General features: G+C 42.5%; 1 protein-coding gene across 1 annotated transcript; it reads left to right on the forward strand.

Moving 5' to 3' along the window:
* Positions 1–51528: 51528 nt before the first annotated feature.
* On the forward strand, positions 51529–216236 carry ABLIM3 (actin binding LIM protein family member 3). Its single transcript, XM_069972342.1, has 22 exons — positions 51529–52049; positions 151662–151802; positions 170402–170585; positions 176953–177065; positions 182783–182909; positions 186125–186218; positions 187217–187304; positions 191691–191749; positions 195349–195420; positions 196869–197024; positions 197462–197591; positions 198326–198424; positions 199172–199222; positions 205710–205823; positions 206611–206675; positions 207188–207323; positions 208303–208332; positions 208528–208586; positions 209155–209215; positions 209639–209646; positions 210747–210827; positions 214040–216236. Exons 1-22 carry the CDS (start codon positions 52037–52039, stop codon positions 214151–214153), a joined length of 1995 nt encoding a protein of 664 aa, XP_069828443.1. The 5' UTR covers positions 51529–52036; the 3' UTR covers positions 214154–216236.
* The last annotated feature ends 7984 nt before the right edge of the window (positions 216237–224220 follow it).

Consider the following 224220-nt stretch of genomic DNA (forward strand, 5'->3'; position numbering starts at 1 on the left):
TTGAAATGCAACATGGCCCCTCGAAATCCAATCCAGCCTCAAAAAACCAAATGGCGCTCCTTCCCTTTGGAGGCTTACCCTGCACCAGCATGGCGCTTTAAGTCCACATGTGGGGTATTTCCGTACTCAGGGGAAATTGCTCTACACATTTTGTGTTTTTTTTTTATCTTTTAGCCCCTTGTGAAAATGAAAAAATCAAGACAAGATCAATGATTTAAAATAAAAATTTTAAAAAAATTACACTAAAATGTTGGTCTAGCCTGGATTTTTTCCATTTCCACAAAAAGAAAATAAATGCAAAGCGTGTAGGGTAATTTCCCCTGAGTACGAAAATACCCCACATGTGGACATAATGTGCCATATGGGCACAAGGCAAGCCACCAAAGGGACAGAGCGCCATTTAGAGGCTGGAATGGAGGATGGAGGCCATGTCGCAATTACAAAGCTCCTGTGCTGCCAGGACAGTAGAAACCCCCCACAAGTGACCCCATTCTGGAAATTACACCACATAAGGAATCTAACAAGGGGTGCAGTGAGCATATGGACCCCACTGGTAACAGGCACATATGTAGAACATGTGCCGCGAAAAAAACAAAAAAAACAATTTTTTTCATTTTCAAGTCCCAAATGTGTCCGTCACCAGGGGGCCATATCCCCGCTGCCCCCCTTGTTAGATTCCTTATGGGTAGTAGTTTCCAGAATGGGGTCACATGTGGGGGGTTTCTACTGTCCTGGTGGCACAGAGGCTTTGTAATTGCATCATGGCATCCTCTAATGGGAATGGCGGCCATACCTATTTAGCTGGGGAAAAGGGACAATTCTAAATTTATTTGGGGGTATTAGGCCAATTATTAGTTTATAAGGTTGTAAATGACAGGTGTCCATCAAATTCAACCTGTGTTGATCCAGAGGAAGGCAAAAAAAAAACTCGTAAGGCAGACGACAGTAGCCTCATCAATGGGAAAAATTCCTTCCCGACTCCATAATGGCAATCAGAATAATCCCCGGATCAACGTGACCCCTGAAATAGGAATAAGGGACAGAATTTAGAAAATGTAGAACTCCGATGACGTGTGGTACGCCTTGAAGCGATCCAGTATGCAGAGGCCGGGGGGATCAGGACAGGTGTCACATTGGAAAATGGTGTCCTTCCTGATCCCCCTGTTGCGCCACACTCTGCACTTCTTCTCGGGTCTCCTGTTTTCCAGTGTAGGGGACGTCACCTGGAAAATGTTGTCCTGGTGCGATACGGGGTCCTTCATATCCAGAAGTGCTGGGTCTGCTCCATGGCTGCTAAATATTAGGGCTTTTATTACTGCTTCTGATATTTCGGATCGTGCCACAAGCTACAGTTCAGTTCCTGAACGATCTCCCCACTAACTCGGAGGATGGGGGGGAGGGCGGTAAGGATTCGGGTGTCCCTTTCTTCATACACTCTAAGGGTACGTGCACACTGCAGAATGGCGAAGGATAACCCTTTGTGCATTCCGCAGCTGGCACCCACCGGGAGACTGATGCGGGCACGTGTCTCCGTCCGTGTCATAGACTCCATTCTATGCACGGGCGGATTCCGCTCTCCGTCCAATGTGTTCATTCTTTGGACGGACGATGGAATCTGCCCATGCATAGAACGGAGTCTATGACACAGGTGGAGACACACGCCTGCATCAGTCCGCCGGCGGGTGCCAGCTGCGGAATGCACAAAGGGTTATCCTTCACTATTCCGCAGTGTGCACGTACCCTAAATCTGTAAGAGTACCCTGAGATACTCTCACAGAGTTTGTAGAATTTCACGCCATACCGTCATCTGTTATTGGGACGGTACTGGCGGAAAAGACGTGTCTGGGGGGCAGCGTACACTACGCTACCCCCAGACACGTGTCTGGATGATGAGGATGAATAGAGGAAAGAAGGATCCCCCCCATTCATCCTCAATGGCTGTTTGTGGGAATATCTTTGTATCTTGTGGTGAGTAAGGTACTCATTAATGTCTGAGTCTCCAGATGTATAGATGGGTAATTCTACTTATCTTGGTGATATCTGAGCTTGGTGATATGGAATATGATTTTGATCGGGACTTTGTCAGCCGCCGTATCCATGAAGGGGATGATGATTGTGTCCGATATTGGGACATAATGTATTGTATGTCGTACTGTAGTACCGTATGTTCCTCATATATCAGATGTCTCGTATAGTTGTATTGTAAATTGTTCACTTGGTACAATCCTCATGCAGGATTGTATGATTGTTCACTTGGTACAATCCTCATGCAGGATGCAGTGCAATCCTCATATGATGCCGCATAAGCTTAGTGGAGTCTCCAGGGCTCCCTACTGTATAGCGGACATCTGGGGAAGTGGAGGGGGAAGGAGGAGAGGGGTGGAATGGTGTATGACGATCTAAAATTGCACTATTGCTATTGGTTTTATTTACAATTTACAGAAAGGGTGTGTAGGTAAACCCTTCATTCAAACCATTCGGGGCCAAGGATTTCAACCGATGGATCCATTTAGCCTCGATCTGTAACAATTTGGTATCCAGGTTGCCTTTTCTTGGTCCTAATTTCATATGTTGGATGCCCCAGAATTGTAAGCATTTGGGGTCACCGCCATGATATAGGTTAACATGTCTGGCGACGCTGATGTCCGCCTTGGTGTTTATATAGCTAATGTGTTGTCCGATTCTGCTTTTGAACTTCTGGATAGTTTTACCTATGTACAATAGGTTACAAGGACATTTGATAGCGTAAACCACTCCAGTCGTAGAGCAATTGATGAATTCTCGAATCTCGTACTCCTTTGGGTTGGTGAATCTTTTCATTTTTGGTACATATTTACAACAGGTGCAGGTACCGCAGGGGAATGAGCCTGTAATTTTGCTCGTTAGCCATGTTTCAGCGACTTTAGCTTCTTCTTGGTAATGGCTGTGTACTAGTATCTCACGTAAATTCTTCCCTCGTCTGTATGTGATTGACGGTGTAGGGGGTAAGACATCCTTAAGGTCAGGGTCAGCAAGTAATACTGGCCAATATTTTGTCATGATTTTTTTTATTTGATAGTGTGCAACATCGAATGTGCCGATACATCTTATGATTTTATCTTTCTTCGATGTTTTGCGGTCATGTAGCAACGAGTTACGATCGGTGTTCTTGGCTCTATAATATGCTCTATGGAGCACTTTTTTGGGGTATCCTCTTGCCATAAATCGTTCGTATAGAACGGTGCATTCTTTCTCAAATGCTGCTTCATTTGAGCAGTTACGTCTTGCTCGTAGGTACTGACCTACAGGTATGCCTTTACGTAAGGGTGCTGGGTGGTGGCTACTCCACTGTAGGAAGCTATTGGTCGAGGTTTCCTTGCGGTAAATTTCTGTCTGAAGTTGACCTGTCTCTGTGATTCTGATGGTCAGGTCTAGGAAATTGATGTTGGTAAGGCTGATTTCACTTGTAAATTTTAAACCAATTTCGTTGTTGTTCAGGTGCTCTACGAATTCTTCATATAGCTTGGTGTCCCCGCCCCATAGGATCAGAATGTCATCTATATATCTCCCCCAGATAGATGACATTCTGATCCTATGGGACGGGGAAACCAAGCTATATGAAGAATTCGTAGAGCACCTGAACAACAACGAAATTGGTTTAAAATTTACAAGTGAAATCAGCCCTACCAGCATCAATTTCCTAGACCTGACCATCAGAATCACAGAGACAGGTCAACTTCAGACAGAAATTTACCGCAAGGAAACCTCGACCAATAGCTTCCTACAGTGGAGTAGCCACCATCCAGCACCCTTACGTAAAGGCATACCTGTAGGTCAGTACCTACGAGCAAGACGTAACTGCTCAAATGAAGCAGCATTTGAGCAAGAATGCACCGTTCTATACGAACGATTTATGGCAAGAGGATACCCCAAAAAAGTGCTCCATAGAGCATATTATAGAGCCAAGAACACTGATCGTAACTCGTTGCTACATGACCGCAAAACATCGAAGAAAGATAAAATCATAAGATGTATCGGCACATTCGATGCTGCATACTATCAAATTAAAAAAATCATGACAAAATATTGGCCAGTATTACTTGCTGACCCTGACCTTAAGGATGTCTTACCCCCTACACCGTCAATCACATACAGACGAGGGAAGAATTTACGTGAGATGCTAGTACACAGCCATTACCAAGAAGAAGCTAAAGTCGCTGAAACATGGCTAACGAGCAAAATTACAGGCTCATTCCCCTGCGGTACCTGCACCTGTTGTAAATATGTACCAAAAATGAAAAAATTCACCAACCCCATCGACTCAAAGGAGTACGAGATTCGAGAATTCATCAATTGCTCTACGACTGGAGTGGTTTACGCTATCAAATGTCCTTGTAACCTATTGTACATAGGTAAAACTATCCAGAAGTTCAAAAGCAGAATCGGACAACACATTAGCTATATAAACACCAAGGCGGACATCAGCGTCGCCAGACATTTTAACCTATATCATAGCGGTGACCCCAAATGCTTACAATTCTGGGGCATCCAACATGTGAAATTAGGACCAAGAAAAGGCAACCTGGATACCAAATTGTTACAGATCGAGGCTAAATGGATCCATTGGTTGAAATCCTTGGCCCCGAATGGTTTGAATGAAGGGTTTACCTACACACCCTTTCTGTAAATTGTAAATAAAACCAATAGCAATAGTGCAATTTTAGATCGTCATACACCATTCCACCCCTCTCCTCCTTCCCCCTCCACTTCCCCAGATGTCCGCTATACAGTAGGGAGCCCTGGAGACTCCACTAAGCTTATGCGGCATCATATGAGGATTGCACTGCATCCTGCATGAGGATTGTACCAAGTGAACAATCATACAATCCTGCATGAGGATTGTACCAAGTGAACAATTTACAATACAACTATACGAGACATCTGATATATGAGGAACATACGGTACTACAGTACGACATACAATACATTATGTCCCAATATCGGACACAATCATCATCCCCTTCATGAATACGGCGGCTGACAAAGTCCCGATCAAAATCATATTTCATATCACCAAGCTCAGATATCACCAAGATAAGTAGAATTACCCATCTATACATCTGGAGACTCAGACATTAATGAGTACCTTACTCACCACAAGATACAAAGATATTCCCACAAACTCTGAGTAGTCTAAGTGCCATCGCATGTGCAGTACGACCATCCATAATCATCCGGAGACTATGTACCAACGCATGCGCAGAACAACCTCATGATTTAGAATCTAAGTGCCCGCACATGCGCACTATACGCAAACGGACCGACAGGTTTTTCAAAAAGTACCGCAAACTCATCATGCTCTGACTCACTTTCCCCTCCCACCTCCCACCCTCCACCAATCACCAACCCCACTATGACGATCATGGGCGGATTATGGGCTATCCAAAACCATAAAAGATAGCTTAACCCCGCCCACTGTGCCGTAACTTTGAGAACGCCGGCAGTGCCGGTGAAACATGTCAGTAATATGGACAACATTTTAATTATTGCACCTCTATAGAAGGGGGATATTGGCTTCAGATACAGTTAAGAGGGGAAGAGCGTATACAAAATCGCTCAGGGAACAGCAGTAATTCGCTGTTAAGTGTATTCCTGCCCGGACGGGCTTTGAGTGGAGTTCTGACACAGGCGTTCCTAGAACCCACGGGAATAACACAATCTGAAACACAGATCACCCAGGACACTGGTGGTGAACGTATACCCACAATACTGAGAAGCCAACCCCAAATAAAATAGATAGTGTCGGCCGACACAAAATTGATTGAGTGTATAAGAGGCGGCAATATTTTACGTTTTGCACAAGCTATGTTTATCTTTTAATGCAGACTAATAAAAGTTAATTTTTAAACCTAAGGGTAAAACCGGGTATCTACCTGGGCAACCGCTCAGGCCAGTGTTCACTCATAAGTACACCCCCCAATAGGTCAGGATCCACTGCCTTATTCACTCCCTTCTTCGGCTGGTGGCCTCTGTGTTGCTAGCAGTAGGCAGCCTGTCATCATGGAGTCTCTATACCGGAGGCAGACATATGCACCCTGCAATCCCGCAGCAGTCAAGCTGAACGCGCACCTGGCCAAGTTGCTGGTGCTTCAGGCTCTGCCGTCTAAAGTTGTCGACTCAATGGAAGGTGCCGAGTCGACACTACTTTTCCAACACAGCTATCCCGGCCATGTATAGGTATATTTGCGAAAAGGTTGCTGACTCGCTGAGCCATTGAGTGAGCAGACATGTACATTTAACCACAGACATCTGGAGCTGTAATTACGGGCAAGGGCAGTATATGTCCATTACTGCTCAGTGGTTAAATGTAGTATGGCCGGCGGACCCCCAGCAACTTGGCCAGGGAAGGGCGATGACACCACCCTGTTGTCACAGCAGGGTCCCTGTGTTGCGGTCCTCCTCCACCTCCTCCAGTAGGTCCAAAAACCTCCTCAACCGCCAGTGTTCCTTCCTTGTACCACTTGGATGTAGCATGGAGGTGTCACGCTCTGCTGCAGCTACCTTGCCTGCGTGAAAGGAGACACACAGGGGAAGAGCTGCACCGCCTGCTCGAGACGGAAATCCTCTCATGGATGACTCTACGCGATCTTAAAGTTGGGACGGTGGTGAGTGACAATGGGAGCAACATTCTCTCCGCACTGCGTCGAGGAGGTATGAGGCACGTCCCGTGTATGGCACATGTTTTGAACCTAATAGTTACACACTTTCTAAAGTCTTCATCCCATTTATAGACTGTGCTGTCAATGGTTTGAAGTGGTTTGTAACCACTTCAGCCATTAACTGGCATCCATGTTGACTACTGCTGTGCCTGCCCTTGCCTCCTTGTTGGCTACTGCTGGGCCTTAACTGGCATCCAGGTTGACTACTAGTGTGTCTGCCCTTGCCTCCTTGTTGGCTACTGCTGGGCCTTAACTGGCATCCAGGTTGACTACTGGTGCGCCTGCACTTGCCTCCATGTTGGCTACTGCTGGGCCTTAACTGATCCAGGTTGACTACTGGTGTGCCTGCCCTTGCCTCCTTGTTGGCTACTGCTGGGCCTTAACTGGCATCCAGGTTGACTACTGCTCTGCCTGCCCTTGCCTCCATGTTGACTACTGCTGCTCCTGTACTGGCCTCCATGTTTGCTACTGTTGCTCCTGACTGGCCTCCATGTTGACTACTGTTGCTCTTGCCCTTGGCTCCATGTTGAATACTGCTGTGCCTGCCCTTGTCTCCTTGTTGGCTACTGCTGGGCCTTAACTGGTATCCAGGTTGACTACTGGTGTGCCTGCCCTTGCCCCAATGTTGGCTACTGCTGGGCCTTAACTGGCATCTAGGTTGACTACTGGTGTGCCTGTCCTTGCCTCCTTGTTGGCTACTGCTGGGCCTTCATTGGCATCCATGTTGACTACTCCTGGGCCTTAACTGGCATTCATGTTGACTACTACTGGGCCTTAACTGGCATCCATGTTGACTACTGCTGGGCCTTAACTAGCATCCAGGTTGACTACTGGTGTGCCTGCCCTTGCCTTCTTGTTGGCTACTGCTGGGCCTTAACTGGTATCCAGGTTGACTACTGGTGTGCCTGCCCTTGTCTCCATGTTGGCTACTGCTGGGCCTTAACTGGCAACCAGGTTGACTACTGGTGTGTCTGCCCTTGCCTCCTTGTTGGCTACAGCTGGGCCTTAACTGGCATCCAGGTTGACCACTGCTGTGCCTCCTCCATGTTGGCTACTGCTGGGCCTTAACTGGCATCCATGTTGACTACTGCTGTGCCTGCCCTTGCCTCCTTGATGGCTACTGCTGGGCCTTAACTGGCATCCAGGTTGACCACTGCTCTGCTGCCCTTGCCTCCATGTTGACTACTGCTGCTCCTCTACTGGCCTTCATGTTGGCTACTGCTGCTCCTGCCTGGCCTCCATGTTGGCTACTGTTGCTCCTGACTGGCCTCCATGTTGACTACTGTTGCTCCTGCCCTTGGCTCCATGTTGACTACTGCTGGGCCTTAATTGGCATCTAGGTTGACTACTGGTGTACCTGCCCTTGCCTCCTTGTTGGCTACTGCTGGGCCTTCACTGGCATCCATGTTGACTACTGCTGGGCCTTAACTGGCATCCATGTTGACTACTGCTGGGCCTTAACTGGCATCCATGTTGACTACTGCTGGCCCCTAACTGGCATCCATGTTGACTACTGCTTATCCTGCCTGGCCTCCATGTTGGCTACTGCTGATTCTGCCTGGCCTCCATGTTGGCTACTGCTGATCCTGCCTGCCCTCCATGTTGGCTACTGCTGATTCTGCCTGCCCTTCATGTTGGCTACTGCTTATCCTTCCTGGCTCCCATGTTGGCTACTGCTGCTCCTGCCTGGCCTCCATGTTGGCTACTGTTGCTCCTGCCTGGCCTCCATGTTGAGTACTGTTGCTCCTGCCCTGGGCTCCATGTTGGCTACTGCTGTGCCTTCCCTTGCCTCCATGTTGGCTACTTCTGGGCCTTAACTGGCATCCATGTTGACTACTGCTGTGCCTGCCCTTGCCTCCATGTTGGCTACTGCTGGGCCTTAACTGGCATTTATGTTGACTACTGCTGGGCCTTAACTGGCATCTAGGTTGACTACTGCTGTGCTTGCCCTTGCTTCCATGTTGACTACTGCTGTGCCTGCCCTTGCCTCCTTGTTGGCTACTGCTGGGCCTTAACTGGCATCCAGGTTGACTACTGGTGTGCCTTCCCTTGCCTCCATGTTGGCTATTGCTGGGCCTTAACTGGCATCTATGTTGACTACTGGTGTTGCCTGCCCTTGCCTCCATGTTGGCTACTGCTGGGCCTTAACTGGCATCTAGGTTGACTACTGGTGTGCCTGCCCTTGCCTCTTTGATGGCTACTGCTGGGCCTTAACTGGCATCCAGGTTGACTACTGGTGTGCCTGCCCTTGCCTCCATGTTGGCTACTGCTGGGCCTTAACTGGCATCTAGTTTGACCACTAGTGTGCCTGCCCTTGCCTCCATGTTGGCTATTGCTGGGCCTTAACTGGCATCTAGGTTGACTACTGGTGTTGCCTGCCCTTGCCTCCATGTTGGCTACTGCTGGGCCTTAACTGGCATCTAGGTTGACTACTGGTGTGCCTGCCCTTGCCTCCTTGATGGCTACTGCTGGGCCTTAACTGGCATCCATGTTGACTACTGCTGTGCCTGCCCTTGCCTCCATGTTGGCTACTGCTGGGCCTTAACTGGCATTTATGTTGACTACTGCTGGGCCTTAACTGGCATCTAGGTTGACTACTGCTGTGCTTGCCCTTGCCTCCATGTTGACTACTGCTGTGCCTGCCCTTGCCTCCTTGTTGGCTACTGCTGGGCCTTAACTGGCATCCAGGTTGACTACTGGTGTGCCTTCCCTTGCCTCCATGTTGGCTATTGCTGGGCCTTAACTGGCATCTAGGTTGACTACTGGTGTTGCCTGCCCTTGCCTCCATGTTGGCTACTGCTGGGCCTTAACTGGCATCTAGGTTGACTACTGGTGTGCCTGCCCTTGCCTCCTTGATGGCTACTGCTGGGCCTTAACTGGCATCCAGGTTGACTACTGGTGTGCCTGCCCTTGCCTCCATGTTGGCTACTGCTGGGCCTTAACTGGCATCTAGTTTGACCACTAGTGTGCCTGCCCTTGCCTCCTTGTTGGCTACTGCTGGGCCTTAACTGGCATCTAGGTTTACTACTGGTGTGCCTGCCCTTGCCTTCTTGTTGGCTACTGCTGGACCTTAATTATCCTCCATGTTCACTACTGCTGGGACTCAACTGGCATCCATGTTGACTACTGCTGTTCGTGCCTGGCCTCCATGTTGGCTACTGCTGCTCCTTCTTGGCCTCCATGTTTGCTACTGCTGCTCCTGCCTAGTCTCCATGTTGGCTACTGGTGATCCTGCCTGCCCTCCATGTTGACTACTGTTTCTCCTGCCTGCCCTCCATCTTGACTATTGTTGCTCCTGCCTGCCCTCCATGTTGGCTACTGTTGCTCCTGCCTGGCCTCCATGTTGGCTACTGCTGCTCCTGCCTGGCCTCCATGTTGGCTACTGCTGCTCCTGTACTGGTCTCCATGTTGACTACTACTGCTCCTGTACTGGCCTCAAATGACTATTGCTGGACCTTCACTGCATTTGTGACCTTTTTCCTGCATAGACCCTGTAATGGTGAATATTGAAGTCCAAAAAAAAAAAAAAAAAAAAAATTCAACCAAATACACTACCCCAGTATCATATAGATGCTTTAAACTATGAAATCCGAAGAAATCCGAAATTCGGTCAAACCGAACTTTCCGAAAAAAATCAGAAAGTCCGGTCCGACCGAACTTTTGAAAAGTTTGCTTATCTCTACTCATCATACTGAGTATAAGATGCTGGGAAAGCTGTGTGACTTCCACTTTACTGAGTATAAGATGCTGGGCAAGTTGTGTGAGAACAAGATATTGGGAAAGCTTGGTGACCCCATCATGCTAAGAACAAGATACTGTGAAAGCTGGATGACCACAACATACTGAGAAAAGGATACTGGGAAAGCTGGGTGCAGGCAGCTTCATCTCAGTGGGTGGTGATGTCATGGGGGGGGGAGCACTCTCTAAACAAATGCAGAATTCCAGATGCAGAATTCCAGATCCAGAATTCTAGACGCTTTTCTGATGCAAGGGCATCCGTGGCAGAATTCTGGATGAAAATTGAATGGGATCTAAAAATCCTGTAAGGAGTCCTTCACTAATGTACTAATTCACCAAAGAAAAAAAAACAACACATTTCTTTCAAATCAACAGGTCCCAGCAAGTGCCAAAGATTTGTCATTTACTTCTAATTAAAAAAAAAAAAAAATCTTGTCTTGCAGTACTTATAAGCTGCTGTATGTCCTGCAGGAAGTGGTGTATTCTTTCCAGTCTGACACAGTGCTCTCTGCTGACACCTTTTTCGGTGACAGGAACTGTCCAGAGTGGGAGCAAATCCCCATATAAAACCTTTCCTGCTCTCCAGACTGGAAAGAATACCACTTCCTGCAGGACATACAGCAGCTGACATGTACTGGAAGACTTGGGATTTTTAAATAGAAGTACATTAAAAATCTATGGCACTTTCTGACACCAGTTGATGTGAAAGAATCTTTTTTGAGAACTACCCCTTTAATAAGCTTGGGCCTCATGCTGACTATGACTAGGACTATGCCTCATGCTAATTGATCATTGCAGGAAAAGGAGCCAGCATTTCCCCATATACTATGAGCCGTATAGTAGATAACCCTTGGGGGTATGCAGACCAACTATAAATTTATAGACCTAGGTGTGAGTTTCGTAAGAGGCGAAGATGAAACACATGACTGAAAGATTAGCCTACACAGAGGGGGAGATTTATCAAACATGATGTAAAGTGAAACTGGCTCAGTTGCCCCTAGCAACCAATCAGATTCCACCTTTCATTTTCCAAGGAGTCTGTAAGGAATGAAAGGTGGAATTTGATTGGTTGCTAGGGGCAACTGAGCCAGTTTCACTGTACACAATGTTTGATAAATATCCCCCAGAGTTTCTACATTATATCATCTGTAACCAAGAAGTAGCAGCAGTAACAGCTACATGTAGGTCTAAATAGAGACTATAGATGGAAAATGGTAGGATATTTTTATTCAAGATTTTTTTTTAACCCTTTGAGGACCAGGCCCAAAATGACCCAGTGGACCGCGCAAATTTTGATCTTAGTGTTTTCGTTTTTCCCTCCTCCCCTTCTAAGAGCTCTAGCACTCTCAGTTTTCTATCTACAAGCCATGTAAGTGCTTGTTTTTTACAGGAATAGTTGTACTGTGTAATGGCGTCTTTCATTTTACCATAACATGTATGATGGAATTCCAAATATATTATTTATGAAGATATAAATAGGTGAAATCGTAAAAAAGAATGCAATATGGTAATGTTTGGGGGGTTCCTGTGTCTACGTAATGCACTATATGGTAACAGCGACATGACACTATTATTCTATAGGTCAGTCCGAACACAACCATATGCAGGTTACACAGATTCTCTAATGTTATATATATTTTTTTTTATGAAATCCTTTTTTTTGCCAATTAAATATTAATAAAATGGGCTTATTTTGACGCTTATAACGGTTTTATTTTTTCACCTACGGGGCTGTATGTGGTGTCATTTTTTCCGCCATGATCTCTAGTTTTTATTAATACCATATTTGTGAAGATCGGACGTTTTGATCACTTTTTATAGATTTTTTTTTAATATATAATGTAACATAAAATCGGTAATCTGCGCACTTTTTCCCCTCTTTTCGTGTCCGCCGTTTACCGGTCACAATGACGCTTGTTATATTTTAATAGATCGGACAATTCCGCACGCTACGGTATATTATATGTTTATCTATTTATTCATTTTTATATGTTTTATTTATATAATGGGAAAGGGGGGTGATTTAGACTTTTATTGGGGGAGGGGCTTTGGGGTAGTGTGTTAGTGTTTTGAACTTTTTTTTTTTACACTTTTGAAGTCCCTTTGGGGGACTTGTACATACAATACTTAGATTTCTACACTGATGAATGCTATGCCATAGGCATAGCATTGATCAGTGTTATCGGCGATCTGCTCATTGAGCCTGCCTGTGCAGGCTCAGTGTAGCAGATCGCCGATCGGACCGCACGGAGGCAGGTGAGAGACCTCCGGCAGTCCGTTTCAACGATCGGGACCCCCGCAGTCACACTGCGGGGGTCCCGATCGGTAAGTGACAGGGGACTCCCCCTGTCACTTACACTTAAACGCCGCGGTCGCGCCGTGATCGCGGCGTTTAAGGGGTTAATGACACGCGGCAGCGCGATCGCTGCAGCGTGTCATTGCCGGTGAGGTGCCGGCTGCTGATTGCAGCCGGCCCCCACCTGCTATGAAGCGCGCTCCGCTCCGGAGCACGCTTAATAGCGGGAGAAACACCCAGGACGTAAGGTTACGTCATGGGTCGTCTGGGGACAGACTTCCATGACGTAACCCTACGTCCAGGATCGTCTAAGGGTTAAGATTGATTTTTATTTTTTTCCAACATTTACCTTCACTGGAAAAACTACATGGTTGCTAAGGGACAAACCCATTAAAATATATTGTGCTCTTAAGAATTGCAAAGAATAAATTGGTTACTAACTACTTTTATGCTTCACTATAAGTATATTTTTTGTTCTGCAGTGGTACATACAGGGGCGTAAGTAGAAATGTCTGGGCCCCATAGCAAACTTTCCAAGAGCCCCCCCCCCCCCATCTTGTCAGAGACCGGACGCTCCGTATGTGTGGTCGTCTCCACTTGAGGTTTCGCCTCTCCCATAGACTCAATGATATTGACATGTCAATTCTTTTGGGCGGATTGAGCTTCAGAATATTATTGAGTCTATGGGACAGGCGGAACTTCAAGCGGAGACCACCACCCGGACTCCACTTAAAATTTCCACCCAAATTCCATAGTGTGCACATACCCATGAATTTAAAACCCACTAAAAAATCTGCAAAACCAGACCAGAAATCCAGATTCATCCAGCCTGTACTGCCTGCATCAGGGACATTAGAGGCGAGTGCGAACAAACCCGCTGATACCTCCTGCTGCTGCGGACATCGTGTCTGTGGTGACTGACTTTTTTTCCTAGGTCCTGTTGTTTTGGTGAAGTTTTATCTAAAGCAAATATGCATATCAGCTAGTTGGGAGCACTGCAGGCGTTCCTCTGCCCCCGCCCCCCCAAAGCACCCCCTCTGCCGCCTCATTCGGTGACCACTACTTATGCACATTAATTCTGGTCTTTTATGCGCATGTGCAGGAACAGCAGCTATCTGTGCATTGGTAGACGTCACTGAATGAGGCGGCAGGTGGGGTGAGGGGGCGCTCTGGGGGCCATTGTCACAGACATGATGGACGCAGCAGCAGGGGTACCAGCAAGTTGGTTTGCAGGCTGATAGTTTCCCTTTATCTGCTGCTGTTATGACCTCTGGAGGGATTCAGCCCCCCAAAAGTCATGTCACGAGGATGACAGGAAGAGGGACTGAAATAACCACCCATGGTCACTAATCCTCTTTATAGATGTGGGGGGAAGAATTTCAGCCCATATTCCTGTCACCTGGGCTTCTGTCAATATGTGATTGCTGACATCAAAAAGAGCAGTGCAACTTACTCACCTCCTTCTGGAAGGCCTGGGGGCGGCCGGAGGGAGCTGAGGGGGGCCTGAGGGAGATGAGGGGGCGGCCTGGGGGAGCGGAGCTGGCTGCTAGAAAGTGTGTAATCCGGCATTGTCCTGAAGTGCGGGCCCGTGTGGGGGCGGGGCTAAAGTCAGGGGCCGGAGTCAAACGGGACTCACCGAATACATGAGAGCAGCCCCTACAGGAACCTACCAACCTGCCCAGGGGAGGTCACTGCGCCAGCCAGCGCTCCTCTTCTCTCCTGCTTGGCTGCAGACATGTGAGTAGTCACTCAGGCAGCAGGAGACAGACGGCCCTGTCTCTTCCTCTTCCTCAGTGCCATCAGTGACTGCTCTGCAGCATCCAGCAGCGTGCTCCCCTCACTGCACTGTGACAGGATGAGAGAGACTGTCAGCAGCCGCGGCCCTCAGTGTCAGAAAGCGGCCCTCCCTCAGAGGATTTATAAGCAGCGTGGTGGCGTTCAGCTGGCGCAAATCAGCTGTCACAGGGGGCCTAGAAGATCGAACTGTAGCTCAAGTTTTATGGGGCCCGGGCCCCCGCCCCCCCCCCGGGCCCCATAGCGACGGCATACCCTGCCCCCATGGTAGCTACGCCAGTGGGTACATATATTTGCGATGCCCTGGCCCCTGGGGGCCACTTCCGCAGTGCTGGTGTTATGAGCGGGCAATGACCGGGGCAGCTGCAGGGGTTATACTTGTCACGGTATAGGCCTGAGGGCAGCATAGCTGTAGGGGCGGTCTGTGGAACCTGCGGGTGATGATGGGCATGCGATTCTTCGCTGCACCTAGTCAGGGCACCAGTTAGTGGACACCAATGCCGGGGTTCAGTAACAGCGGTTTTATTATAGATGAGGTAACTAGTAGCAACAGTTCTGTCCGGATGCAACCGGGTATATAGCAGGCTTTGACAAATAAAGCAGGAGTGGTGCTGCATAGGCTGTGAGAATACGTGCCGGATGATGGGAGTAGGAGTATGAGAGAAATAGCGTTGCTGGGTGGATTAGCTTGAGAATAATACTTGCTGTGAATCCTTGCAGCGATGAGGAGAGATAACGGAATGACACCCAGATGAGAGAGAAGACTCCGGACACTTGAGCAGGCAGATACAGCCGAAGACTTGAATATAGCAGAGCACCTGATCCACAACTCCTCTGAGGCAGGAGAGGGACGACACACACAACCTCCTTGCTCAGCAGCAAGGGGAAGACTAACTTGTTAGGAGGAAGTGGGAGGTCACATGGTTGCTCCTGGCCAGAGCTAGTCGGCCATTGGAGGAACCATGGTTACAGGTCACGTGATCAACAGCCTTGCATACCACTGTACAATGCAATAATACACAGGAATACATGAGAATATATATGAGAATGCACATTACCAGAGAATACCAGGGGAAAACCAGCAGCAGTTGCAGTGCAAACACTTACCAGAACAGGCATTGACACAGCAATAGAAATGGCCATAATAGGAGTAGTAGTCTGCATGTTCTGGGACACTGCATATTCTAGATATTGTTTGTAGTACATGATCCCAAAGACGCAGAATCCTCTAAAGACTAATAATAGAGATGAGCGAACCTGGAGCATGCTCGAGTCGATCCGAACCCGAACTTTCGGCATTTGATTAGCGGTGGCTGCTGAAGTTGGATAAAGCCCTAAGGCTATGTGGAAAGCATGGATATAGTCATTGGCTGTATCCATGTTTTCCAGACAACCTTAGAGCAAGTTCAGCAGCCCCAGCTAATCAAATACCAAACGTTCGGGTTCGGATCGACTCGAGCATGCTCCAGGTTCGCTCATCTCTAACTACTAACCTTGTGTCAAAGCGTTGCAGTATGCACTGACACTGTGTATTGTAGTGGAAGGTGAGCAAGGTACTACACGTTTCCAGACACAGCCTACAGTGTATGATAAAAAGACAAAAAGCCACACAAAAGACAAACTTGCAAAGACAAGTTTCACCCCACCACATTTTACTTCAACATATGTGGTGTTCAATAACAGCTCCACACAGTGATGCATCATGTGTATGTCTGTATGAGTAATTCACTATTATGCAGATGAGTGGGAGAGAGAACTTGAGTTAGTTGTCACTATGATGGGAGGAAAAATGAACGCATTATATCATTGTTGACAAGGATAAAATAATACATAACTATAGGAGTTTCATGTTCAGAAGACAAAGCTGAGCACATGCAGTGAGTTTATATTGTATCCTACAGTATATCTGATGTATAAAGACGTAGACTATATGCTTGTTATTTCCTATGGTGGCCATTAGATGGCAGTATATCTATGCCAGAGATCTTTAGCCTAAAATTATTACAAAATATTTCAGGCAAGCATAAATATAATTGAAAAAAAAAGTATCGGACTTACAGTACTTATAGGCCTAGGGCTTGATGTGTCAATATTAATGCAGACATTCATATGGTGATATGGCAAAATACAGGCGGAACTAATGTATCCCTCTAATAGCAGCTGTAAATAAACTATGGGTTATTTATGCAGAACTGCATGTTGTTTGATACCTTGGGGTCCATCCACCTAGTGTTTGGACAGAATAAATGCATTTGTTTCATAAATATTTGTATGTAAATGATGACTATTGTCAATGCACATATTTGGTCTTAATTAGAATTATGCCACCACCTAGTGGTGAGAACAGCTAAATGTAGACTAGTAAAATTGTGTGCTCTATAGAGGATAAGATGGACCTCAATGGTTCTATATTTGCAGATGACACCAAGCTTGGTAGTCTAGTACAGTCTATGGAAGATGTGCAGATGTTACAGGCAGACTTGGAAGAAAGGCTATACAAAGTAGTTCTTTTGCTCCACAATTTAAAGGTAGCTTTTAGAGATGAGCGAACCGGGTTCGGGTTCGAGTCGATCCGAACCCCGAACTTTCGGTATTTGATTAGCTGGGGCTGCTGAACTTGGATAAAGCTCTAAGGTTGTCTGTAAAACATGGATACAGCCAATGACTATATCCATGATTTCCACATAGCCTTAGGGCTTTATCCAACTTGCTTAGTGTAAACAGTCTTTCAAAGATTCACCCTATGTGTGAGATGGGCTTAAGCGATCTTAAAAAACGATCATAATAACGATTTTTCTTACAATTTTTCTAACAATTTATTCGTGTAAACACTGATTGTTATAAAAGCCAAATCATTGCTTTATAATCGTTAAACGATTAATTAAGTGAATTATCGCTTTGTGTAAATGGACCATTAGTAGGGGTAAACTGGGAGAGTATCGGGCATGGGTCTCCAAACTGCGGCCCTCCAGCTGTTGCAATACTACATTTCCCATCATGCCTGGATAGCCTAAAAAGAGGTATGTACTCTTGGGGCAGGGACATAATATTATCAGTTTATAAAGCTGTGGTCCTAAAGGCCCTCATACTTTTGCCACTTACAGGTATGTGCTATTGGATCATTTTCCTCAATAAATGACCCAGTGTAATGTTTTAGACTCATTTGTTTGATGTGCTTCTCTTCAACTACTTTTAGGACTTGTGTCAAAATATTAGTTTTAGGTCAAATTTATGCAGAAATATAAAAAATTCTGAAGGATTCACAAACATAGTACATAAATACTTAAAACCCATATAAAAAGATATACAGTCCAATCTGTTACAATACCAACCATAGCGTATATACACTCCTCAAGATTAAAACAACGAGAATACAACTTTTATTATAATTTTTAAATTGTAGTTGTTGTTGTTGACCCAAGTCACACTGGATGGTGAGTGACGCTTATCATTGCTTGCTCCTTGCTGGGAAATTGGAATTATGGAATGTACAGGATTAAAAGACATGTTAATGGTATGCAAATTTTGTCAAAATGGAAAAAAAATATTCAAAACATCTCAATTTATACCGTACTGAGTATGAGCAGCACAAACAGAAATACAGTAGTACCTTCATTTAAGAGTAACCTGGATTAAAAGCTCTTTGCAAGAAGAGCTCACAGTTTTTCAAAATGGCATTACTTTTGGTTTAAGAGCTTCCTGTGCCGGGTGGGAGGGTGAGTACTGTACTCTGACCCATGATAGATAACTTTAGGTTGGGGCTTACATCAGGACTGTGGAGGTAATCTCTTCATAGCTGTAACCCCTCTCTCCCTGCACAGAGAGCGCTGCATTTATGTGCCCACATGTGCTCTGCTCATTCCTTCATGCTCCCTGCAGTCTGTCAGCACTTCTGTTTCCCATCCGCTCTATTCCTGGTATAGTTTGCTGGCACTTACACTCAGACACTAACTCTGCTGTATATAAAGTTTCTGTCTCTGTCCTCTTGCACAGCTCTGTGATTCTCACTTCCTGATTGGTCAATGCTGAACACCCTCCCCCCCTTCTCCATTGGTGTCATGTGACCACACAGACCTCTGACAGCAGCCCTGCTTCTCTCTTCTAGCCTGTTGTACTATGCTCCGTGCCTTATGGGGATCTGCAATTCCATCCTGTATCTACAAACTGCTGCTGTGTTATCAGGTTTATGCACTCACTATACATTATACTCCACATGCTGATTGCTATAATGTACAGTAACTGATATCACATATTCAGCTCTTTCTCATTGTTTGTCTCATCTGTTCTACATGTTATTTAGAATTAAAAAAAAATCATTCTTTTTGGGGTGTGGAACCAATTGTCTGCATATCAGTGATTTCTTATGGGGAAATTTGTTTTGGTTTAAGAGTGGATTTGTATTACAAGCATAGTCCTGGAACGAATTATGCTTGTAATCCAAGGTACCACTGTACATGCACTTAGACTCATTGGCATACCATCAGTGAGGTTAATTGTTGTCTGAGAAATGTTCTGCCATGCTTGGGCACACAAATCGTCAAGATCCACTGCTAGCAGCTGCCTTTACAGTTGCCAACCAATTATGTCCAAGATATACTCAATTGGAGTTAAAGAGGTATTCCACCCAAGAGCTAAAAAAGGAAATGCTTCCAATAGAGATGAGCGAACCTCGAGCATGCTCGAGTTCATCCGAACCCGATCGTTCGGCATTTGATTAGCGGTGGCTGCTGAAGTTGGATAAAGCCCTAAGGCTATGTGAAAAACATGGCTATAGTCATTGGCTGTATCCATGTTTTCCACATAGCCTTAGAGCTTTATCCAACTTCAATAGCTACCGCTAATCAAATGCTGAACAATTGGGTTTGGATAAACTTGAGCATGCTCGAGGTTTGCTCATCTGTAGTTCCAAACCCTAGCTGGTCTTAATCAGTAAGTTCCCCTGAGTATTTTGAGCCATACCCTGTCTTTCTAGCTGCTGCTGTTCCTAAGCTACAAGTTTTTCTAAAAGCCGATCTATATCCAAGATGGCGCGGGCAGTAAACTACATTGACCAGCATGCATTTTACCTCTATAGCTGCATAGTAGCAGTCTATAGCTCTTGCAGGTATCTCATCCACCGACCACATGAGAAGAGGACAGTGTACCTGAAGGTTTTTTTTGTTTTTTTTTTAATCTATCCTGTCACTCTGACCAGATAATAGGTGCCTAAAAATAGATTATTTGCAGATACCTGCTACTTCTTAGATTTACTAAAACATACAGCCTGTTCTTCTTAGTGTTGCAAGTTTAATGTTAGGCCATGTTCAAACACAGTCTTTTTAGTAAAATAATGTCTGTTAGCTTCAGCCTTCAATGATGTCTATTGAAGTCTATGAAAACAATGGCTGTTAGTTCACATATCGCATAGAAAAAAGGCAGTGGTTAACAGAGTCCATCAAGTTAATGTTCTGGACATTTATTGGTGACCTTAATTTAGCGGACAGCGGATGTTATTTTAAGTTGTTCTTATTTTTTTTGTGATTTGCTTCAGAGATTCTAATACAGTAGCAGGCAGGGCCAGACTGGGAGTGAAAATCAGCCCTGGCATTTCAGAGCACGCAGGCCCACTCGCCGCGTGGTGATAAGTTATGAGACGATGTTGTGAGTGCAGCACGGCTACATGTTGTATCATCACGGCCATGACTGGAATTACAGATAATAACACAGTAAATGGGGTCAGAAGCTTCTGTCTCTGTACTGTGTAGCTGAGCTGCAGTTACAGGTCGTCACCACTACACAGTGTACAGAGACACACTGCTTCCGGCCCTGGGCACCGTGTTGAGTTTAACACCACCACCGCATACTGACTAATGCCACCACATACTGACTAATGTCACCACACACAGACTAATGCCACCGCATACTGACTAATGCCACCGCATACTGACTAATGTCACCGCATACTGACTAATGTCACCGCATACCGACTAATGTCACCGCATACTGACTAGTCAGTGTGTGGTGGCATTAGTCAGTGTGTGGTGGTATTAATGTCACCACATACTGACTAATGTCACCACATACTGACTAATACCACCGCATACTGACTAACCCCACCGCTGCTACTGAATAAGATCCTCTGTACACAGATCACTATCACCTTATCCAGTCATATAGAGGTGGACGCAGCTCTACTCAGGTTCTGTACTCCATATACATTACAGTGCAGTTATATTAGGTGACTCACAGGGGACGTCTTCTCTGATCAGAGTTCTTCCCTTTTAATTTTCTTCTCCATCTTCCCTGGGCCATTAGAACTTCTCCGAGCCATGAATCCACAGAATCTGCCAGACAGACATATTAGGCTCCTCACTCTGACACCATCCTCATCTCTATACACACTGCACACCTGTTTTGTCTCCTTTACACCCTCCTTTAGTGGGTAGGCTGACTCTATGTGATCCCATTTTAGTATATGGCCCTCCTCTCTGTCACCCCTCCTTATAGATAGCCCCCCATGTTGTCCCCTTATAGATGGCCCCCTATGTTGCCCCCCCTTTAGATGGCCCCTCCAAGTTGTCCTCTTATAGATGGCCCCCTCTCCCCCAATGTTGTCCCACTCTCCCCTATGTTGTGCCCTTATAGGCCCCCTCTCCCCCTATGTTGTCCCCTTATAGGTGGCCCCCTCTCCCCCATGTTGTCCCCCCCCCTTATAGATGGCCCTCTCTCCCCCCTCCCTTATAGATGTCCCCCTCTCCCCCCTTCCTTATAGATGGCCTCTTATCCCCATCCCCCCCTTATAGATGCCACCTTCTCCCTTCCTTATAGATGTCCCTGTCCACAGATTCCTTATAGATGGCCTCTTCTCCCCCCCCACTTACAGATGCCCCCTTCTCCCTCCCTTATAGATGTCCCCCCCTTCCTTATAGATGGCCTCTTCTCCCCATCCCCTCCCCTTATAGATGCCACCTTCTCCCCCCCCTTCCTTATAGATGGCCTCTTCTCCCCATCCCTCCCCCCCTTAAAGATGCCACATTCTCCCCCCCCCCCCCATTCCTTATAGATGGCCTCTTCTCCCCATCCCCTTATTGATGGCCCCTTCTCCTCCCCCCCCCCCCTCGTGGAAAGCAGGTTTAAAAAAAAAAAAAAACTCACCTAACAACACGCTCCCCTGTCCAGCCTTTTTCCTGCAGCCTCCGTCTGATGCGCGGCTGCCGGGGGTGTTGCATCCTATCCCCGGCAGCGCACGTATCATAGAGCTCTCTGTGGGCCTGTGGCCGCGACTTCCGACACACGTCTCTGTGCTGGAAGTAGCGGCCGCAGCACAAGCCCACAGAGAGCTCTATGCTGCCGGGGATAGGATGCGACACCCCCGGCAACCCGTGCGACACCCCCGGCAACCAGTGCTCCGCTGTGGGCCGGTCCCGTGCTCCTCCTGGCCCAGTGACTCCTTTTCCCTATGGTTGGAGTAAGGAGTCGCTGGGTCAGGAGGTGCACGGGACCGGCCCCTGAAGGCCACAGGCCCTTCTGGCATTTGCCAGAAGTGCCCTATGGCCAGTCCGGCCCTGGTAGCAGGTGGTCTTGTTATGGACTGTGGCATGTCCCATCAGATGTCATATGGACAGGGGCATTGCTTCAAAGGTAAATATTGCTGTTGGTTTAATTCTGATTCCTATCCTAACACAGCTGCAAATACTACAACTCCCACCATTAACTGACAGTATGCAGCCCTTAGGATATGCTTGGATTTGAAATACAAATAAACAGAAAACTTAAGGTTGTCCTCTCAGAAAATACAACTCCCAGCATACCCTAAGAGCTTCATAGATGTAGGGTTATAGTTGCTGGTATTAAAAACGGAGTTCTGGACACGGATACAGATCAATCCAGGATGGGACCAGGTCAGCATGTCGCTTCTCACTGGTTCTTCATTGTGGTCCCCAGGATCACTTCCACTGGTGCCCATGGTACCTCCTGTCAGCCTGTCTCTTGAGTATAGAAGTCCTCCTAAATTCAGGTGACTGGCTAACAATATTATTGCTGTTAAAGTGGTATTGCCAGGGCCGTCTTACCCATTGGGCATGGTAGGTGGCTGCCCGGGGGCCCTTGCGTCCTAGGGGGCCCCTGCCCCAGTGGCAGACCTATCGCATGTGCAGCCGGGGCCCCGAGGAGGAGAGGGGCCAGCTGCGGCCGCTACTCCCTGCCAGGCAAGGTTTTTAAACAGGGGCCTGGGGCTGCTTATAAAGATCTCTGCAGCCAAACGTTCCCTAATCAATTAAAGCAAGCAGGCTGCGGCTGGCTACATTGAGGTACGCACACACGCACGCTCTTCAATTTCCTCAGTGCCTAAGTGAGCAGCTGGAGTTTGGTGGCCTCACAGCCGCCTCCCGACCTCCTAGCCCCGGCACACAGGACCTGTGCAGTGCAGAGAAGAGCAGCACCGTGCACGTGCACAACTGCTGGAGTCTGCTCTCCCCCACCCGGGCAGTAGAGTGGCCTGCACTCCCCCCCCCCCCCCCTCGGAGGACGCAGTAGAACAACCCCTCCCCCCGAGCTCTCACCTGGGATAGATCATCAGAGTGGGAGTGTTCTTGAGTATGCGATGGGGTAAGTGTTCTCTGCTCAGTGTGCTGTGCTATGAAGTAAGCAGTGTGTGCTGTGTAATGGGGTATGTGTGCTGGGGTATGTGTGCTATGTGTAATGGGGTATGTGTGCTGTGCTATGTGTAAAGGGGTATGTGTGCTGTGTGTAATGTGGTATGTGTGCTGTGCTATGAAGTAAGGAGTGTGTGCTGTGTGTAATGGGGTATGTGCGCTGTGTGTAATGGGGTATGTGTGCTGTGTGTAATGGGGTATGTGTGCTGTGTGTAATGTGGTATGTGTGCTGTGCTATGAAGTAAGGAGTGTGTGCTGTGTGTAATGGGGTATGTGTGCTGTGTGTAATGGGGTATGTGTGCTGGGGTATGTGTGCTGTCCTATGTGTAAAGGGATATGTGTGCTGTGTGTAATGTGGTATGTGTGCTGTGCTATGAAGTAAGGAGTGTGTGCTGTGTGTAATGGGGTATGTGTGCTGTGTGTAATGGGGTATGTGTGCTGTGCTATGTGTAAAGGGGTATGTGTGCTGTGTGTAATGTGGTATGTGCGCTGTGCTATGAAGTAAGGAGTGTGTGCTGTGTGTAATGGGGTATGTGTGCTGGGGTATGTGTGCTGTGCTGGGGTATGTGTGCTGCGGTATGGGTGCTGTGCTGCTGAGAGACTGTTTTGTGAATTAAAGTTTATGATAACAATAGTTTGTATTTCTTATTGTAAGTAATTGCACTGGCTAGGGGTGGGGTTGCATAGATGGGGGGGTTTTGATGGTGGCGGCCGGGGGGGGCTGGGGGCCAAATCGCACCTCTGCCCAGGGGCCCATAATGCTGTTAAGACGGCCCTGGGTATTGCTACAATTTCACAGGATAGGGGTTATAAGGAAAGGTGTTATGCCATGGCCCGGGGTGCTGAGGATATTATTATACAGAAGGTGGGCTTCTCCGGTTCACTTGCCACTGGCCAGGAGTGGTGATCCCCATACCTGGACACACGAGCAGTGGCACTTGAAAAGGGTAGAACAACAAGTAGGTGAGGGTGCGGCAATAAAAATAGGACACTTAACCTAGAGTTTTTACTAAAGGACTTCAGTGCAATACAAAATAGTAAGCCAGAACACTTGACAGGTGCAGGTGACTGTAGCGCAGAAAAGTGAAGAAAGTTGCTTAGTGTAGGCATAGGGACCATCCAGGGGGCCTTGTCCAATGCAGCACTGTACTCTTCCAGGATTAGTGTAGAATAAAGTGTAGAAGAAGAATACTCATACTCACGTATAGATAGCTAGGTATCTGACCGCCTTCTGCCCAACCAGATCAGAGAGTGCCAGGCTGGGTAATACGAGCCTCGGGCCTTTACTTCTGTAGGGGGGGGTGTAGCAGACTTCTTTGTCTTAAGCCCCTATTCCATGGGGCGATGCTATTAGTGCTCGTTTGCTCCTCGTTTCCCACTCACTGCCGCCGCCGTTATTCCATGCGGAAGCAGCAAGCGGTGAGTGCGGGAGGGGCGCGAGGAGCTGCCCGGGTGATCGCTAGATCGTCTGGGCAGCCCATAGCATACAGCAGTGGTTTGCTGCCTCCGCTCCTATTCCACGGTGCGACGACAGCAGATCACTGCTGTATCAGTCGCTTGTTTTTCAACATGCTTGAAAGACAAACAACTGCACGATCAGCCGACAAGAACGATGTCGGCTGATCATTGGCTTGTATTCCACGGGACGATTATCGGCCGTAAAGGCCAGTATCCGCTAAATACGGCTAATAATCGTTCCGTGGAATAGGGCCTTTACTGGGGATCAGTTCCTTGCTGTGGTAACTGTCCTGAGAATAGTAGAGAAGGATCCCTGGCATGGACAAGGTGTACCCTAGAGCAGTGTTTCTCTACCTTTTAAGCCAAGTACCCCCATGCGACAAGATGCTCCAGCCGAGTACCCTCAAGGATGCCATCCATTAATAACAGGGTAGATACCAGGGTAGATTCACGTGTATGCTTCGCAGCAAAATCCACTGCAATACTCTGCACTGTTATGGCCTATGGCTCTGCATTCTCACAGAGGATTTTCATCCTGCTGCGAGAATGTAGCCACAGCCTATTTGCCTAATTAGCTGCCGTCCCTTAACAGATCATGCTTACCTGCCTGTACTTCCACCTGCTTCTCCGGCTCCCAGCTCACTGACAGCAGGCAGTCAGGAAACCGGGCGCCAGAGAAGCAGGTGGGATATACCCCACAGAGCTGGATATGTCCCTCTGCAGCCCAATACTTCTCCCCATGTAGTCAAGAGGCTTTCTTCTAAGTAGCCAGATATCTCCCTGATGTAGCCAGACACCTCCCCATGTAGCCAGATACCTTCCCCATGTAGCCAGACAACTCCCTCATGTAGCCAGACAACTCCCTCATGTAGCCAGACAACTCCCTCATGTAGTCAGATACTTTCCCCTATGTAACCAGATACTTTCCCCTATGTAACCAGATACCTCCCCCATGTAGTCAGATACCTCCCCTATGTAGTCAGATACCTCCCCTATGTAGTCAGATACCTCCCCTATGTAGTCAGATACCTCCCCTATGTAGTCAGATACCTCCCCTATGTAGTCAGATACCTCCCCTATGTAGCCAGATACCTCCCCTATGTAGCCAGATACCTCCCCTATATAGCCAGATACCTACCCACTTGCAGCCAGATATCTCCCCATGTAGTTAAGATACCTCCTTCTATAGCCAGACCCCTCCTCGTGTAGCCAGATATCACTGTTCCTTTTCTTCTCCATCTGGCCCAGACCACCATGATGATTTCTTGCAGCAACAATTTATCTCTTGCCAGAGAACGTGCCAAACATCTTAGACGTCTCAGTTTTCCTTTAACTTCCCTCCCTTTTTCCTACCTATAGGCTCCCATATAGTAATAATTCCGCTGTTTGGTGTCATGCGCTGTAAAGTGAGTAGGTGTGTGGATTGTCCTTGTATTTAGGATTCCCCATTTAAAAATAATATCCCCTTCTATGACCCCCCGATATAGTAATAATGCCTCCTGCCCCCATAATAACGCCCACCATTTTACTCCCTCCTAAAGATGAGCGAACCTCGAGCATGCCCGAGTCGATCCGAACCCGAACGTTCGGCATTTGATTAGCGGTGGCTGCTGAACTTGGATAAAGCCCTAAGGCTTTGTGGAAATCATGGATATAGTCATTGGATTTATTCATGTTTTCCAGACAACCTTAGAGCTTTATCCAAGTTCAGCAGCCCCAGCTAATCAAATACTGAATGTTCGGGTTCGGATCGACTTGAACCCGAACCCGGTCTGAGGGAGAAAAGAAGGAAAGAGGAAGAGAGAGGAGATGATGGTGGTGAGAGGAGATGATGGTGGTGAGAGCAGGGCCGACTCCAGCCAAAGCTAGCTCCGACTCCAGCCAAAACTAGCTCAGACTCCAACTCCACGACTCTGACTCCACAGCCCTGGTATATGTACTTGTATGTATCTTTCTATATGTATGTTCAAGTCCATATGTGTATATGTGACTGTATCTATGTGTGTGTGTGTGTGTGTGTGTCTCTGAGTGGGTATATAATGTATGTTCCTGGCTGTATGTACATATGTGACTTTATGCGTGGAAGGGGGGCGCCATGTCAATTCTCGTCTTAGGCGGCAGAAAAGCTAGAATCGGTCCTGGGTGAGAGGAGATGATGGTGGTGAGAGGAGATGATGGAGCCAGAGAGGAGGAGATGATGGGGGCAGAGAGGAGGAGATGATGGGGTGAATTTAGCATGGCTGCCCCATCATCCGGTCCACATTCCAGACCTGTCAGAGCCTGGAGCGGGGTAGCCACGCGCCCCACGACTCATCGCCAGCCCGGTTCTCTGGGAGCTGGCCGGACCCCTCTCAGGTCGCATTAGGACCCTTTCGCCCAGATTATACTTGTGATGCTAAATCCACCCCATCACCTCCTCTCTTGCCCCCATCACTATCACCTTCCTCACCCCGCCACTCCCGGATCCAGCAGCCGCAGGGGGACAGCGCGCACCTGTTGCCCTGCTCCCACTGATCACCCTGACTCTCTCCATCTTTCCCCCGGGAGCATCTCTAAGCCCTGTCCCCCGCAGAACGCTGGAGAGAGCTGCTGCTGGGGGAAAGAAGGAGAGAGCTGCCGCGGTGACTGGTGCCAGGACATTGCTGAAGCAGTGTCCCACCACCCAAAGCCAAAGTTTATTTATTTCCCCCTGCCTCCGGCGTACCCCCCCAACCTGCACCGCGTACCGCAAGTTGAGAAACCTTGCCCTAGAGGATAGTTACCCCTCCTTTGGGTTTAGCAGTGCACCTTGCAAAAAGCCTCTTTCGTGGGGAAAATCTCTCTTGCTTTTGTCTTAGTTCCTCCCACACCAACCAACTAAAGCCCTCCTACCAGGATCTAACTGGGCTTAAATAGGGGTGACTGAGTCTAACCTCCCATTGGTAGGGCTGTGTGGAAAAAGGAGAGAGAAAAAGTGTAGTTGGCTGAGAGCCGTGTTTAGTTCCTTCACCTGTGATTGGACAGAAACAGTGAACAAACAGTACAACAAATTAACCCACTCACTGCAGCTGTGCTCTATAAAAAGTTGTAGAGAAGAGTGAGACATCTAGTGGGGAAAACATAAATAACACATCCATCCCCTTTGTGTGATAACTGACAGACATTTTACTCAAGTGGTATAGAACTTAGTGGACCACCAGTACTGGGACAATAAAGTTATATTTCCCTTCTTGCTCAAACCACTTCTGGCATTTGCCACATTTTCTGCTGCGAAAAATCTTCAGCGTGTGGCATTACCCTACAATTGTGTTACCAGCACCAGTGGGAGAAGTGTTTGTGTGTAGCTATAAGGGGGATGATGTGGATATGGGGCATAGCGTGGCTATGGGAGCTTGGATATGGGAGAGCATGGCCCATTTCTGGGAATGTCCCTCTTTTTTCCCTTCTAGTCTCCCCTCTGAACTGAGACCTTGCTGTTACCATGCAACAGTGCAGACACCTTTCCACAATCCCCCTTACATGTGAAGAGAAAGCCAACTGCCAGTACTAATGGGACAGATCAGGTGACTACAACTGAACTGAGCATGAGTGACCCAACATAGTGAATGACCAACCAAGGGCAACAGGTTATAAAACAAAGCAGGCAAATGGAGGATTAGTAAGTCTATATATTTCAAAGACAAGACATTTTAATAAAATGCTTGTACATTGGAAATATCCTTTATTTAATATAATGCATTAGTATAGACCTAGATTTCTTCATGATACAACTCCTTTAAAAAGAGTTGACGGTTTATATACAAGGACTGCAATCTGCACCACTAGTGTAATACAATGTTGGAATACTCCATTAGCACCAATTAAAAGGAAATATTGCTGCAAAGCATACATTGAAGTAAAGTAATTAAGCTTAACTCATTTCTTGGCTATAAGAACTGCCATAGTAAGGAAATTTGTAAAAAATAATTCTATATTTATGAATGTTCAAAACTGTTCTTGCCTTGTAGGAGCAGATTATATTTAATCTATAAATTTATACAGCAATAAAGCAGCATTATTGAACTGGGTCTAATTCAACATTTCCATTTCAGACTGCATAACCGTAGAGGTTAGTAATAAAGTAAATTACAAAATGTTGCAGTGTAAGGCTACATTCACACTACGTAAATTTCAGTCAGTATTGCAACCAAAACCAGGAGTGGATTAAAAACACAGAAAGGATCTGTTCACACAATGTTGAAATTGAGTGGATGGCTGCCATATAACAGTAAATAACTGCCATTATTTCAATATAACAGCCGTTGTTCTAAAATAACAGCAAATATTTGCCATTAAATGGCGGCCATCCACTCAATTTCAACATTGTGTGAACAGATCCTTTCTTTGTTTTTAATCCATTCCTGGTTTTGGTTGCAATACTGACTGAAATATACTGACTGAAATATACGTAGTGTGCCTCATTCTTGCACTGAAATATACATATACTGACTGAAATATATGTAGTGTGAACGCAGCCTAACTATGCTCTACATTTTGTGCAACAGAAACCTAAAATTGTATCTTCACTTTAAGACTATGTTCACTCATAGTATTTACGTCAGTCTTTTGGTAAGTTTTTTTTTTTTCCCCAACCAAAACCAGGAGTGAAACTGACATTGCAAAAATAGTATTAGTTTTACCGGTAAGACGTTTTCTCCAAAACCTTCCCAACGGCACCACAGGAGTTAACTCATGCCCTAGGGACAGGAAAAGCACAAACACGAGAGGTTAAAAGCCCCTCCCCTTCCTACTAGCACCAGTGCATTATAACAATTTCTGAGCACCACATGAGTATTATATTCAGCAATACAATATAGGGAGGGATGTTGGTGCCGTCGTGAAGGTTTCGGAGAAAACGTCTTACCGGTAAGACTAATACTATTTTCTCTCCTTACCTTCACAACGGCACCACAGGAGAAATACCAACAATTTCCCCTAGGGCGGGCCCACAGCCTTAAGACCTTTCTTACCAAACCAGGTCTTCACTGAGCTGAAACTGCCAACCACGATGCATGGCAATAGTAGTAGACCAGGTGATAGCTCTGCAATCTGATCTAAAGATGTGTAAGCCTTCTCCCCCCAAGAAGTGAACGCAGCCCTGAATGAAAGGGCCTTGATCAATAAAGGTAAAGGTAAGTCCTATACCTACGCTTCCATACAGCATTCCGGATTCCACCAGCTAGAAACTGCTGGAAATCTCTTCAGTATGAACACAAGTCCAATAGAGAATACCACTGCACTCACCGGTTCAGCGAAGTAGATGCTTTATTTCAGGAAGAGAATTTACAACATGTGCAGGTGCGTTCCACAGAAAGGAGCAACGAACGTTTCGCGCCTGCGCGCTTCAACTGGCTCACATGGGAGGGGGATGTGAGCCAGTTGAAGCGCGCAGGCGCGAAACGTTCGTTGCTCCTTTCTGTGGAACGCACCTGCACATGTTGTAAATTCTCTTCCTGAAATAAAGTATCTACTTCGCTGAACCGGTGAGTGCAGTGGTATTCTCTATTGGACTTGTGTTCTTACGACTGCCTTTGTGCTTTATCCACGAGCACCACCCCAGCGAACCCTGTTGTTAGCGGTCCTGTGTCTGCGAGGCTGGTTAGTCGTAGTGCCTGTTTTCCCCCTTGGTTTAAGGAAATCTCTTCAGTATATTCTTCCTCTGGAATTGAATGAAGATCAATCCAGGTGTTACAGGATTCCAGGAAATATATTACAGTTTCCCCATGGTCCAGGAATAAAATTTCCATCCTTAATCATCTTTGGAGTTGATACAGAATGATCATAAGACAAAGAAAGATGACACCACCACTGAAACAAATCTGGATCAGTGTGACACTATTCTGTCCCTCTGGAAAAGACAGTTATGGGCCTATTACACGGGTCGTCTAGAGGAGCAAACGAGCGCTCTCAGCGCTCGTTTGCTCCTCGTTCCCCGCTCGCTGCCGCCGCTATTCAGCGCGGCTGCAGCGAGCGGGTGAGTGCGGGAGGGGCGGCGGGGAGCTGCGGGGGGGCTGCCCGGGGGATCGCTGATCGTCTGGGCAGCCCATAGGATATAGCAGCGTCTGCTGCCGACGCTTCTATTAAATGGAGCAACGGCAGCAGATCACTGCTATATCAGTCGCTTGTTTTTCAACATGTTAATAAACAAGCGACTGCAGCGATCAGCCGACATGAACGATGAATACGAACGAAAATCGTTCCGTGGAATAGGGCCTTAAGAGTCACGGATAGTCAGTGTGCTGATCTCAGATTCGTCTTATCTAAGATTATGATCACAGGATGGCTGTCTTGTAGAACAGGAACTTGAGACTGTACTCCAAATAGGTTTTGAAGGAAGACGATTAAGGTCTTCAAGTACAATGTTAAAATCCCAAGGGAAATGTCGATATAAAGTAGGATTCCTGCTTAAAAGCGTTCCTCATAAGTTCTAAACACATCTATGATTCATGATAAATATAATGATAAATAGCAGATATATGGATACAATGATTAATTGAAAATGATATATGATAATGATAAATAGCAGATGATATATCATATAATGGTTAATAGCAAATATATGATATAATGATAAATAACAGATAATATATGATATAATGAGTAATAGCAGATGATATATAATAAATAGCAGATGATATATCATATAATAATAAATAGCGGATAAGGTTGCACCTTAAGAGTGGCCGACTTGAGACCTTCAGATATATCCTAGAAGAGAACGGCCTCATATTCTCCCAGACTGTAGGAATCACAGCCTCAGAGAGGCCTCTGCTCCTTAAGGGTATAAACACACACGGCTTATACGCTGCGTATTTACTGCTGCGATACGCAGCAGATACGCAGCAGATTAGATCTAAATAACTGAACACAGTATCAAATCTGCTGCGTATCTGCTGCGTATCTGTTGCGTATCTGCTGCGTATCTGCTGTGTGTGTTTGTACCCAAACATAGACTCAGGATTCAGGTCGACATCTTGAGTCTTGACAGATCCGGACGGAACTGGTCCCTGAAGAAGTAGAAGGCGAAGGCTCAAATCCAAAAGTGTAAGAGCCCACAGGCTCCAGGACCCGTCTCCGTACAAGACCTGACTACACCTTCTGGCCGAAATGGTACAGGATAATGACAGCCATTTCCCCTGTAAGGATTCCCTGTAGTGTCCCAGGAAAGAGCCAAAAGATAAAGGAATGTATACAAGACTCAATGTATACAGACCCAGGGCATCTGCTCCCATGTAATTCACTCAATGTGGCATATTTGGTTGGGCATTTCTTGTTATGTTTTGTTAGAGGTTCATATAGGTGTTTACAATGATTCAATGACTTATTTGCACGTTTGCACTATAGCACTTTGGACTCTTTATATGGTATATTATTCTGTATTCATAGATTCTTTTTTGTATCTTGCCAGCCATTGTATTTTTATGCACTTTATGAGATTTACATCTGATCATGTGGAGCATTACTAATATGTTTGATTCCCTGGTAAAGTAGGAGAGTATATTGTCCTCCTGCTTAGTTTTTTATATACCTATGTGCTTTATTGCTGTTTGTTGTGGTGTTTCTGTGTTTGTCCTAATAAACTTTGGATTTTTTGGATATAGTGGTGTGCGCTGTACTATAGTGTCCAGCTTTTTCTTGCTTATTTTGATAATATTTACTGCTACGATACGCAGCAGATTAGATCTAAATAACTGAACACAGTATCAAATCTGCTGCGTATCTGCTGTGTGTGTTTGTACCCTAAGACTAGTACAAATCCTCCTGGCCTCAGTTGAAGAGCCTACAAATGGTAAGGTGATTACTAGTAACTCTAAGGGCCCTTTCACACAGAAAGATTATCTGCCAAAGATTTGAAGCCAAAATCAGGAACAGACTATAAACAGAGACCAGGTCATAAAGGAAAGCCTGAGATTTATCCTCTTTTCAAATCCAGTCCTGGCTTTGGCTTCAAATCTTTGGCAGATAATCTGTCAGATAATCTTTCTGTGTAAAAGGGCCCTAACTACCTGGGTGTCTAAGGGCTCTTTTACACGGAAAGATTATCTGACAGATTATCTGCCAAAGATTTGAAGCCAAAACCAGGAATGGATTTAAAAAGAGGAGAAATCTCAGGCTTTCCTTTATTACCTGATCTCTGTTTATAGTCCATTCCTGGCTTTGGCTTCAAATCTTTGGCAGATAATCTGTCAGATAATCTTTCCGTGTACAAGGGCCCTAAATTCCATTCTTCCCAGGTTTTGTTAATTATCAGTGATGAGGCCTGAAAGGTCTGCTGAATAGGAAACTAGCTTCCTCATGCTAAGACCAGCAAACAACTCATCTCCAATAGATCACATCCTCCATGCCCAGTGGAAGTCTGACAGAGAGAAGGTAAGATCAAATGGGAAAATATATTCCCTAGACTCTGTGTATCAATCTGATAGAGCAGAGAAGCCTATAGATAAATTATTGGATTCAAATAGTTGAATCAGATAATGTACAAGACTCAAACCTAGAAGCAAAAGGACAGGCCCTGTGACTCCTAGATTTTAACAGGTACCCCTGGGTACGCTGAAAGCTGCTAAGGCCATAAGAAGGTATAGCAATAGGTGTAGCAGCTGCCATATCATCCTTCATTATCTGACCGAACAGATAGGAAGGAAGAACTGGCCTCTATAATGAGGACATTAAAAACAGGATGTTTTATGTTCTTGTTAATAAAGGAGAGAGGCCCGCATAGTAACAGGTAAACCTCCTAACAGGAGTAGCTCCTTCTCCAAAAATAAAGCTAGGAGCAAAACCTTATCCATATATATATATATATATATATATATATATATATATATATATATATATATATATATATATATATATCACAGTCCTAAACACCAAGGTGAATACAGCACGCTGGTGCCCACACAGAGTAATTATATATCACCCTGAAAGGTATAGGGAAGAAAAGAGGGAGATGGAAAACTGGGACAGTCAGAACTATACAAAACTGACCCCTAGCACTCTCCCCCAAGTGTAGCAGACTTTAGTTGGCACACTTACCGCGGGCAGAGGAGGCTTGCCTGCAGCAGGATTCCTCATAGGTGATGCAGGGACACAACTCTGCAGATTTTCCAAACTTGACGCCCGGCGTCCTCGGAGGACCAGAAGTTCTGCCTCTTCCGGCACATGGCGTCAGCGTGCTCTCCCCACTGAAGGCACCGCTGAAAGACTAGGCCTTAGGCCTGACCTCCGCCGAAGGCCCGTACATTGCGGCCGGAAGTAGGCCGCAAACTCCGACCACTAGGCCACAGCGCCTGCCACAGCACGACCAGTCCCTGGACGCGCAAATACAAATGAGAGGTCCGGAGGTTGCAGCTATGGAAAACTCTCTGTGCGCCCCCGCCACGTCAGGGATGGTGCGAGGAGAACCAGCGGGCCATCCCTTACCCCTGATCTGAAGATCAGCCAGCCGCCTCCCTGGGAAGGAAGGAGGTTAAACCCTGATCGACCCCTGCTGGTAAGGGGAAATAAATCTTCAAACAGGCGGATCTTCGCATCTTCACCATGGATCCCCCACCTCTCGTGCCTGCCCTACAGGGACAGGAAAAGCACTGGTGCTAGTAGGAAGGGGAGGGGCTTTTAACCTCTTGTGTTTGTGCTTTTTCTGTCCCTAGGGCATGAGTTAACTCCTGTGGTGCCGTTGTGAAGGTGAGGAGAGAAAATATAATGGAATGATTTGCACAAGGATATAGCATTACTTACATGTCCCCAGTTCAGTAACCACCAAATATCAATTTAATTTGGAGGTCTCAGTTCTGTGCTTTTTGTTAGGCCCCCTTCACACGTCCGGAAAAACCATCCGGATTTCCTATCAGGAAATCCGGACGGATTTCCGGACCCATAGACTCTAATTGGTCACGGACACCCTTCCGGATTTTTCCGGAAGGGTGTCCGTTCCGGAAAATAGATCCGGAAAAAATAGGACATGTCCTATTTTTGTCCGGAATTCCGGCCCGGACGCCCCCATAGAAGGCTATGGGGGCGCCGGAATCACGGGCACTTTCCTGATGTACATCAGGAAAGTGCCCGTGATTCCGGATGACTGAGAGGCCGCCGAAGACCCCCCCCCGCTCCCCACCACCGCCCGAGCATCAAGCCGCGATGACCCCCGCCCCCCCGACCGTACATCAGCCGCCGCCGCCCGACCCCAACCCCCCGACCCCCAGCACGGACATCGGGACAGGGCTGCCAGCCGCCCGATCATCCCGCCGCCGCAAGCCGCCCCCGCCGCCGGACCGTCTCAGCAACTCACCGGCTCCGCCATCGTCCGCCTGTGTCTCCGGCCATCAGCGCCACCGTCCCTCCTCTGGAACGGAGCAGCGCCAGGGATCACCAATTCCGCCCCCCCGGACCTTCAGCGCCGATTTCCCCCCCGAACGGAGCAGCGCCGCCGATCTCTACATCAGGCCCGGACAGGTGAGATGGCCATCATGACTCCCATCATAACCTGGCAGCAGGTCATGATGGGAGTTGTACTTCTGCAGCCTGTGGCCATGCAGGTTGCAGAAGTACAACTCCCACCATGCCCTGCTGACAGGTCATGATGGGAGTTGTGCTTCTGCAGCCTGTGGCCATGCAGGTTGCAGAAGTACAACTCCCACCATGCCCTGCTGACAGGTCATGATGGGAGTTGTGCTTCTGCAGCCTGTGGCCATGCAGGTTGCAGAAGTACAACTCCCACCATGCCCTGCTGACAGGTCATGTTGGGAGTTGTGCTTCTGCAGCCTGTGGCCATGCAGGTTGCAGAAGTACAACTACCACCATGCCCTGCTGACAGGTCATGATGGGAGTTGTGCTTCTGCAGCCTGTGGCCATGCAGGTTGCAGAAGTACAACTCCCACCATGCCCTGCTGACAGGTCATGATGGGAGTTGTGCTTCTGCAGCCTGTGGCCATGCAGGTTGCAGAAGTACAACTCCCACCATGCCCTGCTGACAGGTCATGATGGGAGTTGTGCTTCTGCAGCCTGTGGCCATGCAGGTTGCAGAAGTACAACTCCCATCATGCCCTGCAACCTGGGTGGCCACAGACTGCAGAAGTACAATTCCCATCATGACCTGTCAGCCGGGAATGATGGGAGTTGTAGTTCTGCAAGCTGTGACCATCCAGTTTGCATCTCCCATCATGTCCTATTTTTTTCTTCTCATCAGGAAATCCTGAAGGTTTTTCCTGATGGTTTCCTGAAGGTAAAAACGGATTACTGTCAGGAAATCCTGATACTATCCTGATGACATTTGAGGTTTCCTGATCAGGATTTCCTGACAGTAAAAACTGACACGGACGTGTGAATGGGGCCTTAGAGCAGCTGCTCAGTACTACATTTCCCAGAGTGCGTTCCTTTCTGTTAGCTCTATTACAGTCCTCCCACTCTGCCTACTTCCCTCCCACAGCATTCTTGCCAACTTTCTGCCCAAAGACTATTGGTGAGGTTGCAGGACCTGCTGCATTAACTCCCTGCCTGCTTTGTAACATCATTTGTCACAAGGAAGCATACTGTGAACACACCACACGCTCCCTAAATGTCCCAGTAGATATATATTTGTGTATATGGTATTTATAGGGAGATGGTGATGCAGGCTGGAGAGACTGGTCAAAGGTGGCGACATCACTCAGAGGGGTGGACCTATAGTTCACAGACATGATCCAGCCAAGCCTCCTGTCACATCAGAAGATGATGTGTTGTCTAGGAAGAGAGGGAAGAGCCGGTGGGGGGTTGTAAAAATAACACATTTTGTAATTCTTCTGGTTTCAAGTTCTTTTGAGGGATGAATCACACAAAAGCATGTTGAAGCCAGTACTATTAGTTATAACACTATGTTAGTAACTAATATATCTTGGGCTGAGAGTTTTATTTAAACATAATTTTCTGATACCTGATTTTCTGAGAGAAATTGAACCTATTGTTCTTGCCAATGCTTCCTTGAGCAGCCGATGGCAGTGGCGTAGCTATAGCGGTCGCCACGGTCACGGCTGCAACCCGGCCTGCCAGTGAGGGGGGCCCGCAGGGGGGCATGAAAACCTCAGGCACCTCAAAGGAGCGCAGCGGCGTGCTACGCGGCACCCTGCCCTCCTGCGTCAGACTGCTTTCCTTAAGGCATCTGAGGGTCCCCCCCTCCCTGGCGCCATGCCGCTACCCATGCGGCGCTTGGGGGGGGCTCCCTTTCTCTAATTGCTGCGATCCACCCGCCTACCTGAGGGACCCCCTCCGTCCCTGAACACAGTGCCAGAGGCCGGGGCCACAAGAGAAAAGACAAGCTGCCATCCCTGGATTAGGTGAGTATAATGGTTTCTTTTTTCTTTCCAATGCAGGGGGCTCTACTACTATGTGCTGGGCGCAAGGGGCTCTATTACTATGTGTAGGGCGCTCTATTACTATGTGCAGGGCACAGGGGGCTCTATTGCTATGTGCAGGGCACAGGGCTCTATTGCTATGTGCAGGGCACAGGGGGCTCTATTGCTATGTGCAGGGCACAGGGGGCTCTATTGCTATGTGCAGGGCACAGGGGGCTCTATTGCTATGTGCAGGGCACAGGGGGCTCTATTGCTATGTGCAGGGCACAGGGGGCTCTATTACTATATGCAGAGCACAGGGGGCTCTATTACTATATGCAGAGCACAGAGGGCTCTATTACTATATGCAGAGCACAGGGGCTCTACTACTATGTGCAGGGCACAGGGGGCTCTATTAGTATTTGCAGGGCACAGCAGGGACATTATTAGTATTATTATTATTATATGTAGGGCACAAGGGGATGTATTACAATATGCAGGACACAGGGGGCTCTATTACTATATGCAGGGCACAGCAGGGACATTATTAGTATATGCAGGGCACATGGGGCCATTATTATTATTATATGTAGGGCACAAGGGGAAGTATTACTATATGCAGGGCACCGGGCATTATTATTATATACAGGGCATCGGGCATTATTACTATATGCAGGGCACAGGGGGCATGATTTCTATATGGGGGAACAGCAGGGGATCCTACATACAGGGAGCAACCCACATACCTGCTCGCTTTACTGCACATGACACCTTAAGTGGAATTTGTGTAGAATCTTAGGGGTTGGAAAAAACTAAGTTGCTGGATAAGTGTGGAGCCTAAGATGTTTGTCTCACAGGTTCAGAAGAGATGAATTGTAGCTGCAAGAAATCATCATGGAGGTCTGAGCTGGATGGAGAGGAAAAGGAAAGTAACGCCTCAGATGAAAGAAGACGTCACCTGTGAGTGCCTGTATGACTTTTTTGTATTTTGTAGAACTTTATTGGGTAGGAGTTCCCCAAGGTTAAAAAAAAGAAAAAAGCTTTGTGTATACAGCATACAGGAGAAAAGAGGTAATAGTGAAAGGGTAGGGGGTGGGAAACAATAGTATGGCGGGGTGGGGGGTGGGGTGCAGCAGTCTAAAGGGATTATTATATGTATGAAGGGGCCATAGGGCCCCTCCAGAATTCTAATGGAAAGCTCTGTGTTTATTTTCCCATAAAGCTATTCACTTTATGGAAAAGTAAGTTTTTCGTTTAAATTATGAAGTGCTGCAGCATTTTTGGACATTTATAAGTTTACACCAGTGGATCCTGGTGCAGCTGCTGGCCCCAGTTCACACTGAAAAATGCAGTGAATTTTTTTTTTGTGTCTGTATATAGGCTAATCTCTACAGATAGCACAAACTAGAGGATGAACTGTGGTACTGCAACATGACTTTTAGACTATTAGTTTAAATGGGCACTGTCGTTTCTAATAAATACTTTTAAATCAGCAGGGGAGGTGATCTTTGCAATATACTTAATTTTTTACCTGTTTTCTATATGCAATACAATGTTATCAGGGGCTAACATAGAAGTTATGTCCCCCCCCCCCCCCCCCCTTTGCTCCAGTAATTCTCTTACACATTTCCTCAAAACTACTCTGAACAAAACAGAAAGATATCACCAATGATACCATTACATAATACCGACACTCCATGACCACTATCACTACAACCCTATAAAAGAGTGCAGTTACATCCAGTGACTCACAGGTGGTGTCTTCTCTGATCAGTGTCCTTTACTTCCTTTTTTTCTCTTCATCCAGCGTGGGCCACCTTGAAGCCTTCCTCTGGCTGTGGACCCTCTCTCCAGAATCTGCCAGAGAAACATTTTAGGCTCCAACAAATACAGTAGTAGTTAGGTCCCCTGTATCCCTATATTGTAGTTACACCCCTCTGAGTCCAGTTTTAAGGTGTCCCTGTACCCCACTTAATTAGGTATGTTCTGTGCCTCAGTATAATAGAAAAGTATATAGGCACCTCTGTGCAGCCCCAATGTAATATAGGCCGCTGTGTACTGCCCTCAGTAGTATATACCCCTTGTGTGCTGCCCACAGTAGTATATACCCCTTGTGTGCTGCCGCCAGTAGTATATATTCCTTGTGTGCTGCCCCCAGTAGTATAAACCCCTTGTGAGCTGCGACCAGCACCCCTTGTGTGCTGCCCCCACAAGTGGTAATGCTAATTACCTATATATATATATATATATATATATATATATATATATATATATATAAATATAGTGGTAATTAGCATCACAAGTGGTAGGCACAAGCAGGCTTTGGATGCAACAAAAAATGTTTATTGGTAACAAACCTGAAAAAAATATTCCAGCATGAGGCATTTACAGCAGCCGTTCAAGCTTCAAACACAAAGCGATTGTCTTTCAGGAAAAATAACAGAAAGCATATACACACCACCATGTAGTTATGTCCTTATTCAGACCAGCCAGTCTGTAGCAGCTCTGTTGCAGGGCTTCTCTCTCCAGCTCCTGTCTGCCAGATTCACTGTGGATCAACTGACTCCCAAACCCTCTCAGCAGGTTGTCTCTCCACACCTGAGGTACCAAGTCAGAGGCTTTTAAAAAACCCAGTAAAGCCTGGACCGGAACATGGGAACGGCCTCCCGCCCACGCTACAGCCGTTCCAAGAAAGACAGCCCATTTTAACCGCACAGCAGATATACTAAATAGCAAAATGTTAGTAACCTATAGTTCTCCTGCTGCAATTCAGGCATGTGGAAAGTTCGAGATGTACTAGCGGACTCGCAACCCTGAACTCCCTGGAACTTCCATACAGAGCACAATAACCTGCTTGGCACATATCTACCTTCCACTATTTTTCCTGCTGGTTGCAATATATATATATATATATATATATATATATATATATACTGTATATATATATATAGATAGATAGATAGATAGATAGATAGATAGATACTCTATGACAGTGCACAGGAAGATTTCGGGGGAACCTAGGTAACCAAGTGTTAGAAATGGAAACTGACACATTTTCCAATTTGCTCAGGGTCTTTGTTTAAATCATCACCTGACCAGGACCAATACAATTCATGTAGTTATATGTTCCATTTTATACAGTAAAAACACACATGTATGCTTTTTTATGACTAACACTGAGCCCGTCATAATCAGTCTATGTATCCTCTTTGTATGAGCACATTAAGGTCTCAGTATTACCAAATGATAATAAGCAGGGACATTTTTTGGTAAACACTGGCATCAAAATTGATTGTGCTGGGGGGCGTGGCTTGCCTATGGAAGAGTGAGCAGCACGGCGGCTGAGCTCCCGGGCCCGACCTCTCCTTCTCCCTCCCTATTAGCAGCAAACGGGTACTAAGATCACAGACATTCATCATGGTGAAGACGGGCAAGAGCAGGGGACCCCCTGAACCTGATCCCCCCGGAATTCAGCAGTTTTTCACTGCTATGCAGCAAGGCGCCAGCGCCAGGAAGGAACCTGAGATGGCGCCAAAGAAAACGCGCGCCGCCTCTCCTCACACAACAGCTAGCCAGCGTTCTGCCTCTCCAGCACTGAGCAAAGACACTGATGGTGGTGAGGCTTTTCTGGAGTCGGAAGACGATGACTGGAGCCTCCGAGACCTGGGCAAGTACTTAAGGTCGTTACCGACCAGGCAGGACTTTGAGCAGTGTATGCACAGGATTGAGGAGACATACAAAAAAGAGTTGCGCACCCTAAAAAAAGATATTGGCATACGCTTTGATGATATAGACAAAATTCATGAAGGTTTCAATACACACCTAGCTGCGCAACGTACGGTGATTCAATATAACTCCTTGAAAATAGAGGAACTGTTAGTGCGCCAAGAGGATGCGGAAAACCGCAATCGGAGAAATAATGTCCGGCTTCGGGGCCAAGCAGAATCGGTGACTGAATTAGAAGCGGCGGCCCAAATGATCTTTGCACAACTCCTGCCACCTGACCATCCAAGCCCAGTAGAGCTGGACAGAATTCATAGGGCTCTTGGGCCTAAACCACCGCAAAATGGCAGACCACGTGACGTTATTTGCAGGGTGCATTTTTACAAAGTAAAGGACGCCATTATGGCGGCAGCACGGGAGAAAGGGGACGTGGACTATGATGGCTCCTCTGTTATGTTGCTACAGGACCTCTCCAGCCGCACCCTGCAGTTGCGCCGTGCACTGAAGCCCTTGCTGGACTTGCTCCGATCTAACGGGATTGTTTACCGATGGGGGTTCCCCTTTCATCTAAGAGCGCACAGAGATGGCGTTACCGGAATTTTTTGTCAGTTGGGTGACCTCCCTAAGTTCCTGGGGACTTTTGAGCTACCTATGGTCTCCCTTCCAGATTGGCCGACTCCACCATTGTTGCTGGATACTGGCTCCGACGAGAAAAAGACCTGGAGGGATGGAGGCACCTTAATCTTTCTTGGTTTGGCCGCCTTGCGGCAATCAAGATGGGTATTCTGCCAAGGGTCCTTTATTATTTCCAGACGTTGCCTATGGTACCTATAGGCCCATTCCTGAGGAGGTTGAAATCTCTATTAAATAGGTTTATTTGGGGCAACAAGAGGGCCCGCCTTCCTTTATAGACTTCTTTCCAGACCTAAAATGAAGGGGGGCACAGGTCTGCCCAACTTTAGAGTCTACCATCAGGCAGTGTTGGGTTCCTGCTTGCTTGATCTGATACACTCTAAAGATACAAAACAATGGGTACCTCTGCTTGAGGAACGGTCTGTCCGCCCCCCTCTTGCTCTTCTGTGGAGTGAGCCTGGAAGTAGACCTGCTTTGGGCATCCTTCCGGCCCTTATTAGGGTGCTGTTATCTTTCAGCGACATTATGGTTAGGACGCTACAGTTATGGTCTAGACCAGGTCCTTTGACTCCCCTGCTGGATTACAGTGCCATTCCCCCTGACCTTGCAGACCGTTTCAGGCGCTTGGGTAACAGGGCATCTGGTTTGCAGTTTCGGCATTTGTGCACCAGTAGGGGAGTACGCTACTTCACTGATCTCATTGACGCAGCAGTGCTGCAACCTACTGAGTGGTTGATCTATGACCAACTTAAGGATCTTTTCCTTACTGTTAAAGACAGTTGGGGTGAAATGGAGGAGCTGACTAGCTTTGAAAAATTATGTGCTGCAGCTACTCATCCAGGACACGCTGTGTCTTTGCTATATGCACTCTTTCTGGATATCAAAGACGTTGCTTACAGGCCTGCATATGTCGCCAAATGGGAAAGGGGACTGGGGATACAGCTCTCTGATAATGATTGGAACTCGATTTTTAGCCTGGTTCATAAATCGTCCCTCTCCAGTTATACCCAGGAAAAGAATTTCAAAATTATGTCCCATTGGTATTATTATCCTGAGAGACTATCTAGACTGTTTCCCTCTGTTGACCCTGTATGTTGGAGTTGTGGGGTAGGACGGGGTAGTCTGGAGCATATTTGGTGGTCTTGCCCGGAGATTTCTAACTTCTGGACTTCCGTCTTTGCTATGTATGGCAAGGTAAGTTCAGAAACGGTTGCTCCCTCTATGGGTCTGGCATTATTGTCTTCCCCGGTGGATTCCCTGAAATCCTTTCGTAGAGGTCTCCTTCACCACTTTCTGCATGCTGCCACACAGGCAATCCCGCGTAAATGGAAATCCACGTCTCCCCCTACTTCTGGGGACTTTTTGGATTGTCTCCTGGAAATAAAGCATATGGAGGACCTCTCCGCACATACTGACCGTGATAAGACCTTGTTTAATAGGACTTGGTTTTGTTGGGAGGTGTTCAGTGATTCTGGTGACATTGCGACCTGGATCTCACAATTTTGGCGGTAGTCTTATTGTGATGCCCTTCATTTATAAAGATGTTAGTTGCTATCTTAATGTTCTTTCTTCTTTCTCTCTCTTACTCCTCTCCTTCCCTTTTTCTTTCCCTCTCCTGTATTGTCTCTCCTTCCACCCCCCCCCCCCTCCTTCCCCTTTCCCTCCCCCCCCCCACCTCCCCTTTACCGTGTGTTTTTGGTCTTGTCAGGCCCTGTTTTATTATTAGTTAGTGCCTTATATGAGATGACCTTTTTCTTCTATATTGCTGAGCTATGGAAGTGCATTGGGTGAAATACTGGGTCTTTCTCCTTGGGTCTCTTGACCTTATAGTATGTATTGCTAAATTCTTGTGATACTGTGGAATTATATGCCTTGACCTCTCATGCACTATGTTCTCTATTTTGTTATATGATATTGGTCTCTCAATAAACCTTGATTTACAAAAAAATAAAATTTGATTGTGCTCATTTGATATTGTTCTCTGTCTACAAATATATCATCGAAACAGTAGCTGTAAGCAACTGCAATGTAGACTTGTGGTGTAGAGAGACAAATACACATAGTGCAAATAGATGGATGCTGACTGGGAAAATGCCTAACTGTCTGAGGAGGTAATTTCCATTAGCTGTTCTAATATAATGTGGAGAGCAGGCATGGGGTCTTTCTTGGTATTTTACCTCGAAGTAAGATGGAGGCTTTATAGATGGAGCTTTTGTGAAGCGGTAAATTTAATGTTTTCAAATGAGTACTGCACTTAAAGCTAAATTGCCTTTCAATGTGATTTGTGATCTTGCGAGAGAGAAGAGCATCTGTTTCACACTCTCTGCCTCTGGTTTGTACTGCTAATGAACTTTCCTTTTAGATTGTCCTTTTGTTGTTCTTTTTTTCAGATATGAACTGCTGTGAAGTTGTGAATTGTCTTGCAAATTAAATTATTCCAATGTTACATTATACATATTTGTCTGACTCTCACATACATCAAACACTGCAAGGAGTGAGAATTAACTTTTCAACTTTTTTGCACATTTGTGCTGGGATGGGGGAAAATATATAAACACATACCCTCCTTTCTACTCCCCCACTGCCACACTAATAGAGCCCAGTCTCCAATATGCCACACTTCTGGGAATGATGCCATTAAGAGTCTCTGACCACTCAGTCAGTCAGTGCAACACATCAGGGATGGTGGGCTCAGTAACAGAGATGGCACAGGAGTGAGGAGGGTAAGTGTGTGGGGGGGAGGGGGGGGAGGGGGGGGGGTCAACCACCTGTCCGAGCACAAATATGATAACTCCTTTAAAGTGACTTGACATCAGATATGAAGTCAAGGTGTGGTGAGTAGAGATGAGTATCGGCGTTCTCTCGTCATGCCTGTGATCCCGGCGGCACAGTTGCGATCCCGCGAATATACGGCCAGGATATTCCAGGCACTTCAACATTGATTCCCTGGAATATCCTGGCCGCATATTCCCGGGAGCGCAACTATGCGGCCGGGATCACAGGCATGACGAGAGAGCAAACTGCTTTCGGACCAAAAGTCCGAACAGTTCGCTCATCTCTATTGGTGAGATGACCGGATGATGTTGTGCTGGCGGTTGTGATACAGCTCAGCCAGCGGTGGTACTGTTGTGATGCCAGTGCTGGTTCAGCATACAGGTGTGGTGGTATACCTGTTTTAGGTTATAGCTGGCTATATCCCTGTGAAATGGTCGGTCATTGGTCCCTTGGGCTCCTGTCACAGTGGTCCGGAGTGGGGAGATGACCCACCCGGACTATCCGTACCGCCACCTACAGAAAAGGGATAGTGACCCAAGGTGTATATTGGGTGTGTATAGGTGCCGATGCAATGATGATTGAGTCCCAGTAAAATAAGTATAATGGCTTTACTAACAATCTCTTGTAAGTACAGTACTCTGGCAGTGAAGAACTTCTTTTGGTACAGACTGAGTCTCACTGGATCTGTGCTGGGAGATACTTTAAGTGCTGAGGTAGAGTAGCATTGCTTGTGTAGCTTAGTGTTGAGCAGTAAAGAGAAGAGGAGAGGAATTTGCCGTGAGGGTCCCAACCCAGGGTAGTAATGTAGTTAGAAAGAAGAATACTTAATAGACTTGAGAGATACTTGTAAGAGAGATACTTGTGCCTGTGTTCCCACTGTACTGTCGCTGACCACCTTCTGTCCTGCAGTGTCGGGGTACCCGTCCTATCAGGGTGGCACAAGCCCTAGTCCTGGTTACCTGGGAGTAGCCAGGTTTCCGAAGTTATGCAGTGTTATCCGTGCCCTATCTTGTGTAAGCCATAGGTCCAACATTGTCTGTGGCCTACAATGAGAGCTTTCAACTGTAATGTACATGTGTGCATTCCCCATGAGTGAGCAAGTGCTATTACACAGCTTGATTATTGTGCAGTGTTGTCTGTGCAGCCCTTGCTTTGGTGTAAATTAGAATAAACATATACTTACCTGATCAAGTTTCCAGTGTCCAAAGGCCTTGTCTGTGGGATTTCCCGGTCACCACAGCTGCATCTCTCACTTCTGGTCCCATCTCTGAAGTTACAGGCCCCTCAGCCAATCACTGGCTTTGGTGCTGTCTTGTCATGGCCAGTGATTGGCTGAGTGGCCTGTCAGTTTAAAGACAGGACCAGAAGTGAGAGCTGTAGCTGTGATGAACGGGGAATCCCACAGAAAAGGCTGGAGGACACCAGGGAAGCATTGAACAGGTGGGTAATAGCTTTATTATTTTATACACCCAATCATCAGCCGTCGCCTCCATGGCGATGCGTGGTCCACGGACAATGATTTTTAAACTTGACAAAAGAGAACAATCAGCAGATGGCATAGAAAACAAGAAACTACAGTACTACTTTCATTTAAAGGGGTATTTCCATCTAATAAAGTGATGGCAGAAAACTAGGAAATGCAGACACTTTTCCGATTGATAGGGAGTTACTCTGGGGTCACCATCAATGAGAATGAAGTGAGCTCATTCTCCCTATCACCTGTTCCCTAAAGGAACATGAGAGAAGCAAGACAGCATCCTTCAGCTCCAAATGCCAGAGAGGCTAAGGAAAAGACCGGAGCAAAAGCAGCACAAAGCATGGAGCAGATCAGCCTTTTACATTTTGGCCAAAATAGAATATAAATCTGTCTTGGTTGAGCACTAAGTATATACTAAGCTGTGTCCCTAATTGCACAAGTACCTAAACAATTCTTCCATATTTCTATTCTTGCTCATACTACAATTACATTTTGTGCTCCACATAAAGGGGCAGCGATCACTTGTAGTGTAGTGATTAGAGATGAGCGAACCTAGAGCATGCTCGAGTCCATCCGAACCCGAACTTTCGGCATTTGATTAGCAGTGGCTGCTGAACTTGGATAAAGCCCTAAGGCTATGTGGAAAACATGGATATAGTCATTGGCTGTATCCATGTTTTCCAGACACCCTTAGAGCTTTATCCAAGTTCAGCAGCCACCGCAAATGCCGAACGATTGGGTTCGGATCGACTCGAACCCGAACCCGGTTCGCTCATCTCTAGTAGTGATGTCTGAAGCTCTGACAATACCTGCAGAGTGTTTGCAATCCTGACTTCCTTGCATTTTAGTCTGTGTCCAGCTATCACTTGCAGGTCATGAGGTCAATGAAGTCAGTGGTTTGTAGCAGATAGTATTATTACATTAAAGGGGTTATGCAAGCGCTACAAAAACATGGCCACTTTTCCCCCTACTGTTGTTTCCAGTTCAAGTGTGGTTTGCAGTTAAGCTCCATTTACTTCAATGGAACTGAGCTTCAAAACCCCGTCCAATCTGGAGACAACAGTAGGGGGAAAATGGCCATGTTTTTGTAGCGCTGGATAACCCCTTTAAATCTGCTGGTCTTCAGTGGCTCTTCAAAGCTGCCGCCCTGAGTAATAAACTCATTTCGCCTTATGGCAGAAGCGGCCCTGTTTATTAGCAATAGTCTGTATAAGGGGGCTTCTGTGCACAGTCCATAAAGACGGTCTATATGCTACAGAATGGAATTCAGACATGATGTGTCAGTACAGTAGCACAAAGATTTAAGCAGTTTTGGAGCTCCCAAGATCATAATGAATGATCCGTGGTCCAGCCGCAGTGGCTAGTTATGGCCCAGATGAGTAGTCCATGCAACACGTACTGGAATAAAACAACATTTTCTCCTATATAAACCCTAGGAGGACGGCACAACAAGTATGGTAAGAGAACGCTCTATTAGGAGCTGCTAAAAACGTTATATGTGTTATAGTAGTGATTGGTTCCTTTTAACCCCTTAAGGACAGAGCCAATTTCGATTTTTGCGTTTTCGTTTTTTCCTCCTTGTGCATAAAAGGCCATAGCAGTTGCATTTTTCCACCTAGAAACCACATGAGCCCTTATTTTTTGCGTCACTAATTGTACTTTGCAGTGACAGGCTGAATTTTTGCATAAAGTACACTGCGAAACCAGAAAAAAATTCAAAGTGTGGTGAAATTGAAAAAAAAAACGCATTTTGTTTATTTGGGGGAAATGTGTTTTTACGCCATTCGCCCTTGGGTAAAACTGACTTGTTATGCACGTTCCTCAAGTCGTTATGATTAAAACGAAATGTAACATGTATAACTTATATTGTATCGGATGGCCTGTAAAAAATTCAAACCATTGTCAACAAATATACGTCACTTAAAACCGCTCCATTCCCAGGCTTATAGCGCTTTTATCCTTTGATCTATGGGGCTGTTTCAGGTGTCATTCTTTGCGCCATGATGTGTTCTTTCTATCGGTACCTTGATTGCGCATATACGACTTTTTGATCGCTTTTTATTACAATTTTTCTGGATTTGATGCGACCAAAAATGCGCAATTTTGCACTTTGGGATTTTTTTGCGCTTACGCCGTTTACCGTACGAGATCAGGAATGTGATTAATTAATAGTTTGGGCGATTACGCACGCGGCGATAGCAAACATGTTTGTTTATTTATTTATTTACTTTTATTTATAACCTGGGAAAAGGGGGGTGATTCAGACTTTTATTAGGGGAGGAGGCTTTTTATTCACAACAACACTTTTCTTATTTTTTTTACACATATACTAGAAGCCCCCCTGGGGGACTTCTAGTATATACACTTTGATCTCTCATTGAGATCTCTGCAGCATAGATATAGATAGATATGCTGCAGAGATCCATGAGATCGGCACTCGTTTGCTTTCGGCTGCTGCAGCCGGAAACAAACGAGTGCCGAGCCGGGGACGGCGCCATCTTGGAGCGGTCCCCGGCCGGCTTCAGAAACGGAGATCGCTTCTCCGGGATAACATCCCGGAGGAGCGATCTCCGCCACTAGACACCAGGGAGATGCTGGATCCGGTAATCGGATGCAGCTGTCATGTTTGACAGCTGCATCTGATTACTGTATTAGCGGGCACGGCGATCGGACCGTGCCCGCTAATCCATACGTGTCGGGCTACACGCGGAACCCGGGACCGCCACGTTTCAGAGCGGGGTCGCCGCGCGGCCCCGCTCTGAACGCCCTTACCGGCAATAGGGTGTACCTATACGCCCTCTGTCGTTAAGGCGTTAAAGCCAAGGCAGTGCATGCATATGGGACAGTGTCATTTCGATGTACTCAGTGTCGGACTAGGATACCTGTGGCCCACCAGAGGAAATGATCCTTGAGACCCACCAAAGAAAAATTGGTAAAAAGCGACATATTGGCCCGGCCCTATCCTGGATTCATCTGAATCTGCGACAACTCCCTTGTGAATGACATGTTTTCAGTCGAACTATAACTCTCAGAATACCCTACACTTATGAAGTTGTAGCTTCAGACAGAACAAACATTTAATAATTGATTGTTGTGTAGAAGCCTCTGGTAACTGTAATCTGTTACAACCATCAGCCCTCAAGGTCCGGCACTATATGTCTCTACAGTGGGAGCTTATATGTACTACAACTCCCAGCATATCCTGAGGGATGCAGACTATCAGTAAATGCTGGGAGTTGTAGTGCCTGCAGCTGTTTTACCTGGAGGATTCTTGGTGTATTGTACACTGAATGGTTTGTGGGAGATCAGAATACATAGTTATGTGGGGGCTCAGTGTGTGGAAGTGACCCCAGAACAGCACTAATATATATATTATCACCATACTGTACCTCTCAACATACCATCACACTGTTACTGACCATATCATCCATCATCATACTACTAATACTACTACTCCTTCATCCTCCTGCTCCTCCATCATCATATTACTACCCCTCTCATCCTCCTGCTCCTCCATCATATTACTACCCATCCATCATCCTCCTACCCCATCATACTACTACCCCTTCATCCTCCTGCTCCTCCATCATCATACTACTAACCCTCTCATCCTCCTGCTCCTCCATCATCATACTACTACCCCTCTCATCCTCCTGCTCCTCCATCATCATACTACTACCCCTCTCATCCTCCTGCTCCTCCATCATCATACTACTACTTCTCTCATCCTCCTGCTCCTCCATGATCATACTACTACCCCTCTCATCCTCCTGCTCCTCCATCACCATACTACTACTCTCATCCTCCTACTCCTCCATCATCATACTACTACCCTTCTCATCTTTATGCCCCTCCATCATCATACTACTACCCCTTCATCCTCCTGCCCCTCCATCATATTACTACCCATCCATCATCCTCCTACCCCATCATACTACTACCCCCTTCATCCTCCTGCCCCTCCATCATATTACTACCCATCCATCATCCTCCTACCCCATCATACTACTACCCCTCTCATCCTCCTGCCCCTCCATCATATTACTACCCCTCCATCATCCTCCTGCCCTTCCATCATCATAGTAATACCCTCCTCATCCTCCTGCCCTTCCAACATCATAGTAGTACCCCCCTCATCCTCCTGCCCCTCCATCATCAACCTACCCTTCCATCATCATAGTAGTACCCCTCTCATCCTTTTGCCTCATCAGCTCACCAGTACCTCCCTTATCATTGTCCAGCCCCTTCATCTGTATTTAAAACAAAAAACAACAATACTTACCTCACCCGTAAGGTTCCGCTAGTGTCCCAGCCACTCCTCTCCCTGCTCTGCTTGAGTGAGATCGCTAACGCCGGAAGGGGGCGGGGCTTCCCGCGGCGCGGGCGGTGCTTCCCGGGACTACCCAGGACATGGTTTTCCTGGGGCTCTCTCCTCAGAGTCGGACAGACCCGGCAAAACCATGTATTTATCCTGCTGCAGCTGGGGGCCCACTGAGGACAGGCAGCATCATCCTATGGCTGTCTGGGGGCCCCAGCTGCTGGACAGGCAGTGGGAGTGGGGGAGGGGCCCACCGGTGCATCCTCCGGTCCTCCGGTGGCCCAGTCCGACACTGGATGTACTGCATAGCATTAGGGCCATTCTGGCCAATCTCTTAGGAGGTACTGGGAATAGTGGTTACATGAGGGCATGCAGACCCCTAGAAGAAAGGATAGTTTGATCCCAGTTCCCAGTTTCCTTCCGTGTCTCTGCCTGGAGCATTTCCAGAAGGAAATTTGGTGCCTTCATTTACAGTGAAACTTGAACTGTTACTTAGTGGAATCTTATCATCTTTAGCGATAAATCCGGGTTTAGTTTGGGATCCCAAGATGGTCCAGTTCGAGTATGGAGGCCTCATAGTAATTTAACATTAACTTGCTACATTAATAAATAATGGTGTAGTTAAAAAGTGCTGTAGTAGTAAAATCTCGTGATAAACACTTGAGATTAATCACTTTTATATATGTATTTGAATTAATTATTGTTATGAATTAACTGAGGATAGTTTTTGTACACTGTGGGTATCTGAAGCAATAGAGGTAGGTAATACTGACCATGCATCATTCATTATTATGAGGTTGGGTTTTGTATTTTCATATAACTATGATTATTATTATTATTATTATTATTATTATTATTATTATTATTATTATTATTATTATTATTATCATCCATATATGAATATATGGGAGATTATATGATATGCCAGCCAGAAGTATACATGTTTTAGGGAAATAAATGTTTAATATCAGCCCTTATACTGTGTAAGACTACTATGGTGATACCCTTATAATTTAGTACTAGGACACCAGGGGAGAGAGAGTGATGTTCCTAGGGTCTGCATCCGACTGCAGCCTTGCTCTATATATAATGTCAGTGCATGCATTATTTGCTTTCCCCAGTAGATGGCACTATTTAGCTATTACTGTATTTCCTATAAGAAATGTTTTTCTCTGTTGGCTCAATGTACCTCTATGGATAGGATTACAGGACCCTTGTTGGGCTCCTTGGTTTTCCCTGTACCCTGATTTTTTATACATATATAAATACATTTTATGAAACATAACATAGTTTTTTTTTTATATATATAGCCACAAGAGCTTCTGTGTTGGTGATATTGGATACAAAGTATATGTGGTAAGGTTCTGTAGTTGGGTGTGGACTAACTTGTTTCTATAAGCCCTATTGGCAGGTCGGTGTTATGTGTTCAGGACTCTATCTATGCATGTGTTCCTGCTGCCGAGTCCCCGTTCAGGAGCCGGTACAGCCGGCGTTCCCTCCTCACTTTGATGCACGGTACCGTACGCAGCCCAGACACAGCCGCTGTTCTCTTTGATTTCACCATATGGTCTGCGCTTTCTGGCGGCTCCCGTGCTGACCGGCAGGTGGCAGCAGACCACGCGGCTCATTCCAGTGATCGCTTCCCCTGGTCACTGGGATCCTGTCATGGGAATGTCCCGGAGGATCCCAGTGATCAGAGCATTAGACTGCCTGCCACCAGCGGACAGCAGAGCCCGGCTGCACACAGCCCCCTCCCCAGGCAGGGCAGGGAGAAGAGCAGTCAGGTCTGTGTGCTGGTGCATCTACCTCCCCCTCTGTCTCCACAGTCCACACCCCCAAGTGCTGGGAGAGCTCCAGGATCCTGTGCTGTGCTAGTGGTGACAGTGACAGTCAGTGTGTGGCTCTAGGCGTGTGCTGGCAGAAGAAGGTGGCATCACTCCTGCACCCAGTCACCTCCCTGGCAGCATTGTCTTCCTACTGCTGCTGCCTGTTCCTGCCAACTCTCCTCCAGCCTCTGTCTACCTGAGGGGCTGCTGCACTGTGCCCGGGCATGGCTGGCATAGGGAGCTTCTAAGTGGACAAGGCTCGGCGGGATCCAGCGCAGGGTGGCACACACCACAAGCAGATCGCTCACTTTTCCTCTGGGGTTGGATGAGAACAAGACACTGGCATCATGAGCACCAATTGTAAGTACATGCCAGTTACACCAACACATACATGGAGAATGAGAATGACTGGGCATTGCTAGCTTCTGCTCCCAGCATTTAAATCACTATTGTTCTTTAAAGGTGTAAATGTTCTTTGTGTTTGTATAAATGTATCTCCCTGCCTTCAATGTATTGTTTGCACTGATACATTGTATTGTCCATGTGGGGCTCTTTGTATACAACCAACTCTTTCACTGGATTCTCATCAATTATTAAATCAGTATTCCTGAGCACTTGCCTCTATGTGCAGTGGCATTGTCTATAGTCTACAGATGATGAATGGAATAAAGCCAGGCCTTTCTGTGTGTGCCAATGCAACTTTTATATTTTTGGTCATGTTCTAAGGAGATCAGGAATTGCCATATTATCTATCTATCTATCTATCTATCTATCTATCTATCTATCTATCTATCTATCTATCTATCTATCCATCCTTTTATTTCTGCATGAATATGACTGGCTCCTAAGTTCAGTAGGAGCTGATGTGATTGCCTAACAACAGCGTTCTGCTAGTCTATAGGAGAATCTAGTCACACATGTAGCATAGGAAGGTGCCTGTTCTGAGGTCCATTGATTAGAGTGTATTAAGGATGTGGAGCGGTGAAGTCTTGTCCAATAATTCAATTAATATGAGGCTTAGTAAAAAGGAAAAGTAATGTATTTGCTTTATCATTTTAAACACATTTACCTAATAAATCTGTGTTAGTCCAGCAACTATTATTATGATGCCAGTAAGGTAGAGCTGATTCACATAGCACACATTGTTGGAACATCGTCCCTAAAAGATTTGGCTTCATGTACAAATGTTCGACCGCTCCGTTCTATAGAGAAAGTGCAGCCAAGAGACACAGGTGTTCACAGCGCTGATGTCATAGAGCTAAAAATGGATCTGCCTCGGTGACATCAACCATAAACCTCCTTATTGTAAATATTTCAGCAGGACTTGCCTGGGTTGTAAAGAGTTGATTTCAGCAAACCTACTCCACTGAAGGTCTGCAAGGGCAGTCAGTAAAAGCAGTCTATAGCATGGACTGGCATTCATTTTAGTGGGCACTCACATCATGGTTTTCTTTGCCTGCAGCAGCACATAAAGGAACCAGCAAACAGCTGATCATGAGAAGGAATCTGCTAGTAGCAAGCCCCCCTCCTCCATCCCCCTTCTCACCACTAGCAAATTGCTATTCCCATGATCACCTTGAGCAGGACCTATCCTTTAGAACAATGGTGCTTAGTGGTTTTCACTAATCCAGGGCTTAGGATGGCAGCTATAGTGGTCACCACTGCAACCACAATATTATTTGGCTTTTAAATTTGTAGGTTTTGGATTCCTAAGCACATAAACCTTGGCAACCTGTCAGAATGGAATGCCCGCATATACGAGCACTGGCCTTATTGACCTCAATTGCCCAAATGTCGTCCACTGGCGACCTCTAGGTCGACCACAAGGTTTAAATAAAAACACATGTAAACTAGGAAAATTATCTGAATGTAGCCACTTGCTGGCCATTTAAAGGGGTTATCCAGCACTACAAAAAATGGCTACTTTCTTCCAGAAATAACACGACTATTGTCTCCAGGTCAGGTGTGGTTTGCAATTAAGCTTCATTCATTTCAATAGAACAGAGTTACAGAACCTGCACCCAAACTGGAGACAAGAATGGTGCTGTCCCTAGAAGAAAGTAGCCATGTTTATGTAGCGCAGGATAACCCCTTTAAGTCAATGGAGCCAGTGCCTGCCTGTGCAGTTATATGTTGACATCCAATTTTGACAGGTTGCTGACATGTATGTGATGTGATCGATCCCTTAAAATTGCTCCATCTGATGCCACAACTTGTACAAAAATGCATCAGTTGTCATCATTAATTTGGTCTATATATATGGTTCTGAGCCAGATAGGAAAACGCTTTAAGGCAATTTCTCATATCAGGCCGCTGGACCAGTCCAGCATCCCCACTGAGGCATCAGATGCCCTGAACATCCCCATTGGCAACAATAGCATTGGTCTTGTTTTATTACCAAAGCGGAGCTAGATTGCTGCACAAGTGAGAGTTCTGCATAAAGGGATACAGACTTCTTTATAAGATCATACAAACTATAGTACTCAAAATCTACTAAGGATAAAGAAATAAAGCATGTAACAGAATACAATGGAGACATTTCGTAAGTGTCCTCTGACGGAAACACTTGAGCTGGTTTGGATTATATAATAGGTGTATATATATATACTCATTTTCCTGTAGGACTGCTTGTGCAATGTATTAATAACTTACAACTTATCTATTTAATAGTCGGTTACCAGAACATTTTTGTTTTGTCACATCCACCTGTCAGACAGGTAAGATGTCCATTGCATTCTAGCCCTCGGGTATATGCAGTGCTCTGAACAGAGTTGTGTCTCCGTACAGGAATGCAGTAAGGACAGGTCAATGGAACCACCTACATTGCTGTCATTTTTATATTGATTGCTCACAGACATGACTCAGAGAGTACACTGTAAGGTTGACACCATAATAAACACACATTGGCAGAGATCTACTAAGCAAAATGCTTTAGAATCTTTGTTAAAATTGCACCAAAGAACTGGTGCTAGATGCTGGTTCTAGATTTGTGCTAGATTTAATAATGACATGCTCCACTATTTTGGCACAAAGGATTGGTGCAAAGTGAGCCAGCCTAGGGCTGTCATAACGTATAGAACAGTGTCTAACATGTATTTATATTCAAAAAGCCGTAGTCAGGAAAGCGGTTAAAAAGCGTCACATTATGTACATTTTACAATAAACTTTTTTATGCATTTTTAACCACTTTCCTGACTACTTCTTGGGGCAGCGCTGGCAATATAATGAGTAAGGCTTATAGCCATTATGGTTTTTTTTTTGCTCCATATATGTTTTCATGGGCACCCTCAAGGGAGCATCCCATCTATGTACTCCAGCTAGCTTTCTGCAGCCCCTCAGCGTTGTACCAGGTGTCCAGCTGTACCCTAGAGCTTGGGATGATACGCACAAAGCCCAAGTAGATTCAAGGTGAGCCTTGAATCTTTACATCTATCTTCCCTGCTCATTGTCTGTGGTATCACACGAGGAGCCGCCTCTTGCCTATTTTTTTCTTTCCTCTTTCACATATGTCTAGCTAATTGTGCTATATGCATATATGCATATATGCATATGTCTACAAATGTTCTTAAAAAACTATAGAAAGTGAGCTCTAGTGGCAAAATGGGCATTGGATAGCAGGCCCCTGAGATTTCTCTAGCTTTGCTTCACTGCTGTTGACTTGGAGAGACTTTACACCTCCAGTTGTGATACAGTTTTCTTTCAGGTCACTAGGAACCACAGGGAATGGTTCCAGAAGGCATCTCTGGGGTGAGGAAGCAGAGGTGGAGTTATGTTCATTATACTGTAATCAGATCATCAGTCCTGATATGATCGAAATGAAGACCAATTCATAGCTAAAATAAGATGTACTAAATACTTTTACCATTAGACAGACATTATTCACATAGAAAGTGATATCATCAAAATATTAGGCTATGAGTCCTATGATCTATCTATGCTAGAACTCATAGGGGAAAACCATTGCATTGAGGTTTATTACAGAGCTTTATGGTCCTTTTAGACGGAGCGATAATTCGCCCGATCACACGACTTTGAATGAACGATGTGTTTTTTATAACGATCAGCGTTTAGACAGAACGATACATTGTACGGAAATACGGAAAAATCGTTTTGCGATTGTTTTGTGATCGCTTAAGCCTATCTCACACATAGGTAAAATCGTTGAAAGACTGTTTACACGGAACGATCTGCGAATTTTTTGAGAACCATCAACGACGATTTGAGAACATGTTGAAAGATCAAAATGAACGATTTCTTGCTCGTCGCTTGATTGTTCGCTGTGTTTACACAGAACGATTATCGCTCAAATGCGATCTTTATCGTGCAAATTCGAACGATAATCGTTCCGTCTAAAAGGACCATTTGTGGGGTCATTCTGGGTCTGGAAAACTCCTCCAATCGCTCATCGCCCTATGTAATAGGAGGTGTGCAGTTAGAGGAACCGAAAGAGAAAAGTGTATAGAAAATAATAAAAGCTATACTTTACCTGTCCACGCTCCCCGGTGTGCTTCCAGCTTCCGTGGGCTCACTGCAGCCACTGCTCACTCTCTGAAATGACAGGCCACTCAGCCAATCACTGGCCACGGTTCTGTCCTGTCCCGGACAGTGATTGGCTGAGGGGCTTTTCGCTTCAGAGACATCTCAGTGGCAGATGTAGGGAGAAGCCTTAAGCCTTAAGGATGGGAGGAAGCCGGGGAGCGTGTGAAGGTAAAGTATAGTTTTTTTATTTTCTATATATGCAAGGGATGCGTGGATATTGCTAACCGTGTCTGTGCATGATTGTTGAGACGTTTAAAAGGCTCAGTAAGCAAGCGCCAATCTAGCTGATGTGTTCATTTGCATAGAATATCGGGCTTTGTAATACAGCCCTAAGGGGAGGCCAAAACATCAGCAGTGTTCTTGTAGTTTACCCTATTACACCCTCTCTAGGGTATCTCCATGGACAATTTGAAGCCCTCCATTTTGACATATTTGTTTGTGCACATCTTTCATTTGTTATTATGATCGTTTCTATACTAAAATATGTAATCGGTCGTAATAATGATCATAATAACAATTGTAATCACGATCATAGCTAGCAACTATCATTGTATTGTGGTGAATGATTTCAGGTCATTCAGAAAAGCGCTCATTTGTGATTGTTTGTCTTTAATCGTAGAAAGTGAAAAATTGCCTTGTCTAATAGTCTTTAGTGTAATGAGGGGTTTCTAACAAGGGGTCCGTCAGTATCTGCCTCACAGGTGTCACTGTGCAGCAATAACTTGACTGACACCATCCTTTTGCTTACGACGGCACACATTACTCAACAGGGCGTCTTTGGTGGTTTTAATAAACATATAAAAGTTACAATGCTTGACGGTTCTCACTGAGAAGGATGGTCTTGTATAAAAGTTGTAGTAAAAGCAAAAGGCCTTTGATTCCTCCACAACAAGAAATATGGTGGCACACCTTTTAGGTTTAACCCTGAGTCCAGGGTGTAATAGTAGGTCCTAGCACCATGGGCTCATTTTAGACAGTCTCTCACTTGTCAGTGTAGATCTCACCTCAGGCTTTATACTGATGTCACTAAAGGTACTTAACCTTAAACTTGTCCTACTCCAGAAGAACCCTGGTTTCAGCTCTCTCACCTTAGGGTTCAACACTATAGTGAGAAACAGAAAGAAGAAAACCATCAGCTCACTAAAGTGATAGTGAGCACATAATCCAGTAATGAAGCACGGTAAGATAAGAAAGACGGGAGGCTATCCGTTCAGCACCGCCACTGACCTCTTAAAGCCCTCGCAGTCTTATTTCTCATGGGCTAGACAAGAGTGTCACAGGTCAGTACTCAGTCTCTTCAGCTGGCAGAACAGCTGCTGTCTACCTATTACCTAGGTCACTATGCCAGTGGTGGTTCTCCTAAAGGCCACTTCACAACTTGTTCACGACACTTCAACACGGTACACAGCAATCACATGTGGTAGGAAACTACCTGCTTATTATGACCACATAACAGTTATATCACACCCTCAACATTCACACAGTGAGCGTCCCACGCTAGTCTGTAACCTGCCTAAAGCCACATGGCATCCAGAGGCAAATATAACACCCCCATGACCACCTGGAAAACTGCACAGATACTGCAGAAAGTACAAGTACAGTACTATGCACTGTATAATCAAGCCTGAAACACAACCAGCAATAAACAACATAGACTGGGTTCACATTTTTCAAATTGTGGTCAGTATTTTTAGCCACAACCAGCTCTGAAACCCTGTTGTTGTTTTTTTTTCCCCTCAGATCTGTTTTATTAAAGATTTTGACAAGAAGAGTACAGTTCATTGGACACACAGGCACAATAAGCTAAGTCCTGAATTGTGCTTAAAATACTGACCAAAATACTACACGTGAACCTGACCTCAGTGGTTAAAGTAAAACATGTAATCCCAGCAATAACAAGGACTTTACTCCTCTGTTAGCAGGGCACCTGTCAGTCCCAGAGCAGTGTTTATTCTTGGACAGAGAGGCTCAGAGGCAAGTGATCAGCCAATGCTTGTTTTATTTCTGCCAGTAAAAAAAATAAAAAATGAAAATGCATGTTATTATCTATACGTTGTTAGTGACCTATGGCATCTCTGGTCATTGTGTACCAGTTACTACTGATGCTCTTGCATATTTAATCAGGAGCAGATGATGAGGCCCAGTAAGCGTAATTGTGTCGTTCAGAGCACAAAATTCCTTGGCAGGAAGAGCGCACAATGAATTATGTAGCTGTTTGCCATTGTCCTAGATTCTGTATTATAGATTGGAGTTTACAATGGGTTTTTATGGTCTTGTTATTTGAATGACGGAACTCACTCACTATGCCATCAAGAAGAGACTGGTGTGTATTGTCATAGTTATAGAGGAATTTATTAACAGCCACAGCTTGGGACAATTGTGTATGGATTTATAGCTGTTACCAATATTAGCTATTCCATAGCAATGGATCCAGACCATTAAAAATCTTCTTGCTTAATTAATTTAGAATAAATAAGATAATTTATTTGTAAAGTGGCTGAGCTACTTCCATGTGTGATTATACAGAGAGATAGCGGTCAAGCCATTGTAATCATGTATATCATCTATCAAGTGTTTTCTGTGTACCTTAATAAAAGTTCCCCTTCTTCTCTTGTCCTGGAACCTTTCTCTGTGCATTTGGCTTTATGGATTGTTAGTTTTGGTTGCCAGTAAAGTAAATAATGTCTGGATGAACCTAAAGGGAAAAAAATATTTAAATTTTAAATCCACAGGTGCTTAAAGTTATACCGATTTGTAAATTACTTCTATTAGAAAGCGTCATGTCTTCCAGTACTTTTCAGTACTTATACTGTATGCCATTGAGGAAGTCATCATTTTCAATCCCACAGAGTGCTCCCTGCTGCCACCTCTGTCTGTGTTGGGAACTGTTGACAGTTTTCAAGCACAGACGCAGGTGGCAGAAGGAAGACCTACGATAGGTTGTTAGGAACTAAACAGCTTCCTCGTATAGCAGTTGATAAGTTTTGGAAGGCTTGGACCTTTTAAATAGAAGTGAAGTACAAATCTTTACAACTTTCTCTCACTAGTTGATTTGAAAATATTTATTTTTCCTCCGAAATACCCCTTCAAGGTAGCCATACACACTACACAGAAGTAGGTTGATAATTGAATTACAATTTAGGCTACTGTGTGTTCTTACACTGTAATACAACAGCCATTGTATTAGAGCGCAGTACCAGACGCATTTTTACATGTTCCTGCTGCCTATATTGCCATATAGGCCGCAGAAACATTACTGAATGGTTATTTGAATAGTGGACACCTGTGGGTGTGCCTGCAATTCAATTAACCATTGAGCTTAATACAATGTATGGCCGTGAGAACGGCTATACATTGTGTGAACAGACAGACATGTCAATAATTTCCACGGCGGTAGAGGAACAGCAGCCGTTGTGCAATACATTGTGTGCACAATGGCCGCTGTTCCTAATAGGATACATTTTTGTGTATTCTTTTTTGACAAGAAAAAAAGAATAGACTTTGTAAACATAGCCCTAAACGGCGATCACTGGTGGGGAATGATCCTTTCTCGAGTGCAGATTTTACACTGTATTAGCCTTTACAGTTGGTCTAACTGGCCATACATGATGAACGACTCCAGGCAAAAGATGAATGATCTAAGAACATTCTGAGAATATGCAGGTACATTCTTTCCTGAAAGATCATTTGTGGGCTAGAGACCAGCATCTAAAGATTTCAAACACAAACAACTGATGGCAGTGATTGGCCCAAACTTTTTTGCTGCTCAGTTTTACTGAAGTCGATAGAGCTGAATTGTAATACCACAGGGGACAGGGTAGTGCTGTTTTTACAAGAAAGTAGTTATTATTTATTTATTTTTTTAAACCTTTAAATGTCACCAGATGAACATTTATTTTGGCTGAAATCGGACGGTACTGTTTGCACATCCCCAATTAAACCTTCCTTAGCTGGTTAAACATATTAAAATATAGTTTTTGTCCTACTGTGTAATGTGCATAGCAGTCTTATGGCTATCCCTAGTGGCAGATGCTAAAAGAGATAGGATCGGGCATCTAGATTTATAATAATAATAATAATAATACTAATAATAAATTTATTTGTATAGGGCCAACAGATTCTGCAGCGCTTGTGATTTCAAGCTAAACCACAACCAAAGTAGTCTGGCAGCAGTTTAGCTTTCTTTCCAATAAAACACACATATATTCAACCAAGTGTGCATGTGTATGGGACGATTGGGTGGTCTAGTTGTTGGGGAAATAAATTATTTCATGAGCATGGCCAGCTGTAGATTCTGAAGCATCTGGTTTGTTATTGGGAGTATACATACCACTAGCAGAATGAAGCAGGACCATTGTGTACCAAAAGATAGCTATGGGCCCTTACTGTATAATCTCTATATTAAACCATACAGTTTTTTTACCTTAAGGATTCTGTGAGAATCCGTAAGAAATAAAAAATTGTATGCTCCACTGCATGCCTTTCTCTCACTCAAATCCTTCTGTGCCACCTCTCATCCCAGACCTGCAGGAAGTCATTGACAACCAGGGAGACAGAGGTACCAGAGGAGAAGAAGAGGAAATCTAAGAATAAAATGCACTTCAGCAGGGGGTCATTGTTATTTCATTAAGGAAAAAGTCATTTCATTAGTAGAATTATTCTTTAATTACAAACCATGTCTTCACTTCATAATTTCATATACCTAACAAGCACTTCAGTTCAGAATAATCCTAGCATACATAAATGATAAGTGAAGAGTATGCGGATATGCTGATTCTTTTTTAGATGCTACTTGTTGATAATATTTGGTTATTTTTGAAGTTATCGTATATTATATTATTTGTGTTTTTCTGTATCTGTAGACATAAGTTACTAAAAGGCAGTCCAGTCCTGTCTTATGCATAATGTATATGTTCTCGCTGAGTATCCTTTATTAGATGTCCTTGCTGTAAAAACCATTAGGTTTAGATTATACTGTTAACAGGTGGAATGTACGGCTGTAACAAAATACAGACAATGTTTATTGTGGCTATTTGGAGCAGCTAGAGAGGTTTCACCAACATCTTGACCCTGTCTTGTCACTATTCAGTGTTTATGGCCAAAGCACACATGTTATTATAGCTGTAAGAGCAATTTCTGTGGTTTCGAGGTTCCTGGTGCAGTTAGAGCAGATGTTCTGTGATTATTTGACCTCTTAGTGTCCTATGGTCAGGAATTGTCAGTGTCAAAGGTTTCATTTAGACCACATGCCCCACATTATCTTTGCTGTTCTGACTACTACCATAGTCTCAAGCTGTGAGAGCTGTACTAGTCATTATTCTATAATACACAATATACAGTAGTAGAAATGACTTTCTACACGTTATGATAATGCACAGGGAAATAAATCACAAATTTAACTCTGCTAAACTTGTCTATATGTGTAATTAGATGGGCGCTATTTTCTGCAAAGTATAGCGACAGTGTGATAAAATGGATCTTACAATATGTTATTGTTTCCCTATCACCCACCCACAGCCACTTGCAGCTCTATTAGATTTCTGTGCTTTGTCCCTGTAGAACCTGTACACCTAAGAGACTTCATGTTTGTAATCTACCACCTTTCTAAATATGTTTTGCTACATGTCTCATGCGGATTTGTAGTAACAATTGTTTTTTGCTAGGTAGATGACTTGGTGCTTTTATAAGTATGCGTTAAATTATGCCAAGTAGAGCACTACTTCTTGTGCATGATAATATAATAAATCTTTTCTAAGAATGAATTATTAGGGAGTAAAGGGATTGTGCGGCAGGATAAAATGTAACATACCACCTGCTGCTGCTGCCTGCTCTGATGGTGCCCTGGTTCCCATTCATCTACACTTGCTAGTTCCCACAAAGAAGACACAAAGGTGACTCAGCCAATCACTGGGTCACCACTGTTAGTAAGTGACTGGGTGAGCATTTTGAGTGTTAACATGGGGACCAGGAAGTGGAGATTGGTGGGGACCCAGTGAGGATTGGAACAGCTGTGCATAGGAATAGGCAAAATAAGGTCTTCTTTTTGATTTTTTATTTTTTTTTAACCATATCTTCACCTTTTCTTTACATTTTATTCTGCTGTACAACTATTTAAGAGAATGCAACTCAATATGTAGATACAGACCAATGCGTCTTTGTTGTCAACACCCACCATGTCATTATCTTCTGTTTTTTATGTCAGTCTAGTTGCTGGCAGCAGATTCTAATGTTGCTGCCAGAGGAATGGATCCGTGCCTTATTTTCATTGCTTTCCACTGTACAACCCCTTTAAGGGAATGAAACTCAGTATGTAGATACAGTCTTTCTTACATATGGTGGGTCAACATCTACCATGTTATTATCTTCTGTTTTTAGTCTAGTTGCTAGCAGCATATTTTTCTTTTGGACCCATGACAGATTTCAGTTGTATCTGGATGTCGGTATGGTTTGTGCCTTCCCAAGAATTTTTAATGGACCATTTTCCTCACTGTAGATATGCTGGTCATATTGGTTTTGCCACTCAGTGTGCTTAAACTTTCTGTTTGGTTGGTATAGATAGCTTTTATTTTTGTTACTCTTGGTCAGCTGCTAGCTTGTTCTTGGTCTCTTGTCCAACATATATGGTTCTTGTTCATTATGTGATTTTTATGAATTTAATGTGCAAATACCACAACTGCTATTAAGGACAATTATCCTTAGTGAGTAGTTGCTCACTCATCCTCAAGTACTACTGCACTTATCTATTGAAATTATCCTCAATAAGTAGTTACTGCCTGTCTGCTGTAATTATTCATTTTTTTTATCTTGTTATGGGCCTATATTTCTTTCTTGCACAATAACTGGTCTACCCTACCCTAAGTCTTAAGGGAGTACAGAAGGCAATTATTAGGAACTGGGGAAGGTGGTTGCTATAGGTGAAACCTGGTTCTGTAGCCTTACAACCCACCAGTATTGTTACTGTCTTGTGACAGAGACCCGCAATTTTGGGACTAGTTTACACTGTACTTATGCACCCTTCCATCCTGAGTTGGGAGGGACAGGTACACGTATCCCACTTTTCATCATGTCTCAGATAAACTATCTGCCCCTTATATGAAACATTACAGTTGCCTTGCTATAATATAACAACACTTTTGTGCAATTTTGTATCTACCATGGAAGCAGACCATGCAACTGCTACTGGGGCCCATGCAGCAGGGGGCCCCCTGGCTAAATGTAGTCTGCCCCCGTGGTCTGCCTTCGGCTCCCTTGCACATACTCACATGACCCTGATCTGGCGAAATGGTATTCAGAGGGACTGCGCAGGTTCATGTGAGTATGGGGGGGGGGGCTCCCCATGAATCCTAGCTATGCCCTGGGGGGCTCCCCATGAATCCTAGCTATGCCCTGCTTTGGTGCATCTATTTTTCCATGAAAATGATTTGTGTTAAGCTATTGTTAAATTTGCAGAGGAGCAAACACAAGATACAATCTCAGGAATGTGGTTGTAATAGAGCTGTGTGTGCGGTTGAGTGTGTGTGTGTGTGTGGGGGGGGGGGTACTTATTTTGTATGATCTATTCTACAAAAGACTATTGTGCATTGTGTATAGTGTGCCAGATGAAGAAAAACCTACATCATTCCAGTAGTCAGGCTTAGGCGTGCAGAGTCCAAAACCATCTGACATGTGTACATGTACTTTGGTGTTTATTTATCTGTGGTGAACAATTTTCATCATGTATATTTTCCTGGGAAGCGTATGTGTTATATACACATGCTTCAATGAATGAATCCGTCCAAGTCAGACAGCAGAAGAGATTGAGAGAGCAGATGGCTTTTCCCTGTCAGTATGTGCTCAGCAGCCAGACTCTGGTCCATGTCCATACGCTGACGGCCTTTCCATGCTCCTGACCTCTAGGACTTGTCACAAAATCTCTTGTCTCGATGAATCTCTCGGCTGCTTTGACGGCATTGGCAGCTCCAGGCTTAGCGCCCAAATGAAAATATCTGCATAAGCTAATTCCAAAGCCACTGAACCCAGTTCTACATTTATGTATAGCCCCCTCCACTTTGCTTGGTTATCTGCCCAGTTGTACCCTTGAAGGTTTATAAATAGTCACTGAGGAGATGTATATCAGGAGCTTAGCCACATGATGTAATAACTGGCTTTATCTGAGCTATCTCACACTACAGTGCCCTTAAATGTCCTGCAGATGTGACCCACAAGCTACAAATAGCTGAATATAGTCAAATACATTGGCTTAGAAGACGGTAGAATAGGTTACGATTTACAGATAGTCTGGTCCATTGGCACCTTGGAGAATCAATGTAAAAGATCATTTTTAAATATTTGGTCTTGTACGTCAGACTCTGCGTACCTGATCTGCCTTAACTTGTATGTCCTGTGTATATTAGTTCTACAGAAAAACAATTATTTTTTTAATCTAATAGTCCTTTGACCAACCATGGTTGACCAGCAACAAGTTTTAGGTTGCCGTTCTGCTTAAAGGGGAATTGCCAGCAGGTTAGACAAATCTAACCTGCTCATATGTCCCTATTGCACAGGAAACGCCAAGAAGGAAGGTATACAGTATCTCATACCTTCATCCTCTGCGCTATACCGGTGTAGTTAGTCGTGTCGTAGCACCACTGGGGCACCCGTTTGGAGCACTTCCCGCCCCCATATCGCTGATCCGCTCCCTGCCAGCCCATTTCTACCAATAATGAATAGAGGAAGCCAGCAGGGGGCGGGCCTGGATCAACGATATGGGGGTGGGGAGTGCTCATAACGGGTGCCCCAGTGCTCCTAACAGACCTACCTGACCATGGAGCACACAACTAACTGCACCGGAACGGCACCAAGGAGGAAGGTAAGAAACATACCTTTCTACTAGGCATTTCCTGTGCAATAAGGACTGAAGAAGTTGGATGCAGCTCTAAGGCTGCCTGAAAAAACATGGTTAGAGCCATAAGACATAGTCTGTATCCATGTTTTCCCGGACTCCCTAAGGGCTGCATCCAACTTCTTCAGCCTCCAGTCATCAAACATGTTTAAACTATTATTTATAAATTAAATGGATTTCGCTCATCTCTAGTTATTAATATAAAATAAATGTCTATTGTCTAATTGTGTTCTGCATTATATCATATTGAAAGGTCTCCATTGACCTCATTGGCCTGTCAATCTATCAGCAGAGTAAAGGATGCCATTAAACAGCCCATTGCTGTTCAAGAGCTTCGGGGAAAACTAAAATCAGACTTTAATGCAACTTCCCAACTTTACACCTTGGGATACTGCAGGTCTGGATCAAGGTTGGTGACGTTCCAGGGTCAAAAAAAATTGGTTGGGTAATATAATGCAAAAAAAACCTGTCATCCGAATGATGGTGCCCCAATCTGAGGACAGTTTAATAGTTGTAGAGAGAATGGGGAAATTCATTATTGCAGACTTATTAAGTGCAGACTATGAACAGTTGTGGCCTCCTATGCTGGATTAATTACAACCTACACTACAGAGGTAAATTCTGTACTAGCTTGGAGGTAGCATAGATTTCAGAAGCATGGCATATAGGACGATTCATTGCTTCATTTATTAAGAGACGAGCACCTCTAAATAAATCAGGCAAGCGAAAAGCGAATGCATTAAAAATGAATATCAGGGTGTGAAGTGCTATTCTTGATAAATTCCCACCAGGGAGTCTAGGGATGTCAATCTTTTATGATGTTAGGTTATCCTGTCAGAATGTAGATTCATTAATATGCACTGAACTTTGTGCTGCTGATCCTGAGTATTAGTGCATTGTGTTCATGGCATGCATTGGCTACACCTATATCATGCCACTCACTGCCTGTGATTGATTTGTCCCTATAGAGTTGATAGAAACTGTCAGCTATGAGCAGGGGTGTAACACACAGTATTTATAGGGATCATCCAGTGAAAATCTTTTTCTTTCAAATCAAGTGGTTCCAGAAAGTTATAAAGATTTGTAATTTACTTCTATTTAAAAATCTCAACTCTTCCCATACTTATCAGCTGCTGAATGTCCTGAATGTTGGAAATGCTGTCTGACACAGCGCTTTCTCCTGACATCTCTGTCGGGACAGGGACTCTCCAGAGCAGCAGCAAATCCCCATAGAAAACCTCTCTTGCTCTGGACAGTTAGTGTCTGGGACAGAGATGTCAGCAGAGAGGACTATGTCACACTGAAAAGAAAACACAATTTCCTGTAGGACATACAGCAGCTTATAAGTACTGAAAGACATGAGATTTTTAAATAGAGGTAAATTACAAATCTGTATAACTTTCTGAAACCAGTTAATTTGAAAGAAAAAGTTTTCACTGGATAACCCCTTTAAGTCACCTTTCTTTAAACGCAAAGCACGCAGGACTTTTTATAACCATGTACCAGTTGTAGAAGGCAATGGTCCATGATGTTTGGTATGCATTAGATTATAGGTCAATTTCATGTTTCTGCCATGAAGAATTGTGCATCTAAGCAAATGTGGTTTATAGGGAGAAGTGGATGTAATTATAGGTTATTGTGGATTATGTAACATGACCTTCATTTCAGAGAATGGTAATCCAACCTTTACCAAAAATAACAGTATGATGTTATTCAGAGGTCAGCCTCAACTTTTCAGCCTCCAGCCATCCAATAAGATTGCACTGCGACAATGGAGGACAATGTACTGTATATCAGTTCCAGTATTGGTTTGCCAGTTGAAGTGACTGACACTTGTGTTTTTTAGGCCATTTTTTAAGCCATTATTTTAGAAAATATTTTTTCTTGTTAGATAACTTCATTAAATTCTTTGGTTATCTGTAGCAGCTTTCCAATGCAGCCTAGTATCCAAAAAAAAAAACACAATACCATATATTATACTTCTGTTCAGCAGGCTACCTGATGTAGACCAGGTTTTTCTGTGATTCATTTTTCCATTTCATTGTATTATATGTTGTGTATATCGACTGTCTAGTAGGCCATGTTGCAGAGCAGTTTGTTTTCCACTATAGTCTCAGAAGGGCTCCATTGTATTTGTATTAGAAAGTTATAGCTCAGCTCATTTTGTATGTTGTGAGAATGTACTTTTCATGTCCGCACATTCTTGATGTTTTATTTGCTTTTTATACCGGGAGGTGAATTGGTCTCTAATTGGAGAGTCGTAAGGAAATTCTACACAGCTCTTGGGAAGAAATCAATATGAATTAGTAAAACATTTATTCAACACTGTAAAATATGTCACCTGTAAATAAATAACCACATTTTCTTATCATAGCCAAGATTTCTGGATCAAGATTGTGTAAACAACAGATAGAAAGTATTTTCTTCTTTCAGTTTTGGGGAATTAAAAGGCCCTTTCATACAGTCTGATTTGAGGCTGGAAACGAGTGCTGATCAGTAAGATCCTTCGTGTACTATGTGCCAAATGGAATAGTATATTACTCCTGACACTAATCCCACTCTTTTTTTTTTGCATCTTTTGTGGCATAAAGAATCAGGTAAACCAGGTAAATGGGAATTTTCAGATACAGTAATTAATACCCCTGTTCTCGAACCTAATTGGTTCTGGAAAGCTGTTCTGGAAACGAACAGTTCGAGAACCGAGCTGTGTGTTCCCATAAGGAACAATGTACATGTGTTTAATGCAGAGTAAAGACTACCAGTAAGTAGTGTTGCATTGTCCTTACTGTAAAGGAGGGGGGATTCCCCGCCATAATGACGGAAATCACAGTGATTTCCTTCTTCTCCCGGTGGCCGCCGCACACTGTATAGGAAATACGCCAGCACCGTGGGGAGGATGTCACTGTGCACGGTGACACCCCCCTCTGCAGGCGACCGGCGTGTCTCCTATGCAGCTGAGTGCACAGGCCGCCTGGAGAGGGAGGATAAGACTCTGCAGGAGCATGGTTTGGAGCAGAGATTCCTGTCATTATGATGGGAATCCCCGCTCTTGAACCTTGGTGTTTGGGACCTTAATCTTCCCTGATTGTTTTGGGAACAAAACTTCAGGATGAAATTTTATTTGAATACAGAAGTGTTCGAACACTGAGGTATACGGAAACCGAGGTATTACTGTGCTCATTTGAGGAATTATTAGACAGAGCCCCCCCCTTTTAGGATCTGATCTATTCTACCAATACCACTGGAGCACATATCACATCCTTTCAAATGTGGAAAGGTCCTGGAAGGTTGTAGGAATAAGCTGTGATACATTTTGGTGAATAAGTTCCAATATTTACATTAGCGGGATATCTGAGATGGTAAAATACAGAAAAAGTTCAGCCAGCAAATGATAATTAAAGGGAAACACAATCGGATGCCCTGCCTGCCCAGTAACTGTGCCATCTAATAGACTTGTTAAACAGGTTCTGATCTCCTAGATAAGTATTCCTGCTGTGTAGGGGTTGGGTTGTGTAATACAGTCCTTATGAAGGGGTAGCGGGACAGAGTGGTCTCAACTGGTGCTGCATGGATTGGAAAGAAGGAGGAGATGAAGGTGGTGACCCAGCTAACATTTGTAAGTTATTCCAGGATTATAACATCACCTGTTCACAGGTTAGCAAATGCCAGCAGTAACCAGCAACTCCTATCTCCTCCTTTGCTCCAAAACATGCACAGTATATCAGAGAGGTAACAGTTAAAGGGATGAATCCTCCCAGCATTACAAAATTGCAGATAGGGACTTGTTTACATGAGCAATCTCAGAGGGGATGTGGAAGAAGGGGTTGAGAGCAGAGGGGGACTGAACAGCTCAGACACAGTTTTCTATGTCTTTAGCAGAAAGAAGAAGGCGCAAAACTGAGGGAAGGATGGAGAAAAGGTAAAGACATTTATGAAAAGAATGCTGTGCCCTATTATCTCTTTACTGATTTACCACCTCTTTGTAAGGCTGTGTTACACAGCATGACCCCTGCAAGGCAAGAGTACCAATCTAGGAGACCATTGCTTTAATAAGCTTACTTCATGGCTGGCAGGGCTGCATATTGCTGGATCGTTTGTGCTGTCCTTCAATGCCATTATTTGTTGTCAACTAGAGATGAGCGAACCTCGAGCATGCTCGAGTTCATCTGAACCCGTACTTTCGGAATTTGATTAACGGTGGCTGCCGAAGTTGGATAAAGCCCTAAGGCTATGTGGAAAACATGGATATAGTCATTGGCTGTATCCATGTTTTCCAGACAACCTTAGAGCTTTATCTAACTTCAGCAGCCCCCGCTAATCAAATATCGATCGTTCGGGTTCGGATGGACTCGAACCCGAACCCAGTTCGCTCATCTCTATTGTCAACATGTCACCTATTACACAAGACAAAGTGTGACTAGGATTTTTTGACAGGGCAAAACCATGCATGCAGCCAACAAAAAAGAACTTGCTGATTCCTGGCCCTAGCACAGTATCAGCCTGTTTGGCCAATGGCCCCATGTAATAGGGCCCAAAGTCTGGGTGGGGAAATTAGGGGCCAGTCCAATCTCTCTACATCACCTCTATGGATTATACAGACAACCAGTTATACATTAAGTAGGAATTGTGCAGTATTTCATTTCCACTATGGTGGCTCTTTAGGGGAATTGAACATTTGATGGGAGTTTTATTAAGGGGATGGAATTTTACCATCTAGTTAAGCTGCAAAGATTCTAATCTGTTTTGCTCTGGACGGGTGTTATATTAAAAGTAGATCTCCTAAGTGGGAAAAAAAACCTGCCCAAAGAAAGAGCCATTTGAAGTCATCACTATGATAAAAATAAATTAAGGTCTTAGATTGGGTGCTTTTTTTATCCCAATGCTGCATGTATATATCAATACTGTTGCTTCCCTATATAATTATCATATGGAAATGTTCATGTTTGATGTCTCTTTTAAGAAAAAAATGAAAAACTGTGCCTTATACTGAAAAAAGATAAAAGGTATTGAAGGGATCTGCTTTATGGGGGCAGAATAAATAGCCATTTTCCTAATGATACAGCTGGCATAGCCTTCGCTCGAATAATTACAGAAAATCACATCCCTTCAGCCTTATGGTAACAACAGTAGGGACACTGTATTTAGAAAAGAAAAAAAAGATAGTTTGTTGCAAATCGCAAAATTGTGACAAAATAAAGCCATAATTTAAATGTCATAATTTATTTTTCTTAGCTGTACTTTATACTGGGTACATACTACCAATATTGGGGTACATACAAGAAGGATAGCCCAGTCTAAAAACCTAACATAGTCCCACTTCTGGATTTGGCTCAGACCAGCAAAATATATACCTATACACAAGGCCATGGCACTGGTTAGACACACATTTCCCCCCAACAGTCACTTGCTTAGGATATTTAAAGGGGAAATACAATTAATAAATATTTTACCCTGTTCAATCCTCACCCATAATCTAAGCTTGTTTGTAATAGATTTCTATTACATGAATTGGTCCGTTTGTCTGCAACACCTCCAAACAACCTGAAGCTATTGAAAATCCTCACTGCCTGCTCCACTCTGTCTCCACTCCTATGTCCTCCCCCTCCCTTCTGAGACAGAGGTCACATGATCTCTGTCTCTTCTGTTGCAAGGTGAGCTATTAAACCTCATCTGTAACAGCCTCTCCTGAGTAGTATAGGGGAAAGGAGACATTGTTGTTTCTTTTTACTCTCTAATCTATCTGTCGATAAATAGATAGATAGATAGATAGATAAAAAAGATACTGTGTTTTCTGTACAGATCAGAAGCAGATGGAGCAGATGGTGGTCAGATACTACAAAACAATAGTGGGTACCCGGCAGTTGGCTCTAAGGTTTCAATGCGTGCTGGGAGATGTAGTTTCCCGGCCGGGTGCCATAATGTAAACTGGGATCATTTGAAAATGTTTTTATCTGGGGCTAGGCACAGTGTAGGAAAGTAGGAAAGGTGCCAAATGATTACTCTGGGAATGGTGAGTGCATCTATATGCTTTTTGTGCATTTTATTTTTAATAGGGTCGCTGGAGTTCCCCTTTAAGCTTTCATTTCCTCTTTCCTTTAGTACAATTCACATTCATATTTTTGGCATCCAAACCATATAATTCTAAGGGATTTTTTTGACAATAAAGACCTCCATAAGACATGTTGACAAGGAGCATTTAGATGGTGATCCATCTCACTCCTGTGAAGTGAGAATCCATGTGGTCATGTGACCTGTTTGATACATCAGTGAGCAGACTCATTGATCTGTGTACGCTCATGTCCTTTGAGGCAGTGAATGATCCATTTAAGACTATGTGAGGAAATGCGGAAAGCAAATAGGCAAATGCTTACTGTGAAATCTTTTATCACTTTAATCACTCGTTGCTTTTTACTGAATACTGTAAGAATGTTTCTTCACATTTACACAATTGCTCAATTTATTCCAGCACTAAACAGCTAGAATACTGTTTATCACTATTGGTAACAAATTCACTTAGCAACAGCTTTCACCCTAGACATTAATGTATCATATATAAAATCCAGAATACTATAGATAACAGTTTGTAAATTACCATGCATCCCTGACTTTATGATATCCTAGAATTATCCTATATTCTAGCATAACCTGTATGTGTAGGAATGTGAGTGCTGGCACTAGAAGAAGCTCTTAGCATTGCTGGTGATACAACCTGTGCCCAATATTTTTAGCTGATTGTAGCTTATAGAGGAGATTCCAAAGTAGGGAACCACTTTCTACAATGTCTATATTCCCTTGTAGGGTATTTGGACAGGGGTTGTCTTCAATGGGCATTAGGGATGGTCCGAAACTGCCGAGGTTCGGGTTCATATGAACCCGAACGCTCAGCATCAGATTCCCGCTGTCTACCCGCTCCGTGGAGCGGGTGGATACAGCTGGAGGACCGCCTGGAAAACTGGGATACAACCTATGGCTATGGCTGTATCCCAGTTTTCCAGGCGGTCCTCCCGCTGTATCCACCCTCTCCACGGAGCGGGCAGACAGCGGGAATCATTACCGAGAGTTCGGGTTCTTATGAACCCAAGCCGAACTCGGTTCGGACCATCCCTAATGGGCATTCTGATGAATATTTTTTTTATGCTTCTTTAATAAAGTCTTTTACTTATAAAGAAAATGTAAATAGTTTTCTTTGCTAAAAGCAACTTTTATTTCGGTGGTGTGTTGTCAATGAGGTGGGGCCTAGAGTATCTCTGCCCTAGACCTACAGAGTCTCTCTTCCTGCCTTTTTTCTTTTCCATCACGCCCCAGGGCTGAACCTTTATCTTCAGTGCGCTAAAGATCCAGCCCAGGGGCGTGCCGAAAAAGAAGAAAGGCAGGAAGAGAGGCGCTGCAAGCCTTGGGCAAAGGTATTGTTAAGCAACTTTCCAAACTGTTCAGGTTCATCAATGTTCTCTTAAACAGAGCTGAGTTCAGAGAATGTTGTGGAATCCAAACAGTTTAGCAAGTTCGCTCACCACCACTTAAAGGGGTACTCTGGCCCGCGGGTATTTTTGAGCTATGACCGGGGAGGGGGTGGTTATAGATGGCGGTGGTCCCTACCTCCCCGGTTTCAACGCTGGGTCCCGGATCGCGCCACCCCGTACATCCGTCCTGCGGCCGCTTCCTGGTGTGAGCTGCGGCATGAGACGTGATGTTTCAAGGCAGCTCAGCCATTCAGCGGCCAATGCGGGACTCTGTGGAGCCTCAGTTGCGAGTCTCAAAACATGTGAATAGCCAGATATCCCTCCAGGTAGGAAAGCCTGCTGCTAAGGGGAGCCTCCCAGTGGGGAGATCACCACACCACCCTGATACATAGCCCCTTAACCCCTTAGTGACCGCCGATACGGCTTTTTACGGCGGTCACTAAGGGTCCTTATTCTGCTGCCATCAGCTTTTTATGGCGATGGCAGAGAATAAGGCTGCGGGGCCGGGACGGCCCCCACCCCATCCCCCCAGCTACCGGAGGTAGCTGAGGGGTTGGGGCAGTGTGTGGGGTCCGTCCCGCCCCCCCCCCCCTTACCGACGATCGCCGTTATTAACGTTATAGCGGTGGCCGTCGGTAAAGGGGATTACCGGTGCCGCAGACCTCAGATCAGCCCTCCCTAGTAGGGTGATCACTAACCTCCCTCCCCCGGCGGCCATCATTTCCAAGATGTCCACTGCCATCCCTGCGAACAAACGATGTTTGTTCGCAGGGATGGAAAAGTTTAAATGAATGAAAGGCCCATGCTCTCCGCCACCGGAGGTAGCGGAGAGCATGGGGCAGTCATCGGGGACCCCCCTGTGGGGTCCCGGTACAAGCGATCAGCCGTATGTACTATATACCGATGATCGCTTGTACCATGTGCCGCCGGCACTTTTTATCCCCTGTCACCATGAATGATTGGTGACAGGGGATAAAAAGTGATGTCCCCCCACCCCCCAAGTCGCCCCCCACCCCCCCTGTCACCCCGTCCCCTAGTCACCCCCCCTTCCCCATATACGTTACCTGATCCTGGAGCTCCTTCCTCCTCGGCGTCCTGGCTGGTTGTGAAGTGCTTCACAACCAGCCAACTCTGGAAAATTTTAAGTGATAGAGACCAAATTGGTCTCTGTCACTGAACTATGATTACTGTGATAGAAAATATCACAGTAATCATAGTAATACAGTGAAAATGAATGTATAAAGTACAAAAAGTGACAAACATACAAAAAAAATTAAACACACACTTTTTATTATAGTAATTATTGCAGTTTACTCCCAAATTACCCCTAACCCCCCCAGATTACCCGCAACCACCGCACGTTGCCCGCAACCACCGCACGTTGCCCGTAACCACCGCACGTTGCCCGTAACCACCGCACGTTGCCCGTAACCACCCCACATTGCCTGTAACCACCCCAAATTGCCAGTGACCCCCTCCAGATTGCCCGTAACCACCCCAAATTACATGTACCCACCCCAGATTACCTATAAGCACTTCAGTTTATCAGTAACAATCCCAGATTGTCTGTAACCCTTCCAGGTTGCACATAACCCCCCCAGGTTTCCCGTAATCACGCCAGATTACATGTAACCCCCCAGATTGCACGTAGCCACCGCACGTTGCCTCTGACCACCGCACGTTATCTCTGACCACCGCACGTTGCCTCTGACCACGCCACGTTGCCTCTGACCACGCCACGTTGCCTCTGACCACCCCAAATTGCCAATGACCCCCTCCAGATTGCGGTGCCCATGCCAGATTACAGATATCCACCCCAGATTGCCTATAAGAACTTCAGTTTATCCGTAACCACCCCACGTTGCCTGTAACCACCCCAGATTGTCTGTAAGCACTGCAGGTAGGCTGTAACCACCCCACGTTGCCCGTATCCACCCCAGATTGTCTGTAAACACTGCAGGTTGCCCGTAACCACCCCACGTTGCCCGTAACCACCCCAGATTGTCTGTAAGCACAGCAGGTTGCCCGTAACCAGCCCATGTTGCCCGTAACCACCCCACGTTGCCTGTAATCACCGCACGTTGCCTCTGACCACCTCACGTCGCCTCTGACCACGCCACGTCGCCTCTGACCACCGCAGGTTGCCTCCGACCACTGCAGGTTGCCTCTGACCACCGCATGTTGCCTCTGACCACCCCAAATTGCCAATGACCCCCTCCAGATTGTGGTAACCATGCCAGATTACAGGTACCCACCCGAGATTACCTATAAGCACTTCAGTTTATCCGTAACCACCCCACATTGCCCGTAACCACCCCACGTTGCCCGTAACCACCCCAGATTGTCTGTAAGCACTGCAGGTTGCCCGTAACCACCCCACGTTGCCTGTAACCACCCCAGGTTGCCGTAACCACAGCAGGTTACCCGTGACCACCCCATGTTGTCCGTAACCACCCCAGATTACCTGTAACCACCTCAGTTTGCCCATAACCACCTCTGGTTGCCCGTAACCACCCCACATTACCTGTAATCTAATTTTTTTTATTTTATTTTAGTAACTGCGCTGTTCTAATAACCATTACTAGCTGCGGTTTTGCTCCAGTAAATTGGCACTCCTTCCCTTCTGAGCCCTGCTGTGTGCCCATACAGTGGTTTATGCCCACATATGAGGTACCGTTTTACTCAGGAGAACCTGCGTTACAGATTTTGGGGTAAGTTTTCTCTCCTGTTCCTCGTCAAATTGAGAAATTTCAAACTAAACCAACATATTATTGGAAAAATTCAAGTTTTTCATTTTTACTGGCCAATTTTGAATACTTTCCTCTAATACCTGTGGGGTTAAAATGGTCACCACACCCCAAGATGAATTCTTTGAGGGGTGCACTTTTCAAAATGGGGTGACTTTTGGGAGGAATCTATTCTGCTGACACTACAGGGGCTCTGCAAACGCACCTGGCGCTCAGAATCTTCTTCAGAAAAATCTGCACTGAAAATGCTAATTGGCGCTCCTTCCCTTCTGAGCCTGGCTGTGTGCCCATACGGTGGTTTATGCCCACATATGGGGTACCGTTCTACTCAGGAGAACCTGTGTTACATATATTGGGGTGACATTTCTCTCCTGTTCCTCGTGAAATTGAGAAATTTCAAACTAAACCAACATATTATTGGAAAAATTCGAGTTTTTCATTTTTACTGTCTAATTTTGAATACTTTCCTCTAATACCTGTGGGGTCAAAATGCTCAACACACCACAAAATGAATTCTCTGAGTAGTGTACTTTCCAAAACGGAGTGACGTATTGGGAGATTTTACTCTGCTGGCACTACAGGGGCGCTGCAAACGGACCTGGCGCTCAGAAACTTCTTCAGCAAAATCTGCATTGAAAAAGCTAATTGGCACACCTTCCCTTCTGAGCCCTCCTGTGTGCCCATACAGTGGTTTACGCCCACATATGGGGTACCATTGTACTCAGGAGAACCTGCGTTACAAATTTTGGGGTACATTTTTTCTCTTGTTCCTCGTGAAATTGAGAAATTTCAAACTAAACGAACATATTATTGGAAGAATTCGAGTTTTTCATTTTTACTGTCTTCTTTTGAATACTTTCCTGTAATACCTGTGGGGTCAAAATGCTCACCTCACAACAAGATGAATTCTTTGAGGGGTGCACTTTCCAAAATGGGGAGACTTATGGGTTTTTTTCTCTCTGCTGACACTACAGGGGCACTGCAAACGCATCTGGCGCTCAGAAACTTCTTCAGCAAAATCTGCATTGAAAAAGCTAATTGGCGCACCTTCCCTTCTGAGCCCTGCTGTGTGCCCATACAGTGGTTTACGCCCACATATGGGGTACCTTTGTACTCAAGAGAACCTGCGTTACAAATTTTGGGGTACTTTTTTCTCTTGTTCCTCGTGAAATTGAGAAATTTCAAACTAAACAAACATATTATTGGAAGAATTCGAGTTTTTCATTTTTACTGTCTTCTTTTGAATACTTTCCTGTAATACCTGTGGGGTCAAAATGGTCACCACACACCAAGATGAATTGCTCCAGTAAATTGGCACTCCTTCCCTTCTGAGCCCCGCTGTGTGCCCATACAGTGGTTTACGCCCACATATGGGGTACCGTTGTACTCAAGAGAAGCTGCGTTACAAATTTTGGGGTGCTTTTTCTCTCATGTTCCTTTTGAAAATGAGAAACTTTAATCTAAACGTATATATATTATTGGAAAATTTTAATTTTCCATTTTTTTACTGCCTAATTGTGAATACTTTCCTCCAGCCCCTGTAGGGTTAAAATGCTCATTATACCCCTAAAATAATTCTTTAAGGTGTGTAGTTTCCAAAATGGGGTCACTTATGGGGGTTTTCAGGATACCAGACTTCTAAATCCATTTAAAAAAAGAACTGGTCCCTAAAAAAATCAGTTTTGGAAACTTTCACGAAAATGTGATAATTTGCTGATAAATTTCTAAGCCCCATAACACCCTAAAAAAGTAATATATGTTTAACAAATTATGCCAGAATAAAGAAGACATATTGGTAATGTGACTTAGTAACTAATTTATGTGCTACGACTTTCTTTTTTTAGAAGCAGAAAATTTCAAAGTTCATAAAATGCTAATTTTTTTAATTTTTCATGATATTTTAATGTTTTTCACAAAAAACACACAAAGTAGTGACCAAATTTTGCCACTAACATAAAGTGCCATATGTGACAAAAAAACAATCTCAGAATCGCTAGCATACGTTAAAGCATCACTGAGCTATAAGAGCATAAAGTGAGACAGGTCAGATTTTGAAAAATTAGCCTGGTCATTAAGGCCCAAACTAGCTGCAGCACGAAGGGGTTAAAGCGTAACTGTCATGTTTTTTTTTTATTGCAGAAATCAGTAGTATAAGCGATTTTAAGAAACTCTGTAGTAGGTTTCATCAGCCAAAAAAGCCTCCTTCTGTACTCAAGAAGCAATCTCCCAGCCTCCCCCCCTGACTTCTTATCTGTGCATTATCAGGCAAACACGTCTTCATTACAGAGAAGCCAGTGAAGACAGGTTCTGCTCTCTCCATTGTAAGCCTATGAAGGGGGGAGGGGCTGAGGGAGCAGGAAGAGGTGACATGAAGGTCAGCTGTTTGTAAACTCTCTGAGCACCTAAACCGCAGGATTCTGGGGTCAGAAAGGTCAGTGCTTATCTATGAACTTACTGAGAGAAGATTGCAGGGTGTTGTGCTTTGCAGAAATCCTCCGTGCTCAGTCACTCCTAACAGCCCCTCCCCTCTCCATAGCCACATAATGGACACAGAAATCCTGCTTCATTTGATGTGAGGGGGGAGGCTGGGAGATTGCTTTTTCAGTACAGAAGGATGGCCCCTTTTGTGTCAAAGTCTAACTCTGTTGCGAGTATCTCAACATGACGAGGGTTTACCAAAGTCAGGCATCTCTCCACAGACAGCTGTTTCAGGGTATTTGCCCCTTGTCAGTGTGGAGTTGGATTCTGGCTAAAGGGGGCAATGAAAAGTAGATCAACATAACACAACCACTGAGCTCAGGGAGAGATCAGTGAAAATATCCAACAAAGTACTCACTCAAGAGTCTCCATTGATGCATTGCCCCCTATAAATTTAAACATGCAAAAAAGCGGTCCGTGGTTGTATGGTTGTCACAAGGCTATGTTCACACTTTGTAATGACATTGTTTGACATGGCTGTGTCTGTCCTACATGTTCACTCTCAATACTGTTGTATTGGCCGGATGAACATCATTTTCATTTTAATTACAGCACGTTTGGGTGTGCCTGCAATTCTAATAACCATTGACCTCAATACAATATACAGCCATGAGCACGGCCATACATTGTGAGAACAGACAAATAACCAGCAAAGAGTGGTGCCAGGTATGCATGCTGCTGCTTCATTCATTCAGTTGTTCACTCATTCACTTCACTAAAACAGATCTCCATTTTCATGCTGGGGGGGGGGAGGGGGGTGTTGGCAGCAGTCAGACCCTCACTAATCAGATAGTTATTCATCATCCAGTGGATAGATTGTAAAAGAACATTTTTATGGCGTTTGTCAATCCTAAAGTGTTTGATTTCAATTCCAAAATTCCCCTTTAATAACGCACAGCAGTGTCTTGAAGACCAAATCTTTAGCAGTCAGGTCATGTAAGAATGAATGTGACAAATATATCATATCATATATGAATGTATTAAAAAGGGCCTCAATATGATAATTTGTATACTTTCCTTACTAATAGGGAGTACCGTCGTATGCAAAATACACATGCGACATATAAGCATAGGATATAGCAAAGAAAAATGGAAGGCATAAACAATATAACGTGAATTATTACCGGCAAATTATCAGATGTTTAATGCGATTAAATGAAACCAGGACAAAATGTCCTACCAGAGACCACACCACGTAGACATGTGATTGTGATTACATTGATTCTTACTGGAATCCCCTTGTCTTTACTGGAAACTCTCCAAACCGGCTAGAGGAAAAAGTATTTAACAGACATTGCATTTTCTCAGAAACTGCCTTATAAATGCTTGGCTTCTAATAGCATGGTATAGTAGTATATCACGTCTGCAGACTGCAATATACTGTACATTGTGATCATCACATTCTGTGCAGCAGTAAAGGTGCAGAGAATCGCTGCTTTGTTGCAACAAGATTAAAAATTAGTTATTAAAGGTTCTGTTACACAAAACGATTATCGGCCGTATTCGGCTGATATTGGCCATTACGACAGATTATCGTCTTGTGTAATAGAAGACAGAAAGACAGATGACTTAGCAGCGTTCTGCTGCCGTCACTCCAGGGAATAGGAGCGGCATCAGTGATCAGCCCCCCCCTTCCACCCGAAGCTCCCTGCCCCCCAACCCGTACTCACCTACTCACTGCCGACACGCAGTAGCGGCGGCAGTAAGCAGGGAATAAGGAGAAAAATGAGCGGTGACATCTTTGTTTACTTTTGTGCTGCTCTTATAAAAGCAGAACACCGACAATAATAGCTGCAGCACCAGAATTCAGATGTGGAGAAACCTTAAAGAAACATTTTGCACATTTAAAAACTGTGCAAAAAAATTTGCGTTGCAAGGTATGCAGTTTTGCCACATACTGGAGTATTTGTCGTCATGGTAGATTAACAACATGTAAATCCAGCCTTAATGTGACACTGTCACCCCCGTTCTCCTACGTGCCATTCTCGTGAACTATAGGCAAACAAGTGCTGTTAATCAGTCTTGAAAAAGAAAATCCATTGTTTGCCATTGAGGTTGTTCTGGGACTGTAATGAATTGTCACTAGAGACTTGATGACATCTTTTGAAGACAGATAAGTACCAGTGCGGATACAACAGGAGCGACTTTACACTAACATTTAGCCGTTAGGATTCAAATAATGTTTTTTCATGTTATACGTTGCGTGTTTATAGTGTTTTGATTTGAGGCATTTTGGTGACATAATTTGTATCAGTGGTGTTTTTTTTATTTACTAAATTTTATATGTTGCTCATAAGCTGATTAATAAACCTAAAGAAATCATTTTCCGCTGCCACCTTCATCAAAATTAAGATTTTTCTATAGCTTTGTGTTTTGCCATTCATCTCTTATTCTTACTAGAAATACACAAGTAAATAGTCAACTTGGTGTTAAAGTGGGGGCATGTCCCAACACAATCTGGCACTCTCAGTTTTGATTGGACAGCCAAGGGACACCCCCCAACTAATAACACCCAGATAGCTATTTACTTGTAAATTAAAGCTATGTTCACACTACATAAGTTTCGTAATAATCTCTGACACCGGCTGGTACTGCAGTAGTGGCCAGGATGTTCTTCTCTGACACTTGTTCCGTGACCCAGCCGGTGTCTTACTACATGGGAACATGACCTAATGGTGAGAATAACAGATGAATGGCACTACACAGAACTATAAGAAACAATGTTCCAGAACTGTTAGTTTTATAGGGAATACAAGTTTGTACTAAAACATACTGATCAAAAGAGGCCACCATTCCTTTTTAAGGGTACAAACTCACTGGGCAGATCCGCAGCAAGCCTATACTTCATCCGGTCCCTTCTCCGGCTTGCTTCGGGGCTCCTGGTGTCTTCACGTCCCGCTCAGCCAATCAGTGCACTGCGGCGGGGCAGCTCACTGATTGGCTGAGCAGGACATGCCGGGAACCCCCAAAGCAAGCCGGAGCGAGGACCCGGTGATGTATACGCATCTGCTGCCGGGGGTTAACGGGGCGGGCTGCTGACAAACTCGCAGCAGGATGTGCATCCTTCTGCCAGTTTGTCTGCCCATAGACTGTACTGGGCAGGGATCCGCAGCGGGGCTCGCTGCGAGTTTGCAGTGAGAAACTCGCTGCGGATCCGCCCACTGAGTTTGTACCCTAAGGCTATGTTCCCACACAGTATTTTTGCTCAGTATTTTGGTCAGTATTTAGCAACCAAAACCAGGAGTGGATTAAAATCACAGAAAAGCTATGTTCACACACTGTTGAAATTTAGTGGATGGGCGCCATTTAATGGCAAATAATTGCAGTCTATTAAATGACATCCCCTAAATTATGGCTATTCACTCAATTTTAACAGTGTGTGAACATAGCTTTTTGTGTTTTTAATCCACTCCTGGTTTTGGTTTCAAAATACTGAGGAAAATACAGAGCAAAATACTGGGAACATAGCCTAACACTGTGATTTTTAGCTGTGATTTTTTTCCCTTTCAATGTAAGACTGGGTTCACACTATGTTTTTGCAATTCGTTTTTCATCCATTTTTTTTTTCACCAAAAAAATGGATGAAAAAAAAAATACATTTGTTTGCATCCTTTTTGATCCGTTTTTTTTTTTACCGACACAAAAACATAGTCTCCCTCATTTTTGTGTCGGTTATAAAAACTGATCCTTTTTTTTAACTATGGAAGTGAATGGAAAAAACAGATCAGAACAGATGCACACAACTGCATCTGTTTGTTTTTTTTTTTTTTTTTAAACGGATTGCAAAAACGTAGTGTGAACCGAGCCTAAACAGAAATTAACATGCCTTTTTTAAAATCTGTGACATCGGTCAACTTCTAGTGAGAAAAAACAGCACTAAGTTCAGATCTGTTTAAACCTCATCTAAGTGGTTATTACTGTAATCCTCTGTGTTTTTCCCGTGCTCAAATCTGCCCAAATTTCTAGCATTGCTGGTACTTGTGGACACATAATGGAGTAGATGGTGTATAGATTATAGATTATTAAAGGGTACAACTAGCTTAAAGGACTTTTTAATTTATCTTGCAGATATGCCATCAATATGTAATTGGTGGGGTGCTAGCACATCTATACACTGTGAGCAGAGCTGGAAGTCTTGGCTCCATTCATTGTACAGTAGCCATGCCGGGTTATTGTTGCTCAGCTATCATTCACATCGAAAGACCACTACACAATGAATAAATTCTGTCTCTATTCATAATGTACATCCAGGCACAACAACATTCAGGTGTTGGTATCCCAGTGATCGGATATTGATGGCCTATCCTGAGGATAGGCCATCAGTTGAAAAGTTGTGGAAGACCCCTTTAGGCTATGTTCACACTGCGTATGATTCCGTCCGTAGATCGTACGCCGCCGTACATGTGCGGCTGAAACTACGGGGAAAAATAGACATGCGGCCGGATGCATACGAACTGCGAAAATACGCCCGTAGTACAGTTATGCTTCCCTAGTTTGTTTCAAAGCGAAATCTTGGAAATCTTCGCCCAGCCCCGTAAACCACACAGAACCTTTTGGATCGAAAAATCAAGTTCAATTTGGCTGAAATAAGTACTTCGTACGGGACCGCATGGAAATCCATTGGATTTCGTGAGTTTCAACATTTCTGTCCTCAAACAATGGTCTTGTTCATTTTTCACGGCCCCGTATACGATCCGGCGGTAAGCTCCTACGTAGTGTGCACTGTGCGGGCGTATATCGTATACTTTCAAGCGAACGCATCAACCTCAGAACTACGTGTGTATATTCGCGGTTCGCACTACGGACGGAATCATACGCAGTGTGAACATAGCCTTAAGGTGTACTCCAGGTGACATGTAATAGCTGTATGATGGGAATGCCCCAAGCTGACACGTGTTTAGCAGATGTTATCTAAAATCAGCCACTTTTATAAAGAAAACACAAGGCAGAGTTGTCGTTTTACTGCAGAACAAAAGGTCTTGTGTGACTGACAGTGTTATCTTGTGAAGCTATCTGCTGGGGCAGGTGGGACTCCCTCCCCCATGTCACACATGCTAAAACATGTTTCATTCCAGAACTGCTACCTGTCACTTGCTTTTATTACTATTGACAATATAACCTTATGGTTTTTATATTACAGCAAATCTGGGGATTAAATGGAACCTGTAACATTGGAAATGCACTGCAATCTGCAGGCAGCATGTTATAGAGCATGGGAGCTGATGGACTGATGTATAGTGTTATGGAAAAAGTATAATTGTAATGGTGCGTTTACACGGAGAGATTTATCTGACAGATTTTTGAAGCCAAAGCCAGGAACAGACTGTGAACAGGGAACAGGTCAAGAAGGAAAAAATGTGATATCTCCTCTTTTCAAATCCATTCCTGGCTTTGGCTTCCAAAATCTGTCAGATAAATCTTTCTGTGTAAACACACCATAAGGCTGGACTGGAAAAAATGCCAAGTTTGGTGCATTCCTTTTTTTGGTAAAAAATTCTGCAGCCAGAAAATGCCAGAAAAATGTCTGGTCTATATGGATATTATGAACATGGAGAGAAAGGAGCGGCTGCACCTCACACCTATGGCTGACACTAATGCCTCTCGGCTACAATTAAAAACCAATGGCAGGATGTTGGTATATAATTTGATCAAACCATATTGCTTCTATATGGATATTGGCATTTTTTCGGGTGTTTTTCCACAGTACTTTAATATAAATCCTGGAGTCACATGATGAAGAATCACATAACTTGTCCTGAAAAACAAAATGCAGGGAATTAAAGAGATAAAAACCTCTATAGTAATTTACCCTAAAATAAGAAAACGCCCCCCCCCCCCCCCCCCCAAAAAAAAAAAAAAAAAGCTGTAAAAACTGCAACATTTTAGGTTACCATTTTCAGTGGTTCCCTTCCCAGGTTCCCTTTAAATAATTGAAAAATAATTCACATTTTAACCCCTAGACCCCGTACGCCCTGGGCCGCCTAGGGGTGTTCAGAGCGGGGCCGAGTGACAGCCCCCCTCTGAACCGCCGCAGTCCCGGGTGCCACATGTAGCTAATTAAATATTCAGATGCAGCTGTCAAAGTTGACAGCTGCATCTGAATACATACTACAGCCTCATCCCTGGTGTCTAGTGGGAAGATCGCCCACTCCAATTCACTTCAATAGGTCTGCAGAAAATCTGCAGATCCTCCGCTATTGCTGTTTTGCCACATACACATTAAAGTCAATGGCTAAAAAACTCTTCAGTGGCACATGTGAACGCACCCAAACTGTTCTGTCTTAATTTTGTAATTCAGATTAATAGGTGATGAATTAAAAAGAGTGATGCAGACTGATATATAAATGTATCATTTGTATATGGCAAAGGGCAAGAGATAGGGGGTTTGTCTATAAATTGCAACATATACACTACCGTTCAAAAGTTTGGGGTCACCCAAACAATTTTGTGTTTTCCATGAAAAGTCACACTTATTCACCACCATACGTTGTGAAATGAATAGAAAATAGAGTCAAGACATTGACAAGGTTAGAAATAATGATTTGTATTTGAAATAACATTGTTTTTACATCAAACTTTGCTTTTGTCACAGAATCCACCTTTTGCAGCAATTACAGCATTGCACACCTTTGGCATTCTAGCTATTAATCTGTTGAGGTAAGCTGGAGAAATTGCACCCCACGCTTCTAGAAGCAGCTCCCACAAGTTGGATTGGTTGGATGGGCACTTCTGGCGTACCATACGGTCAAGCTGCTCTCACAACAGCTCAATGGGGTTCAGATCTGGTGACTGCGCTGGCCACTCCATTACCGATAGAATACCAGCTGCCTGCTTCTGCTGTAAATAGTTCTTGCACAATTTGGAGGTGTGTGTAGGGTCATTGTCCTGTTGAAGGATGAAATTGGCTTCAATCAAGCGCTGTCCACTGGGTATGGCATGGCGTTGCAAAATTGAGTGATAGCCTTCCTTATTCAGAATCCCTTTTACCCTGTACAAATCTCCCACCTAACCAGCACCAAAGCAACCCCAGACCATCACATTACCTCCACCATGCTTATCAGATGGCGTCAGGCATTCTTCCAGCATCTTTTCATTTGTTCTGCGTCTCACAAACGTTCTTCTTTGTGATCCAAACACCTCAAACTTGGATTCATCAGTCCACAACACTTTTTTCCAGTCTTCCTCTGTCCAATGTCTGTGTTCTTTTGCCCATCTTTTTCTTTTATTGGCCAGTCTCAGATATGGCTTTTTCTTCGCCACTCTGCCCTGAAGGCCAAAATCCCGCAGACGCCTCTTCACTGTAGATGTTGACACTGGTGTTTTGCGGGTACTATTTAATGAAGATGCCAGTTGGGGACCTGTAAAGCATCTGTTTGTGCTTATGTGCTTTCTTAGTTGTGCAACGCGGCCTCCCACTTCTTTTTCTACTCTGGTTAGAGCCTGTTTCTGCTGTCCTCTGAAGGGAGTAGTACACACCGTTGTAGGAAATCTTCAATTTCTTGCATGGAATAGCCTTAATTTCTAAGAACAAGAATAGACTGTCGAGTTCTCTTTTTCTGGCCATTTTGTGCGTTTAATTGACCCCACAAATATGATGCTCCAGAAACACAATCTGCTCAAAGGAAGGTCAGTTTTATAGCTTCTATAATGGGCTAGACTGTTTTCAGATGTGTGAACATGATTGCACAAGGGTTTTCTAATCATCAATTAGCCTTCTGAGCCAATGAGCAAACACATTGTACCACTAGTACACTGGAGTGATAGTTGCTGGAAATGGGCCTCTATACACCTACAGTATGTAGATATTGCACCAAAAACCAGACGTTTGCAGCTAGAATAGTAATTTACCACATTAGCAATTTATAGAGTGTATTTGTTTAAAGTTAGGACTAGTTTAAAGTTATCTTCATTGAAAAGTACAGTGCTTTTTCTAAAAACATAAGGACATTTCAATATGACCCCAAACTTTTGAACGGTAGTGTAGGGGAAGATTTATAAAAGGGTGTAAATATACACCTGCAACCAATCACAGCTCAGCTTTCAGCTCTGGTAAAATATAAGAGGAGCTGTGACTGGTTGCTGTGGGCAGTTTACACCAGGTGTATATTTACACCCTTTCATAAATCTCCCCCATAGAGTATACTGAGGTCTCATACTGTATAGAGAACATTAAGCACAAAATACCTCTAGGCTGGTTTCACAAAGCAAAATTTTGTGGATTATTTCTGTACTTGTTCCCAATTCACTTCAGTGGGAGAGTTGGAACACACAAGGAATCTGCATCTAAATGTAATGCTGTGGATTTTTCTGTGGATTTCCTGCAGATCTGCAGCAAGATATGGAATTCCAATTTTAGACCTGTTGACTTTTCCTTCTATTAACATGGCAAGTGTGCAAAATAAAAAGCTTGATTTGAGCACGACTTATTGCTGTAGATTTCCCTGCTACACTCTGTCCCACTACGGGAACGGGCAGACATTTATCGGGAAAGGGCAACTGTCTAGTGATAATGGCGGCCACAAATAATCATCAGTAGAAGTCATTATGAATAGACGGGCGCCTTTTCCTGATAAGTGCCAGCTTGTTAATGTAGTAGGAACATAGCCTCAACGGAACAGTCAGAATAGTTACTTCTATATGCTTTGCATTTTAAAAATTAAAAATATTCAATACTTACCTACCTCGCTTACCACAACCTCCCAATGCTGCTCCTCCTGGTCCCCTGCTGTGCTTCTCTGCTTCGGAAATGATGCTTTGAAGCAGGATCAGGCTTAGCCAATCAGTGGCCACAGAGGTGTCCTGCACAAGCTTGTAATTGGCTGAACAAGCAAGACCAGTGAAGCAGTGAACAGTAAAAGACCAAAAGGCACCATAACAGGAGCTCCAGAGGAACAGGGTAGTTTTTTTTAACAATATAAAAAAAATGCTTGAATATCCTACTGGAATATCATTAAAAAAAAAAAGAATTTCCCTTCATAAAAATACCCTATAGAAAAGATTCATATGTCACTCAGCTTCACACAGTCTGCTCACCTCAAAATATTCCAGTGTAAAATTGTGTCTTTGTTTTGCAGATCAGTTAGTAAAGCCTAAGATGTGCCCATTGTCCTGCTCAATGGTATTCATTCTGCATTTCATGGCTTTTAGTTCTGCACAGATAGATACAAGGTGTTCAAACAGATCTTCATGATCATACTTACATAGTTACATAGTTAATACGGTTGAAAAAAGACACATGTCCATCAAGTTCAACCAAGGAGGGGATGGATACAGGGAAGGGGGAGGGGTGATATGTTCTATACATATGCATCTATATTATTTTGGTCTAAGAACTTGTCTAGGCCGGTTTTGAAGCCCTCTACTGTTTTTGCTGTGACCAGATCCTGTGGTAGACTGTTCCACAGATTCACAGTTCTCATGGTAAAGAAGGCTTGTCGCCTCCGGAGTTTGAACCTTTTTTTCTCCAGGCGGAGGCAGTGCCCTCTTGTCCTTTGAGGGGGTTTTACCTGGAACATCTTTTCCCCATATCTCTTGTAGGGGCCATTTATATATTTAAATAAGTTAATCATATCTCCCCTTAAACGTCTCTTCTCCAGACTAAACAAATGTAATTCTTTTAATCTCTCCTCATAACTAAGATGCTCCATTCCCCTTATTAGTTTAGTTGCCCGTCTTTGTACCCTCTCCAGCTCTAGAACATCCTTTTTATGAATCGGGTTCCAAAACTGGACGGCATACTCCAGATGGGGCCGCACCAAAGCTTTATAAAGCGGTAATATTATATCCCTGTCCCGAGAGTCCATGCCTGTTTTAATGCATGACAATATCCTGCTGGCCTTAGAAGCAGCTGACTGACATTGTGTGCTGTTCTGTAGTCTATTATCTACAAGTACACCCAGATCCTTCTCCATCAGTGACTCTCCCAGAGTAACTCCCCCCAGGACATATGATGCATGCGGGTTATTAGTACCCAGGTGCATAACTTTACATTTATCCACATTGAACCTCATTTGCCAAGTGGACGCCCAAACACTCAGAGTGTCTAAGTCATCCTGTAACATCTGCACATCCTCCATAGACTGTACTGTACTACAAAGCTTGGTGTCATCTGCAAAGATAGAAACATTGCTGTTAATTCCATTCTCAATATCATTAATAAACAAGTTAAAAAGAAGAGGGCCCAGTACTGACCCTTGGGGTACCCCACTTATTACCGGGGACCATTCGGAGTAGGAATCATTGACCACCACTCTCTGGGTACGATTATTAAGCCAGTTTTCAATCCAGTTACACATTAAATTTTCCAAACCAATAGACTTTAACTTACCCATCAGACGTCCATGAGGAACTGTGTCAAACGCTTTTGCAAAATCCAGGTACACTATATCCACAGCCGCGCCGCCATCCAGGCTTCTACTTACCTCTTCATAGAAACATATTAGGTTGGTTTGACAGCTTCTGTCCTTAGTAAAACCATGCTGGTTATCACTTATAATACTATTAGCCACTACATACTCCTGGATGTAGTCCCTTATAAGCCCCTCAAATAGTTTCCCCACAATGGACGTTAAGCTTACGGGTCTATAGTTACCTGGGGAAGTTCGAGAGCCCTTTTTGAAGATCGGCATTACATTTGCCTTACGCCAGTCCCTCGGCACAATACCAGTAAGCAAAGAATCACGGAATATTTCATACAAGGGTAGTGAAATTACAGAACTGAGTTCCCTAAGAACTCTGGGGTGCAATCCATCAGGCCCTGGAGCTTTGGTTACATTGAGTTTGTTTAATTTATCTTGGACCATATCTATAGTAAACCAGTTCAGTACATTACATGTGTTAGCAGCACTGGCCCCACCCACCTCAGTACTGGCCCCACCCACCACAGCTCCATCCTCTTTTGTATATACAGAACTGAAGAACCCATTAAGTAACTCAGCTTTCTCCTGATCCCCAGTTATTAATTCCCCGTCGCCATTATTTAGGGGTCCTACATGCTCTGACCTTGGTTTTTTTGCATTAATATATTTGAAGAATTTTTTGGGGTTTCTTTTGCTTTCTATAGCTACCTGCCTTTCATTGTGAATTTTTGCTGCTTTTATTACATTTTTACAGGTTTTGTTGACTTCTTTGTAATGTTTAAATGCTACAGCGGACCCCTCTGATTTATATTTTTTGAATGCCCCTTTTTTCTCATTTATAGCCCTTCTAACCTCGGTTGTAAGCCATGTGGGATTGGATTTTAACCGTTTATATTTGTTACCCATAGGAATATATTTGGCAGTACAGTTATTTAATGTGGATTTGAAGATTTCCCATTTATTAGCTGTATCCGTATGTGACAGCAGCCGCTCCCAGTCTATGCCCTGAAGTTCTGCCCTTAACCCAGGAAAATTGGCCCTTTTAAAATTAAGAGTTTTTGCCCTCCCAACATGTTTTTCTTTTCTACACTTTAAGCTAAAAGTCACTATATTGTGGTCACTATTACCCAGGTGTTCATGGACAGTGACATCCCCAACCAGCTCAGCGTTGTTAGAAATAACCAGATCCAACAAGGCATCACTTCTAGTTGGCTCCTCCACAAACTGGCCCAGAAAATTATCCTGCAGAAGGTTAAGAAATTCCCTCCCCTTTGTGGTTTTAGCTGAACCGTGACCCCAATCTATATCTGGGTAGTTGAGGTCCCCCATTATCACTACTGTTCCCTCCCGGGCAGCCCGCTCTATTTGTCTATTCAACTGGCCATCTACCTCCTCAGTAATGTTGGGGGGTCTATAGATTACACCAAGAATAATTTTTTCACTCTTTACCTCCTTCTGTAGTTCTACCCATAATGCTTCCACATCATCACAGTCATCTCCCACTATTGCATCTTTTACACTCACTTTAATATCATTTCTGACATACAGACATACTCCTCCTCCCCTTCTGCCCACCCGGTCCCTTCTGAACAACGTAAATCCCTGAATATTGACAGCCCAGTCATGTGAGGAGTCCAGCCATGTCTCAGTCACACCAACCACATCAATGGACTCCTCCAGAACCAAGGCCTCCAGCTCCCCCATCTTGCTGGCTAGACTTCTGGCATTACTTGCTGAATACCTGAGCAGTGTCAGCATCTTTATTATCATAAACTTCACCTGCTAGTGTATCTTTTATGAGAGCTGGGCACAAAGTAAGCTGAGAGAATATTTAAAGTGAATGTATCACATTGCTTAGTGGAAAAAAAGTTTTATACTACCTTGTCTACACTGACACGTAGATCCCCGTGGTACAGTCCATTTATTAAAGCACCACCCGGTTCCCAACATCTGTGTCCCCAGTACTCCGATATCCCCTCAGTGACACGCCTCCATCAGAATAAAATCTGGCCAGGGGAGGGAATATTGGAGCACTGGGGGGCGCAGGGCCCACCTCCAATGCATAGAGCTGGTCGATTTGCAGATTGAGGAACCAGGGCAGATGATGGCAGCGGTTTAACAAATGGGCCGCTCCACCAGATGTACGCACCAGCGACGACCAGGTATTATAAACAAACATTTCCCTAGACGAAGTGGTACATTCTCTTTTAATAGTTATATCCTCAGTTGTCCTCATTTCACTGTGAAATATAGTTATATAGCTTTTAAGGTTGAAGTTGTTGTTATTGTGCAAACAGTGGCAGTTATTTTAAGTTGTTCACACAGTACTTTTTTTTCACCAGCCTTGTATTAAAATTAGGGATAGTCCGAACCTGTCGAGGTTCGGGTTCGTATGAACCCGAACTTTCGGCAGCAGATTCCCGCTGTCTGCCTGCTCCGTGGAGTGGGCGGATACAGCAGGAGTAACGCCTGGAAAACTGGGATACAGCCTATGGCTGTGGCTGTATTCCAGTTTTCCAGGCGGTCCTCCCACTGGATCAGCCCGCTTCACGGAGCGGGCAGACAGCGGGAATCATTACAGAGGGTTCGGGTTCGTATGAACCCGAACTGAACTCGGTTCGGACCATCCCTAATTAAAATCAATGGACCCCAAAAGGGCCATCATTGACTTTTTTTTTCTAATTCAAGTATTTATTAAAGATTTTCCATAATACACGAGAACAAACATATGAGTAAAAAGACACAATAAAGGTAAAAAAGGCGAAAGCAAAATGTAAGACGTGAACAGCCAGGCATGGCAAGTATGTAACCTGGATATCGAGACAGATTAAGGTGTGCGTAACTACCAGGGCATGTGGCAAGTGCTTATGAGGTAAACGGTCAACCAACTGGGGGATAGGCAAAGCACCTAGAAAACGCCCTGTCACAATTCAACAGCCAACTGAGAAATACTCGAAATATCATCATAGGAAGGCAAAAGGAGGGGACAAGAAAAGGAGAAGGAGAAGAGGGGGGTAGAAGTGGAGAGGAGAAATAAGATAAGGGTAGAGACTGATGAGCGAGGCAAAAAAAATATACATACAATCCATACCTGAGTAGTCAGTAATGGGTAGAGCCCACGAAGCCCGAACGCCCTGGAGCCACACCAACCGATGATGGTCCTCACTAGGAGGAAGGGAGGGGGGGAGGGGGTTTGCAGGTCACGGTTGCACTAGGTTGACTGTCCTATAACAAGGCGAATTAAGAAAGTCCAGCCAGGCAAACCAAGTTGAAGTGTAGGAGGAGACCTCCTTCGGTGTGACCCAAAGAAGTTTCTCCATACGCTGAATGTGGGAGACCTCTTTAAACCACTCTTCCAGGGACAGGGATCCGAAGATCTCCAGTGCCTAGGGATTACGGTATTAGCTGCTTGCAGCAAATGACGAGCGATAGGCCATAGGAAACATAAACAACAAGACGGATTCAGGAGTGTTGGGGATGAGAAAACCCGTTATGTTAAGGAAGGACAACACCGTCCTCCAGAAGGACTGAAGGCAGGTACACCTCCACCAGATATGTACCATGGTTCCCGGTGCGCTACTGCATCTCCAACACACAACCGAAAACGAAGGGAACCAGCTGTGTAGGACCACAGGGACCCTGTACCACCTAGATAAGATTTTGTAGCAAGTCTCCTGCGCTCTCGTAGCAATAGATGTTTTATGTGTGAGGAAGAAACAGCGGGACCATTGTTTCGCGGTAAACTGTTTACCAAGTTGGGCCATCATTGACTATGAACTAGAAGAATGTTCCAACGACTGTTATTGCAATGACGCCAATTAGAACATGCTAAATCCCAGCTGTTGTTTGGTGCTTAAAATAACAGCCATTATTTTAGGTTTAAAATAACGGCCATTAAAAATCATTGTGTGAACATAGGCTTAATGAGTTTCTTGACTGCATCAGGTACTACAGTGAGAAAATGCATGTGTAATATAAAAAGGCTTGCAGCAATAAAGCACATATCAGAATAGGCACCAAAGAACTAAGTTGTAGGCTTAATTCAGTTTTTTTTGCGCTTCTGGGAAGAAGGAAGTGTTTTTGCTCCAATTAGAAGTCCCAAAACATGTAAAGCTAATGCTCCATCACTTTTTTTCTTTTTACCTTAGCTGTTCGGCTCCGGTGTGAAGATCCTGGTGGCACAGTCCTTTTTCTGACACTCCACCTGATTCCTGTGCTCATCTGCATTTTTTTCCCGAGCATCGGCCCGGCTCGGAGCACTGGAGGCAGGACTACCGTCCCCCAGTGTAATGTAGAGGTTTCCCAGCAGCAGCCGTCTGGGACAGGAAGACCTTGGATGAGTCCGGCGCAGGTGACATGCCGAAACGCGTTGCTTGTAATAGATCTTCACTGTAATATACCGCCTATGGTTATATACTAAGCGGCATTTGCTACCACTGTGCATGTCACCTGCGCCGGTCTCATCCACGGTCTTCCTGTCCCAGACGGCTGCTGCTGGGAAACCTCTACATTATCCTGCATCTCCTGGTTTTACCTTGAGACACCTAGAGCTGGCAGCGGTGAGCTTCTCTAAGCCTACAATAGAGATGTGCCAATGCTTAGCACAACTCACCCAGGTGAGCATATTTCTGTTCACCTTTTGTAGCCTTTGCTAACCTGTGCTTGGATACTACACTATAAAGCTCCTCGATCTCTCCTTTTGTTTTGTAGTCCCCCAGTGTAAGCATATCCCCTTTGTGATGTGGCTCCATTTATTCTAATGGAGCCGTGTCACAGAGGGAAGGGGATTTCATCTCACTGTGGGATGGCAGGCTTGCCCCCAGTGCTCCGAGCCGGGCCAATACTCGGCAAAAGAGTGACAACGAGCACAGGAATCTGGTGATGTTTCAAAAGAAGGACTGTGCCACTGGGATCCTCGCGCCGGTGCTGAGCAGCTAAGGTAAAAAAAATAAATAAAAAAAAAAAAACAATGTACCTGATGGTTCACTTTAAAATGGTATTCATTAATTACATTTGATAGCCTATCCACAAGAGTTTATGGGAAAACCTATTGAAATAAATAGAAGTGAAAACTGCAGTGTCCTGGCATTGCCACTACACAGGCAATGGAACCTACTGCTTCCGGCTCTGTTCAGCTGATCAGCTTTTCATGGCCATATCTGTGGATAAGCTTTCAAATGTTTGTTTTTTTTTCCCCCTGAAATACCCCTTTAATAAACCAAGGCAGAAACTCCCCAGAAGGGATGTGACCCATCTGTAGACAGCTGTTTCAGGGTTCTTGTCCATTTTGGTTGTGTTTCTCAATGTTATTTTTACTGCAGCCTGGGCCACGTATTAAAAACTTGTCCAGCCTAGACAACTTTTATAACAGAAACATAGAAGGCCACTGGGTCCATCTAGTCTGCCCCTTTTAGTATTTCCCTTCTTATTATCTTAGTATAGATATATGCATATCCCTGGTAGGTTTAAATTCTGTTATTGTAGATTTACCAACAACATCTGCTGCAAGTTTGTTCCAAGCATCTACTACTCTTTCAGTAAACAGGATTGGTGAGTAGTTGCTTCAAGAAAATACCTGTCAATTCCAGAGGTGCCTAGCAAAGGCTTATTCTCCTGTCTTCATTGAAATTACATGCTTGTTTGGCAGAACTGAACCTAAAACACGCATTATGGCCCACAGCTATTGAATGTGTATGGCCATATATGTCCCCAAATCTGCAGTGGTAAATGCTCAGCATTTCTACACCATGTGACTATGCCCATAATGTTGCCTGTGATTGTGGCTGTGAAAGGATTTGTTACACTGAGCTTTCAGATTTACTGTAAGCTTTTATTTAAAAAAGACAAAACCATAGAAAGAAAAAGCTCTTCAATTGTACTGAGTTCTATAGAAAGTATTCTAAATAAATAACCCATGCCCTTTTCCATTGCCCTTCACAATGTGCATGATTTTAAGCACCCACTGGTGACAGGGTGCATCCTCCTACGTTCTTAGTGCCACTTGTAATGACAGAAGTGTTGCATCGAGGCAGATCTTGCCTCCACACTTTGCCCTTTAAGTGCCTAACATATTGTTATCTTTTCTACATGAAGAAGGAAGGAGGGCGATCTGCCACATTTATAAATAGTGCCTAGCATTTATTTACTCAGATGGTCTGGGTGGGCTTGACGTGAGTTATAATTTTCTGCACAGATATAAACAGTGTATGTCTTTAGTCAGAATTAGAGATGCATTGCAATGTTTCCCAGGTGACCTTATTCTGACACTGTTACCAGCTCCTCCATGTTTGTTCCGCTACTTTGCCCTCGATGCCCTAGTCACAAAGTTGCTGCACTTATCTTAGTCTTCTTGTGCATTAGCAGACATCTCTAACATACAAGGTTTTGGGGTTTTTGTATTACACTGATAGTTGAAGCGACTCTGTACCCACAATCTGACTCCCCCCCCCCCCCCCCCAAACCGCTTGTACTGTTAGATAGCTGATTTTATTCCAAGATCTGTCCTGCGGTCCGTTCGGCAGGTTATCCAGTTATTGTCCTAAAAAACAACAACTTTTAATCTTGCAGCCCTGCGTCAAATTGCACCACCCCTCGGTCCCTGTTGTCCACCCTCTTCACCATTAGAAATGCCCCGGATAGCAGATAGCTCTGGGAGTCGGGTCGTGACATCACAATTTTATCCAGGAAGTGAAGCCTTGATGCAGTAGTAAAGTTTGTATAACTTTTGGGGGCCAATACAATACTTTAATAAAAAATGTTGCCAGACTTTTCCTTTAACTATCTAACTACTATGTGTATAATAATAACAACCCTGTGCCTATTCTTCACTATTTAAGTATTTTTGGGATAATTTAAGAAGGGAAAGGTAAATAGCTGATATAATTCAGTATTCATCAAATGGACACTTTATATATATATATATAAACTTTATATAAAGAGATCAAGAGAGGATAGAACAGTGATGCATGTATCTATGTAATTTGCCTATTGTATGAGACTGATGTTTAAAAGTAGGCCGGCCGTTTAGAGGCCATGGTTCACAGGAGGCACAAGTTTGCAGACCTGGCATGTCGGCCCTTTTAAAAAGCGGTCAGATATAAAAAATGTAGAGTGCTGAGCTCTGCAATCTTTGCTACCCTGTACTATGTATATTTTATAAGCATTTTCCTTTAAAAGGATAATTGTTCAGTAAGCTAACTTATGCTAGAAGGTTAAGAATGTTTCACACTAAGACGATTTCATATAAAGCATATCAATCTAAAAATAGCATGAGACAAAAATAGCAATGCTCTACGGATCGTAAATCAAAGTCATTTTTGGGATTGAAGATGCTGGAATGTGGGCCACTTGGCGCAGCCTTCTGAACACTGATTGTGTATGTGCTGGACTCCAGAAAGTATATTGAAGTTGGCACAGACTGGCTTTACACAGATGATCTTGTAATCTGATTTAGCATCCTGCCTGAAGAATGACTTTGCCCAAGGTCATGTGGTTGTTCATGAAACTGTATCCCAGTTCAGTGACCATTTACCATGACCACAGTGAGAGTGGAGAAAAACCTCTGTATTAGAAAGCAGATTTTTGGGGGAGAAACACAGTGAGTAAGTGGATATTGCTCTGAGGTCCCCAGTGTCTCTCAACCCTGACACTGGAATTGTCAACACATTAGCAGCTACTGTGTAATTTATCCAGATCTCAGGAGAGTAATCCCACAGGATGAAATACGAGTGCATGCTACATCAGACCGAATCAGCAAGGGGCAACAGGTGCAGAATGAGAACAAGACTTTGACCGAACAAAGCCATTCACATTTACCGTTTTTCCATTCTTTGACTGCCCTGAAAATGTCCACCTGTCCTGAAGGCTTTTCATTGGGAGGTTATGACCGCACATTCCAATAGTATTCCATGCCTGGTAAATTGTTACAATGAAAGTGATCCCAGCATCTCATAATATGTAAATCAGAAGTGCAGTATGACATCTGAGGCTCAGAAAGCCGGTTCATCCCTTCACTTGCTAATAAGGTAGACAGAAAACTAGAGATACTTTTGTTATGTACTAGTCAAGCACAATGCTGAAAGGGATACTATTGAATAAGGCAAAACTGGCAAATCTGTGATATCCGAAGTATTGATATTCTATTACAGGATTTAAAAAAATTTAATCAGTGACTGTTTTTGTCTCACCTGTACTGCTGTAATGTAGTATGATATGTGGTGTGATATGACTGTAGATAGATCTGTCATTTCTGTCTGCTCCCTGCTCCTGCTGTGGCCAGGTACCTTACAGTCAGACACTGTGAAAAAAAAACCTGGTGAAATGGTTAATCTGTTGTCCCACAAAGATTTTTATTATTATTATTATTATTTTTTTTAGATTTTATTAAAGTGTCCCCATCATTATAATTTTCTAAATCAGCAGGGGATGTGTTACAAAGCAATTTTAAAATTTACATTATTATTATTATTATTTTAAATCATGGGAAACACAGGACTTCCTAAGTTTAGACACTTTGATAAAAAAAAAAAGATACTAAACTCAGGAAGTCCCGGTCATCTGCATGCTCACAGAGAAGGAAGTCACGTGATTGATGGACACTTTGAGCTGTGACACTCTGTACTGTCAGACTTCATGTGTTTAGTCTCTTTTTAGTTTTTACTTTAAATACAAGACAGAATATGCATATTATCTATTTTTAACATTCCTTTAAACAATACTAAATTATCATCATGAAAATGTATAAAACACACTTAGAGGATTTTCTGGGAAACATGTCCAAAATCAATTATCATTAAAAACAGCAAACATAATTTTAAAGGGGTACTCTGACATCAGGTAAAAATATTAAAATGCCTTTTTAAGGGGGTAGTCATAGTTTTGTACCTTCTGATTATATTTCCTGGTTGAGTAGTTGCACACTACTCCATATCCCAAAATGCATTGCCTAACCTCAATTCTTCAGTCCTCCCACCCTGCTTGCTCCCCTCCCACAGCACTCCTGCCAGTTCCCTGCCCAGAGCTGTTGCAGAACATCTCATTTTGCACACTCAGTGAAGTTGCATCACCTGCTCATTACCTGTTTGCTCTTCTTTCTTGTGGCATCATCTGTCGCAAGGCAGTATGCTGTAAACACCTCCTATTCTCTAAATTTCCCATTAAGATTAGACTGTAGGGGTTAGTCAGAGGTTGTAACATAACTAAAGGGGCAGGGCTCCAGCCACACCTCCTAAAATAGCAGAGGATGATGCGTTGTATCCAGGCAGAGGGAGGAGTTGAGGAGCTGGAGACAATACAAAACTGGAAATGAAGGAACTACACAGCTTCCTGTCAGGGTATCACACAAAAGCATGCTGATGTTAAGACAATATGGAATGAATACAGTTTACACACACACACACACAGATATTTACAAATCTGTGCAAAAATGTTCAATGCCTACAGCAGAATACTCTCATTAAAGTCATATTTAAAATATTGATTTAGATGAGCGCTGATATTATTTCTTGCCTAATTCCTATTATGCATGGGCTTGTATCTGTGCTTGTACTGCTATCTAGGAATGTGAGATGTTGGAGAATGTCAGCGACTGCAGCTCACTGTTTACATATGTTTGGGTGGTTGCTTTGTATGCACACATCATTGGAATTTTACATTTGCTAGCATATTTTTCATTCCATCTCTATAGAGTTTAATCACATGTCAATTTGCTCTGACCAGCTGTCCTTTTTTTCACACGTCAGTAGCAATATTTTTGCCAGATATTCTAGACTTTAGTGAAAAATCTAATTTCGGATGAGGCAATTTTCTTTGTATGACATCCTTGGTGCATTTTCTTCCCAGTAACCAGTCTCTCTTCATTGTTCTCCCCCAGCCAATCAGATGATAATAAGACTTTGCCTGGGATAAGACAATGGATTTATTTCCAGCTTGCCCTTATGTGTCTACATATCTTTACAATTAAAAAAAAAAGATATCAGCAAGTTATACTTTTTCCTCTGTTTAACTGACATGAATACCTGGATTAAGCAGACATGGGCAACAGTGTAAGAAAATGCAGATTTCTTTTCTTGGTTACAATTGTCTGTCTTGTCCAAAAATAATGAAAAGCATTTGGAAAAATTGACATAAACCTGTTAACATTTTTTTCCGGGGATAGGTTGGTGCTTAGGAAGCGTATCTAAGCGTGTTATGTACAATGCTTCCTGTGTGCACCTTGGTCCACTACAAAATGTTATCCCTTTCATTAACAAGCTTTCAGTGTAAGCAAGCAGCAGTAGGTAACAGATATGAGAAGGATTCACAAACGTTTAATCAGAAGAAACATCTGTATTTTGACCTTAAAATTACAGCTGTATTTTAATTTTATTTTACAGTGTGTAAATATAGCCTAAAAATAAATGTCACGTGGACTGTGATATCAAGTATGCTGTGTAGCAGTTTGGCCATGGAAGTATGCATGGCTTATTTACATGGCTATGCACAGTTTTGCAACCAGTGTCTTGTTATTTCTCCTATGGTTTTAAAGGCCCCCATACACTTTCAATAACAGTCAGCTGTCAAAAGTCTAAAGTGTATGGGGATATTTAACCCCTTTACCTCCACAAACTGTATATACACGTTCCTACTGAAGATGCTTTTCGCGGTTGCAATGTATATACTGTATACGTTCCTGACTGTGAAGGGGGGCTGCTTCAGAGTGAAGTCAGGCATACTGTTGCCTTTCCTTAACCCCTAATGTCGCAATCTTTAGCAATCTTGGCTTTTAAGGGAGTCAGTGACAGGAGAAGTACCTGTCACTGGTCGGGTGTCCCAATCACTTTCCCTGACAGACGGGGTATAATACTCACATCCATCCTGTCAGATCAGCGATCTTCTCATGTAAAAAAAAAAAAAAAAAACATTGCAAAACCCGTCACCCAATAAAAGTTTAAATAATCCTTTTTCCATCTTACAAATACAAATAGTTAAAAAAAATAAACATATTTGATATCTTAGCATGCATAATTGTCTGATCTATTAAAATATTACAAAATTGGTTCCGCAAAGTGAACAACAATAGTGAATAATGCTGCTATAGATCACAGTGTTTAAGGGGATAATGACAGGCAGCTGGTTGACCGCAGCTGCCCGTCATTACTTCCGGCATCGGGAACACTGCTGTGTGCAGGACCACTCACATTAAAAGCCCCTTCACTGCAGTAACATATCTATACGTTCCTACTGCACGGGCATTTGCAATAGGAACATATAAATACAGATTGTGGACGTGAATGGGTTAAAGTATTACTGTAAAAACGAATTGACATGTCATAGAAACATGACAAAAGTTTTGATCACTCAGGATCTGGGTGTTCAGACTCCCCACTGATCACTAGAGCAAGCAGTGAAAAGCAGGATACAGACTCCACAGCCTTAAGCATCATGACAGGGGAAAAGGGGGGAGGGCTAGTATGTTATGCATAGCCAAGCACTTCTCCCTGCTTGTTGTAACAATAGATGATGTTCCAAGTAATGACAGTGATAGTCTAACTACAACTCTTTTCAAAGTGTTTAAGTTATTAATGAGTTACTAATATTTATTTTTAAACTGCTCTAAGTGCTGTACATATGATGAGGCGATAACATATGAATCACAAATAAAGTCAAGTACATTTGACATGAATAAACCAAGGATCTTATTAAACCAAATGTTTATCGGACGTACTTGGCGAATTACCTGCCATTTCGGACGCTAATTGTTTGGTGCAATTGGTCATGTTAAAAGGCAACGATCAGCCGTCATGCACAATATCGACAGATTGTTGTCTTAAAACATGTTCTGTTAAAACAACAACGATATTGGCAGTCTGTTGGCCATCGCTCCGTGCAACAGGAGCGGGGCAGCAGACCGCCGCTATCTTCTGTGGACCACCCAGACAATCTAAGTATTGTTACGGCAGCCCCTCCCACTGGGCCCCCACCCCCCGGTCCTTTCTGCTCAATGTCTGTGTATATAATAGCACAGGCAGCAAGCGGGGAACAAGGATCAAGCCAGCACGGACCTGACACGTCGGCGCTCAGTTGCTCCTTAATATCGACCATGTAATACGGCCCTAAATAACACACAATATATACCAATAAGGAAAGCGGACCCTGCCAGCAAGGGCTTACAATCTTGTTTGTTGAGGGGTACCAAGAATACTGCAGGGATACTGCATCTTTACATGCTTTTCTCTAAATATGCACCAGGTACCAGCATCCAAAATCCTGAGCACTAAAGGACCTATTACATGAAACAATTATCGGACGTATTTGGCCGACATTGGCCGTTACGGTTGATAATCTCATGTAATAGAAGACAACGATAAGCTGACATGAATGATATCGGCTGATCGTTGTCTGTTGTTGTCTTTCAACATCTGCTGCCTTCGCTCTGTGAAATAGAAGCAGTGGCAGCAGACCGCTGCTATCTTCTATGGGCTGCCCAGACGATCTAGCGATCATCTGGGCAGCCCCCCCGCAGTTCTTACCTGTCAACACGTGTAAAAGCGCCTGCAGCGAGCAGGGAATGAAGATCAAGTGAGCACTGACAGCGCTCGTTGGCTCCTCTGCATCACCCCGTGTAATAGGTTTAAGTTTTTACTTATCACCGAGGCAGGTTACAGGTGGCCATTAGATAAATGAATGCTTAGGAAAAATATCCTCCAAAGAGAATAAACTAAATGTGATATAACATCATCTATAAAAGCAAAAATAGTTGCAGGACAAAGAGTTGTAGTTAATAATGAGCAACACAGAAAAAAAATCTACTAGGCAGTGTAACAGGATTCCTATTCATTTTATGCCAGTGACTGCTACTGTCTAGTAAGTGCATGCAGCCAAATACAACATGTTGTTCCATGTTTGTTCTTTTTTTTGTTATTGGCGGAATATTATATGAAAATGACCAACAAATCACTACTCAGATCGCATTCAGTAATGAAAGAGATAATAACAAGTACAAGAATAAAGCCTCTTAAGCACAGTTGAACACCATCCAAATGTCAACTTTAAGCAGTGTTGAGGTTTCTTGCCCAAATTTGCAAGCTGTCTTGTAAAGGTGTAACATATGGATCTGTAACAAATGCAGAACGGCAACCAAAAAGACACATTATGACCTCGACTGACTCCTTCCATCTCCAATTTCCTTGGCAAATCCTAATCTTTTTCTGTACCAGCAGCCATCACTCAAGCTGTGTATTGCAGTTGTCATGGTGATTCTGCATTTTAATCACTGCTTTCTCGCCTCATGTATTTAAGTATATGTAATAGCTTTCTCTTTGTGAAAATAATATATGCTTTTTCTGCTGGCAACAGAAAAACCATTAAATAATTTCAGGGAAGATTCACTGGTAAAGCATTTATGTGAGGCACATTGTGTGCGCATCAGTTCACTGGAGACTAACTTTTATACACTGTACAAAATGTGCAAACCTTAAACCTGTGTTACACTATGTAATTATTGTTTTTCCTTGGAGAAAATTTCAAGTGACAACCCACCTTGAATTGTCTATGTTTCTGATCATTGGAGAATAGTCAGTGTTAATATCTACCACCGGGACCATAGCAAAGCATTTATAACAGTTTGTTGTTAGCTGAAGGATACATATCATAAAAGGTGTAAGGTCTTAAAGGGAAACTATCAGCAGGTTTGTGCCAGCGTGACTGAAAGAGAGATGGGTGGGCTAAACGTTGCTCTGGGGGGCCAAGGGATACTCCCAGCACTCCTAATGTGTTAATTTACATATTTGTTTGATTAACGTTAATTAAAACAGTGGGACCAACTAAGTAAAGAAGACCAACGCCAGACGGATGAGATATACGGCTGCAGGGAGCTGTTTTCCTTTAAAGGGGTATTTATTGTTACTGCCCTTATATAAAATATAACAGACATCTTGTCCTTACCTTTCCATGCAATTCAAGAGTCCTCCTGCAGCATCTCCGATGACTGGAGGCACCACTACTTCCGAGATGGACTTGGAAGTAGTCAGTGATTGACTGAGCAGGCTTTCACTGCAAAGATGAGTCCATCTTGGGAGTGGCAGCGACTGTGGATAGTGGAAGGAGGCAAGGGGAGCATGGAGGGGTAAGGATAAGATGTTTATTATGTTTTATAAGTTTTTAAGTGTCGGAGTACCCCTTTAACCCATAGCTGCACCAGGACGTTGCTGAAAGTCCTAGTGCTGCTAGGGGAATTCAGAGGGGAGCCGCTCAGCGTCCCTGCTCTGAACTGCCGCAATCAGGGGTGCTCTGTGCAGCCCAGGACCGTGGCTATTAGCGGGCACTGTCCGATCGCCATGCCCGCTAATTAAGTATTTAGATGCAGCTGTCAAAGTTGACAGCTGCATCTAAGTACTTGCTCTCCCCCATACCTGGTGGTCTAGTGGGGGGATCACCCACCCGCAACGCACGCGCGCGGGGGTGGGGGGGGGGCCATCCCCACATCTGCTCCAGGCTGGGGTCTGCGCGATAATGGCGCTGATCTCAGCTCGCCACTCTTTTGCTGCAGCAACTGAAAGCAACAGAGCACAGATTTCATTGATCTATGCAGTATATTTATACTGCATAGATCTTAATGAGAGATTAAAGCAGTCATACTAGAAGTCCCCCAGGAGGACTTCTAGTATGTGTGTAAAGAAAAAAAAATGTTTTTTTATTCATACAAAATCCCCTCCCTTAATAAAAGTAAGAATCACCCCCCTTTCCTCATTTTATAAATAAATAAATCAATAAACAAACATTTTTGGTATTGGCGCATGCGCAATCGCCTGAACTATTAAACTATTTCCGATCTTGCACGTAAGCGTAAAAAAATTAGGTCTAAAAGTCGCAAATGCGCAATCAAGGCACCGATAGAAAGAACACATAATGGCGCAAAAAATTACACGTCACACAGCATGGTAATAGAGAAATTTTAAGGAACATATATTTTTTTTAAAGGTTTTAATTTTTTAAAAGCCATCAAATAAAACAGAAGTTATACGAGTTACATACCCATGTAATCGTACGAACGTCCCGAAGTTCGGTTCAGTTCAGATCAGCCAAACTTTCATGAACAAAAACGCTCGTACAGTAGGCTGGGTTCACACTACGTATATTTCAGTCAGTATTGTGGTCCTCATATTGCAACTAAAACCAGGAGTGGATTAAAAACAGAAAAAGGATATGTTCACACAATGTTGAAATTGAGTGGATGGCTGCCATTTAATGGCAAATATTTGCTGTTATTTTAAAACAACGGCTGTTATATTGAAATAATGGCAGTTATTTACTGTTACTGTTATATGGTGGCCATCCACTCAATTTCAACATTGAGTGAACAGATCCTTTCTGTGTTTTTAATCCACTCCTGGTTTTGGTTGCAATATGAGGACCACAATACTGACGGAAATATACGTAGTGTGAACCCAGCCTAGAAGTGCACATTCCGGTCTAGAGTTACGCACATCCATACAGATTATCAGGTGCAAAGCATAAAATGCATAATTGCGGAGCAATCACGCGGTGCAAAGTATGTACAAAGCGTGCGTATATACCCAATGGCGTGCATACATGTATCACGCAATACACGCGAGGAGGGTTATGCCACAGCATACAGTCAGCTCAGCAAGTCAAGATGTTCAAGTGAGACTTACCTTTTGGCCTTAGAGAACTCAAATATATTGTGAAGATAATGGACAGGATGATCTGCACCATGACCCTGTGCAGAATCCAAACATGCACAAAAAAAAAATTAAAAAATTGGTTAAAATTATTCAAGGCCTGCATTGGAAGTTTGAGGTGCGACTCTGACAATTCCATGTTCTAATGCCTCCTCAGTCAGCTCTCCCTCTCTACACTGACTAACTACTACTGTGAATATTGCTGCCTAACTAAATTCAGATGCTGTCCCTGCTCATTTTACTCTCCCTACTGAACAGCACAAGAATCAAAACCTACTTGTACACTTTATGGACAGATCTACAATACATTGCCCTGATCTTTCTAGAACACTTTTCTACACCTGTTTCCCGTCTTCTTTTTGTCATTTCTTATTCATCTATCAGTATATTTCCTCTAACAAATGCCAGAAGGAGCAATGTGTCGCCTGCACCAAGCTTTAAATTCTTACCTTTCTCTTTATTAAATGATTTTCAGAGTGTCTCTGCAGGGAAATACATGCAGAATCAAAACAAACGTGTAAAAAAATATATATATTGTGTGACAATCTGGGGGTTACTCACTCCCTGGGATCGCCATCTCCTGGGTCAGAGACGGTTGGCACATCACAAATTGCAGTCCAGTCAGTGCTGTACAGCTTTATACTGACCTCAGTCAGCTTTATTTATCCGTTCAAAAAACACAAGACATAGGCAACACTGCCAATAAAATAAAACCTAGGCCATCTAGCCACTGACTAACACATTACAGCTTCCCTAGCTGACTTTCTGAGCCTACTGCTCCACTTGACCAGGTACACTGGTCTCACCCAGACTTCTTGTCTGCAGCTCCCACAGGCCTAGCCCTGCCTGTGTTCTCCCACCCTGGGAGTCTTCACCTGGGAGCCATCACCTGGGAAGCTCTGGAGTCTCTAATAGAGCTCCACCAGGTGGTTTCAGAGCCTCATTAGCTCTAAGGCTGGAGTGGAGTATCTGGACCAGGAGCTCCACCTGAACTCCAATTCCCACTCCAGAGGCATAGAACTGCCTCTTACAGCCCCACTTTGCCACAATTGGTTAAAATTATTCAAGGCGTGCATTGGAAGTTTCAGGTGCGACAATTTCACAACGTTCTAATCCCTACTCAGTCAGCTCTCTCTCCCTACATTGACTAACTACTACTGTAAATGTTGCTGCGTAACTAAATTCAGATGTTGTCCCTGCTCGTTTCACTGTCCTTACTGAATGGCACAAGAATCAGGGAAGACTGTAAGTAAATTCGCCTCACCGTCGCGTTTTTAAAGCATGGATGTAACGTACGTAAATACGCTAATCGTACAGCTAATCACAGTAATGCCAGTAGTGAACATGGCTACTACATTACCTGATGTGCCTTTCTTTCCCCACACGTTCATTGGCACTTTCATATTGGTGGGAGGAAACTTGCACAGTTGCTTACATCGCAAGATAAACGTTTGCATGTTCCAAAATGATCATTATAACCATTCCGCTCATCGAACAAGTTGTTCATGATCAGCAAACACAAACAATTAGCATCATGTTCGTACGAACATACAAACTTTTTCACTCATCACTAGTCACAAAGACATGTTAAAAGTTTTGATAGGTCAGAATCTGAGTGTTCAGACAGCAACCGATCAGCAGAATTATTATACAACCTGGACAGACTCCCAAGTCTAAGGGGCCGTCTAGGTCTCATAGACAAAGAGCAGGGAGAAGATTGCATGGTAGCACGGTTGTCTGCCATTTTTATATCTTGATTTTGGGAAGATCCTTTCACCATTATGGCATCCTCCCATGAGAAGCGTCTATAACTCATCCAAGCGATCAGAATGTTTTTGTCTTTCTTCTCTGTACACACTACAATTTACATAATCTAGTATGAGGCTGAAAGGCTGCTATCTTGGCTTTGCTGAGTATAGCAGTTCATAAATGTTTTCTCTAGGCAAGATTGCCTTAATTCTTCATTGTCTGGGTGAAGCTGTATAACAGATTGTATACTGAATAATGTAATAATTACCCGTTATAGCTGCTCTGGCAGTGTAAACAGGTTCATGGAAATAAGAAACATGAAAGAACAAGTCTATGCAGCTCTCCAGATCATTGATAAGTAGAATAAAAGGGAATCAATTAGGCTAGCTGACAGATTTAGGCTAAATATGAACCTATGGGCAGATTGCCAGAAAGAAGTGCAACTTGTGACTCTTCAACTCAGGACATATTTAGTTTGAATTGGGCAACATCTAGACCTAAAAGTGGGACAACTGTGTCATAAGGGATAAAATAATGTGCCATAAATGTTTTAGTTGGAAACACCCTTTTAAGCCTTTTTAGGTGTGCTCAGAAACACTAGAGTTTACTGTGGACATCAGATGTGACACCTTTTAGTAGCAGCTGTTAATGGAAGGCGCTCCAGCAGACATCAGTAGAGTCCAATGCTGCAGCAGAGATGCTGGAAACAGACCTCCAGATGAAGAACCTACCGTGTAACCATTGCCTGTTTAGTGCTATAGCTATAGTATGCTGGGCATTGCCCTGGGCCCTGCCCAATCACTCCAGCAGGGTACACCAACAATATAATGGCTTCTAGACAGTCCCCTAATGTCTGCAGCTAGGAAACAAGGATCCAGTAGGGCGATAAACCCTACTTGTACACTTAATGGACAGTTCCTTACATTGCCCTGATCTCTCCTAGAACACTTTTCTACACTTGTTTTCATCTTCTTTTTGTCATTTCTTATTCAGATATCAGGATATTTCCTCTAACAAATGCCAGAAGTATTGATGTGTCGCCTGCATTAGGCTGTAAATTCTTACCTTTCATGAATAGTAGTTAGGCTTTTATTAAATGTTTCTCGGAGTGTCTCTACAGGGAAATAATATCTTTTAAAAAATAAAGTTCCTTACTAAGGTTTTTTGTAACTTCTATTGTATTTAAATGGAAGTTTAAATCATACTGTTTCTAAAATGATCATCATCTAAGACATTTACAATAAGCTTCATTTAGAGCATGGTCTATTTATGCCTGTAGTTACATTGTTACATAGATATGGATGGATTGCCTACACCTTACATACTGTACCTTCTCAACCAATATGTAGACATCAGTGGAAATGGTCTGCATTACCACTGTTCTGCTGAAGCCACCCAGGGACACAAGATCAATAGCAATGTATCCTGTAGTGTTTTAGTATGAGCTCATTTGTATAGGGAATAAATCAGCCATGGCAGATTTTTTTTTTAACGCAATCCATTTGTTTTCTCTTCCATTAAGACGCGACAGTGAAGGATTCTGGCAGCCTCTCCCTCCCTCCCTTAAAGAAATTAACATGTATGTTTAGTGGAGATTAGGAGAGCATACCCCGCTAAAGGTGAAGTCAGGCTTTATGTTTTAGCCAAATCTAAAAAACAGCTACAAAAACAGCAATGACAAATTATAGACCCAGGTCCACACAACATGGCGGAGAAAAAAATTATAGTGGCGAGTTAAGGCTATTACTCAAAAATGTGCAAGCTCCCTGAAAAGTACATTCAGAGGTCTCTGTCACACGACAGTAAGTGCTTAGCAGACCACAAAAATACAGCTGTCTGTATTTTTTCTTTAAAGTGACACTGTCACCCCCTTTCTGTATGAGGATTTCTCTACATAGCTGTAAAGCTTAAATTCTGCAGTTTTCATACCTTATTTTATAATAGATTTCATGGTGCTTGGTCCAATGAAAAATGCTTTTTATCCGTTGTAAATTGTGCCACCTGGCCAGGGCTTCATGGCCACAGCACCACTTGGCCCCGCCCACATAGGCTCCATAGACCCTATCCCATGGTGGCCATTGGAATGGGCCGAACTAGAGGGGGCCAGCCCATTCAAATGGCCGCTAAGGAAGTGGGCCTAGATGGCAATGTCATCACGGAGGGACTGGGTCTACGAAGTCTATGTGGGTGGGGTCAAGTGGTGCTACCGCTGTGAATTCCCCCCGGGTGGCACAATCCACCAACGAATTTTTATTAGACCAAGCACCAAGAAATCTATTATAAATTAAGGTATGAAAACTGCAGTATTTAGGCTTTACAGCTGTGCAGAGAAGTCCTCATACAGAAAGGAGGTGACAGTATCACTTTAAATACACCTATATGTGAGCATGGTTTCATCCACATGCAGCAACCATGCCAAAAATTTTCTTCCATACTCTCCTCTCGAGAGTTCACAGCAAGTTTCTTGCTGTTACTAGCAGGAACCCCTGGTTCCCCAATAACCACAATCAAGGTCCCGACTTAGTACAAACAGATGTTATAGGTTCCTAATAATCCTTATTTCATGGTAATCCAAAGTCTCCATAAAAAAAGAACAAAGGGAGTTGAAATTCAGCATCCTACTCTCCCCCTGATCAGTTGTGAGACCCTCATACACAATAGACGGTTGACCAGTTCTTTAGCTATGAAGAATACAATTTGTATTTTTCTATACGTCTCAATTTATATGTTCAAAGAAAACCATGCAGCTCTCCGGGCAATGTAATACTAATGCCAAGTTATTCTAAACTTTGTCAAATTTTTATTTATCCAAAGACAAAATAAAAAAATCACAGCACTACAACAAGTTTAGATGTGCAAAAAAACACACCCCCTGTGATTTATTTAACCATATTCCAGAAAAAGCAGCAACATTGCAGTCCATCATTACCAACTTAACTTACTATTTAATTCTGTTCACTTTGTGGCTCCTTTGCATTTGTAAATTTTTGACACTTAAAAATTGTTGATTTTTTGAATGTAAAAATGTGAGGAAAAAAATTAATTTACAGCCTTCACATTGAAAAGAAGCTGTGGCAATCGGCATTCTTTGGCTGAATGTAATATGAATTTTCACTTGGATGGCTAGTTAGCAAGCGACACCATGTACGAATGGCAGGATCCCCATCTGTTTTCTTAAGCAATGTCTTGGTTTGTAACACTTGATACATTTTCCTTCAGTGACTGTTTCAGCTTTGATGCTTATTCATTGAGCACAAGACCCCAGGCGATGACATACACACAATCTACAGCTGTATTATAGATGATTCCAAGTATTAAGCGTGCTCAGGACCTTTGTTAAGATAACACTGTGCATCCTCTTAGCAGGGTCAATCGTTACAAATTTACTTAATGACTCCAAGAGCTCTGTCCATTGCTGGTTTCAATGTTTAAGGACACTGCTCAGCTTTAGTAATGCCAGAATATTTTAATCTGGTTATTCACAAACATGCAGTAACTTTGTGACCAAAAAATGAATCTTTTACAGTAAAGGAAGTACGGTCATGGTATTTAAAGTGCCATATAAACTTTAGAATGCAAAATAAAAACAATATAAATAGAATTACAGAAATAGTTTCTCAGTGCTGCACTGTGGAATAGGAATTTATACAAGTAAATGTAGGATATAGAAGGGGATATGTCCCAGAGATATGCTTTAGAGCCTCCTGCATCCAGTCACTGGATGCAGTGGTGACCTGCCTCAACTGTTGATTGGCTTAGTGGGCACTTCCTGTGTGTGAAGAAGTTTTGTGCAGCGGTACTGGTACAATCGAGTGACACCATTGGATCAGTGGCAGGTGAGTATGTATGCTTTTATTGTTCCTGACACCTTAAACAAGTTTAGGCAATATTAAACAATTCTAGACAACCCCTTTAGGTTTGTATAAAGTGTTTGCATTCCAATGAGCCAGGTTGCACCCAAAATGACAGCTAGATTCTGCCTGTAATTTTTGAGCTGCTGTGAGTCTCAGGTAGGCTACCAAGTGCCACAGCCTACTCCACCTAAGCCTTTCTTGTGAGGCTGCAACAGCCAGTTGTTCACCATTTCATGGGTCCTTCTACTCTTAAGGGAATTACCTCCTGACTGCCCACAGCTAAATATGTACAGACATGTACAGTATGCTGTGCAGCAGTGTACATTACTCAAGAACAGTTCCTAACCACCCAGTAGTCCAATTCTTTGGTACAGGGGCACTGTTGCTTTTAAAGAACTGCTTACTTATACACAACCTGGAACAGTAGCAAAACAGTAACTGCACTTAACTTGTATATAAAAATTGCACTTCTCCATAGTTGGCAAACTGTGTCACAGAGGATTACTCGGTTAGACATATACCTTTTCAGCATGCAGGAGGAGAGTACACTGGCAAATACTTAACCAGACTCATCTCTGTTCTCTGGAAGCTCAGGCCCACACACACTGTCTGGGTAGTTCTCTTCAGCATTCCCTCTGGGCAGCTACTCTTCCTTATGCACTTTATTTGACTCTGTGATGATCTATTTCTTGGCTCAGAGTAACTCAGCTTTGGTTCCCACACACAAGTGTCTCTGTTAGACTCCCAAGCCCTCTGGCATACTTTCATTGATGCGTCTGAGTGGGGCGTTTCCTGTGCATGTTCACTTACTCTCTGGATCCACAGGCGTCAATGCTAGTATAGTATCAATAGTATATATAATAGCAGATTTCTCACTTCAACTGCTCGCAACTCCCCTCAGACTCTTCATCACTCACAGCCATCTCTCAGTGCACCAGCTTGGGGGTCTTCCATCTGCTTACTCTGGTCTAGGTCTCTTTGGATTTTCATCTTCTACCCCACCTACCAGCATTGTGATGCCATTTCTCAGTGCCACAGCATTTACCGTAACTTTTATGTAGGACCATAGAACAATTGCATCAGCAGGCCGATAGGTCTAACATAATAGCTACACCACTGTTTTTATATTTAAAAAAAAAGTACTATATGTACCCCACATGCCCACAAAGACCAGTGACATATTATCTGCATCCCTGGTGTAGGTGTTGGAAAAGAGACAAAAAATGTTGGGTTTGCGGGAAAAAAAAATCTGGGCATTTTCCGTGGCGTAATTTCTGCTTGCCTGATGGAAGGGCAGAGGTGCAAGCAAGGTGTTGCCTCATTTATCATATTTTTTTTACATTAAAAATTACTATAAGTACTGCACATACCCACTAAGACCAGTGTCAGTCTTCAGCATCACATGCACAATGGGGCAGAGTTTATACCTGGAAACAGGTATAAATCATGGCAGAAATATACACCTGCTCTGGAGCAGGTGTAGATTTCTCTGCCCACCATGTGACTGGTGCAAGTCTGGCCAGATTTACTAAGAAGCATGGACTGCATGGAGGTGGGACTTTACTTAAAATTAGTGCACCATGATAAATGTCCCCATATGTGGTAATGTGTACTGGATATCATCATCATTGCAGTTCCTTTGTTGGAGCCAAACTGGAACAGCAGCCATACTGGAATAGCATTGAGTTAAGGGATCAGTTAAGGGTTTTTATTTTTTATGCTGGTTAACTGTTAGAAAACCCTTTTAGTATCTCTGTTAATTTAATTAGTTAGCATTAGTTATCCACCATTTCATCCAGTTTCTTCTATTTTTTTTTTAGGCAAAGAAAAACATGTTATTAAAGTCCATTAGGACTGTTGGGCTTACCATCTGTTATAAATGGATTGATATAATGTGAGCTCTGATACTAGTGTGTTAACACATGCTTTACTTGGGCCCCAGCCTAGACTTTGGTGAATGATCTGAATTCATCTTATCTTCTTCAATAGTGACTTACAGAAGCAGCCGTAGAGCATTGCTCCTTGCCCTCCCAAGTGTCTGCAGTTAACAATCCGTTTTTCAGTGCTTTTTGTTTTCCCATTAATCCTCATAGTTCGGTGAAGCTGAAGTTTATTTGACACTGCAACATTATTTAACAGTGTCTTATCCTCAATGGTGATTATCAATGTAACAAAATCTGCAAGGAGAATAACATCAATCATTTACAAGCAATTTTATTGCAAAAAAGTAATACTCTGTAAATGTCAAGGATTTGTAGAGTATGACAAGTACCATATTGAGCTCATAGCGATTCATAGTTCCATAAATATCCAGTGATGTGTTGATTTTTTTACCAGAAAGTATTATGGGGGATAAAGTGGGATTGCTTGCTATTAATAAAGTGAAGATGTAAAATGTTTGTTTTATTTCTCTTGTGAGACTAGGAATGAAATATTCTATTGTAAGAAAGGAGAAAACAAATGCATTATAGGCGATTGTAAGTCCCTTTCATTATCTAACAGAAAGACAAGACAAGCAATATACAATAAAACATCCTTGGACATCAATTACCCCAATACGTCCACAATAGATTCCACTAACTCAATGTTTTTCAACACCTCCCGTCATAGTACCCCTAATAGGTCATGTTTTCAGGATGTCCTTAGCATTTTAAAAGTGATATAACTATAGTCTATGCATCACATATCACCAAGGGTGTTCTTTCTGTGGGATATCCTCAAATCATGACCAGTTGTTGGTACTTGAGTTGAGAAACACTAAACTGCGGCCAGGTTCAAATTGTGTTTCTGCTGTCTGTTTAATGGATCTGTTTTTAAATGTTTACTTTTAAAAGAGAAGTCCGGCCAGAGGAAACATTTTTCTAATATCAGGGGCAGGGGGGGGGGGACATAAAAACGACACCAACTCACCTCTTTAGTAATGGATAATACCCCCCCCCCCCCCCGACCCTTGCCAAGCTCTGGGATCTCCAGCAGAGCTGATGTCATAACCCAGCTGATGGACTGACCTCTCAGCCAGTCAGTGACCGGGGTGGGACATTTCTCTCACGCTGATTGGCTGAGCGGCCAGTCCATCAGCTGGGATAGGCATTTTCCTCATGACCTCTTCACAATTCGGGGGGACATGCCTTCCAGTGGGGGTCCCAGGACTGGTCCCGCTGCTCATTGCGGGCACAGGGAGAGGTGAGCAATACTTTCTTGTTATTTTCTCCCCTGCCGCCTGTCAGATTTTTGACTGTACTTTAATGTACAGAATAATGTGGACAGTTTCAGAGGGACACATGCAGGAGCACAATCACCGACGTGGAAGCTGATCATCACCATCTCCGACCAGAGGCCTTAAAAGAGTAAGGCAATACCATGGGGCTGTTGAGCTAATTCTTCAACCCAGGACAAGAAGTTTGTTGCATAACATATAACTTATCCTTGCAGTGTGAACTGGAAAATGATTACTTCAGCTTTAAAAAGTGCTGCAGTTGACTCTCTCTTTCTCTCTCTCTCTCTCTCTCTCTCTCTCTCTCTCTCTCTGTCTTAATTATAGCTTGTTCCTCTCACACATGCTTCTGAAATACTTGAACTGAAATCTTGAGCAGTAAACCCATCTCTTAACAAATCTTCTCTGTGGCTTGACCTATACAGATGATCAAATTGAGCTCAGAGGTGATTGAGCTCAGCAGGTTGGATCTAGTCCTGAAACTCCCCCTGTATTTGCTTGTCTCCTCCTGTTTAATGTTGCTTAGGAAACTTTGGAAATTTATAGCTAAATTGCTTACTAGATGTTCTGACTAACAAGGGCTGAGTTAGTATGTATGCATTGGCCAATGACTCTTTTATGCTGGTTTAGGTTTCTAGGATAGCAGGATCTGGACAAGGTACTGCTCTAACTGGTTGACATCATGTGACCAAAATATCTTATTTTCATACATGGTGGTACTGTTTGTGATAAAGACACGGCAGAAATGTTAACTCTTGCACTGACAATACCCTTCAGTGTATGCTGTTAAAGGAAACTAACCACCTCTCTGAGGGAGTATGACCTATAGCTGCTGGGCACGGCTCTCCAATGCTGTGCTCGGCAGTCTCTGGCCGGGTGGAAATTTAAAAATACAGATCTTTGATCCTTTACTCTTTAATCCAGCCTGAACACTGAGCTCAAGCTGCCAATCAGGTGTGAGTGGCAGGGAAGAGGGCAGAGTGGTATGACTACATGCTCCTGCAGCTCCACCCTCATGCTTGAGCTACTGGGGACTGGGACAGAGAATAAAAGATTGATATTTTAAAATTGCCACCCCACTGGAGTCTGTCAGACACAGTGTTGGAGAGATGTAAGGTACTGGGGCCAAGTCACCCTCCTTCAGGTAGGTGATTGGTTCCCTTTAAGCAGTTTGTAGCAGTGTGACAAATAAAGTAGCAGTTCATAATAGATAATAATACATAACAGAATATATGATAGTTTATCATGTAAAGAAAGCGACATGACAACCTTATACGTAAAGTAGCTGACTCCTGGGACACAATGGCTTTAAGAAAGCTAATGCAAAAAACTAACTAAAAGAGGTCCAGAATCAGGGTGTGTGTCACTACTGTATGCTGCCCTCAGAACAGATTCCCTTTTGGAGACTCCAGATATGAAGCATCATGTGAAATTTTATCGACTTCAGAACTCAACACATTTTTAGATTTATGTGCATGTTCCAAAAGCAATTAAAACACATATTTCATCTGGACTGCAGGAACAATGGCTCGGCATTTCTCTGATACCCTGTGCCCATTTATACAGCTTACTGGCAGTAGTGCTGAGCGCTGACACAAAAATTAATTTGGGATATCCTGGGTACGTTAGGTTTGTAAGCTGATATGATTTGTATTAGCTAATCATGTTCCAGTAAAAGTTTAGTATATTCATATACACCTTGTTGTGTTGTCTCATTTACATACTTTATTTGTAAAGTTTCTCAGACTATTTTAGACCACCTGTCTATACCAAGCACTGGTTGGCATTGCCTGGTTAGGGCCCCAAAGCAGTTGACATTACAGTATATTGCATGAAACACTAGTTTCAAAAGCAAACTGCAGTGATGAGTGGTCTGACTGCTGGGACCCTACCAGTTCCAAAAAAAGGATGGACCTCGTTTCTCCTCCTGCGGAGAGTAGAAGTACTCAACCATTTCCATATCTTCCATAGATAGGTATAGGCCAGGCACACTGTGGGTGGTGTAAGGAAGAAAAGGATGCCCAATATACTAAATATACTACATCTACATTTTTCTCCATTTTTCTCCATTTTGACCTGTATGTATATTTACACGCCCTGTCACCCTATTCACAAGTGTCCTTTAATGTGTTTATGTAGAGTGCAATGTATATGCAGTTTATTCTAATATTATAAAATTATAAAAGACCAAAGGGCCTATGTAGTATTTGTGTCCAAAGACATGTTTGCAATAGTATAACTATTATGTGTTGAATTAAATGAAGTCCTATGGATGCCTCCAGCCCTGGGATCCACTTCTAGTTAATTGTGGAAATATTACTCAGAATGCTGGTTAAACAATCTAAATCATCTTACATAGTGTAGATGCCCTTATCTGCTTTTATTTTAGCTGTGGTTGTTTCCCTTGCTTGGATTTTAATGATTCATAGTGATTTCACACTTTAGTAATACTTGCTACTTGCTTTTGTGTACATCTCGCTAGGCAACCTATACAGACATGCTTCTTGTGAAGTTTTGTCTATCGTCTTCACTACTTTTTATCAGTTATCTCACTGTTTTAGTTAACCCTTCCACTTTCAGTGATGTGTCTATATAAGATTCCATTCATTACTTTTACACCGTGTTGCTGTCATGGTTTTCATCAGTGGATGTTGTTATTGCACATTTGTCCTCACAATTTTTAGCCGGCTTTGCCCTTGGGGTTATAGTTAATTCATTCGCCACCCTGCAGTCACCATGGGGGCATCAGTGCAGTGCCTCTAACCAGCCTGTTGCCATGGAGACCCGAAATTATGCAGTTCTGCAATGAAGCGAGACCAAGGCACCGCTTTCCAGTGCCTAGTAAAACCTATGAGCTGCCGTCTCTTTTGCCTGTAATGCCACTTATGTTATCTTCAGCATTATTAGGATTTGTGTCTCTGGAAGACCAGGCACACAGTCTGACTCATTGCTAATATTTATTGGTATACTAGGTATAGGTTATGTGTACATTTTTACAATTCATAATAGTGATGATGGTAGCTTTTATGTAGAGCCATATTACACTTTAGTCTACCCTGTGCCTTTAAGACGAAGATAAAATATTTTGGATTAACATTTAGGCACAGTTATAAAATTAACAAATACACAAGTTATTAACTGTTTACAGAAGTTATGGTGTACCAACTTAACCCCTTACATGTCTGCACATTGTATAGAAACAGTGAAAAAATCCCACTTTGATATATATGGTTGTCCACTTTGGATGATGCCTTGCTAGAAAAGTTCCCTAATGATAAGTAGATCAAAGTGTTTCCTTCTGCTGGAATCATAGTGATCAGTTTTGATCTGTGGAGGAATCCAACAGCAAGTGTTCACTTTGCCTGCAGCGCCACCACAGGAAAAATAAAGCATTACATAATGTTGAAAAGTTCTCCAGATGATTTTTCTAGTTGCTCTCCGGTAAATATATGAGGATTCTGATATTTTCGGTTTGGCTATTTTCCAGTTGGAAAGTTAGTTATAGTTACTGTATGTGTTGGTTTACTGCACTTTAATGTAAGGAGACAAATTCTGGAGATGGAGCGGGTCCAGGACTCATGTTTCCTAATTACCTATGGACGATTCAAACCTATTTATTCTTGGACTTTATATCCTGTATTTCCATATGTATGCTGGTACATCAGTGGTGTGTTTGTCTATACTTGTTGTTGTATATGAAAAATTTCTAATAAAAATATTTTGAACCATATTTTCAATATATATATATTAGATAGATAGATAGATAGATAGATATATTGTAGCTTAGAAGGAGTCAATAAAGTTGACTGTTCCCTGCTAGAAAAAAATATGTAACCAAACCTATGTATTATTACCGTATGTGCCTTCATCCCATATCTTTCAGATCACTTTATAGAGTGGATTGTTCACACAGGACTATGTAGTAAGATAGATACTGTAGGCCAAGGAACAGTCTGGCTACAAGCAGTATTACAATGTTGGGATAGTTGTCTAAGAGGTCAATTGGTCAAGTGGCCCTCCCAAACTTTTCCCAGCCATTTAGTTTATGAGTTTTTGGCATTTGGTCACAGCAGGAAACAAACACTGTGTAAGCTGTTGTATTTTTCTGGCTCAGGCAGCAGAGTAATCCAAGATATTCTCACTTTTCTCATAACAGGACAATTAAGAACTTCCTTCTGTGTAAATATTTCCAGAGATAAAGCCAAAGAAGTAAACCTTTTTCTGATCATTAAACTAACCCTTTGCTAAACTGCACACTTTCCAAGTTTATAATGGGAAGAATGCATTGTTATATAATATTATGTACTGTATGTGTGTGTGTTTGTGTATATATACCTAATTGGTTCAGGATGGCAATTTGAGAACCGAGCAGTTTGTGAACAGAGCAGTGTTTTCCCATATGAAATAATGTAAATGGGCTTAATTGGTTCAAGCACCCACCAATAATTAACTATAAAACTTATTTATTATATTGAAAAATACACAGGTTAATCATTACAGTACTATACTACACAGTACATACAAAACAGGTCCCAGGACACACTGACATGTATAGTGAGCAAGACCTACTCCTACAAATGAGGATGTTGCGCAAATCTACCTGTATGTATAAACAGTGTTAACATCTTCCTGCATAAGGACGTGCTGGTACGTCCAGCGGCAGGTGGGGTAGTTTAGAAAGGGGCATAAACAAGCCATACCTTGTGTCTAGTGGCGGGATCGCCCCCCCCCCCCCCCAAAAAAAAAATAAATAAAATAAAATATTATTATTATTAGTATTGTTGTTATTATTATTATTATTATTTCTCAATTTCACTTCTCAAATAATTCTTTTCGGTTTTGCAGTATATTGTATAGAAACATTAAGTCTCTCATTGCACAGTACAATTGGTATTCCAAAAAATGGATTATGTGGGTCTATAGGTGAAAAAATGCAAGCACTATGGCCTTTTAGACATGAGGAGGACAAAACACAAGTGCAAAAATAAAAAATGGCCCAGGAGAGTAGGGGTTAAAGTGCAATATGTATAGTGCAAAATCAGAATATGCAACAAATAAATAAATGTAGAAGGTATGCAAAAAAAGACTGACCAAGGAGGCAGGAGCAAGGTTCAATAAATAAGAAACGTATCACCCAAATTACTGGTGCTTATAAGAGGTCAGTGTCGGGGTCTATTGAGTCCCACGCATTTTGTCTTGCACACTGTGCATGTAGGTTTGTCCTGGGACATGATCTTATTGTTAACAGTCCCTCAGAGTGTTTATTAGGTGTTGCACATTTTATTGTTTATGAGATGTACCCAATGAAGTTTTTCCATTGATTATCATTTTTGGAGTGCCGGATATTTATATTTGACATAGCTTTTTGCCTCTCTGTATCATGTTTGGTTTTCCTATATGTCCATGACTGGGCACCCTAGTCACAATAGGCAGAGCTTGATATTTTATAAAGATTTTATCATCTGGATCTACTTTTATCACATATTTAGACAAACTGGTAGAACCAAACACTACATTGTGTAACCAATAAACAAGTATAATGTATCAGATGTATACTATGAAAAGATTTTTGAAGAATGCTTGAAATTTGCTTAAAAAAAACCCTCATATTTGTGGCATACCAGAAAGAGACCTTGCTGAAAGAGGCGTGGCTTAAATGTGCATTGGTGTATTTTGGCATATAAGTATTTGTGCCCTTCATGATCCCTATGATGAATATTCACGGTGGCAAATTGTAATGGTGCATTCTTACCGAAATTGGAAGGCTCAAAGTATGAGAGTTAGTTGTTTGTGCTCTAAAATTGAAATATTCCCAGGAAACACCTTAAAGGAAAATGTATATAAAACGAATCATAATAATCATAACTGTGCTATCAATAAGGGGTATAACATATTAAGTAATTTGTTAGGTCAGGCCATGTGACTGCGATGCCATCAGTGCTTGTAACACTCAAGTAACAACCAAAATGCCAGTTCAGTTCTCCTGCTAGGCTCAGTGTTTTGCTATCAGCAAGGTTTTCATTCCACAGCCCAGATTCTGTCACTCTGGCTTTGTCCTTTTATCCGCCATTAAATGCCCTCATCTTGTTTACTTCCCCTACAACCACAGGAGGTGACATAGAGATGCAGTGACAGGTATGGGCTGTGACAGCATCAGACAGGTGGCTGCTAAAATTGTGTCTGTGATCTAATTATCCGGCACAGGAGTCCCCGACGCACACAGAGCTTGGCACTGAAGGGCTTTTGAAGCTGCAGGCTGAAAGCTTATACATAATAGTGTGCTTTGCAGATGCTGTGTGACCATAGACACTACGTGTTATGACCAATACAAGATTGGAATTAGCATCTAATGGGAAAAGATCCTTATTAGGCTATTAAAACATGACATCTTCAGTAAAGTAACTTAAAGGAAGTGTGACATCTCTCTAATTGAAGGTCTCTTCCACTTTTTCATAAAAGCATCTGAAGCCAGACCACGGAATAGAGAAAACATGACATATTGTTTTGTGAACGGTTTTCATGCTTCTTCGTCTATGATATGTTTATAAGTATACCATGAGCTTAAGTGCTTTAGTTTTACACATTTTGAATTAGAACAACTCTTAATTTCTAATACATTTACATCAAACATTCATTTAGGGAACAACCAAGGGTTAATATGGCATTGATCTTGAGCCAGTATCAACCAGTGATGTTCTTTTTTCTGTGGCCCTATAGAGAAGGAATGGAGCAGTTGCCACATTTGCATGCATTAATTCCGAGGACAGTTATATCCCCATTCTTAGGATAGGTGGGGTCCCAGCAGTCAGACCCCCATTAATCATCTTGTTATACCCCATCTTGTGGACAGGGAAAAATGTAATGAGATGGGCCTACCGCTTTAATGCTCTTTTCTTTGTAGAAGGATCCATTATCATGAAAAATAACCTTATCATCACCAAGCCCATTTTCTATCAATGGAATGAGAAATGTGCCTGCCATCCATAGTGTAGGACAAAAAAAAGCAAGCTGTATGCTGTATAAAAAAATGTTGGGTTTTTTCATTGTACTACACTTTGCATGTACCAATGAGGCTGCCGTGTAAGGCTGGAGTAAGGCAGAGCAGACAGTAGAATGTGGCCAGGTATTTGGGCTTGTGGTGGGCCACGACATCCAATCACTGACTGGTGCTCGAGTAAAGGTGGCTATACACCTTCAATAACTGACAGACGAACGTTTGGCTGACAGTTAAATCTCCTGCCCACTGCAGTAAACTGTTTCATTTTTCCATTCTAATTTTTGTATATTTCATTCCTTGATGTTTAAAGGAAATATACAACAATTAGAAACCAAAATTGCAAAAAGGCTTCTAAAAGACACATTAAAACTCCAGCAGTACCACTGGAGTTCTAATGTGTCTTGCAGAAATCTATTACATTTTTGTATATTCTGATTTTTGTATATTTTATTTAAACATTCCTTCAAGGGATGTAATATACAAAAATCTGAATAGAAAACAAAAAAATAAGTTAACCAGGCAACCTCTTCTCTGCAAAGCAGGGGGCACCCTATTAAATGCTCAAGTCTCCTAGCAGTTTCAATGCGGTTTGTTAATAGAGTTGAGTGTATGTACTCATACATACATACATACATACATACATACATACAGATGCTAAAGTACATACAAGATGAAAAATTTTATTTTAAATTCTGAACCTCATTGAAGACAGAGCTAAGTTACAATGCATGTGTTGTGAAATGTTGGTGTCATTGGCATTTTCCCCCGAGATGTGATGAAATTATGACTCAGGAAAAAGGCCTATACTGGCTGATCGACTGATCACTCAGCCAATCAGTGACTGGAGCAATATCCCGCCCGGTCACTGACTGACTTTTTCTCCTACGCCCCTGCCGGCTGCAGGATTTTATAATCCTCCAGACTTTACCATTAACTGGAACCGTTTATTTGAGTGATGTTTAGTCTTCTCCAACCTGGGAGTTCATTCAACAAAGATGTGCATACACAGGCAGGGCACAGGTCAGCTTACTTGGTGCACTTCTCACTGGGCCTGTCTCGGCAACAACAAGTAAACCTCTGGTGCCCTAGGCACCATCCAGCAGCAGGCTTTTCTACTCCTCAAGGATCTGGCACCTGTCTACACCTAATACATCACTCAAACTGTGAAAAAAAAGATACAAGCGAGCATCTCTTTCAGAGACATAATGATATGTTTCATTAGAAGCCAAATATTCTTACACTACTAGCTATGGTTTTAGTGGGCCCCTACTCTGTCTTATTTTGTCTCTTTTAGTCAGCCGTAACCAGCTGCGCACGGATGGAAATTGTAATAACACATTTATTTCCTTACTGTGAAAAACGTGCACCAACCAATCTGCTCCAAAGGAGGCTCTGTGGAAACTCTATCAAAGCATAATTACAGACTTTATTATTATTTTATATCCCGAAGAAATAAAAATGTGAGGGAGATCGGTTTGTCTGGGTGATACTTCAGAGGAAGTTATTTCAATATTAATAACTACATTTATGTTCATTTGCATTTTTATGGCACCTCTGTTACAATGGAAAGGTTTAAGTTGTATATTTGTTCTTCTACACATGATATATGATGAAAATTTAGAAGACAGATTGTACTCCTGTGGCATCTAAATGTTTGACAACTATATTTTTTATGTTTTCTTTCTAATAAGGTATGTGCATAATACATTTATGTATGATACTGTTGCAGAGGAAGAAGGTATTTGTGAAACATTAAGCTGACAGCTATCTCCCCCCCCCCCCCCATGCACATCCAATCTTGGTTTTATGTGTATTCAAAGGGTAAAGCGGGTAAGGGCCCTATTCCACCGGCCGATTATCGTTTGCATAATTGTTAACGATTAACAATCTCAAACGACCGCTATTGCGAAAGACCTGAAAACGTTCACTCATTTCCATGGAACGATAATCGTTACTTATGATCGTAATTACGATCGTTTTTTCTTCTATATTTATTCGCTATTGCGTTCTTATCTATTGCGAACGACCGAGCGATGTCTTATTCAATGCGAACAATTTGCGAACGTTTTGCAAACGAGCAACGATAAAAATAGGTCCAGGTCTTATAAAGCGATCAACGATTTCTCGTTCGGTCGTTAATCGTTAACTGCATTTCAACCGAACGATTATCATTTAGATTCAAACGATTTAACGATAATCTGAACGATAATCGTCCGGTGGAATAGGGCCCTAAGCTGCAGCCACACTCCCTAATTGCTGCCCCTATCCCTGACCCTGCTTTATGGTACTTTTACATGGTGCGATAATTCGCCCGATCGCACGATTAACGATTTTGAATGAACAATGTTTTTTTTATAACGATCAGCGTTTAGACGGAACGATACATCGTACGGAAAATTTGCTATGAGGTCGTTTTGCGATCGTTTAAGCCTATCTCACACATAGGTGAAATTGCTGAAAGAATGTTTACACGGAATGATCTGCGAAATTTTTGCAAACGATCAACGATGATTTGAGAACATGTTGAAAGATCAAAATGAACGATTTTTTGCTCGTCGTTTGATTGTTCACTGCGTTTACACGTACGATTACCATTCGAATTTGACCGTTATCGTGCGAAAACGAACGATCAATCGTCCCGTGTAAAAGGACCATAAGACTTAGCTTTCAGATCACTGTGAATCAAGCCTTTTTCTATGTTCTGGATGCACAGTATACTGTATAAAAGTTACTATGTGTCTCCTTATCTTAACAGCTATCTAACAGTGGCAGCAGTTTGGGGCACGAATTGCAGCTCACAGGTTCACTTAAACTTAAAGGGATATTCAGTTCCAAATTATTATTTAAGCATTAAATAGTTAAACTCTGGCTAGTTAACTTTGTAATATACTGTATCTGCAGAGTTCCTGGGCATTTTTGTGCAAATCACCTTTCAGAAGAGTTGAAAAGTCCTCAACAGCCGGTCCACTCTGTCTCACTATTTTTTCCTCCCCCTGTGGTCCTCATTGTTTTTGGTTGGTATTTGGTTGTTTTCCCACATAATTGACTTGTACTGGTGCTTTTTTATTCTAAGACTAGTAGAGTTGGTATTCTACCCATGATACTGCCTTTAAAAAAGAACTATCAGCAGGTTAAAGGATTCTAACCTGCTGATAGCTCCCTATTGTAAACAGTGACAGTGGTGACTGTTAAATCAGGTATAGTGTATTTTTTTAACCCCGCAGCAGGCTATATTCTTTTTGTATTAATTTTGGAAATCTCTTTAAACCATCTTTGCCAGACTGTTCATGCTCCTTTGCAGGATTTATTTCTACATTATAGCCATCCTTCAAGCTTTTCCTCTGAGGACATTTTACCCAGATCTTCACTGTACTTTGCTCTTTCTGTCAGGCCTCTTGGTTCCAGTGTATTAGTAGTATTAGAGGAAGAGGCAAGAAAGATGGTAAGAAGCCAATGCTGGGCTTGTAGCTCTTTTGTATTTATAACATGGAAGAAACTTTTTATTGGTAATTTAAGAAGGAGAGGTCTGCAACACAAAAGACTAGTAGAGTTGCTATTCTGCCCTTGATATATGACATTTTGTGGCAAAGACTTCACAGGTTCAGTACAGTTGTATTTTTCACATATGATTTAAGACCCTATTTGTCAATGTGCACCCTATAATCACAAAGTTCTAACGTAATGACTGAAATATGTGCACCATGACAACTCTACCTCAGTTTACCCTATATAAAATACAACAACACAACACTGAGTTTCAGTAGCAAGTCTATCTTTATTATTTTCATTTTAAAATAATGTGTATTAAAAAGAAAAAAGAGAGAAGATAAAAAGATAGTGGCAGTCCCGGAGGATATACACAGTACAATATATTGAATATATTGCTATTTGCCCACCTCAATGAATATATATATCAGGGCAGCATATTAGTGCAAGGCCCATATATAATAAATACAATAAAGTGCAAGTGCAAAATGTTAGCTACTAGGTATACTAATCTCATAAGGTGCTGTAAACTGTCTTCTAAATGAAACTACGTAGTCTACGTCGTATCCCAGTAGCCCATTCAGAGCATATACGCTCTAAATTCTGTATTATACCCAGCATAGGCTTGGGACAAAATAGACAAATTTCCTAGAAATTGTTGTCAATCAAACTCTGGGACACCAATATTTTAAAATGTGAATAATAAAGATAGACTTGCTACTAAAACTCAGTATTGTATTGTTGTATTTGTATTTTTCACAGCAGGAACATTTTAATGTTGATTTTTCAAAGATTAATTTTGAAAGTTCTGAGTTTTGTGCCAGGGTCTTATTGCCAATAAAAACCGACATGTAGTCTGAGCCATAGAAAATTGAAAAATTATGAGTATTTGCAAAGTAGCCATCTTTGAGTTTGTTGTCCCTTCTGTTACAAGTTTTAAACAGACATCAGATGCTGGAGTGAGTATGAAAAGACAGAAGGTGCAGCTAGGGATTCAGCACACCTAAGGCCTAAGTGGGCCCCTAAACTGGATACATTATGTTTATACCTACACAGGCATACCCTAATAAGTTCTATGCAGGCACTCTTAGACCATATAAATTATTACAGTACAGGTAAATCCTGTGATTCATGGCACAGCCACGACAACCATAAAAACCTTTAATTGTTCTGGCCTATTGCCTTCATTATAAGTGCACAGTACAGGCACTGCATGTGGAAGGGGGTATCACTGCATTTCACTGTTTTGCATCAAGTCTATAAGGCAGCAGACCAGAAGTGCCTGCAGCCTACAAGAGTTACTACAGGTCATGGAGCTGATGGATGCTTGTTCTGCCATAGTTTTCATCTACATCTATATCCTGAGGTCATGGATGTTAAAAGCAGTCATCAGCATGTAACCTCCCCAACCCTTGTGTGGTTAGGTCCCACATTCTTCAAGCTGCTACAACTTTTTCTTAAAGCAATATGTCTCCACTGAAAAGATACAATAAACCAATCTACTGAACAGTTGTCACTTAGGATACTTTAACATTTGATGACCTTTGGCCGTCCATGTCTGCAAATGAGCACTGATCATCGCTTGCTTGCAGTGCCTCTACACGGTACAATTAATTGAGTAGATGCAGCCATACAAACGATCACTGTATTGTTTGTGCAGCCATTTAATTACATTACTATCGGCCTCACATTCCGTTTATACAGAGAGATGTGCAACTAATAAACAATAAACAATGATTTATAATGCTGCACAAAAGATGTTTATATTTATTCTACACTTTACATAAATGATTAGTAATTTATTAAAATGAATTATTTGGATCTCCAAAATTAATAGTTGGGAATATATTACAAGATAAAAAAAAATTATTACCTTTTAGTGTAACGGGAGGACATTTTTCCCTGAAATCAAATAATTTATTTACAAATAGAAGTCTTTTTATTTAGTTTGACCATTTCCATCTTGTAACAGAAGCTGGCTGTCCAATGTTGCCAAACACTAATAGAAGTGATTACGCTACTTAAAGGGGTTGTTGCCAAGGCTTCTAAAGACTCTGGCATATACGTCATGAGCCATATTGTTGCACAGAATGACATTCTCCCTATCCTCTTTACTTACAGATCTTCCTTTGTGTAACCATAATTTTGATGTATATATATGGAAGCTCAGTAGGAGCAGTGTTATCAGTCTTTCGCAGATAAAATAGAAAAAAAAATGTATGTATTATTTTTAATAAATACACGACTGCCAATGAGAAGACTTCTGTAGCTACAGTCTATGTGCACCTTCTGAATCTCTCTTAAAAGTCATTCAATGTGGTAACAGAGCTGTCAAAGAGTCTCATTAATATTTGCATATATAAGCCGATCTGTTACGTATGTTATTTATCAGCCCGATGTACATATAGGCTCAAACATATTGTGTCCTACTTGCCTGGGAACATCTTTGAATGTCACATAACATATTTCTGCTTTATATAGTTACATTTCATAAAATCAACATTGGCTTCAGCATGAAAGGCTCCCAGATGCTATGGTATTGATTTAAATAGTCCTGGGAGATTGCTGCCAAATGTTTAACATGCATCCTTTATTGATGGATGGGACAAGTGTGAATATCACTTTTATAATAGTTTATATAGTACTTAACCTTCTGAGCATAAATATTTTATAAAGAAGAACATATAAAAGAATTGCTGGAATAGCTATTCCCTGTTTTAACATTAGTTCAGATTCTCTGACGTTCCTTGACACATTGCAGCAGACAAAAGACGTTTAGTCCACAATCCATTTATAGATTACCTTTACAAGGATCTAATTGTAAAAATAATGAGGCTCTTTTCACATCTACGTTGTGGCTTCTGTTTAAAGAAAAATTGTACCGTTCTTCTCGATCCGTCACAGAGAACATGTGCAGGGGCCATAGGGACCCCACCTATAATGGACACACCTGTAATAATTCATTGCATTCCACCGAGGTGTGCTTTATTTTTATGGCAAAAATAGTTCTGCATGCAACACTGGATAATGGATGTAAATATGGCTCTTAAAGGGAAACTATCAGCAGCTTAGAGGAATCTAACCTGCTGTTAGCTCCCTATTGCCCATGGGGAGCTGAGGATGATGGTAAGTCTCTTGCCTTTATCCTTGGCACTGTTTCTGTGCTGTTTGTAGTTTAATTCAGCATCTGGAAAGGCCACTTGGAGCACTGGGGGTGGGGATACCGCTACTAGCCAACCCGCTTCATTGATAATCATAAGAAGGGGTAGGCAGGCTAGGGGCGGATCGGTGCTCTGTAGCTGCACACCTTAGTGCTTCAGTAGCCCCAGTACTCCAAACAGCCTTACCAGAAACTGAATTAAGCTACAAACAGCATGGAAACAGCGTCCTGTGCGCAATAGGGAGTTAACAGTAGGCTAGATTTGTCTAACCTGCTGATAGTTGGCCTTGGAGCTAGATGAAATTGCTGAATAGGCCAATTTTGGTGGAACCAACTTGCCATCTAATCTGTATGGTTGCCTCCCATCTCCTGCCTTGTCACATATGTCGTGGCAGAGAAGGGTCAGGCATGTTGCATTTAAACTGCCCAATCCTTTTGTGCTTGGGGAGATAACTAGGCAGAGACATGTAAAAAGCTAGCCTATTCTTGGGAGGTTACAGTAAAATGCATCCACTTAAAGGAGAAGTCCGGCCTCAGGGTTTTTTCTTAAATGGCAGGGCAATCTGCCATCTGACCTGCCCAGGAACCCCTACTGGGCTCCGGGATGTCCTGTGCTGCCGATGTTATGACCTGGACGGCGGGACGCCACTCCAGTCACTGTTTGGCTGAGCGCACTGTCCATCAGTCGAGACAGGAATTCTCCCCAGAGTCGTGATGTGATCACAACTCGGGGGAAAATGCCTTCCGTCACTGGCGTAGCTACCATGGGGGCAGGGTATGCCGTCACTATGGGGCAACAGTGCGATTTTCTAGGCCCCCTGTGACATAGTGATTGGCGCCAGCATTACAGCCGACCGCATCACAGATTATACAGAAAGAGAGAGAGGGGGGGGGGAATAAAACATTGGTGCACCCTCTCTCTCTCTCTTCCCCAGTCACTGTGAACCTGCCCCCCACCCTCCTCAGACTCAATGGATACACAGATTGCACAGACAGAAAGCTACCCTGTGGCTGCAGCTCCTGGAGGACTGAATATATATGCAGTGGCAGGCCATGTTCACATGGCGTATGAGACCGGCCGGGTCTCGGCGCGGCCGGTCTCTAAAAAGATGGGGGGGCCTTTTGGAAAGTTTGCTATGGGGCTCAGACATTTCTAGTTATGCCCCTGCATTCCGTCAAGGGTCCTGGGGCCGGTCAGATAGTGGATGGCGGGCACAGGGAGAGGTAAGTTAGTGCCATTTGTTGTTTTTCCCCCTGTGCCCTGCCATTTCAAGAAAAAAAGCCAGACTTCTCCTTTAAGGGCAGATTTCTTGTCATTGGACAATGACCTTGTTCAAAAGAAGTACCAGGCCCTTGTACTAAAAAGTCAGTGCTGATCTGTGTGCAGTTCTGGCTCCACATTGCAATACAATAGTCATTCTAGCAGGAGCTATTCTCCATTAGCCTCATATTGCTCACATCATGATGTATATTCCTTACAGTGCTGTGGACGCTTACTGTGAGTGTAGAAGGAACCTCTCTGGTGGCACAGCATCGTAGTCCCTCAACCCCCTTCTCCCCAGATGGTAAATGCAGGCCACAGTACCATCTAAACAATTAGTTGTCAAGTACCTATCTATTGGCCCACATACCTAAATGCTATAGCATGGATAGTCATCAAACCACATGGTGGTAGCAATTCTTTTCCAAACTGATACAGGACACTCTTAGAGATAGATAGATAGATAGATAGATAGATAGATAGATAGATAGATAGATAGATAGATAATTACGTCTTGTATGCCTCATGTATGCCAAAAAAATCCCTTTAAAGCTTTTCTTCAGGAAAGACGTATCATATAAATTAGTCTGGATTCTTAAAGGGGTAGTGCGGCGGTAAAAAATTATTCACAGAATAACACACATTACAAAGTTTGTGAATGGCCCCCTTCCCCGTGTCCCACCACCCCCACCCGTGTACCCGGAAGTGTGGTCACGTAGCGACTTGTCTCCGATCTTCAGTGAGCGATGTCGTCTTCGGCCGAATCCCTCCGTCCGCCCTGAGTGCCGGCCGCCCTCTGCCGCGTCATCGGCTTCTCAGCCACGATTGGCTGAGCATAACTGTGCTCAGCCAATCGCGGCTGAGCATCTGATGACGCTGAAGAGGGCGGCCGGCACTCAGGACACTCGGAGGGATTCGGCCCGGCCGTCTGAAGACGACATCGCAGACTGAAGATCGGAGACGAGTCGGCACGTGACAGGTATGTATAGCGCACCACACTTCCGGGTACATGGGTGAGGGTGGTGGGACACGTGAAGGGGGCCATTCACAGACATAACATACATTACAAAGTTGTATAACTTTGTAATGTGTGTTATTCTGTGAATAATTGTTTACCGCCACACTACCCCTTTGATGCAACCAAAAATTTGTCGTAGAAATAAAAAAAAAAAAATTTGGTCCAATTAGAAAGTTTCGCTGTTCAAAGCTAATCTGTCAACTTATTCTAAGAAAGCTGGAAGCAGGTTAATGCAGAATATTGTTTATTTGGAGTGAATTGCATACTTCAAAGTATTCAGGCTATCAACATAATTTCAAATTTTTCCTCTATGTGGCAGGAGGTGTCTGTAGTATGGAAAAGGATTTAGCCTTACTAGATAAGTGGTCAGAACTATGGAATCCTTTGTTTGAGTATTGTTTTGGCAGATATTTGTTGATGAAGACTTCAGAAGAAAAGGATTTCTGCTTTAAAATGAGTCACTGGTGCAACAAGGCAGAAGGGAAAGCTTATTGTATGTTGGGCTGTATAGCAATATAACCAGTAAGAAGAGGGAGATTGTGATCCTGCTGTATAGAGCTCTAGTGAGACCACATCTGGAATACTGTATCTAGTTCTGGAGATCTCACCTAAAAAAAGATATTGATAAAAAAAAAAGCATGGGTTTCAAGACAGGCTACCAAAATGGTGAAGGATCTCAACCATAAAACATTATAGCAAAAACTTAAAAGGGTTGGTCAACTGTTATTTTGTTACTGTTATCGTCACTGCCTATACATGGCATCGAATGGAGGAGCCTGCCTAGATACACAAAGCTGGGTGAACCCATAATTTGTGTGGTGTGGGGACATCATTTTTGACAGGGAATATATTTGTCTTCATATTACTCTTTGAGGGACATGTAAAAATATTTATTATTATTATTATTATTATTATTATTATTATTATTATTACTATTATTATTATTATTATTATTCAACAGTATTATAATATTTCATCCCTTTGGAGACGAGATTGTATCATTCAATATTTTTACTCTCACAATTTGATTTTTTTTTTAATATTAATTCTTTTTGAACTTATTGGTGGTAAGGGCATTTGCTATGATATGATGATATTTTATGACATGGAAAAATACTAACGGGTTTCAACATAAGAACAAAAGAAAAAGATGTTAAATGTTTTGAAGAAACAATCTACGTGAATGAAAAATTAATCATTATCAAAGCATGGCAAAATTGTGTCTAAGCAGGAACCTCACCAGATGGTTGATAAAAAGAAAAGTAAAGAGAAGGGCGGAGAACTGAGATGCACAATTTTATTTATTATTTATGTATGTAATACATCCATATGTATCCAGGTCACACTTGTTTCCTTAACTGTTAGTTACATAATCCAGTGTTCTTCTGGGAGTGTTACAAGTCTAGGTCATATTGCATGTAATAGAAAGATTGTCAATATTTCTGAATAATTTATATCATATATTTGTTTATTATTCCTGGTGTTATTCTGTCTATATATTACACTGTAAAAAATGCTAAATATATTTATTTAGAACATGCAGAGAGGGAAGGGGAAAGGAAATGAGATCTTGAAATATATTTGTTGGAAGCAGAGAAGATTGTAATGCCTAAAATAAAGGTATTAGGTAAGAGCATTCCCAAAACAACAGGTCTTCAAGACCATGTGTGGTAACCTAGGCATGCTAGGTGGTACTTACAAAGGCAGGGATTGCGGTACTAGGGTCAGGCCCTGGAAAGAGACTCCCTCACAAACTGCAGTAATGAGGATCTGCTCAAGAACTAAACTAATCTCCACTGGACTAGACAACGCTATCTCCAGGGACTAGCTTATGTTATATATAAGAGACTGGGGCTAGTTTCCCATTGGAGGAGAGCATCCTGAGGTACATCAACACCTCAAAGGGTAGAACCTTCTGAAACAAGCTTAACCTTTCATAGAACAGCATAGAAGAACCAAGCAAATTATACATTCAACACTGGCCAACATATGTGAGACCCAAAAGTGGCACATGGGTTCTGGGACACTGCACATGGGATGCGCTGGGGGAATGAAGAATAGCCCTTCTGTGCAACAGGATCAGAAGGGCTAGCCTTCACTTACCAGGTGCATCCCATGGCCCTGTCGCCAGAAGACCGGCTATTTTGGAAATGCTCTCACACGCTCTATTACAGCACATGTTTCTGAAAAGGTAATACTGACTATCATGAAAAGATATTAGGACCAAAAGTGTATTACACCTTGCTACATATAGATCAGAGTCCCCATGTTGACCAAAGTACCTACAATGGTTACCTGAGTATCGAATCTGTACCATGGAGCAATGGAAGAAGGTGGTCTGATCTGGTCTGGTCATGTTCTCTTTTACATTGTATGAATGTCTGGTTGTGTAAGTTGCTCAAATGGTTAACACAAAGCATCAAGCTGCATAGTGGGAAGAAGAAAGCAAACTGGGGCAGTATGATGTACTGAGCATTATTACCGATTGGTGGCACTGAGAACATCACAGTGTGTGGACACTATTACTGTGAGACGTAAAAAATGGGACACTAACAGACTAGGGCTGATGATTATGACAGTAGTGTGGGATGAGTGGCCAACAATTGCTATTTTGCACTCCCTAAGTCATACTGCCTCTCAGCTAATGTATATGAATGGGGTTGCCTTGCAACCTGCAAATTCGTATAGCTAGAAATCCATCCAGGAGAAATCCATCCACATTTGGCAGGACATGGTCATAGCCAATGCAACCCCATTGCTAGCTGAGATGCAGTACAATGCAGGGAGTTCAACAAGGCGATCTTTAACTGTGGGCCCCACTTTAAATTTATCCATAAATAGTCTAAAACCAGCCCTGACAGTAGTGTGTGCATTGCTGCTTATGCACCTGGGTAAAGGGGTAGTGCGTCGGTAAAAAATTATTCACAGAATAACACACATTACAAAGTTATACAACTTTGTAATGTATGTTATGTCTGTGAATGGCCCCCTTCCCCGTGTCCCACCACCCCCACCCGTGTACCCGGAAGTGTAGTGCATTATACATACCTGATCCGTGCCGACACGCGTCCGCCATCTTGTGCCAAACGTAATCTTCGGCGGACGCGTGTCGGCACGGATCAGGTATGTATAAAGCACTACACTTCCGGGTACACGGGTGGGGGTGGTGGGACACGGGGAAGGGGGCCATTCACAGACATGACATACATTACAAAGTTGTATAACTTTGTAATGTGTGTTATTCTGTGAATCATTTTTTACCGCCGCACTACCCCTTTAAGGCTATGTTCACACTATGTAACAGACCGGCCGTTCAGTGACCCCGGCCGGGTCACGGAACGTCCGGTCTGTGCCCGGATCATCGCGGCCGGTACTTAAGTACCGTCCAGATGATCCGTCTGGCCGCAGAGCTCTTATGCGGGCGCATCAGCAGCTGGAGCCGCTTGCTTCACTGTGTGAACTGACAGGTCTTTCTGCGGCCGGAATTCACTGAATTCCGGCCGCAGAAAACTGACATGTCCCATTGCACATAAGGCTATGTTCACACTACGTAAAATAACGGCCGTTGTTTTCACCGGCCGGACTTTTGCGACCAAAACTACGGCCGTAGAATTACGAGCGTACGGGCTAGTCGTGAAACTACGTCCGTTGTTTAATTTTGCTTCCTAGCATGTTTATAAGTGGGATGAAACAGGTCATTTACTTTAAATATTGGGCAGATATAAGTTTTACGTTCGCGACCGCATTGAAATCCACGGCCGTTGTTGCAGCATTGACATGTTCATTTTTCACGGGGACGTATAAACAATGGCCATTATGATACGTAGTGTGCATTCAACGGCCGTAGTTACATTGCATTGCAGTCATAATAGAGGACTAAAGTCGTTGTTTTACGTAGTGTGAACATATCCTAAAAGTGCAGTAGGACAGTGACTCTCGAGGAGTTGGTGCTGAATACATCTGTATCACTCTGCATCTATATAACAACAATATATGACTAGAACTACTGCATCTTTCAATGCCATTCCCATGCTGTTTTATCGCATCTAATCCTGAGATAGTTAGTCCTTCTGTCTCCTCAGTTCTGCATAATGGCCAGCGGGGAAATGTTCATACCTATCAGAAAAGTAACTGCCTTTCGAAGAGAGTAGGTGTTTGTATATGTCAAGATATATTTTATATAGAGGACTGTCAGCTAGCATCTTCTCTGCAACCAACACTACAAGGAATACTTGTGAAACTAGAACATTGCTTATAAATCAAATTAACATGGAAAGAGAAAAAATTGCAAATTTCTAATTTTTTATTAACAATTTGAGCATTCAGATAAAACAGTAGCAATTTAAATAAAGAATATATTATTCTAATTATTATCAATATTATGGACAAAAAAGGTAATAAGAAGAGACTGAATAGAGGGTTTAACTTACTACATGAAGTCCTTATAACAAAGTATTCCCCTGCGTGCAATAATGGAATACTTCTGTCTGTTAATTGGTCTTAAATACTTTCTAATGGATCTTGTAGCACACCGCCACCGTTTATCTTCCAGCCATACTGTACTATGCTTTGACTATCCAGGCATATTTGTTAGCAGGTTTTGGCAGTAGCAGCTTAAGGTGGATTTTGCAAAGAGGATGACTTGCAGGCCAGTTAAAGCAGGAAATATGTGCCGGATTACTGTAATTAATCACTCTGGAACTAGGGATAGATGAGAGGAAGGGTTGTGTGTGTGTGTGTGTGTGGGGGGGGGGGGTCTATTTGTATACAGAGGTGTATATACTGACTGCTGCTATGAACAATCTTACAAATTCTTGCTCCAATTTGGAAGGGGGGGGGGACTCTATTATCCTCCAAGCTGGATGCTTTACTGTGTAATGATTCGAGCAGGCTCTGTACAAATGCCGCTATCAATTAGTTATGACGTAAAAAGCTTTAGACGAGCTTGGGAACAATCTGCTTACATGACAAGCCTCTGTGAATCAACACAATGGGCTGATTAGGTTAGGAGGCCTGAGACTGGGCCAATTTGAGGCACGGTGATTGTCTGCCCTACGATGGAATTATTACTGGAGGAACTCATCTGAACTCGCCTAAACTTTCTTTAAGTGCAACAATATCCGTTAAGGATAAAATTATATATATATATATATATATATATATATATATATATATATATATATAATATTCTGTTGCATTAAACTTTGTAGTTGCTATAAAAGGATGCAGCATGCATCTTCTGATCCAAAGAACTGCCTGGATCCGGATATTTGCTGGTTAGTGTAGGCGTTCATGTACCCACAGGCTAGAGAACGTGCCAATGTGTACTTGTTCTCTTGATTTATAGAGTTTAACCTTAATTTAGCAAAATAGTATTACTGCAATAATGAAGTAAGTAATGGTTCTTACGTGCTGGCATTAATAATAGTGGGGGTTTTAACCTTTGGTCTAAGAAAAAAAAAATCATGGGAAGTCTGAAATCTGTCACAAACTTTATGTAACTACGTAAATTGGCCTGTGCTACTTTAGCCGTACACTAGATTACTTTAGTTAAGTGTTGTCTGAGCCCACCAATATCGTCAGGACTGGTCGATCATCTAAGGTGTACTCTCTCCCAGTTGCAGATGTCACAGGAAAGAAGGATCCGGCATGTTGAATTTCAGCTGGCTATTCTTTCTGTTCTTTGTGATTTGTTCTTTCTCTCCTTTCCTCATTGAGAACACATTCACACTTGGTCAAGCATGTATATGTAAGTAATATTAGCCAAATGAGCATTAATCAGACAGCTATCTTCTGTTTATGGCAAGCTTCAGTATCAGCTGGACCCACTGATTTTGACATGTCTACATGTCTTATTTGTTGTAAAGACTTGTTCTGAGAGTGTAATAGCTGTTTTGAACAGCAGTTAGTAATATGCTCCATACCAATCCTTATGGGCATAGACAACAATGAATGAGACTTGTTCCAGTGATATGAATGGGAAATATTACTAAGCGTGATCCTGTGCTCATTATATACGACCGAGACTGCACTCTTAGTCATGATTTTATTATTTGTATTACATATTTTGTTTGCACTTCTCTGAACACTGTTTGAGCACAACTCCTTCTGCTTTGCTGATTTATCTGCTGCATCCATCTCTTCCCTGCTGGCTGCTTAACAGTTAACCTCTGTTTTGTTTAGGTGATTGACATCTGGTTCTTCCACTCACCATTGCTGTGTCTGTCTGTGTTGTGATCCAGTCATGTCCTGGACTAGGTACCTGATCTCCTATAATGTATATCAGTACTCTGATATCCACTCTGGCTATTAAACCAGTTCTGTAGCACGCAAGCATCTCCATCTCTTTTCCTGGCTTTCCCTCACTTAGGCTCTGTTACCTGACTATTCTCTTGGATTCCATTTTTGTAACTTGCTGCCCATTTGGTTTGATGGCAGCCTCTTGACTACCCCTTGTATGTAAGTTTGTCTTATCCTTGTTTCGTGTAATCACCTTATTGCAAGTAGGGGCCGTCTCCTTGGTTGTCCGTAGTCACCTAGGACTGTTGAGGCAAATAGGCAGGGTCAGCTGTGTGTTCTTCCCCAACCCTTCTCAGGCTACCCACCTACAGTCGTGTTAATATCTTTAATAGATATGAATGCAACTTGAGCATGCTAGAGTCCGATCATTCGGCATTTGAATCCCAGAGGCTGAAGAAGTTGGATATAGCCTTAGGGAGTCCTGGAAAACATGGATACAGCCTATGACCTTTATTTATACAATAGCTTATTTTCTAATGGCACTTTTTACCAAAGTAATAGTTTCAGATTATTTGTACAACAGAAACCGTCTTACCTAGTAGCTACTGCTACCTTTATGGTCCTACATCCTATACAGCCCATAGTTCTTAAATCCAAATGTTATAGGCTATAAAGAATTTTCATTGAATGCCTTGGATCCTTAGCCCACACGTCACTCAGTATGCATAACTTCTGAACTCATCGAGATGCAATACTAGTTCCAATTTACCATGTTGTAGTTAATATTTGATGAATTGCTCCCATACAGTACTCAGAGAAATGTCTCAGGAGAGAACAAACAGCTTGATGGATTTGCTCCATAGTTTAGTGAAGCAAAATGTATCTACTTGGTTAACATATACAGCTATTTATGTTATTTTGTATTGAAAATGTCACATAATAATTGCAAGCCAGCATGCTTTTTCAGAATTGATGGACAATCTGCAGAGAAACAATCAGAGAACATCACACATCTACAAGCTTCAGAAATATCCATGTTTAATACAGCCAATATATAATGATGTGTCAGACTTCTCTCTGGTTATTCCTGCACCATTTCAACATGTTCATATTTCATTTATCTGCTTTACTCAAACATTGCTCTCTTAACCTTCGGTGCTGCCTGACTGGAGAGCGTCTTGAAGGTCATTCTAATATTTAATTAAAGGAATGTTTTATCCTATCTCTGCAAGCCTTACGTAAGTGGCCATCCTTATTTGCCATTTATTTTCCTACTGTAAAATAAGTCCCAAACTCTGCGCTGGTAACTTTCTCTATAAAGAAGCTCCATTTTGCTTGCATAGCCCTATAGTTATAACATTTAGTCTGCCTGCAGGGGAGAGCATATGACCATACTCTATATGACATATGTATTCAATAATGAAACAGTGTGAACTTCATTTTCTGCTCCCCAAAGTATCCCATAAATTTATTCAATGAATACATTTGGAGGGCACCGAGCAGGGAGGGAGAGAGGTGCCTGTGCATCTACCGCCCCCCTTCCTTCCTGCTCGGTGCTGGGCACATATACACAGTACTACTCCTCCACCCTCGCCGCTCCTCACACAAGGGCCGCTCCTTACACGATCCTGCTGCTGACTCCCCGTCGCCGGCTGCCATTCTCTGCTCCACGTGTCACGCCGACGCGGCCGGCATTTAGTGCGGACGAGGAGCCGGTATGTAGGAGCAGAGAGCGGCGGCCAGCGGCGGGGAGTCAGCAGCGGGATAGTGTGAGGAGCGGCCCTTGTATGAGGAGGCACGGGTGGCCCCGGCGGCGATGTGATGGGGATAGCACAGGTACTACTCCCCAATTATCTGCTCATGCTATGAGCAGATGATGGGAGGAGTAGTACTGTGAATATGGGCCCAGCACCGAGCATGGAGGGAGGGGTGGGGGTAGATGCATAGGCACCTCTCTCCCTCCCTGCTCGGTGCCCTCCAAATGTATTCATTGAATACATTTATGAGATACTTTGGGGAGCAAGGACACTTGCTCCCCAAAGTATTTCATAAATGTATTCAGTCAAAACGTACTGTACATAAAATTTTTACATACAAATCCATTGATTTAATAGAGTGTCCAGCAGGGGCACACTATATATAGAAGTCAAGGGTACTCATTGACTTCTATATATATTGCGCCCCCTGCTGGACACTCCATGGGAATTACACCCTTCGTCATGACGTCACAGTTTCTGAGAGAATTCTAACACTCCATGATCTACTAAATTAAGGGTAATAGCAGTATATGTGCATTTCCCATAATTAATGTACATTAGAAATTTGTCTAACTTTTCATAAGTAATAACATATTTAAAAATACTTTTGGCCGGACTTCTTCTTTAATGCTACAGCTTGTGTGAAACTCTAAATTGTGTGAATCTCTAAAAAAAAATAAGCTTTGACTTCCTATGGAAATAGATCATGGCAGTAAAACATTTTCAAAATGTCACCTTCGTCTACTGATCTTAAGTTAGTCACTTCAAGAAACTTTTCACTTGAGACGTCAATCCCGAGACCTGCTGTGATCCAGAGATACAACCAGGGTAATGTGTGGCAGTGTGCTCCACTCTTTGGCCAGCAGAACACTTGACAACTTTGCTCCATAGACTCTGATGTCAGATTCAATTCACAGCCAGGGAGTGAAGCACCTCGCTGCACAGTACTGCAGCTATATCTCAGGATTGCAGCAGGTCTTTGGAGTAAGAACCATAGCGATGAGTTACTTTTGTCATGTCTGAGGACATATGAAAAGTTACTTGAAATGACTCTTGATTTCATCGTAAATCAGCTTGGAAGTTTGCTCAGACAAGAAGATAGGGCTAAAGATAAGCTCTTCAAAGAAGCTTGTCTTATGGACTTCACTGACAACATAACTTACAGGACACTGCAAAGATTGTAGAACAGAAGCTATGCAAAGTAAAAAAAAAGATATATGGAGTGTTTTGTACCTTAAAGCGACTATGTACCCACAATCTGCCCACCCCCAAACCACTTGTATCTTCAGATAGCTGCTTTCAATCCAAGATCTGTCTTGTGGTCCGTTCGGCAGGTGATGCAGTTATTGTTCTAAAAAACAACTTTTAAACTTGCAGCCCTGTACCTAACTACTGTGGCTTGGGGTATCTGTGCCCTAATTTTGCACCACCCCTCTGTCTCTCCTCCCCACCCTCTTCAACATTTTTTCTATTCCTCTGCAGTGAAAACTACACAGATGCCTTAACAATCCAGCTGTGCTGACGCAGCTGATGAATAGTAGAAAATCTGCCTGGAGCATTCCTAATGATGAAGAGAGCGGGGAGGAGGGACAGAGAGGGTGTTCCAGCCTAATGCATACACAATTTAAGCCACGCCCATTGGATACAGGGTTGCAAGTTTAAAAGTTGTTTTTTATGACAATAACTGCATCACCTGCCAAATGGACCCCAGGACAGAACTTGGATTAAAAGCAGCTATCCAAAGATGCAAGCGATTATGGGGGGGGGGGGGGGGGGTCAGATTGTGGGTACAGAGTCACTCTAATAAGTACAAAGCAAGAATGAAAGAAAGGTATGCAAAATTGTCCTTGGCTTTTAAATTTTAGCAGTGGTCATAAGTTCCGACTCACAGCCACTCTTTATGTTCACTTTAAGTCTATATGTCATGTTTCCTCTGTCTAAATGTATTTTGTTATTTAAAAGGTAACTATATATCATCTGCCTGATGCAGCATATGAATAGACACTGGTACACCATACTGTTTGAGGAGAAAGGCTGTTATGTGCTCTTATGTTATTTCAACTAAATTAGCTATAAAGGGTGGTTTCTTTTTTATGCTTATATCACCTTCATGTTGTGCAGATGATACTTTCCATGGAATGCTTTTACTGGCTCTATTTTTCATCTCGTGGCAGACTGAAGTACCTCACACAGATGTTTCCTTAAATAGCAGTCTGGTTCTGATAAGGGAAATTGGCTGGTTTACCATATATTATAATGGCCCGCTGAATATAGGCTCCATTGCATCCTGTGCTAATAACTCTAAGTAGCAGTTTTAGGCCGGTTAGATTGTGGCATGTGGGATGCCTTAATAATAGTGAGGTGAATTGGACAGCTACACAGTTACAGCTTGCCGCAGTGGAAACACTTCTACTATGTTTCTTTTATATTACACTAAATCTCTTACATTGGCTTAATAATAGGGAATGATATTGTAGATCATAAGCGTTTTATGCAGGTCAGATAATGGTCACATGCCAGGAATCCACATACACATAGAATTTGTACATGATCTGACAGTTCTGCTAAGATTGCAACAACACCCACAGCATCAAAGCCTCTAAGTGTAAATCTCTTAAATGTAGCCGTCTTACAGTCACCAAGTATGGCCCCTTTATTCTCCAGATCAGTGGGCATCCTGAAAGTCAGACCACCACCAGTCAGAAAGTGACAGTATATCCTAGCAACATGACATCCTCCTTTTCGATAGGAAGTCCCCTTGTTACAGATCTGTGGATCAAATTACAGTATAGTTTCTTCCAGATCTGTGGATTTGTTGTCTTCCCAGTAGAAACCCCTGTAAGAGTCTTCTCTAGAGCTCTCCTTTCTACTTATGACACAGCTTATTGTCTGGAGTAGTAGAGAACCTAAGTCAGAAAGGAATACAGTGTCAGGAAGATCGTTTTTCAGCATTTAAAGAAGTCTTTTGTATATTTATGTTAAATGTTCCTTAGCAGGTGCCATTTCAATACTGGAGTAACTACTGTCAAGATAAAGGGTTTGGGTTGCTACTTTACATATCCTGACATTTCAGGTAACTTTTTAGGATAGATGTGTGTTTCTATTAAAATCAGTACTATTCCTGGCTATTATATAACTTATATGTGTAATTTCTGTTATCTAGGCTTTATTTGGCTTCTATGATAACTCTCACTGCACACTGATAGAAGATGTGATCTTAATCTATATCGCCACAGTACACCCTAAAAGAAGCAGCAGCATTGAGGACATTATATAGCAATACTGAGCAATGTAACCCAAAAGAAGCAGCAGCATTGAGGACATTATATAGCAATACTGAGCAGTGTAACCCAATGTCTGGGGTGAGATGTAATACTTTCCTCAAGCTCCTGCAGTCTGAGTGTCTCTTTGTCTACATACGTCTCTCTCTCCGGCTGCTCATCTGCCTTCTCCCCCACCCCCACCCCCCTGTCAATAGACTTGTATGGTCAGCTTTAACCCGATACTTTTGCTGTATTTTCAGCATGAGGCTTTCTGATCCCCATCTCACCTAGTGAGGTGGCCACTGTCCATGACATCTAACAGAAAAGAAAGGTAGTCAGTATTACAGAAATAGCTGGGATTGGTGGGTTCCACTGTTCTGCAGCCTGGAGGATGTTTTTATTGCTACTGTAACTGGTTACAAATGTTATGTGCTTCTGAGGGCAAAATCCACAGATATTCTATCCTGTATAAATGTACCCTTGATCTTTTGATGACTATGCTCTTTAGTAGATAATTGACTAAAAGGGAAAAGTGATTGTACTAGTATGAGGTCTCCATACAAGTTACCTTGTGAGGTTAATACCACATGAATTACCATTGAATTAGCAGGTTTTATTGGTGAGTTGTTTTTTTAAATTCATTTTATGGTAGCTTTTAGAAATGAGTGAAGCAAATCAAGATTCGCTTTGAATCGCGCTGTCAATTTACTTCGTTCTGCGAAGCGAATTCACGCCGATTCGTTAAGGAAATTCACAAAAAATAAAATGACGTCTGCACATGCTGTCTGGAGCGTCACTGGGTGGGATAAAGGGACTAGCCATAATTCCTTGCGCCCATCCAATCAGCTGCAGGCCCCTTTGTGATGTCAGCACCTCCCCCTCATCTTCTATATAAAGCAGTTTGTTAACGGAGGTGGCCAGTCGGCTGTGTGTGGAAGAGAGCAGGCAGTTAGAGCAGAGCAGGGAGAGACTAACAGAGTTATATTGGGACGGAGAGGAGGGGATAGAAGGGCTAATTATGGGTGATGTCAGCACCTCTCCCTCACCCTCTATATACAGTAAGGCGGAGAGAGCAGGGAGAGACTAACAGAGCAATATAGGGACAGAGAGAAGAGGAATGGCGGAAATTGTATGATTGATTGGCTGATTGACATTTTTTTAAAATTGTGATTTTCTGATTTTTGACACTTTTACAACAAAATGCTTTAACAAATTTGCCCTTTGGTAATAGTCCCAGTATTATAGCTACTATAGTTTGGCTGTTTTAATGAAATTCGGTAAGATTCAATTTGCGAATCCTAACGAGTTTGACTGAAAATTTGCAAAGCTCTCTAAACGAATTTCCGGCTTCCTCAATCATCTCTAGTAGTTTTATTACACCAAACTGTCATGATAACTTTCCAAGCTGAATTATTTCCTTTGTATTCAAACACACAATTAAACTCCAGGGCTAAAGTTTCTTACATTCTGATTTGACCTTTTATAGCTGCACAATAACCAGCACCAAAAAGACAATAATCTGAAACGTACAGAGCCTTTTAACTGCGATTTGTGTGTAATGACTGTTTTTCTACATGACTTCTAGTTTTGATAAGTAATTATAGCAATGTGCTCAAGGCCTCAGGGAAGCTGCGTACCTGTAAGCATTTCCAAGTGACAAGGGGGCTGCTATAGGTTCAGACCATAAGAGGCCAGTTTTAATTACTGATTGTATAGATGTGGACATTGCCAACCAGCCTAAGGCTATGCTGACTATGTTGACTTCACCCACAATTGTCCTTAAATAAAGCAGAAATGCCTTTTATGCTTAGCCATTGTTTTTAGACACACACGCATGCACCACACAAACATACACATATTACACACTAACAGCCTGAATGCTTGTTCTGAATCAGCCACTTTCTTGCTTTTAAAAGTAACAGCAAGAAGAATAAGACATTTTAGATATATCATAGGAGAATAGGAGACCAGACCAGCCCCAGACACCTAATTAAAACTGTAGAAGATGGTACACTGGAGGAGATGTATTGAAATAGACATTGGGGAATGAAGGAGCCATTATAGAGCAGATGACTGGACTTTAATGTAACTGTTCCCAGTCTGTATAGATATCAAGAACAAACCATGTCACTATTAGGAACTCATCTATAGCTATAGATAATAACAGTGGAACTCATCCTAAGACAAGCTTTGTTCTTCCTGGCGTCATTGGGAATACGCACAACTGAAACATGGACAGTTTACATATAAATAGTTCTCATCATTGTAAAATCTTCCAGCTGACCACCAAATACCTGATGCAGGCCAAAATCTTTACATGCCTCATTAATGCTTGTGGAGGTCATAGATGGATGTTTCTGTTTAGAGTTTCTAATTCAGTTTTGAACAGAGGAACTGCAAAGGTTTATGCTTTGGAGAACTGTAGTTGTTGTTGAAACTAATAAATAACAAAATACAATACTAATCCATTATATTACCTATTTTACCACTAGAATGAGGAAGTCCTGGGCTCCAGATTCTTCTAAGTTTCTGTAGAGATTACCTTTAGATTGTCTGGGTGGCCTATAGGAGAGAGCAGTGGTCTTCTGACGCCACTCCTATTGCACAGATTGACGTAAAACAGATTATCACTGTGCTGATCCTTATACTTCAGCTTGTTGAAAGATCATGAGCAGCCAACATTGTGCATGTTAGTTGATCATGACCTTTCAACAAGCCCTATTACACCAAGTGATTATCAGCCAGAACGGTCTGTAATCGACCACGTATGGCCAATAATCGCTTAGTGTAACAGGGCCTTAAATCACTTACACATGCAGTCTCCCCCTTTTTGCATTATGACTTCTGTACTCAGGTGTAAAGGGTAAATTTAACAGTTTTCATACCTTATTTTATATCATATGTCATGGTGCTTGTTTCAGTAAAAAGTGATCTTTTATCATCTGCGGATTGTGCTATCTGGGCGGGGCTTCACGGCCCAATCGCCACGAAGCCCTGCACACAATGCCACCACTGCCCCCGTAATGTCATTGGCGCATAGGCCCCGCCCCTGGATGACCATTGAAACAGGTCAGCCTAAAGGTTTAGGCCCCACCCCCTCTAGGTCGGCCCAAACCAATGGCCATTTTCGTAGGCGAGGCCTATGTGCCAATGATGTCACGGGGCGGGGACAATGTGGTGTTGTGGGTGGGGCTATAATATAAAATAAGGTGTGTCATTTTAAGTTCTCATTTAGCAACAAGTAATGATGTTTTTTCTTTTAAACAATAGGTGTAATTACCTAAAGGTGTAAATATTTTTTGCATGATAATTGGCCCGTGTACAAGGCCCTTAAGACATACTTCATACAATAATTATACTATAGTGTGCCAGCCAGAATCATTAGATACATATAATATAGACCTAAGTAATCACCACCAGTGGACAGCACTGAGGTGTCTTCCAGCCACCTATCCCCCAAGGCATAATATACAGTTTAGCTAATGTATAAAATAAAGTATAAAATGTTTGGCTCCTATCTGATTCCTTTCTGTGTGTAGTATTGAATATATAATTGATATATCTTTGATGTAAAATACATTGTTGGTACTCCTGATCTATTACCTTCAAAACATCCTTACCCCCTGATGTATCAATTCCTCCACCTCCCCACTCTGCAGGAGATTACTGGACCCAGTGGACTGTGTGAACTATATTAATATTCTTATATGGAGTATGAGTTTATGTTACAGTGTCACAGGGTGCTAGTCGCTGAACTCTTAGAACTCCCTTAGCAAAGAAAAGAAATTTGAAATGTAGAGAAAAATATTCTTGTGATATGTCATTGCTGTCACCGCCACAAGATCAAATGAGTGGAATCCATGAGCTTGCATTATGAACAGTTTTCAGAATATCAGAGCAGCCCCCAAATCCCTTTGGTGAGAGATTTATTTGGTTTAAATAAATTTGCATTGCCTTTTTTTTTTTTTTTTTTTAGAATCATTTGTCAATAGAAGAGCCCTCTATGGCATGGGGTGTTTGATAGTTTTAGATGTTGACACTCGATCTCCTTGTTTTTAGGATTTTTTTCTTTTTACATAAGATATTTCTAGATATAAAGGATAATAATTAAGAGGGATGTAAGGAAATTTATTACGAGACAATGCTAATGCAAGGACAATTAGTAGTGCCCTGGGGGCTCATGTGACAGTATCTTCTGAATAAATAGACCCATTTATTTCTACACCTTCCCTGATCATTGTAGGACATCTTATTATTTGTGACAGATGCCTTCAAAGTCCCCAGGATAGAGCCTTTGATGCTCTCACCAAACGGCTGATTTTTTTATTGTCCAAAAACAAATGACAGAAATCAGTAAAAGTTTTCACATCTTGTATTATAATTCATATGTAGCTATAATCACAATTATTAAGCAACAAATTTCAGCTTTGTAATTGAGCGGATCTGGCCCATCCCCGTTGCCCTCTTTCCTTTCCATCGGGGATCTTTCTAATGCTTGTTTACATTAGTGGATTAAATGCTGTAATGAGCTTCTCTTGATCCTTTTACGCTACATCTGAGCACATAGTAGATTGCTGTGTAAATGAGCTGACAAATCAAAGCATATTTCAGGTTAATAGATTTAAAGCCAGCGTTTTCCCTTCCTGTGTGGATGAACTGGTAATAATTTAATACAGTAAGCTCTGTCGTTGGCTCTGTCCTCATCTCTATCCCTATCCCTGTCTCCTTTCTCTGGTGCTCATCATCCTTTTCTGCGTCTCCTGGGAGTCTGGCAATGGTTGGTAGGGACAACTCAGAGTTCCTTAGCAACAAAGGGCTTGTAAATATATCAATTTGACAAAATAACACAATAGAGAAAATAAATCATTGGAAACATAAACGGGTCTATTACATCATTATAGTAGTGAACCAAAAGGTAATTTTATATGTATTAGATTATTGCTTGGGTCACAATGCTTATTGTTTAAAGTTTTTTTTTTATATTTTACAGTACAAGTCATTTTTGTGTTTTAAATTATAGGCAGTGTTGGGTAAATGCTTGCAAGTGTACTTACTGCTTTTGGAGTGGATGGTCATTGAATGTCTTCTAAAATATTGTTTTTTTTACACCCACAAGTGTCCAAGAGGTGTGGTCAAGTTTCTCAAGTGTCACAGTATCACTTTTCTGTCAACTTACCCACCCATCCCTCTCACTTTATTGACATTATGCCCTTAGCTTCCAGCACCAAGCTCTGACAGGCCCAAAATGTCAGCCAACGTACAGAGGGAGGGTCTGATTGGCGCTGTGGTTCTTGACTGGCTCAGTTGTGCCTCCTGGATACTTGCAAGCATGAATAAAAAATGATTTGTTAAGGCATTCAGTGACCATATATTGCAATAAGGATATGTATAGTCATGCATCTGTCGAACACCGCCTGTAGTTTAATAGAAAAAATAGGCCAACAGACCTCCTCTTGAAGAGTACGTGTCATGATGTACTCTGACCCGATAGGCATGCAATCGATTCTCCCATTGGAAGTATCCATGGATACAAGCGCCATTCTAATCCAATAGGGCTTGTGCACAGCATTGACTTGGCATGCAGAAACGACTGCATGCTGATCGGGTCAGCATACGTCATAACAAATATCTTAAAGTATACTTGTAATATACATTCATAAAAAAAATGTTTGTTTGCGGCACTATTTTCCAAAGTGTTTAAATTCTGCATCCACCTTCACCAGCAAAGCTGCAGAGAACATATTTATTTCCATGCCCTGCAACAGTGCTGCACATGAACACCTCCTTGTGATGTAGCCAGTTGAATAAAGCTATGCGTTTTTTCAAATAACTGTATACCAAAGAGATATTTGTGTGCAGTGCCAATGCAGAGCTAATAGATGCAATGTGCATGCCTGTTCTATGACCTCTAATGCTTATGAACAGTCAGTATGTGAACGTCCAGACTCTGGATTTAGTCTTAAAGGGTATGGACAAATTGTAATGCATTTTTCTAATATTAAATTAAAGGAGATGTCTGGCGAACATTTTTATTAAAGTTTTGTATTTCCCCCCCAAAAGGTTTACAAATCACCAATATACAAAAATATACAGTTATTACGGTAAATGCTTATAAAGTGCTTTTTCTCTGCACTTACTACTGCATCAAGGCTTCACTTCCTGGATAAAATGGTGATGTCACGACCTGACTCCCAGTGCTGTGCTGGCTGTGGCTGCTGGAGAGGATGATGGCAGGGGGACACTGAGGGACACAGGGTACTGGAGGGACACTGAGCATCCCCCTGCCATCATCCTCTCCAGCAGCCACAGCCCGCACAGCTCTGGAAGTCGGGTCGTGACATCACCATTTTATCCAGGAAGTGAAGCCTTGATGCAGTAGTAAGTGCAGAGAAAAAGCACTTTATAAGCATTTACCGTAATAACTGTATATTGGTGATTTGTAAACCTTTTGGGGGGGAAATACAAAACTTTAATAAAAATGTTCGCCAGACATCTCCTTTAATTTAATATTAGAAAAATGCATTACAATTTGTCCATACCCTTTAAGACTAAATCCAGAGTCTGGACGTTCACATACTGACTGTTCATAAGCATTAGAGGTCATAGAACTCCATTTTATCCAGGAAGTGCAGCCTTGATAGGTACCAATACATTTTTTCCCATAGGTCTTTATTAGTTTCCCTTCTGTAATCGGAATGTTTTAATATCTAGTGCAGGCTGCTCTGTCTCATTCTGGAAGAAATCTATTAAAAGCTGACTTATGGTCTTCAGCACATAACTCTCTTCCCCTGAACAATCTTCTAAGCTGATGTGACTAGATTAAAGGTCAACATTAATAAGTATATAATAAATAGATTCCAAGGTTTCCATGCCATTTAAAGTCTTCAACTAGACATAGTTATTGGATTGGCCTTAATAGTTTTTGACCAAAAATATGTTAAAGTTTGGTATTTAGCACAGGGGTCCGTATCCCCCGGTTGAATAAAGCTTGTGCACTACTGCCTTATTCAGTCCTCCTTGGGATGTACAAGGCTATCTTCAGCAGTCCCATAGACATTAAAAGAAGATCCATTGTACAACTCAACCACTACTTTTTTTGAAAGGGGACACAGGATTAGTGATAAGTTTTTAATATAGTAAAACCCTTTTAATTGCTAGTCTATTGAGTTACACTTTGGTCTGAGGTTTTTATACTATGGCCACAAGAGAAAAAAGAGGTACTATATAAAGCTACAACAGTACACTCAGTAGTATGCATTATATTAAGTGTGCTGTTGTGGCTTTATACCATACCTGTTGTTGACATGTGCAGTTTAAGTATGTAGTGATAGTAGCACCATTTTTGGTTGGTGTACCATTTGTATCTGGACTAGTTTCTACACTTATAGAACACCATCTTCTTTTGCTTTCCTTCATGTTTTATGGTTGTCATGTCAGACAATAAAATTGCAAATAGGTTGTGATCATTATTTTTTGTGACTAAAATTTGCAATTTAAATTTTTTATGGCTAGAAAACAGCATAGTTTTCTATTTCATGCGTAGAAGCAATTGAGCCTAATAGGTTTCTGGTCTGTGGTGGCAAAGAGTATGACCATATAATTTGTGCTACTGAACATTTTCCCATATTTAAAATTGCAAAATAACAACTGGCATGTGGAACCGGTTCCATGTAATATATCATGGCATTATCATTGGCTTCAACCTGTTTGCACTAATTAGAAAACTGAAATTGTTATGTAACCTAATATTATGAGTGTCATGCCAAATGACAGATATTTCTCTTGAAAGCCTTTCTGGAATGTAAGGACAGGTGCTGGCAGGCTGGGAACTGAACAGTGTTGGGCGAAGGAATAACCTGTGTAACTGTCATTGACTGTTATTGTGGCCCCTGAAGGTAATAGCAGGTCAGGACAGCATATCCATGGCTGAAAACCCAGGAGCGGCAGAGCAAGTCTGTGCAGTGTCTGAAAAGGTTATCTAGATGTAACTGATGTGAGGAGCATGAATAGGCCGCTTTCACCAGGCATCTGCCTTCAGATCATCATGCTTAAATTAATACAATCAAACCTCTTAGTGAACTGCTGTTGGCGCTCAGCATCTCCAAAGCCTATACTCAGGAATGCTGTGATAGGATTGAAGGAATTTCTCAGTTCTATTATATAACAACATTTATGCAAAAGTGGTTACTTAAAGGGTTACCCAGAATTAGCAAATACAGTAGAGCCTGTTTTTTTTTCCAGAAGACTACTCTGTCCATGACATGTGTCTGATATTGAATTTCAGTCTCACTCACTTGAATACCTGACACAGCTTATTAAAAGACATAATAGTGTTTTTGTAAAAACACATACGTGCATACCCTAACTTTGTCAACCATTACTTTTAAAGCAAATGTACCATCACTTTAAGTACGTAAATAGAATGGCGCCAGTGTGGTAACCGGGCCACGGTTAAAAAAAAGCATTGCAAACTTGCTTTATATTACATCTAATGCAATTTAGATTTTGAAAGTTATAACAACAGTGACACTTTAAAGCAAACATACATGATGGTACATTCGCTTTAAAGTAAAGCTGTCACCTGGAAATTGAGTGCCAAAGTGCTAACAGTGTTACTATTTTAGGTTGTGGTAAAGAGGCATGGCTTTGTCTAGACCACGCCTCTTTGACCCTTCACTGCATCAGGTAACATTTTTTTTAGCACATTGCAGTCACAGACAGCTAAACTAGAAGTAATGTGTGTATCCTTTCCCCAAGAACTATGTAATACTGTCAACACTTTAGTACTGCATTTTGACATGACAGATTCCCTTTAAGATAAGTGTATCCTCAAAATGGATGTGGTAGCATTACTTAAAAAAAACAATCAGTGTAACTGATATTTAAAATAAGGGCATCAGTATAATACCCTCAGGGGGGTTTCACATGCAGCTTTTTGTGGCAGTTTTTTATTCCATTTTCTAAGTCTAAACCAAAAGTGAATTCAAAGGAAAAATTAAAGGAAGGACTTACCCTACCTACTGGATCCACTCCTTGCTTTGGTTTAAAGGAAAAAAAAAAAAAAAGGCCCTCAAAGGACCAACCAGGGGAGGTAAAAATTAAGCATTTTCTGATTCTGTATAGTCACATGATAACTCTCAACCAGTCATCAGCTCTGGAAAGGATCATGTGATGCTGTCACGGCCGCGGCGGCGTCCCGCGTTCCGGGCCGCCGCCGCGACCGCTTCCTGCCCCATGCAGCAGCCGGTGTCCATAGTCGGGGACCCGGCGCTGCTATCACCTCGGCCCCGGGGGGCGCCTCACCTCTCCACGCTCCTGTCTCCCGCTGTGCCGGCCGGCGCGCGCGTCCCCGCCTCCTAGGGCGCGCGCGCGCCGGCTGTCTCAGATTTAAAGGGGCAGTGCGCTCCTAATTGGTAGTTGCACCTAATCACTCCCCTATAAATCCCAGCATGCCCTGTCCCCTGTGTTGGAGCCTCTACATGCTTCCCATAGCGTTTGGCCCAGCTCCCTGTTGTTCCTGTGTCCTGTCCGTTACCTGGTCCCAAGTCCCTGTTCCTGAGTCCTGTCCGTTACCTGGTCCCAAGTCCCTGTTCCTGAGTCCTGTCCGTTACCTGGTCCCAAGTCCCTGTTCCTGGTTCCTGTTTCCCTGTCACTCCACCTGTTCCCGTGTCCAGCCTGTCACGTGCGCTCTCACCTGCAGACCATTGCCTGTGCCATCTCCTGCCACGCCTCGCCTGCCGACACCAGCAACCAAGCCAGGGGTAGCGACCTGGGGGTCGCCTGCCGCAGCAAGTCCATCCCGCCTTGCGGCGGGCTCTGGTGAAAACCAGCGGCCCCTTAGACTCCGCTCCCTGGTGAGGTTTGTGCCATCGCTGGTGCCGGTCCAGTGGATCCACTACTCCGGGCGTTACAGATGCATTCTGTCACCCCTGTATCTAACAGGATCCCTTCTTATTACATCTTATTATTCCCATTTGCAGGACTTCTCTTGTTCTGCACCTATCTGGTAGGACTCAGGTCATGTTACCTGCTTCCTCCTGGCTTAAAGAAATTATAAAATAATGCATAAAAATGTGTCTTTCTAACTTCATCCCACCCATACAGTCAAGGACGTTTTGTGTGTGACAGACACTTTTTACATGAATGTCCTTAAAGCGAATGTACCACTAGGTCCATCGCTTTGTAATTTTTACACAAACAGACGCTGCTGACGTGAAGATGCTGGTGCCGCGGTCCTGCGCACAGAGTTGGTCTATTCCCGAGTACCAGCATAAAGCACTGGGGTGGGCCTGCTGGCCCCCAGTGTGACAAAACCCCTTTCCTTTGTGATGCAGCTCTCTTAGAATCAATGGAGCTGCATCACAAAGGGGAGATGGGGGGTGGCAGGCCCTCCGACAGTGCTTCCATGCTGCGCTGGTGCCTGGGAATAGACCGGCGCCATGTGCAGGAACCGGGCGGCAGTTAAAAAAAAAAGGACCTCGGCACCAGCATCCCCAAGCCGGCACATTTATACTGCTGGTAATCAGTAGTGTAGAGTGAGCACTTAAATCCTCGAGTGCTGGTATTTTTCAATCTTGAAATCAATGGAATTGAAATCAATTAAATTCTATTGAAATTGGAATCAATGGGAGAACCACATTTATTTTTTCATTAAAATTTTTTGTATATTTCGTCTCTTGAAAAGATGTTTAATAGTGTTGAGCTTGATGCTCGGTCGAGCATAGTGAGAGATCATTTAACCAGATGCCCTTTGTTCAGGTATAACTGACGGCCAAATGATCATTCGATCATCAGTTATTGATGTAGTACTGCCACGCTCGATCAAGCATCCTGATGCTAGGTCGAGCACTATGTCCGACTGAGCATGCTCGCTGGTCACTAGTTGTCCTCTTTCAAACTTGAAGTTGAAAACTATTGCTTTTTATTGGCAGAAGATGCAGACAGAATTACAATGTGTTAGGAGTCACAACTACACTGACTATAATTCCTGTTGTGAAGTTAGCAAAAATGGCTACTTTATGGCTAATATATAAATTCATTTGAAATCTTTTTTAAACTTGTGAAAAATGTGATGCTTTTCATGGCCTATATCATAGTAAAGCCAAATCCCTATAGATTCTGTCACTAGTTTCAAGACTCGCAGTTATATGGATGCAGAAGTGAGGCTGCATTAGTTTCTCCTTATGTTTCCTCAGGTTCCCAGCTATTTCCCTGCACCCTAAAAAAGTACTAATTGATTGTTTAATTTGCTTCCTATGAGATCGACCCTACTGTATATGTCTGAGACAGGTAAATTAGACTGTGAGTCCTGTTGGGAACGGGAACTAATGAACAGTGCTGCATAATATGGAAGTACTAGCAAGATTGCACTGTATACTGTTTACCAGTGCTTCTCAAACTTTTCTACTGGATCCTCACCCAACAGACCAAGGCAATGCCTGAGCCTCACCAGACTGACCAAGAGGATAATGGGGGCCTCACCATCTGTGGTGAAAGTCTATTTAAAAGCTGAAAATAATGCTAGAGCTACCTTTCAACCATCTCCCAAGCTCTAGATAATAATAAAGTATGAAATAAATGGATAATGTTGCTAAAATTGAGATTTCTGCAAACTGCCAAAGGACTGTGCAAATCATAGTTACTTTTGTGAAAACTGTCTCCCCAGCTGAGCCTCACCGACAACTAGGGGGCGCCTCACTGGTGAGGCCCGCCTCACAGTTTGAGAAGCACTGTTGTATACATGCAATACTGTCATGTGGAAAAGGAAATAGAGTGTCTTACTAAAAATTTGATTTATGAATGTATTTAATAAGCCTTGTATTTTTTCCAGCAATGCCCTACCCACATAACTCGTACAGTTCATCGGGGAGCTCCGGACCCATCCAGTGCTATCGTTGTGGAGAGATTTGTAAAGGAGAAGTTGTGAGGGTGCAGACCAACCACTTCCATATCCGTTGCTTCACCTGTCAAGGTACTGCAATTTGCTGCATGTGTGTCACTTTAAGATGAGCTGAAGAAGTCCCAGCAGGCTGATTGATGCATTACCTTGTGTTAGGGTTTATCACTTCATACGTAGTGCCTTTTGATGTACATTAACTAGCCATGCCAGTGACATAAAGTGACATAAAGCTCAGTGTCATGAAAATGCTTTTAGATAATTGTAGTAATTAATTAGAAATCATTAATTAATGAATCAAAAAAAGGTGTCTCTTCCATGGAGGACAAAAGTAGCAATCTGTAAGAGAGGGGGCATAAGAGGCAGTTTGAGTAATGGAAGCATAAGAAGCAGTCTGTGAGAGAGGGGGGATGTGGAGCACTGTGTTCAGCATACATACTATGCATGAAGTGTGTGTAATGATCACTCCTCAGCAATCATCTCATTATCATCTCACAGAGGACTAGACTATGTTTCCACAACGTCTTTTTAGGCAAAAACAGCTGTTGTTTATAAAATAAGGGCAATTTAATAATAGTGGCTATAATTAGTAATAATAATAATAATAATAATAATAAAAAAGAAGAAGAAGAAGAATATGATTATAAGGAAGGCTATGTGCACACGTTTTTCCTCTGAGTTTAGAATGACTGACATCATTTAGCTGTCTGGCCGCCCATCAGTGCAATAATGGCTGTTGGTACATTATTCTAGTTTAGGGTGCGTTTACACAATGAGATTTATCTGACAGATTTTTTAAGCCAAGGCCAGGAATGGATTTAAAGGAGGAGAAATCTCAGTCTTTCCTTTATGACCTGTTCCTCATTCAAACACTCTATTATAACCCCACTGCTGAAAAAAAACTTCTTTAGACCCATCCTGTGCAGCCAACTACCGGCCTGTCTCCAATCTCCCCTTCATCTCTAAACTCCTGGAACGTCTGGTCTATTCTCGCCTAACCCGCTATCTCTCCGATAACTCTCTTCTTGACCCTCTACAGTCTGGTTTCCGACCCCTTCACTCCACTGAAACTGCTCTCACCAAGGTGTCAAATGACCTCCTGAAGGCCAAATCACAAGGAAACTACTCCTTGCTGATTCTCCTGGATTTCTCAGCAGCATTTGACACTGTGGACCACCAGCTTCTCCTCTCCATGCTCAGCTCTCTTGGCCTCAAGGACTCTGTTCTCTCTTGGTTCTCTTCCTACCTCTCTGACCGCTCCTTCAGTGTATCCTTCTCTGGCTCTACTTCCAGTCCCCTACCTCTTAATGTTGGAGTTCCCCAGGGGTCAGTCCTGGGTCCCCTCCTCTTCTCCCTCTATACAGCCCCCATCGGACAGACCATCAGCAGGTTTGGTTTCCAATACCATCTTTATGCTGATGACACCCAGTTATACACTTCTTCACGTGACGTCTCCCTGCCTTCCTGCAAACTACTAGTGACTGCCTATCCGCTCTCTCTAACACTATGACCTCTCTGTTTCTCAAACTTAATCTCTCTAAAACTGAACTTCTTGTATTTCCTCCCTCTAACAAACCTAAACCCGACATCTCACTCTCAGTCTGTGGTACTAGCATAACTCCTGTGCATCAAGCTCGATGTCTGGGGTTTTTGCTGGGCTCTGATCTATCCTTCACTCCCTATATCCAAGCTCTTACTCGCTCCTGTCATCACCATCTCAAAAACATCTCTAGAATCCGCCAATTTCTCACCACTGACACCGCTCAGACTCTGACTGTCGCCTTGATCCATTCCCGTCTTGACTACTGTAACTCCCTACTAATCGGTCTTCCTCTGTCTAAGCTCTCCCCTCTCCAGTCTATCCTGAATGCAGCAGCCAGACTCATCTTCCTCTCCAGCCGCTATACCGATGTCTCTCCTCTGTGCCAGTCACTGCACTGGTTACCCATTAAATCCAGAATCCACTTCAAGCTCCTCACCCTCACCCATAAAGCTCTCCACAACTCTGCCCCTCCATACATCTCCTCCCTCATCTCCACCTACCATCCTTCCCGTGCTCTGCGCTCTGCAAATGATTTAACCTTAACATCTTCCATAATCAGAACATCTCATTCCCGCCTCCAAGACTTCTCTCGTGCTGCACCAATTTTCTGGAACTCCCTACCCAAACACATCAGACTCATACCCAATACCCACAGTTTCAAGCGTGCCCTGAAGACTCATCTCTTCAGGCTCGCTTATAACGTTCCCTAAACTGTTTCCCCCTTCTGTTGTTTCCCTTGCTCTATCTCTGACGGTTCCTGCACTTTATATGTTTACCTGCATCAGACATTGGCGTTGTTACTGGCTCATCCTGTAATTCTAATTATGTACAATGGCTGGACCATGGACAAATAAAGCACTTATGCCTGGTGTCAACGAAAATTATAGTCTGTAAGCTCCAACGAGCAGTTCTCGTTTATACTCTGTATTTTGTATTTTTGTTATTTTTATTTACTATGTTCTTATTTATTCCAATTTAACTTAAGTTACTGTGTATTATGTACCTCTGTACTGTATGCATAGAAAAAAAAATCTGTTGGCGCTATACAAATAAATTTATTATTATTATTATTATTATTCCCTGTTTATAGTCTGTTCCTGGCTTTGATGAATCTCTCTGTGTAAACGCACCCTTAGATTGACTAATTGCCCTTTGGGGGGGTCATTAATTGAAAAGTCCATTGAATTTAATAGTAAAAACAGTGAAAGCACGGTGAAAAAAGAAAAACTGTGTGTGATAAATTTTTTAAAAATTACGTCCGATGTTTGCAAAAGATGTCCGAAAATAATTAACATGATCATTATTTTTACATCCGCGCAGACAATGTCCGTTATTTAATACACTGTTTGTATTGGACGTCCGTCTTCCAACTGGCTTCAATGCATTTCAATGAAGTTGATGAAATTGTGGCAAAAACTGACTTTTTTTTTTTTAACAGAAAAACCGAACACCTTTTTTTTTAAATTATTATTACGTTGTGTGAATATAGCCCAATAATATGTATTTGTAGCGCCAAAGCTCTTTTTTTAATGATACATAGTGATAAATTTTATGATAAAGAATGATCAATGATCAGCATCATTATCAAAAAAACAGCTGTCTTTTTGCCTTAAAAGATGTTGTGAGAATGTGTGAATTTATTGTGTGAATTGCATGAAGTAGATTCTCTATTCATTTTAGATGACTGCATGAATGAGTGTCGGGATAACGGATCAGACAGCTAACCCTGTGTCTGTCCTCCTGGGAGACGCTAATGAAAAGTGTATAACGCACCTTTACTACTATATAAATATGATGCAGTGTCATCTGTCAGTGGAAGAGGGCCTGCACAGGAGCATATCAGCCAACTATTATGAGGTTCTATTACCTTCCTAAAAGCTGATCTACCAGGACTTCATAAGAAAGAGGTGGCTTTTTAAACAAAGACATCCTATGTCTATCAATTGTATGAATAGATCCAATAGTAAAAGCTTATACTATGGTGGATGCTCTTCGGTGGATGATATTCTTCATGTTATGTTTCAGATTACAGAAAGATGCCTGCTCCTGTCAAAGCATACAGTGACCCATTTTATGTGTTCAGCTGCTGTCACCTTTGTAATATCCCATCTTATGTGTAATGAGGCTTTTGACTTGGTGCCTTAAAAAAAAGCAAAAGAAAGCTTTCTGAAGGAAAACATTGGAAGCAATACCTAAAAATTAGCAGAGCATTCCTGAATGGAAATCTTGATGGCATTTCTAAATGTCTCTCGCTTATCAGTGTCAGACAGATAGTGTTCATGTGAACAATGCAAGCTGTCAGCAACAAAAGCATTATTTTATTTATCCCTTCCCAGATTCAGGGTTGTAGTTGTTGTTGTTGTCGTCGTGGTCGTCATCATCATCATCATCATCCATCATCATCATCAGGGTTTACATTGATTTTCTTAACACCAAAAGAAAACCATCATCATCATCATCAGGGTTGTTATTTTTATTATTATCATCATCATCATCATCATCCTCATCATCGTTTATTACATTAATTTTCTTAATACCAAAATTCCTGCCAACAATGGCTTCTTTACAGCTTTCTTCATGGTATTTTTCTTCCATGTCTCCCCTTAGGTGCTGCTAATAATCTGTGCTGTTGGGGGGTGGCTCTAGACCGAATCAGCATCCTTCTCTTTTTGTTTTTAATATAGTTTCTTGTTATTTCCTCTGTAAAAGTCTTTTCAGATATACTGTTATATAGCAGTAGCATTAGGGCAGAAAGCTACTTCTGTAAGTTGCTCTGCAGTGAACAGTGGATTAACAATGTAGAGTCCTGATTGTGAGGACATTGTCTGAGCATGTGTGTCCACCAGCAATCAGCTCCTCAGTAGGTGCATGTAAATATTGCCATACACTTTAAATAAATATTATAGTTAATAATAGGACAACCCCTTTAAATACATATTCACATAAGCATATGTAATGGCTATGGGCTCATTTGGAAAGTATTTTTAGTTTTTGCTTTACCTATTATGAAGCAAAAACATTTTCTTTATTACAAGTTGTCCTGCTGGGCACTATCGGGGAATTCAGGAATTCAGTCAACGCTATCTTTCTATACGTACATGGAGAGAAAGGAGCTGCAGCTCCTCACACCTATGGCTGACACCAATGGCACTCGGCTATATTTAAAAATGAATTCCAGGATGTTGGTATATAATTTGATCAAACCATATTGCCTCATGTACCACGTGCAGGTCCCCTGGCCCTTGGGGTTCGGTCCTGTGACAGTGTAGGGACTCATGTGGGCCCGGGGACCTGCACATGGTACATGAGGCAATATGGTTTTATCAAATTATATACCAACATCCTGGAATTAATTTTTAAATGAAGCCGAGAGGCATTAGTGTCAGCCATAGGTGTGAGGTGCAGCAGCTTTTTTTTCTCCATTTCCATACTTCCTCCAACTATATAAGAGGTTCCTGTGCATGTAGTGGGTGGGTTATATAGTCACAAGTATTATAGGGATACTAGAATATGTTTCCTGGTGCCCTTAACATTGGTATAGGCATTACCACAAGGTGCAGTACAGTATTTGTAAAGCACAGGAAAAAACAAGAACACAAGAATATTGTGCCACATATGGCCAACTACTTGGTAATTTTGACAATTTAAATAAAGGACTTTTGGTTAAATGTGTCTCAAAGTAAATCATGTTAGAAAAGCTACACCAACTTTTAGCAGTATTTTCCAAATGCCATATACCAGAAACCAATATTATCAAATATTGTTTAGAGTCTTTCTACTAAGTCCTACTACTAATCCTTGTAAAGTTTTAAGGATCCTATATTTTTGGACCTTTGTAAACCTCAAAATGCCAAACGTTTCCCCTTTTATACCACATTCACATTTTCGCAAACAATATCGTATTTTCGCAAACAATAACTGCCATTGTTGCAGGTTTTTTGACAGCGGCCATTTGAGATGGTGTCTATTGAACACTCTTTATACACTGCGTCCGTTGTTCTCTGCTACCGCACACAAAAACTGACATTTTTGTGCGGCTGATATTCAGTGAACAGTGGCCGTACAAGAAAGCCTGTGCACACAATGTAAAGTATGGCTCCCGGCCATTCTATATATTGTGCTCTATGGCTAATTGGAGTGTGGGAACACCTGAATGTGCTTGCATTCCAATTAAAATGAAGTGATGTTCTCCCAGCTGATACTGCAGTATCGGCCGGGTGAAAATCTGAGACATTGGCCGTTGTTTGACAATGCAAACAACGTCCGTGTCAAACAACAGACGATTTTCATACAGCGTATGAACATGGCCTTAAGCACATTTACATTACAAACCCACCTCTATTCTGATTTGGTACATAAGACAGTCTAAGGAATACCAGCACTGTGGGCCCATATGCTTACCTCTGTTCTATCAGGTAATGAAAGAAATAGCCATGAATTTAAAAATGTTATCATCTTATCTCTTAGCGTCACCAATATGATCATAGTCAGCAGCATTGCAATGATTTCTTCACTAGAGGAATTACATTACAAGTAAGATTGATTAAATTACACTCAGCGCAAGATTGATCGAGAACAAAGCTTAATATTCAACTTGCTGTGGAGTCAGGTTTTGTGCAGGCGGCATGTGGAGCATATATAGAGTGTAGTTAGAACTTACAGCGACCCCATCTTTTCCTGACATGAACTAAATCTAGCATTAATGCATCACGTTTCCTCATTTTATGTCCTCATGGAAGTGGTCCTAGAGATGTAATGTTTCATATACACCTCCAGGCATTCTTAGCCTTATAGGCTTTTATTGATTTTTAGAGCACATTTTCTAGTACCCTTTCAGATTTGCACTACAGCCTAGCCGTATTATCTCAATCTTTCCTTTATGACCTGTTCTCTGTTTATAGTCTCTGTTCCTGACTTTGGCTTCAATAATCTGTCGAATAAATCTGTCTGTGTTAACACACCACTAAGGCCCTTTTACTGGAATCGATTACTGATCGTTACAGCTGCTAATCGCTTTGTATAATAGAAGACAACTATCAGCCTTTTAACGATCTGCTGCCATCAGTCCATGTAATAGGAGCGGCAGCAGACCGCCATTATCTCCTATAGGCTGCCCATATGATTTGATGATGACCCAGACACCCCCCCCTGCGCCAACCCCCCCCTCCCCCCGGCTCTTGGCTCCTACCCGCTCCTCCTCGCTTGCTGTTGGCGCCTGTAATAGCGCCGGCAGCAGGGGGTGCGGGAACGAGGAGCAAGCTCGTTTGCTCTCCCCATTGCCCCATGTAATAGGGGCTTTAGACAAGACAATCTTTAAATGACAGGCTTTTTGAAAAATCTGTCACACTTAAAGGGGTTGTCCGGCGATAAAAAATTATTCACAGAATAACACACATTACAAAGTTATACAACTTTGTAATGTATGTTATGTCTGTGAATGGCCCCCTTCCCCGTGTTTCCCCCCACCCACGCTAGACCCGGAAGTGTGGTGCATTATACTCACCGCATCTCGTGTCGTCCACGGTCTCCGATCGTCAGCAGTGACGTCTTCTTCGGGAGGCCGGCGGATCTTCCCGAGTGCCGGCCGCCCTCTGCAGCGTCATCCGAAGCTCAGCCGCGATTGGCTGAGCATAACTGTGCTCAGCCAATCGCGGCTGAGTGGCTGATGACGCGGCCATGTCATCAGCTGCTCAGCCGCGATTGGCTGAGCACAGTTATGCTCAGCCAATCGCGGCTGAGCTTCGGATGACGCTGCAGAGGGCGGCCGGCACTCGGGAAGATCCGCCGGCCTCCCGAAGAAGACGTCACTGCTGAGGATCGGAGACCGTGGTCGGCACGTGACAGGTAATGTATAGCGCACCACACTTCCGGGTACACGGGTGGGGGTGGTGGGACACGGGGAAGGGGGCCATTCACAGACATAACATACATTACAAAGTTGTATAACTTTGTAATGTGTGTTATTCTGTGAATAATTTTTTATCGCCGGACAACCCCTTTAAAGGCTATGTGCAAATCTTTTTAGTCTGTCCGTATTTTTTTTCTCAAAATGGCGCCAGTCATTTCGTTTTTTGGCCGCCCGTCATTACAATCAGTTTACACCTCTTTTTACTTTGCTTGACGTATGCCAGAATTTTCAGCCAGATTCTGGCGTATATTTTGGTGCAACTTGGTCCACATCCTGTTTTGCATAGTTCACACCAGGGGTGATTCTAGCCTCTCTGCTGCCCGAGGCGAACTATAGAATGACGCCCCCCCCCCCCCGTCAATCCGCCCACATTATAATCCACTACTGCCCCCCCACTGCTGTCCCCAATAAACATAATGTTTGGTCCCTTGCTGCACAGAGGATGTCAGGAGAGGAGGGGGCTGACTTTATAGGAGAGGTCCCAGCAGCACAGAGGATGTCAGGAGAGGAGGGGGCTAATCCTATAGGAGAGGTCCCAGCAGCACAGAGGATGTCAGGAGATGAGGGTGCTAATCCTATAGGAGAGGTCCCAGCAGCACAGAGGATGTCAGGAGAGGAGGGTGCTAATCCTATAGGAGAAGTCCCAGCAGCACAGAGGATGTCAGGAGAGAAGGGTGCTGATCTTTTAGGAGATGGTCCCCCTCTTCCCCCCTTATAGATGGTCCCCCTCTTCCCCCCCTTATAGATGGTCCCCTCTCCCTTATAGATGGTCCCCCTCCCCCCCTTATACATGGTCCCCCTCTCCCCCCTCCCTTATAGATGGTCCCCCTCTTCCCTCTCCCCCTCCCTTATAGATGGTCACCCTCCCCCCCTTCCCCCCCCCTTATAGACGGTCCCCCTCCCTTATAGATGGTCCCCCCCTTATAGATGGTCCCCCTCTTTCCCCCCTCCCTTATAGATGGTCCCCCTCTTTCCCCCCTCCCTTATAGATGGTCCCCCTCTTTCCCCCCTCCCTTATAGATGGTCCCCTTCCCCCCCCCTATAGATGGTCCCCCTCTTCCCTCTCCCCCTCCCTTATAGATGCCCCCCCCCCTTATAGATCGTCCCCCTCCCTTATAGATGGTCCCCCTCTTTCCCCCCTCCCTTATAGATGGTCCCCTTCCCCCCCCCTATAGATAGTCCCCCTCTTCCCTCTCCCCCTCCCTTATAGATGGCCCCCCCCCTATAGATGGCCCCCCCTTATAGATGGTCCCCCTCTTTCCCCCCTCCCTTATAGATGGCCCCCCCTTATAGATGGTCCCCCTCTTTCCCCCCTCCCTTATAGATGGTCCCCTTCCCCCCCTATAGATGGTCCCCCTCTTCCCTCTCCCTTATAGATGGTCCCCCCCCTTATAGATCGTCCCCCTCCCTTATAGATGGTCCCCCCCCCTTATAGATCGTCCCCCTCCCTTATAGATGGCCCCCCCTTATAGATGGTCCCCCTCTTTCCCCCCTCCCTTATAGATGGTCCCCTTCCCCCCCTATAGATAGTCCCCCTCTTCCCTCTCCCCCTCCCTTATAGATCGTCCCCCCCCCTTATAGATGGTCCCCCTCTTTCCCCCCTCCCTTATAGATGGTCCCCTTCCCCCCCCTATAGATGGTCCCCCTCTTCCCTTTCCCTTATAGATGGTCCCCCCCCTTATAGATCGTCCCCCTCCCTTATAGATGGTCCCCCTCTTTCCCCCCTCCCTTATAGATGGTCCCCTTCCCCCCTATAGATAGTCCCCCTCTTCCCTCTCCCCCTCCCTTATAGATCGTCCCCCCCCCCTTATAGATGGTCCCCCTCTTTCCCCCCTCCCTTATAGATGGTCCCCTTCCCCCCCTATAGATGGTCCCCCTCTTCCCTCTCCCTTATAGATGGTCCCCCCCCCTTATAGATCGTCCCCCTCCCTTATAGATGGTCCCCCTCTTTCCCCCCTCCCTTATAGATGGTCCCCTTCCCCCCCCTATAGATAGTCCCCCTCTTCCCTCTCCCCCTCCCTTATAGATCGTCCCCCCCCCCTTATAGATGGTCCCCCTCTTTCCCCCTCCCTTATAGATGGTCCCCTTCCCCCCCCCTATAGATAGTCCCCCTCTTCCCTCTCCCCCTCCCTTATAGATGGCCCCCCCCTTATAGATGGTCCCCCTCTTTCCCCCCTCCCTTATAGATGGTCCCCTTCTCCCCCCTATAGATAGTCCCCCTCTTCCCTCTCCCCCTCCCTTATAGATGGTCCCCCCCCTCGTCCCCCTCTTTCCCCCCTCCCTTATAGATCGTCCCCCTCTTTCCCCCCTCCCTTATAGATGGTCCCCCTCTCCCCCCCCCCCCCCTGCACAGCAGATAAAACAAAAAACAGCACACAACTCACCTGCCCTCCGTTCCCCCGTCGAGCCTCTCTGGTCTGGTCCCGGCTGATGTGCGGCTGCCGGAGGTGTCCCGTCCTGTCCCCGGCAGTGCGCGCATCACAGATCTCCCCGTGCGCCTGCGGCTGTGACTTCCGGTGCACGGGGAGCTCTCTGATGCGCGCGCTGCCGGGGACAGGATGGGACACCTCCGGCAGCCGCGCATCACCCGGGGGACTAAGGCTGCATTCCCACGTTCCGTGATCCTGACGGATCACGGACGTGGAATGCATGTACTGGAGCCCCCCCGCCCCCGGGCAGTATCTGTAATGAGATGCTGGGAGCGGGGGGGACTGTATTCATAAGCGCCGCGCTGTAGTAACAGCACCGCGCGGCTGATTCATTACAGCGCGGCGCTTATGAATACAGTCCCCCCCGCTCACAGCATCTCATTACAGATACTGCCCGGGCGCGGGGGGGCTCCAGTACATGGTACAGTCAGTGGCGGATTATAATGTGGGCGGCCGCCGAACCGCTCATATTATAATCTGCCACTGAATGCCGCCCCCATGGTGACAGCTAGTGGCGCCGCCTGAGGCAGACGATTCAGGTCGCCTCATGATTGCGGCGCCCCTGGTTCACACCCTTTTTTAATATATGTTTATGTTTATGTTCCCACAACATACTAACAGTGTACAGTGGTTCCTCAACATACGATATTAATTGGTTCCAGAACGACCATTGTATGTTGAAAATATTGTATGTTGAGATCAAAATTCTATGTAGTACAGGACATGTAGTATCACACTATACTCTGAAGAATCACTACTAGACAGCCAACCAGTGCAGGGATTTTACTGATACTGGGGATTTACCAGTAAAATGGCCACTTTCATTGGTTGGTCATCTAGTTATTTACATGTTCCGCAGATCCTGACAGTCTGTAGCATTGTATGTTGAGTCTTGTCTCAAGTTCCGATGGTCCAAAAAGGACCATTGTATGTTAAAAATATTTAATGGACTTTTCAATTAAAGACACAACCAAAGGCCAATTTGTCCACATACTGTAAACTAGAATAATGTACCAACAGCCATCTTTGCACACGTCCAAACGGCAAAATGATGGACGTCATTGTAACCTCAAAATGATGGACGTTGTTTTTTCATTTAAAAAAATGGAGAGAAAAAAACATTGTGTGTGCATAGCCATAATGTTACCTTGTTATAGTTAACTCTAGAAATAACAATAGTAATAGTAAAATAACAATAGTAACAATAGTAATAGTAACTAGAAATAACAATAGTAATAGTAAAATTATAATAATAATTTCAGCCTGTTTTATCAAAGATGGTCCCTCCATTCCTTTGTATGCTTCTTCTTCTCCATCCCCCTTTTTTCCCCTCATAAAACATGATCCAACAAGCTGTACCATCTTAATCATAACCTTTTCATGAATTTTTTTTGCGTTTTATGACTCACTTTTTAACCTGTTTTCATTTTACTTTACTATTTACCTTGCAGTTTTTTTTATCTCTACTCTGATATTGATTCCTTTTTCTTTATTGCTTACTTATTACAGTTATGATCTGTTTTATAAACAAAATAATAAAAAAAATAAAAATAAAATAAATACATAAATAAGATGCAGTTTGCGGGAGCAGAATACACAAATGTTGGTGCAGTTTGTACCAAGAATTGGCTCACAAGACTTGCATCAGGTTTGTGCACACTATTTTGACACTTGCAGGGTCCAAGAAAAGGGATGTGGCCTGTTTTCTGCTTGAAATCTCAGAAAGTGAGCACTGAGGAGCAGAAGGCTTCAGCTGTCTTCTGCTCCCTAGACAACCCCTTTAACCTCTTAAGGACGCATGACGTACCGGTACGTCATGCGTCTGCAAGAGGTGTTTAGAGCGGGGCCGCGCGGCGACCCCCCTCTGAACCGCGGTGGTCCTGGGTGCCGTGTGTAGCCCGCCAATACAGTAATCGCCGTGCCCGCTAATACAGTAATCAGATGCAGCTGTCAAAGATGACAGCTGCATCCGATTACCGGACGCAGCACTTCCCTGGTGTCTAGTGGGGTGGATCGCTCCTCCAGGACATTGTTCCGGAGGAGAGATCCACACATCTGTACTGGCCAGGTGTCAGCTCCAAAATGGCGCTGATCCCGGCTCGGCACTCGGATGCTTTCGGCTGCAGCAGCGAAAGCATCCGAGTGCCGATCTCATTGATCTTTGCTGTATAGGTATACAGCAAAGATCTCAATGAGAGATTAGTGTACTTATACTAGAAGTCCCCCAGGGGGGCTTCTAGTATAAGTGTAAAAAAAAAAAAAAAAGTGTTGTTATTAGTAAAAAGCCCCCTCTCCTAATAAAAGTTTGAATCACCCCACTTTTCCTATGTTTAACCCCTTAACGACATCGGGCGTAAATTTACGCCCTCGCGCCCTGGTACTTAACGCATCAGGGCGTAAATTTACGCCCGATGTTTCCCCAATCGCTGTGTGTTCGCACACAGCGATCAGGGAAGATGGCCTGCTATAAATCATAGCAGGCCATCTTAGCTTCTCGGCACGGTGGGTGGTTAACACCCCCCGTGCTTACGGCTGCAGCAGCGAAAGCATCCGAGTGCCGATCTCATTGATCTTTGCTGTATAGGTATACAGCAAAGATCTCAATGAGAGATTAGTGTACTTATACTAGAAGTCCCCCAGGGGGGCTTCTAGTATAAGTGTAAAAAAAAAAAGTATTGTTATTAGTAAAAAGCCCCCTCTCCTAATAAAAGTTTGAATCACCCCACTTTTCCTATGTTTAACCCCTTAACGACATCGGGCGTAAATTTACGCCCTCGCGCCCTGGTACTTAACGCATCAGGGCGTAAATTTACGCCCGATGTTTCCCCAATCGCTGTGTGTTCGCACACAGCGATCGGGGAAGATGGCCTGCTATAAATCATAGCAGGCCATCTTAGCTTCTCGGCACGGTGGGTGGTTAACACCCCCCGTGCTTACGATCGCTGCTATTGGCTGATCAATTCAGATCAGCCAATAGCGGCGATCGGAACCTCTCCGGGTCATCGGTAACCCGATAACCCGGAAAAAATGGCGGTCGGTGCTGCACCGACCGCCATTACTGTAAAAAGTAATGGTGGTCACGGTGCCACCGGCCCGATCGGACGTCCACAAAAATAGCGATCAGAGTCCACAAAAATAGTAAATACCTGCTCTGGACCCCTCAGCTAGGTAGCTGAGGGGTCCAGAGCAGGTATTTGTACATTACTCACCTGTCCCGGGGTCCTGATCGGCGTCTTCCGGGTTCGCGGCGTCCTCCGTCTTTCCATCGGGTCTTCGGCTATTTCCGGCGGTCCCCATCGGCTTTTTTCGTCTTTTTCCGGATTTTGCGCTCTGCTGCCCTCTAGCGGCTGATATGTGTAATACACTTATCAGCAGCTACAGGGATGTTCAGAATGTAGAAAAAGTTTTTTTTTTTCCAAAATTTTTTTTTCTATTTTCCGCACCCTATCACCGCTGAGTGTTGATCAGCATCGCACGAAAGTGCGCTGCTAATCAGCAACTTCTCCTTTTTGGCGTAGGGTCTGCTGATAAGTGCCGCACATAAGTGCGGCATTTATCAGCAACTCCTTTGTTTGCGTAAGTTTTTTTTTTTTATACTTACTGTAAAAAAACACTACATTACACCACACTACACTACATTGAATAAAGTTTGACACTACACCACTACATACCCCATATACCAATCCCCGTATAAAGATGGCCCCCAGGGTGTTTTCGGTGTCGGACGCATACGTTATTATTGCCTCCGACACCGAAACAGCCAGTGAGGATGAATGGGGGGATCCTTCTTTCCTCCATTCATCTTCATCCTCATCATCCAGTGACGTTTCTGGGGGTAGCGTAGCGTACGCTGCCCCCCAGACACGTCATTTCTGCCACCGTCCCAATAAGAGATCACGGTATGGTATGAAATTCTACAAACTCTGTGAGAGTACCTCAGGGTACACTTACAGATTTAGGGTACGTGCACACTGCGGAATGGCGAAGGATAACCCTTTGTGCATTCCGCAGCTGGCACCCACCGGCGGACTGATGCGGGCGGGCGTCTCCCCCTGTGTTATAGACTCCATGTTATGCACAGGCGGATTCCATCGTCCATCCAAAGAATGAATACGTTGGACGGAGAGCGAAATCCGCCCGTGCATAGAATGGAGTCTGTGACACGGAAGGAGACGCACGCCTGCATCAGTCCGCCGGTGGGTGCCAGCTGTGGAATGCACGAAGGGTTATCTGTCGCGATTCCGCAGTGTGCACGTACCCTTAGAGTGTATGATGGAAGGGACACCCGAATCCAGCCCCCAGATGCCCCCCCCCATCCTCGGAGTTAGTGGGAAGATCGTCCGGGAACTGATCTTCCCACTGCTGGATAAAGGTTACCACCTGTACGGGGATAACTCTTATACCAGCACCCCCTCTTCTGGTCCCTCGCTGCCTGAGCTACTGTAGCTTGCAGCACGATCCGAACATATCAGAAGTAGTAATAGCGCCCTAATATTTAGCAGCCATGGAGCGGACCCAGCGCTTCTGGATATGAAGGACCCCGTATCGCACCAGGGCAACATTTTCCAGGTGACGTCCCCCACACTGGAAAACAGGAGACCCCAGAAGAAGTGCAGAGTGTGGGGTAACAGGGGGATCAGGAAGGACTCCATTTTCCAGTGTGACACCTGTCCTGATCACCCCGGCCTCTGCATACTGGATCGCTTCAAGGCGTACTACACGTCATTGGAGTTCTACATTATCTAAATTCTTTCCCTTATTCCTATTTCAGGGGTCACGTTGATCCAGGGATTATTCTGATCGCTATTATGGAGTCGGGAAGGAATTTTTTCCCTGTGATGAGGCTACTGTTGTCTGCCTTACGAGGGTTTTTTGCCTTCCTCTGGATCAACACAGGTTGAATTTGATGGACACCTGTCATTTTTAACCTTATAAACTAATAATTGGCCTAACACCCCCAAATAAATTAGAATTGTCCCTTTTCCCCAGCTACATAGGTATGGCCGCCATTCCCATTAGAGGATGCCATGATGCAATTACAAAGCCTCTGTGCGGCCAGGACAGTAGAAACCCCCCACAAGTGACCCCATTCTGGAAACTACACCCCATAAGGAATCTAACAAGGGGGGCAGCGGGGATATGGCCCCCTGGTGACGGCCATATTTTGGACGTGAAAATGAAAAAAATTGTATTTTTTATTTTCTCGGCACATGTTCTACGTAAGTGCCCGTCACCAGTGGGGTCCATATGCTCACTGCACCTCTTGTTAGATTCCTTATGGGGTGTAGTTTCCAGAATGGGGTCACTTGTCAGGGGTTTCTACTGTCCTGGCAGCATAGGAGCTTTGTAATTGCGACATGGCCTCCATCCTCCATTCCAGCCTCTAAATGGCGCTCTGTCCCTTTGGTGGCTTACCCTGTACCCATATGGCACATTATGCCCACATGCGGGGTATTTTCGTACTCAGGGGAAACTACCCTACACGTTTTGTGTTCATTTTCTTTTTTAACCCCTTGTGGAAATGGAAAAAATCAAGGCTAGACCAACATTTCGTGTAATTTTTGTAAAATTTTTACTCTAAATCATTGATCTTGCCTATATTTTTTATTTTCACAAGGGGCTAAAAGATAAAAAAAAAACACTAAATGTGTAGCGCAATTTTCCCTGAGTACGGAAATACCCCACATGTTGACATAAAGTGCCATGCGGGTGCAGGGTAAGCCTCCGAAGGGAAGGAGCGCCATTTCGTTTTTGAAGGCTGGATTTGGATGGAATGGATTTCGAGGGGCCATGTTGCATTCAAAAGGCCCCTGTGTTGCCAAGACAGTTGAAACCCCCCACAAGTGACCTCATTATGGAAACTACACCCCTCAAGGAATGTAACAAGGGGTGTAGTGAGCATATGGACCCCACTGGTGACGGGCACAAATGTGGAACAATGTGGCATGAAAATGAAATATTACATTTTTTACACTATAATGTTGGTTTAGCCTTGAATTTATCATTTTCACAAGGGGTTAAAAGAGGGAAAAAAAAACTAAATGTGTAGAGCAATTTCCCCCGAGTCCGTAAATACTCCACATGTGGACATAAAGCGCCATGTGGGCGCAGGTCAAGCCTCCGAAGGGAAGGAGCGCCATTTGGATTTTGGAGGTTGGATTTGGCTAGAATGGATGATGAATGCCATGTCGCATTTACAGAGCCCTCGTGCTGCCAAAACACTGGAAACCCCCCACAAGTGACCCCATTCTGGAAACTACACCCCTCAAGGAATCTAACAAGGGGTGTAGTGAGGATATTGACCCCTTGATGACGGGCACATTTGTGCCATGAAAGTGAAAAAATGAAAATATTCTCTTTCACGTCACATTGTTCCACATTTGTGCCCATCACCAGTGGGGTCCATATGCTCACTGCACCACTTGTTAGATTCCTTGAGGGGTGTGGTTTCCAGAATGGGGTCACTTGTGGGGGGATTCCAGTGTCTTGGCAGCACGAGGGCTCTGTAAATGCGACATGGCCCTTGAAATCCTTTCCAGTGAAATTCAGCTTCCAAAAGCCAATTGGCGCTTCTTCCCTTTGGAGGCTCGTCCTGCGCCCCCTTGGCGCTTTATCGCCACATGTGGGGTATTTCCGTACTCGGGAGAAACTGCGCTACACATTTTGTGTCTTTTTTTTCCTCTTATCCCTAGAACAACGTTTTAGTGTAAAAAATAAATTTTTCTTTTTTCACGCCATATTGTTCGGAAAATGTGTGAAGCACCTGTGGGGTCCAGATGCTCACCGCACCCCTTGTTACATTCCTTGAGGGGTGTAGTTTTTTTAAATGGTGTCCCTTTAGGGGTGTTTTTTAGGTTTTGGCACCCCAGAGCCTCTGCCAACCTGAAGTGGTACAGTCAGAAATTACCAAATACAGGTCCCTAAAAATATCTGATTTTGAAATTTTACAGAAAATTTGGAAATTTGATGCTAATGTTTTAAGCTTCCTATTGTCTAAAAAAAATGAAAGATCGTTTAATAAATGCCGCCAACATAAAGTAGGCATGTTGCTAATGCTATTTAATATATAATTTATGTGGTATAACCACTTTCTGTATAAGCAAAAAAGTTTCAAAGTTGGAAAAATGCATTTTTTCACATTTTTTCACGTTATTTGGGTTTTTTTCATAAAGATTCGTTATGAGTATCGACTCCAATTTATCAGAAATGTAAAGTACAATATGTCACGAGAAAACAATTTCAGAATCAGCCGGATAGGTAAAAGCATCCCAAAGTTATTAATGAATAAAGTGACACTGGTCATATTCATAAAAATTGTCTCTGTCATTAAGGCCATTTCAGGCTCTGTCCTTAAGGGGTTAAAATAAAATAAAATAAATAAATAAACATGTTTGCTATCGCCGCGTGCGTAGTGGCACAAAAAGTAAGGGCTCATGTGGGTTTCTAGGTGGAAAAATGTAAGTGCTATGGCCTTTTAAACACAAGGAGGAAAAAACGAAAACGCAAAAACGAAAAGTGGCTCCGTCCTTAAGGGGTTAAAGAAGAACTATCAGCAGGTTAGATGACTCTAACCTGCTGATAGCCCTCTATTGCCTAGGAGGTGTCCCTTACCTTCATCCACTGTGCCGTTCCTATACAGTTAGTCTTTTACTCCTCGGTCCGGTAAGACCTATTGGAGCACTGGGGCACTGTTAGGAGCACTGCCCTGACCCCCTAACGCTGATCCGCGCCAGAGTGGCCTGCTCCTTCTAATAATTATCAATGGAGCGGGTGACCAGATTGCCGCTATGAGAACAGGACACCGCTCCAAACAGTCTTACTGGACCAAGGACTAACTGCCTGGGAATGCTGCCAAGACTTACCTTCATCCTCGGTGCCTCCTGCATAATAGGGGGCATAATCGGAAGGTTAGATTGGTTTAACCTGCTGATAAATTCCCTTTAAACAAGATAGCCTAATACACTTTTATATAGTTTATATGGTGCCTTTATAAACTGTCCAACATTTGCACTGTGAAAGAATGAGACAGTTTTAATAACTCTAGGCCATTGTTTGAACATAACTTTACATTGTTAATATGCTAATAATATGAGGTAACAGTGCATTATGACATTAGAAGTGTTGGGCCCTAAGCTGTACTTTGTAGTGGCAGCTTAAAGTCCTGCAATTCTAATGTCATAATGCATAGTTAATTATTGTTATACTGTCAATATAATCTTACTATGGATAGTCAGTGCCATCTTTTTCTGTCTGGTGCTAGAACATAAGTGCTGGAAACACTTATCAATGCATGCCCACAGCACTTGTAATGTATGTGGTAGACACGCAGATGTCCCCATGGGCATAGAGATCTGCATGTGTTACCGGCAGGTGGCTTTGGATTCCCCTTCTCATTCAAAATCCTTAGCTTTCCCCTGGATAATAGATCTTAATGCACCATAAGAAAATTATTATTATCACTCAGTATAATGTAGTGCACATTTTTAATCTACTATTATTCAGTGTTTTGATTGGAAAGCTCATATTGCATTAGTCTAGCCAGCACAGTCAATATATTATGCATATTTCATGCATGTTAAAGACCCAGATAAATCATTTCCTGGAAGTGAATTATGATCGGGGCAGAACATGTGCGATTACTGCTTTTATCGATTGGTTACAGACTCCGGGGAAGATTCATTTTCTTTTGTGAAAGAAATTTGCTAATCGTAGTGGAACTTGGTTCAATGAATATATTTTATATACTTGCTTGTATCATTTGTTAAGTATTCTAAGCTGTCTATTTTTTTTACAGTGTGTGGCTGTGATCTGGCCCAGTCTGGCTTCTTCTTTAAGAATAGGGAATATATCTGCACACGTGATTACCAGCAACTCTATGGGACCCGGTGTGACAGCTGCAGAGATTTCATCACAGGAGAAGTCATTTCAGCGCTTGGGCGAACATATCATCCAAAATGTTTTGTATGCAGTATGTGCAGGTAAATACTATGCCACATATACTAGGAACCTACATAATACATTGTCCAGACAGGGAAAATCAAAAATGGGTATTTTGTACCAAAAAGACCTATAAAAACTTAGTCTGGCTTACGGGCTTGCTGATGTTCATAGGATTTAATTAAGGGAATATTCTAAAGGTAGTATCAGGCTCTTTTCACACAGAGGGGGAGATTTATCAAACATTGTGTACAGTGAAACTGGCTCAGTTGCCCCTAGCAACCAATCAGATTCCACCTTTCATTCGTCACAGACTCTTTGGAAAATGAAAGGTGGAATCTGATTGGTTGCTAGGGGCAACTGAGCCGGTTTCACTTTACACCATGTTTGATAAATCTCCCCCATTGTCTTTTTTTAGGCAAAGTAACGAACGTTGTTGAATATTGGCGGCCGTAAATAATGTTCATGATCCTTTTTGGTAGCCGTCATAGTAAAAAACGGCTGTTATTTTAAAAACAACTACCATTATTTTGCATAAAAAGGCATTGAACATAGCCTAATTATCACATGTTGGTATTGTATACAATGCAGTCTTGGGCCTCTTGCACATTGTGAAAGTGCAGGTGATGAGGCACTTATAGATACCTGCTTTGTTGCCCTACTAGATTTATGTATGGCATTTTATTTGAAGACATAAAGAATTTTTTCCTTTGTGAATTTAATATAAAGCAACAATACAGTATTTCCCACATATGGTCAATTTCTATTTGGGCTGCTGTAAAGCTGACCATACACATTAGGTTAAAGTTAACCAAAGCCACCAATTTCAGTGGGTTGTTGGGGGAGAGAACAGTTGGGCATGATAGATTTCAGCATGCTCTTGCTGGCAGCAGCTTTCTTCACGCCCTCAATTTAGAGTACATTAAAACTGATCTGAGACAATTCTGCATGTGTATGGGGGATTGAGAGAGATGGCTGTTGGCTGCACAGAAACAAACTTGGGATGTCCCAGCAACTTTTTTCTTCCTCTCCTCAATTGTTTACATCTATTTATACAGGTCATTGTGTGGCTGATTAACAATGATCTTTCATACCATTCAATCAGTCGATGAATGTTTTCCCATTTTCTCAAAAAGAGAGTTTTCTTATTTATTGATAGACTAGTGTATCAGTGGACCTTTCACACAGGTCTGTTTCCTTCATTCATTCATTCATTCATTCATTCATTCATTCATTCAGCTGATAATCTTTAGATGTAAAAGTCTGTTTGTTTTTTTTAGAATATATTTTTTATTACTTTTGGATAGAAAAAAAATAAAGTCACGGTAAGAAAGTACATAACTAGGAATTGAGAGCAAAAATCCATGCCATCTGTATGTATCTGTATCGGATTGTGATAAGTCTTCCACTAACGTAAACAATATATAGAATATGAAGGAAAAGGAAGATATTATAATAATTTAGAGTGTCAGGATTTGAAACCTAGAGTTAATCTAGAAGAAAGTCAGGTGGGAAGCTAGGCAAGCTCAATCTCAAGTATCATTTAGGTCACCCCTACAATACTATTCAGAGTACTGAAATTATCTCTGTTTAAGCCCATAAGAATCATACCATGTCTACCATGTATCAAACAGCTTTTGGTGCCTATATTTTTGGGCCTTTTCATATCCACTCAGTCAATGGCATGAAGATATTCTAACTGAGAACTAAGCATGGGTGGATCAGGGACGTCACTATCCAGCCATTTCACAAAAAGGCACCTGGGAGAACAAACACAATAATGGGGATTAATGTTAGAATCTTTAGGGGGTCCTGGGAGCCTGTTTCAGAGGTTGTAAAAGTCTCTTTGGACAGCCATTAAACACTGCAATCTTTTTTAAAATTCCCCAAAAAACTGCTGTGTGTGATAGCCGCCTTACATTTAAGGATACCAGTTGTCTGCCTCTGTATGTAAACGAGAATGCTTTCAGCAAGCAGGGATCCTATAAACAGTCAGTAATTGAAACACAAAGTTTAGTAGGAAATCAATTTGCTTTTCTCTGTACAATGAAAGAAAACACAACCACATTAAGTATTTCAGGGACTGATCTGACTATATAGTACAACTGGCTCTTCAGTACATATTAGTGTCTTTATTAGAGATGAGCAAACCTTGAGCATACTCGAGTCCATCCGAACCCAAACTTTCGGCATTTGATTAGCGGTGGCTGCTAAAGTTGGATAAAGCACTAAGGCTATGTGGAAAACATGGATATAGTCATTGGCTGTATCCATGTTTTCCACATAGCCTTAGAGCTTTATCCAAGTTCAGCAGCCCCAGCTAATCAAATGCCGAACTTTCGGGTTCGAATGGACTCGAACCCGAAGCGCTCATCTCTAGTCTTTATCCTTTATACCAGATATATTGACAAGTTTAACACAGAGAAGGACCCTATTTGAGATATTATTGTGCTTGAAGGCTTAGGATTTGAGATGAGCAAACCTCTGCATTTCAGTGAAGCTCTGCATATGATTACCAGTGGCTGAAGAAGTTGGATGCAGCCCTAAGGCTGCCTGGAAAACATGGATATAGTCATAGGTTGTATCCATGTTTTCCAGGACTCCCTAGGGCACCATTAACTTTTCAGCCATCGGTAACCAAATGGCGAGTGTTCAGGTTTCGGACGAACCCAAGCGTGATCCAGATTCATATGATCACCTGAAATTAACTGTCCCTATAATAAAAGTTTTTCTCTCCCTAGTCTATTCATTAAGATACAGACTGCCTTTGCAGTCTCTATCTTATACTTTACCTAATCTTGTATAGCAGTCTAGTATTGCCGGGCGCCGCCATCTTGATAACGTCACTTGCGTTCCAGCTGTGCGTTCCAGCGCTCATTAAGATGGCGACGCCCGGCCTTACTGCACTGCTAGGAAGGATTAGGTAAAGTATAAGATGCAGACTGCAAAGGCAGTCTGCATCTTCAGGAATAAACTAATAGGCTCAGTTAGGACAGACACTGTGTATTTACAGAGCGGCGGGCAAAGGCTCATGGGAGCCCTTCCTGCCGCTCGGCAAGCCGGGAGTTTCCTATCACGTCCCGACCCTTTTAAAAAGAGCCGGTGCGCGACAGTGAAGGACAATTTGAATATAATAAAAACCCCGCCAAAAATTTATTATGTTAACAAAAATAGTTTAAGGGTGCCTTCACACCTACCGTATCGCAGCAGAAAATCCGTTGCGGATCCGCAGCGGATTTGACAGTGCGTATTTAATGCTGTGTTCATTCACTTAGTTAAATCTGCTGCGGATCTGCTGCGGATCCGCTGCGGATTTTCTGCTGCGAAATGGTAGGTGTGAAGGCACCCTAAGAAGGATATTTAAATAAATGGAGCAATAAAAAAAGAAAAGCCAATCAGCCGTGATTGGTTCTCTTTAAAGGGAATCTGTCAGCTGCAATTTACATTCCAAACTGCTGATAGTTAGATAGCTGTTAGGTCATAAAGACACCTGCTACTTTTGGTATAACTGTGTGTGATTTCAGAACATATAAAACTGCTTTTATTATATAGTAAGAAGAGTTAAAGAGGCTTTCCTGAGCTCCTAAACAGCAGCTCCTTATTCCCCCACTACAAGGCTTCATGATCTGTAGAGTTTGTCGATTATGGAGGGTGAAGCTGCACAGTGGACTCTCCCATCATCATCTATCAATATCATGTCATTAGAACTCAAAAGGGTTTAAATCTTTGTGGGACTTTAGTGATAGTGACTAGTCCTAGTACAAAGCACAATTGCGGCACGGATCACCATTCACTAATGATTGCAGACAGGTATGAATGCACATCCATAGTGCTTTGGGTCCGTGGCTATGGACAGCCTTATGGACATGCAAATGTAGCACAAGGGTAAGGGCTTTCTACCGTTTTAAAAACCCTGCATGCCCTGTTTAACACATTTCAACATATGGACTAATGGCCTAAAATCTGTCAGAAGTTACAACTGGTCTGAAACAAGAGGATGATGTCATCCTTTGTAGAGTGCCAAGCTTTCTGGAGATCTGTTGACACTTAGTGAGCAGCTGCCTCTAAATTCACAGCAGCCCCTAGATGTGATGTGAAGATGAGCTCAGAGACTATAGAGTTCCTGTACCCTTTACATATACATATAAGTCCAGCAGTAGACAGATGCACATACTATCACCCTACAGACTGCTCTCTAAAGTCCATTAATGGTTTGCCTGGGGAAATGACATAGTGAGTAGCAGAGACAGACAGAGGCAGACTAGTAGTCATTGCTCCCTATGTGTATAGAGGCATCTAATATACTGTAATTTGTAGCTCAGCAGTTCACAAAGTGGTTTTCACATGACTTGGGAGCAGCAAGTTCTGAAAGACAGAATTGGGTGAGGCAGGGAATGCAGCTGTGCTCTGTCTATTTTAAGCGTCTCTGCGGAACAGCTGTGCATACATTCGACTCTCATAAAAGAAATGAAACCCCGATAACATCCATGGAACACCGTTCAGCTGTCAAGACCCCCTGGGTTGTCCTAGATACTCCAGAGAACCTGTACTAAAACATGAAAGGCTTCTGCAACCCCTAAAAGCCCTGTGCAAAACCTAGTTGTTTAGCTGTAAGGAGATGAGGGGAAAAGGATTTCTTGTTAGAATTTTTTCTGTAGAAATTTACATTAGTTTCCAATTATAGTGGTGAACACATACATTCACTGGAAGGACTATCTAAGTACTAAGGCTAACCCTATATTGTATATGTATTTTATTTCCATACATCTGCTATTATATACAGACAGTGTAGAACAGAGTGCTGAATATTCAGACAACATGTTTACAGCACGGAGGTCAGTAATAAATAATGGTACATGTAAAGATAAGGGAAATAATCAACTTTTTAAATTATAAATGTATCACTAAATTATTAACAAAATTAATATGAATTAGAATTTAATGTTTGACAAAATACAGTCTGTGCTGCACACATAATCTGTCAATCTGCCAGCCCCTAAGGCTCTTATGATCACCAAACACATTTGTCAGTGCTATTCTTATGATATACCATGTACCTGTCTTTGGCCAAGCACATTGACATACATTACTATCCTTGCATTGCTCTTATGTGGCATGCATTGAATTAAGTGAAGATTTTTCATGTCTTTTGGGGTACACCATACAATAATACCTGTTTCTGTACAGCAGTATCTAAGATTTGTATGTGTTAGGCTATGTTGACACAACGTTTTTTTAGCTCTGTTTAAAATTACGTCTGTTATTTTAAGTCTAAAATAACAGACGTCATTTAGCTGTCTGGCCTCTCCTTAGTGCAATGACTGGTGTTTGTACATTATTCTAGTTTAGGATTACTAATTGGCCTTTGGGTGTGGCTTAATTGAAAAGTCCATTGAACTTATTAGTAAAAACAGAGAAAGGCTGGGTTCACACTACTGTACGTATATTTCAGTCAGTATTGTGGTCCTCATAATGCAACCAAAACCAGGAGTGGATTAAAAACACAGAAAGGCTCTGTTCACACAATGATGAAATTGAGTGGATGGCCGCCATTTAATGTCAAATATTTGCTGTTATTTTAAAACAACAGCTGTTGTATTAAAATAATGGCAGTTATTTACCGTTATATGGCGGCCATCCACTCAATTTCAACATTGTGTGAACAGAGCCTTTCTGTGTTTTTAATCCACTCCTGGTTTTGGTTGCAATATGAGGACCACAATACTGACTGAAATATACGTAGTGTGAACCCAGCCAAAGAAGGGTGACAAAAGAAAAACAGTGTGTGAACTACAAATAAAAAACATCAGCTGTTTGCAAAAGACGTCCAAAAATAATGATCATGTTTATTATTTTGACGTCTGCGGTAAAAACATCTGTTATTCAATATATTGTGATGTATACCGTTTTTATTTAAAAAAAAAATGGGAAACATATGTACAGCAAATGTAAAACCTTACGTTTCCATGCATTTCAAGTTTACACTTTTTATTTCCAGGCACGTACAAAATGTATATACGTATACCATATGTTTAAAAACTGTACACAAAGAAACAACGTTTTTAAGATGTTCAGTTTAGATACACATGAACATTACACTAACACCATAATGTTAACCTAGTCTTATGATGGCAAAAGCATGTTTTCATCTTTGAAAGATCACTAACTAATCTACAAGGATTTCAAGGGGCAGAATACAAACAATGTGAACATTAGGTTCTTGGTGTCTGTGGTGTCTATTTGATGTATGCATCAGAGAATGTGCCAAATGTCCCTTTATTCAGCCAATGGAAAAGCCCAAAAAAGTGTCATTCCATCTGAGCTTGCATTTTTCTTCTAGATGGAAAAGTACAGACCTAGTAAAGTAGCCTCATGGCACATAGCTTATTAAACATTTTGATCTTTCAGGAAACCCTTTCCTATTGGAGACAAGGTGACCTTCAGGGGTAAAGACTGTGTTTGCCAGAATTGTTCCCAGTCTTTAGTAAGTGACAAGCCCATTAAGATCCATGGACCAAGCCGTGAGTATTGCCATAGTAGTACAGTATGTACATTTAGTCTTTATATATGTACTGTAGGCATTAATATTGTTGGCAGTAGATAACCTCTTTATAGCTATCCTCTTGTGTATGTTAAGCAGCCCCTGACTTTAAGGCTATGTACCCACTGCAGGAACATGCCATCATTTAATAACAATGTCTATAGATCTATAGATAATGACAGTCACAAATAGTGATTATGGTTAATATTTTAGGCCTTCATTTTCAATAGTCCACTTACTTTTCCTAATAAAATCCTATAGTGGGAACATAGCCTAAAGGTGATAGAAACCTTTAAATTTGTTTTATATTGCATTGCTTGTACTTTCAGACTATGTTCCCACAATGTCTTTTAGGCGAAATAACGTCTGTTATTTTATAATGATGTCTGTAAATATTGGTCATGATCATTTTTAGTCAAAAAAAGACAAATGACATAAACATAACTAGGGTTAGAGCTTATATTAAAGAGCTTATCCAGCCTTAGAAAAACATGGCCACTTTCTTCCAGCACCACTCTTATCTCCAGTTGAGTTGTGGTTTGCAATTAAGCTCCATTCATTGCAATGGAACTGAGTTGCAAAACCTACTCCCAAACTGGAGACAAGAGTAGTGCTGTCTCTGAAGGAAAGTGGGCATGTTTCTCTAATGCTGGATAACCCCTTTAATGTTCAGGACGGGTGAGGGAAGCTATAGACAGAGCCATCAGATGGCTGTCTAATGGAATGAGGACAGAACAGCACCAAGAAGCTTGCATTTTAGTGAATATACACACAAGCTGTAAGCCAAATGTAAGAAATATTAAAAACAAACGCAAATATGTTTGAAAGTGTAGGTTTATTGCAGTGCAATAAATATTGTTTCTCAGGTGGCCAATAGGTTCAGTGTAATGCTTTGCTTACACATCAGTTTTGCCTTGCAATAGAACCTTATAAAGTGTTCCTCCAATGGCAGGACTGCCAGCAATAAGGGCCCACAGTCTTAAAGGAGATTGTCCAAACTTTGATTTTTGAGACCATGCTCTGTGATATGATGAGGTCTGAGGGTCTTCATAATAAACATATAAACAATTCAATGCAGGGGATGCAGTTATTGTCCTAAAAACAACTTTTAATCTTGCAGCACTGTGTCTAACGGCCAGGGCTTACATTTGTATATGCATTAGGCTGGCACAACCTCTCCGTCTTTCCTCCCCACCCTCATCATTAGGAATGATCCAGGAACATTTACTGCTGTTTGAGCTTTGCACAGGTGTATTAACGATCCAGCCCATGTTCATTATACACACAGGTGGGGAATAGGAAGCAATCTGCCTGGAGCATTCCTAATGATGAGGAGGGTGGGGAGGAAAGACAGAGAGGTTGTGCCAGCCTAATGCATATACAAATGTAAGCCCCGGTCGTTAGACATAGCGCTACGGGATTAAAAGTTGTTTTTATGACAATTACTGCATCCCCTGGCGAACGGACCCCAGGACATATCTTGGATTAAAAGCAGCTATCCGAAGGTACAAGTGGTTTGGGGGGTCAGATTGTGGGTACAGAGTCACTTTAAGCTGAAGTGGACTGCAGTGTAATCAGGACCATGGACAGCAGCCACTTCACACCTAGTACCACTTTCACCAAAGTCAGGGAAGCAGTCAGGGAAACAATGACTCTGCTTGGCTGATACAGAAATAAACTAAGGACAGTATTACATGGGCAGACTACTGCTCAAAGCAGGTGACAATCAACTAGATCAGAGATTGTCGAACAAGCCTACTGCACTGCTCCCTTATTGGGGCAGGGACCATGAATGATCAATGGATCATTTAATTCTATTATTCATGCACCACACATCCCCTATTACACAGGTCTGAATCATGCAATAAGCTTTTGTAAGTTTGTCAGCTGATCGCTGGGCATATTACCCAAAAGATTATCAGCCTGTTTGGACAATAATCATCCTTGTAATAGGGCCCTAAGATATGTAATATTCTGCTCATAGACAAGACTTGCACACAATACAATGTACATTTTTCTTATGATGGAATCCATTAAGTTTCTTCAAAAAAAGAAAATTTACATCCATATGGCATGAAAGTACCAGGAAAGACACCTTGCCTGTGCCTTTTTTCTGCTTCTTAAAAATCCTTACAGGGAGCAATTTGCACTATACTAAGTCTTGACATATTCAGAAGAATTAGAAAATAGAAAGTGCCATATTTTTGTCTTTTTGTTCTGGCCTTTTGTTAAGAATCATTCTCTTGGTAGGTCTCTATATACCAATTTTTATCCCATTCACAGTGGACTAGTTGCATGTTGTGATTTACTTATAGATGGAGCACACCGGTCTGAGCACATTTATAAAGAAAACTCTATTTAAGCTACACAGCAGTAATGGGAGCCATCAAGAGACGGCAGATACTGATCGAGAGAAGTTATTGGGATGAGAGCCTTTGGAGTCGTAGTCTTTTAAGTCTCACAGATCAATACAATGATAAATCAGTATGACACTACATGCTTTGGGTGCCAACATTAAGTAGAGTGATTCCTAATAGTGGACTGAAGTGTAAGCATTATATATGCTAGTGATTTTTTTTTTTTTTTGCATACTTTGAATCAGTAATCTCATATGTCAGGTGTATGTTAGGTTTATTATTCTGCCGGTTTCAAGCACAATAGTATCATGGATGTAAATATCGTACACGTTGTCAATGTCTGATTCATCTAGATAAGGCCATTAATAGGTGGGTGTACCTACAGAAAGCATTTACTATTCGAATATAGAAATATTTAGTTTTTGTTTTGTTTTTTTAATAAAAAATGAACTAATGTTGTGTTTAGGCCTATTATTGTTACAGTCAGCTGTCATCTGGGTTTTCTTTTAAACTTTAGTCACATAACAACAGTTGTATCGGTTCTCTTATCTATTGTCTCTACTTTTATTAAACGCATAAAAAATATTTTAGTGCATTTCAATTTAAGTTTCAATTGTATCTAAATGACAATTTAATAGTTGTATATATATATATATATATATATATATATATATATATATATATATATATAATCAACATATTCCGGAGCAATTTACAATTCTGGGGGGTACATATATAGATATTACAGAATTACATATTAATTACTAATTATCAAGTGTGCGGCCTTTATATAAGGTCACTGCCTGGTATAGATTGGGGGGGTAATGACCCCGAGGGCATCCTCATGGGAAGGGGGAGCAAAGTAGGGGGAAGAGCTTCTTTAGGGCTGTACTATAATTAAAGAAGGTAAAGTGAAAGTGGTATGGTATGTAAGTCAGAGTGATTAAGACAGGATTTGCCTGCACCCGCTTTCCACCCAGTCCTGAATAGGATATGAGGACCCATATGGGGAGTTAGTGAGGGTATAAGTAAAGGAGGGGAGGGGGACCTGGGATAATGGGTAGCCTGTATTGGTGTACTGGAGGTGTGCAGAGTGGGTTGGCGTCTGTAGTTGTTGAGAGAGGATAAGGAGTGGGCTAGGGGTGGGGATAAGGGGTGGTGGAGATGTAATACTCACCTTAATAATGCCCCATAGGTCATTTACCCTGCTTGTCCACGTCTGCCCTCTTGGAAAAGGGTTAGGGTCAAGACATGGGGGGGGGGGGCATTTTGGGACTTTTTTTGAGTTCAATGGAGATCAATCCCTTTTTTTCTCCTATGGTCTTATGTTATTTTTATAAACAAGAATATGTATCGGAACAACCTCAATGGATGTTTTTTAAAATGTTGTTTACATTTGATATGATCAATATAAAGATTTAAAGGAAAAAAAAAATAAGTGAGGGCCCTGTTCACAATTGATTACTATGAAATGTATGGATGGATGGATGGATACTTTAAGGCTATGTTCACACAGTGTAAAATAAAGATAAAATACAGCAATATTTAAAGTATAATAATGTGCTACATTGAAATCAATAGGAAATTATATGACTGTGTCCACACTCTATAGAATAACAGCTGTAAATGATTACAATGGTTCAAATGATGAACATGCTTATTATTTACGTGCTCATGCTCATTATTTAAATTATTATCTTTTATCTGTTCACATATTGTTATATTTTCACTAAAAATTTCAGTCGGGTTTAGCTTTTATTTTACTATTTTTGAACCTAGCCTAAGGGTAGCTTCACATGTACCGCATCACAGCAGATTATTTGCTGCGGATCCGCAGCAGATTTGTCTATATGAATGAACACAGCATCAAATCTGCACCATCAACTCTGCGGATCTGCAGCAGAAAATCCACTGCAATGCGGTACATGTGAAGCTACCCTAAGGTAGTATTTGCATCTCAGATGCTAGGGCTCTGACTCCTGGAACCCCAACAAATGCCATGAACAGAAATGCAACTGTCCGCTTGCCGAGCCTGCTCAGCCATTGTGGCCTGCACTGCTTTCATTCTCAATGGGGCTGTCCGACATTTCTGAGTTCAGAACTCATAAATGTTTGAAGGCCCATCACAATGATAAACCTAACATATACTTGAGGACATATGGGATTACTGGCTCAAGGTATATATATTTAAAAAAATCCCTAGTATATTTAGGTCGTTCTCAGGATTTGTAGCATTCTTATCAGTTGGTCCCAAAATACCCCTTTAGGCTATGTTCACACTACGCATATTTCAGTCAGTATTGTGGTCCTCATATTGCAACCAAAACCAGGAGTGGATTAAAAACACAGAAAGGATCTGTTCACACAATGTTGAAATTGAGTGCATGGCCGCCATTTAATGGCAAATATTTGCTGTTATTTTAAAACAACGGCCGTTATATTGAAATAATGGCCGTTATTTACTGTTATATGGCAGCCATCCACTCAATTTCAACATTGTGTGAACAGATCCTTTCTGTGTCTTTAATCCACTCCTGGTTTTGGTTGCAATATGAGGACCACAATACTGACTGAAATATATGTAGTGTGAACCCAGCCTAAAGTGACAAAGAACTATGTAAAAAAAAATCATACACTTTCTTTGTCTTAAAAGTCATAGGGAAAAGGACAAAAAAAGTGAAGCTAAACCTGTCTCAGGCAGTCAAAGTCTGATGTGCAACCTGATATCTGATGTTTGTATGACTGCCAGATATATGGAACTGCTCATTGCCTTGTTGGAATTGGAAAGAGAACCTCAGGGCATTTGGGCTTGAAAACATATTTGTCTTTGAGCGGAAGGGAGTGGAGAAACAACACTTCATATCCTTGTCAGTAATACTTGTGTTTCTGCAGGAGGAGCAGATCCAAAAAATATTGTGTGAGTCAACATTTAGCGGTTCAGTGAGGAATCAGTATCTCCACCTTCTGGAAAGCTATATTTTATTTCCATCTGGAAAACACATATTGTTTAATACACTGTATATTTTTCTTTTGCTTGGTGTATAGCTAGAATTCACAGTATACACACAGAGCAGATCAAGCATTAATATGAATCATTTGTTATCATACAGCTGTGTCATTTTGCTGTACATTTTTGGAGTGATCATAATACATCACTGTCAATGACCCGCTAGTGCCCAAAAATAGTGCATTGGGAAAGCACATTTCTAAGGCTTCCATTGATGGGTTCTCTAAAGTTAATAATTAAAGCTTGCATGATAGTGTAGTGTAAGGTATGGTCATTAATCAAACCTGACACATATTGTTGCTTCCTGTTTTTTTTTTCCTTTAAAAAATACAGAATGTGCCGGGTGTAAGGAAGAGATCAAACATGGCCAGTCACTGTTGGCACTGGAGAAACAGTGGCACGTAAGCTGCTTCAAGTGTCAAACATGCGGCATCATCCTGACTGGGGAGTATATCAGCAAGTAAGTAATGATGAGACCGTGTGAAAGGCCGGAGTGACAGATGCCGGTGCCCCACCAGCAGAATATTAAATAAGACTTACCGAAAGAAATGAGTGAAGAGTCTGTATAAAGTCACTCTTGTTATCCAGACCAAATGTCACTGATGTAGAAGAAAAAAATCTGTACTTTTCTCCAAAATCTAAAATGTTTATTGTCCTGATAGAAAAACACAAAAGCACAATCATATATTGAAGACAGGGATAACCGTAGCTTGGATAATGCCCAGGGCTAGAATTTCTACTGACACCACCTCCCTTATGGGGTACATATAATAATAATAATAATAATAATAATAATAATAATAATAATAATAATAATGTTATTCATCTTACAGTACATACACTTCTCCAAAAGGGTATTTTGGAGAGAAAAAAATTCTAATTAACTGGTGCCATAAAGTTATACAGAATTGTAAATTCAAGCCTTCTAGGCTAGTACTGATAAGCTGCTGCATGCCCTTGATGAAGTTGTGTAGTTGTTTCTCGTCCAACGCAGTGCTTCCTGCTGTAACCTCTATGCATATCTGGAAGTTTCCTCAGCAGGAGATGTTTTTTCTGGGGGTTCACTCTGAACAGTTCCTGACATGGACAGAGCAGCAGGGGCCACTGTGCTGGACTGAAAAGAATACACCATTTCATGCCCACAAGTACTGGAAGGCTTGAGGCTTGAGATTTTCTTTAAAATAGAAGCAATTTGTAAATCTTAAAGTATACCTGTTATGAGGGCTGCTGACAATTCAGCAGTGAAGTCTACATGGCTATAAACAAGCATAAGACCATAATGTGTGCAACACCCATTTGATCAGAAAGCGGCCTGCATGCTTTATAGCAGGGGTAGGGAACCTTTTTGGCTGTGAGAGCCATGAAAGCCATGAATTTCTTAAAATGTAATTCTGCATTATGCATATTTATGTAAGATCAATACTATTACTATTAAGACCAACACTACTAAGTGCAATAAGTCTCTGAATCCTTTTTAATTCCATTATTATGCTGTTGGTAACGAATAAAGAATAAAGGACTTCTTACCATTAATGTGACTTTTGGTGCTGCGCGTTTTTGTTGATGGCTTTGTATTCCCCCTAACACACCCCACACCACCTGACCCCCCCCACCCACACACACACACACTACCCCACCTGACACCCCCCCAACCCACACACACTACCCCACCTGACCACCCCACACACACAAAGTACCCTACCTGACCCCGCCACACACTACCCCACCTAACCTCCCCACACACACACACAACCACACCTGATCCCCCGGACACACATACACACTATCCCACCTAACCTCCCCACACACATACACAACCCCACCTGATCCCCCGGACATAAATACACACTACCCTTTTCCGCGTTGTTTGGAGGAGCATATCTGGGCGCTATGTGGGGCAGGCGGTAGGTGCGCTACTGTCACAGTGGTGGTGATGGGCTGTGGACGGGCTTCAGGTGGGCAGACTGTGAGCCAGATATGGCCATCAAAAGAGCCACATCTGGCTTGTGAGCCATAGGTTTCTGACCTCTGCATTATAGTCTCATGTATGTCTATAGCCATGGAGACCCACACTTACACCTGGAGAGTAGACTTCTCTGCTGATCAAGCATGATAGGTAGCTTTCTCACACCAGTTAATTTGACAATATTTTTTTCTCTGGATTGCCCCATTAAGTTTGTAATGTAATACAGATTTACATCCTAATAATGTTTAACAACCCTTTTTAGATAATCACAGCTATTGCCTTCCTTCTTGTTGAATGTAAATTAAATGACTGTTGGTGAACTCCATGTAGATGTTGTTGCCTACATGATTCAGACGCATTGATTAATCTAGGCCATTGTTCCTACTTTAAAGGCTGAATTCAGAATGGAACAACTAACTATTTCCTACCATTTAGCTGAGAAATGTATAAATGCATAAGTGCCTTTTTAGGCGCAGATAGGGCAAATCGGCATTAAAAATATTTGCAAACGGTATTTTTGCGAATATTTTTTTTCGCATGTGCCCCATCTGCACCACCTTCGCCAGTTGGGCAGAAAGGGGGGCGTTACGGGGGGTGCGGCCTCTGCGTGCGCCGCATTTATAATTTTTTCCATGAAAAAAATATACTGAAACCTACGCCAGCTCTGAGCTGGCGTAGGTTTCAAGATTTTCGCACGGACTGGCTCAGTGCGATTGGGATTTATGTAGAGGCAATGCGCCTCTACATAAATCCCCTGAGGTGCGGAGCTGCGAGGACAATTGTAAGCCTGGCGTAAAAAACGCCGGACTTCATAAATGTCCCCCTTTGTGTTCGCGAAAACAAAAAAGGGTGGGATGGAATTACACACCAGCTCAGATAGACAGGGGGAGAGGAGATGGCTCACCCAGGCTGAAAGAAGAGAGAAGAGCAGATGCAGAGCTTTGTGTTAAGGAGAATGATTTATATTGTATACAAGTATTTTGAGAAAGCTGCAGAGGCTGTAGAAGCAAATGTAATCGGTTTTGTTTGATTTTTAACACAATAACACAGAGCAAGAACAGAAACATGCCATTTGAAGATGACCATTAAAAAAATGCATTCAGTGTGGCAGGTTAAGTGATATCACAGCAATAAAGATAACTGCAACAACAGCTGTATTAGATTGCAGATCACTGTTGTAAAGGTGTATTGAAAGCTTCATGCATGTGTGCTCGAGCCGTGTCTTATGTATATCAGATGTGCCATCAAATGTCATTCTGCAGTCAGTAATTAGTGGAAGCTGTCACATTAATAACCCAGCCATAATGAATATCTCAGATTAGACTGTGACCGTAACCAGATTACTCTTTCTGCTCTCACAAACAGGCTTATCTTAATATATTCACAACCTGACTCATCTGTTTTACCGAAAATTAATGCACTACTATAGAATCCCATTTAACAGCATAACTAGCAAGTACAGCAGGAACAAGAGGTTCCCTTGTCTAGTTCTGGTGCTAAAAATATCCATACAGTATCCCCATGCTTGTACTGTACTGTGTGGCATTGGTGATGTATGCTAAGTGTATTTAAGAACAAACAGGCCCACAGAATTAGCAATGTTATCAAATGTCAGGCAATCCGTAGAGTTTGGTGTCCCTGCCTGCAGTATGTAACCACCAGTCTGTAATTACACTTTCTCTATCATGTACCTCTTCCTTGTCTTGCAGAGATGGCGTGCCTTACTGTGAGTCCGATTACCACGCTCAGTTCGGAATTAAATGTGAAACTTGTAACAAATACATCAGCGGCAGAGTCCTGGAGGTATGAGAGTTATGACAGACCAGAGTAGTGCAGCTGAAGTCTACAGTAACTGATCCCGACTCTTGATGAGCACTTGTCCAGTGTGTGCCGGATGAAATGTCATCCCTGGACTTTATACTGCTTCGTACTTTACAGCGCTCACAATGCTGGGCAGACATAAGTGGGTGTCCATTGATTTCACTGGACTCTGGCAGCACTCCATATCCAGAAGGCATTCAGCCTTGTTCTGTTTGACACTCTGTCTATTGATGGAGAATAAGGAATTTAAATCTTTATGTCTTATAAGTTTGTTTAACTGTTTCCTTTGCCAGATTATTTTCTAAGATTCTGCTTCTGGATCTAACATTGATATCCATATTGCAGTGACCTGAATGGCACTTGTTTGATTTTACCTACAGACCTGTAAAGGAGTATTTTTACAATAGGCATTAATGAATACCAAAAAATAGGCCAATAATCTTTAATCTGTGAGGGACACACATAGTATTTCCGTCAGTATTTCTGTCAGGCTTTATTCAACCAATACCAGGAGTGGGTTAAAAACACAGACGCTGTGCAAATCTTCCCATTATAATTTTGCCCTGTCAGTTACACTCCTGATTATGGTTGGAAAAATACTGACCAAAAGACTGACAGAAGTACTATGTGTGAACATAGCCTTGGCTTACATAACTGCATTAAAACTGTGTGGATACATCTTGTCTTGGCTATGTTCCCACAATGTAAAAATAAGGCGAATAACAGCCATTGTTGCAAACACGACGGCCGTTAATAATGGTCATGATCATGGTTTTTTGCCCTTTTGCGGGAACATAGCCTAAGGCTATGTTTACACATAGTATTTCCATCAGTCTGCTTCTGGTTTTGGTTTTGGTTAAAAGAAATTGACCAAAAGACTGATGGAAATACTATGTGTGAACTGAACATAGCCTCAGAGTGTAAAGTGTCTGCATACATTGAATGAGCAATAACACTGAATAAGTATGGTATTTCTTCAGGCAGGTGGCAAGCACTATCATCCCACATGTGCCCGATGTGTACGCTGCCAGCAAATGTTTTCAGAAGGAGAAGAAATGTACCTAACAGGTAGGACGTGTTTTAAACAGTAAAGCTAAAGACCATTGATTAATATTAGATTTATAGCCATCAAATGTGGAATATATAATGTGTCTCTTTATCCACATCTTCTTTGGTTACTTTTCTCTTACCTTTCCTAAATAGTATTTTTTCTTTCCCCTTACTCTTTCTTTTCTTATTATATAGTTGTTAATGAAAAGCTGTACTGTACATATTCAGACAAATGTACTATTGCACCTGCGCTAGAAATCTGGGATAATTTGAGTATCCTCCACTCCAGCATGTAATGGGTTCAATGTAGTATACGATCAGAAGTCCAGCAACAAGGTCCGGCTTCTGATTGGTATCCATGACAATCCCGGGGGTCTTCTAAAGGCCCCCAGGCCTGCTTTGTACATACCTGTACACAGCCATGCCATGGCTGTGCAGATTGCCTGTCAATGTATACAATAAACTGCACTACAGTAGTATTGCAGTGTATTGTACCGGTGACTGGCAGATCTCTGGTTAATGAATACTGGTAAAATTAGCTTCAAAGTAAAAAAAGAAAATTGTGGAAAAAGTGTGTAATAACCCCCCCCCCCTTCCCCAATGCTATACATGTCTGGTATTGCCACATCTGTAAAAACAAAAGCTATAAAACTACAACATAGAGTGCACAAGAGTGCATAGCATAGATCTAAATACAATTGGGTGCACAGCCACTATATAGAAATAACCAGTACTTCACCAAAGAGAACAAGATATATAAAACAAGACTGGCACACCAAATAAATAATTATATACACAGTATATAAACACAAAATACATGGTAAAAACAATTAAAACCTCCTAATGAGCCAAAGCTATCACCCTTAGTGACAACTCGCTCCTCTTCCTGCCTCATGTGAAAGACAAACCCTGGTATAAAAATATCCCCAAATTCTATGGCAATGCTTGACAGTCAACCATACCTTTGAGTACTGAAGTGCCTGTGCATAAATAATACCAAATAATACACAAAAAGTATATCCATGATTCTACAAACTGAATAAATAAGCAAATGAGGCAAAAATGCTAGTGCTTAAGTGAAGACACCAATTATAGCCAAACCGTGGTAGTACAGGGGGTCTCAACAAGGTCTCACTCGGGTTTGGCTATGGCACAGTGCACGTTTATGAAGGCGGACAAATCATGGTCGCTTATTACAGACATGGGTCAGCATATCTAAAAGGGCCCCAAGTCAACACTTCCTAATAGGGATGGTCCGAACCCACCGAGGTTCGGGTTCAGCTGAACCCGAACGCTCGGCATCGGATTACCGCTGTCTGCCCGCTCCGTGCAGCGGGCGGATACAGCGGGAGGACCGCCTGGAAAACTGGTATACAGCCTATGGCTATGGCTGTATCCCAGTTTTCCAGGCGTTCCTCCCGCTGGATCCGCCCGCTGCAAGGAGCGGGCAGACAGCGGTAATCATTGCGGATGGTTCGGGTTCGTATGAACTTCGTACGAACTCGCTTCGGACCATCCCTACTTCCTAATAATTACTTTTAGTACATCTAGGTAATTGATATTCTGTTTGTAATGTTCTCTCTACATATTGTCCTATCACATCCTGGTGCTCCACCCCAGCCACAATCCCAATGTTAAAGTATTTTGAAGCTTTTGTGACTTGGGGGATGGGTACTGCATTGCGTATGTAGTGATAAACTTAACAAAACCTAACTTTTTTTATATCGGGGTGCCCATGATCATTGGGAGCTTACATTCTATGAAAGTAAGGGGAAGTCAAATATGAAGTGAAAACAAAAAGAAAGAAAGAAAAAAAACAAGATAAATAACCTTGAACTTTTATCACTTTACTTTCAAATTGATTTTTTGGTGGCAATTTTACTCAGGACAAGCACTTATACAGAACAATTGGAAGAGAATCACACTGCTACCAGGGTCAGACAGCAATCTAGTGGAATAGACTCAATTTCTAATAACAAGCTTGGTCTATTACAAGAGCAGCGTGTAAACTACATGCTGCACATACTGAGAAGTCCAGCCATACTTACCAAGCACCGGCCTTCTGCCCAACCATGTGTATTATTCCTCTGTGCAGCTCATAAACTACACGCCGCATGGAGGTTTGAGAGTGTTTGCCTACAGCCACAAAGAAAAAAAGAATTGTGCTATAGAACCTCTGATTGCATAGTCCTATTTAAGTTGCATCAGGGAAATAGAATAAAACAAAATAATATACAAGTAATGTTGGGCCACAGATATTGAATTGTGAAAGCACATAATAGAGTAATGTTAAAGAGCTATAATGCAGACACCTGTTCCCATGAGTATATAGTGACACATTATTATTATTTATTTCTCTTATGGAGGCTGCCATCTTACCTGAGCTGTTTTAACAGCATATAGTGACATGCTTTATGGTAACCTCAATAACATGGATGTCATTAACATCTCCAGACCCTTTTTTGTAAGGGATGCAAATGTAAGCATGCTCTTTAACTTCTGTGACCTGTGGAAAGGTCATTCCATGGGGAGGGGAAAGCAAAGATTCTGTGTGTAGATTACTTAAAGTTGACAGATAATGATTTTTCAGGGCCCTTATTCACTATGCATAGTTTCAGTGTTATATCTGATTGGTGTATATATTTAATATTAGGAATGTATGTCGAATGTTTCCTTATGACCTGCTCTAGTGATATAACAGTCATTACACCCAGCACGCGGGAATGCTCAATTTCATTAGGATTATGGGATCTGATGTAAGTTCAGCAGTACAAGAGCTTAATTGGTTAATCATCGCACTGGCGCCATGAAATTCTGTAGTCATAGTGATAACAGAGAAGCCCCAAAAGGTCCCTGGTGGGTCTAGTAATTGCAGTCATCACCCAGCCCCAGACATAAAGTGTGTAAGGTGGTTTAATACACATTCTACTACTAAATTTCTATAGGATAAGGGCATCACCTGTAAGCCATGATAAAATTGTGGGAGTAGTGCAAATATAATTCATGCTTTTTGAGGAAAAGAAAGCAGCAAGAGACCATGTGATCATCATTTAAAAAAAAGAAAAAAACAGACAAGTATGAGATAGCATCAGGCAGGTTAGTAGCTGTGTCTCCCCACTTATGGGTTCCTTGGCACTAAGGAAAACCATTATAGGGTATGGAACTAAGATCACAGCAAATAGGGCTATAGTGATCTAAAGATGTCTCAACTCCATTACTGCGAACTCTCTGTGACATGGAAGGGTATGTTCCCACTATGGAATATGCAGCGGAATTTCATGCGGAGGCCGCGCAGCACAATCTGCTTGAAGTTCCGCTTGTCCCATAAACTCAATGATATTCTAAAACAAAATCCACTGTTTGCCCAAAGTATTGACATGTCAGTTCTTTGGATGGACAGTGGATTTTTGTTCGAGAATATCATTGAGTATATGGGACAGGAGGAGCTTCAAGCAGAGTCTGCCGCATGGCCCCTGCTTGAAATTCCGCCGCATATCGTAGTAGGAACATACCCTAAGAAGCTTTAAAATTGTGCACAAAGGATTGCATTCCCTTTAATAGCAGACCTCGTGCTTAACAATATATTTAGGATTACATCACCTCTCATAATTTCTCGAGCCTGAAAGAGGTGTCTCTGGTGCCCTCTTGTGGCCTGCGGTGGATTCTTAGCTCTAGTAATATTTAGTATCTGCTGCTAAGTTTATTCTTACTACCTTTTTGTACATGATGGTGTGGCATTGTGTCACATTCTTAGTTTATAAGATAAATGTATACTAGGATTGCTGACATTACAGCAACAACAATAGAAGCTAATGACCTACATGTGGCTATAACATGTGTTATAGCGCTCTAGACTGAAAGCTGCTCTAGTCTATAAATCTGCTTATCATACTGAATTCCCCGTACTCCAGCGTGGGTTGATCACCTTTGGCTGCACCTCACATCCCCTCCATCTGCTGGCTGTGATATATGCCAAATTTCTATTAACTCCACTTTCACATTTGCAAAGCCTACTGCAGCACCTTGTACTGTACCCTAGTTGCAGTGCACCGTATACTATCAGTGCTTTTTAGAAATGTAAATCCCCATCTTGCCTTGAGTACCAGAAGAACAAAGCATTCAGACTGAGCTATTATCAAGGATTCCCAAGAGAGCCTCCGTCATGCTGAAGGTGACCTTCAAATACTGCTGTGTGTACCGAATATCCCATTAAGTACCAGTGATCTGTGGAAATGTGTTTTCAGTGTGTGGATCAAGGATAGCGCAGAAAGCAGCATCTGATTGTATGTTCCACTTCATCTCATTTGCTGTCATCTGGTTTCTTAGGTTTACTTTTTTTTTACCCTTTAAATAAATTGCTTCTAATTTTGTAGGATTATTAATAGCAATTTCTGTTTTCTCCAGGCTCTGAAGTGTGGCATCCGATCTGTAAGCAGGCAGCTCGTGCGGAGAAGAAGCTAAAAGTGAGTGCACTGTGTACTGGCATCCTTGGAATTATTCACTTTTTTTTTAAAGGGAGTTTGTCATATTTAACATGCAATAAGATCTGCCACCAGCATCTCACAGAGGAAGAGCTGAACAGATTGATATATAGTTTTATGGGAAAAAGACTCAATGTTGCTTTTTTTTTTTATTCATTGACATTTCTGTAAATTTATGGCTTAGTAGTCCAATGGGTGGTTCTACCCAGTGATTGACAGCTATCAGTATACACATTCATACACTAAAGGCTTGCAGTCATTGATTGAGTCATATTGAATCTTTTCCCATAAAACTCTATATTAATCTGCTTAGCTCCTCTTGCCCTATAACATGCCGCCTGCCGATTTAAATGTTCAACACCACAGCCTTCACAAAAATTGGCCAAAAGCTCTTTATATTTTATTACCTCTTACCTGTTTTCTTTCAACCACCCAGGTCCGGATTTACATTACTGCAGCCTAAATTCAAAAAGTTTCGTTATTCTAAGCGCCAGTCCTCAGAAAGCAAAAAAATAAATAAATTTTACTTTACGACCTGATATTAATGTGTTTAAGAATGTTTAATAGCTTAGTCTATGTTGACCTCAAAAAAGGTCAATACTGTGGTATACCTCAGGATACCAGCAGAAATGTATGCTATTGTATAACACATTGAACCTACAGCATGCCCCTTGACTGTAATGGATTGATCATACTCTGCTAGTGACTATGTTTGGTGTGTTTCCAAATATATATATATATATATATATATATATATATATATATATATTATTTTATTATTATTATTTTTTTCTTTGCAAGACTTCAAAGTGTCGCAGACCAAAAATAGTCACTAGCTGACTTCATTTGGTCCATTACAGTAAATGAACCATCCATGGCTATGCCACAGTGGACATCAACACATTTTTATGCTGGTATCCATACAGTATATTGACCCAATCCATACTGCATTTTTTTCATGTGGATATAGCTGTTCCACTGCATTCTGATTCAGCTTATATACTGTATGTAACGTCTACATTTACCAAAATACCCAGCCACTAAACAAGCAGAAGTGCAAAGAAAAGTTATAAAGTAGTTGTCCTTACTGGACTTCTCTAAAGCAAACACCTGCCAGCACCAGTCCTAGTAAAAAGGTTTGATAACACAGCTCCACTTCAGATGTATTGGCAACCATGTTGCAGACATTTTCCAGTCTGGGTGATAGTCATGGGTCCCGAGTGACACCCATTAGTTCAAATAAATAGCGGATTTCCAGTTGGGGCAAAATCTGTCAATGTTCAATCAGTGGGGTTCCTACTCCTGGGATCACCGTCCATCTGAAGAACAAAGTACGGTATTCGAGCCAATAAGGTTCATATGCATGTAGCTTTTGCTTTCTCAAGTAATACAGCTTAGCCAGACTCACTTGAATGTGCTAACATGCCGTACCAAACACAGCTGCATTGGTATGGAGATTGCTGTGTTTATCTTCAAAATTTCGGCTTTTCAGAATGACATGGGTAGGAGTAGGAGCAGGAGCGTACTCATGTGCTTTGATGCCTTGATACAAAATGAAAATGGTAAAACTCCTCTAAATATTGATTTCAGAGACATTGACTGTCCTGTGATTAGATGACGCTGTACTTTTACACAATTCATATGTCAAGCTTGTGCCTTGCTTTATAAACTGAGCCAATTGAACGGCCATAGAGAGCAATTATTGTAGTGGAGGGAGCTGCATCTATTTCAGCAAAGTCAGAAACAGGAAGGAAATGTATAATGAAACCCTATAGACGTGTACAATGGAAACATTACCCTCTCAGCACTGATTGCAAATATAAGCAGATTGCAGGATGACACAACAAAGCAGACTAAGGAGAAGGACAAAGATGAAGGACGGATAATTCTCCTATTCTGCCCTGGTATGCAGCACTGTATATGGGTACTCATACCATAACCTGCTTCCTCGATGATACATACTGCAGGTACTCTGAACATGCATCAGAGGGGCCCATTGCCCTTCTTGTGAGAAACCTTCATAAATCATTGCTTCAGGAATAATGGTAATTTTACTACTCCAGGGAATCTAACCTATTTTTCAAAATTGTAAATAAAATTAGAATTTGCTGAAAACATAACACTAAAACCACAAAAGGAGAAGGGAATACCTTGTTACAATGGCAATTATGAATAATTGGGATATACCTGATGCAGCAAGTGATCAGTCAATTCCTGCACCTGATGTGGAAACAAAAAAAGGCTAGTGCAAGGATCAGCAAAACTTTGACAAGGTCCAAATTGTGATGGCTAGATGACTGGGTCACTGCAGCTCCAAAACAGAAGGTCCTGTGGGGCGTATCTGGTAGGCAATGATTAGTACCTCCAAAAAGTGATCCAAGGAAGAATATCAAGTGAACCAGTGAAAGAGTCACCCAAGTTACCTCCAAAAAGTGATCCAAGGAAGAATATCAAGTGAACCAGTGAAAGAGTCACCCAAGTCACCCAAGTCACCACTCCATGCAACAGGAACTGTGGCAGCAGATCACCGCTATCTCCTACGGGCTCCTTGGATGATCTAAAGATTGTCCGGGGAGCCCCTCGTTTATCTTTATCAGTGTGGGAACTTAGCCTTATTATAACTTGTTATAGCTGATTGATGTAAATTTTAATTAAGGATGACTATGACACCTTCTAATGACAAATCCCAAAGACAAAAATGAGATCAAGTTTCTTAGCTCAAGTGAAAATAAAACATCAGATCTGATCTAGTTCTACTTGTATGTGTTTGGCATAATTGGATTGTGGGCATGTTGTTCAAGCCTTGACCTCCGCAGCATCATTAACCAAAATCAAATGTGCTGCCTTTATTTCAGTTTTTTTCATCCTATACCAGTGTTTTGAGGAAAAGCTCAAGGCACCATGGGTGAGTCATGACTATGAAGAGCAACTCACACCAGCCCTATGACGGAGACACAATGTTCCTGAGCTGATTATCTCAGCGGCCAATGTCATTATTGCATGATGTCGGTGGATCTTTCTGTTCAGTCAAAACAGGGTCATGCCATTAAAGGTGTAATGAGCATCTTATAATAGAAATGGGCCTTTATACGTGCTGCACAGTACAGTTGTGCTTTCTGTAGAAAACTAGTTCTTACAGGAAAAGGCTAAAATGCTGCATAGAGAAAAAATCTTGTCTGGCAGCAGCTAAGAAATAAAGAACAAAGAAAATTCTTATCAGGAGGACCAGCCTGGATATGATACACTTGAGTGGTAAACACTAATGAATTATTTCAACGCACAAATCCAAAGTTCATCATTTGCACATTCATATGTTTGGAAAGGAAAGCTGGCTTCTAAGGATATTTCATGTTTCTAGATACTAATGAATGAAGGAATGCCAGAAATCCAGTGTAAGAGTGGTGGATTTCTAGCTGGACATTTGCATTTTATAGGAATATTGTATGCATTCACCGTGTTTTACAATCATTTGCATAGCAGATTTGCATTGTTAGTTAATAAACTTTTATTAATTTACATTTGCAGTTTTGTCATTTGACTTATGCATCAGGTTGATTCTGTACTTTTTCTTGTGTTCACAGTACAGAAGAGCTTCAGAAACCTCAATTTCTCCACCAGGATCCAGCATTGGCTCCCCAAATCGGGTTATCTGTGTAAGTGAGTTGTAATGACATCACCCATATTTACACTCTATTAAATCTCTGGAAATTGTCAGTGAGGCTTGTGAAAATTACAGACATAACACATGTAGTATGTCCTGTATATCTTGTTTATTGGATTTAATTTGCATACTAATGCTGACTTTTCCTGCTCCCTACCTCTCCTATTTGCCTTATCAGTAGAACAGGGCGTGCTGATATTTGGAATGTTTGGCTTGGTTTATATAGGATAATTCTTATCCACCTCCTCATTTAGATGGATGATTACGTATCTATATTATGGCCTACGCTCTACATTCACATGCTGAGACATTATGATAAAATTGGAACAAGAAAACCCTTTTCACCCAAGAAAACAAATCCTTGCTATTGCCCAAAATTAAGTCACAATGTAGTCATAAAATGCCACTGTCATGAAAGAGTGACACTTTTACTATGAGTGTAGCCTTCAGACATGCTTACTCTAGGGCTCCCTGGGGGGTTGTACTTCACTTCTGCTGTTCTGTCAATTTCTACAGCAACCTAACACACATCGAAGAAGGCCTCATCCTCAGGCCTATCAGTAAGTGTCCCTTTTCCATTTACCATCGCATATAATACTCTCATAACATTGGCACTTTAAAATGGCTATAAACTACACCAGTCATAATGCCCTATGAACATATATTTTTTGATTGGTTGAACATAAGTGACTACCAGGCTCACCCGCCGCCACATTTCTTGGGTGTAAAGCTAAAGAAAAGGATAAAAAATTATTGGAATATTCTCAAATTTTGTAATCTGAGTGAGGAGATGTGGGACTAAGGAGGAACATGACTATTTCTTTGCTGCCACCTATAGGTAGTTACCCTGTAAGTCAATGCCTGACCAAGAGGCTGAAAACACGGCTAGGAGTATTAGCCAAGCCAGAGTCTCCTGCTAAAAGAAGAGACAGCCATTTGTAGTAGACTTTAGGAGAAGACTTTGGTTTGACCAATTTTCCTAATTATGTTTCAAGTGTGTTATATGGTCGGACATTGACTTATAGGGTAGCTACCTGTAGGGGGCATCAGAGAGACAGGTTTCTTCCTTTAGGAGACAAATTAGTTTGCAATTGTTATTCCTTGGAGTACTGCCTGCAAAACTGCATTCATATCTGGATCTCCTTTTTAAAACCAACCCCACCCTTATCCCAAGCTAAGAAAAGTCAGAGTGTATTCCCCACAAACTAGTTAGTTGAATTCCAATAGAAATAATATTTCTTTATGCATGCTGCCCTGACTTATGTGTAACGCTCATTGTTAACCCTTTTGGCCATATTTGTGGGTTGTGCTCTTCCATAAAGCATCTTTATGGCTCATTGAAGAAAATGGGTCATAAGGTGTTGGGAGAATTATCCTCTCAAAAATATGGGCTCTTGTCACCTGTTCTTTTTCTCCCTTCTTTTCCTCCTTTTCTCTCAGGCTAAAGTAAACAATGAGATTCTAAATTACAAGGACTTAGCTGCTCTCCCTAAGATTAAAGCAATCTACGCAGTGCAGCGCCCTGACCTCATTTCTTACGAGCCTTATAGCAGATACACGTCGGATGAGATGCTGGAGAGATACAGCTATGGGGAGGTACAATAACATTATTGCTTAGACTGCTGATGCAGGTCACTGCCAACTTAATCCCTCCTGCACATCACTGTCAGTATCAGTGTGTTTAACTTCTCATAGTCTTTACGTGAACTACAATACTTAGCATGTCCATGTCTTCAATACAGAAACAGGTAATGGGTTGTAGTTCAACCTAATTATGAATAAAGCCTTATTGTTTCAGTAATCCAGGTACTGTTCAATACTGAGACCCCAACATAGTGATGTTCACAATTACCTTGTTGTGTTTCCATGGTCATATGTTCCTATCCTTTTCCTAGATTGCACGCTTACCTACTGCCTTTTACCTATGTATCTGAGACCAGGGTTGTTCTTATTTTATGAAACTCTATCTATATGGGAGGCACGCATTTTAATGAAACCAGTAGCTGATACTCACTTTATCTTGTTTTATAAAGGATATATACGAAGGAATGGATCTGAGGCAGAGAAGGTCATCAAGCCCAGGATATATTGATTCACCTCTCTACAGTCATCGAGACATCTCTCTCACCATGCCACGCTCTCCCCAGCATTACTATATGTCAGGTAAGCCATTGCCTCTCCATATATTGTATTCTCATCCACTGCTAAACTATTTGTTCTAGATTCACCAGTAGACAATCACTTCATTTTCTTAGCTGTCCCTCTGCTGCATCCTTATCTCTGTAATCACTAGTTGATAGATCATCCTGGGACCTTATTGTGGAGATGCCAATGTTTCCCCTATGTCAGCATTAGAGGATAGTCAAATCTACTGTTCATGTTGTTGAACTGAAAATAAATCTAAATCAGATGTGATATTAGAAACTAGAATTTACATTGGAAACCACTAAGGGCACCATATGCAGGTCTAGCAAGTCATACCCTTGATAACCTTCTAGACTTTACAGCTAAAGACCCAGTAATATTTCTCCTAAGGCCAACTATATGCCATTGTCTGAGTATAGAACAGTGCTATATACCCAGACCATCCCTTATTTCATATCCACATTGTGTATCACTATATTTCTATGGTTTTATATAATCCATAAATGATGGATGTAATTTCCTATACACATAGTATTTGCCTCCATAATATATGGGGTCAATAAAACCATCCCATCTTGACTATGATGTCCCACTGATTCTCAGCATCTCACTATTTCTGCTTTGTCTTTTCTCTTCTCTTATTTCTCACTGTGTGTCCTCTTTCCTCTCGCTTTTCCACGTCTCTCTTGTTGCCCTTTGATGCTTACCCATTCTTTCTGCCTTTCAATCTACATTGGCCAAACTTTTTCCAGGCACAGAGAGTGGTCGTAACTCTCCTTATTATAGCCAGGTAGATGTACGTTGCTCTACACCAACTCTTTACCAAGCTCCTCGACATTTCCATATACCAGGTAGGAAGCAAAAGGGCTATCTGAAAAAAAGAGGTAGTCAAACTATGAACATGATATCTTGTATAAGAGTAATCTTAATGTGAAAAGAACAAATGAGTAGTTGTTATTAAGAAATTAGATAGATAGATAGATAGATAGAATCTGTTTTTACTAAAGAAATGTTGCAGCTGATGAATAAACTATACTTAAAGGGGTTGTATTAAATTAGATAGAAGTATGTGTTTTTCATCCAGGATCTCTTTCATGTTCTCTATGCGCTGTGACTTGTATTGCAGCATGCTCCCCCTCAAGTGAATAGGTCTGAGTTGCAGTTTAAGAGAGAACACACGGACAAAGATTCTGTTTAAAAAAAAAAAAAGTGGACTTTTTCCTCTTATGTCATAAAACCCCTTTAACTAATATGACTAAATATCACATACATATGTTGGCCTACGGTCTTGCAGTTCCCTCCAGCACAGTACCACTTCCTCCACAAATCCTTGTTACCTCCACAATAGCACTGTCACGTTGTCCCTGTAACTTTATGATCAGACAGATAAGCCATGATTGAACATTGTTCTTCTTGTCTCATCTGACTCCTGTTTTTCCTCTAACTCATCTTGGCTTCTCCCTGTTGTCATGTCACACCTCTGTCTCTTGTGATCGGTGTCTCCTGAACTCCCCCTCTGTTCTGTTCACTCCTTCTTTCACTTTTCCTCCTGTCTTTTTCCTCCCTCTTTCTGTCTTCCTTTTCCTCTTTCCTCACAGCAGCTGCAGAAAGTAACATATATCGGAAGCCTCCCATCTATAAGCGCCATGGTACTGTTAAGTCCCTACTGCATGCCATACTTTGCTGTATCCCATGCATTGTATTGCTTAGTCATTTATGTGCTACTTACTCGATTGTCAGTGTTGCATGTCTTGATGTTCCGGTTCCATGTTTTGCATGGTTAACATGGGTTTAAAGGGGTTATCCAGCGCTACAAAAACATGGCCATTTTCTTCCAGAGACACCCCCACTCTTGTCTCCAGCTTGGGGTGGGTTTTGCTGCTCAGTTCCATTGAAGTGAATGGAGCTTAATTACAAACTGCACCTAAACTGGAGACAAGAGTCGTGTTGTCTCTGAAAGAAAGTGGCCATGTTTTTGTAGCGCTGGATAACCCCTTTAATATAATGCATGCTTTAGAGATTGGAAGCATGATCTGTTTTTCCTAGAAGTTAAACCCACTGGATTAACCATGAAAGGCCTTATTATTGCATATGCTCCTAGTTTGCAGATTAGTGAATAACTTTATTATATATTATAAATAGAAATGTAGAGTACTTCTGCTGTACTACTGTATATGTAGAGTGGTTCTGGACTGCATATATGAGTATTACGTAAACTGGTTTAAGGAGTACTAAACCATAATATGTTTGCATCTATCACTAGGAAAGCCTCTTTATATGTTTCCTGTTTTAAGGATGCTTTGAAGTACTATATATATTTCACTGACAAAAGTAGCACTATTAATTAAATAATAGTCTTATACAACCCCTATAATAATGCCATATTAGTGGAGGTTACTCTCACTAAAACTATCTACATGTTTTACATAGATGGTGAGAACATGTATGTTCCTCCTATATAGTAATAGGTATGGGGAACATAAATCACAGTTTCAGGGGGCATTCAGTCCATTACAATTTTGCTTACATAAAAAGTATCATATAGATACCGAAATCTAAAGCAGATACATATATATGTCTGCGTATCGTAGGCAGAAAGTCAAAAAGATGCAAATTTGAAAAACTAAAGAAAACAGGTTTGCAGTAATAGGCCATGTTCACATGGCGTAAGACTCCAGATGTTCTGTGACCCAGGCCAGTTTCAGAGGAGATCATCCTGGCCGGTTTTGCAATACTGGCTGATTAATCTTCACTTCTGATGAACTGGGATGTGGGCGCGCACACAATGGAGCATAGTGGCCACAGAGAACTGACATGACAGTTTTTTACGGCGCCGCTAGTGATCACAGACTGTATTCTATGGGGGACATTTATTAAGTCCAGCGTTTTCTGCGCCAGGCTTAAAAATGTCCCTGCAGCGCTGACAGTTTGCTGATTTATGTAGAGGGGCACTTCCTCTACATAAATCCTATGCGCACCAGTGTTTGTGCCGAGGAAACCTATGCCAGCTCAAAGGGTAGGTTTCCTTATCATTTTTTGGAAAAAAGAAAAAATTATAAATTAAGCGGACCTAAAGTTGAAAAATACACCTTTTTGTGAAGATAAATGTCACCCTATGTGTATACACTCCGGCCAGGATTCCATAGATGGCAGCATTACGTAAGTATTAATCACGACCCTTGTTGCAAATCAGCAACAACGGCTGTGATTAATTTGTAAATGTGTAAACATAGCCTTAGTTGGCCACAAAACTCCCATACAGTCTTAATAATTTCCCCCTATGTGCTAATATTAAAAGCGATACAAAGAAGAAGCCATAAAAGCAGAAATTTGAGAATGGCTGGAATGGCTGTTAAGAGGGGCAATAGATTTTTCAACTACCCAGTAGCCAGATTTTGGCTTCAGTGTCTCTTTAACCAGCTGTACCCTTATAGCCATGTCCTAATCACTGAGCTTCTCCTTCCCACACCAGTTTCTACTACATACCTCCAGTAATACGGCTGATGTTATCAGGAAGGATTTATAGTGGCTAACAGCCAATGTATCAAGACCTTACAATGCGCTCCTTCTTTGGTAAAAAGAAAATCTATGCACAAAAATGAAACAGCAAATTCCTGCAAAGCCTGTGAACTATTTCAAATGCCTTGTAGTATGTCATGGTTTAGAACTGCTTGCCACTAGAGAGACTGGCGTGCTAGGTGAACGATAAATTATGTGTCTCTATTGCCTGTGGGTGGTCGTGTAAAAGTTGTCATGAATAAAACACATAACTGTGACCATTGACAGATCTCTAAAAGCTATGTTGCTGTCTCTTCTCTCCCACCTCTCCCTTGTCTCTGATGGGCCGGCTCTGTGTCATGGTGTAAGTAAAAGCTTTATTCCTTTTCTCTGTTGGAAGCATGGCTCTTGTCCAGACACTTACTTATAAATGTGCTGACCTTTGCAAGATATAACCACATCTTCAGCATTCTCCTGCTGCATGTATTTTATGTCAGCATCTACTGGACATGCCTGTAATTCTTAAGCATATGTGTCCACTCTGGGCGGATAAGGGTACCATGGGCTCTGGGCTGTTTGGGAAGTGTGGGCAACAGCATATACTGTACATTCTCTTATAGAATGAAGCTCAGTACATGTATATGTTAAAAACACAAACTGCATAGAGAGTGTACCAGAGTAAAACCTAGATATGTTACCAGAATCAACCATACAAGATCACCTTGAGGCCATTTTTGGCTGTTTGAGTCCAAATACCGTCCGGCCAAAGTTACAAAATAAAGGACATTATTTGGACTCAAATGGCCAAAAAAAATACAATGTGGGAACATAGCCTAAAAACCTACATAGATAAAGTACTAGAACTAGGCTATGTTCTTATTTAGGCAAAATAATGGCCACTGTTTCATAATGACAGCCGTAAATAATTATCGTGATCATTATTGACAGCCATCATTGTAAAAAAAATGGTATTTTAAAAACGACAGACATTATTTTGCATAAAAGACGTTGTGTGAACATAGCCTTATAGTATATCTTGGAAGTAGCAACAAGTGGTAGATAAATTTGACCTCTTTTATTTTTATTCTCTCCCCAGCATCATATAACTTTTTATTATACTGTAATACCCCTTTTTAGAGACGAGCGTGATTCGAACATGTCACCAATATTCAAATGCCAAGCAATCCAATTCAAGCATGCTCCAGTCATGCTTATCCTTAAAGTGGTAGTGCGGCGCTCAGAAATTATTCACAGAATAACACACATTACAAAGTTATACAACTTTGTAATGTATGTTATGTCTGTGAATCGCCCCGTTCCCCGTGTCTCACCACCCCCACCCATGTACCCGGAAGTGTGGTGCATTATACATTACCTGATCCATGTCGAGGGCCGAGTCGCTTCCGCCCGTCCCCCCTCAGCCACTTCACAACTGTGCTCAGCCGAGATTGGCTGAGCACAGTTATGCTCAGCCAATCGCGGCTGAGCATCGGATGACGCTGCAGAGGGCGGCCGGCATTCGGGACAGTCGGAGCTGTTCACCGTCCGCCCGAAGAAGACGTCACTCGCTGAAGATCGGAGACGGGTGTCGGCATGTGACAGGTGAGTATAGCGCACCACACTTCCGGGTACACGGGTGGGGTGGTGGGACACGGGGAACGGGGCCATTCACAGACATAACATACATTACAAACTTGTATAACTTTGTAATGTGTGTTAGTCTGTGAATAATTTTTTTACCGCCGCACTACCCCTTTAACCCCTAAAATTAACATGTATAAAGTAACCACAATATTGCTGATAAGTACAGTGGTGCCTTGGATTATGAGCATAATTCGTTCGGGACTGTGCTTGTAATTCAAATCCACTCTTAAACCAAAGCAAATTTTCCCATAAGAAATTATTGAAATGCAGACAATTGGTTCCACACCCCAAAAATAATGATTTTTTGGGGGGGAGCTGGATATGTCATATTATAAGTTACTGTACAGGATAGCAATCAGCATGTGGTGTATAATGTATACTAAGTGCCTAAACCTGATAACACAGCAGCAGTTAGTAGATACAGGATGGAACTACAGATCCCCATAATGTAGTAGCGTAGTACAACAGACTAGAATAGAGAAGCTGGGCTGCTGTCAGAGGTCTGTGTGATCACATGATTGCAGTGGGGTGTGTTCAGCATGGACCAATCAGGAAGTGAAAATCACTGAGCTGTGCAGGAGGACAGTGACAAAAAACTCTTTTATTCAGCAGTGTGTATAACTGAGTGTAAGTGCAAGCACATTATAGCAGCAGTGTGTATAGCTGAGTATAAGTGTAGGCACATTATAGCAGGAATGGAGAGGATGGGAAACACAAGGGCTGACAGAGACTGCAGGGAGCAAGATGGAATGAGCAGGATATATGTGTGTCACGCATGATTTACATTAATTTCTAAGTGAATGTGAAAATTGTTATATGCAAACTATAGGTACAACAATGGGTGATTCTGTTTTAAAATAGCCACTTTTTTTGGTCAGTCATCTAGTTCTGACTGTCTGTAGCATTGTATGTTGAGTCTGGGCTCATGTTACAATGGTCATGAAAAGACCATTGTATGTTTTAAAGGGAACCTGTCACCCCCCGTGCCGGGGTGACAGGCTCCCGACCCCCCGTTAGAGACCCCTATACTTACCTCATCCCGCCGGGTCCCGCTTCTGGATTCGGTCGGGTCCCGGAGATCTCAGCCGCTGCAGCCCGGCGCGCGCGCTGACAGATGAGTCCAACGCTCATAGAGAATGACGGAGCGCTGGACTCTCCTGTCATTCTCTATGGGTGTTGGACTCATCTCTCAGCGCGCGCGCCGGGCTGCAGCGGCTGAGATCTCCGGGACCCGACCGAATCCAGAAGCGGGACCCAGCGGGATGAGGTAAGTATAGGGGTCTCTAACGGGGGGTCGGGAGCCTGTCACCCCGGTACGGGGGGTGACAGGTTCCCTTTAAATATTGTGGCCATTTGAGGGACCACTGTATACAATTGACTATGTATCTGACTGCTGTAACATTTGTATTGCTGTTCATCGGAAATAAGGAGTCAAGCCCAAACCCTGAAAGACATCCTCATATCATTATTCCCCCTCCACCAAATTTTACAGTAGGCAGTAGGTAGTGTTCTCTGTGCATCCTCTAATCCAATGGCGGCATGCTTTATAGCACTTAAGCCAACGATTGATCTTATGTTTTTGTGCTCTCAAGCTGCATGCGTAAAAGTAGAAATATAGCAGTTTTAGTTTAGACAGACAGGCTATGTTCCCACTATGTTTTTTTCCTCTCCGTGTCAGGATTGTGCAGTAACCTGGTGTGAACTGGGTCTGTTTTACTTCTATGTGCCACACCTGCTTGCTTCTCAGCTTCCTCGCAATGCGGGAGTTAAACTGATTACTGGGAGACTTGATTAATGCAGCTGAGTAGGTCTTTAGACTGACTGGTTTCTCTGCCTTTCTGGAACCTGGAAGATCTGAGTGCCACTCCAATGGGGATCCAAACCGGGCTCTTGTTCAGCATAAAAGGAAACTAAGGCACTCTCCCAGCGCTAGCTAATTAGGTTCATACCCGGATCCCAGCTTCTCCCTGTCTATTCCTGCGATCCCGTACCTTATCCCTCTGCTTGCTAGATTTTATTACTTGACCTCTTGCTTGACTTTTTGACTATCCAATTGTTACCTGATTTTGTACTGCGCTGCCCGATTGGTTCTGACCTTGCTTGTTTGACTATCCTATATTGTGTTTGTTTGTCTGTCTTGTTCTGTATGCACGTATTCAGTACAGGGAACGTCTTTGTGGTTGTCCATGGCAGCCTAGGGCCATTTGAGGCAAGTAGGTAGGGACAGTTGGTGGTTTCAGTATTAGGGCTCACTGTCTTGTCTTGTCCCTGCCTCCCCGTCCTGACACTCCATTTTTGAAAATAAAACATTGGTTCAAAATGGCATCTATTATTTTGCTGTTTGGCCGCCCGTCAGTACAATGATGGCTGTTGGTACATTATTCTAGTCTGGGTTTACTAATTGGCCTTTGGGTTTGTCTTTAATTGAAAAGTCCATTGAATTTAATAGTAAAATCGGTGAGAGGACGGTAAAAAAAAAGAAAAGCCGTGTGTGAACAGCTAAAAAATAACGTCCGGTTTGCAAATGACATCTGAAAATAATTGCCATGATCATTATTTTAAAATCCTCGCAGACAACGTTCATTATTTAATACACTGTGTGTATTGGACATCTGTGATTCCATTGACTTCAATTCATTTTACTGAAGTCAATTAAACTGTGGCAAAACGTTTTTTAAATGTAGTGTGAACTGTGAATATAGCCATACAGTAAATAAAATCCTTTAAACTTCATACTTTTAGATTTAAAATACACTGTGTAAACATGGCAAAACATGAAGAATACATTTTTAACTAGATGACCTCCGCCATGTACCTACCAGATACATGGTTGTGATGTATACAGTACCTTCTTTACAGGTTTCTATTTCTATTTCTATTTGTGTTTCCTAATACATTCTACTGGAGAGAAGTTTATTACATGGATCTGAGTATTTTACCAAAAGGTCAGCCTCATCTTTCTACTGTGTTTTCTATTAGATGATCTCAATGAAGCAACGAAAAGCAAAACAAGTGATGATCTTGTGCAGTCTTCAAAATATCTGCCTTCATATTCCCCTGATCCTTATTACCAGTCAGAGCCTGAGTATTGGATGTGCTCGCCAAAGAGTAAGTATCAACGTATCTAGTACTTTGCAGCAATAGTTCAGACTCTGTACAGTGATAATCCTGACTCTGTGCAGTGATAGTCCTGACTCTGTGCAGTGATAATCCTGTCTCTGTGCAGTGATAGTCCTGACTCTGTGCAGTGATAGTCCTGACTCTGTGCAGTGATAGTCCTGACTCTGTGCAGTGATAGTCCTGACTCTGTGCAGTGATAATCCTGTCTCTGTGCAGTGATAGTCCTGACTCTGTGCAGTGATAGTCCTGACTCTGTGCAGTGATAGTCCTGACTCTGTGCAGTGATAATCCTGACTTTGTGCAGTGATAATCCTGACTCTAGGTATAGAGACCTTTTTATGGCAATGGGCTCATCATCATCATCATCATCATTACATTTATTACTCATATTATTGAGATCCAGTTGATTGTGGGAAGAAACTAAAGAAGCTAAAGAAGCCTACAAAAGCCCATGTGATTAAAGTAATTGGGATTGCTATGTGACATGTGGACATGTTTTGCTTTGTACAACAAAGTGTCATTAATGTAATATTTATAATATGATAACTAGTACTAAGACTAGAAGATAGAGAATGTTCCATTGTATAATCCTCTACAATGGACTTTATATAAATCATTGTAAGGCCTGGAGCCCCTGTTATAGTTTTGTGATAGGAACAGCATGGAGCTGTTATACTCTTCATACTGTTTCACAATCCAGTCCATTGTTTTACAGCTGGCAAAAACAAGGCTGCAATACAAAAGTGTATTTGACCCTTTCTTCTCTGTCCTGCAGTGCCCCGAGCGCGGAGGTTCTCCTCCGGAGGAGAGGAGGATGGTTTTGATCGAAGCATGCACAAGGTATTGTTGGTTGCAAGGATCACAATGTGTCACGTAGTTTCTTTAAACTTATTAATAGGGGTGGTTTATAAACTATGGTCATGGTCATTCCTGTGATGCCATGTTGTGTGTTGATCTTGCTAACTGTAATTGTTCTTTATTCTCTCTGGTCATGTTCCATGTTTACAATTAATCTGAAACAGTCCCACCTGATCTTGGTTCAGGCACTGATCTCAGTATTGTTAACGCATTCCAACCATATTGCTTTATGGCAGAAGCAGGGTCATATAGTGGCCCAACTGCTTGGACCTCCATTAACTCCACTTTAACTCTTATTTACTGGGAAAAAGTCAGCACATATGTACAGTGTGTCTCCATTGGAAATAAAGGGTATCATAGCAATGTATTTAAGGGTAATAACATAATTTATAAACATGTTTAATGCCTGGAATCCAGAAATCTTTGTCTTGAGCTCTGAAAATTATAACCATATAAATACTGTATAACTATACCATATATATCTTATGTCCTAGCTTCAGGGAGGGATCGGGAGAATGATCCTGAAGGAGGAAATGAAGGCTCGGTCGTACATCGACCCCTGGGCAACCCCCCCTCGAAGTTCAGCCGGCAGTAAAGAAGCTCTGCACAATGTTGGCTATGATAATGGATGTAAGAGAATACTAAAAATGAATGTATCACATTGGTCTTTTTTTTTAAATTGGAGCCAGATACTGAATCATGTTCTTAGTTTCTAATCGGCTTCTATTTTCTGATTGTAAATTTTTTGTATTTAATTTTTATTACGTTGTTATTATTAGGGCAGATATCTTGCTATCAAAAAGCTCCATGGACATAGATGACAATTGTGTGTAGCATACTATGTTCGCTAAAATAGAAGTATTTTCTAGGCATGTTCTGTGACCTGTGCAGAGGTAGGGGGGAGGCTGAGCTTCAACTTCAGCTACTGTGAATGGTGTTTTAACTAAGCATTATTGTTACCCTTCATTGTAATCCTTTCTGAGATGATAAAGAACACAGTACTGGAAAGTGATCTGTACAGAACACAAGGTATGAGCATAGGCTTAGTGGTCAGAAAACTGCAAGAGGAAAGGGCAGCAGGAATTAAGACAGATCACAGATAAAATAAATATTAATAATAAGGAACATGTAATATGCAAGTGAAAGCCAAAAGGCAGAGCAGAGCATTGCTGAAGAAAGTGACATATGTATTGGGGGGGGGGGGATAAACTGTTACAGTTATTTTTTGCTGGATTTTGCTCCAAATTTTTGGTGCACAGCACTTGAGGTAGGGGTTGCCTCAAAAAACACCAGACAATTCTTTGGTATAAACCGGAATACCCAACAAAATTGAGCTACCTGGGAATTTTTTTAAAAATAAATGGCACATATAAGAGATTCTCTTGCAGGGATAAGGTTTACAATGGGCCAGATAAATGAAGTGTGCACAACTTTAATAAATAAAGCTGCTGGGAATAGCAAAATACCCAAGCAGACTTCATGAGAATTTTAATTTACCCCTCACATTGCATCACTATCTTATGTTGTCGAAAATTATTAACTGTGTATTTGATGTGCACCTTCAGTAATATTCCAGCAGTAAATAAAACTCCATGATTTTGTCTTACAGCTCCCAACAAGTGTTACCTTGCAGACAGCGGTAAGTGCATGTGCTTATCTCAGTTGGAAATCCATATGTATGAGAAAATAGTACATTTTCAAATAGCACATTTACTATATATATATATATATATATATATATATATATATATATATATATATATGTGTGTGTGTGTCACAGTCACTACTTTTCGCATTTGAACATATTTTAAACAGACATTTTGTACTTTTCTAGATCCCCTAATATCGAAATCTGCCTCACTCCCTGCATACCGGAGGAATGGCCTGCACAGGGTACAGTACACCCAAGAACCCAGTAGAACATTGGAGCATCATTTTTTCTCAGCTGGCTTGTCTTCCTTCCATGATACATCTTTCAACCATACACACACTGTTGTAAAGGAAAACATGATTTCTCAGCCCGGACCACCTACTCCCATTATTCTATGGTCCAGTTCTATTGCTCAAGTGCCTATAGTGGCACTTCGAATGTGAACCGCTCCCTTAGCCTTGTTGGCGGTAGGGCTGCCATTCTGGGGATGCTCTGGCATCTAGCCATCACAGTTTGGACCATGTAAAAGTCCCTCAGATCCTTAAACTTGCCCATTTTTACTTCTCCTATATATCATTGACTACCCATGAGCTATTAGTTACACCTCTGCACATCTGGCATAATGACTTTGGCAGAGCTTGGCATGATAGACATTTTCTCTTCCTTACACTGAGCGATGGCTGATATACATTTACACCATTATTTTCTTTAATAAAATTGGTGCAGTATGTGTATTTGCACTAATGTTTAGAGTATTTTCTGCACTTTATTCCAGCTTTTATATGTACTTTGTATGTATTTTTTTTACAGCCACCTAGCACGGAGCTTTTCCATTACGATAGTGCCAACGCTGTCAACTGGGGCATGAGAGGTAATTATCATTTTATTATATATGCTACATGCTTGAGGGCCTTTCTCATGTGGATAAACCAGATTAGACATGACTGGGTTTATAGAAGGGGGTTCATTAAAGAACATGTAGAGTGATTCAAGGCTTATAACATCATAATATAAAGTAGATTAAGGTTACAAAGATAAAAGCTATTTCTGACAATACTATACACAATAGAATTTATTATTTTGTTCATAAAAATAAATGGAGAAATTGTGTGTGAGTAAAAACCCAGCATGAACAATATAAACCTGTCATTTGAAAACCCCTGTATATGTATAAATATAGGAGCACCCCACCTACCCCAATGTAAATGATGTCATGTACCAGTTTCCATCTAGCGCTATTCATGCCTGCTTGTATGGTCAGCCATTTATTCCTCTTCTTGCTTCTTTATTGCAGAGTACAAGGTAAGAAGACCTACACTTTCCTGATGGATAGAACTGTTTCTATGCCAGTGAGCCATTATACCAGATGAATCTGCTGTCTTGGTTTTACATGTCCAGTCAACCGCAGTTCCACAGACCTTCTTCATTTCCTGAATGGAAATCAATACCATTTTAGCCAACCACCTCAGTTTGCTTTGTGGCTGAACTGTACATTGAATCTGTATTGGGAGATTAACCCTTCATTCAGTAAAGGACAGAATCCTATCTATCTATCTATCTATCTATCTATCTATCTATCTATCTATCTATCTCTATCTATCTCCTATCTATCTATCTGTCCATCTCCTATCTATCTATCTATCTATCTATCTATCTATCTATCTATCTATCTATCTATCTATCTATCTATCTCATGTCTATCTATATCTATCTATCTATCTATCTATCTATCTATCTATCTATCTATCTATCTATCCAGGGGCGGATTAACTTTACCTTTACCAAGCTGTTCGCCAAGCTTGGGCCCCCCAACCCCACTGTAACTATAGCAGCACTAGCGTGGTGTTTATAGTACAGGATAGATAATGTCATGTTGCCCTGGTTTGTGCGAAATCGAGTTAAAAAAACAGCTATTGTTTGCAAATCATGGCAGAACTGTAGCCAGGAGACAATACACCACTGAAAATCTTTACGGATGGCCATAGGCCCCACAGGAGCTCAGGGCCCCAGGCTACTGCCCGAAAAGGACCTATTATAATCTTCTACTGTATTTATCGATCTATCTATCTATCTATCTATCTATCTATCTATCTATCTATCTATCTCCTATACATCTATACAATGTGTAGTGCCATTGGTAGTCTGTGGATATCGCTTCTGAGGTCCATGGTCAAAACCAAACAGCTGGCACCCACTTTGCTATACAGTATTTTTCTATGTGAATTTATAGTATATATAGTATTTATAGTATATGGTATAATTCCTCTTGTGTCTTAGGCATAATCAATCAGTTACTTACATTGTTTACCTTTATAATATAGCAAATTATAGCATTGTTAGGTTATATTGTTAGGTTATATATAACAGCAGGCAACTTCCGTAAAAGGATCATTTTTCTACAGGTTTATCCATATGAATTACTCATGGTGACCACTAGAGGGAGGAGTAGACTACCCAAAGATGCAGACAGAACTCGACTGGAGGTGAGTTATGTGAAGGTCATAACAAAGGTCTTCAGCTAAAGATTCTGATACTGATTCTGATTTTGTAGAGAAATAAAATGTTCACAGTTTTTAACAATTTGTATTTCTTGTATGATACTGTAACTAGAAAAAAAAGCTTTTTTTCTTCATATTAAATTAAAATTACATTATATTACCTAGATGGTACTTCCATCCCATGGGGGACTGTTCAGGGATCGTCCACTGATTTCAGTGCTTAGTGTAGTTTTTAGTAACATTGCTGAAATAGGGATGTAAAAAAAATTGAATAAATACCGTCATGGGAACAAGACAAAAACATAACATGTATTTTTAAGTTACATATACTAACCTCTATGAGGTCCTCTATGAGGTCAACATGCTGTATATTACAAAATAAAAGTCACCTTCATAAAAAAAAAATTGTATGCAAAAAGGGAAATGTGATACCATGCTATGCTGTGTCAGTAACTCCTATTTTATTCTGTATGAGGTATGGAAATAGTGTAGAACAGCCAATTTAGCGGTTTTCCCAGCCATCTTGTTTCACCGCAACCAGGCTAGACCAGGCTAGACATAGGTGCCCCTGGGATCCTAATCCATCATGTGGAGAGACCATAAGTGAAGAGATGGGAATACCTTTTTTTAAGAGTTATTAGAGGTGGTCTATTAGGGAGAGTGGAGGTTATGTCACTCTGGAGGACCTACTATGTATTTGCAGGACAGGTTCACACTAGGGATGGTCCGAACCAAGTTCGTTTCGGGTTTGTACGAACCCGAACCCTCGTTAATGATTCCCGCTGTCTGCCCGCTCCGTGCAGCTGGTGGATCCAGCGGGAGGACCGCCTGGAAAACTGGGATATAGCCTATGGCTATATCCCAGTTTTCCAGGCGTTCCTCCTGCTGTATCCCGGGAATCTGCTGCCGAGCGTTCGGGTTCATACGAACCCGAACCTCGGCAGGTTTGGACCATCCCTAGTTCACACCAATGATCTCAGTGGGAACTATGTGATGCTTCATTTTACCTGTGTTGGTGTTGTAAAGTTAACACTTAGGGTAGCTTCACACGTACCGACTCGCAGCGTTAATAACGCTCCAAGTCGGCTAGGTTCTGGCAGATCACTTTCACTACATACACACATGTAATGTATGTAATTCGGCCGGCCGCTTAACCCCTTCAGCTGCCGCCCGGCTCCCGCTCTGTATACATTACCTGTCCTCGCTGCACGGGGTCCCAGCGTACTGCTCTCCCGCCCGGCCAATCAGTGTGTTGCCCAGCCCGCAGCCACTGATTGGCCGGGCGGGAGAGCAGTACACCGGGACCCATGCAGCAAGGACATGTAATGTATACAGAGCGGAAGCCGGGCGGCAGCTGAAGGGGTTAAGCGGCCAGCAGAATTACATACACGCAGCGGTCGTTCAGACCGCTGTGTGTATGTAGTGAAAGTGATCTTCCAGGACCTAGCCGACTCGCAGCGTTATTAACGCTGCGAGTCGGTACATGTGAAGCTACCCTTACTGTGAATTCCCCCACAGATGACAAGTAAACATAAGGGGTTTTCATCAGATTAACACAGGTACAGGTGGTATTTTACTCCTTTCTCAGAAGGAAGAAAAATCACATTCAGCCCTGTACCTGATGGTATAGTCTAGCACATACAGAGCCATGAGCACAAGCTCTCTAGGTATTTTTTTATTGGCCATGGTGCTTATCAGGTTAAGGCTATGTTCACACTATGTAAAAACAACTGCCATATTTCATAGCAACGGCTGTTATTTTTTTATAATGTCCGTTGTTTGCACAATAACAGCCGTTTTTATGAAATATGACCATTGTTTTTACATAGTGTGAACATAGTCTACTCTACAAGGTCTACTCCAACATTAAAGAAGCACTCCAAGTTTTGTTTTTATGCCCATATGATGAACACCCATGATTCCTATTGCTACAGTGTCATCTGTTTCATTGCAACTCTGCTGCAGCCATACATTTTATTACTGTAGGTGGATTATATAACTAGCACTCTGACCACCAGAAAAGTACATGGTTTTAATGTGTCTCAGAAGGTCTACCCTGGGTCAGCTGACTTTTTGGAACTAGAGGATAATAACACCTATCAGGTCCCTCCTGATGGCTCCAAGACCCCTCGCCTACCCACCCAGCTCTATCTCTGTGCTGTTGCTCACTGCTATCTTTATGGGATCAGGCTATATAGAAGTGGTTATACTCATTTTTTCAGTAGCAGTACGGGGAAGAAGTTGGTGGAATTTGTTTGGCGCAAACACCCCTTCTGGAACACCAGCCACGTTCCCCTCTGCTTTATCTTAATGGATATAACTCCTGGCACTGGTGTAGAATCAAGTATAGGCACATGCAGCACCGTTTTTTTTTTTTTTTTCTTGCATATACTCATTCTTTGGTACGTGTGTTTTTGCCAGGATTTTACTAAAATTGTGGCAAATGGTGTTGTTTTACTGTGTGCAAAACACAGCAGAAACACATAATTTTAGAGGCAAAAATGTGTGAACTCATCGTAAAGCATTTAAAGGGGTTCTCCAGGCTGAGAAAAACATGACTGTCTTCTGCCTTAGAACTTAATTGTAATACCAAACACAACCTGCGGACAGGGGTGGTGTTGTTTTTGCAAGAAACTAGCTGTTCTTTTTCTAGTCCTGAATAACCCCTTTTAATCTTCATAAAACACATATATTGTGATTATAGGTTAAATCATTTTATTCTTATTGCAATATTTCTCCAAAAAACATACTTAAGAATAAGAAAAGGCACAGAAACTGCATTTACTGTAATGTGAACTGACACCAACCCAATTAGAAGTTTCAGCAGTCCACCTGGCTAGCCATATTAGAATGGTCTGATTAGACTAGGGGTACACAGTGGTTCCAGGAACCACTATAGCATGCTGCCTGCCACTCTGCCTGGTCACATGACTTGTATTCAAATTTATGGGGTTGCACTAAGACCCACAAATGGCTATAAAAATGTTTTGTACAAAAGATTTCCTTTAAATGTACAGGATATGGTTATAGGAAATCCCATATCTGCTTAGTGTGGTGCAAACCTAAAAAAAATCTCCACTAAGGTTCTATATCTGATAACATCTATCTATATATAGAATTGAAGCACTACATTCTTTTTTCACAATAATGCCACCCAGCAGTCTTCTAAGCATGTTTTGATCTTTGTCCCTCCGTAGCGCCACCTATCACCTGAAGAGTTCTATCAAGTGTTTGGAATGACCATATCAGAGTTTGACCGCCTGGCACTGTGGAAAAGAAATGAGCTGAAGAAACAAGCCAGGCTTTTCTAAATCGCTCCACCATGTGCCTCAATATGTACACCTCTATAAATATATTTATAAATATCTATATATAGAACTTATGTATAACTACTACACATAATATATATATATATTGTATTATAGCAAGATCTCCGCCAGAACTGGCTTTATATCTATCAGGAGTGAGAGGGACTACAGCTTATTTCTATGCAATGTGTTGTTGTCCCTCTCACTGCTGCCAATGTTATTCTGTGGAGAGAGATATTTTCAACTCTTGGTTATATTTTTTAAACGCTGTTTTTTATGCGCAGATGTTTTGGAGAGTTTAGAGACTTCAATGAACCTGCAACCTTAACAATGTTACAATGCATCTTCAAAGCTCACTTGTTCAGATCTCTCGAAATTCCCCCATGGCAGCTAACTGGCAGGTATGCCAAATGTACACGGGTCATGTTACCCAGAACCCGGCGGTGTCACTGCAGGTTGTTTCAGGACAAAGCCAAGCGCTGACTAATGTGTACAAACAGGATGCTGCTTCAACAAGTGACTTGCAGAACAGAAGCCTTTTTACCTGCTCGTGACATTCCTCCCAAGCTGTACTAAGCTAGAAGTATGAATTTTATATTAAAACAATGTATCCAAAATGCACCATGTGATCTGTGGCAGATATGATAAGTGTTAACTGAATTCTGCCAACTTCTGTGGGACTGGACGGCCATCTTACGTATATCGGGGTCTAAAATTCTCCTCCAAGGGTAGATGTGGGGGCTGAGAAGAGTTGAGCATGTTGCAATTCAACCACTCTATACTTTTGTACTTTGGAAAATTAGCTGATGCCAAAGTAGTCTGGCAGTGCCTCTCCCTTTCCCTTATTCAGAACACATGAGCTGATGGCTAAGCCTATAATGCATGTATATGGAGGTTTAGAAGAAACAGCTGAAATAAAACTAAAAGGACTAAAGATTTGTCAATGTATTAATGAGTGTTAAGTTTTGTTTTTACCTACAGAGGGCGATCTAACACTGTTTGTCTAAATCTCCCTAACAATGTAGCTTTCCATAGAGTATTTTGGACCACCACTGCCCTGTATGGCCTAATGTAATAATGCTGTACATTGGCAAATATATACAGTATATATTTTTGAATCTTTACTGCAAATAAAATCTGACGCTTGTCACTATAACATTTACTTTCTTCATTCCTTCTAAAATTGAGCATAATTGTAATTTTGTTTCTCACTGACAGTTTTACAACATGCCATAGTGTGATCTAATTTCTATATTCACAGACCTTTGTGAATGGTTTAATACTTTTTGTTGTGTTCTGAATGGGAAGATAAAGACTGCTGCCAGACTTCTCTGGATCTGGCATGTACTGGTTACTCAGTAAGGTCCCTTTTGAAGGGGCCAAGCAGGTCCCAATAATGAGTGCAGAACATGTTCATCAGCCATCAGTTATGTGACAGCTTGGCCACATAAACAATCGCTGAATCGTTTAAGCGTCCCTTTATGATGTATGTTCACATATTCAGGTTTTTGTAATTGATAACAACAAATCCAGAAATGGATTTGAACAGAGAAGAAGTCTTTTCTGTATGACCTGTCCTCCTGATCTAATCTGTTCTTTAGTTTCTGGCTTAAAATCTGGCTTTAGTTTCAACAATTGAAATTAAAAACCTGACTGTCACAACCTAAACTTCAACATTTGGGCAATGATGATTTTTGCAGCTGCTTTAAGGGATATTCCCACCTGGGGTAGTTATGTCCTATCCAGAGAATTCAAATGATAAGGAACAACTAAGAGATTGTGGGGGTTTGACCGCTGGGGCCCCCTGTGATCTTAAGAACGGGGACCAAGAAATCCCTTCAGAATATAGTTCTGCACCACAGCTCCGCTCATTCTCTATGGAGACAGCTGCATTCAATTCTCTCTATAGGGCATAACTACCCTAGGTGGGAATACCTAATGCTGCGTTTACACGGAACGATTATCGTTCGAATTTTCGTATAAACAATCGCATTTGAGCAATAATCGTACCATGTAAACACAGCAAACGATCAACTGACGAGCGAGAAATCGTTCATTTTGATCTTTCAACATGTTCTTAATTCGTCGTTTGCTGAAAATTCGCAGATCGCTTCGTGTAAACAGTATTTCACCGATTTACCCTATGTAAAAGATGGGCTTAAGCGATATAAAAAATGATCAAAATAACAATTTTTCTTACAAATTTTTAAACGATTATTCTAACGATTTATTTGTCTAAACGCTGATCGTTATAAAAACCAAATCGTTGCTTCAAAACCGTTAAACGATCTATTGGGCGAATTATCGCTCCGTGTAAACATAGCATTAATTGATCCGATCAGCCAACCTTGTCTGGCCCTGGTCTTGTGTTCTAATAAGCGCTTATTCAGACAAAGATTGGCACTTGTAAAAGAACATTAAAGAATTTGATTCACCCTATTTACTGTTCATATGCTGCCCATAAGATGACTCTCTTCCATTACAGTAGGATGAAGTGTTTTGGCAGATTTATCATCCATTCCAGTACTTACCCCTGCAGTGCACCAGGAAAGGAAATCAGAAATGAAATTGCAGACAAAGTTATAACCAATAGCTGCTGACAGACTGCTTACTTGTAGTGCACTGTGTGCCACAGGTACCCATCTCTATTCACTTGTAGGGGGCACAATTCATTTTCCCCATCAGGCAGTAGTAAGGCTAGAAATTTGCCTTCTTTTATTTAATAAATGTATATATTAAATGCATAGAATCTGTACGACATTCCGATGAGAATAATAGAGGTTTACAAATAATAAAGAAAGAAAAAACTGTGCAATAATCTGTAATAGTGTTGTGGTTACTCAATGAATCACTGTGAAATGAGTAAGTGAGTAACAACCTGCAGTGACATCCTGACTGTACAGCATACACGCCTTAGTGAGCCCCTTAAACAGCACGTCCCTTGAGCCTCTTCTCATGTTTTCTTGAGAAACACCTAAGGCAAGGAAAACACTTGGACACAACTGCCAGTGCAGCAGACGTTTTTCTCTCTGAAATATTTCTTATCTCTGTTTGCCTTGGATTTGGATTCCAGATTTGTTAACTATTAAAAAAAACAGTTGCCTCTACGAATTTGCCTTCTTGTGTCTTTACATAACTACAGGGGAGTAATATACATTCATGCACATACATGCTTTTTGACACGTATGTGCAGCCAGGAGACTCTTGAGTTTTCTTTGTTTTATCTGTGATCCAAAAACAACAAGCAGCCAACATCAACAATGTTTAAAATGAGTAAAATCCCCCCTGTCGAGATTATGAAAGAACAGCATTTCAAAGAAATATTGAATTTCATAGCAGAGAAGCTCTGATGTCATTTACTTTTGTCCTGCTGGGGATGTTATGTTGGCTTTCTGCAGAATGTCAGAAATTATCATTACAGATTATCAGAAGAAGACATGTTTAAAGACATGATAACATTGAAGGATCAGTGCAAGTTGATGTCCCACTAAGGATGCCTATACACCTTCAGTTCAATAACTGTTGGTCGGACAATTGTTCTGCTGTCATTTATCTCTCCTGTTCTTCCAATACACATGAACATTTGGCACGGAGTGGAGGGATAAGCTGTAGCCAGAATACTCTGGTGGTGTCTTTTCACACCAAAAATAAAGGGGTCGGGCAGCGAAAATCCATCAAACCCAACCTCTATATCTACCGACATCACCTCTCTGTAGAGACCCAATGATATATCTTATACTGTCAGCCACATGCACCGTCAGTGTCTGGTTTCAGACAATTGAAGTATAAAGTGTATGAGAACCCTAAATCTACAATATTCTTTTTTAGTAATCATTGTATAATTATAGTACATATACTGATCCGCCATAATGTTAACACCACCTATCTAATATTGGGTAGGTCCCCATGTGCTGTCAAAACTGCTCTGACAGTTTTAAAGTTGTCCTGAAGTATCTAGCCAAGACAGAAGCAGCAGACCACTTAAAGCCTGTAAATTGCTGGGGTCTCACAGGATTTAAGAGGTTATCCAGCGCTATAAAAACATGGCTACTTTTCTCCCTCTCTTGTCTCCAGTGCAGGTGTGGTTTGCAATTAACCTCCATTTACTTCAATGGAACTGAGTTCCAAACCCCACCCAATCTGGAGACAAAAAAGGGGAAAAAGTGGCCATGTTTTTGTAGCGCTGCAAGTTAGTCCATTAGTTAGCTGAAAGTGGCTACTGATATGAGGAAATACCATTACCAGAAAAGGGTGTACTTGATCTGTAGCAATATATAGCTAGGTGGTATGTGTCAAAGTAAAGTTGACATGAATGCCACAGGCTTACCTTCTGCAAAGAATGGGGTCTGGACATGTTCATTGTGTTCATTCAATAATGTACTTAAAAAAAAAGATAAGAAAAAAGATCATGCTTCAGTTACTGGATCTAATGAGTAAAAACAAATCTAGACGATACACTCCCTTTAATTGAACTTGCCCCATTCTTCCTGCCAACCCAAGAGAAGAACCTGCACAACAATATTGTTATGCTGTCTCGACACTTTGCTATTTTGTTTTCTGCTGCTCCCGGCAGCGTTCCTTCTAATGATGATGCTGGAGAAACAGAGAGGCAGCCTGACCACAAGACATCCTGACTCTCTCCAGTCTCCAAGACACTGGGTGCACTGCCTTTGCAAAGTCAAGACATTATGTGCAGTAGCACCTGGATATAAGGTAAGAATAAATATTGTCCATTACTTATTGGGTACATCTCAATAGGATGTAAGTCATTTTTGACTCTCTATTGCAGCCTATTCTTGCAACAACAACAAAAAAAAGTTGAAGCTGGACATTGTTCCTGAGTCAATTTCTTTGAGGTAGTGTACATGAGGACAGAATAGAAGATGAAATATTGTCTGTTGCCCAAATTTTCCTTAGGGTATCTTTACAAACCAAAAATTTTATGCAGACCTCTTATTGGAATCCACATGAAATCTGTACGAAATCCCCATCCCATTGATTTCAACTGGAACCTGTGCAGTGTGGGTTTATTACAATGTAGATTTAAAATCTGTGTCGAGAAAAGTAAAATGACATGTCACTTCTTGACATAGCTTGCACTTAGATAGTCTGGACATTGAATGGGGAAAATTCACACCCAAATCCCCCAAATCTATGGCAGAAATCCAAGGGATATGCCTTAGATGCTGTCTGAGAGGGCCAGTACATTAGTAACATGCAGTGAATATATCTATAATATAGGCAAAAAGGGAAAAAAACTATTGATAGCTTATCCACCTGCACTAAAACGCCAGAACAATGCCAGAAGCACTTTGCTCATACTCAGTGTAGGGGTCGCGTCACATTAAAGAGCTACTCCAGCGGCGGGGCATTTTTTTCTGGGAGGAGGTGGCTGAGGGAAACAACGTCCATTCACCTCCCCGGTTCCAGCGGCGGGTCCCACATCGCGGCGCTCCGGTCCCTGGTTCCCGGCCGTTTCCTGGTGTCTGACGCGGGCCCGAGACGATACGTCTCAGGTCCACTCAGCCTATCAGTGACAGAGGCGGGATGTGAGCGGACTTGAAACAGATCCTGCCTCCGTCACTGACTGGCTGAGTGGATCTGAGACGTCACGTCTCGGGCCCGCGTCAGGTCAGACACCAGGAAGAACCGGGGACCAGAGCGCGCGTTGCAGGACCGGCCGCTGGAACAGGGGAGGTGAGTGGACGTCACTCACCTCCCTGGTCCCAGGAAAAAAATGCCTCCGCCCCCCCCCCGGCTGGAGTACCCCTTCGGTTCCTATTAAAGTTAATAGGAACCTAGGCTGCAGTAATGCAGCACCGCCACATCAGACATGTCAGAAGTTATTGTCAGAACAGGTCTCACTGCTGAAACCCGCTCTGATCAGAAGATATAGCCGGGGAAAGATTGCAACAGTACAATGCAAACAGCGCAGTCAATATTTATAATGGAAGTCTATGGAAAATTATTGACAGACTATCTTTCCTTGGCAATATCTTCTGATCAGAGTGGGTCTCAGCAGTAAGATCAATAAGTTTTCAGATGTCTGACAAAATGTTAAAAGTTAAAGGCCCTATTCCACCAACAGATCTGACGACAGGTTATCTGCCAAAGATTTGAAGCCAAACCCAGGAACAGACTATAAACAGAGAACAGGTCATAAAGGAAAGACTGGATTTCTCCTCTTTTCAAATCCACTCCTGGGTTCGGCTTCAAATCTTTGGCAGATAATATGTCGTCAGATCTGTTGGTGGAATAGGGCCTTAACTTTAGTGACAGTGCCCATTTAATTATACAAGTGTTTTAAAACTATAGTAGTTTACAGAATAGATGTAATAAAAGGTAATTCCCTAATCTAAAGATTGGATAGCTCATGTACATACAGCAGTGTTGCTGACATTTTGCAGACTCCTATAGAAGCAAGGTGTCAGGAGGTCACTTAGAATTTTAATTCTCCATGCAGCATTCTTTCTCTGTATTACTAAGTTATAAGAGAGAAGGGAGCATTAGGAATTGATATTTATGTACTCTTCAATAGTTTATAGCTTCTTCACTTGAATGTTTTTAATTTAGTAGGGATTTTTGAGCAATATTGTGAAATTAAAAAAAGGAGCATAAAGGCCCCATTACATAAAGCGATCTTTACCATGTACCTCTCCTGCTGACAACTTGCTGAGCACACATAGTCAGCCTATTCCTTGGTGCCTTGCACTCACTGTCAGGTTCTTGGGAACCAGCTGCTGCTCACACCGGGACCTCACTTGTGAAACAACCTGGTGCCCACTAGCTGCAGAAGTCCAGCTTCTGCATCCTGGGGCAGGATAAAGGGTGAAGACCTAGAAGGCACTTAGAATCCACTCCTTGGTCTGGCCCAAAGCCAAACCAGTTAAGTAGTACAGCTGGTCCACACTCGCTGTCTGTTCCAACTATCCTTTTATATATTTTTTTTTACTAAAAGGGGTATTCCCATCCATTAAATATGGCTTCTCAGTTAATTCTACAGATAATATTGTAGAGATAATTATGCTTTGCTGAATTTGCTGAAATAATTTTATTGTAAAATCCCCAATCCTGCAAACATTGTAATATAGAAGTCAACTTTCTCATTTTACAAATTCACAAACTAGCATTGCAAATTTTAAAATGTTGGCAGTATGTGGGCAGATCAGCCATACTGATCTCATAGACAATCAATAAACAACCCTGGATGGAATTGTTGTACATACTTCCCCAGTATTCTGCTGCATAGTTCCTATTTTCTTCTTGTAATGTTATCTATTTATTTGTGTATTGACCCTTAAAGATAAACTAAAAGAGTACAGATTCCTGAAAATGTGTCATTGCTTGTGATTTATGCATTTCAGTATAACACTATTCTTTCACAAGGCCACAGAAAAAGGGGGAGAGATCAGCACGGCTAAAGACCACCTGTATATCGGGTGCACAAGCTTACAGGGGTTGAAGCAAACCTCCAGTTGGGATTCCTAATAAATGACGCAACACTTTGATTCTTGTAAAATGTATCCACCCCATGAACAACAGCTGTTGTTTGAACCCATCGGGTAAATAAATTCTATATGTATTCATATAGCAGTATCTACAAGCTTTTCTTATGCAAAGTCTGAATAAAATCTCTACAAATTTCTACATTCTAGTACAGAGTCTTGCCCATAATATGTTGCTTGTTATGGTTTCGTATTATGCAATATTACAGGTAAAAATGAACATGGTCTTTTGCATGAATTCTTGCATGAACATCTAGCTGTTATCTGTGCCTTAGCCAGTCAATACCAGTAGTAAAAGTACTACACAGTACTGTATGAATAAATGTACATTCCTATGTCTGGGGGTGACCGTCTGCATTATTAAACAGGGGTCATGTCAGTAGTGCACAGCAAGATCACATGACACATTCCCACTCCAACGAACACTTCTCAACTTCTCAGAATCTTTCCTTTTATTTCTCAACTGTATGCAGATCTACTCATTGATTTACATGAATCCCATACCACATCCTTCACCATTTACATGAACAAAATATTTTAACCCATTCCTATTGAGTGTACGAACAACCAGAACAGATTTAGCTTAGCATCAGGGTATGTAGGCAACGTTTGCCTCCACATTGGAGCTTTTAGGAGCTTTTTAAATTAAATCATTTGGATATTTTGATGTGAGATCCGTGTATCATTCTCCCCGAAGACAAGGTGAAGGCACAGACATCATGGTACCAGAGCCTGTATTTTGCGTACATTGAAAGTTAGGGGCCTATTCCACACATCGATAATCGGCCGATTCAGCCGATTATCGCTGGGTGGAATAGAGAAAACGATCAGCCAATGATCGTGTCATCGGCTGATCGTTTATTTAGGCCCAAACCTAAAATCATCGGTCACCCACCACGCACCATCGGTCACCTTCGTGGAAAAGCGGTGCGCGGCGGGCGACCGACGATTGAAGAAGCAGCATACATTACCTAGCAGGGCTTCTCCTCCACGCCGTCTTCCTCCCCGGGTCTTGTGGCCCAGCAGCAGCTTCGGTGCGGCTTGACTGAGCTGTCAGACCGCTCAGCCAATCACTGGCCGGGACTGCCGTGGCCAGTGATTGGCTGAGCGGTCTGACAGCTCAGTCAGGCCGCTCCAGAGTTGATCCTCAGGGACCCTGGGAGAAAGACGGAGCGGAGGAGAAGCCCTGCTAGGTAATGTATGGTGCAAGGGCTGCAAGGACATCAGTAACGATGTCCCTGCAGCCCTCGCTAAATGATCATCGGACTGTGGAATAGGCCCAGTAAACGAGCGTCGATCTAGCAGATCGAGGCTCGTTCACACTGTTGATTGGGCCCGTGGAATAGGGCCCTTCGTCTCCAGCATAGAAGCTTAGGGCTCTATTTCACGCAACCATAATTGGACAAATCAGGCCGATTTGATTGATTATTGCTCCTTGTGACAGAGACAATGATCAACCGATGAGACAATCATTGGCTGATCGTTTCTTTAGGTCCAGAGATAAAATTATCAGGCATCGGGTGCACGTGTAATAGCGATGTGCCAGGAAGCTGTTTTACTTAATAATAATGTACCTCCAGGTGAAGATTAAGTAGACCATAGGCCCTATACAAGTCTTCTAACTTGGTTCCCCTACCCACCACCATTCTGCCAAACTGTGTATATATGCAACATCTCTGTGCAAACATTCACAACTGGCCTGGGCTACACAGAGACTTTTTGTATACATTTTATGGAATACGAGAATTTATTATAGTAGACATGTCAGGAAAGATGACAGATGCTCTATAAATCCAGTGACTCACAGGTAACGTCTGGTTGTAGACATTCTCCATTATTTTTTTTTCTTCTTTGTCTAATATGATGGCTTTAGAGTTTTCTGTTGAGAAATTCATCAATTACTTTAGTCCATACAAGACAATTTAAGTTAGACCCCAGAACAGACCCTTAATTAAATAGACTGAAAATAAATAAATAAATACAGACAAATAAGGGTGAAAATATACCTTAAAATTTTAAAATCTAAATCAACAGTAGATGTGAAAAAAGGCAAGTTTGCATTCATTATTTTTTGTTGTTATTATGCTGTAAAACAAAGCTGTACTTACCAGAAATCCTGCTCCAGTCTCCTGAAGGCAGATTTTCTGACTGCTGGTTGAAAAAAAAACAGACTAAAAACAGGAATTCTGGCCAGTAGAGTCACGGCTCAATGTGTCTATTAGTCACATGACTGCCTTCTCTCTGTGAGCGTTTACATGGTTTGGGAAACACAGGACTTCCTGTTTTCTGACTCTTTGAGAAAAAAGAATGAGAAAAAAGGAAGTGCCATGTTCTCCATGGTAACTAAAAAAAATAAATAAATGTAAGTTGCAAACTTGCTTTATATCACATCTACTGTTGATTTAGATTTACAGGGGCTTTAAGGCCCTTTTACATAGGCCAATTATCAGCCAGGAGCATTGCTAGAAATGTTCCTCCAGCCGATAATGAGCTCAGCTGATCGCATCTTTTGTAGTGCAGCAAACTATATCGCGAGTAGGGGAAATATATATGTGAATAGGGGAT

Source organism: Dendropsophus ebraccatus, chromosome 1, assembly GCF_027789765.1.
Source record: "Dendropsophus ebraccatus isolate aDenEbr1 chromosome 1, aDenEbr1.pat, whole genome shotgun sequence".
Lineage (NCBI taxonomy): Eukaryota > Metazoa > Chordata > Amphibia > Anura > Hylidae > Dendropsophus > Dendropsophus ebraccatus.

Coding starts and splice junctions, on each gene's coding strand:
- ABLIM3 (XM_069972342.1), top strand. Junction 177,066..182,782: donor TAAGATCCATGGACCAAGCC/GTGAGTATTGCC, acceptor TAAAAAATACAG/AATGTGCCGGGTGTAAGGAA. Junction 182,910..186,124: donor ACTGGGGAGTATATCAGCAA/GTAAGTAATGAT, acceptor CTTGTCTTGCAG/AGATGGCGTGCCTTACTGTG.